Below are 288,358 nucleotides of genomic sequence, written 5' to 3'. Positions count from 1 at the left end.
GATTTGGATGGGCGCGTGAGGACATCACAGCAGACACAAGGGGGTGAGTATCAGCACATTCTGCTATATTAGCGCACAGTGTAGGTGTCTGGGTGGGGGAGGAGGGCTGTGGATATCTCTAGGCCAGGGCGGTTTCTGTAGGCTAGGCCCCTCCATAAGGCATGGCCCTGTGCCCCCACCCCCCACCTCTGTAGGGTGCTAAGTCCAGCTATCCATGGCCCGGGCTCACTTATATGTGCATTTGTCGTCCATAGACTTGTAGGCCAAGTCACAATAATTGAGTAGGGTACCCCGAGTGTGCGGCGTAGTGCAGGGGGCTTCTGTGTCTGTCCTCTCCGCCAACGGTGTCGCCAATGCATGCACTCAACATGTCTTTCTTTCTTTCTTCTCCCCCCCCTTTTTTTTGTTTTTCCTGTTCATGTGTGCATTAGCATCATCAGGCGGAGGAGAAGTGGCATCGGCGCACGAGGGAGCTGCATCTCACATGGCCCCGGAGGGCCATGCAACCGACTCCGAGTTCACCAGTGAGACGGAGGGTGAGGGGAGCTCCACAAAGGGGACCCGTGCAGACGTCAGCGACACCGACACGTCCTCGGAAGGGAGCTCCCTTGTGGTGGTGGCAACATCCGTGCCCACCGCAACAACAGGTACAGCCGCCACCCAGCGCACCAGCTCCGCCCTCCCAGCAGCCCCTCAGCGTTCGCCCCGTGCCCGCTCGGCCAGGAAGCCGGGCATCTCCTTCGCCCCAGGCACCTCAGGCCCTGCCCCAGTTACCCCTGCTGCCCTCAGTGCAGAGATCATTGACCTCCTCCAGACGCTCATTGTTGGGCAGTCTACCCTTTTGAATGCCATCCAGGGGGTAGAAAGGGAGGTGCATCGGAGCAATGCATACCTGGAGGGCATTCATTCGGGTCAGGCTGCCCATCAGCGATCGTTCAACGCTCTGGCCTCAGCACTGACGGCAGCCATTGTCCCTGTCTCCAGCCTCCCTCCTCCAACCTCCTCCACCCAGTCACACTCCCCTGTTCCTCTGCCTATCCCAGACACACCTACAGACCAGCCTGCACACACATCAACACCCAAGGGCAGCTCATCCAGACATAAGCACCACAGATCACACAAGCATTCACCCAAGCAACATCCACATGCAGACATGCCAACAGCCACTGCCTCCTCTGTGTCCCCCTCCTCCTCGTCTCCTTCCTTCCTCCCTGTGACGTCTCCACTCACACCTGCATGCACACCACCATCAGCCAGTACGTCCATCACCAGCACACCCACCAGAACACTCCGCACACGTGCAGACACCACCCCCACTGCCATTTACACGTCCCCTGTGTCCTCTCCCACTGTGTCTGTCACCCCCTCTTCCAAACCACACAAACGCAGGCAGCCACCCACCCAACAGCCATCCACCTCACGACAGCCTCCGTCACAAGCACCTGCACGCAAAGACAGCACACTTGGCTCTCCTACAACCACATCCTCTTCCTCCACTCCCATACCCACTGCACCTACCCTTCCCATTGCTCCTAAAAAGTTTTTCCTCTCCAAAATTAACCTCTTTGCATCACCTGACCCACCCCCTCCATCTCGTAAGAGTCCAAACAGCACCTCAGCCACCACAAGCCCTGCACCTACTAGGACCATAGTTCAGGGCTATTGGAGTCCACCGGCTCCTAGGGCAGGAACATCGGCCAGCAGCAAGGGGACAGCCAGCCCACCCCCTGGGAAAAGAACCAAAAAAGGGAAGGGCCGGCGCGACAGGCCTGAGACGGCTGCCCCCAAGGACACTACCCTTGCACCGTCACCTGGCACATCTACAAAGGGAGGCATGGGCCCCAGAGATTCAGCGAAGGAGGGCAAGGGCAGCAGGGCGGACAAGTCCGGCAGCAGGCGAGCTGCCCAGGAGGGCCCCACCAGCCCCATTTCGGGTGTGACGGAGGACACCCACGGACCCAGGACTCCAACACAGGAGGGCCCTGCAAGCGAAAGGTCGGATGGCGACTGAGCGGGAAATATTGGACAGATCTTGTTCCCTAGGAACACAAGACAAGCACCGCTGAACAGGCCCCGCCGTGACAAGCAATGCTGAACAGGCCCCGCTGTGACAAGCACCGCTGAATAGTGCCCCGCCAAGACAGGCACCGCTGAACAGGCCCCGCCGTGACAAGCACGCTGAACAGGGCCCCGCCAAGACAGGCACCACTGAACAGGCCCCGCCTTGACAAGCACCGCTGAACAGGGCCCCGCCAAGACAGGCACCGCTGAACAGGCCCGCCGTGACAAGCACCGCTGAACAGGGCCCCGCCAAGACAAGCACCGCTGAACAGGGCCCCGCCAAGACAAGCACAGCTGAACAGGGCCCCGCCGTGACAAGCACCGCTGAACAGGGCTCCGCCAAGACAAGCACCGCTAAACAGGGCCCCGCCGTGACAAGCACCGCTGAACATGGCCCTTCCTGTCAAGCACCGCTCCGCTGGGCCCTTCCTGTCAAGCACCGCTCCGCTGGGCACCGCCGTCTCTGAACTGCTCCGCTGGGCCCTTCCTGTCAAGCACCGCTCCGCTGGGCCCTTCCTGTCAAGCACCGCTCCGCTGGGCACCGCCGTCTCTGAACTGCTGCGCTGGGCCCTTCCTGTCAAGCACCGCTCCGCTGGGCACCGCCGTCTCTGAACTGCTCCGCTGGGCCCTTCCTGTCAAGCACCGCTCCGCTGGGCACCGCCGTCTCTGAACTGCTCCGCTGGGCCCTTCCTGTCAAGCACCGCTCCGCTGGGCACCGCCGTCTCTGAACTGCCCCGTTGGGCCCTTCATCTCAAGCACCGCTGGCCCATTGGCAGGGCCGGATCTGTGTCGGGCAGGGCTTGACGAAGCACTCTGGCCAACATGCCTCCTCCATAACCAGTGGAGTCTGTAATCCACCTGATGGACTGTGGCTTTGCACTTCCTAGGATATAACAGTGGTCAACCCACCCACTGTAGAGACTTGAGAGACTGTGGCTTTGCACTCCCCAGGATGGTACAGTGGGCAAACCACCCACTGTAGAGACTTGAGAGACTGTGGCTTTGAACTCCCCAGGATGGTACAGTGGGCAAACCACCCACTGTAGAGACTTGAGAGACTGTGGCTTTCCACTCCCCAGGATGGCACAGTGGGCAAGCCACCCACTGTAGAGACTTGAGAGACTGTGGCTTTGCACTCCCCAGGATGGCACAATGGGCAAGCCACCCACTGTAGAGACTTGAGAGACTGTGGCTTTGCACTCCCCAGGATGGCACAGTGGGCAATCCACCCACTGTAGAGACTTGAGAGACTGTGGCTTTGCACTCCCCAGGATGGTACAGTGGGCATGGAGGCCCCTCGTGGATCTGGCATTGTGGACTCATGTGGCTGAGGTGCACCCCCTTCCCTTCCCCCTGAGGTGCCTGTAGTTTTATTATCTGATGCCCCAGCAGTGTTCTCTCCAATGGAATCGGGTCTCGTGTGTGGGCTTTGCCCATGTGTTTATGCACATTGGCCTACGAACAATGGAAGGTAGCCAATATGTGCCGGACTTTTGGGCTATGTATATATTGTTCATGTTGTAATATATTTTATTTATATATTTCATATTTCACTTAACTTCAAATATGCTATAATATACTTCAATTTTAATGATCATTTTATTTTGTCTTTGCATTATTCCGGGAGGTTTGGGGGGTGTCACTCTGACTTGTTGCTCTGCATTGGTGTGTAGGGATTTGGGTGGGGGGTGGTGGTGGGGTGTGTCGCATATGTGTGTGCCCGTAACCTTTTATCCTCCCCCCTCCCCTGTGTCGTAGGTGCAGTACTCACCGTTGTCGTCTGCGCCGGCGTTCGTGCTCCTGGTAGAAGAGCAGGTAGACAATATCTGGTAGGATGTTTAATTCGGGTTCCATGCTGTCCAGATTCCTCGTGGAGTGTGTAGAGGTGAGCGTTTTCCAGTTCGTTGTCTGTTTCCGCCGTGTTTTTATCGGTGGGGCTCCCGCCCCGGAAAAGGTGGCGGATTGGTGGGTCGTGATAGGGTGGGCGGTACATTGTCTGCCGCCTGTCTGTTGGCGGTGACCGCCGCGCTGTTTGTTTGTTCCGCCGTGGCGGTCGGAGTGTTGAAGTGGCGGTCTCTGTTGGCGGTTTCCGCCAGGGTCGGAATTCCATTTTTTTAACCGCCAGCCTGTTGGCGGGTTGGCCGCCGCTTTAACACCGACCGCCAGGGTTGGAATGACCCCCTTATTAGTGTCTTGCTGCTGTGAAATGCACCTTCCCCTGTATGTCGTTCCACCTCTTCCTGATGTCATTCTGGGGTGCTGTCCCACGGCGTTGACCCTGTCCACGATTCTCCGCCATAGCTCCATCTTCCTTGCAATGGATGCCTGCTGCATCTGTGATCCGCATAGCTGTGGCTCTACCCGGATGATTTCCTCCACCATGACCCTTAGCTCCTCCTCTGAGAACCTGGGGTGTTGCTGTGGTGCCATTGGTGTAGTGTGAGTGGTGTGGGTGAGACTGTGTGTGGGGTGATGTGCTGGGGTGTGTGATGTAAGGTGCGTGGATGGTGTGTAGGTGATAGTGGTGTGTGGCTTTGGTCTTGTCTGTGGTCTTGCTATCTCTCTTGTGGCAATTGTTTTTTATCGGAAAGGGTTGTGGGAGTGTGTTTTATAGTGGTGTGGGTGTGGTGTGTGTATGTGTGTCAGGTGTGTGTTATTCAAATTGTCCAATGTGGTGTTGTTTCATTAGGTTGTGTGTATTTTTAGCATGGCGGTATGTACCGCCAATGGTTTAGCACCATTGAATGTCCGCCGAGGTGATTCGTGGGTCATAATGCTGTGGGCGTAGTTCTGTTGGCATAACGGTGTGGGTTTTGCTGCCTCCAGTTTATCACTGAGCTTTGGGCTGGCGGACTTGTCTGTGTGGCTGTATAGTGACGGATTGCTATGTGTGGGTAATAATATGGGTGGCGGTAATCCACTGCGGCGGCGGTATGTAAGCAGTACTTACCGCCCATGTCGTAATGAGGGCCTAAATGTGTCATCACACTAACTACCACCCACAACTTTTGCATCAGCTAAAATTCTTTCAATTCAATCCCTTCATACTTTTGTTTCTTTTTTGAATTTTCTCTGTACAATTTTTCCCTTTCTTTTCTTCCCTCCTCTAATTATTCTTTGACCTGTTCAATTTAATAATTTAGCAAAATTTACACAATCCCCATATTCCAAATAGACAGACCACAAAAATTAATATCCCTTGCGAGATTTTCAGTAGAATCCCATTCCAAATGTTGCTGAGGCAATTTCTCACTGAAGCAAAACCTTTGCCAATCTTTTCCCAAACACCTGGTTCTTTCAATTCTTTCAAATCAGCACTTCCATTAGTCAGATTAGTAATTAAGCTTCTCATTTCTTTACTATCATCAGGAATATACGAACAAAAATGCATAGAATTAATCATTCTACAGACTCCACCATCCTTCGCTAAAAGAATGTCTAAAGTAAGACATTTGAAGAGTCATAGCTTTACCAGCAGCTACTTCAGTATCTATCAGGAGTATGGCTCCTGAAAAATTTGTCAGCATGTTATCCACAATAGTAGACAACTCTGAATTTTTATTGAATGCAGAATGACTCCCACCGAAGGAATCACTGCTCCAAATATATCTCCCACTATACCAGAAGAGGACTCCCTCCTCTGTCTCTGATGATGTAATTCAGTTACTTTCAGAAACTTCTTTAAATCCTCCATAAGATAACTCTTTGGGAAAACCATCTCCAAATAGCATGTCCCATACCATCCTCTTGGAAGACGGTAATAAGCATTAAGACAAGAGGTATAGGCCCTCATTACAACCCTGGCGGTCGGTGGAGAAATGGCAGTAATACCGCCAACAGGCCGGCGGAACAAAATGGCATTACAAGCATGGCGGTGACTGCCTTGCTAAACCGCCACTTCTCCACTCCGACCGCCAGGGTGGTAACGACCACTGGGCTGGAGACTTCAGTCACCAGATCAGCCGCTGTCACAACACCGCCGGCGGTATAACGACCCTGCATACCGCCATGGATTTCGTGGGGTTCTGTATCGCCACAAAATCCATGGCGGTAGGCACTATAAGTGCCAGGGAATTCCTTCCCTGGCACAGATAGGGGTCTTCCCCACCTCCTCCCCCAGCATGAGTCCTCCCCCCACACCCCTGACCCCCCTAAAACCCCCTAAAGGTGGCAGGACCCCCTCCCCAGCCCCCCCAATATCGACACACACCCTCCTACACGCACACAGACACTACAACTACACATACCTGCACACATACTAACAAACATTCCAACAGACACACACACAGTCATACACGCACACATACATACAGGCATACATGCACACATACTCACAGACATACAAACAGACAGACATGCACACATTTTCAAACACACAACACTCCCGCATGCACACACGCACTCACACACCCCCTCTATACACTCACATCCCCATGCACGCACACACCACACAGCAACCCCCCCACCCCCCTCCCCTAACGGACGATCACCTTACCTGGTCCGGTGATCCTCCGGGAGGTAACGGGATCCATGGGGGCTGCTCCACCGCCAGCACCCCGTCACCAGAACACCGCCACACCGAATCATGGGGCGTGATTCAGTGGGTGGTGTTCTGATGATGAGGCGGTGGAGGTGGAGCAGCCTCCACTTCCCCGCTGACCTCCAGTATGGCTGCTGGCGGCTCTCCGTCCGAAAAAGGACAGAGGGCTGCCAGCGGTCATGATACGCTGTGAGGAAAACCACCTGCACTGGTGGTATTCAGCATGGCGGTACCTCAGTGGTCTTTCAAAAAGACCGCCGAGGTTAAAATGAGGGCCATAGTAAATTCTGGAAAGTGCTGGGTCCTGTCCATTCAACACAAACATCCATTTACTCTGAAACAAAAACACATGCTTACATTCACTCATTACCACAAATAAAGTGTCAATGTGTGATTTAGGCCTCTATATACAAAGTTTCCCTACATGTTGTGAATCTAAAGCTAATTTCCCTTGCGTTTTACTTGCATAATCATTCCTATAAATCCTTTTCTCTAAGTCTTTTTCTAACTTCTCCTTTCATCCCTTTCCCCTGTCATCTGTGTGATCTAAGAAGCTTTTCTCTAAAGGTGTAAGCAAACATGTCAGGTTATTTCTATGTGCATAAGCTGTGGGAAATGTCAATGTAGGTTTAAAGATCCCTCTAACTATTACTATGTCATTCTCCTTAGCTACTCTACTCCAATACCTAATTATAGGAACAAACAAAAACACAACATCAGAATTCGAGTAAAAGTACTGTATGTACTCCTGGTTATAAAATCTTGTTAGTAGCAGGCTACAACTTATTCCGTAAGTTGGTGGCAAGCTATGGTAGGCAACTCCTTCCTCAACTGATGAAGGAATCTACGTACACACAAAACAATTCTTCGCGTCCATTATCTCAACATACTCACTCAACAAGCATTTGAAAACATTAGAAGAAAGTTCTCCTTGCGCATTATTATCCTCATGCAAATATTTTTCATCTAACCTAAACTTCTCTATTGCCGTTAGTGCAGTAGTCATCTCAAAAGCAGAAGTATGGTTGTCTTTACTCTTATCAAGAACAGACATACCCACAATCAACACTACAAACAATATCCCACACATAATTGCCAAACCAATACTCATATATTTACAATGCCTAGAATTCCTACCCTGTTGACTAATGTTACTCATGATCTGTAAAGAAACAGAAAGCAGAAGAAAATTTAGAAAAACTTACAGGAAAAATAAAAAATAAGCAACTCTTCTTTCAGCGGTTGTTTACAGCTTTCAGTCTCACTTCCAGGATTCCTTGTCAAAATCGGTTAGCAGCTTTGTCAACTCAGGTTTCAAAAGTCAAATCAGGTGATCAATGTCTCTTCTGGTTACTTTCAACAGTCTCTTTCTCAAAAACAGTTTTCTTTCAGATTGTTTCAACAGTTCAGTTCATCAGCTTCCTTCAAGTGCCGAAATGCTGACCCGGGGCGTGGTCCGGCCACGATTGGAGATGACCGCCTAGTTAGGATGCTCCACCCGATGGAGGGCCCCGGACTGCGTGGGGAGGCGCTTTGACTTCTGTGCGCCCCCCCGCAGCACTGCCGAGAACTCATGGAGGGCGGCGACGACCGGGGAGCCCTTTGGAGTGATGTAAGGGTGCCACGTTTATACTTTTTCTGGGCCCGACGACAGCTGGGGCCTATGGTTGGACATGGAGCTGCGGCTTTGCATGAGACCTCTGGACCAATAAGCCGCAGTAGAATGGTGAGAGCAGCTTGGACCGATCCGGCCCTCGAGATGTGCCGGACTGTCATCCCGCCGGAGGTTGCGCCTGGGATCGATGCACTCTCCCCAGAGGCATCGTAGCGCCCCACCCGCCCTTCCCCTCATGCTCCTCCCCTTCAGCGGGGCCGGCTCGGGGATCGGGCGCACCCCCGCCCGCGACGAGGTGGAGACGGATGACTGCGGGCAACCGAGAGCAGTTGAAGGCCCAGAGCACCGTCCGGGTGCACTGGATTGCGACCCAGCAACGTGGTCTAACAAAGGAGCACTACAAAGGAGCTCCACTGCAGCCGCTGACTCTCGCCTCGGAGGGGGCAGCCAGAGGCCTCATGCACCACATCCTGTGACGACCTGAGATACACCCTGCTATAATACCTCTACCCTTCCCCCTCCCTTTATTTTGTCACGGAGGTCTGTATCGTGCACCGCCTCGGAGGAATAATGAAAGGGGGACTCTCCAGGACATCAACAGGTGCGGGGAGCACTGCACCAGCAGCCTCGCCTTTTTGACATACAAGGTCAGTCATTGGAGCTTTGATTTTTGCCCTCGACCTTAGGCTGGCCACCGCTATATGGGAGTGAGGTTAGGGGTGCAGTAGGGATCTCTATTACGCATCTCTATTACGTGGAAAGGAGGAAGCCAGAGCTGACCCCCCACCCCATTTTTCCATCTTTTGCCTGGGCACGACTGTCAACACGCAGAGGAGTGTAGGCTGTGACCTACCATGGGGTGCCGTGACCACAGCAAGGATCCCTCACCATCGCGGAGTGGGTCAATCCATTGGCCACATAGAGTAACACAGAGAAGATTTCACCTCGCCTGGAGCCTCTCTGTGCCCACAACCCGGTGATGCCAGGGGGCAGATTGTCAATTAACCATTCAGGCAAGCCGGCAAGACAACTGCTCTTCTCAGAAGCTCAACGACACTCCCAGACCTTACCCCTGCATCTCAAGGGCACCCAGCCAGCCAGTCCTGTGATATGGTGAATACCTCGCAGGGCGCAACTATGGACCGCATCCTACACGAGATACCGGCAGTGGGCAGTAGACTTGAGGGGATGGATAGCATGATGGCCTCCTTAACAGAGGATACAAAGTTGATGTGCCTGGATATTGCAGGTTTCCAATCTTGGGTGACTGCCCTGGAGCAACAGATGACGACAGTGGAGACTCAGGCCGCACTCCTTCCAGACAGAGACCAAGAGCTCCTGTATCTCCGCAGCAAGGTCATAAATCTAGAAGACAGAAGCTGCAGAGACAATGGCCCTCATTACAACATTGGCAGTAAATGCTGCTTACCGCCGTGCCGACAGCCGCCAACATACTGTGTCCGCGGCGGAAATCCGCTACGGGTATTATGACCCACACTGAGAAATCCTCCACAATACAGACACCCACACAAGTCCGCCACACCAAAGGTCAGTGATAAATTGGTGGAACCAAAACCCACACCGTCACGCCAACAGGAATACGCCCACACTATCACGACCCACGAATCAACGCGGCAGTCATTCAACCGCTGTAAACCATTGGCGGTACACACCGCAGCACTCAAAATGCATACACATTTACAAAACACAACCACATTGGACAATTCTAAATACACACACCTGACACACATACACGCACCACACCCACACACTCACAACACTATAAAACACACACCCACATTACCCACAACACCTTACACAGAAAGATTTTGAAGAAGCAGAGAGAGAGAAAAGCAAAGACCACACCAGCATCCAGAGGCACACAACACCATCACTCATACACCATCCATGCACAAAACACCACACACCCCAAAACATCACCCCACACATCACTCACACCACATCATGGCAGCTCAAAGACACCCCAGGTTTTCTGAGGAGGAACTCAGGGTCATGGTGGAGGAAATCATCTTGGTTGAGCCACAGCCATTCGGATCACAGGTGCAGCAGACGTCCATTGCTAGGATGGTGGAGCTATGGCGGGGAATTGTCGACAGGGTCAACGCAGTGCGACGGCATCCAAGAACCCGGGATGACATCAGGAAGAGGTGGAACGACCTACCGGGAAAGGTACCTTCGTGGTATCCAGACACCAGGTAGCCGTACAGAGAAATGGCGGTGGACCCCCACCTCCTCCCCCACAACTAACAACATGGGAGGAGCAAGGCTTGGCAATTATGCATCCTGAGGGCCTCGCAGGAGTAGCAGGAGGACTGGATTCTGGTAAGTCAAATCTTTACTAATATATCCCCCACCCTACCTGCATGCCATCACAAACTCCTACCCCTACCCTCACACCCATCACTCCACCACCTCACATATGCCCCACCATCACAACCCACCCATCCCAATACCAAGCCCTGCATGCAACACCAATGCATGGACACCTATCACAGACCTGCATGGACACCCATCACCAAAGCATGTCCAAGAGAGAGACTCACCCAAGGCACACAATCACCACTCACACAAGGGCCAAGGCGATAGTGCAAGCACAGTAATAGAGGAAAACATACGCATTGCACAAGATGGCACACACAGATACAATAACAATACATTTACACTCCAAAAGGACCCCTACCCAACGTCACCGGACAGGAGGTGCCAGCCATATCCATTCCCCCCACAGAAGAGGCCCACAGTGATAATAGCAGCTCTGCACACCTGGATCAAGGTGACCAGCCCGGCCCATCAGGGACCTCTGGACAGTCGGTTCCCCTGCGACAGTCCCAAGCCACCACAGAACCTTCTCTCTCAGGAAACACCACCACAGCACCCACCCAGTGGGCCCATGCCACTGTCCCCAGGACACGTCAATCAGCAGTGTGTCCACCACTACAGGGACCCCAGGCAAACCCACTAACCCAAGCACATCAGGGACCTGGGGTAAGTGGCAGTGGGCATGCCACGATTATCTGGCATACCTTTTTCAGTGAGTAGTATAGGGAGCCACCTGTTAGATGGAGGCACCGGAATCTGGCCTTCAGGAGGCCGAACGTCCTCTCAATAATACGTCTAGTTCACCCATGTGCCTCATTGTAGAGTTCCTCTGCCCTTGTCCTGGCATTCCTCATGGGGTCAGTAGCCATGAGAGGCTGGGGTAATCAGAGTCACCTGCAAATGTCGAGGGATATTTGTTAGACACACACTAACCCTTAGGGACTACCCCATACCCAGACACCTATTCATACTGTGTGGGGACCTTGGGCTCACCTATTAGCCACACCTGGCGCCTCTGGAGTTGGCCCATCACATAAGGGATACTGCTATTCCTCAAAATGTAAGCGTCATGCACAGAGCCAGGATACTTAGCATTCACATGAGAGATGTACTGGTCCGCCAAACACACCATCTGTACATTCATAGAATGGTAGCTTTTTCGATTTCTGTACACTTGTTCATTTTTGCGGGGTTGGACAAATACCACATGTGTACCATCAATGGCACCAATGATGTTGGGGATATGTCCCAGGGCATAAACGTCAGCCTTCACTGTGGGCAAATCCTCCACCTGGGAGAAAACGGTGTAGCTGCACATGTGTTTCAGCAGGGCTGACAACACTCTGGTCAACACATTAGAAAACATTGGCTGAGACATCCCTGATGCCATGGCCACTATACTTTGAAAGGAGCCACTTGCCAGGAAATGGAGCACTGACAGGACCTGCACTAGAGGGGGTATTCTTGTGGGATGGTGGATAGCTGATATCAGGTCTGGCTACAATTGTGCACACAGTTTTTGGATTATTCAACGATCAAGTCTGTAGGTGATAATGATGTGTTTGTCTTCCATTGTCGACTGGTCCACCAGGGGATGACGCCATCTCATCATCTGCCCCAGCGGATGTGCCCTATGGAGGAGAATGGTGAGCAGAGGGTCATGTACCACATAGTTTGCACGTGTGTTTTCAGTAATATGAGTAAATCCTTGTGTGCTGTTGTTTGTCCGTATATCTATCAAATAGTGCTGTGATGCAGTTAGGTGCCATGCCATGTGCCCCACTGAAATGGCAGCTGCCTGACCTGTAAGGAGGGACAAAGGGAAATGAGGTAACTGTGCTGGCGTTGTGCAGCATCGCAGGAGGTAGTCGAAGACTGCCACGCAATTTAGCATTGGTTATCATTGGGCCCTATGTGCTCCAGGAGCCAAAGACCATGTACGCTGGCGGTGACGGTACGCACCACCCCTGACATGACCACCATTTTCTATCTCTTCACTTATTTGATACCTGACCTTCAACAGGAGAGGACCTGCAAGTGCTGCTGTGACCTCAGTCTGGAAGCGAAAATGGCTCATGTGTCTGGGGAAAGGGCCCCTGCCTTCACTGTGGAGGAGTTGGACAAACTGGTGGATGGGGTCCTCCCCCAGTACACGCTACTTTACGGTCCTCCAGACAAACAGGTGAGTACACTGTGAGCATGATGCGTGGGCAATGCCTGTTTTGAGTGGTGTGGATAGAAGATACATGTGGGGGGGGGGGCTGAGACCTGCATGTGAGTATGGTGAGTGTATGTGCGTCAGGGCATGGGTGGGAACTGGTGGGCAATGAGTATGACGGCCCAGACGGGAGAGTAATTTCCTTTCATCCTGTACCTTTCCTCTGGATCAGCACCCACCAGAAGAAGGGAATTTGGCATGTCATCGCCAAGGAAGTGCAGACCCTGGGGGTCTATCATAGACAGGGCACCCACTGCCGCAAGAGATGGGAGGACCTGCGCCGCTGGAGCAAGAAGACAGCGGAGGCCCAGCTGGGGCTGGCCTCCCAACGTAGAAGGGGTGCCCGTAGCACCATGACTCCCCTGACCCCCCTGATGTTTCGGATCCTGGTGGTGGCATATCCGGAGTTGGATGGGCACTTGAGGGCATCACAGCAGCCACAAGGGGGTGAGTACAGTGTCATTCAGCTGACTCTGTGCGCTTTACGAAGTGTCTGGGTGGGGGATGTGGGCTGTGGGTTCCCCTAGGCCAGGGCGAACTTGGTAGGGTAGGTCCCTTGTTAGGCAGGCTCTGAGGCACTCCAACCCCAATAGTGTTAGTGGGCATCTACAACTCAGGCTCCTGTGGGTTCCAGGTGTGCAGCAAATGGTGTTAGGCATAGTACCCCATGGGCAGGTGATTTTCCTACTAACTGCTGGTGCATGGCCTAGTGCATAGGGCTGCTCTCTGTGTGTTGTGTCCGCCAATGGTAGTGGTGTTGCTGGCATTGTCCATGTGTCTCCTCTGTCTTCTCTCCCTTCGTGTTTTGTCACCCCGTCCTTGTGTGCATTAGCACCATCTGTCGGAGGAGCAGAGGCACCGGCGACGGAGGGATCTGCATCCCACATGGCCCTGGAGGGTGAATCTACAGAGTCAGAAGGCACCAGTGGGACGGAGGGTGAGGGGAGCTCCACGACGGGGACAGGAGGGGACACCAGCGACTCCTCCTCTGATGGGAGCTCCCTTGTGGTGGCGGGCACCTCTGTGCCCACCGCAACAACAGGTACAGCTGCCTCCCCCCACTACCGGCACCGCCCTCCCAGAAACCAGGAAGGTGGGCATCTCCTTCGCCCCAGGCACCACCGGCCCTGCCCCAGTCAGCCCTTCTGCCCTCAGTGAGGAGGCTTTTGACCTCCTGAGGTCCCTCACTGTTGGGCAGTTAACCATTTTGAATGCCATCCAGGGTGTTGAGAGGCATTTGCAGCAAACAAATGCATACCTGGAGGGCATTCATTCTGGTGTGGTGGCCAAACAGAGAGCATTTCAGGCTCTGGCCTCAGCACTGATGGCAGCCATTGTCCCTGTGTCCAGCCTCCCCCCTCCAACTTCCATTACCCAGACCCAATCCCCTCTACCTCAGCCTATCCCAACCACACCATCAGACCAGCATGCACACACATCAACACACAAAAGTGGCTCAGGAAAACATAAGGACCACACATCACACAGGCACTCACACAAGGACCATACCCGTGCAGACACACCAACATCCACTGCCTCCACTGTGTCCCCCTCCTCCACGTACTCAACCTCCCTCCCAGTCTTGTTTCCACTCACACCTGCATGCATTACATCCTCAGCCACTACCTCCATCACCAACACGCCCATCACACACACCACTCATGTGCAATCACCACCCCCACTACCATTCACACGTCCCCTGTGTCCTCTCCCAGTGTGTGTGTCTGTAAGCCCTCCTCCCAAAGTACACAAACGCAGGCACACACCCACTCAACAGCCATCCACCTCACAACAACCTCCAACCCATGCACCTTCACCCAAACTCAGCAGACGTACACCTCCTACAACCACTACCTCTTCTGCACTCCCAAACCCCCTCCCCCTCCATCTTCCCGTCCCAGTGTGTCTCAAAAACCTTTCCTAGCTAACTTTGACCTCTTCCCTACACCTCCCCGTCCTTCTCCTAGGGCCAGGATGTCTAGATCCCAGCCCAGCACCTCAGCCACCACATCTGCATCCGCTGTGGTCCGTGCTACTCCAGTACGGTCAAAGGGTGCATCAGAGCTGTCAGTGTGCCACCGGCAGAAAAGAAGGACCACCCTATTCCACCACCTGCAAAAGTAAAAAAGGGGCCGGCTTCCAGCAGGGGACAGTCACACCACCCACCCAGCAAGGCCTCGCACAAACACCAAGTGGACAGTGCCAAGGTCCCTGCAGCGACTGTCAAGATGGAGAAGGGCCACAAGCCAAAGGGCACATCACCTCTGGGCACGATGTCACCTCGTGAGGGGCTGGTGACCACCAAATCATCAGGGATGGCTGCCACATGCACCACAGTCACCACCGCGGCTCCGATCGCCACCTGCACCGCTATCTGCACCGCCGGTGCCACATCAGCAGCATCCTCCCCAAGTATCAGCCATCCGAGGCTGCTGGTGACAGTATGGTGTCTCCATCCACAGCAACAGTCACTTGTACCACGGCCAGCACTGGCACCATCTCTGCCGCAGCCACCGATGCCTGCACCGCCATCAGCACCTCCACGTGCACAGCCGATGCCACTCTGTCGGACGTCAGCAGCATCCCCAGTGTGCAGCCGTCAGAGTCTGCAGGTGACGTCCTGGACCCTGGACATGCCACTTGAGACACCATCTCCAGCACTGACACGAACCAGCAATTGGCAGCCTAAGTCGCCGCAGGATGGAGTGTGGGCCTGCCTCCATGGAGTATCATGCTACCTGTTCCAGGAACATCGCGTGGCTGAGACACCCAAGTGAGATGAAGTCAACTGCCACACCCCAGGTGCAGCATCACTGGGCACAAAGCCCCCTCCAGAACCAGTGGAGAAAAGCATCCACTCACCCAGTCCTTGGCAGGATGAAGCACTCTGGGCACAAAGCCCCCTCCAGAACCAGTGGAGAAAGGCATCCACTAACACAGACCTTAGCAGGATGTAGCACTCTGGGCACAAAGCCCCCTCCAGAACCAGTGGAGAAAAGCATCCACTAACACAGTCCTTGGCAGGATGAAGCACTCTGGGCACAAAGTCCCCTCCAGAACCAGTGGAGAAAAGCATCCACTCATCCAGTCCTTGGCAGGATGAAGCACTCTGGGCACAACGCCCCCTCCAGAACCAGTGGAGAAAAGCATCCACTAACACAGTTCTTGGCAGGATGAAGCACTCTGGGCACAAAGCCCCCTCCAAAATCAGTGGAGAAAGGCATCCACTCATCCAGTTCTTGGCAGGATGAAGCACTCTGGGCACAAAGCCCCCTCCAGAACCAGTGGAGAAAAGCATCCACTAACACAGTCCTTGGCAGGATGAAGCACACTGGGAACAAAGCCCCCTCCAAAACCAGTGATGAAGGCATCCACTAGAGAGACTGTCGCTTTGCACTCCCCAGGACCAAGCAGTGGGCCATGCACCCACTTAAGAGACTTGAGAGACTGTGGCTTTGCACTCCCCAGGACCAAGCAGTGGGCAGCCCACCCACTTGAGAGACTTGAGAGACTGTGGCTTTGCACTCCCCAGAACCAAGCAGTGGGCAACCCACCCACTTGAGAGACTTGAGAGACTGTGGCTTTGCACTCCCCAGGACCAAGCAGTGGGCAGCCCAACCAGTTGAGAGACTTGAGAGAATGTGGCTTTGCACTCCCCAGGATGAAGCAATGGACAAGGAGCCCCTCGAGGAGCAGTGGCGTCGGACCATCATCCAGCTGAGGTGCCCCCCTATCCCTTCCCCCTGAGGTGCCTGTTATTTTTTCCGACCTGTTGCCCCTGCAGTGTTCTCTCCGTTTTAAAGCAGGTGTCATGTGTGGACTTAGCCCATGCTTTTTGGGACCACTGGTACATGGACATTTCATGGGACAGTGTACGGACTTGTGTACTTGCTGTAAATATTTGTATATACAGATTTTTTAAATATCTCTTGCTATGTCTGAATGTTCCAATATTACACTATTTAAACTCATTTAGTTTTGTCCTTGCGTTCTTCCAGGGGGTGATGGGGTGTATCTGTGATGTTTTTGGATATGTGTGTGTTGTTGTGCGTGGTGGGTTGGGGTGTTGCGTTTTGCGTCTGTGTGTCACTCTCTTTTCCCTCCTCCTCTCCCCTGTGTGCTAGGTGCAGTACTCACCGCCTTCTTTCCACTTCATCGTGTATTAATAGATACAGCAACATGGGCTGGACCTGTAACTCGGGCTCCATGGCGTCCTGGTTCTTCGTTGATTGTCGAGAGGTGAGTGGTATCCCTTCTGTGTACTGTTTCCGCTGTGCTTTTGATGGCGTTGGTACCGCCCCGGAAAAGCTGGTGGATTGGTGCCTTGTAATAGTGTTGGCGGTACATTGTTTGTTGCTACCATGGCGGTCGAAGTGTTAAAGTGGCTATCTGTGTTGGCGGTTTCTGCCATGGTTGTGATTCAATATTTTTAACCGCCAGCCTGTTAGCCGTATTACCGCCACTTTAACACCGACCGTCAGGGTTGTAAGGAGGGCCAATGTCCGCTTTCTTGGGTTCCCGGAAACCATAGTGGGAGCGGACGTTCAGTCCTTTCTAAAGACGACCTTGCCTCAACTTACCGGCCTGACTTTTGACCCCCCCCCACCAGAGTTTCAAAGAGCGCACAGACTTGGGGGGTCATTCTGACCCCGGCGGGCGGCGGTGGCCGCCCGCCTGGCGGGAACCGCCATTTGACCGCTCTGCGGTCAAAAGACCGCTGGCGGCATTCCGACCTTCCCGCTGGGCCAGCGGGCGCTAACAATGTTAGCGCCCGCCAGCCCAGCGGGAAGGGGGCCTGCAACATTGAAGCCGGCTCCGAATGGAGCAGGCGGTGTTGCAGGTGTGCGACGGGTGCAGTTGCACCCGTCGCGCTTTTCACTGTCTGCTAGGCAGACAGTGAAAAGCATACTGGGGCCCTGTTAGGGGGCCCCTGCACTGCCCATGGGGCCCCAGGACACCCGTTCCCGCCTGCCTCTTCCTGGCGGTGTAAACCGGCAGAAACAGGCTGGCGGGAAGGGGGTCAGAACCCCCTGGGCAGCGCTGCTTGCTTTACCGCCGCGGTCAGAATGGGCAGGGAAGCACCGCCAGCCTGTTGGCGGTGCTTCCGTCATTCGCGGCCCTGGCGGTCTTTGACCGCCAGGGTCGGAATGACCCCCTTGGCTCTAAACGCCGAGACGGAGACAACCACCCACAACCAATCATAGCCTGTTTCTTGTGACACACGCAGGCTCAGCAGCTTTTGCAGAAAGAACACATGCAGGGTCCATTCCGTATGAATGACCAACTGATACGGATGACTTCTCCAAAGAAACCAGCGAACGCAGAAAAGCTTTCTTGGCCCTGCGACCCAGTTTACGCCAGCTGGAAGTTAAGTTTGGTTTATTTGAACCGGCAAGGATGTGGATCACAAAGAAGAATGTATCTAAGGACTTCTATGATCCTATAGACCTGCGTCTTTACCTCGACAGCTTATCAGTCCGTCCCATGGATATGGCCATTCTACCCCAACCTCGGAATTTGGCTGCGGCAATCTCTAATCCACTGCCACCGGAGTCTGCTCCCGAGTGACCAGAATGTTACTCCCTAGAGGACTGGAGCAGAGACCTTGAAAGACTCTCAAAGAACCATGATGACAGGGGTCAGGTGTTACACGTGGTGGCAAAGCACACTCAAGTGGCAGACAGGGACAAATTTGGCTCTCCCCTTAAACCCTCTGCAGCTCCTACTTGAGAACGAAAGAGCTGGATGTGTAATGTTCACGCTGCTGCTGGTGACACCGGTATTCTGCACGTGTCGTAACAAACTTCCCATCACAGCACCTGGTAGATGAGTACTGTTCTTTCCTGTGTTCTGTTTCTCCTGTTTCAGGGTTAGGGCTTGCTTCCACTGGGCTACAGACCATGAACAGCGGATACTCCTGTGTTCTGCTTTTTGACCTGCCTCAAGGACTCTGCATTCCGCACCCAGGTTGACTTTATAACCCCCCCACAGTCCCTTTACACTGCGGGACTAGGCATTGTTGCACAATATTAATGGTTGTTCGATGTTCCCTTTTCAAGTGTTACTGCTATATATTAGGAAAGATCTTTCCCTCCCCAACCCCACACGCAGAACCACTACACGGCAGATTCAATTATGCTTCTTCCCTCCAGCCCCCCCGCTTCCCGTACCTAACACGGGCACAGTGCACTTTACTTAGGTCATACTGTAGTGGCAGGGCATTGAGACCTCTATCCGACCCTCAGATCTGGTTCGGCCCATGGGAGGGAAGTCCCTCCCCCCCAACTGCTGGGATAGTTCAGCTCATTCGGCTTCCCCCATCCCCCTTACCTACCTTCTCCTCCCTTGTCAGTGCTGCACTCTTCTCCCCACCATCATACACTTTACAGCTCCTCTGCCACTGCGCTCATGCGCCCCCCCCGCTGCCCTCATAGCATTGGCCAGCTATCACTTGTTCCATTTGAGATATTCACACGTTAGCCCCCAATGTGAGTCTTGCTGAGGGGCACCACTGTTGCGGATGTATAGCTGATTGAACGGGACGACGGCTCCCCTGGAACATTACAGGTGCCCACACTCCCCGGTTGGGGGGCCCACTGGTCAGGGCAGGGGCACCAAAGCCTAGGCTTAGACCCACAGACTCTTGTGCTCTGCTATAGTTCCCTCTCTTCCCCCTCTCTCTCCCTTACCTCTCCTTTGTTATTACTCACACGTTTTGATGTCTATAGGACACCCCCCTCCTAGCTCCCTTCCCCTACCCCCTCCCACTCTTCTTCCCCACCAACGTTTCTATTCCACCCTTCATCCTTGGTCTTTCTCTCTTTGGTTTACTTTCTGGCTATCCTACCTCTGTTTCTTCTCTGCATCACCCCCTCCCCAACCCCGGGCTCCCCCCTTCCACTGCCCCATTTCTTATCCTGCTCCGGCCCTTCTTCCAGATTCAAGTTTGTGGCATCCATACCTTCCGCCCTCCCGCAATTGTGCAACCTCCTACCTCGTCCCCCTACTTAACATTCCTTTTATTTTTGTCTTCTTAGCTGTTCTTGTACTGACTCCCACCCTTCTCCGCATACACCTGCCATTCCCTACTGCTGCTCGGGTACAACCGAAGCAACCACTCTATCATGGCCGGATCTCCCCAACCCCGCCTACCCCACTGTGGTTCTTGTCCTGGAACGTCAACGGACTGACCCACTTCATCAAACGCAAAAAGATACTCTAATACCTCCACTTGAAACGGGCAGATATCACTATGTTACAAGAGACCCATATCAATACAGCAGAATCCGCTAAATTGCACCGCGATTGGGAATGAACAGCGTTATTCAGTTTCAGCCCCACTTCCAGAGAACGAGATGGAGGTGTCCCACAAAAATGTGGCGTTGCCGTACTGGTGCGAAAAAATATACCTTGCTCTGTTTGTAATACATGGATAGACCTGGAGGGTCACTATGTGTTTGCCAAACTTAAGTCTGGGGACTCCTCCCTCTGTGTGGGATCCGTCTATGCCCCCACGGGCTCTAAGCACCTGTTTTTCCTGCAAATCAACCGCCTGTTATCAGAGATAGGGGCCACCGGATACGTCATAGGAGGAGATTGGAACCTGGCCAGGGACGCAGTTTTGGACAGGACTGGCCAACAATGGAGATAGAGCCCTCCAGTCTGACGTGATGCAGGATAATGGTTTAGTGGATTACTGGAGGCTAACATGCCCGACCGATAGAGAATATACTTTCCTGTCGCCGGTCCATGGCACACAGTCCTGATTGGACTATTTTCTCATTTCCCACGTCCTAGTGGCGCATGTTTCAGACGCTCGGATACTGGAGGGTGGCCTCTCGGACCACTTCCCAGTACAAATTGCTGTCCAGCTGGGCCTGATGTTTCCAGGCCGTAAGCCCTGGAGACTTGCAGTTCATCGCTATCGCTCCCCACAGGGCAAGGAATGGCTGTGAGATCATGCGTCCACATATGTTCAGAACAATCAGGGCTCTACTGATTCTAAGAGTGTCCTATGGGCAGCGTCCAAGGCAACCATACGGGGGCAGATGATGAGGGATGCTGCACTGTCAAACAAAGACAGGAGAGCAAAGCAAGCGAGCCTAGAAGATGATGTACGTCAGTTGACGCGACAATACACGGATCACCCGTCCATCCCTGTGTGCAGACGTTTGGAACGTGCCCGCATGGCGCTAAACGACCTCTATACCTCACAGGCTGAATATGCATTGCAACGCATACAGGGCAGACACTATGAGCAGGGGGAGAAGGTGGGTAGGCTGCTGGTGGCACAACTCCGTCAGAGAGTGGCAGCCCTAGCCATACCACCGCTCACTGCCCCCTCTGGAACGACACTCACACGTCAACAGGACATAGTCAAGGAATTTGCATCCTACTACCATCATCTGTACACCCCTGAGTCGACTTCCATGCCCGATCACATCGAAAACCTTCCTCGATGTCATAACGCCACCCTCTCTCTCTGCAGAGGGACGGGCCCTCCTGGAAGGAGATATTAGCCGGCTAGAGATAGCGCAGGTCATTTCTGATCTCCCCTATCACAGGTCGCCTGGTGATGATGGATTCCCTGCGGAATTTTATAAATGGGCAGGGGATGAGATGATTGATGTCCTTCATAGAGCGCTGGATGAGGCCTGTCGGACAGGCTCCTTGGGCGCGATCTCTAATACAGCCACGATCGCAGTCATACTGAAACCAGGACATGACCCTTTACTCTGCGGTAACTATCAGCCTATCTCCCTCTTAAATGGGGACATCAAGATCCTGGCGAACCGTCTGCGTAAAGTTATACCTTCCCTTATCCATCACTCCCAGGTAGAATTTGTGACAGGCTGTACCTCCAGAAATCATCTGTGTACCTCTGCCACACCCTATGGGCATCTAGGAATACACCGGAAGCCGCCCCGGCCCTGTCCCTGGATGCTGAGAAAGCGCTTGACCGCATTGAGAGGCCATACTTATTTGCGACCCTGGACAAGTTCAGCCTAGGGGATCTGTTCATTTCCAAGGTCCGCCTCCTGTATGATCATCCCACAGCGCGGGTTAATTGTTAGGGCTTTCTTTCAGATCCTTTCCCCATTCGCAGAGGGACCTGTCATGGCTGCCCCTTATCACCTCTTTTGTTCTTGCTGGCCATGGAAACGCTCGCAGCTACTATCTGTACTTCCACCATGATAAGGGGACTAACCCTGCCTGGCGGGTTCTCCAAAATTTACCTCTATGCAGACGACATACTAGTCACCGTGTCAGACCTCGAGGGTTCCCCGCCTGCACCACTGGGGATCATTGACAACTTTGCACCTATCTCTGGTTATCGGGTAAACTGGGTGAAGAGTGAGGCCCCCCGTCTCACAGGTGACGACAAAGGCTGATATCCACAGCTTCCCATTCCAATGGACGCCAAAACACCTTAAATACCTGGGAATACTGGTCAACAGAGGCCTGGACCATATGGTGAAGGACAATCTTACCCCTCTTCTCACACGAATGAGATTGGACTTTGATAAATGGACCCATTTGAGCCTTTCCATGTTGGGCACGGTGCAGGTGGTGAGAATGGTTACGGTGCCACAGTTCACCTATATTATGGGCCTTCTGCCTCTTCAGGTGCCTCTCTCTTTGTTGCTCTCTGTGGACGCGGCGATCAGAACCTTTGTGTGGGGTTCCATGCATCCATGCCTTGCTCCTGCCAAACTTGTGGCACGCCCATCTTCCGGAGGAATGGGACTCCCTTCGGTAGAACATTATGCCCTGGCTTTGCATTTATCATCATTAGCTACACTAATGTCTGATACGACGGATCTGCATCAGTGGGTAACAGTGGAGAAAGCTCTGCTCTCTCATGGTGGAGGCCTAGAAGGACTTTACTGTGCTAACCCCCTTCCCCCCATATCTCTGAATCCGATCTTGAGGGTGACATGGGTGGCGCGGAGGAGGGCTCACCTCCTACTTGGAGTTCATCCTTCCTGCATGCTCAGGCACCCTTGTGGAACAGCGATAGCCTCCGGATATGGGGAAGGTCTTCACCTGGCTGCATTGGAAGGATGCTGCCATCACACATCTGAGCCAGGTCCTGCAGGACGGGACGATTAAACCCTTCACCTGGTTGCTGGAGGGTTTCAATCTTCAACCACGACAAGAGTGCCGATATTTGCAACTTAAACACTGCCTGCAGCATAATGCAGACATTGCCCAACGGGGACTTCAGTCTTCACCTGTGGTGCTTTACCTCCGCTCATGGGCAAAGCACAAAGGTATCATGGCAGGCCTTCTAGAAAATCTTCGTCTACAATGGCAAACTCGCCTGCGAAGGTCCTTCAACGCGGAGGATTGGCTAGACCTATTGAAAGCACTAGACAGGGGCACCCGTGAAGCTCGCTTAAAATTCTGCCTCTTTAAGATCATTCACGACTGGTACTGGACTCCCGTGAGATTACACAGGGCAGGGCTTCTTCGGCACGTGACATGCTGGCGTTGTCCGGAGACACACTGTGATTTACTCCATATCCTTGTCGGCTGCCCATCGGTCCAGCCCCTATGGGAGGCTGTAGGTCTCACCGTATCTACCTCAATTCCGCTCCCAGCACAGCTGCCTCCCTTCTTGTTGTTTTACATGATATAGATACCCTCCCGGCCTTCTCCCAATCTCTCTGGAGACTGCTGCATATGGCGCTGGCCACTGAGAAAATCTGTATCCTCCGTTATTGGAGATCGGTAGATCCTCCCACCCCGGATGAGTGGATAGTGGCAATGACCCGAATAGCAGCGTATGAGAGGATCATTTATAATCTCCAAGATCAGGCTGCCCTGTTTCATAAGGTGTGGGCCCCGTTCCTCACTGACCCCCCCATCACCATTGGTCCGTTGATAAATATCCCCCCTTACTGTTGATCTGTCTATCTCGCTGCCCACGACCCGGTATCAATATCTCTTACCACCCTCTCTCCCCCCTCCCTCGTTCCCGTACACTCTCGCACACTTTCCCACTGCACTCCCTCCCCCCACCCTGCACCCCCTCTGTCTCTCCCCTCCGTACCCCACCCCTTCGCCCTCTCCTCCCCCCTTTCCCCCCAGCATCTTGCCCCTTCCCCCCACCCCATTTTCTACCCACCAGCCCCCCACCCCCCCTTATTTTGTCTTTGCCTTTGTTCCCTTGGACACTAGCTGCTAACTTCTGCCTTCCGGCTTCTAACCCCGGATTCCTTACTGTTGCCTTTCTCCTTCCCGCTCTCCCCTCCCTCTTCCCTGTACCCTCCCCCACTTATCGTCTTTTCCTATTTTCCTCCCCTCCCCCCGATGGCACAGTGTATTGTCTAGTCGCCCAATTGTCTAGCTGATGCAATATTTACCTCACACCCTTCCGAAGTCCTTGTACCAGCATGCTACTGCTGCATCGCCCCATTTGCTCACATTTGCGATGCCATGGGCACCCGCCGCCTAATTTGCGCTCCTCCCACCCCCTTCCCTTCTTTGCCCCCTCCTACCCCCTATTCCTTCCCCCTTCCCCCTGTTTCTGTTTCTCTCTCCCTCATTCTATGCCATGCTGCCCCTCCGTTCCCCCTCCCTCTCTTATTTGTTCGCTTAATATTGCTAGCCGTTAGTATGTACGGGACTACGATTGATGATACCTAATCTATGGCATCCCCATACATTGTGGTTTGTATGATTTGCGAATAAATATGGGGACCATATATATATATATATATATATATATATATATATATATATATATATATATATATAATATAATGTACTGTATTATATATTTTACAGTCTATATTCCATGTTCTCCCCGCTGTGTTCTGTACTTTTTATTGCTAATAAAATAATTACAGCACAAAATACTAACCCGGAATGTCTCTATCAAAACAAAAAGACAAAAACGTTTGCTGCCATTTACTTGCAGTTGCAGACGCCCATTCAGGACCTGGGTATCTTCAACTTACTATTCTTTTTCTTTTCAATTCTGGATCACCATTCAGTTCTCCTTCACTTAGATCTTCTCTCCTTGTGGTATTTACTTCTTCCTCGATTGTTGTCTCACCAACCACTTCTTTTCCTTTTTCTACTTGCAAATCTGGCCACTTATCTCCTTTCAGTGAACCTTTTATCAGTGTTCTCTTCAGAGTTGAACTTGAACCTTCTCCTTGTTCTGCGATGTGTTCTCTTGACGGACCTGCAATCTGTTTAGGGGCGTCAGATCACAATGACTTTGATCCACCTCAACTCCTTTACCCTCTGGGTCGGACAATTGGTCTGTTTGTCTCCCAAGATTGTCTGCTTCTGGGAATGCCCTTCTCTGACTAGCTCTCCTGCTGCTTCAACTGAGTTAGGCTGTCCGTCACCCTCTTGGAGGTCTTCTTCGTCTCTCACAGGTGTGACTGCACCGTCCTCAACAGGCTCAGATCCGGTCTCAGTTCCCCCTTGTTCTCTTTTCAGCCCTGAGACTTGTTTCGCTGTTATTGGTACTCTCAACAACTCTTCTTCTTCATGATCCACTAGACATGCCATTTTCTTTGTGTGACTCGCATGAATCCAGTTCGGAATTCCAGCACACTTCACAGATGTGGTAGTTGTCAGAACTACCTGATAAGGTCCCTTTCAACGAGGCTCCAAACACGTTTTGCTCACGTCTTTCTGGACAACAACCCAGTCTCCAACTCTCAGATTGTGCCCTGGGTCATGGATCGGTGGCAGAGTGGTGGCTTCCACCTGCTGAGAGAAAGAGCGAATCACATCAGCCAGACCTTTGCAGTGGTCCAACACCATATCATCTGTAATGTTGACAAGTACATTTGGAGGCACCGCTGGCAACCTCATGGCTTGACCCATAAGGATCTCATGCGGTGACAGTCCTGCCTTCCTGTCAGGTGTGTTTCTCATTGACATCAACACTAATGCGTCAGGCCATTTCAAATTCATGGACGCACACATGCTTCAGGGTGGTAACTACAATGCAACGTGCTCGATGTTCAATGATGCACACAGTAATTTAATTACTTTATTGTTGAAGTGACTTCTCCTATCTGATTCTAAGGAGATTGGAAACCCAAAATGCGGTATCAGTTCTCTAAGCAGTAGTTTCGCTACTGTGAGACTATCATTTCTTCATGTAGGGTAAGCTTCCATCCAGTGACTAAAGATGCAAACAATCACCAACACATATCTCAAGCCTCCACACACAGGCATCTCAATAAAATCCATCTGCATTCTGCCGAAGGGACCTCCCGCTCTTCCAATGTGGCTCAAATTAACCACTGTCCCTTTCCCTGCGTTCAGTTGTTGGCAAATGACACAGCAATGGCAAACTGCTTCAGTAACTTGTCTAAACTTTGGGTTGAACCAATCATGTTTGAACAACCAAATCATTGCATCCCTCCCAATATGTGCATGACCATGATAGTACCTAACCATTTGAGCCAACAGACTATTCGGCAAAACCAATGGCCCCTCTTCTGAAACCCACAATTAATCTTGTCTTTGCACACATTTCATTTTGCTCCATGAACGTTTTTCCTCCCTGTCAACATTGTTCTGCAACGTTTTCAATTCTTCCAAAGTGTCAATCATTTTCAATGCATAGCTTGTACAGTTTTCATCTTCTTCAGTTAACAGTTCCCACTTATCTTTGGATGATATACAGTTCAATGCACAAAACCTTGTGACTTGATCCATTTCCCAATGACACAAAGTCCTGTGACTTCAGATGTGCACTGTATTTCTCCACAGCAATCTTTTCAGACATTTTAATAGCATGTAACAATTCTTTAATTCCCTCACCATTTCTCACTAGTGAACCAGAAGAGGTCATGAAACCTCTCTGTGACCACAACTGGCAAAAATCATGGACTATTCCAAATCCATGCTGGCTATCCGTATAGATTGTAACTTTCAACTGAGCAGAAACATGGCATGCTCTAGTAAGGGCTACCAGTTCCACTATTTGGGCAGAATACACTCCACAAAGCCAAGAAGCTTCCAAAATACCAATAATTGTGCACGCAGCATATCCTGCTATCAGTGTCCCTGCATTGTCTCTCAGACAAGAGCCACTGACAAAGATAATTTGGTCATTTACTTCCAATCGGGTATCTCTAATGTCAGGTCTCGGTTTTGCGCACAGGTCAGTTACCTCAAGACAATCATGCTCAACATCTTCCACTTGCTCAATTTCAACATTTTCATTTGGAAGTAAGGTTGCCGGGTTCAGCACTGTACACCTTTTTAATGACACATTTGGTGACCCTAGAATACTCGTTTCATATCTGGTCAGCCTCTCACCAGCCAAATATTGGGTTTTCTGCCTTTGAAGTAAAATCTCAATAGAGTGAGGGACCATTACAGTCAGGGGATGTCCCATCACAATGCCTTCACACTGCGTAAAGGCTCTGACCAACTGCTGCAACTGCGTGCAAACAACATTGTAAGGCTGCTGCAACTGGGTCCAAAGAAGCTGAAAAATATGCTACTGGTCGATTTACACCTCCATGGACCTGTGTCAAGACAGACAAAGGACATACATCACTCTCATGACAAAACAATGTGAATGGTTTTGTGTAATCAGGCATACCCAATGCTGGAGCCTTGCACAGACTCTCTTTCAAATCAGTGAACGCTTTCATTCTAGCCTGGTCTAACACTATGGGATCAGATCAATGACAGTGAACCACTCAGCATCACATGGAATCTGAAACATTATCACAGCTGGATTCGGCACCACAGGACAACATTTGGCCACAATCTCATTTATTTTTCTCAAATCCTAAACAATTTGAACTTTCCCTCAGGGCTACTGCAATCCCATTATCGGTAAATTACATGGACTGCTCAATATATCCTTCAGAACCCCTTGCTTTACATTGTCTGCAATTATCTGGGCAACCTTCATAAGGACATCTTGAGGCATGTGGTACTGTGGAAGTTGAAGGAAAACTGCATTTGGCTCCACCATAACTTTAACTGGCTCAACTCCCTTTATCACACCTACTTCTTTTCCTGTCAAATCCCATACTTTCTCCTTAACCGTTCCCTGCAAATCAGGATGAAGCTCTTTCACTGTGAACATTGGGAAGAATTCAACCAGAGGGTATTCCTCATTTGTAGTTTCACCTTCTATCTCTGGGGCTTGTAATTTTCATCATCGCTTTTCGTCTGTATCTCAATTCCCTCATTTGAGCAAGTTATCAAACACTTCATTTTACACAGCAAGTCTCTTCCCCGTAGGGATACCGGACTTGAATCGCAGACTACAAATCTGTGCAATCCCTGAAAGTTGCCAATCTCAAATTGAACTGGATCTGTAATCGGGTTTGTCAAATACTGATTCGCTACTCCCACAACCTGAACTGTTGTACCTGAAAGGGGCTAATTTGTAACTTCTGCACTTCTCACTGTAGAGCGCGTAGCTCCCATGTCACCCAGGAATGAAACTCTGTTACCCATAACCTTTCCCTTCACACAGGGTCTTCTTGATCTAATTCTAAGAAAGTTGCAAGCACATACGGATCCTCATCTAAACTGTCACTCAACCAATCATCATTTATTCCATTCTCACGGTGTAACAGGAATTGGTGCACTGGGTTACTACTTTGGTTAAGCCTCTGACCTGTGACCTGTTGAGAAATCATCATCTGTTGCTGTTCCATCGGGGCTTGAGGTATTTGAATTTGCTGTCTAGGTACCATGGGAACCTGCTGTTGCATTGGCTGCATCTGTGTCATTTGTACACGCAGCATTTGCACCTGCTGCATGGGCTGAAAATTCTTTTTTTTTGTGTTGTAATTTTTGTATTATTCGTCATATTCCATAACATTGTACATAGAGCAAATAACAGGCCTGCAAGATTTGAGTACGTCGTACACCTTAAAGTCCGGCAATACCGCGCAGGAAATGTCAAGCATATTAGAAAAGAGAGACACTTTGGTTTATAATAATGTCGAAAAGATCCTGGGTACTTCATGTCTATATCTAGGGCACAAAACTACAACTGAGATAGAGTAAATAGAATAACAATAGTGCAGTAGCACAATAGTACAGTAGTACAATACAATAAAACAATAGTGCAAGAATACAATAACACAATAATGTAATAGTAATACAATACCGCAATTCTACAATATTCCTCCTCCGTCCCCCTTCAGACCCCATTATAGAGCAAGGATAGAGAAGTTCCTAAAAGAATGAACAAACCTACTATCCTTAGCTACCCCTCCCCTAAGTGTCTCAGAGCTCCATTACCCAACGACTAGGTTGAATACAGGAGGATGGGGAGCACAAGGGTGTCCCATGAGGATGGTTAATTATGGATAAGAGACAATGCTGTAGGCCCTCCAGACATGAGACACGAGCTAATGACGGAGAACGGTGGTCTGAGCGGCTTGCAAGGAGGGGTGATACCCACCCCATGGAAAGGGGGAGGAAGGGCTCAAAAGGGGACATAGAAGGGTAGGAACGGCGGAGGAATAACGCCCTGTTGATAGCAAAGCGGGGGAGAAGAGTATATGTCTCTGGGTAACGGCATGAATTAGCATGGGTGAGGTCACGGTTTTGGGGGGTATCTGAAGAAAAAGGTGTATACAAAGCAAGAAAAGCAAATAGAAAGAAACATAGCTACGGGTTGATAATAATAGTGGAAACAGAAGTGATAGGGAAAGAAGAGGGTGTCAGTGAAAGGAAAAGGGAAGGAGAGAGCGAGAGTAAAAGTGAGAGTGAGAATATAGGAAGCAGCGGCGTAGATGGAGATGATAATGAGAATGGTAATGGTGGTGACCGAGGGGGGGTGAACAGGACAAATGGGAGTGGGAGGGGCAGGGGGCGCAGTCAAGGAGAATTGGCGGGAGCAAGGTAAGTGAGGAAAATAGCGGAGGGGGTGGTGAAGTGAAGGAAGGAAGGGAAAAATAGGGGTAAGTTGTCGGTGCGTTCTTGAAAGGACCGAATGGAGAGCAGGTGGGAGTGTGTGCTTGCACTCAACTGAGGCCCGTACAAAACAGAAGGGAGTGATAGCGCACTGGTGTGTGATAATAGAATTTCTGGATAAGCGCGGCCCGCTTGGTCAATTGTGTTGTGACCTCCGCGGTGGATATTCAGCTCACTGGCCCTGAGAGAAAGGGTGACCACGTTTGTAGAAACACATCCGTTTTATCTTGTAAGTCATATATGAGTCGCTCGTGGGAGGCAGCCTGATACATTGCAGTGATCCATTCCCCATGGGAGGGGGCGGTTGCTGCGCGCCAGAGCCTGAGGGTACATACCTTAGCTGTGGCCAGTGCGGTGTGTAGTAAACGATGTTGCAGTAGGGAGAGATCATAGAGCTCTCTGGTATCATGCAGCATTAGAAAGGAAGAGTGAGGGAAAATGCTAAGGGTAGCGCTTCTCTGAGGGTACCCCCTACTAATCGCCAAAAAGGCTGAATGACCGGGCAGTCATGTAAAATATGTGGCAAATCACAGCGGGCGTGAGGGCATCTCCAGCAGGAGACATGAGACAATAACCCTGCAGTACGCAATTTCTGGGGAGTCCAGTACCATTCATGTAACGTTTTGAAAAGGCTGAATTTCAAACGGGCCTCCCGTGCTCCACGGTCTCTCGCCTCGATTAAGTCTGCCCATTCCTCCAGTTCATATTCGACCTGCAGACGTGCCTGGCATTTATTCTTGAGGGAGATGAGGAGGGGGAGAAAGAAGAGGTGTCGGTTCATCAATGCCTGCAGTCCTGAGACAGCTCCCCTCAAACAACCTCAGGTCTCCAGATATTGGAGTATCGGGGATTGGGGGAGTCGCCAAGGGGGGTTCCCCATGCGTTTCTCCAAACAATGCCTAAGCTGTATAAAGCACCACGAGTGATGTACCGAGAGATCTAATTCCTCCCTGAGTTACGAGAACAATTTCAATATGATTGGCATTAGGAGCTGGTCCACCCTCATGAGACCTTTCGAACACCACTCCTTCCAGAAAATAGCCTTTCCCCCATTCAGAAAACCTTTATTGCCCTATATTGGTGCCCTGTCATGTATTTGGGGATCCACTTTCATTATGTGGTGTGCCTGCTGCCATGAATTTCGCATGGCTCTGATCATAGGATTGGTGGTATGGTGGGGTGCTGGACCTACATTATAGAGCACCTGGAGTCCTGATGTGGAACGCAAGAGTGTCTGTTCCACTTCCACCCAAAGCGGCGGGTCCTGCACTCCCGGGAGTAAAAAGATCATCTGCGAGAGATGTAACTCTAGGGTGTAGTGTTCCACTGAGGGAAGACTCAGACCCCCAAACTCACGTCTGGCGAGCAAAGCGGCTCTAGGTAACCGTGGACACATGGACCCCCAGACGAAAGCCCGGATAGGACGATCTATCTTTCGAAGGAGAGACAAAGGTATTCGCAAAGGTAGCATGCCCAGGACAAATAGAAATCGCAGTAAGGTCACCATTCGTACACATGCACCCTGCCCCACATAGAGAGGCCCAGATGTGTCCATTTCTCAAAATCTCATTTCATACTGTCAAGCAGTGGGTCCAAATTGTCAGCCACCATTTTTCCCAAACCTCTGTTAATCAATGCCCAGATAATAAAGACATGACTGTTTCCATTTGACTGTGAATCCCTGAAGTGAAGTGCTTACTGTTACTGGGGATAATGGTAGCGCCTCACTCTTATCCCAATTGATCCGATAGCCCGAAAGATGTTCAAATTCCGATAAGATAGCTCTGATGGCTGGTAAGGAGTTAGGTAGGTCAGTGAGGCTGATTAAAATATCATATGCATATAAGTAAATGGTAGAACAGCCACCAGGGACCGATATTCTGGATATAAGATTGGAACTGCGAATTGTTGCCCCTAAGGATTCTACAGCTAGTAGGAATAATAACGGGGATAGGGGGCAGCCCTGACGAGTCCCTTTGTTGACAGAGAAGGTGTCTGATAGAAACCCGCCACAGTTTACTTGGGCTGTCGGGGAGTCATACAACAAATGCACTCTGTTGATAAAGCTAGTCCCTAGACCAAAACGTTTTAGTGTTTCGATGAGGTACCACCACTCTATTCGATCAAACGCCTTATCAGCATCCAGTGAGAGGGCAAGGGCTTCCTCTTGTGAATCACAAGCCGCCCAGATGGCGTGGAGTAGCATACGGAGGTGATTCCTCGATGAGCGGCCAAGTACGAAACCATCTTGAGTGTGATGAACCAGGGAGGGAATGACCTTCTTGAGGGGGGATGCCAAGATCCCTGCCGGGATCTTGATATCTCCATTGAGGAGGGATAAGGGATGATAGCTACCACATAGAAGAGGATTCTTACCCGGCTTGGGTAGAACTATGATGGACGCTTTGTTGGAGAGAGGGTGTAAAGAACCCATCTGATCAGCCCCCTGAAATGCCTCATATAAGGCATCTACGGTATCTGCCTCCATCCATTAATAGAATTCTGACCTAAACCCATCCTCACCGGGTGCCTTGTGATATGGGAGGTTGGCTATTGGCTGCTGTATCTCCTCATTGCTGATGTCACCCTCCAGGAGTGCTCTGCCCTCATCCGAGAGGCATGGTATATTCGCCCTCTCAAGGAAGGCATCCAAATGACCAGTGTCTTCAGTTATTTCTGGAGTGTATAGGGTTTGGTAAAAATGACAAACTCCTCTGTGATTGCCTGAGAGTGCGTAATAAATGTGCCGTCGGATCTGAGTAATGCCACCTCCCTTTGACGGAGCTGAGCAGCTAACAGGAGACCCGCCTTCTCTCCGTGCTCATAGTGGTGACCTCTCAGCCGCTGTGAGGCATATTCCACCTGTGATGTATAGAGGGAGTTTAGCTCCATTTTGGCTAGTTCCAGGCGACGACGGGTGGATGAAGTGGGGGTTTAGGTGTACTGATGAGTGGTCTGGGTGATGCAATCTTCCAGTTTTCTCTATTGATCGCGCCTTTGGGCATTGGAAATGGCCACGTCTCTCATGAGCTGTCCTCTAATCATTGCCTTCGCCGCCGCCCACAGTAGCTGGGGCGAAGAGACCGAACCTTTATTGTTCTGACGATAGGTGGTGATGTGTGATCTAAGTTGTTCCTTTCCCTTCGGGGTTCGGTATCTGGAGTTTTGGAGATGCCATGGCTTACGACCAAGGGAGGCTTTCCCAGCTCCAGGGCCAATAAAACCGGAGAATGGTCAGACAGTGCGGCTGGAAGAATTTCAGACGTTGGAATCGTCTGTTATAACCGATGATTAATCAGAAAGTAGTCTAGCCGGGATTGAGTCCCATGGACCGTAGAAACAAAGGTGTATTCTCGGTCGGATGGATGGGAAAGGCGCCAGTGGTCCAACAGACCATGGTCCGACAGGACTTCACTTAGGAGGGCTCCATCGGCATTATTGCCCGCATCGAGACCACTTGATCAATCCAAGATGGCATCCTGTACTAGGTTCCAGTCCCCACCCGGCAGGTATTGGGAGGCGCCGATCTCTGTCAGTAGTCGATTAAGGGAAAGGAAAGGAAAAAAGAATGCTTGGAACCTGTGGGAGCATAGATAGTATCAACACAAATTGAGGAAGAGCCCAGGGTGTGCTTGGCGAGGACATAACACACCAGTCTTAAGAAGCCTGGACTGCAGGGATCGACGAATGAGTATCGCCACCCCACATTTCCACCCCGAACCCTGCGCTTCATTATGCACGGATGGTGCTCTGCTGAAAGGCACCTTGCCCACCAAGTCTCTACAGAGTTTTTTTAGATTCTGATGGGGAGAGATGCGTTTCCTGCAATAAGGCAATGCCAGTTATTTTTGATCGGCGATAAGATAGGACCTTCTGTCACTTGATGTAGTACGTCATACTGTGTACGTTCCAAGAGAGAACCGTGAGCATCGTAGAGACCGATTCGGAGGGGAGTGGGACATTTTGTGTACTTTGATACAATGAATGAAAGAATAGGCTAGAGGTAGCGAAGCTAAGAGCACTTGTGTTCTGGAAGGGAACAAACGGGTAGGGGGGAAATTGCAGGGGAAACCTTCGACCACGGAATGCGAACGAATCGGACAGACAGAAGAGCAAAGAAGAAGGAAGGGAAAGATACAAAAGAGAAAGAGATAATAGTCACGGAGGAAGAGGGAAGAAGTGTGCAGACGGCTATGCTCAAAAGGGAAAAGAGGGAGTGTGAGAAACGAAAGGAGAGTGAAATGGAATAAATATAGGGGAAGGGATAGGAAACGAAAACTACAGTGAGCGACGAAGTATCTCACCACCGAAAGCCCTGTTAAGCTGTGGGCCGGGACCTGTAAGACCCGCACGCCGGGCGTGCACCGGAGGAGGCAGCAGAGGAACGAAGGGATAGGTATGCGGCCTAATAGGACCACCAAGAAGGACCCATTGACAGGTAACGATGGGTGGTGCATAAGTGACTGGAGAGCAGAAAGCATGGAAAGGTGGGATACGACGTGGGGCATTACTGGAAGAGAATGGAGGAGAGGACTACAACCCGGCCAACAACCCAAACAAGTGATTGTGAGTTACGGCCTACCAGAGCAAAGAGAGAGGGTAAGTACCATGCTATATCATATCAGGGCTGACATCGCCAATGAGATATATCTCATTAAAGGGCATGGCAGCCACTGTCGGGAGTATTAAGGGGTGGGCAGGTCAAGGGCCCCACAACTACTGGTAGAGGAGTACCCATACAGCTCGGCTTAGGGAGTGCCCAAGAAGAAATAGGTGATCAAAGGACATGCAGAGTGAGGGCTAAGACCCCATGGCTTGTGCCATCTGAGCATCCCTCCAGTATGGCGAGCGCGGGTGGGTGAAATAGGAGGGGGGAGACAAGCCTCCCAAGTGTCTGGGGCATGTAGTATGCCAGAGTTCCCCTGAGACCATGTCTGTGTTGGTTCCCTGTGGTTGCGAACCCACAGGATAGATGGAAAAAGAAGCACAGGAGGGTAGGGTGCAAAAGAAGGAGCTGGCGGCGTCTGGAGGTGAGATCACATCCCACATCCAGAGGCGGATCGCAGGATATGAGTAGTGTACCTGGTACCATACAAAATGTGCTAATGATAAGTAAACAAATCTGGATCAACTGTAACATTAAACATATGTGATAGTACTTGAACAGATAGTTTGTATCTACTGCTGCTCAGTGTTTCCGACCATAATTTGACCCCCAAGGCGACAAAGTATTCACAGTGAAGCTGGCCACGCAACAGGCCCAAAAGTAGAGGTGAATAACATCAGCATCAGCACAAACGTGAGGACATAACACTGGCCCGGACCCCCTTTACCTCCCCCAACCAAGGGGAAAGACAATGATAGAGATAGTCTAATATGACACTTAGCTGTCCAATGAGGAAGCGCCTATTGCTGGGTGTAGAGCGAGAAGTCCTCTGAGCACTATGGAGTCCAACATTACAGGTGTTCTTCGAGAGCTGGCTTCAAGGGTGAATGGGACTTGTCTCTGCCCTGCTCCTGAGTGTGGTCAATCACCGCTTGGAGGACATGGTCCCGGCCCTTCTGTGATTTGAGCGAGCGGTCAGAAGCCCTGCCCCTCTTCTGCAAGGCTGAACGATGAGGCTGAGACAGCGAAGGAGAAGTAGAGGGGGGATCTCCAGAAGTGAAGGTGTCTGGTTCTGAATGTGGTGTGGCGAAATCCATAGGATTTTGAGCAAGGCCGTCCAGGAAGGAGCTGAGTTCCGCAGGTTCAGTGAAGTCCCTGGATTTGCCTTTGTATGTAATCCCCATGACAGCAGGTTCAAAAAGATTAATTTAATGTCCAGGTTCCTGAGTTGTGGACGGAGGGCCAAGAATGTCTTCCGCTTTTAGTTTGTTATTCTGGAAAAATCCGTTGCCACCTTGATCTCATGCCCCTCCAGAGAGTACGGACCTTGAGATTTAGCTGCCGAGATGGTCTGGTAAGCCTGTTCATGATGCAAAAAACATGCGGTGATGGGACGGAGCTTGCCGGAGGTCGCTTTATGTAGAGGGCCAATCCTGTGGACTCTTTGGAACTCCAATGGTGGTGAGAAATCCAGGCCAGAGAGCTCGGGTAGAAGATTTTTGAGAAAGGTTTTGATGTCGGAGCCCTCTTTGTATTAAGGAATGACAAAAAGGGAAACGTTATCTCTGCAACTCCTGTCCTCCAAGTCAATGACCTTTGCTCGCAGAGTCCGTAACTCTGCCTCTTGATTGGGCAGTGATGTGACATGGTCCTCCACAGTCGTGAGGCGTCGATCCAAGTCATTTACTGTCTCCCGGAAGCCGGCGATGTCAGCCTGTATGGAGGTAGAGGCCATGGTCAGGTCCGATATCTTTGAATCCATTGCCTCCAGACGGCGCCCCACTGCGGTGCTCTCCTGCAGTATGCAGTTTGCTACCTCCATTGTGTGGGGGTTAGCTGGTGAAGTCGTGGGGCAAGAAGGGGCCGTCTGCGCTGCCATGGTTTTCGGTTGCGCAATGGTCTTGGAAAATAGTAGTTGATGGGAGTGTTTGGCATTGCCCCAGGGAGGGTAGAAGTTCCTGGAGAGGAATTACCTAATGGAGACGTGGATATAAGACCCTGTTCCTGCTGTAGGAGCGATGATGTCTGCGTCGTACCTGCCGAGGTGTCTGATACTATAGCCTTTGTGAGGGATAAACCAAGTGAATTGGGCCTGAGAAAAATGTCACTCGTGGTGGAGGGGTCACGCAGCTGCTAGAATGTTCCAAAACAAGAGGTTGAGCTCTCCTCTCTACCATCAAGCAAGATCTTCTGGGGTCAGCCCGTGCTAGTTCTGGGCCCGATCTGAATTGCCACGCTTGTACAAGGGTGGGAGGGCGAAAGGATGGCGCTGTCAATGATGAGCCACGGGGCGTATGACTGCTTGGTACCCCAGTCGCTGCTCCACTGTAGTCAGGCGGGTGGGCCCTAACCTTCACAATACCCCACTGGAGGTACCAGTCGCTTCTTGAGGGCGGGTACCCTCCTGCCAGGTCTTTTAGATCTGTTGCCTGCCCCTGCCTGGGGAGCCCTGAGCAGAAAAGTGCTGCTTTCTCCTGCTTACCTTCCGTACAGTCACTCCTCCCAAAAACCAGGATGAAACTCTGCAACTGGGTTGCCCGTGCCTTTAGAACTCAGGTGGGCCCCAGGACACCATACTCTGTCAGGCACAGTCATATGTGGTTGTCCGCCTCACCTTGAGGAGCCCGCGGGGTCCTCAATCATTCCTTAATGCTCCACTGCACGCTGCACGCTGAGTCATCAGGCCCCCTGACGCACGAAGGGGAAGGGCATTCACCCCTCGCCTCCCCCTCCCAAAATGTCCAGGTCCTGTCTGTGGGAGTGAGTCCCGAGCTGACTCACGCGACAAGGGAGAGACGATCCAGGCCGCTCAATGCACCTCTGGAGCCCTCCGCCCCTTGCAGAAATCGAGGCCGCGGCTCAGCACACCGCGTTAGGCAGCATCTGGCTGTGTCTTCTCGGCGGCCACTACAGCCGCTGCGCGTTGCATGGCTCCAATTTTCCTGAGCCTGTCGTTCCTACAGGGGACCCCAGTATACCCAGAGGGGCTCTTGTTGGAGAGTAGCACCCTCTCTGTAGGCCCCGATCCAGCCCGGCGCACAGAGCTCCTCACTCAGGCGGCCATTCATATCGGTGGCCAGACCACGCCCCATGGGCTGTAAATTCTGCACTTGATTCACATTATTCTGAAAATTCGGATTAGGACTTCTCACTCCTGGTCCTCTCACATTCTGGAATGAATTGATACCATTACTCTGCTGAACGATACCTTCCTGCACCATCATTAGACACTCCCGTTTTCAATGTCCAACGGCTTCGCAAACGTGACATGGCAATAGCTTCTTCATTCCCTGCACATCATTCTGAACCACTACCGTACCTAAGTCTGAACCATGATTCATATTTCCTCCACGACCTCTACCTCTACCTCTCAGCTAGGGCTGAAATATCATGTTCCCCTGCTGCTGCAGCAACTGTTGTGGAAAATTCCCTTGCACCCCTGTTTGAGCTGCTTTAATCTGCATCACCATTGCCTTCTCTTTCAACTTTTTCTGCTTCAACTAACTCTCATCACTACAGTATTTCACATACTGCAACAAAACATCCATCAGCTTTGCTTGCCAGCAAATCAAATGACTCTTAATCATCTGGCTAATTTCAGGTCTCAATCCTTCCACAAATTTGAACATTTGTCTCTGTATCACTATAATGCTTGAATGCCTGCAATAATCTTTCATAATTCGCATGTATCCTCTCGATTCTCTGCCAATCAATATTCTTTGGTGAAATTCTCATTTTCAAAAGCTCAATCACCTTGTAGTAGTATTTCATTACCTCAGGAGATGGTGCACCTGTATTCTTGTCTCTCTTCGGTTCACTTGTTGGCCAATCTACTTATACTCGATCCACAGATCAGCTGGAACCACTACCTCTAGTAATTTGTTCAAGTCCTCCCAGAGGCACTTCGGAAGTTTCACAAGCCTGTCTGTCTGCTGATACCATTCTACTGGCATCTCTCTAAATTTGGAATAATCATTTGTAAATGATAGAATGTCACTTCTGCTCCACAGGACATGAACAAAACTTCCCCCTAGAATCTCTCTCATTGGTAAACATTTCACTGGATCTTTATCCTGCTGCACATTAGCAGTCAGTTCCAAAGAATCCCTTTTTCTCTTGTCTCTTTTCTTTACCAATCTACCTTCCCATTTGTCTAATGCTCCCCAAGTCTCAGCACTTTGAAGCAATTCCTTAAGGTGCGCCTTCATTCCGGCAGACCTCATGTGTTCAGAATCTTTAGCCTCAAAATCTAATCTGTAACTTCTTTTCAAATGCTTTGTTTTCTCTATTTCTATGCTGTACTTCTCTGCCAAGTCTGCGAATTTCTGATGTACATTGCTTACCTCCCTCGTAATGTTTGGGCATAAATATCTCAACTCTGCCTCTGTGTAGGATTCTAATCTGTTCACGCCCATAGTTCCCTTGATGACTTCACCCACTTCCATGCTTAGCCTAACACAATTCAGATACTCCTCTCCCTTAGAAGCACTTCGTGGGGTATTCAGCTTGTCTAACTATTCAGTCAACTGCTGGGCTGTCAAACCTTACAACAAAATGTTACTTGCTTGGACCGGTGGCATCTGCTGTGCAACTACATTCGGGGTCTGCAGTGTCATCAGTTTCAAACTCTGGCTAACGTTTGACCCTGCCATAGGATCTGGAAGTGTTACAAATGGACTAAGGTCCAGTAATGATCTCGATCCATCAAAGGTCTGTCCCACAGGAGAGACTACCAGAACATTTTCATTATATCCTCCCCTCATTATATTCCAGGGACATTGCTTCCTGTTCACCTACAATAGGTTTCTTCTGTGCAAATAATGATACAGCTGGATCAACAGTAAATAGGTAGCGATATAGCATCTGGGGCTTTTCTGGCACATACGCTCTGTGGGAGAGTAGCTCCTATATTTTGATTAATCATCGGGTCATATCTGATTGTGTCCCTTGTAACTGGAGTGAATCTTGGCATTACCTGCGACTGTACTTGGGGCAGTAAAAGTGGACTTGGTTCAGTCTGAACCAATATTGGTCTCGGGTAAATCTGTTCCATAGGCACCATTAAATTTGAAGTTGTTTCCATAATGGGCACATCAGAATAGATTCTCTGAACCTGTGGCGATTGCATCTAGTTTTGCACTACAGGAGTAGTAGGCACGTTAAGACTACTCTGCATCGTATTCTATGTCAGGCTAGCATTAATCTGCATTGGACTCATTGTCCCATTAACCTATGTCGGAGCTGTCGGATCAGCACTGGTACTCAGACCACTCTCACGTACTGTATATGGTGGTGGGCGATCTCTCAATAACTGTGTAACAAACTCATCATTGTCTGATTCCTTCTCTACTGTTGAAGACTTTCTAGCCTCCTTACTCTTGGACGGACTTCTGTTGTTCTTCCTAGTAGCTTTCCTTCCTTCCTTTTCATTGTCCTGCGTAATTGCCGGAAACAACCTAATTCCATGCAAATGCTCCATCCTCCAAACTCTCTGAACACTGTCCCATCTAGCCTCTGCTAGAGTCTTTTCTGCCTTTCTCATCCTCCTCTCAAATTTCTGTTGCTGTTGTTGTCTGGCTACTAGCTCCCAAATCGCTAATGCCTCAAACTATGCTGGTCTCAGAAGGGGCTTTCATTCATATAACACCATCCTTAAATGCTCCAAAACCCTCAAATTTAACATCCCATTTGTAAGAAGCGCTAAATTCTCATCCTTCTCTGTCAATTTGCACCATTGCTTTTGCCAAAGACATGGCGCGACACCCTTCTCTTCCATTACAATGTAAGTTGGTGCACCTTCTGGTGGTGTAGCCTTACCTACACTCGTTGTAATATACGTATCTCCCCTTAAGGCACTTTTTAATGCTTTGAAAACTTTTATCTTTTCAACCAAATCAGGAAGTGACTTTTAATCCCAAGATTCCTTTCGCCCACATTCTCAACCAATTGCCTTTCACGGACGACTGCCAATCTGTACGCGACCCTTCTTACCAACCGACCTATCCCAGCGCAGCTCCAATGGCTTCACACTCACACGTACTGCAGCTGACAAAGCCTTGAGTCTTGTCCTCCCAAACTCTGATTCACACGAACTAATGCAAAAATTGCAAGCACTAACCAAAAAACAAAAACAAATCTGCTGGTTTACTACAGTAAATGTAACACAATCACTTCAGAAAACCTACGGGTTTTTCACTGACGGCTCTTCCCGCACTTACAGCTACTCCTTCTTTCTCAGTCTCCCAGATTCGCGAGCAAAATTCGACCTGCAAATTTTGCTCTCAACTGATCAATGGGTCTGCCTTGGTGTACATAGGAGTCACCAAATTTTTATTTCACTCACTTTACTCACACTTGTCGACCACGCCAGATCAACCTATTAAACCAGACAGATTACAATATAAAACCAAGGTTCTCATACACTTTTCAATATACTCCGGAGTCTTAGACCACACAGAGTCTGTACATCAACAACCACGTGGACAATGTTAGAGAACAAAGCGCCACACACATGTGAAGTTCAACAACTTCCCTACTGTCACACTGCAGAGTATGCACACTCCTTCTACAAATTCATTTGGAGTACGCATACTCCCTAAAACTCTCACAAACCTCACAATTCACCTGCGATTTGCATAAGCTTTGCAAGCGCAATCTACCTCATCCACACTGTCACTAGAACGCCGAGAACATCCTCAAACAACTATTAGCACAATCCAGGATTCTGTGAAAGTCATTTCTGGACTTAAGGGAACATTATTTTCTCTCCAATGAGCATCATTGAAAAATAAAATCCAAATCTCAATAATAATGAACTCTCAAAGGGCCAGCTCATCAAGCTGTTACTATCTCTGGGAACACCTATACCAGGCTCTTAGGGAGACGAACCTTCACCTTACTTTACCAACACTGTTAACACCTGTTACTCTAGACCAGACGTCTATGATGAGCTCTTAAGGAGACGAACCATCAGTCTCTCTTACTGTCTCTGTTAACACTTGTTACTCTGTACTGGACGTCTATGATAAGCTCTTATTGAGACTAGCCATCCTCTGCTACCATCTCTGTTAGCGCGTCTGACCTTAATAAATAAACTTACAAGGGGACACAAACAGGTCGGTGAACCTTTTGACTCGCAATTAAGATGTTCTTACCATAGCTCCAGTAAATAACAAATACACAATAATCAATAAATCAGCAATCAATAACAGTAATAATCAATGGAGTCAGTAATTATCATGCACCATGACCTTTCAGTCATGAGTAACCACACCTTCTAGTAAAAGTTAGAATATTTATTTCCCTATATTAACAATACTAAGGTCATGTCGATAAATGTCAAAATCAAATGAAACACATGCAGAAACTATACTGGCGGTAGAAATGTATTCCAATCAAAGCTTGAACTACGACACATTCCAAAGTTATGGTGCAAATCAGTAACAAAGTCAACTGCGTCAAAATAATCACATACATCAAGTTTAGCAGAGAAATTCATCAAGCATTAATCCCTATTAGCATGATCTCGTTAGTGAGGATCCTTAACTAACACTAGGATAGCATCAGCATTTTGGGCTTCATACAAAACAATTTAGTAACACAAATTTGGAAAAACATCTAACTATGGTTCTATCAAGACAATGCAGTTGGTACCTAGAAATAAAAAGCAACTATGCATGATAATCAACAGTCTAAATCATAATACCTATCCTCAGTGTGGATCAGCAAGCAGAGCCAGTCTTAGTCCTCAGGACATCAGTCGATCAGCAAGGCAACAGGATTCAGCATCAAAATTCAGAAAACGCAAAGGCCCTCATTATGTTAATGGTGGTAATGACCGCCTTCCCCGCAGCAACAGCCTCCAAAACACCATCGCCGCGGCTACCTGCTGTCCACCATATTATGACCGTAGCCGGAATTCCGCCAGAAGGCTGGCAGAATTCCGGCTGCGGGCATGGCAGTGGACAGCTGTAAGGTAGTGCTGCTGTTAGCTGCAGCGCCACGCCAGTATTCCGCCGCAGACCGTATCATGACCCATGCTACGACCTGGCGGTGTTCTGCTGGTGGACGCTGCTGCTGGCAGCAGTGCCCCGTCCCGTCCCCTGCTGGAGGACCCCCTGCAAGCAGGTAAGTCGGGTGCTCCGACAGGGGAAGGGGTGGGGGGAGGTGTGTGTGTGTGTGTATGTTTCTGTGTGCGCGCATGCAGGTGTGTGCTGTGTGGAATGCGTGTGTGCATGAATGGGTGTGAGTGTGCTTGTATGTTGTGTTGTGTGAATGCGTGTGCGCCTGTATGTATTTCAGTGGGTGTGGATGTGTGTGGAATGGATGTATGCATGCATGGGTGAATGTGGGTAAGAGTGTGTGTATGTGTGTGTATGTTGGTGTCTGTGTATCGTGGGGGGTCTGGAGTGGGATGGGGTGGTGGATAACTCTGGGGAGCGAGAGGGTGGCAGGGGAGACCCCTATCAGTGACAGGGAAGGAATTCCCTGGCACTGATAGTGCCTACTGCCATGTTTTTTGTGGCTGTAAGGAAGCCACGAAAACCATGGCGGTAGGTGGGGTAATAATCCCGCAGGTGTGACAGTGACGGGCGCCTGGCTGGAGACTAAAGTCTCCAGCCCAGAGGCTGTTACCGCCCTGGAGTGGTATTTTGGGGAAGTGTACCGCCAGCCTGTTGGCAGTACTTTTATCTAAAATACCGCCATCCGCCAGGGTCATAATGAGGGCCAAAGTCTTTAAGCATTAAAATTAAGCATATCTCTTGTCAAGACACACAAGAAATATTGAACTTTCAGCCAGCAAGAAAATGGGCAATGACGGTAATAGCAAAATGCTAAATGCTTAAGGCGAAATGCAAGGGCAGAATGCCGGGTTGAAAATGCTGCTTTCATCTAAGTGCAGCGTCGTTAAATCAAAACTACTAAAACTACTTCCCATATCCCTATTGGTCAGTTAATCGCATGTTCACACCTTGTCCAAAAAAACTAAAATCACAAATCTATGAATTCTACTATTACTCTGTTCACATGTCGTTGATTGGTTGGTATTGCAATGTCCTCATCATCCGGCTCGTCAGGTAACAATATTGTTGCAGCTTTCACTCCAGTCAGTATCTCCATTGTTCTTCTCCTGAGAAAGTCAGTCTCACACGCATTACACATAAAATGTTACATTAGTAACAACAGCATTTTCTAGCAGTTGATTCTCATGGGAAAGTTTCCTCAGCTATGAGCACATAATGCAAATTGGAAAATCACATTTTACCTCTCTAGGACAGCCATTTATTAAACATTAAGAAATACAGCTTTGAGATGAGGCTTGGCAAGCTAGGCCAAGACATTCACTAAGTTAAGGCCTAACATTAATAAAGCATAATGTGTCAGAGTCACCAGATCCTCGGGGTCTGTGCACGTTCCCAACACGTCCACCACTGAACAGCTCCAAGACTTTGATAGATAAATCACAGAGACTGAGAGAGTTCAAGAGGGGAAGAGGGGATTAGGAAGGGAACAGCTGGGAAGGAGACCTGTAGTAAGAAAAAGGTTAGAACACATGATATGAAAATTATATCTCCTGAAATCAATACTAGACTATGATTCTAAGCCTAGTCACTCTGAAAACATGAACAATCTAAGAGTTAAGTTTAAAATGACTAAGTTTCAAGATGGCCGGATACCTGTAGGGGAATCAAGATGAATTAAATGAAAACTTTCTTATTCAAGTACTTTCCTTTACATGAGAATCAGAAAAAACATTCTGACTAAATTTTAAACCAGTCATATAAATCCTGTTTTGAGAATGTATACTAGGACCATACAATATTGCATCTAGAAACTCTGGCCTTCTGTGTACTCTTAAAATGTTTCAACACAAATTGCACATATTGCAGATATATATATATATATATATAAATATATATATATAGTAAACACCATAAAAGGATTGTGCACCATAAATAACACAATATGGATTCAGGAAACAAATCACATAACTTGTCAACTCGAATATTACATAATAAATATCTTAGAATAGTGGCATACAATAAACAACATGAAATAAACTCGAGGAGAGAATCATGCGTCTTGCCGATTCGAGTGTCACCATGTAAAATACCAAGAAATGGTAGCACGCAAGGAATATCAAAGTCAAATCATCACTAATCGAATTGCGCGTCTTGCCGATTCGTAAAACACGATGTAAATGTCAAGAAATAACAGCTCACAATAAATAACAAGATCAAAGTACAATAAAACGAATCGTGCTTTTTTTGCTGATTCTTAAGCCACCATGTAAATGTCAAGAAATGGTAGCGCGCAATGAACAACAAAGTGAAATCCTCATGAAACGAGTTGTGCGTCTTGCCAATTCGTAAAACATCATGTAAATGTCAAGAAATAGTAGCGCGCAATGGACAACAATGTTTAAACACCATAAAACGAATTGCGCGTCTTGCCGATTCTTAAGCCACCATGCCAATGTCAAGAAATGGTAGCACGCAACGAATAACAAAGTCAAACCTTTATGAAACAAATCGCGCGTCTTGCCTATTTGTAAACTACCATATAAATGTCAAGAAATGGTAGCGTGCAAGTAATCTGTTACTCATTTAAGAATGAAACCAAGAATATGAAAATTCTCAATAACGGTGTCGGAACAGTCCAACCACTGCCTTACCGCCTGGAACAATGATCACCAATGAAGGATGAAGGGCAGAAGACTGGAAGATCCAAATAGGCCGCCGGGACAGGAGCTCAGGAAGAAGCTGCTGCTCTGCACTGGGACCTCTGAATAGTGAGCACTGGGAGTTGGGCTGGCTCTCTTTTATAGAGTCTTGGCCCAGCCCAGAACCACGCCCAGGTATGTTGCAGGGAAAGTCTCTGGAAGGCCCTGGAAAGGGGCCACACCCTAACACACTCTGAAAACCTGCAGCAATACATTGCAAAGGAACAGTATTTATAAGCATATTAAAAATACGTTTTCAGGATTGAACTCTGCAATGCAAAAGGTTAAACCACAACATATCAACACAATGCATAAATTACGTTGTTTTGAGAGTGCTGGGTTTTTGCATTTTTGTCGCCAATAGAGCGCGTACTGCTCTGGTGTTGACAGTACTCCCCTCTCCCAGACGCGCTCTAGGGCCTGGTTTGCTTGGATTAAGACGATGAAAGCGTCTCACAAGTACTGGAGCATGAACATCAGATGCAGAAACCCAGGAGTTACTTTCAGGACCATAACCTTTCCATGAGATTAAGTACCATAGATTACGCCCTCTCAGTTTAGAATTCAACACTTTCTTGACTTCGTATTCTTCTTCCCCTTGTACTAGAACAGGAGCTGTATGAGGGTGGACCTTTTGGACTGCCTTTTTCAAGAGGGAAGTGTGGAACACTGGATGAATCCATAAGGATCTGGGCAATTGTAGTTTATAGGTCACCGGATTGATTTGCTGAAGGACAGTATAAGGACCTATGAATTTAGGGTTAAACATGTGCTTCTTCTTGAAGTCTATATGTTTTGTTGAAAGCCACTCTTTGTCACCTGGTTGATATTGCGGTCCCTCACAATGCTTCTGTCATAATGCCTTTTATATTTTTGTTTGGCTTTTTCTAAATGCTGTTGAATCAGTTTCTGGGTTTGATGTAAATGCTGAATGGTTTCTGACACAGCTCGGGTAAGAGAACTTTCTTGAGGAATTGTGATTGGCAAGGTGTCAGGATGATAGCCAAATAAACCAAAAAAGGGTGTAACGCCAATAGAAGTGTGGAATGAGTTATTGTAAGCTAACTCAGCTAACCAGAGCATAGATGTCCAAGAATGAAGTGCCTTTTGAGCGTAGGCATGTAGGTATTGTTTCAAAGTCTGATTTAGTCTCTCCGTTTGACCATCTGTTTGAGGATGGTGACTAGTAGATAGCGTAGATGCCACTTGGAGTGTTTTACACCATGTCATCTAGAAATTGGAGGAAAACTGTGACCCCCGATCGGAGAGGATAACCTTTGTCAGTCCATGATAACGAACCACTCTGTTCAGTAAAATAGTTGCCAATTCACTAGAAGTGGGCAATTTTTTACAGGCGATGAAATGTCCATATTTCGTGAGACTATCTACTACCACCAGAATTACTGAATGCTGTTGAACCACTGGCAGACCGGTAATAAAGTCTAAAGAAATGTGCTCCCATGGATGACTTGGGGTTGGAAGTGGATGTAACAACCCTTTTGGTTTTGAATGACTTGTTTTAATGTGAGCACAAACTTCACAGTTGTTTACCATTGCTTTTATATCTTTTGTTAGGGTAGGCCACCTAAAATAGTGTTGGATCAGTTCAAGAGTTTTAGGAGTACCTGGGTGACCTGCCGTAGGTATAACATGCAACCAATGAAACACTATCTTGCGAAGTTTGGTAGTGGGTACGAACAAACGAGCGTCATGAAAGGGTAAACCTTGCTTGATTGACCTTTTGGGATCTGCTTGGGCCCATGTTTGCCATTTTTCAATAGTGAAAGAGTTGCGAATTTCTTCAAAGAAATCTTCAGTTTTTATGATACATAGAACCTTTTCAGGAGCAATGATAGCTCTGGAGGCTTGAAATGCAGGCAACGTGGTAGACTCTTGATGGGACAAGGCGTCAGCCTTGCGATTATCTTTACAAGGCCGGAAGGTTACTACAAAATCAAATTTGGCAAAAAAAAGCATCCAGCGTAATTGCCGAGGGGTCAAAAGTCTGGCAGAACTCCTGAATTGAAGATTACGATGATCAGTATATACTGTGACAGTGTATTTGGCACCCAACAAATTATGTCTCCATTCTTTAAAGGTGTCACAAATCGCCAGAATCTCTTTTTCAGCAATGAAATAGTTCTTTTCGGCTTCATTCAACTTCCGAGACATATAAGCTGCAGGATGAAGTTGACCAGTGTCTTTATTTCGTTGTGATAAGACGGCTCCTATTGCTACATCTGAAGCATCAGCTTCCACTCTGAAATGTTGATTCGCATCAGGATGAGTCAAGACTGGGGCAGTGGAGAAAGCTTCCTTCAAAGTCGAGAAGGCTTGATCAACTTCTGGGGACCATACAAACTTTTCTTTCTTTCTTAGTAGCTTAGTGATTGGAGCCACTGTCTGGGAGAAATGATTTATGAATCTCCGGTAAAAATTTGCAAACCCCAGGAAACATTGTACATCACGAACAGTCTTTGGGGAGGGCCAATCAGATACGGCTTTTACTTTCTGTTCTGCCATCACCATACCTTGGGGGGTAAGAATAACCCCTGAAAACTCAACTGTGGTAATATGAAACTCACACTTGGTTAGTTTGCAATATAAATGGTGTTTTCGAAGGGCTGCAAGAATTTTCTTGACATGTTGGACATGTTCGTTTTCATTGTCAGAGTAGATCAAAATGTCATCGATGTAGACTATGGCAAATATGTTGAGGTACTCTTTAAGAACGTCATTCAAGAAAAATTGAAATGCTGCTGGAGCATTACACATACCAAAAGGCATGACGGTGTACTCAAAAAGGCCATATCTTGTCTTGAACGCTGTTTTCCATTCGTCACCCTCTCTCATTCTGACCAAATGATAAGCACCTCGAAGGTCAAGCTTCGTGTAGATTTTTGCTCTCTTTACTTGTTCCAATAAGACCGGGATTAGGGGTAAAGGATATTTCTTCTTGCTGGTGACTTTGTTCAAACCCCTTTAGTCGATGCAAGTTCGAAGTTCTCCATTAGCTTTTGGAACAAAAAACAAAGGCGAAGCTGCAGGAGACTTAGAGGGGCGAATGAAGCCATTCTCCAAAAATTGATCTGGGTATTTTTGTAAATGTTGATTTTCATGTTCTGACAGGGCATATACACGACAGTTGGGAAGTATCGCACCTAGGGCTAGATCAATTTGACAGTCATAAGATCTATGAGGAGGTAGAGTGTCTGCACCTTTCTCATCAAATCCATCTTTGTAAGATGAATACTGTTTGGGCAGCTGAATTTCTTTCTCCGCTGCAGTAGCTATGTAAGAGTTGCAATCTTTTGGTACTTGAATCTTTTGGAGACATTGTTCGTTACATAGCGCAGATGAGAACACGATTTTTCCTTTTGCCCAATTGATCTCCGGATTGTGATGAGTTAACCATGGCAAGCTGAGGATAATCCCATATTGGGGAGCATGGATCACGTCAAGGATGATTTTCTCTTTATGTTTCTTTCTTTGATTCTTATCTTCACAAATCATCGACAAGGGGATAGTCTGAAGAGTTACCAGACCTCCAGTCAAGAGTTTTCCATCGACTGCCTGGATGATTTCTGGGGTCTTCTTTTCAATACAAGGGATCCCCCATGCATGGACCAATTGGACATCAACTAAGTTCCCAGTAGCCCCAAAATCGACTAGAGCTTTTTTTAAATAGATCTTTTTCTTTACCTGAACTCTTATTTCCAGTTTAAGATGTCTAGATTGTGAAGGGTCCACGGTGACACCCAAGAGCAACCCTTCTCTGCATCTTGGGTATTTTAGTTTTCCAACCCGACTGGTGCATTGGCTGAGACCTTCTGAACTGGACCTTGCTTGTTCTTTGGTTTAATTGGACAATCTTTGGCAAAATTACCTTTTCGTCCACAATACAGACATTGTACATTTTTTCTGCGTAGGTCCTTTTCATCTTTGGTCAAAGGTCTTCTGATGGTTCCAATTTCCATTGGTTCCGGCGTTCTTTCTTTCAGAGTTCTTGAGTCTCTGTCATCATGAACACGCCATGAATATTTTTCAATCTTTTTGCGCGTTCCTTTACGTTCTGCTAAACGATGATCAAGTCTCAAGACAAGATTTATTAATTCTTGACAGTATGTAGGTTGTGGGTCGATTTGCGCTAAGATATCTTTTAGTTCCTCTTTGAGTCCCTTGTAAAACAAGACCGCCTGTTTTTCTTCAGCCCAGGATGTCTCGGCAACCAGCCGGTTAAAGTTGGCTAAATACGACACTAGGTCTTGACTCCCTTGGCGTAAATCTAATAATTCACGATCTGCTGACTGTATACAGTTCTACGATCAAAAACTCTCTCAAATTCACGAACAGAATTTCTCCAGTTTTACAACAAGGGAATATTTTTACGCACAAGAGGAATTGCCCAAGTAGCTGCATCCCCAGACAGATATGATAACAAGAAAGCTACTTTGGACTGGGCATCAGGGAAAGTATTTGGTCTGCAGGTAAAGTGTAGTTCCACTTGAACCAGGAAAGATTGCGCTTTCAAAGGGTCACTTGAGAAACGTTCTGGGGGAGCTAAAGGAATTGCAGAAGGAACATTTAGGGAAATTGGATTACTTCCAGAAGCCTGGGAAGAAGTACCTGGCCAAGACACACCTGTGGGACTTTGTTCCGTCTTCTCTACCTTATCTTGCAACTGACTCACTCTCTCTACTAAGCTAGTTGTCAATTCTTTGGATGATACCACTTCTGCTTGGAGCTGGGTGATAGCCTTGACTAACTCGTCTAGCGTGGCCATGCTGAGAACATACACAAGCCAGGAGGATAATAATTCGTAGGCTCACTATTCTGTCAGAGTCACCAGATTCTCGGGGTCTGTGCACGTTCCCAACACGTCCACCACTGAACAGCTCCAAGACTCTGATAGATAAATCAGACACTGAGAGAGTTCAAGAGAGGAAGAGGGGATTAGGAAGGGAACAGCTGGGAAGGAGACCTGTAGTAAGAAAAAGGTTAGAACACACAATATGAAAATTATATCTCCTGAAATCAATACTAGACTATGATTCTAAGCCTAGTCACTCTGAAAACATGAACAATCTAAGAGTTAAGTTTTAAATGACTAAGTTTCAAGATAGCCGGATACCTGTAGGGGAATCAAGATGAATTAAATGAAAACTTTCTTATTCAAGTACTTTCCTTTACATGAGAATCAGAAAAAACATTCTGACTAAATTTTAAACCAGTCATATAAATCCTGTTTTGAGAATGTATACCAGGACCATACAATATTGCATCTAGAAACTCTGGCCTTCTGTGTACTCTTAAAATGTTTCAACACAAATTGCACATATTGCAGATATATATATATATATATATATATATATATATATATATATATAGTAAACACCATAAAAGGATTGTGCACCATAAATAACACAATATGGATTCAGGAAACAAATCACATAACTTGTCAACTCGAATATTACATAATAAATATCTTAGAATAGTGGCATACAATAAACAATATGAAATAAACTCGAGGAGAGAATCGTGCGTCTTGCCGATTAGAGTGTCACCATGTAAAATACCAAGAAATGGTAGCACGCAATGAATATCAAAGTCAAATCATCATTAATCGAATCGCGCGTCTTGCCGAGTCGTAAAACACAATGTAAATGTCAAGAAATAACAGCTCACAATAAATAACAAGATCAAAGTACAATGAAACGAATCGCGCTTCTTTTGCCGATTCTTAAGCCACCATGTAAATGTCAAGAAATGGTAGCGCGCAATTAACAACAAAGTTAAATCCTCATGAAACGAGTTGCGCGTCTTGCCAATTTGTAAAACATCATGTAAATGGGGGGTGTCCAATAAATCTGCTCCAGAGTTTCCAAATTCCTGGTCTCCCACCCCTTGAGGTCAGTGGTCCATTTTAATCATAAAGAACAAGGCACATTTGAAACAGAGTGTTAGAAATGCAGAGAAATATGCAATTTGGCATTGAATATACAGTGGGTGACTAACCTTGTAGGGAAAGCCATTCAAAGCATGACCCTCTGTGAGGCATCGCAGCTTGTCCTCCGAAACCCCTCTCTCCAGGTAGTTAACATGTACAGTGTCATAAATAATTTGCAGACCTTGGGGTAACATGAAGTGTGTGGTTCCCCACTACTGTCGGTGCATCAGACAGTGATATCAGGGCACCAGAATCCATCTTCTCCAGACCGGTGTGCTCCACTAATCTTACCAACTGCCAGGAATGCAGCAGCCTTATCTTGTTCAGTCTAGAGTCTAGTTGGTATCCTAACACTTCTAAGTGACTGGCTTTTCTTGTGTCTCTCTGTAGCTGGGAGAACATCCCCAAGGCAGAGTGGGGCAGGCGACAACCCCCCTCACCCCTGTCCCAATAGGACACCAGCTAGTCCCAGACCTCAGCAGGCTCTGTTAAGAACCATGTGGTACCATCGGCTATAACTATGAGGGATGCGGGAAACAGGAGGGGATATTGTAGACCCATCTCTCTGAATGCCTGCTTTGTTGCCACAAAAGAGGCTCTCTTTTGTCTACCAACATGGTGTAGTTAGGGTATTCTGTCACTGAAGCATTCTCCACTTTGTATGGGTTTGACTCCCTCATCTTCTTAAAGAGTACCTCCTCGTCCTGGTAGAGGAAGTCTTTAGCAATTACTCTCCTGGATGCACTTCCCGGTTGATGGGGCATCCGTGATGGCACCTGGTGCTCCAATACATAAAATGCTGTGAGGCCTGTGGGCGCCACTTACGACTGCAAGTAATGTTCCGAAATTGACACCATAACATCACCTTCCACTCCCTCTGGCAGACCCACCACTTGTATATTGTTCCAATGGTTCTTCCCTTTAGCACATTCTATTCTGCGTTCTAGGACTATGACCCTCTCAGAGTTGCGTTCGCAAGTGTGATTGGAGCATGTTGGATTCAGATCCTAGCATCGCTAGAGTAGTCTCATTTTCTTGCACACTGACAGCCAGCTTCCAGTGGTGCGCACTGAGGATTCCTACCACCAAAGCCAATCTTTATTTTGAGGTTCTCTTTCAAGGCTACGATAGCTGCTAGCACTTCCATACTGCAGGTCCCATCCTTTTTTGGACCATCTAGAACTTCCCTGGGGGTGTCCGGAATGTTTCATTCTGCCAATAGCTATGCAACACAATTTGTTTCCTGCGTGGCTCCAGAACAGTGAGTGGGCGATTGTCAGCGAGATTTGGCATCTCCTGGTGTGATTTTCAAACATGGGTTGTTGTGAGCGATTGAGGTCAGAGGGCTGCTTCTTGAGGAGATTTGCTGCCACTCAAATAGATTTTTTACTTGAGTTTCAGCAAAATCAGAATCTTCTGAGAGTGAGAGGATGAGCTGAGCGTCATCTGTGTAGGATATGATGTTTAGTCTGTGGGATCTGGCGATGCTGGCCAAGTGGGTCATGAGGTTGGTGAAGCGGGAGAGGCTGAGGGTGGATCCTAGAGGGACACTGCAGATGATGTCCTTGGGTTCAGAGGTGAATGGAAGTAGGTGGACCTTCTGCATCCTTTTGGTGAGAAAAGAGGCGATCCACTTGAGGCCGTTTCCTTGGATACTGATGTGATGCAGTCTTCTGATCAGAGTATGATGAGATATAGTTTCAAAGGTTGTTGGGAGGTCGAGGAAGGTTGAATCAACTGTTTCTCTCTGGTCGAGGAGGGCTCTGATGTCATCAGTGGCTGAGATCAAGGTAGTCTCAGCGCTGTGGTTGGTGCGGAATCCAGATTGTGAGGTGTCTAGGAGAAGGTTCTTCTCCAGATATTTCATGAGTAGCTGGTTGATGGCTTTTTCCAGGACTTTTGCAGGGAAAGGGAGATGGGGTACTAGTTTTTGAGTTTGCTCGGGTTGGCAGATGGTTTCTTGAGGTGTAATTTGACTTCTGCATGTTTCCAGTCTTCGGGAAAGGTCGCTGTGGCAAGTGAGGAGTTGCAGGGGGTGGTGAGCTTACTGCTGATTCTGCAGCTTCAGAGGTTGAAAATGTGGTACGGGAAGGGGTCTGTGGGGTCTCTTGAGTCAACAAGTTCTTGATGGTAAAGGTGGGTAAGCTGGTCCCATGAGGTAAGACGATGGTCCCTGTTGATTTCAGTGACTGCATGAAGGTGAAGAAAGTCTGAGCGCTTGGGTTGTGCCTCGAAGTTCTTATAGATGATGGTGATCTTGTCATGGAAGAAGTCAGAGAGTCTCTCACATAGTTCTTGGGAAGGAGTGATGCTGTTTTCTGTTGCTGCAGGGTTGGCAAACTCTTTGACAATGCTGAAGAGCTCTTTGATGTGGTTGGAACTGGACTTGATGCGGTCGGCTAGGGCTTTCCTCTATGTCTCTCTCAGTAGCTAGTGGTAGAGGTTGAGGAAGGTCTTGAAGGTGGTCCTGTCTGAGGGGTCCTAGCTTGTGCCCATCTTCTTTGCAGTTGCTTGCAGTGGTGTTTTGCTGTTCTCGGTTCCTTAGTGTACTATCTTGCCTGCTTGGTGGGTCTCCTGTTTCTGCTGGTCTTGATGAGAGCGATGATGTTGGCATAGTTGGTGATCCAGGAGTTTAGGTTTTTGACAGCTTGGTCCCAGTTTGATGCAGTGTTAGGGCATGATGTGTTGAGAGTGTCAGCCCATTGGCAGTGGTGTAATGAAACTTGAGGAGGTCCCCCGCAAAGTACATGGAGAGCCCCCCTCCAAACATAGTCAGGAGCTCTCAGGCCAGGTTACTATGCTGAGGGACCCCCTGGAGCTTAGGGCCCTCCCGCATAGCATGGGCTGTGGGGGCTTATTTTACACCATCACCCATTGGCCTGCTGATACTTTGCTCCAGTTGTGGTGGTAGTGGGGGCACTGGGTGGCTTGGTGGTGGAGGTGCAGGAGATGGAGTGGTTGGTGCAAGTGAGTTAGGTGATGTGGCTGTACTTGACCCCGTAACTGGAGGAAAAGATCGAGTCCAGCATGTGTCCTGCGTTGTCAGTAGGGTGGATCAGAAGTTGGGTGAGGTTGATGTTGTTCCTGCTGTTGAGAAGGCTGGTGGTGTTGTTGAGGTAAAAATGTAGATCTTTGAGGAAGATGTAGTCTTTGGACTCAATGGCAAGAGGGGTAATGAAGTGTGGGATGACTGTGCTGAAGCTGGTGCATGATCCATGTGATCCAAGGCGAGGGTGCCTCTGATGATGATATTTCTGTTGGTTTGCAGTTTGAAGTTGAGGTGTTCTGTGGTCTGGCTGGTGTTTTCTGTCTCTGTGGTGCAGTGGATGTTTTCTTTGTGGATGATGGTGATCCCCCCTGGGTTTGTTGGTGAGGCCTTGGTGGCTGATCTTGTAATTGTGTTGCTTTGGTGATGTCAGGGGCTTAAGCAGGCCCATCTGTCCTTTACACGTGTCTTCCTGATGAACAGCAGCTCTTGGCTGCTGTTTACTTGACTGAGCACTAAAATTCAGAAAAGTGCTAAGCAGACGGGCAAGCATTTAGTTAAACCTTAACTGAACAAAAGAAAAAGAAGCACATAAGTTGTCCTGCATGACTGATCAGTAGGAACACCCTATTGTTTAAAGACATCATGAAACAATCATGTACAAATATGGTAAAGTCTCTTCAGAATTTAAAAATGTGTGTATCTCTAGCATGTGGTAGTGTTTCACCTCAGTAAACCATATTTATATCACTGCATTGATTGGCATTTATCTGAAGTGATAGTTTTCAAACATGAACTTATAAACATTCATGTCCCTCCATCTCTGATGTTAATGACATTAGTGAACAAAGAGGCGAGTCAACTATCATGCGCAACCCCTATGTGGCCTAGGTTTCCCTTATACATGGAACAATATTAAAGTCTTTTAAATCAAACACACAAGAGGTTTTTTTTACAGTGCATATCCTGGACTTAAGTATTTGAAGGAGCTTTAATATGTGATAATAAAGAAAAAGGGGCACTGACAAATAAAATAATTGCCTATGATCACACAGCTTGGTCAAGTGAGGAAACTGGGATTGATCCCAGGTTTTATCATTTCACATTGTGAAATTTAGCTACTAGATCGGTATCTCTTTTTCTCTTTCTGTCATTTCAGCTAATGCTTTGTCATTAATTCTTGGCACTTGAGGCTAACGCATGGGGGGCAGACAGTAGCCATGTGAAGGCTTGACTTGTTTTGTCTTGGGCTTGAGGATTCAAGAGAACACTGAACAGTGCCAGGCATCTGGCTTGAACTTGGCTCAAGCCTTCACTGGCTCATAATGGCAGCTAAATGGACAAAGTCACCATGATACTGATCAAACAGTTTGGTAAAGCAGGAGTGCCAACACCACAGTGCAGGACTCCTTGTTCCACGGCCCACCGTTTTCTCACTACACCACGTTTAAGAGAGTTGACTATGAGACCAGGTGTTCCCCCCCCCCAGTGTTAAATCCGATCATTGTTGGGTTATAGTCCTGTTTTTTTAAATCACATACTTACTACCAAAACAAGCAGAGAACAATGGGCCTGCTTTATGCTTTGGCAGCTGGCCTGTCGTTTTGGCATGGGTACACAATAAAATACTCTGTCCCTATGGTGGATGGATTGCCTGCCAAGTAAACGGCCAATGCATTGACAGGAAGTGCCATCACAGCAGTTCCGGTCCAGATATCTCACTGTCTCATGACTACATCAGCATGACACAGCTCTGCACCAAACAGTTCTCTTTTTGAAAATTAAAAAAAAGTAATGATTCCCTTGCCAGGGGTGTTATCTCCCAAGGCGGAGGTAACATTAATTGAATTTTACAGTCCTTCGCCACCAGAGTTTGAGCTCATCGTGGAGGCTTGCCTTCACGGATTTCCTGTTGCTCTGAGACGCAATATCAAGACACTGTGCCTAGTGCACTCTTCAATTTTTGATCATGGACCAGACTATATTCGAGCAAGGCTACATTGCACATTTTATCATCTGTTTTTCTCACTGTCTCACACTTATTTCTAGCGTGTATGCCTCAGGGGCACAGCATTGTCTGTGCTGGCCTTGCTAATCTGAAATTGGCTTCTGACTTCTCTCTATCAGAATGTGAATCGTGGTGTTTTATGTATGGCTTTTAAGTACCAATTGTTGTGTTAGATATTTTGTATTTGTCATTCTTTTTTTTCTTAACTCTAGTATCGTTTTGTCTTCAGGTGAGTGCTGCACTGACGGGTTCAGAGTACAGAGTATGAGTCTTTATTCTTTCCATGAGTTAATTTTGGTTTCTTCAGTTTTGGGTGTATTAACTAAGGGTCTATCTTCTGTATGCATTTTCTATTATTTTCGTTGCAATTCCATTGAATTTTTGACTCTAAAGTAATTTGATTTTCTGGTTAAATGGTGGTATGTTTTCAAGGACACACACACATGTACCTCATTCTTTTTTATTATTCACCACCTGTTTGGCTTCTGTTCCGTATCTTCTTCATTGCCCATTACTGTTTTTTTTCATTGCACACAACAGGGAGACACCCCGGATGAGGATTCACCTACATCCGATCTGATTACGCAGGACTTTGGTCCAAAGTAGAATGCGTAACACACATATGACAATTCGTCATTCACACCAACTACCCCAAATCCTGGTTAGTAGGGATGAATGGAACAAATTAGCGGAGTTACATAAAAACTTCATGTTCCGTGAGCAAGCAGAATTGGGTACATTGTGCTCCTCCTGCTGATTTTTAGTGCCAGGATCTTCTGCGCTGTAAAATTAGTGCGAATGGGACCATGCGGCTGGCCAGAAAGCCCTTCTTCTTTTTTGCCTTTTGAGTGGATTTACTACTCGAGCAGCAGCTTTGTCAATGCGACTGGTTATGACTTACCCCAACCGACCATAATGAGAAATTTTGCTGGGAAGTGTTCTAGCGCCCAAAAATCACACTAGTGGATGCAAAGTTTCGCTTGCCAACTTATCGTTGCCGAGCCGTGCATAAGAAAAAACTCGAAAGCAGAATGGGGAGTGGGCGAAACTCTGCTAACTCCCTCGGCAGACCGGATTTTTTGACCCACACCTACTGGTTAGATGGCAGCAATGGAGAACAGGTCAGTGGAAGATGAAGAATAGAAAGACTAGACCAATTAAGGGAGCTGGAGCAGGTGGGACTTTCCAGGGTAGGTCTGGGACTGAAAATAGGCCTGAGCACTAAAATAAAATTGGTCTGCATTAGTGAATTAAATAGCTAAAAAAGTGGCCCATGTTTGCAAATTGGTGCAGTTTTAAATGTGCAAAGACATGCTGCATACGTGTTTTGCAAGTCCGGAAGGCTGCATGGATTTGAGTTTGAGGCAGAATGCTTGTTTTATATTAGGGAAATCAACAGTAATTCCTTCTTCGTTAAAATCCGTCATCTGAACTTTCCATCTCTGTGATTTTGTTATGTTTTTACCCTCCTCTGGCCCCCTGGGTTAACGTTCCTTTTAACATCTGTTTTCTTTTCACTGCCTCTTACGACAAACTCTTGTCAAATTTTGTGTCACTATCTGCAGGCATTAAGGATGCCATGAGATCTCCAGCCAGGTGTCCTGGTTGGCTGGGGGATTCGTCACAGCCCCATCTGCCTGGAGGCTGGTAGGTTTAATTTCATGCTGCTACCATAATTCTCACTGCGAAATAATTTGTAAACTGCAGGACAACTTGGATTCCCGGAAGGTTCTCCTTATTTTAGTGTGAGCTTGGCACAAGGTATCCTGTTGCTTCTCTGGCTATCCCCACTCACCTGCTGTTCTTGTTGCTCTATCACTGTGCCTTATTGAGGTGACAGTAAAAATGCTGGATTTCCTACGCATCCCACAGATACATGCACATATAGTAAACGGCCACCTTTGGCATTCTTAATTTGCAAAAGCAGGAGTGCTGCATAGGCCTCGAGTCACCAAATTGCTAGAGGAAAGAGAAGTGACATCACATACTCTCTGACCTTAATGACATCAGAGAAAGTGACATCAGAGGACCCTTGACCCTGATTGTTTCAAGGAGGGCATGTCACATGACCCTAAGACCATCTAATTGACATTGATGAAGTTCCATAATATCTGCATTATTAGTATAACAGCATAACTGATACAAATGTCTAAGGTCGGACTGGCCTAGAGGGCAATCAGGCTAGTGTGTGGGCTGTTTTTTGGCTGTTTGTGGACCTGTTTTATGGTCTGCTGACCAGTTGTACTTCTGATTTCCCGATATTAAAACAAACTGCTTTCAGCAAGCGCAAATGTATTCACTCTTCCATACAAACCATACTGGAAACTTTACAGCATTTCTTTACAAGTTCAAAACTCCCCCAATTTGCAAACACGGGCCACTTATTTAGCTCTCTAATTCATTAATTGGGGCCACATTTACTTTGGTACCTGGGCCTATTTTCTGTCTCATTCTGACCCTGCAAATGTCTATTTTAGCTACCACAGATATTATGGAGCTGACTTGAACTTTGAAAGTTCGAGGGCACAATACGTGCTCTGAATTGTAGTGAGTGATCAAAGTAAGTAAGCCAGACCTGTTTTAGGAGATTTCTTCCACCCCAAGAAAAACGAATAATGAGGTAAAATTGTGCATTTGAGAGGGCAAAATGTGCTATGGGTGTCCCGCCATATGTCACAAATTACCTCAATTGTGCATGTGCCTTGCATTTTATCATGGGTGCACCCATATTCCACCGGTGCCCCCTTTTAGCAAAAATTACATAAAATATGCTAACCCCAGAATTTTGGAATTAATTCCGTCTATGTACCAGAGGTGACCCTTATCACTAAAATCACCTCAGAATGTTAGGACCAGCATTTTGTAATGGGGGCCACCCTCCCAAATGCCAGGTTGTCCACATTTATGCCAAGAATTACCTTGTTTGTGCTAGTACAAGCATTCTGCCACTGTCCAAATCGCAACAATTTCCTCAACTATGCCAGTTTTTGCCACAGTGCCCTATGTGCCATGAATTCCCGTTAGTATGTCAGTACCATTGTTTTTCCATCTTTACAAGTTTTCCACATAGTACAGCACACATACAAAGCAGAAATGGCCTTAAAACATAGTTTTTGTAATGGAAGGAAACTATGCTTCAGAGAACACAAAGATCCATGCATTATGGCTCAAGGGTGTGTGCTTGCCAAATGTGCACGGCTAGAGAAAAAATGCACAGTATCTTAGTAGATGTGGCACATTTTTTCTCTCTCTCCCTTTGACGCAAGGCAGCCACAACTTTGGTGCAGAGTTGCCTCTGTCAACGTATAGTAATTCTGTGCCTCAATCTCACACAATTTCACCTACTATCTGTCACAGTGACTCTCACTCACTTTCACTGACACACATACGCTTACACATACAGACACACTTGATCACACATACACACACTTCACTGAAACAATCTGCAAACATGCTCACAACATACATTTAAAACTTACCAATTTACCATAGCTGCCACCAAAAATCCTGATCTAGAAAAGTGTGCTTCATTTTTTTTATTACACTAATAGTGAATAATAGAATATTATTCGCTATTAGTATAACGAAAAAGGGCAGAAAAAATGAATGCTGAGCTGCATCTGTGTTCTTGGCACTCAGTTTACCACCTCTGATGCCAGAGGTCGCTTGATAGTGCCAGGGGTCACAGCTGTAACCCATTAATGACCTCCTGCTCAGTATTATGCCCTGGGTATTTCAGGGAGACAATTATTTTCTGTATGCCAGGGCCAACAACAAACTTGCAAGCATCACATAACTTTCTAGCTCACACTCATATTCACACACAAACGCTAATTTTCTCACTCACACACACTCTCTTACACCTCCTTACATTCATTCTTATTTATCCTCACTCAGTCACTTGCATTCACTTTTAATCTCACCCGCTCATTTTACTGGCACTTAGGTCTTCTAACACTTTGCACTGTGTTTGTGTCAATTTTGTGTACCAAACCTGGTTCTAAGACTCAGTGTGAGATTTACTGTCCAATTCAAGTCAGTTACCTAGCACAACAGTTTGTTAGAGTCATTGCTGGTAATATTAAGAACAATAATCTTCTGTGTACTATAATTAGTCACATCAACACAAGAATTTGTCTCTTCAATATCTGTAACACACTTTACGATATGATTCTTTTTTTGTGTGAAAACCTTTGCAAAATGTCCACTGATGCTGTACTCTGAACATTTTTAATTTGTCCATGGGACATTTGGGATAATTTGTGGCATTTTGGGAACTACCACACCTATAATATGTCGGATCAGATTTCCTTGATTGAGACACAATTCTTTTATTTTCTTTTTTGTCTTTTTCATATTTCTGGTCTGAAATGTTATTGCACAATCATCAGACGTTTTGCTGAAATGTTGAAGAGCAGCTTTCACACATCTTTCTGTTAGCTTAGCTTTAAGAGACATTGCCACAATTTCTTTTAATTCAGTATCACCATTAATCCAAAGTTTTTCCTGGACACACTGGGCCTCACTAAGAGCGAAGGCCACCTGCCAAATTCTCTAGGATAGTCTTCCGCCCGCTGGCTCTATTAAGAGTTTCCTGCTGGCCCAGCTGGAAACTCACCACAGCATTGGCGCCGGCTCGTAATCGAGCTGGCGGCAATGTTGTAGTGCGTCGGGTGTGATAGCACCTGTTGTGCTTTTCACTGCCTGCTTTGCAGGCTGTGAAAGGCATGACGGGATGTGTATGGGGGCCCCCACCACCCCGTGGGACCCCCACCACTTCATCTCTGCCAGCCTTTGCATGTGGTGGAACTGCCATGCAAAGGCTGGCAGACACGGGGGTCATAATCCACTGGGCAGTGCTGCTGCCAGTGCTGCCCTGGCAGACTAAGACCGCTGGCACCGCCAGGCTATTGAACGGCAGCAACCTGGCAGTGCTGGCGGTCGGACCATGGCGATTTCACCACGGTCAAAATGTGGACTGCCACCACATCCCTGGCGGTCTCATAACCGCCAGGGTCATAATCGAGCTGGCGGCAATGTTGCAGTGCGTCGGGTGCGAGAGCACCCGTTGTGCTTTTCACTGCCTGCAAAGTGTCTATGGGGACCCCTGCACTACCCATGCCAGGTGCATGGGCGGTGCAGGGGCCCCCATAGGGCCTCCACCACCCCATCTCCGTCAGCCTTTGCAATGACTGGTGGACACGGGGGTCGTAATCTACAGGGCATTAAGATCGCTGGCAACCTGGCAGTGCCGGCGGTCAGACCGTGGCAGGGTCGTAATAACGGCCTCTGTGCCTTAATGTCCATAATTACCTGGTCATTGATTAAATTGTGCTGCATCTGCTCAAATTTGCAAGGTTGAGGCATATATTGAACAACTGGCTCCTTGACATTTTTGAGCTGTTTACATTGAAAATAATTAAATCTAGTGGGAGCAATGAAAATAGTAAGTGAATAATGGTGATTGAGATCTTTCATTGCTAGTGCAAACACTTTGCTACCGTATCCAGATGATTTTTGTAATCAATTCAAAACCTTTAGACCTTCAGGACCTAAATTGTGTAGCAACAATCTTTTTTCCCATATGGAGATAAAGTTGTTCCTTCATCCTCAGTGGTTCCAATATACTTTACAAAATAGACCTTCCATTCAGACCAGGGTGAAATTGGTGGGCCAGGACAGATAACAATTATTTAGGTGGACTAATAGTAATTTGTTGACTGGATGCATTTGCATTCCACATGGTAATTGACTGGTTTTTCTGACAAGAAAAAGTCAACACAGTGTAAGGTGAGCAGTAAAATTATCCAAATTGTATATATAATGCACACAAAATTTAGTCTATGGTATTCCAATACATAAATATCTTAGCTCTTTGAGCTTAAATAACTGCCAAACATTCTCTGTATTAAACAAAAAGAGTGTTATAAAATGCCTGTTACCCACACAGGCGGACAAGTGTTTGACTGAGAGTGCAAGCAGCCAGAAACGTGCTGTTTTGTATACAGTTATCAATGAAAAATGCATCCAGAATTGTCTGCAAACCAAACAAGATGCTGTGGGTAAGGACTGAGAGAGCGCAATGCATGACAATGCTGGTGATGCGATTAAATAGAGGTGCATGGTGAAGTATAGAAATGCAAAGATAAAGCCCAAGGCTTAGGTGACTGAAATCCGTAGGTGGCGTGACAGCAACACGTGCAGCGAATATGTTGATCATGTGGAGGTGTAAGGGGCCGCAAGCAGAGGTGCGCAAATAAAAAAAATCAGATCAATAAATTGCCTAAAAACAAGGAATGATGCTCCGCGCTATGTAGAGCACAGTGTCGGACAGCTGACAAACGGATATGTGTACCTGTTGGATATACATACTGGGCCTCATTATTACCCTGGTGGTCTGTCACGGTTGGATCGCTGCCCATGACATACGGTCGGACCACCGGCACTGCCACGTTTTGGCCACCAGCTGGCTTGGTGGTGGCGGCGGTACCAATCCAACAGAGCAGCGCTGCCCCGGGGATTACGACCCCTCTCTCCACTGGTTTCACCGCCATGTAAATGCTGGCGAAGACGGGGTGCCAGGGGACCCAGAAGGGCCCCTGCACTGCCCATGCACCTAGCATGGGCAGTGCAGGGGCCCCCATGGCAGCCCCATCGCTCTTTTCACTGTCTGCTGCTGCTCCCGATGCACTGCAACATTGCTGCTGGCTTTATTATGAGCGGCAACAATGTTGTGGGTGGTTTCCCTTTGGGCCCACTGACCCAGCGGGAAACTCGTAATAGCCCTCGCAGTCAGGTCACCGCACTGGCAGTTTTCTGACTGCACAGCTTCAGTGGACTGACTTTTCGTCGGAAGTCATAATGAGGGCCATTGTGTTGTGGGCTCTTATACAGTAGGCTGTTTCTGAGTATGATCCTGTTACCAATTTGGAATGACGCCACTTACGCTAATGTGAAGTTGAAATCCTGTTAAAACAATTATCCTAGAAAGATGGAGCACACCTCGGGCATCTGCTCAAGTCCTCAGTCCCCACACTGTTCCTTTAACTGCCGGCAGTTCGTACTGCCATAATTCTACAGCCAAACACTTCTAGAATGCCATGAACTCACAATCCAACCATAAAAAGCATACACTAAACTGTTGCACTAGAAAGCTAAAAAAAGGACACATTTGTTATGAGTTCTAAAATATCTTACTCATCATTTTAGTAAAACATTCTGACATGCAAAGTGAAACATGCACATTCAACATCAGCAGCACCTTGTTAGTTAACTCCACAATATTCTACTGTAGCCTGTCACTGAGTTCTAATGGACAATTAGAGCATTAACGTTCTGTAGCTATTACAAAAGTGTGGTAAACCTGAAGCCATCTTGATGGAATCAAAGCTGTGAAACATAAAGCATTACCTTTAGAAATTAACAAAACGAAGGGTGATTATTTTCCACTTTGAACTATAATTAGTGCTTCAGAAAGCTAGAACAAGGACACATTTTCTACAAGTTTTCAAATACCTTTCTCATCCACTTCATTAAAACATTCTGACAAATAGAGTGAAACATGTCCCTCCAACACCAGCAGCAGTCTGTCAGTAAGCACCATACTAATCAAATGCAGCAGTAATGCTGAGTTCTGATGAACAACACATTTGTCTGTTCTGAAATATAAGATTTACATTGTTTTAGATTTTCACGTTTGCTTCCAAATAGAAATGTGTTATTTTGACCAAGCATATACACGTACTGCTGTCACACAAGGACATGTTCCGTCTTTTGTACCTTTTTATCATTACCGGCCTTATTTAGAGTTTGGCAGAGGGGTTCCTCTGGCACAAGGGTGCTGGATATCCTGACCGCCGAAATATAAATCCCATAGGATATAATGGGATTTATATTTCGACAGACGGGATATCCGTCACTGTTCTGACGGAGTAATCCCTCTGCCAAATTCTAAATCAGGCCCTAAATATTAGGGATGTATATTTTACAGCAAGAATGCCCCATACATGTCAAGAATGAGCCAGAGCTATTTCAGGCATAGCAAGAATGTCAGAAGTAGGAGAGTATTATGCCAAGGATAGCCACAATGTTATTTACAGCGGCCATCATGTGTCAACGATATGCCACTAATATGCAACGGATATCCACAATGTCCATCAATTGCTCTCAGTATGTCATGGAATTACTACTGTTATGCCAGACATAGGCAAAATGTTACCAAGAATGCTCTTAGTATTTCAAGATTGGGCAACTATTATGGTAGGTATTTTAGAATATCAATTTTAAAATACTGCCTTGCAAAAATCCAAAATATCAATTAACACTATGTTGTCGAGGTAAGTATACATTAACCATACTTAACATCACATCTATGCACACTGAATATTTATATATCACCCAGGTACATAGATGTGAATATAAGGTTGAGAAATGGCTGTGAGAATGACACAGATATATGGATGGAGCTAAAAGATCAGTGTTATATCATTAGTGTTTCCTGTTAATTAGTGTATGTGATTTTGGATAAACCCCTCTATTTGTCAGTGCATTGTTGGCTATTACTGTAAAAGTCATCAGCAATTAAAAACGTGCAAATATAAATATTAAGTGGTAAATCAAATATTACGGCCCTCATTATGGGTTTGGCGGTCTTCGAGCAAGACTGCTGTGCAAAATGTCGTCACCATACTGGCAGCGGTGGCGGTATAGTGACTGCCGGATTACGAGTCACAAAACACAAACCACCAAAATACAGACACAAAACCAACACCGCCAGGCCAACCCACGGCAAAAGAGTGACTGATCAATCACCGGCCCCCGCCATGCTGACACCATTCCGACCGTCATATTATGAATCAACCTCTAGCACAGCGGAACATGAATGGCGGACACCGTAGGCGGTTCGCACCGCGGTAGAACAAAAAGGCACTGCAGAAAGTAGCTAACACCACATTGGCTAGTTCAAATATCCCACACCTGATAATCATACACACACCACACACATCTGACCATGCCACAATGTAACCCCCCGACAAGCCGTTGCTATAAATACGAGCAGCCACAGCCACACTCGAGACTAAGCACACCCCAAACGGAGCAAACAAATATCATACAGCACACATTGCACAAATCAACACCGCAGCTCACCAGCACACACAGCCAAACACCCCCACATAACCACACACCCCTACTTCACCCGACACGCACAACACATACCCACCTCATGGCATGTCACACCAGAAGCAACCACGGTTCACCAACAATGAGTTGCAGGTCATGGTGGACGAGATCATCAGAGCAGAGCCACAGCTCATGGGAGTCCAGGTACAACAAACATCAATAGCCAAAAGACTGAGTTGTGGCAGAGGATCGCCGACAGGGTCAACGCAGTCGGCACATACCCAGGCACAAGGGTGCACATCAGAAAGAGGTGGAACGACTTCAGGGGGAAGGTCCGTTCCATGGTGTTCAGGCAGAGGATAGCCAGTAATAAGACTGACGGTGGGCCGCCACCTCCTCCCCTCCAGCTGACAACCTAGTAGGAGAAGGTCCTGGATATCATGTGTCCCAAGGGCCTGACTGGCATCAGCAGAGGGCTTGACACTGGTAAGTCAGCAATACCCACCAAGCACCAACCACCCATGCCCAGCATGCCCCCCACCACTCTCCAACCCACTGCAACCCACCCCAATGACACCGTCCCAAACACCCCACACCATTCCTCTGCATGCCACACAACCCTACTCAGACACCCGTATGCATGGATGTCAACCACAATGTGAAGAACCACAGCTCCAACAATCCAATCCAAACCAATGTCTGCACTGCAGCAGCTGTCATTGCTATCACTGGGAAGCAAGTCAAGCCACTGCATGCATCACAACAGGGACACAACAACAACAGTCACACAACTAACATCTACCGTATCCTTCCACAGGTACCCCTGCCACTGACACCCTGCAGAGGATGCCGGGCTCAGACAGCCCTCCCAGGATGAAAACCCCACTGGATGTCTGGATGAGGATGACTTGCCTGGGCCACCTGGGGCCACTGGACAGTCCACCAACGGCACACCCACCCTGGGCACACTAGAAGACCCTACTCATGTGGCAACAACACCACAGCCAGACGCTGAACCCCAAACCTGTGCCCCAGGAACCCATCAATCAGAGGTGTGCCATGTGGTCAAGGGCACCCAGTCCAGACAATGAAGGCCCTGCTGCTACTGGGAGTGGGAACACTGTGCCAGGGACACAGGCACAGGGGGCCAGGGGTAGTGGGAGGGGAACCGTCACCCAAGAGTTGGGACAGCCACACCAACTGACTGCCCAGGAGGGCCTCAACCAAGTCCTGGGTGTATACCAGCACACTCAGGACACAGTGGCCCAGATCCTCGCCACCATGCAGGAGACCCAGCGGCTGCTGGGGCAATACCATCAGGAGACCATGCAACAGTGGCAGGCTCACAATACCACCATGGCTTCCATAGGAGGGGTGCTCAAGGATTTGACCACTGTCATGCGTGAGTCCACGACCCACCAGCAGGCCCCTACCACTGGCCACATTCCATCACAGCCCTCCACATCAGCCAGTGGCATAAAGGTCCCGCCACAGGTCTTGCAAAACACCAGCTGCCCTACCCCTGTAGCTGAGGAACCCCCAAGCAAGCGAGGATGTCCAAGTAGACAGCGAGCCGGACATGATGCCCTGACCACAAGCACTGCCAGGAAGTGACCCTCTCCTGAATATTCTCCCTTGTGTGTGACACCCTTCTGTGGGTTGTAGCGCAGGACACCCCCGGAGACATGCAAACACCGGAACCTGGCCTTCAGCAGGCCGAAGCATCTCTCAATGACCCATCTGGTATGACTGTGGGCCTCATTGTAACGGTCCTCTGCAGCTGAGGTTGGATGCCTCACGGGTGTCAGGAGCCAGGGCAGGTTGGGATAGCCAGAGTCACCTGTGTGCATAGAGAGAAGCTACATGACAAGACCGAGAGGGCAATAGGACAAGGACACAAGGGTGCAGTGAGCTGAGGGGCACACATATGCAGTAGTGCATACCGATAAGCAAGGCCCAGTCCCTCTGAAGTGGTGCCATCATGTGTGGGACACTGCTGATCCGCAGGATGTAGGATTCATTCACAGAGCCTGAGTACTTGGCCGTCACCTGGGAGATGTACTGGTCCGCAAGACAAACCACCTGCACATTGACCGAATGAACATTTTTGCGGTTTCTGTCTACCTGTTCATTACTCCTGGGTGGCACCAGGGCAATGTGGGTGCCGTCAACGGCTCCAATTACATGTGGGACGTGTGCCACAGCATAGAACGCAGCCTTGACAGTGGGCAAATCTGCACGTCGGGGGAACCGGATGTAGCTGGCCATATGTTTTATCAGGGCACACAGTACATCCCTCAGGACGTTGCTGGACATGGGCTGCGACATTCCATTTGCGAGGCCCACTGTGACCTTGAAGGAGCCTGAGGCAAGGTAGTGGAGGAATAACAACACCTGCACTGTGGAAGGGATGGCATTGGGATTGTGAATGGCAGGCAACAGATCCGACTCCAACTGGGCCACTAGTTCCATTATGGTCACATAGTTCAGGCGATAGGTCTGGATGATGTGACGCTCCTCCAGGGTGGCAAGGTCTACTACGGACCTGTACATCAGTGCCTTCCTCATCCTCAACCGTGCATAGTACCTGGGAACAGGGGAGAGGTGGTACAATGTTGTGCAGCATAGAAGTATGACACACTAAATTTCACACACATTCTAAATGTAAAATGGTTGCCGCTTGTCTGCATGCATTGGACAGGTGGAAGTGAGATCATCTTGCAAGCGTAACACGTCATGGCGGTAGGTGGTCATGGCCGCCGTGCTACTCACCATTGCCTCACTCTGTTGCCAATGGGAGGCAAGAGCCAATGGTGATTGCCGCCAGTGGTGACGGTAATGTCTGCGGCGGCCGTGACCGGCATTTCATGTGCTCATGCTCACTTGACTCCCGAACCTCGTGCACTGAAGACCTCCACTGCATGTGCTGCTGTGTACTGACTCTGGTAGCCAAGATGCCACGACCTGCAGGGGACAGGGCCCCAGCCTTCAGCCAGTAAGAGTTGGAGCGGCTTGTAGATGGGGTCCTGCCCCTGTGTGGACAGTTGTATGGGGCACCAGAGCACCAGGTGAGTCCATTGTCATAGTCCTGTACGTGAGTTGTGCGCATGGGGATGGGAGCCTTGGTAGGTGGCAGTGTGAATGGAGCATGGACATGGGTGAGGGGCCAATGGCTACACTGGCAAACGCCGTCTGCGTGTGGAAGTGTGATGTGTGCTGTCCACTACTGTCCCGGGAATGCCACCCTGCATGACTTTGTTCTTCTGTCTGTGTCAACAATGCAAGTCAGCGCCCATCAGAAGAAGGGGATTTGGCGTGCCATCGGGATGCAAGCGCAGACCCTGGGGGTCCATGCCCGGCAGAGCACCCACTGCAGAAAGCGGTGGGAGGACCTGAGACACTGTGCCCGGAAGACAGTGGAGGCCCAGCTGGGGACGTTCTCCCAATGAGCGAGACGTGCCTGTCGGACCCTGACCCCCTTAGTGGCCTACCCTGCGGTGGATGAGTGCTTGAGGGCAGCACAGCAGCCACATGGGGGTAAGTACTCACTCTCATTTGTGACATGTGTTGAGATGGTGGATCTGGGTGGGCACCATTGGGTAACTGTGGCGTGTCTGCTAGGTACCCTGATGTCCACTATGGGCTGTGTCCATCTGGGCAGGATTGACATCACAGGTGAAAGTAATGCCATGCAGTCAGTGGTGAAGGGGGGGTCTCCTTCAGTGAGAAACTGTGTGGCCACCTACTTGAATGATCTGCTTGCCAGCACATAGCAAATGGATATTCAGAGCTGGGGTGTCAGGGCATTGTGATCGGTCCTGGCCAACCATTGTGCCAGGGGTATAGGCATGACCTCAATCAACTGGCAGGCGCTGCATGTATGGTGGGGTGGGTGCACCAAGTGGTGACACTGCTTCTTCACAATAGCCAAGGAGGCCTGGCAACTAGCCGTGCAGGATCCTGTTGAGTGTCCGGTCCTTTGCATGCTTGTCCCATGGGTAGTGGGCAGGTACTGGACAGATGTGGTGGGTATGACATTCCTTATGCAGATGTTTGCATCAGTCAGACCATCAGCGGTTGACATGTGCATTGTTGTGGTTTCCCCCATGTGTTCCCAAGTTGTAGAATGTTCAGAGGTGGCCATAAGGTATTATGGCATGGCATCAAATGCAGCTGTACAACTCTGTGTGACTGTTGCGCCGGCATTGACTGATAGCACCCTGTCTCTCTCTCTCTCTCCCTCCCTGTCCTCCTCTGTCTTTGTGTGCATCAGCATCATCTGGTGAAGGAGAACGGGCACCGGCGAGTGGGGAAGCTGTAGCCCATGGTACCCAGGAAGCTGACACCAGCCGAGCCGAGGGGACCAGTGGGACGGCGGGCGAGGGGAGTGCCACGAGGGAGACCGGATCGACCACAACATCTTCAGGTTCCTCCTCTGAAGGTGGCTCCTTGGTGGTGACGAGCCCATCTGGGACCACTCCAGCACCATCCTTGTCTGCCACCCCCCTTACCAGCACCGCCCTCCCTGTAGCTCCCCACCCAGTTGCCCATGCCCGTTTCACCCAGCAAGGTGGGCATCTTCTTCACTGCAGGCACCTCTGCCCCTGCCCAAGTCAGACCTGCTGCCCTCAATGAGGAGGCTATTGACCTCCTGAGGTCCATCTCTGTGGGGCAGACGACTACTGTGAATGCCATCCAGTGACTGGCATCCCAGACGCAACAGTGCAATGCGTTCCTGGAAGGTATTCACAGTGCCTTTTCTGACCTACAGAAATCGTTTCAGGCTCTGGCCTCCTCCTTGACGTCAGCCAGTGTCTCTTCGTCTTCCGTCCCCCCTCCAGCTACCTGTTCCCAATCCCACATCCACCTCTCCTCACCCATCCAAGACACACCTACTGACCCACATGCATCCACATCAACAAAAACGGTACGCAAGGACAAACATAAGCACCACAGATGCCACCACTGCCATGCACACACTCAACACACACATGCAGACATGTCAACCTCCACACCCTGCACCGACTCCCCAACCACCTCCCCCCTCACAGTCAACACAACACTCACACCTGGCCCACATTCATGCACCCCATACACCACTGACACAGACACCACAACTATCAACACACCCACATGCAGCACATCCACCCTACCTGCAGACACCACCCCAAAATAAACTCACATGTCCCCCGCCATCTCCCTGCATCTCCTCCCCACCTCCTCCAAGTACATTTCAATGCATTTCACCCACCCAACAGTCCCCCAGCACACACATTTCGTCCACCCACGCACCTGCACCCATGGCACATCCAGGAACACACCTCACAACCATACCCACTTCCAAAAGTCTTTTCAGTGACCTCCTATGTGTTCCCAAAAAACATTTTCTCTGTGAGTTTTGCCTATTCCCCTCTACTGACCCAGTCCTGTTCCCCCCAAGCGCCCTGCTACCCTTCTTCTGCCCGAGCCTTCCACATTCCACTGCCCCTGCCCCTCCCCCACCTACCACTTCCACCCCTGTCACGTCCACTGCTGCTGCTGCCAAACCCACGCCCAAGCCCACTCCCTCCTCTTCCCAGGCCAAGCCGACTCCTTCCACTTCCACTTCCAAGGCCAAGCCCAAGCTCAACAACCCCTACCCAAGCCCCCATCCAAGGGCAAGGACAAACCCCACCCTTGCTAATTACCCCCCATCCAAGGGCAAGCCCAACCCCCCTTTGCTAAGCCGCACTATACAAGGGCAAGCCCAGGGACCCACATCTAAGGGCATCCCTAAGGGGCCCCCCTCCACGCCTAGACGGAATAACCCCCCCTCCAAGTCCAAGGACCCCCCGCCCTCACCCCTGAGGTGCCTGCATTCCCCATTGATGCACCTGCCCTGTGGAGGTCTGCATTTTGCAGTCAGGAGTCAAGTTGGGGCGTCATCTTGTGCCCATTGTGCTCGGGGCACTATGGATTTGGGACTGGCCCTTGGGCCTGTATGTACATTTGTTATTGCACATTTCGCAATATATGGTATTCATGCGGCAGTACACAGTTGGTGTCATTGTTACCTACCTACTCCTGGCTTACGTTCACCATGTATGTGTGGTGGTTGTGGGTATTGGTGTGTGTGTGTGTTGGTACAGGTGTTTGTTTGCGTGTGTATGTGGGTATGGCTTCCCATGTTGTGTGTGTGTTGTGTGTGTGTACTAATGTCATTCCCTCCAGTGTGTGCTAGGCTAGTGTACTTATGGTTGGTGTAGTGGTCGCCGTCGCTGGTCTGGGAGTTGCAGGGCCAGGTAGAGGATTGGAAGGAGTTGCAATTTGTGTGCCATGGCACCTATGGACGTGCCTGTGTTCCTGAAGGTAGGTGTTCCCAATATATTTTTCGTTTCTGACAGGCTTTTGGTGTTGGTGGTTCCACCCCGGAAATCCTGGTGGTGTGCAACCTCGCAATATGGTCTTGGGATACTGACTGACCGCCAGGCTGGAGATGGCTGCTGCCTGGCGCGCCAGCCCTTCCGCTGTGGCAGGGCTAACGATGACTTGACTGTGTTCCGCAGGTACCTTTCTAATATTTGTAATATGGCGGTCTTCACTGCTGGACCCATGGCAGTGTGGCCGCCAACTCCACAGTGGCGGTTCGCTGACCGCTAAACTCGTAATGAAGGCCTACATTTTTCCTCACAATTGTTTTAGAGTACTTATTTCAAGAGGGGCTGTCTACACTGGAACACCATTGAAGTTGGTGTGCAGGCTGTGACTGTCAGGGTCAAAAGAAGAACAGTCTGCATGCAGAATAAGACCTGAATTCTAGTTTATCCTTTCAGGACAAGATATCTTGTCTACTTTGACCTCTTCATGTAGCTATGTACATGTATATGTAAAGTGTTGGACTATGCTAAAGCCAGTTACCTTGGTTTCCAGTTAATGAATCGTCATGAACACCTCTAGGCATTAGTCACCATGAACAAGTACACTGATGATGATGATCAAGGATGTACTGCCCTTGAAACTTTGAGTTGTGCAAAATAATTATCTACTTTATCTGATAACTGAATGGACTCTTTAGTGGAACTATCATAGAGATAAGTTGAAAGCAACATTCCAAGTATGTCTCATACATAAAAATTCCATTATCCCATAGAGGAGCAATTTGCTACACTGCAGAATACATTTTCCATTGCACTGAAATTGGAGAATTGATCATCTGTTCTGAGAGAAGAATGCATTAGCATTTGCATATGACAGGGAGTGGGATATCTATTCTACCTGTGAAACATCCCATGAGCATGTAGGACTTCTTTGACTGCTGTTGAAATAACTAACAATGGAATTTCCAAAGTACTCACATAGATGCTATGCTTAATGGTGGGGTAATGGCTCACCACATTTAACCAAATTTAGACTTGCTTAAACACCTCAACGAGAAATGTACTCATTCTCCTTGCTTTGTCGGCCCCTGTCGCAAAAGCCAGGTAGCAAATATACACCCACAGGGAGGTCACAGACTCCCTTTAGGTGATTTGCAGGGTTTTATTTTCGTTGAGTCTGTTACATCAACAGGCATACACAAGAACGAGGAAATTAACTCATGAGAAGGCAACAATCGACAAAAAAATGTATGTAGCAAACCTAATGTGTTCAAATTCACAAATGATATAGGACATTATAAAAATTTGATCTTTTAGGAGCAATCCTACATTTGCTCCTTTAGGATTAATCCTATGTTTGGTTTAATCCTAAATTTCTAACTAGAATGTGTTTATCACACCTGTATTTGGGTAAAACCCTAGTCATCGTTTTACAGGAGTACTCCAAAGCATAAAATGTATTTGACTTTCCACCAAGTGTAAAATTGTCCATATGGCCATCTGAAGCAAATATGCATTTACATATATACATTATTTGTTTTTCTGTGGAGAAATATGGAGTGTGACATTCCCATAACCAACTCGGATGTGCTTTTACTCCTCCCTTTGCTTTTACACCTGCGAGCATTTTTAATTGGGAAAATCCTGCAGATTTTACATAAATAGCCGCAAAATAAAAACCAAAATTGGTGTGTGGGAGTTTTTAGAAAAATAGGTGGGTGATTCCTATTTTTGCATGTAGGACCTTTGTGGAATACCCTTAAACCCACCCTAGTCCTAAATTTGTGATTAGAGAAATTCAGTCACAATGTTAGAAGTTTGTATTCATCAATCCTAATTGCAAGCATAAATTCATCAACTTGTGAGTCAGGATTGGGATTTTGGCATCAAATTTTAATTTCCTGCATGTAGGTTAAAAGATAGCTTTAAGACTCTGGCCATTAGAGAACAACCTGAGGGTTTCTGCTATACAAAATTTGAAGGTCGCAAAATTCTCTGCAAAAACTTTATAACAAGTAATCTATGTCATAGGTCATGAGATATTTGTGTCCTATTTCATTTATCAGTTTTTTAGCAGGACTCTTCAACTGTCCATATTGTGCCAGGCATTGCACGGGGTCTGAGCAATTTCTCAGGCCAGTAACCCAGTTTAGTGAGTTGGACAACTGCTGCAGATTCTTAGGGTGGCAGATATGTCAAAACCTTCAAACTGGGCATCGTGTGTTCAGACTTTTACCTTATCATGTTCAATAATATAAGTAACATGAGCAGGAAAATAAAATGCATATCAACAAAATGGCAAGATACAATTCAGTTTTTGGTGTACTCTCCATAAGTGATCAGTGTTACATAGCATCCTTCTAATCTGTTAACTCACCCAATCCACAAATGAACCTTGCTGTGTCTCAATCTCTAAGCATATCAAATATATGGCTAGATTAGGACTTCTAGAATGAATGTATACACTAAATGGATCTTTTCTCTGCTTGGACAGTTGTTTGCAAATTTTATTGATTGTATGAATCAAAAGACGTTCTCTTTTTGCACTGAATAGATCAATTCTTATAATGAAATGGAGAACCAACTATCTAACTGAATTGTAGGTTACTCGATTCATCCGCTGCATGTAGAATTAACTTGATTTTTGCATTGGTGAATGGAAAGTTGTCCTTGACCTGGATGGTTAGAATATTGCTCTTTGACCGGGTGAAGTCTTGAAGATCAGTTCTTGCAATGGACAGCTAAAATATAATTCCTTATACTAAACAGACATTCAAGTCCTGCATCAGTTTGTATGAATGGAAATCCTTGATTTGAATACAGCAATGAAAGGTCAATACTTTTATCTGATAACAATGTGCATATCACTTTTAATATGATGGTTAGGAGAAGCAATCTTTTAATTAGAAAGAGCATGAAAGGTGATCTTATTTGTGGACAGCATGATAACTGATCCTTGTAATGTACAGAACACTGCATGTTAGTCCTTTTCATGAACAGTAGAATGATCAATCCTTGTACCGAACAGGAAATTGAAAGGTCAACTGTTGCACACAAAGGATAATTGAAGGTTGATCCTTGCAGTAGACACGGAAGTGAAATTCAGCCCTTAAACTTTTAGCTACGGTGGACGGAGAATTAATAGTTAAGCATTACTTTGTATGGTAGTTGAATCAAACCTTGCAGTGGAAGTTACTGACAGTTCATTGAACTTCCAGGGAAATTCAAATAGGTTGTCTTATTATTTGGCAGACACATCCATCTTTAAGTGCTTTACAGATGCCAGATGTTGATCCTTAAAGTAGATGTAGATTTGAAGATCAATACTTCCACTTGACGGTGTGTGGGCTGGGAAAGGCTACCTCCATCAGTTAGCCTTTCACTGCATGAATGAATAAAGAATTCAGGGCGGTTGCAGCATGCATTCTCTTTCACTTTACGAAAGGAACAAAAGGGTCAACCAAGGTGAGTGAATGTCTTATTTTTAGTTTATCTTCACAATTTGTGTTTTGCTCCTTTGATGTCCAACAAGGAACAGCCAACTGTCAATCCTTGAGAACAGCTGGCTTCCTTTACCTTTGATAAGAAAATGCATTTTCATCCAAATAATTTTCTTTGATAGGCGAATCTGTGAAGAAAGTAATTGAGATTTTCTTAAAGTTTATAAGATGCATAGAATGCCGATTAGTAAGTATATTTTATTTGTGTTCTGCTGTTTTTGATTTATTAAAAAATTATCTCTAATTTATGAACTGATACTAATGCATATATGTGTAATAGAGAGTTACCACTTTGTTAATGTATTTCTGCACCTACAAAATTTATGTTAGGGAAGTTCTGCATGAAGATCAGTACCTAGCTTACAATATTTAAAACACATTAAGAATTTGATTGCGTGGGACATCATGATTATGATGCAAATTTTCCAGTTATGGTGAACTACTTAACTATAACTCACCCATCATGCATTGTTCATGACCTCACACAAGATGTCAGAGATGACATCAAAAATTACATTGAGGACATTGTTAGTGACATCACATATAACATTACTATTTGCTTCATCAATGAAGTCACTATTTTCAAAGTAGTGATAAAGAAGAGTTCCACTGTCAGCAAATTAATGCTGTTCTAAAGAATACATAGAAAATGGAACTGCTGCAGTGACACTTGCTAATAAAGCCGATCATGATGTATCACTTGAGAGTGAAAGGCATCAGTTCCACTTTCAAAAAAAGATTACCTTATAATGGTTGCACATTGATATAAGTGTGTATGTGTACTGTGAATAGATTGGAAAAAAAACAATTTTTTGTAGTTGATGGTCATGTGAATAGTAATGTTACTTATGACATCATTGATAATGGTATCCTTGCTATGAATGTTGAAGCAAAATATAATACCATCAGTCATTTTAAATGTATTATTAAGGGAGAATATGAAACCAATACTGACTTTCATAAAATTATTGCATAGGTTAAATAAATAGACACTACCATTTCATCTAGGTTGGGTTAGTACATATGTGCAACACATCATTAAAAAACTCTTTATACATATACATATGCATTTGAAAGATATTGTGTAACAATATGTTATACAAAATGTCCCCAAAGCTTACATTTTTTTTGTTTAGAGCCAGGTGAGCTGTGTATAACTCTATAGGTATTTGCAAGCTAATTGGAAAAAGTAGGAAGTAATTTAGAACTCCAAATTTGCAAAATCAATAAGCTGGAAATTAACATGGAGATGTGAATTCTAATCCTGAACTGATGTTCACAGAAAAGCCAAGAGTCCCAAAAGAACAATCATCGGATCAGAAGGTAATGTAATATTCAATTTATCTTTATTATATTTGAGAATTGCCTACCAATAACTTTGTAATAGGGGACAAAAAATGATATGAGACCAGTTTCCAACTTCCAGGGGTTCACATCTAAAACAGCAAGACAAGCAATTGGGAATGATCTAAGTTAAGAACTTGAGTGCACAATAAATTAATCATATTGCACAGGACTTCATTTTATGGTAAATGAACCCCCTTCAAACTGAGAAATTCGTATAATTAATTTTCTTCCTAATATCTGATGTTAGAATAATATTTTCTTCTTTGTCCATTTCCTGACACTTGAGAGATAATTTTGCCAAAACCCTACAAGCCTTCTATTTGTGTCCTCAATTGAATCAGAGCTCAAAATCTCATTGATCTTTATAGAGCCCGGATTTATACTTAATACAATATGGTAAATGGCATCATATGACCACATAAGCCAGCCTTTAAAAACTTTTAGTGACTGTTCCAGGTTTGTCCATGGTTTCCACCCCTGATGATTCAAAAATATGAAAGTTAGGAAAGCCTGTTAATTTTCCATCTAAAACGATCATCTTATATACAAGGGGTTGATCCTTAAATTTTACATCTTTAAGCTGAGTCGCAACGTTTGTTTTGGGAATAGAAAAATACTTTGAAACTGCTCTTGCATTTAAAAAAAACACACTGAAGTTCCTTACAGTGCGCTTTCTTTGGGGATTTAGCACTTTTCTCGACGGTTATACAATTCTCTAATCACTGTCTCCAATATTTCAGAAGTGCAATTGTATACTAAATCTTCTGTTTTTGCTTTATTTTATATGCACTCAGTTCTTCAAGTTTTGAAGAAAAAAAACGTAAAAACTCTCTCATGTATCTCCTTATCTGGCTTTAAAGCTACAATATTTTATCAGCATACAATTTAATTTTAGCCATATGCTACAAAGGAGGGGGGCTAATGGACAACCATGTCTAGTTCCATTTACAACTTTAAAAAAACCAGCATCGAAAGACTTCAAAATCAATCTAGCCTCAGCACCACTTAAAAAATTGCTTAAAAACCCTTGGGAGTTGCATGGAAAAACTGAATCTTTATAAAATACAAAAAAAACTGTCCCAAGACACAAGGTCAAAAGTTTTCTTAGCATCAAATGAAAACACTGTAGCCGGAAAATGTTTGGTATTGAAACTATCTATTGCTTCTATTAAGTAACTCGTAATTGCATATAGTAGACACTGTGCGATAAAACCATTTTGACCCGTATGGATCAGCCAATCCACCACACTATTCACTTTATTTGCTATTTATTTAGTTACCATTTCATAGCCAGAATTCAATAGACTAATTGGACAATGTGAATTTGTGTCTTTGAGGTTCTTATCTTTTTTTTTCTTTTAAAACCCTTACAACTATCCTTTCAAATCTCCATCAAATGTTTAAAGAAACTTAAGGGGTCATTAGGAGTTTGGGCGGTTGGAAACATCCGTCTGCCAAACTCCTGATGAGGAGACCACTGTGGTGCTGGCGGTCTCCCCACAGGCCCAGTACAACTTTTACACTGGGCTGACCGGCAGAAAACTTGTCAGCCCATCGGGAAAGGTGCGGCAACATTGTTTCCGGCTCATAATTCAGCCGGCCCAAGGCTGCTAGATGCAGGGTGCACCAGTACCCTTGAAATGCACACTGTCTGCACAGTAGACATTGCGCATTTCAAGGATGCTGTGTAGGGGGACCCCTGCACTTGTTCTCCGCCAGCCTTTTCATGACAGTGAAACTACCATGAATAGGCTCACGGAGAACAAGGTTGTATTCAGCAGGGTGGCACTGAGTTTAGCACCGCCCTGGCTGATTACAACCAGGGCTGTCGTCAGCCCATCAGGATCTTGGATGCTGGGGGGATGGCGGTAGGTTGGTGAGTCTGAAACACAGTGGTCTGACCACTACTGCGAGTCTGGCAGTTTTGTGACCCCAGACTCGTAATCAGCCCCTAAATCTAGTGCTAATATTTGCGCTCCCATAGCCAGCTTAAAAACATCCCATGCCATTACACCACTGATTGTCCCTCGGTTTTGAGAAAAGAAATCTGATATTTCACACATTAATTAGAGAACCCACATTTTATCCACTAAATACATTTTATTGAACATCTGGTAGGCCTGCTTATTTTCTTAAAACCCGAAATACCTAGTTTGAATAGATGAATGATCTGAGAAGCAAATTGAGACACAGGAAAGCTGTCCAAAATCAAAAAGAGAGAATTTGAAAAAATGCCCATACCTACCTCATGTCTCATGAGATACAGATATGCATTCATTTTTTATCCTGGAACCTTGCTAGCCAAGGGTTCATTATATTGTGATTTTTTTTATACAAGGTCAGCACCTCTCATTATTTTGAATAGATTGTTTCTAAAATTTTGCATTGAGGAATCTAGAGCTGTCAGCTCAATATAGTTAAAATCACCTCCTATAATAATCTTGCCTTTTAAAGGCAGCTGAGATTGGAAAAGATATAATATTGGGGCAGGAATTTCCTCAACTAGGGTATACAAATTTAGAAGGATCACTTGTTCAGAAAAAATTGAACAAAGCCATTGGCTTTCTTTATCATTTTTGCCTGACAAATATATATTTTAGCATTCAGATTCTTGGAGAGAGATAAAAATGTCAACCCACAATGAGCGGTAGTAGTGCAAGACAAGCATTTAAACCCTGACCGTTTTTTAAACATTACAAAATTTGCAAGTATAGAAATAGGTATAAGGGCTTTTTGTAGAAAAAACAATAAAGAGATTAGGGGCCTCATAAGGAGTTTGGCGATCCCACCATGGGACAGACAAACTCGCGAGGAGGACGCCCTGTCCCCCCACCCTATTACAATGTTGCCACCGGTCTGACACAGAGGGGCCACCCAGCACCCTCGGAATGTGCACTGTCTGCAAAGCATGCCATGGCATGGGCAGTGCACGGGCCTCCCTGTGGCCTCCAGCACTTGTTCTCCACCAGCCTTTTCATGGCAGGGTCTCTGCGATTAAAAAGCTGGCGGAGAACAAGGTTGTAATCAGCCAGGCGGTGCTGAGTTCAGTGCCGCTTGGCTGATTACAACCAAGACTGCCATCACCCAGTCAGGATCAGTGGTCCTGGCAGAGACGGCGGTCTTTAGGTGGGTCCGTCCGCCTAACTCATAATGTGGTAGTTAGACCGCCACAGCCGCGGTTGTCAGACAGCCACCTCGAGGCTGGTGGTCTTAGGACGACCAGCCTTGTAATGAGGACGTATGTGTGAGAAGCCAAGTCTCACACATATGTAATTTTCACTTATTGTTTAGGCCATTCACTTTAAATGAATACATTTTGATTGGTCTGTTGTTGCAAAAACAGCATTAACTATAAAAATATAAGAAACATAACATATAATAAAGACTAAAGTATTGATGCAGGCATATGATGAATAAATTGCCTTCAGGGACTACAATAGCTGCGTCCTTATAAAGTAATAAATGCAAACTCCCAGCAAACTTTGTAGTGCAAATTCCACAAAACGAGCTCCTGTACCAAGGAGGGCTCTGTGTTACCAAACAATGGGCCACATAAAACGCATCCATTTAAAGTATCTAAAGCATCTAACAAAATTATGTTGCTGCTCTTAAGTAATACTGACTATAGTACTGATGTAGAAACATGGTAAAGTGCATTTGAAGACTTCACATATCTCCCCATTTGTTGATGATTCAGAACCCGACCCCTCCCCCTGTATATTTTTACAGGTGGCCCACTTACCGACTGACAAACAGCACCTCCTAATAGTGTATCTGGCACCTTATTTTTGTGCTATTTTTCCCTGTTATCTGATTGCCTCAGACCCCTTCACCCATCATTATCCTATTTCCACAAATTGCTAGCTCCACACACCATCACGGCAAATGGATTTCAAAATAATTTGGGCTCTTTCACTCCTGTGAATATATAAAACTTCCCCTAATAGAGAACATTTTATTTAGCCTTCTGAATAAGTGAGACCTGAGGGGCCCGCTCCTTGAAACTGAGGAATCAAATTTTTACATTCTCTCTATCTGTGAGCAGGTTCAATTGTAATATCAGCAAAAATCTGGAATTATTATTCTTTTTAGACTTCCAAAACCTTTTCTCATATTGCTTTTGTCAGGATAAACTCTTTAATCCTGTAATCGGAGAAGGTCACCAAAATAGTTTGGGCTGCCTAGGATTTGAGGGACCCTGTGAAGGAACTCTGTGTGCTCTTGTTATTGTAAGGTCTTGAAGGTACTTTGGAAGAACACGTCTTTAACAACACCTCAACCAGAGAGAACGGCCGAACAGAAATCTCTTTATGTTTGAGGACCCCAATAATTGCAAATTAGAGCACATCAAATGATTTTCCATTTTCTCTTGTCTATATTGGAGTTAGATTATTTGTTTTTCTAACTGAACATTTCAATCTATTGTTTATCTTCATGCTCAGAAATGCGATGTTCTGTCTATCTTCATGCTCAGAAATGCGATGTTCTGTCTACTTGATCCTGTCCAAATGGCTGAGTCATTTTATTATCCATCTAATCCAGGAAGTGGCGGCTATCAGGACTAAAATATGGTGGGGCACAATGGCACCAAACTCAGCATATATGCAGCTCCCCCGGTGAAGCACTTTTCCCTCGGCGCCCATGAGCAGGAATGGAAGGGCTTCGTTCCTGCTCAGTTGATTGCGAATCCAACCAATCCTGGAGCTACTCTCAAGCTGTTTCCAGCATGACAGCAGCTCCAGGCCTTATGGGAGAAGGCTAACCCAGAGCTAATTTTGAGTCTGGGTCTGTTAACGCGTCCCAGCCTTGGTAAATTTACTTACATAGGGAATCGTTTTAGGCCAATGAATCTTTTGACTGTGATTGGGAACGCCTCAAGACGAGATAGCTCATTAGCATCTCAATTAATGGATCAATAATCTCATCAATATTCACAATAACCAAACCAATAAGACTAATCAACAACATTTAATAAGAATGAAACACCCCATGACCTTTCAGTCATGAATAACCACACCAATTTAGTAAGATTTGGATATGTATTCCCTATTAGTTACAACCTACTAGCATAGTCATTAATCTCAATACCAGTCAGCACATCAATAAAACTCCCATGTGGCAACTAGAATATGATTTTATCAATGCAAAGATCATGAACATTAGCACAAAACACAAAGTCAACATAGATCAAACTTTAACAGATTTTCATTAGTTCATTATTCAACAGAGCAAAGATTCAGTCATTTGTCTATTTGCACCCAATATTAGCGAACTCCATAACTACCCTCTAATTAGCATCAGCATGTTGGGCTTCATGCAAAACAATTTAGCAACATGAATTTGGAAAACATCTAACTATGGACTCTATCAAAAGAGCAGTTGGTACCTAGAAAGAAAAGGCAAACAGACAATCACAGTTTCATCATCAGATACCCCTCCGAATAGGCCAGCATACAGCTTCAGTCTTCGTCCTCAGGACATCAGTCGATTCGCCATCAGCCAGGATAGAACAGCAAAGTCTCAGCAAGGTAGGGCAAAAGCTCTTCCCACATAAGGAGGAGAAGCGGGTATCAGGGCAAAGAGGATGGTTTAGCATAAAGGACAAAAGTCTCTCAGAGTAGCTAGAAGATTGGCAAGTAATGGCATCAAAGTGGCGAGGAAGAATGCTAATTTCTCCTTGTGACATGTCGTTATATTGAATCTGGCTCTCTAATTTCCAATTGGGCAATATTTGGTGCATCATTATCTCTGTCCAATAATCCGTCGCTCACCTTACTAGAATGTTCACCTAAGACAGTTCTCATGCAGCTAATTGGCACCTGTATCTGACGTCTTCATTGGGTAGAATGGCAGGTAAGAAAAGTTACACTCCTCGCTCTAGTCAGTGGTTCCATTGTCTTTACCAGTTTAGGTGACCTTGTACCTGTTGCGAATTACACTGTTGCATTCTGCAAGAATGTCTCCTTGAGCAAGTCGGGTCTCATGAGAAAGAATTTACTACGGTTACACACACATCTCTAGCTCCTGGAAAAGTACAGTTTCAGGTCCTTCAAGAAGACAGCACATTGCACGTTAGAAAAACACATTAATATGAGACCAGGTAGCTAGGCCCAGACCCTTGATAACTAAGGTCTAGTGACTAATTTTAGCAAAACCTTAATACATAACTCATAATGCTAATACAAAATCATACATTAGTACATCATTAATCCATTATTAGTCAATTTCATTAATTATAGTATACATTGATGGCCACTCCCTGTGGGCACATTTCAAACGCGTACATTACACTAACACATTTTCTATGCGGTTTTATTGACATTATTATGCAAGCCTCTCATCCTCATATTGATTATAAAAGTTACACTCTAACAATCCCTCCTCTGATGACTCTTGTCATCACACAAATTTCATCCTTTCACAAATTTTCATTTTCTCATTTCTTTCATCTCAATTTCTTCCCTTGATTTTGCCTTTTCATATTTTGCTCTGAACATTTTCTCCCTTTTCTTTTCTTCCCTCCTCGCATTACGTTTTGCCCATTTCAGTTTAATTCTTTTACTAATTTTGCATGATAACGATGAGCCAAATAAACAAGCCAAAACAATGAATATTCCCCGTACTATTTTCCCCAATATCCCATGCCAAATACTACTAAACCAGCTTCCCACTTTAGCAAGTCCCTTTCCAACCTTTTCCCAAACTCCAGGTTCTTTAAATTCCTTCAAATCAGTACTATCTCTAGTCAGGTTAGTAAGCATACTTCTAATACTTCTAACCTCCTCGCTCCCTCTCTGCAATCTTCTTCTGTGTTCTTCTGTTCTTCTGTTCTTCCCTTCTGTTCTTCTGTGTTCTTCCGGTCTTCTGTGTTCTTCTTCTCTGTTCTTCTCGGTGCTTCTGTGTTCTTCTTCTCGGTTCTTCTGTGTTCTTCTGTGTTCTTCTCTGTTCTTCTCTGTTCTTCTCTGTTCTTCTGTTCTTCTGTCTTCTGTTCTTCTGTTCTTCTGTCTTCTGCTCTTCCGGTCCTCTGTTCTTCTGTCTTCTGTTCTTCTGTCTTCTGTTCTCCTGTCTTCGGCTCTTCTACCTCCTCCGTCTTCTTCCCCCGAGCCTACCCTCCTGCTCCTTCCTCATCCCCCTCCCTCACTCGCCTCCCCCTCTCTCACCCCTAGCTAACCCGTTCGCTATCTACCTCCCTCACTCCTCCTATCTTCCTATCTCTCTAGCTCCCTATCTCACTATCTAACTCCCCCACTCTCCACCTCCTCCTACCTACCTATCTGTCTATCTATCTATTTCCCTATCTATCGACTTCTCTATCTATTTTCTCTATCTATTTCTCTATCTCTCCCCCCCTCCCGCCACCCCCTCTACTACCTATCTCCCTATCCTCTCACTCTACCTCTCTCCCTCACCCACCTCTACAACCCCCCCTCCCCTATCTTCACAACCCTACTCCTATCTCTCTCCCTAATCTCCAAACCTCCTAACACTCACCCTCCTCCACCCTAAACCCCCTCCCCCAGCTCCTCTCACTCTACCTGTCCCCCCCCCTCCCTCGCGCTTTCCCGCCGCGACCTCCTGCACGCCCCCGCCCCCCAGCTCCCATTCGCCCCCAGCTGACCCCCCCCCCCCTCCTACCTCTTATGGCGGCCGCTGCGCGACTGCGCAGCGGGCACGCCGCTGGCGCGCCGGAGGCGCGCCAGAGGCAAGCCCGTCTGCGCCCGTCCGCGCCTGGCCCGCGCCCAGCGCCACGACCCCTGGTCCCCAGCTCCCCCAAGCCCCGCTGATCCGCTACGACCCCACCACCCTCCACGCCCTCAACCCAGGGCGCTCCAAAACCTGCTTCCTAGCTCACCCCAAACGCACCCATGGACCCTTCGCCTGCAACTCCTGCAAACGCATCTTCCACCACGCAACTACCACGACCACAAGCCCACGCGCCATCAACCACCTCAAGTGCATCCTGATCAACGCTCGTTCCGTCCACAAGCACGCCGTTGAACTTTGGGACCTCCTGGACTCCACAGCCCCGGACGTCGCCTTCATCACGGAGACATGGATGAACGCCTCCTCTGCTCCAGACATCGCTACCCGCCATCCCCGAAGGCTACAAGATCTCCAGAAAAGACCGCACCAACCAAGTAGGAGGAGGTGTCGCCATCATCTTCAAAGACTCCATCAGCGTCACCACCTCCACCGAAGACCCCCCCCTCGCCGCTGAACACCTGCATTTTCAGATTCGCACCGACCCAAGGACCACCCTCAGAGGATCCGTCGTCTACCGTCCTCCCGGACCTCGCGCCTCTTTCAGCGACGCCATCGCCGACTTCATCTCCCCGCACGCCCTCGCCTCACCGGACTACATCCTCCTAGGCGACCTCAACTTCCATCTGGAACAAAACAACGACCCCAACACCACTACCCTGCTCGACAACCTCGCCAACCTCGGCCTCAAACAACTGGTGAACACCGCCACCCACATCGCCGGACACACGCTCGACCCTATCTTCTCCGCCAGCAAACACGTCTTCTTCAGCCACACCTCTGCCCTACACTGGACCGACCACAGCTGCGTCCACTTCACATTCCGACGCGAGACCTCCCACCTCCGCACTCAACCCATCCCTCATCGACAGTGGAACAAGATCCCTGAAGAGCAACTCTTCTCCGCTCTCGCCGCCAACCAACCCACCCTCACCACCGACCCCAACGACGCAGCTCTCAACCTCACAAACTGGATCTCCAACTGCGCTGACAACCTTGCTCCCCTCAAACGCACGCATCGACAGACCAACACCAAAAAAACCTCTCTGGTTCTCTGACACCCTCAAAGAATCAAAGAAAACTTGTCGTGCCCTTGAGAAGGCCTGGCGCAAGGACCACACCGCTGACAACATGACCGCCCTCAAGAACGCTACACGCGAACACCACCACCTGATCCGCACTGCCAAAAGGAACTTTTTCACCGACAGACTAGACAAAAACAGCCACAACAGCAGAGAACTCTTCAGCATCGTCAAAGAGTTCTCCAACCCCAGCGCCAGCGCCAACGCCGTCACGCCCTCACAGGATTTGTGCGAATCCCTCGCCACTTTCTTCCATCGCAAGATCAGCGACCTCCACGACAGCTTCGGACACCAGACCCAACCATACACCACTGAACCCGCTTCCCCGGACATCACCCTCAACAACTGGACCCACATCAACACGAAAGAAACCAAATCCATCATGAACTCTATCCACTCCGGCGCCCCTTCGGACCCCTGCCCGCACTTCATCTTTAACAAAGCCGACAACATCATCGCCCCGCACCTCCAGACCGTCATCAACTCTTCTTTTTCTTCTGCTACCTTCCCCGAATGCTGGAAGCACGCTGAAGTCAACGCCCTACTAAAGAAACCTACGGCTGACCCAAGCGACCTGAAAAACTTCCGCCCCATCTCTCTTCTACCTTTCCCAGCCAAGGTAATAGAAAAGACCGTCAACAAACAGCTGACCACCTTCCTGGAAGACAACAACCTGCTCGACCCTTCACAAACCGGATTCCGAACCAACCACAGCACGGAAACCGCCCTCATCTCAGTCACAGACGACATCAGAACCCTGATGGACAACGGTGAAACAGTCGCCCTCATTCTCCTCGACCTCTCGGCTGCCTTTGACACCGTCTGTCACCGCACCCTAATCACCCGCCTACGCTCCACCGGGATCCAAGGCCAGGCCCTGGACTGGATCGCCTCCTTCCTCGCTAACCGCTCCCAAAGAGTTTACCTCCCTCCGTTTCGCTCAGAACCCACCAAGATCATCTGCGGCGTACCTCAAGGCTCATCGCTCAGCCCGACACTCTTCAATGTCTACATGAGCCCCCTCGCCGACATCGTACGCAAGCACGACATCATCATCACCTCCTACGCCGACGACACCCAACTTGTACTCTCCCTCACCAAGGACCCCGCCAGCGCCAAGACCAACCTACAAGAGGGTATGAAGGACGTCGCAGATTGGATGAGGCTCAGCCGCCTAAAGCTGAACTCTGAAAAAACGGAAGTCCTCATCCTCGGCAACACCCCGTCCGCCGGGGACGACTCCTGGTGGCCCACGGCCCTCGGCACCGCACCGACCCCCGCAGACCACGCCCGCAACCTCGGCTTCATCTTGGACCCTCTTCTCACCATGACCAAGCAAGTCAACGCCGTGTCCTCCGCCTGCTTCCTCACTCTCCGCATGCTCCGCAAGATCTTCCGCTGGATCCCCGCCGACACCAGAAAAACCGTGACCCACGCCCTTGTCACGAGTCGCCTGGACTACGGCAACACCCTCTACGCCGGGACCACCGCCAAACTCCAAAACCGCCTGCAACGCATCCAAAACGCCTCGGCCCGCCTCATCCTCGACGTACCCCGCAACAGCCACATCTCCGCACACCTGAGACACCTGCATTGGCTCCCAGTCAGCAAAAGGATCACCTTCCGTCTTCTCACCCACGCACACAAAGCCCTCCACAACAAGGGACCGGAATACCTCAACAGACGCCTCAGCTTCTACGTCCCCACCCGCCCCCTCCGCTCCGCTGGCCTCGCACTTGCTGCCGTCCCTCGCACCCGCCGCTCCACGGCGGGTGGGAGATCTTTCTCCTTCCTGGCGGCCAAGACCTGGAACTCCCTCCCCACCAGCCTCAGGACCACCCAGGACCACTCCGCTTTCCGGAGACTCCTAAAGACTTGGCTGTTCGAGCAGCGATAACCCCCCCTTTCCCCCCTAGCGCCTTGAGACCCGCACGGGTGAGTAGCGCGCTTTATAAATGTTAATGATTTGATTTGATTTGATTTAATTTCAAAACTATTGTCTGGTATGTAGGCACAGCAGTGACGCTCATTAAGCATCTTACAGACTCTGCAATTTTTCAATAAAAGAATGTCTAAAGCAAGCCTATTTTGAAGAGTCATAGCACTCTCCGCAGCAAGTTCAATATCCATCAGGAGTATAGCTCCTGTGAAGTTTGTCAGCATGTTATCCACAATAGTAGACAACTTTCGAATCTTTATGGAGTTCAAGATAACTCCCACTGAAGGAATTATTTTTCCAAATATGTCTCCTACTACACCAGCAGCAGTCTCTCTCTTTTGTCTAATACGATGTAATTCAGACACCTTCGGAAATTTCTTTAAGTCCTCTAGCTGATAAATCTTTGGGAAAACTATTCCCAAATACCATGTCCCATACCATCCCTTTGGAAGACCGTAATAAGCATTAAGTCCACAAATATAATAGACCCCAGGGATCGCTGGATCCTGTCCATTTAACATGAACGTCCACTACTCTGAAACAAAAACACATGCTTACATTCACTCTTTCCCACAAACACATTGTCATAATATGACTTAGGCCGTGTTATGCAAACCTTACCTACATGTAGTGCATCTAAAGCTAATTTCCCTTGTTCCCTAACGGCGCTATGACTCCCACTATTAATAAAACAGCATTGCTGTAAGCCTTTTTCTAGTTTCCCCTTCAGGACCCTTCTCGTATCTTCAGTGTGATCTAGAAAGCTTTTCTCTACAGGTGTGAGCAAGCAAGTCAGATTATTGCGGTGCGCATAAGATGTACTAATTGCTACTCTCGCTTCAAAGAATCCCTTAATCAACTTTATTGCATAATATTTAGCTACACTATTCAAGTCTTCTATAATAGGCACATAAGAGAACACCAAGTCATGAGTAGAGTAAAAATATTGCACTTCTTCTTGGTTATAGAAACGTGTTAGTAACAAACAACAGCTTATCCCTTAGGTTAGGGGCAAACTATGATAGCTAACTCCCTCTTGTACTGAAACAGGGATTTGTGTACACACATAACAAGCTTTTGCATCCGTAGTATCAACATACTCACTCAGCAAGCGATAGAAAACATTAGTAGACAGTTCTCCCTTTGAGTTAGTGTCCTCATGCAAATACTTTGTATCTTGTTCGAACCTCTCCCAAGGTGTTAGTGTAGCAGTCTCCGGAATTGTAGCATTGTTAGTTTCATTCTCATCCACCAATCGCATTTCCACAAGCAAAGCTATAATGAATACCACACATACAACACCCAAAGCAACACCTAAATATTTACAACGCCTACTTCCACCATTATCATCTCCCGTGCGAGGCATGATCTGTAAAGAATCAGAAAGCGGAATGCCATAAGTGTAAACAACTAACTGAGGACGGTTAAAAAAAATGTCCTCCTTTTTTTTTTTCCAGCAAAGCTAAGCAAAGTCTTCCTTCAGCAGGTATGTACAGCTATTCTCATTCACTCCCAGGATCCTTGTCAATTCGGTTAGCAGCTTGTCACAATCAGTTTTCAAAAAAGGTCAATTCAGGTTAACAGTGTCACATCCGGTAATTTATCAGTCTCTTTGCTCAGCTTTCTTTAGCTCAATTTCAGCTTATCACAATCTCTTTTCTTTGTGGCCGGACTCAGGTACCAAGTATTGACCTGGGACTTCTCGATCAAAACAGAACGCCAAGAACTCTTGTTGCTATTCAGCTGACGTTACATATGCCCATTCAGGACCCGTGTATCTTCTGTTTGCTATTCTCTTTCTTTTCAACTTTCGGTCACCCTGCAATTCTCCTTCACTGAGATCTTCTTTCCTTGTAGTATCAACTTCTTCCTCAATTGACCACTTTTCCTTTTATCACTTTCGACTCCGGCCACTTATCTCCCTTCAAGATCCCTCGGTTGTCTTGCTCTCCATGTGGCAGGTCAATGCCCTCCTTTTGTGCTATGGTGCTTTCTCTTGCTAGACCTGCAATTTGCTCTGGATGAGTCCGGGCACTCTGACTCTCTTCTGCCTCAACTCCCTCGCCTTCTGGGTCTGTCAGGGGTTCTACTTCAAACCCATATCCGTCTGCTTCTGGGAGAACCTCTCTTTGGGTCGGTCCTCCTGGCGCCTCAGTTGAGAAAAGCTCACTGCCACCCCTCTGGGTCTCGTCTGTTGTTTGAGTGACCAAGCTGTCCTCAACAGGCTCTCCTTCAGTCTCAGCTCCCCTTTGATTACTCTCCAGCCCTGAGACTTCCTTTTCTGAAGTGGTTATTTTCGACAATTCAATTTCCTCATCAGTTGGACACGTCACCTTTTTCGTGTGACTGGCATGAATCCAGTTTGGAATTCCCGCACACTTCACAGCAGTAATAGTTGTCAGTATTACTTGATATGGCCCCTTCCAATGTGGCTCCAAACACGACTTCCTCATGTGTTTCTTGATAACAACCCAATCACCAGCTTTCAGATTCTGACCTGGATCATTTATCGGTGGCAATGAGGTTGCTTCCACCTGGTGAGAGAAAGAGCGGACCACGTCAGCCAGACCCTTGCAGTAGTCCAACACCATATCATCCATGATATTCACAAGAGCATCTGCAGGTACTGTGGGCAGTCTCATAGCTCGGCCCATGAGAATTTCATGAGGAGACAATCCTGTGTTCTTGTTAGGTGTATTTCTCGTTGACATTAGCACTAAGGGCAATGCATCAGGCCATTTCAGATTTGTAGCTGCGCATATTTTTGCCATTCTCGACTTCAGGGTACCATTCATCTACTCCACTAAGCCTGAAGCTTCAGTGCGGTAACTACAATACAACTTCTGTTCAATGTTCAATGCTGCACACAAGAGTTTAACCACCTCGTTGTTGAAGTGACTTCCTCTATCTGATTCTAAAGAGATCGGAAACCCAAAACGTGGTATCAATTACCTAAGCAGCAGCTTTGCTACTGTGAGACTGTCATTTCTGCATGTAGTGTAAGCTTCGATCCAGTGACTAAAGATACACACAATCACCAACACGTACCTCAAACCTCCACATAGAGGCATCTCTATAAAATCCAATTGCATTCTGCTAAATGGACCTCCTGCTCTCCCAATGTGGCTCAAATTTCACCACTGTCCCTTTCCCCGCATTCATCTGTTGACAGATGATGCACCTGTGACAGATTACTTCTGCAGCTTGTCTGAACTTTGGGTTAAACCAGTAAATTTTGAACAACCTGATCATGGCATCTCTCCCAATATGTGCCTGCCCATGGTAAAACCTTGCAAACTGTGACAAAAGACTGTTCGGCAAAACCATTTTCCCCTCATCTGAAACCCACAAATCATCCGGTCTTTGTACACATTGCATTTTTAGCCAAGAGCTTTTCTCCTCTCTGCTGGCACGACCCTGCAACAATTTTAATTCTTCCATAGTGTCAACCACTCTTAATGCATAACCTGTGCATGTCTCATTTTCTGTTTCAGGTAGTAATTTCCACTGATCCTTGAACGATATACAGTTCAATGCACAAAACCTTGCGACTTGATCCGCATATCCATTTCCCATTGAAACAAAGTCTTGTGATTTTACATGAGCGCTGCATTTCACCACGGCAATCTCAAGAGGTAACTGAATCGCGTGCAACAACTCCTTAATTCTTTCACCATTTTTCACTGGAGAACCAGAAGAGGTCAGGAAACCCCTCTGTGACCATAACTGGCCAAAATCTTGGACAATTCCAAATCCGTATCTGCTGTCAGTATAGATAGTTACTTTCAGTTTGTCAGCAGCATTGCATGCCCTAGTAAGAGCAACCAATTCAGCCACTTGAGCAGAGTATACTCTTTCAAGCCAAGATGCTTCTAGGATACCAGTGATTGTACACACAGCGTATCCGGCTCTCAGTACTCCTACTGAGTCTCTCAAACATGAGCCATCGACAAAGATAATGTAGTCATTTTCTTCCAATTGGGTATCTTTAATGTCAGGTCTCGGTTTGGTGCACAGTTCTGTTACCTCAAGACAATCATGTTCTACTTCATCAGCATCCTCAACTTCTGTATTCTCATTTGGAAGCAAAGTTGCTGGGTTCAGCACTGTACAGCGTTTCAGTGACACATTCAGTGACCCCAATATAATCGTTTCATATTTTGTCAATCTGGCATTTGTCATGTGCTGTGTTTTGGTTCGGGTTAACAATATTTCAACCGAATGGGGGATCATAATTGTTAAAGGGTATCCCATCACTATGCCTTCACACTGTGTGAGGCTTTGACCAACTGCTGCAACTGCACGCAGACAACCTGGTAATGCTGCTGCAACTGGGTCCAAAGTAGCTGAAAAATATGCTACTGGGCGATTTGCGCCTCCATGGACCTGAGTCAAGACAGACAAAGAACACGCATCATGTTCATAACAAAACAAGACAAAAGGCTTTGTGTAATCAGGCATACCTAAAGCTGGAGCCCTGCACATAAACTCCTTTAGCTCAATGAATACTCTCATCTCTTTCCCGGACATAATTAGGGTATCTGGGCCATCTTTAACCTCCTTAATCTTCAGGCCTACCAATGGCTTTGAGATGACTGAGAAATTCGGGATCCATAGACGACAGTAACCCACCATTCCCAAAAACATCCTAACATCTCTCCGTGTTGTTGGGGGACTCATCTGCAATATGGCAGTCACTCTTTCCTTAGAGATTTTCCTCGACCCTTTCCCAATCAGATGCACTAAGTATTTCACCTCCTTCTGACAGTATTGCAGCTTCTTGGGAGACACCTTGTGCCCATTCTTTCCCAAGTGGTTCAATAAGGCAATGGTATCGTATTTACAATCATCTCTCAACAAATCATCAATGTACTGCACTAGAGTCAATTGAAAAGGCAATTCCAATGATTCCAAATCCTTCTTCAGTATATGTGATTAAAGATGGAAGGTGATTCCGAAAACCCTTGAGGGATTCGACACCAACTGTAGACTTTATCCAAAAAATTTAAACTGAAGAGAAACTGACTGTCCTCATGAAGAGGCATAGAAAAGAATGCTTGGGACAAATCAACGACCCAAATGCATTCTGCGTTACATGGGACCTGGAACATGATCACAGCTGGATTTGGCACCATTGGGCAACATTTCACCACTATGTCATTGATCTTTCTCAGGTCTTGGACAATTCGAACTTTCCCACAAGGCTTTCTTAGTCCCATTATTGGTGAATTACATGGACTGGTCATCACTTCCCTCAGGACCCCTTGCTTCACAAAGTCTGCAATTATCTGTTACCTGTATAAGGACATCTTGAGCCATATGATACTGCGGTACCTAGGGGAACACAGCATTCGGCTTCACGCTGACTTTAACTGGTTCTACTCCTTTTATCAGTCCCACTTCTTTTCCTGTTAGGTCCCACACCTTTTCTGTAACTGTCCCCTGCAGATCGGCGGGCAGATCAGTCACCGTGAACATTGAGAAGAAGCTTATCAAGGGGTACTCCTCATCTGTGGTCTCCGTCTCAGGCTCTGAGATCTGACCATCATCCCCTTCATCATCACTGTTTGTCTGCACCTCAATCCCTTCATTTAAAAAGGTGATAGAACACCTTGTCTTACACAGGAAGTCTCTTCCCAGTAGGGACACTGGACTTGAATCACAGACCACAAATCTATGCAACCCCTGAAAGGTGCCAATCTCAACCTGTACTGGATCTGTAATCGGGTTTGTCAAGAGCTGATTTGCCACTCCTACTACCTTTATTGTATGCCCTGAAAGTGGCAGAGCAGGAACCTCTGCACTTCTGACTGTAGAGCGTGTAGCTCCTGTGTCAACCAAGAAGGAAACTTGGTGACCCATCACTTTCCCTTGCACATAAGGTCCTCTCTGATCTACTTCTAGGGACGCTGCAAGTCTACACTCCTCACCATCTCAACTGTCATCCAACCATTCATCGTTTATTCCATTTTCACCACGCAATGGAAACTGTTGCACTGCATTATTTTGACTCATTCCTTGACCTGTGACCTGTTGAGGAAGCATCATCTGTTGCTGTCCCACTTGCGCGAAGGGCGACTGCATTTGCTGTCTAGGTACCACAGGAATCTGCTGCTGTATTTGCTGCATCTGCACTGGTTGTACACGTGGCATCTGCACCTGTTGCATGGGTTGAAGACCATGCATCTGAACCACATTATGCTGAAAATTTGGATTTGGACCTCTCATTCTTGGTTCCTTAACATTTTGGAATGCATTGACATCATTGCTTTGTTGAACAACACCCTCCTGCACCATCATTGGGCACTCCCACTTCCAGTGACCTATGCCCCCGCAAGCATGACACGGTAACACCTTCTTCATCCCCTGCACATCATTTTGAACCACAACGGTATTTATATCTGGACCACAGTTCACAAAACCGCCTCGACCTCTGCTTCTCACTTGCGTCTGAAACATTCCGTTTCCCTGCGGCTTTTGCACCATCTGTTGTAACCCATTTCCCTGCATCCCTGCTTGTGCTGCTTTAATTTGCATCACCATCACTTTCTCCTTCAGCTTTCTCTGCTTCAACTCAATTTACTCACTACAGTATTTTGCGTACTGCAACACTTCATCAATCGGCTTCGCTTGCCAACAAATCAAATGATTCTTAATCATCTGGCTAATCTCTGGTTTCAGTCCCTCAACAAACCTGAACACAAGGTGATTCATATCTTTCGGCTCTATTACCTCTGTGCCGCTGTAATGCTTGAATGCCTTCAGCAACCTCTCATAGTATGCATGTATCGACTCCTTGCCTTCCTGTGCTGTTCGGTTAATCTTTTGCCAATCAATATTTTGCGGCGACACTTTCTGCTTCAAAAACTCAATCACCTTAAAGTAGTACCTCATCACCTCAGGAGACGGGGCTCCTGTGACATTGTCCCTTGCCGGTTCTGCTGTCGGCCAATCCACACTTCTCTTGCATTCAAGCCACAAGTCAGCTGGAACTATAATCTCAAAAAGCATATTCAAGTCTTCCCAAATACACTCCGCAAGCTTAACAAATCTGTCTGCTGATACCACTCTTTCGGCTTCTCCCTCAGCCTGGGAAAGTCATTTGTGAACGACAAAATGTCACCTCTTGACCATGGTACATGGACAAGAACCCCTCCCGCTGTCTCTCTCATGGGGTACGCTTGAACTGTACCGGTGTCAGGCACTGGTTTCGCCTGCTGCTGCTCTGAGCAATCACTCTTCCGTTTATCCCTTTTCTTTGCCCACCTGCCTTCCCATTTCTCCAATGCTCCCCAAACCTGTGCGCTCTGCAATATTTCTTTAAGGTGTGCTTTCATCCCAGTAGACCTCATGTGATCAAAATCCTTAGCCTCAAAGTCTAACCTGTAACTCCTCTTCAAATGTTTAGTATTGTCTAAGTCTATGCCATATTTATCTGCCAGGTTTGCCAACCTCTGGTGCACTTTGCTCACTTCTTTAGTTATCTTAGGGCACAGATACCTCAATTCCGCTTCAGTATATGACTCTGACCTGTTCACTCCCATGCTTCCTTCAACTAGTTCAGCTGCTTCCACGCCCAACCTCACAAGGTTCAGGTACTCTTCTCTTTCTGACCGCTCTGCTGTCGCAGGGGTAGTCTGTGGTGAATTTCACTTGTCTAACCGTTCATTCAGTTGTTACACTGTTAAACCCTGCAATGAGAGGTTACCAGCCTGCATCATCGGTGTCTGTGGTACATTTACACTTGAGATCTGCGGAGTCAGCAGTCCCAAACCTGAATGTCTCATGGCATCTGGAGGAACCCCTATCGGACTGAAGTCCACCAGGGACCTAGATCTCTCTACTGTCTATTCCACTGGTGTCATCCCTTGAGGGTTCCCTACGAACCCTCCTCTTGTCATGTCCTGTGTCATTATTCCCTGATCACATACACTAGGCTTGGCTTGTGCATACAATGGTACTGATGGACCAACTGTAATAGGTAAGGATATGGCAGCTGGCGAGCATTAGCTCCCATGTTCTGATTCATTGTCTGTGCTGTAGCTAACTGCGGTCCTGTGACCGAGGTGTAACTCGGAACCATCTGTTGCTGTGGCTGGGTCAGTAAAAGTGGAGTTGGCTCAATCTGGACTAATTTTGTTCTCGTGTATGCCGGATCTGACGGCACCATCAAGCTCATAGTGGTCTCTAGTACTGGGACATCAGGGTAAAGTCTCTGAACCGGTGGTGGCTGCAACTGTGTCTGCATCTCTGGGGCAGTAGACACACTGACACTATTCTGTACCGGGGCTGGCGTTGCAACAGTATTTACCTGTGCTGTATTTGTGGTTCCCTGGTTCTGGGTTGAATTTACAAGACCTGCACTAGTACTCGGTCTATTGTCATCTATGGCATATGGTGGCGGACGATCCTGTAACAACTGATTTAGGAACTCATCATCATCTGAGTCATTTGCATCTACCCAGGACTTTTTAGTCTCCTTTCTTTTGCTAGAGCCCTTGTCCGTTTTACAAGTGGCCTTTCTTCCTTGCGTGTCAACTTCTTGAGTTATTGCCGGAAACATCCTGACTCCATCTATAATTTCCCTTCTCCACATTCTGTGTTCACTATCCCATCTAGCCTCCGCTAGCGTCTTTTCTGCTTTCCTCATTCTCCTCTCAAATTTCTGTTGCCTTTGTCGTATTGCCATCAATTCCCAAATTGCTAACGCCTCAAACTGTGCAGGTCTCAGAGGCGGCTTTTGCTCATTTAACGCCTTCCACAAATTCTCTAAGATCATTATGTTGAATGACCCGTTCTCTGGAAACGCTAAACTCCCATCCTTCTCTGTTAATTTGCACCACTGCTTTAGCCAAAGACATGGTGCGACTCCCCTCTCCTCCATTACGACATAAGCCGGAGTATCCTCTGGCTGTGTAGGCTCCCCCACACTCGCGGTAATGTACACATCTCCCCTCAAAGCAGTCCTTAAAGCCTTGAAAAACTTCATTTTTGCGTCTTTTATTTTGTTTATAATTGAATCAGGAAGTGACTTTAATTCCCAGAACACCCTTTGCCTACCTTCTCAACCAATTGCCTCTCACAGACAGCTGCCAATACGTGCGCGACCCTTCTCACTAACCAACCTATCCCAGCGCGGCTCCTAATGATGTCATACACACGAACTGCGGCTGACAAAGTCTTGCGGCTTGTCTTCCTCACTCTCGATTTGAACAAACTAATGCAATATATTGCAAGCACTAACAAAAACCTCAAATTTGCCCGTTTACTAGAGGAAGGGTAACACAATCGCTTCAGAACTTCACGAAGATTCCACTTGAAGCCTTGGCCGCTACTCTCTCCTTCTCAGATCCCACACTCGCAAGCAAAATTTGACCCGCAAATTCCATTCTCGACTTGTCAATGGCTCGTCCTATTGCACTTTAGAACTCACCAAATCTCCATCCAAGTTTTCGCTCACACACTTTGGCTCAAACTCGACTCATCAACCACGCCCGATTGACCTATTAAACTGTGCAAATTACGACAGAAACCAAGTGTCTCACACACTTATCAATATACTCCGGAGTCTTAAACCACGCAGGGTCCGTACATCACCAACAACCACGTGGACAATTTTTGAGCACAAAGCGCCACTCTCACATGAAGTTCGCCGACTTCCCTACTCTCATACTGCGGAGTACCCACACTCCTACTAAAACATTACCTGGCCTAAAATTCTCACAAACCTCACAATTCACCTGCAGTATGCATAAGCTGTGCAAGCGCAAACCCTACGTGACTCACACTATCACTAGAATGCCAAGAACATACCCAACTCACTTCGGCAAGCTCTGAGATTCAATATTCACAATAACTAACCAATAAGACTAATCAACAACATTTATTAAGAATGAAACACCCCATGACCTTTCAGTCATGAATAACCACACCAATTTAGTAAGATTTGGATATTTATTCCCTATTAGTTACAACCTACTAGCATAGTCATTAATCTCAATACCAATAAGTACATCAATAAAACTACAATGTGGCAACTAGAATATGATTTTATCAATGCAAAGATCATGAACATTAGCACAAAACACGAAGTCAACATAGATCAAACTTTAGCAGATTTTCATTAGTTCGTTATTCAACAGAGCAAAGATTCAGTCATTTGTCAATTTGCACCCAATATTAGTGAACTCCTTAACTATCCTCTAATTAGCATCAGCATGTTGGGCTTCATGCAAAACAATTTAGCAACATGAATTTGGAAAACATCTAACTATCGACTCTATCAAAAGAGCTTTTGGTACCTAGAAAGAAAAGGCAAACAGACAATCACAATTTCATCATCAGATAGTTACCCCTCCGAATAGGGCAGCATACAGCTTCAGTCTTCGTCCTCAGGACATCAGTCGATTCGCCAACAGCCAGGATAGAACAGCAAAGCCTTAGCAAGGTAGGGCAAAAGCTCTTCCCTCATAAGGAGGAGAAGCGGGTATCAGGGCAAAGTGGATGGTTTAGCTAAAGGACAAAATTCTCGCAGATTTGCTAGAAGATTGGCAAGTAATGGCATCAAAGTGGCGAGAAGAATACTAATTTCTCCTTGTGACATGTCGTTATATTGAATCTGGCTGACAAGTCTCTAATTTCCAATTGGGCAATATTTGGTGCAATCCGTCGCTCACCTTACTAGAATTTTCACCTAAGACAGTTCTCATGCAGCTAATTGGCTCCTGTAACTGACGTCTTCATTGGGTAGAATGGCAGGTAAGAAAAGTTACACTCCTCGCTCTAGTCAGTGGTTCCATTGTCTTTACCAGTTTAGGTGACCTTGTACCTGTTGCGAATTACACTGTTGCATTCTGCAAGAATGTCTCCTTGAGCAAGTCGGGTCTCATGAGAAAGAATTTACTACGGTTACACACACATCTCTAGCTCCTGGAAAAGTACAGTTTCATGTCCTTCAAGAAGACAGCACATTGCACGTTAGAAAAACACATTAATATGAGACCCGGCAGCTAGGCCCAGACCCATGCTAACTAAGGCCTATTGACTAATTTTAGCAAAACCTTAATACATAACTCATAATGCTAATACAAAATCATACATTAGTACATCATTAATCCATTATTAGTCAATTTCATTAATTATCGTATACATTGATGGCCACTCCCCGTGGGCACATTTCAAACGTGTACATTACACTAACACTATGCAGTTTTATTGACATTATAATGCAAGCCTCTCATCCTAGTATTGATTATAAAACTTACAGTCCAACAGGTCTACAGTGGACATGTTGGGCTGGCCATAGCAGGACAGCCGGCCAATTCATCATGTGCATTGAAAGGGTGGCAGTCATTCAACAGTCACAGGATTCAGCCCCACCCCTTGTCCCCACACTTCCGCTGTACACAGTGCGAACTGGTGCCAAAATAAAATGCCATTTTATTTATTTGTGTTTGCCTGCTGTGCTCTCAGCAGGTCGGGGGAGGCTCCTCCGCTCTTCAGGTGGAACCATCCCTGAATCCAAGCGCTCCTGAAGCGAAGCGACTTTGTCAATATGCAGTTTTTTCATTTTCCTTATTTTCAACAAGATATTTTTTAGTATCAAGACAAATTTTGGATTCATAATCCAGCAACATTTTTTACTACAGAAGTCTACAGTCTGTACAGTTGGGTTTGAAACTGAGATTATGAATCCAAAATGTGTCTTTTTACTGGAAACTAACTTGTGGAAAATAAGGAAGATGAAACAGCTGCGTACTGACAATGTGGTTGGTTTGCTGCTATTCCCCACCTTTAATGTCTCGGTACCTGATTGCAGCAGAGACTGGCAGAGACTGTTTCTCAATGGGGGGAGAAAAAGTTGTGGATTAGTATCTAAGGCCCTGATCTTTTTGTCAGTTTCAGGTTTTTGAAGACTTTTACAAAGAAAGAATTAGGCAAATACTTCAATTTGTGCCTTTAGTTGTCCTTTATAGCATCATGCATTTTAGAAACATTCTTATTGGATCATGGATAGCAGAAGGAAAGGCATTATTTTATTCAGTGGAGATTGTCAGCTGAGGTGAGGGTGCAGAAATAAATGGCACTTTCATCTGTCTAAGCCTGTTGCCTAATCTTATAACAGGTATAAAGTCAGTGGTGCTGAAACTATTTTCAGAGTGGGAGTGCTGCCATCAATTTTACATCACTGAAGTCATAGAGGTTGTGAAAAATCCAGGCGTTACACAAATAACAAGTGTGACAAATGGGCCACGTCCATTCAGCAGGAGAACGGCAAGGGAATGGTATGTCTCTGGCAGTGCATTTTGGAGCTAACTGTAGCAAATATAATAATATAGAATGGCATGGAGGTGCACTGTCATCTATAGATATTTTCCATTTAAATGGCCATTCAAATTTCACTGACATCGTTTTACCAATAAAGCTGTATAGCTCACAAACAACAATGTCTGGAAATCGGGTTTCTGAGACTAATTATCATTTGCACACCACTCATTGTCTTGATTTGTTTTCCTCCTATTAAAAAAACATTTTTCCATCACACTTCAGAATTGCAAAAACAGTGCTTCATGTATGCCTCTTAATTGCTGTTTTTTAAAATGTTTGTAAAATGTATTTACCTGTATTTAAAAGTATTTACATTATATTGTTAGAAAAAATGACATCATACAGCCTTTCCTTTCATACTCTTAGTGCTGCATCAAGATTGGCACACAGTTCACTTTAACAAATCATCTCACTTTGCTGTCAGAAAATGGAAAGTAAACACCAATCTCTATGTTAAACGAATAAGCATCAATTTTCAGAAGATGGAGCGTGACAGATGCCGCTTGGCTTAGAACGCTCAGCAAATGAAAACAAGATAAAGACAACATTTCAAGGCATCTTTATTGCTCATTCAGCTTCGAAGCTCAGCATAGTTATTTCTAGAAGTGCTGCAGCACACCCTGCACCTCTACTTCCACTATACAGATGAGTGATCTCAGATATGTTGAGGGAGGTTAGCATAGCAGGTGCATTTTGTCAAAGCACCAATTCTGCTTGCGGGCTATTCATTTTAATATTTGACTTCCTTTATCAGTAGAGAGTAGGAAGTTGTTTTAGAGGTGCTGGAAATGCTGCTTACAGTCTTCTCAAGTCTTTGCACTACTTGCTGCTCTTTTTGCTGAAATAGGAAAACAATCCTGAAACACGTGTCCAGAGATACACAGCACTGGCTGCACAAACATTGATGGAAACTAAAGACTTTTACTGAAGTAAGTGCTACCATGCACTGCATTTTACCATCATGAATCTCTGCGAACTGAGTGCTGGGATGTAAGGCAGTGTGCTCCCTTCTCCCTTTGTTTGATGAGACTCCCTTGAGCTTTTGAGCTCTGGTTGATGCACCTGCACTCAGTGAGTGCTACAGAGACCTGGACAGACTGTAAGCAGCATTTACAGCACCTCTACAACAACTTGTTACTCTCTACTGATGGAGGACTACAGTCCTGAAACATGTACCTACAGATACACAGCACTGGTTGCACAACAAAGGGTGAAAAACTAAAGACTTTTACTGAAGTGCTATCATGCACTGCAATTTACCAAAATGCATCTGGGTGACCTAAGTGCTGGGATGTGAGGCAGTGTGCTCCCTTCTTACTTTGTGTGACAAACAGTGCTTAATCTGTAAATAAAAACGTGCTAGTGCCCAAAACCCTCCTCTTAAACATGTGGGTGCTGCAATTAAATGTGCGAACATGGAATACTACGGCAGAGTAATCCTGAAGCCATCTCAGGTCTCTTCAATCCATTTACAGCCGCTCCCTGCCCCTTCAGCTCACTCTTGCAGTTTTTTGCTTTCTCCCATTGTGAAGCTTTTTAATTTTTTTCTTCCCCCATCTTTGCCATAGATGTCTTTTGCTCGCAGTAAATGCTTGAGGCTGAAAAATAAGTGCCAGCCCTCAAAAATAAGTGCAGATGCTCCGTACCGGAAACAACAAGCACAAATTAAGCACTGGTGACAAACAAAATCTAATCCAGCCACACCATCAGGAAAGCATATGCGAAGAAGTGAAGAGAGCAACTTAATCTGGCAGTAAGAATCTTGCTCAGAGCAGAGAGCCAGTGAGAGAAATTCTGAAAGCAGCATCATACTGGAGTGCGCAACTAAGGGTCAGTAAGCTAAAAGGGGCACATAGCAGACAGTGTCTTCTTTGAAAAACACTGGGCTCAGCTTGCTGTATGTGCAGGCTTCATGAGTCCCACGTCATCAGTTATATCATCACCAATGTCATTTTGAAATCCATCAGTGCAGACAGAAAGGATGATGCATACACACCATCTCTAGGAATATGTACCCTCATAGACTATATGTAGCCGGAAACCTGCATTAGTAGTGTGAAATAAAATGATGCTCCCCTCACCCCCCCCCCCCATAGAATCTGAAAAGTGGCCCCTGATTGTCTCATATGTCTCAGATATTCATTGGTCATGGGTGGAATAAGACCCCTTTGAAGGGTTTTGGAACCCACATGGGGTTGTGGCCCCCCAGAGCTGCAGGGGTTTGTGTTACACTCCTGACTGCAGTAGTAGTCTGAACATACAGATCAGTTATCCCTGTCAGGGATCTATATAAACAATCATTTGCATTGCAATAGGTCTAGCTTACTTCGAACAAGTTAAATGTCATCTTTTGACAACAGCGCCCACGAGCAAAAAAAAAACAAAAAACGAGTGGAACTGAGAAAAGACAACTTAACAACATAAAATAAAGTTAGCTTTAAAAAAATAACACTTTGCATTTTTGTTTGTCCTTCTGGGCACGTTTTTGCCAGCTGGAAGCCTTCGGTTTGCAGGGCATTGGAAGTTAGAACAAAATAGTACCTCGATCACGTCGGGAGTAGCGGACGGGCACTAAATTAAGTTGAAATCAATTAGTGCTTGATCCATTCTCCACACAGAGGAAGGGAAATGATGCCACACATGCCTTGACGAATTACGAGGCTGTAAAGAAGAGTGACACGCAAACCAACAAATGGTGGGCGACAAGCGGGCTCCAAGCCCTTTGCTGAACACAACAGTATTGCGCATGCGAAACCCGTGCACAAGTGCATGCACTTGCAGGCTCGGCCCTAAAAACAAGGCGGGCTTTCCACTACCAACTTACAAAGGCGAAAAAGAGCATTCCGCGTTTATTTTCAGCTGTACAGGCACAATGAAGAGGGGGGAGAAACCAAACATTTTTGAGACACCCTCAGTTGCCAATTATGGGTAAGAATGGTGGGAGAGGGTCCGCAGTTAGCTTGGGCTGCCTAGCCCTGTGTAATGTCAGGCAGCCTAGCAATTTTGTTTGTTGAACCACAAGTCACAGATCGCCTTAAATTTGAAGTAGAGGTGTGCAGAGGTGCAAAGAATGTTGCCTAGCAACTTCACACGTATATGTTTTTAAATTCTGAAAGCTTTTCAAGTTCAGAAACAAAAGTGAGAAATAGCATCTTTGGCCTCCTTCACAGCTGCAAGAAAATATTTCCACCGACACTCAGGACTATGAGGGGCTGTGCTTAGACTGCCGCAGTTTGGAGTCAAAGCACTGCAATTTACTGGCACCAGGAGGTCCGCTCTCTAAGGGGCTGGAATCGTGTCAGGAACTGCCAGCATGCGTCTCTGACGAGAAGCAACTTTTTAAACTCGTTTGTGCCCAGCTAAGGGTAGCTCTGATTAGTGGTATGTTGACTGACACCAATTCGGCCAGTGGTCCCTTGGCAACCCTGTGGTATGCATCAAATGATTCCCTGTCACTTGGCGCTCTGCCTTTCCTAGGTATGACTTTCAGGTGCAGGAAATGCTCTAATGTGCAAGTACCAAAGGGAGGTGTGATCATACAGAGAAGTTTACACGAAATGCTGCTCATTTTCTGAAAGCATGATATTTCAGGTTTATATGAATTAATGGGCAGAGTTTACATTTCACCCACCCCATTTAGGAGTGGGAAGCAAAAATTGCATAGTTTGTCAATGTGGCATTAGTAAACCACAAAACGGCTGATAGGAGAAAAAAGCACCTAAGCCAATCAGACTACTTGTTCAAATTTGTGTTTGTGAGCCAATTTGCAATCACAACACACAAAAAGTCACAATGTGTTTTAGGTTTCTCATAAAATACTGAACGAATTTACCCAGAGACGAGTCTCAGTGAGGTTAGTTTGACCAAACCCCATAATCTTCTCACTGACCTATGTACTTCTGTCCACCGTTTTTTGCTGTGTGCTTGAGCAAATCTTCTGGGACCACCTCTAAAATTTACTCCCACCATAACCAATCTGCTCACAATTTTCCAGGTCAATCGTTGATGCATGTATTTAATGTAGGTTCATTAAATGGGCAGTTATCAGCAATCAAAATGTCCTTTAAATACAAAATGCAGCTTTAATATTCCTGCAGACATTATCATAAATTCACTAATGCATACTAATTTCCATCAGTGCATATAAATGATAATATGTGGTCAAATGTAAAATACCCAGTTATATTTTTCATTCTATATGGTCATGGGACTCCTCGATGACCTGCTTAAACTTTATAATGTATACCAGGAGGCACTTTATTCCTTATAATATCAGTAATGATGCTTGATAAATCGATATTTTGATACATTGTAGTTCAGGTCACTACTGTATCACAATTTTCATGCAGAGGATGAACAGTGAGGGGAAGCTTAAGCAAGAAGTTTACACAGATGGCATAAAGGACACAGATCTTTGAGTCTAGAGGAGAGATAACGCCCATCTCTGTGTTCACTAAGTGCCATATTCTTAACTAATGTTCCCATGAATGTTATACATTTCTGGGTTACATTCAGCTAATTGCTAATTTAAATCATCACCCAATCATAGGCCATAAACCCTAATGTGAGTATGTCAGGGAGTGGCACAGCACTCTAGTGGTTGAGAAGATTTACTGGATTAAGACTACTTTTGTGACACACTTAAAGAGCTAATTCCCAATACCCACACTAAAGTGCATTCTATCAACTGTTTGTGTAACTAAAACAGTGAGTTCTATATAATCTAATCTGTAGATAACATGTAGAAAATGGCTCCTATGAATTATTCTTTATAGTACAAGCAACTGAAGTCCTCAGGTCAATTCATGATGCTGCGCTTGCACAGAAACCACGTGTGATTTGTTGGTGACAAACGTTGTGTGAGCACATCCAGTGCATAGTCCACCCGTGCACCTAGGGACCGGCAGGCAGAGAAGAGGTTCAGGCCGGCAGTCCAGCCCTCCCCTAAGAACAAAGCATCAGATACACACTTCTAGCTATGCCATGCAGCGGCCCTTGTGAACATACAGATAGAGGGCCAAAGGCCTCATGTTGTCAGCAATATTACCCTGACAGTTCAGCTATGTGCTTCTGTGCTTCTTGCAATGCATATCACTGCACAAACCTTTAAAGGACTTTTTGCCTGCCCCATGTGTGGGAATTTGATCTGGTACACTAGCTCTCATGGCTTGCAAGAGCGTTGTTGTAGGGAGGCATTAAATGAAAAGATGGTACATATTAGTTTCCTGCTTGTATTGTATTTTCCCCTGAAGGAATCATGTGTCACTACATCAGGAAAAATGCCGGTGCAATAGGACACATCTCTGTTCATCGCTCTGTGAATGAAGGATGCACTTAGATCTGCCACAACCTTTGCCCACCCAAGATTGCAAATTTTGCACCTGGGCCAGGCACGTGTACGTAGAGGAATTCCCACACAGGTATCACATTTTGAAACATGCACAAATTTGTTTTGTGAGTTCTTGTATGAATCAAGCCTTTTTGCCGATCAGTAAGAATCTATGTGTATTGGCCCTTAATTTATCGAGGAGAGGGAACTTTGATGTTTGACTCTACTCTACGCACCAAGGAAGCCTCGAATGCTGCACAGATTGTTTTCTGATATTTTTGAGAACTCCACTCGAGATGCTACCCACGCGATCTAAACTACATGACAAAGTAGGTATGAATTAAAGATGCACTGTTCATATGAAAAACTGTGTACGTGAACAGTGATTCTTGGACTATGAAGAAAGATGGATGGATTAAAAAGAATGAATACAACGGTAGAGTTTGTCAGTGTATTTTCACGGTCATTGATATCTATGCATGGCTTGCAAAATTAGTTTAAGTTACACTTTTACTCGCATCATTACTTAGATAGAATGCATCCTCCACTCCTGCGAATTCATAAACCTATCAGCGCGCCAGAAGCCAAAGGGTAAAACATACATCTTTGTAATGCACAGATGACCTTGAAATAACTTATATCGCTTTAGTCTAAGCATTGAAAACAATAACATAACTTAGCTGTGAAGCCTTGGAAGCTGCTTTCCTTACCAGAAGGGGGCCTTGCGTACATGCGATGAGAGCACAGGAACATCAAGTAGAAAGCAAAAGCCATACATCCAAACAGCATCCCACAGACCAAGAAACTGTAGCTACCCTGCTCAAGGATCACCTGTAGAAAACACACAACACAGGGCTCTCAGTGAAATGCCTTGTTGAACAATACTAGAATGAATTGTGTTCTCTGGAGTGGTTGGTTATATGAAGGTACAGTTGATTTATACTGGAGCAAGAGGAAGTCTCCGAGCACTTACTGAGCCAACCAACATCTGGAGAACCATTTCACCAATTCCAGCACCAGTCACCAGCACTGTAGTGGCACAACCTGTGGTAAGGGCAATGAGGAGGCATGCACTGATTAGAATGCTATAGAATTACAGCAACCAATTAAAACTAATACAAGATGCTCAAAAACCTGAATGGTCAAGACTTGTGATGAGCGGATGTTGCATCCATACACTGTAATAATGCAGAGAGGGAGGCGAGATTTGAAAAGCACTGTATTCCTCTGATATGCCAAGCACTCCAACCCTTAGGCTGCAATGATACCTTGATTGGCCATCTTTAGGTTGTGTTTATACTTGTATGTGTGAGAGGTCAGGCTTGAGAGGTGCTGCTCTCATAGGCTGGCTGCTTCTCAAGAGAAATTCTGTATTTTTTATTTGAGTAAAAGTTAGCTAGTGGACAGCCACTTGTATCTGATTTTTTTCCGAAATGCAACATCCACTTCTTTGACCTATGCTACGACTCCTTCATAATTGTATCATTATTTATTGCACCCCGTAATTAACAATAACCCTGGTTGGGGGGTGGGGAGGGGCGGGGGTGTTATTCCTCGGATTTAATAAATAACGACAAATACTAGTTTTACTCCCAAAATGTAGCATGATAGGCGGATTTTAAAGTTTACTGTACCAAAATAGGCCTGTCCCGGAATATATTCCGCGCCTTTTTATAGGGTAAATGACAAAATTTATCGTGTGAAAAATCAGATTGTCAGAATGTTCTAAAATGCTCATTTCCAATACCTGTGCAACCAATGGTTTACAGTTGTGTCGAAATGTTATGAGGCACTCCAAGTTGAGGCCTTTGAGTGTTTTTACCGACATTATCTGACAGTCTGCAAACCAGAAACACTGAGATCACATGCCACAAGCTTTGAAGAGGAGTTCGGACAAAGAGTAGAGAAGATGAAGTGGGGGAAAGGACCTGGGTGCAGCGAGTACAGGATCCTCACATGTAGGACACATTCTCTCTAAACCCCAAAACAAGTAGAAGGCTACGAGTTTAAGCAGAGGTCAAGCCCAGGGGCCAAGCAGGTGTTCTAACTAGATCTGAAGAAGGGCAGCCTGACCTGTTTCCTTTAAGACCCCCTCACGCTCTTCTTCACCACACTTCCCACCCTCCACACTCCTTTGATCTGTGGGTGTGATTCTTCAATCAGGAGCACAGTGAAGCTTTGTTTGAAGACAGTTTGTATACTCTCGACCTGAACTACTGTGAACATTGTGTCAGTTCCCATCTGACTTTCCATCTTCATCTGGCCACTTTGAAATAATTGAAGGAACTTTGTATCCTTTTCAAAGACACCGGCACTCTACATGCCATGAAGTTCTAATCTACATACAATTTAGTTCTATCTCATCTGCAGTTTACAGTTTGGGTGTATTTAGAAATAATGTTTTTTATACTTCATTGGTAACTAAGACTGGTGTCTTTCTGTCTCGCTTTTGCCAGTGGCGCTGAATTCTAATGCTTTAAAAATCAGTCATTGATTCGGCTACCACCTGACATCAGGCTTTTCACTTCACTTCGCTCCAGCTCAACTGGCTGCTTTTAGATTGAAAGGAGGCAGAAGTATAAACACCTGCACCCGGAGAATCTCCTCCTTGCAAAAGGGCAATTAACATTTTCTTGGTTGTACTAATCTGTAGTATGCAGGAATGCGTCATCGCCTCACAGCGTAGTCGAACCCGGAGGAAATGGTTATACTCGCTCTCTCCTAAGCACTCAGGAAGTAACATCTCTATGCAGTAGTGCGACAATAGGCCGATCAAGACAGAAGACAGCAATCAAAATAATGTATTTTAATTTTTATTAGTGAAATCAAGAGCTATCACCGCCTTTCCCCTCTCCCTCCTTTTAATCTCCTCAAATGCAAAATCAGTGCACACTGTTGTGAAACATGCCTGTGTTAATTTAACCCTGTACTACTTAGATGCAAGGGGAAATGTCTACTCTCTAGCCTGCAGAGATCTTTAAGCTGCATAGAATGTTTGAAATTCACAATTGAAGTAATAAAACAAATTAGGACGAGCACACACACATCAGAGTATTATTTAATAAGTATTACGATAAACATAGAATTACTGGGTTTCCCTGATTAGCTTCTCCTTTCACAACTAACGTAAACCACAAATACCTAGGATCACTTACCTTTGTAGTTGAGAATGTCTTCAGTGTAGGCCAGCATGCTGGGAAAGGTACTACTAAGGAAGAAAGCGAGGGATGCTGTACCCAGAAATAGCATGATGGTGCTGGTGGGGGAGAGGAGCAGGAGCAGGAAGGTCATCACCACTCCAGTCTGAAAAGATAATGTGCGCTTGTGTAAGGAGAAAGCAATGCTAAACTGTTCAACCAACCTCATCCTGCCCATCAAAGCAGGCACACACATATAAATATCATGTGTAGCTGGCAAAAAATGTTAAAACAAGTATGAAAATCGTAATAACTTTTTACCACCCCAATATCAGGCATTTTAAGTTTAGAAAATAGATTTTGCTTTTTTTTTAAAGTTGGAATTGATTGATAAATATACTCTTTACTTTTGATTACATCTGTAAAGCACAACATCCACCTGTAATGTTTTTTGGTGTTGGCCTTGAGCAAATGAACCAACCATGTCTCCAGGGAATAATTTCAGTGGGCTGGTTCTAACAAGGAAACAGGTTTATTTTCATATGTTTTCTAAAAGCAGTGTGATTTTTCATCTTATCAAAAGTCAATAGGAATTGAATTTCAATGACAAGTCGCGTGTACAGAAATAGATCTTCCAGTTATGTCAGGTTTGGTTAAACCGGGCACAGTCAGATGAAGTACCTGGACGACTGTAAGGCTTGCTGAGGCATGTGATGTGAAATCTTCTGATAGAGAAAGGGGAAGCCACGATTGTAGAAAGCCTGGCAACCTCTGCAGAGCACTTTATATTCAACTTTTTGCTTCATATGCAGCCGGTGACGGGGGCTTGCTGCTGAAGTAAGGTTATCCGTATTTCTTAGGTCCAGCATTTGACAGACAGCCGAATTCTGGAGCATTGGGAGATGCCTGAGCTGGTATGCTGAGAAACCCACGAAACCCCATTCATACATCATGGCACAGAACCAAGACAACAACGGCTGTCAATTATGGAGGGTTTGACAAGTAATGAAATTCTCTACATGGTTTAAATATGAAAGTTGCTAGCTTTCACTATGGATAGGATCTGGGAGTCTAATAAAATATCTTTATCAAAAGTGACCAGCAGCTCCAAAGACTAGGAAAACTGGTTTGGGAAATTCAGACCTGCTAACTTGAAAAAAGAATTGTGTGAGAAGGCGGCATAGTTCGTAGGGGCATTCTTTTTGACGATAACAACCAGAGAGGCCCATCTGTCCGGTCCACTGTCCCCATCTACCTACACTCCCTCCAAAATAGCTAAACCAAAGGGTTGCTGAGGCTGCTGCTTATGTTATGGGGTATTTTCACACTCCTTAATGGACATTGGCTGCTTAGAGCATCCAAAGACCAGCTGGAAAGACACTTTTGCAGTAGTTTCCACCTCGTGCCACCATGCAATATCGTCTCCTCACTGGGTGACCGAGTGAAGGGATCTGATTTTGTGTGACACCCGGTAGCGTTGTGTGGGTTGGAATTGGCCTAGGTCAGATGACTGATGATTAAGCCCCAGAGGTGATTTGGTTTGACTAACATGAGAACTTTCATTTCTGATTTTTGTTGATTTTTGTTTATTGCAGGAATTAATTTGCTCCTTGTAGAATGACTTTGTGTTGCTGTTTTTAACAGACTGACAAAGTGTTGCGCTTCAATAGCCTAGAAACATACCATCAGTCTAAAGGACTGAACCATTGGACTTAAAGATTGTCTATAGACATTTAAAAACATGTCTTGATGGGCTCAACATCTGTGGTACCCCATATGGCAAGAGCATGAGAGGTGATCAAAGTGGTGTGATGTTCTACTGCTAAACTTTGATCTGAAAAGGGTAAGTCCTTTTTAGCATTAGTCTGCCCACACCTAACTTGCCTAGCCGTTCAATTGATACTTGAGGCACCCATAATTTTAAAGGAAGCTAAAACATTAAGTGAACTAGGGAGATTCAATTACCCTGGTCCAAATCTAGCCTTAGGTCATCCATTATAGACCCAGTGACCAAACTGATACTCATCTCTGTCCCAAAGCCTATCTGATGGTGATAGTAGATAATGATTTTAAGTTCTCAAAATGAATGTATTTATGAGAGAGATGATTTCTCTTTCCAGTTATCTAGCTGAATAAGGGATGTTGGAAATCGGTCTAAAACTGGCCACCCCATTCAGGTTCAATAAAGGCTTGCTTGCTCAGGGAGAAAGCAATAATGTCACCTTCAGTTTGCCAGGCACTGTCCTAACATAATCACATCCTTTGATAAGTTTGAGTAGGTTCTTTGCAATTACTGACTGCACTACCAGATCTTTACATTTTGTGTGGGAAGGGATGGGCAGATGTATTGCATTTGTTGATCATTTATACTTGCTAAATGACTTAAGTAAAGTTTTAGAGTTTTTAAAAGGGACGACTTAGAGGGCATGGTGTTACACAAGCTAAATATGGCTTTTAAATTAACAAGTCAACTTCTCATAAAGTTTTAAAGCGTAATAAAAGAAATAAAAAAATGATAACAATATTTCTAGAAATAAAAAGGCGTAGAATGTATGTTTCCACAACATTTTTTTCTAAATGCATTTATATTTGGGGCTTTCTCATGTTTGATCTGAAGGTTACTGCTTTGTGATTTTTTAAGATATAAAAACACATAGAAAAGTTACACTGCATTAATTTACTTTTTCACCTATCTTCATTTCTTTAGATTATCTGCGTATAAACAAGACACATGAATGACTGTCCTGAATTTGTCTTTGCTCTGTTCGTAGAATGTCTTTCTGATAGACACTTATATGCTGTTATGCATTTTCCAAGAAACTGCATGTTTTGTGGTATTGGTTCAGGGGAAGCAACCAATTATGTGAAGGAAATTTGATATAAAGATCTGTATTTTGATCTGCTATCAGCCATTTAGAGGGTCATGGTGAGGTGTTGAGGTGATTTTTGGGGAAAGGCTATTTCACAAAAATGAGAAAGATCATGTATTGACGTCTATTGAACCAAATGCTCTAAGACAGGAGATCCTCTGAACAGATCTACCAGTTACTTCAATTTACACCCAGGGAGGAAGATATTCCTTTAAGAAGTGCCAAGGATCTCTTCCGCTAACCTAGGTTTTTCTTTTCACTATACGCTTTTAGGTGCAACATAAGACACTCATTCTAATTGGCCAGACCCTTCACACTACTCTCCACACAGAAGCATAGAGAAACGTCTCACAAAGTATGGACCACTTCATAACTGAAGTAATTAAAAGAAGGCATTCAGTCACTCTATCACTCACTCCCTCTATCACTTCTCACCCATGTGCTGAAGGCTCACAGCAGCATGTGGAGCCCTATAGATCAATAAGTCAACACAAATTAAAAAAAATCAAATAAGATGCTTCAGCAGTTATCTGATTGCAGCAGCTGCTCAGAGAGTTTCTGCTGATATCTTACTTGAGGTCCTGCCATGTTGAACGCCATTGCCAGGAGTGTACTGACTGTCAAGAAATGTGTGGGCGCTGTGAGGAGACAGACTGCTTGGCCTGCCTAACAGACATTCTCAAAAGCTTTCCCCTTGTCTGCTCAACTGTGACCAAGGATAGAGGCCTTGACCTTAGCCAGCCTTACCAGGTTTATGAAGACCATGATGCCAGGACGCAATACATAGGAGACTGGGATGGAGACCAGCCGTCCCAGTGTGATGAACCCCCAGAAGATGCTTGGTAGGTAGCCTGCCATCTTGTGCTCGATGGACAAGGGCTGCTGCACAGCATAGCTGTAGACGAAAGCCGAGTACTCTCCCTATAAGAAAAATGCAGACACTCTTGATTCAGACTACAACAGGCAGCTATGGGGGCGGGGCAGCAATAAGGATTGTAACATCAATAATAATGAAAATGTCAACACTATGAGCAATGAAAGAGAAATGTTTTAATATTGTTTTCGAATCATAATGTTAGTAGTGGTAATATTAGCCTTAGAATTAAGAAGAAGAAAAGGAAAAAGAAAACCAATATCACCGTTATAACTACAACAATGATAACCATTTTAATATTAGAAATTCAAATACCAATGACAATATCACAACTGAAACACATTAATTATAGCAATAATGTTAGAAACAGGAAACCCAATTATAGCACATATGATATGATATGTCATAGTAATATTATTAATAACAACAGTAATAATTAGAATAATAACAATTATTGTTAATATTACTAATAATAGTAATTGGTATTATTATTATTATTATCATTACTATTATATTCTATGGTATAAACCATGTGCAAAGGTATGAGAGAAGGCTATTGAAATTCAAAGTGGCGATTATGATGGACAGGCACAAGGATTCAGAACAAGTGCCTTCAGATGGTCATGGTACTCTGAGGAGACTTGTAATATCCTTTTACGTGCCCTGAAGTTTATTTGATTTCTTTTAAAGTTTAGTGGTTAAAGGCAAACAGGGTATCTACAACCAAACCCTGCTATATGGCAAACACAAATAGCACTTCGGAACGAGTAGGACTGGAATTATAATGTCCAAGCAAGGAACACAAATCCAATAATGCAAAGAGCTGCTGCAATATCCTTTTCACTGCCCTACCGACACATACATAAAAAAATAACGGATATCTATAGGACACCCTTAGAAGGTATACAGACTTCAAGGACAGCCATGGGTCCCCCTGTGTCCGACAGCTGTTTTTTGTTTACAAACTTCCTTGGCCCTAGGAGTTTGCCGGTGCCAGATCATTTTGGGCCCCAACAAACTCCCTAATAAGACAGCACATTTCTGGGCCATCTCATTAATATGCGAGTAACGTCACTAGTGATATCACACATATTAGATGAGCTTGGAAGGGTTTACCTAGCCCCTTCCAGGCCTATCCAAGGATGAAACTGGAGGGCACGGTTAAGGGAGGGGCTAAGGGCAGCTATCACTACCCTCAGCTCCTCCCACGCCCTGCCTACTAACTACAGCCACTTTTTTCTGTTTGTGGAAGGGAGGATGTTGGGAGAGAGGGCAGGAGGAGAAGCGCAGCTCCTTCTAGTCTCTCACCAGCCCTACCACCTTGTTAACAGAAGAAACGAATGAGGTGGTAGGATTTGGAAGATGGGGATTTCTCCTAGACCTTCCTCTTCCAATCCCCTCTTCCTGATTCAGTTTCAGACAAACTCTTTTGTCTCCCAGTGCTTCTCTGTCAGTGAACAGAACTGGGAAAATAAGAGGTTGTGAGCATGTGCACGAGCAAGGGGATAAACACCTTTCAGATTTGTTTTAGTCTCAGAAAAATACCCAAACATCGCATGACTCCTGGCTGGGGCACGGGTGGACACAGAAGTATGTGCCCCAGCAAGAAACCCAGACAGTGTTTCGTATGTTTTGTTGGCCTACGAAAAATGCAAACAGTGCCTAGTGTCTTGCTGAGACACAGAAACATACTTCTGCGATAGGGGACTTCCTACACTGAGGGGATCCTTCCAGTTTCGGACATGTTTTAACACTAGACACCTACACTAGCCCTAGTTGGAATGGCTTGAGATGATGCCACCATTTTTTCGTACCGGAATATCCCACACAATTCAAACATTTGTAAAAAATAATTTCCTCACATTTCTGTGATGAAAGTTCTGGAATGTGTGGGGAATGGCAAAACGCTCACCACTCAGTGCTCCAAATTGTCAAACAATATAAGCAATACCCCACATGTGAGGGATGGCCTATTTTAACAAGCAGGAACACCCCAAATATGAGATTGTATGAAGTTAATACAGTGTCAATGCGGTCTTCTAATGGTCACAATGTTTGCCTATTCCTTCCCTGTGCAGTATGCCCACCAACATATCAGTGGTACCAATTTTTAATAGTAATGTGGAACATTGGAGGTAAGACATTTTTGCTATTTTCCTTGAATTTTCTGTCACAGAAATTGGAAGAAATGTATATGTTTACCCATACTAAGGGCCTGATTTTAGAGTTTGGCGTTGGGGTTACTCCGTCGCAGGGGTGATGGATACTCTGTCCCCTGAAATATAAATCTCATTATATCCTATGTGATTTATGTTACAGCCAATGTGATATCCATCACTGTTGTAAAGAATGAGCACCTCCTCCAAACTCTAAACAAGGTCCTTACACATTAGCAGATGATCCTGGGTAATAAAATGTGTTGGGAATAATCCAAGCCACATTAACATTGATTCCCCTATGGCTCTAGGTTTCAGAAATGCCTTGAGTTAAATACTGCAGACATCCCCACTGGAATGTGCCCCTATCAAAATAATTACCCGGTGCTTAGTGTGTGGATCTTTGCCCAAATCTCTGGAAAATGCCACCATGTCTGCCTAATAACCCAACACTGAAAACATCTAGAGGAATATTTACGTACCCACTACAAAGTTCACAACCCACAATGAAGTTGTACTTTTTTATAACATGTATTTTCCTGTAGAGCTTTATAATGGCAGGGAACCAATGAAACCCCATGTGATAAAAAAGGGGACACCTCGGTGAACTAGCAGTACAGGCTACTGTCACTGTAGGTTTCAGCACACTAGGCTTCTCATCATTGGTATGCTCCTCAATATCGGGATGATGAGTTAGGGAAGAGAATAAATGACAAGGCCAACCAATTATCAATGCAGTGTGGCCTGCTGTGAGTAGAAATACATAATCCAAATTGTTATATTTCTAGCTGAAGATTAAACCCAGTGGTGATGGAGGTTTGTTTTCCTTCCACTAATTATGTGCCCATGAGATGTCCACAGTCCTCTGTGAATGAAAACGTGCTAGTGTTGCCATACCCATACTTTAAAATGTATCTGGTGGTGTAAGCTGGTAGTTATATTTCCATGCCACCAGGCCATGGTTAAAAATGCACTGGACATGTTAAGTCCTGCATTAGAGACAGACTTCTATGCAGATTTTGAATTGATGTGCTGCTACTTTTAACAAGACTGAAGGAAACTACCATGTTTTGGGGAAAAATGTTGAAAATCTGATAGATGTGTTGCTTAGCACATGGTTCAGGACAGCCAATGTGGGTGAGCGTGGACTGGCACTCAGCAATAGAAACCTTATGTTGTGTAATTGTTAAAAATATCCATTTGCGGTATGTTTCCTGTTAGACCTAACAGCCTTAGGGTGGTCACCCCTAACATTTTGCAAGCCTCCCTCCACTTTTTGTACACTGTTTTTGCTGGTTTTTAGACTCTGCACACTTTACACTGCTAACCAGTGCTAAAGTGCATATGCTCTCTCCCTTTAAACATGGTAACCTTGGATCACACAAAATTGGACTATTTGATTTACTTATAAGCCCCTAGTAGAGTGCACTATACGAGCCCAGGGCCTGTAGATTAAATGCTACTAGTGGGCTTGCAGCACTGGCTGTGCCACCCACTTTAGTAGCCCCTTTACCTTGTCTCAGCCCTGCCATTGCAAGGCCTGTGTGTACAGTTTCACTGTCACCTCGACTTGGCATTTAAAAGTACTTGCCAAGCCTAAAACTCCCCTTTTTCTACATATAAGTCACCTCTAATGTGTGCCCTAGGTAACCCTAGAGCAGGGTGCTTTGTGGGTAAAAGGCAGGACATGTACCTGGGTAGTTTACATGTCCTGGTAGTGTAAAACTCCTAAATTCGTTTTTACACTACTGTGAGGCCTCCTCCCTTCATAGGCTAGCATTGGGGCTGCCCTCATACATTGTTGAAGTGGTAGCTGCTGATCTGAAAGGAGTAGGAAGGTCATATTTAGTACGGCCAGAATGGTAATACAAAATCCTGCTGACTGGTGAAGTTGGATTTAATATTACTATTTTAGAAATGCCACTTTTAGAAAGTGGGCATTTATCTGCACTTAAATCTTTCTGTGCCTTACAATCCACGTCTGGCTGGGTTTAGTTGACAGCTCCTTGTGCATTCACTCAGACACACCCGAAACACAGGGTACTGAGCCTCACTTGCATACATCTGCATTTTGAATGGGTATTCCTAGGCTGGGAGGGTGGAGGGCCTGCTCTCACACAAAGGACTGCCACACACCCTACTGGGACCCTGGCAGACAGGATTGAACTGTAAGGGGACCTGGTGCACTTCTAAGCCACTCTTTGAGGTCTCCCCCACTTCAAAGGCACATTTGGGTATAAAACAGGGCCCCTGCCCTACCACCGCAGACACTTCCTGGAGAAGAAACCTGAACCAGAACCTGCACCCTGACAAGAAGAACTGCCTGGCTGCCTAAAGGACTCACCTGACTGCTTTCTACAGAGGACTGCTGCCTTGCTGTTGCCCTGCTGTCTTGCTGATCTCTTGCCTTGCTGCAGAAGTGCTCTCCAAGGGCTTGGATAGAGCTTGCCTCCTGTTCCCTGAAGTCTCAGGACCAAAAAAGACTTCTCTCTTGCAACTGGGCTCCTTGTGCGGTGAAAAATTCGACACACAACTTGTTCTGCTGTGAAAAATTCACTGCACGCCAGCCCGGAAACACGCCGCTCGACTTTGCAAGGAAAAGATCGATGCGGCGCCTGCGGTGCGACCGGAACTTCGACGCACAGCCCGCCTGGACAACGCCGCCTGACTTCCAGAGGGGAAATCAATGCAGCGCCTGCCGTGAGGGAGAAAATTCCACGCATCGCCCACCGGAACGACGCGCAGCCGGTCAACAAGCCCAGGATTCCACGCACAGACCCCGGGGCGTCTGAGAACCCCGCGACCCAAAGAGGAGACCCGTCCGCGCGCCGGGAATCAACTCAACGTCTTCCCCGCATGAAAAATAACAACGCAAGTCCGTGTGTGAAGGGGGAAAACCGACACACACACCGTTTTCCACGCATCTCCTCCTCTGCGGCCCTTTGTGGAGATTTTTCACTCCAACCAGGTACTTTGTGCTTGAAAGAGACTTTGTTTGCTTTTTAAAGACACTTTATATCACTTTCCAGTGATATCTTTCCATTTTCATATTGCATCTTTTATCATTTTTGACCTACAAATATCCAGATAAATAATATATATTTTTCTAAACACTGTGTGGTGTATTTTTTTGGTGCTATATAGTGTTATTGTATGATTTATTTCACAAATACTTTACACAATGCCTTCTAAGTTAAGCATGACTGCTCAGTGCCAAGCTACCAGAGGGTGGGCACAGGATAATGTGGATTGTGTGTGACTTACCCTGACTAGAGTGAGGGTCCTTGCTTGGACAGGGGGTAACCTGACTGCCAACCAAAGACCCCATTTCTAACATTTCCATAATAATCCAGAGTTGACACTTGCAAACAAAAGACAGGTGCCCCAAACTGTGATTTTGCTTGCAGCTGCTTTCCATAATTCTAAAACGTACTACATCCATTATTTTTCCTGGGTGCACCCTGAACTCATAGAAAACAGATACATATCTGATACCCCCATGTGCAGGAGACACAGAGAAGCAGATTTAGGGATCGCATCTTGGTAGGCGCGTATTCCTGCAGGCGGAAGACTGGAAGGAATTACCATGATTTGGAAAACAGACATCTGACAAATGTTATATTCAGAATTGAGGGCCAGTCAGTGAGAGCAAGGAATGTCTGGCTTACCTTAGTAGATTCCAAGGCCCATATTTATACTTTTTGACGCTAAACTGCGCTAACGCAGTTTAGCGTCAAAAAGTTTTGCGCCGTCTAACGCCATTCTGAAGCGCCATGCGGGCGCCGTATTTATGGAATGGCGTTAGACGGCGCAATCAGACCGGCGCTGCCTGGTTTGCGTGGGAAGAAACCACGTAGACCAGACAGCGCCGGCGTAGGGGGAAAATGGCGCATGGGCGTCTTAAAATGGGGCAAGTCAGGTTACGTCGAAAAAATCGTCTTAACCCGACTTGCGCCATTTTTTAACGACGCCCATCCCCCATCAACATGACTCCTATCATTGGAAAGATAGGAGTCATGCCCCCTTGCCCAATGGCCATGCCCAGGGGACTTCTGTCCCCTGGGCATGGTCATTGGGCATAGTGGCATGTAGGGGGGCACAAATAAGGCCCCCCTATGCCACCAAAATAAAATATAAAAAATAAAAAATAAAACTTACCTGAACTTACCTGAATGTCCCTGGGGTGGGTCCCTCCATCCTTGGGGGTCCTCCTGGGGTGGGCAAGGGTGGCAGGGGGGGTCCCTGGGGGCATGGGAGGGCACCTGTGGGCTCATTTTGAGCCCACAGGCCCCTTAACGCCTGCCCTGAGCAGGCGTTAAAAAGTGGCGCAAATGCGCCGTTTTTAGCCACGCCAACTCCCGGGCGTCTCTTTTGCCCGGGAGTATAAATACCACGTAAAGGCCTGGGAGTCATTTTTTAGACGGGAACGCCTCCCTTGCATATCATTAACGCAAGGAAGGGGTTCACGCTAAAAAATGACGCACATTCCGGGAACTTTGGCGCTATTCGCCTCTAACGCCATAGTATAAATATGGCGTTAGTTGGCGTTAGTTTTGCGTCGAAATTGCGTCAAAAAAAACGACGCAATTTCGGCGCAAACGGAGTATAAATATGGCCCCAAGTATATAGGGCCAGATTTACAAGGACCTAGTGCCTCCTTGCGCCACATTAGCATACATAATTTTTTTATGCTAATGTGGCTGAATGAGGCAAAAATAGCCACGCCATATTTACAAAGTGGCGCAATGCATGTGTTGCACCAATTTGCGCCCCTTGCACCACATTATGCCTGCACCTGGCATAATTTATGCAAGGGGACGTTCGGAGGTCTGCAAAAATGCCGCAGTACAATCTACAAGATTTAATTGCACCATTTTTGCACAGGTATCGCTGGGGCTACGATTGAATGAGTATGGTGTCTAAAGAAGGCATGTGGAGAATTATGAATCAGTGTGAGAAACGGACAGTAATATGGAGTACTTCATGCCTGGTGCCCCCAAGTCGGCTCATTACACCAGTGGAATATCCTGACCCCAAATTCAACAAGAACATTAGCTCAATCACATATAGTCGGTTCAGCTGGCATTGCACTGCACTAGAGCACCTCTTTTGAGACATGTGGCACTGGAATGTGCGGTCCCATAATATTAGCAAAATAAAATTAGCTAAACCAATTATGACTGGCACAAAACTAGAAATGAGTTGAACAATAAAACAGCCTCTTCCCACAGGGCACACCACTGAGGTCCACCTACTCTGCTTACCAGCGTCACATCTGGCCCCTCATTTGAAAACTGTGATCCACGAGGATCAAGGAATGGGGTACAGGTGACAAGTGTACTCCTATAAAAGGCATGGAAGTCATAACTTACCACAATTCCATCACTCATGAACAAGACGAGGGCCCCCACCGCATGGACAGCAAAGTAGCAAAAAGATGCCCCACTGTAGTTCTTTTTCTGGCAGCAGGATAGCACATCCTCGTAGTCTGGGCAGAAGGACGATACAGGCATGAAAGTCGAGTGGAAGGAATGTCATCATCCAATCACAAATCAGCATGCCTCTTGGCACTATTTAGCAAGAAGAGGCTCTTGAATGGGGCCTTCGCCATTCTGGTGAACGGGTAATTATTCATCAATCAATTTTCAAGCGTTCTTTTTTCAGTGATTCATATGACAGTGAAAAATGCATCCCAGTCATTTTATTTGTTTATTATAAAGTATCTTTATGTGTCCTATCATAAGACATCCAAACTACAGCCAACTTGTTTCATTCAGCTAGAAGGTACTTCTTTAGGGCTGTCGGATAAACATACACCACAATTACAACCATATTTATACACTGTTAAAAAACACAGCAGTCCTATGACTGCATACACATTACAATGTAATATATCTATATACAATACAGGTATATACCAGAATAAGGCACATTTTAAAAAGTCATTGGATTGTACTTTTTTTGTAAAAAACAAATCTAACCTAGTCAATCAATCAATCAGGGATTTGTAAAGCTCACTACTCACCCGTGAGGGTCTCAAGGCGCAACCTAGTTGATCACCAAGACATATAAGATAACTCATAAATTGTTTTTTTAATTTCTTTGCCTTTCCATAAAACATATTGAAAGGGAGGAATCATCATCGGAAAATCTCCTCTTCTATTCTCATTAACAGAAATCCTTTGATGTTGTTATTCCAGGACCAATATATATGGCGTGTTTCTTTCATACCCCAGTTACATATAGCTATTACATATAATAAAGCATTTCTCTTTGCTGGACATAGAAACCACCCCTTGGACTTGAATAAAATTGGTAGAGGAAATGAAAATACAGAGCACCGTTTCCAATAAACACAGTGCAGGTTTTTTAAGATAATTCTTCAGGGTGGCTTTAGTAACATAAAGCGATAAATTCAAATAGTTAATGTATAATGACAGGTTTTTACTTGCACCATAGGTACAGTTATATTGGGTATATTACCTTGTGGATACAAGGACGGATGTAATCTATATGATAAATGAACAAAACAGAATAAATTAAGCAATTAATTGTAATGGAATGTGGTCTGTAATTATTTTGAAAAAAATCAATTATACGTTTTCTCATCACAAATGTATATGTCAAATGTATTTAATTAATTTAACATTAGTTCCTCTGGAGAGCTACTTCAATTTCCTGCCTCCATTGCCTAGGAGTGTGTTGCACCACTGGTGGTTGCCCATGTGTGGTGCTAGATTACTCCAGTAATGGGCAGCAGCACATTTAAGGATGTTTTTGAGACTGTAGTGACATTAGAAGTAGATTCTGTGAACTGTAATGATCTTAGACTTGTGTGGGGGGTGTTTTGTATTAATGTGCCCCACCCACTACACTCCTTAAAGTTCCCTTTTGAGTAATTAGTCCCTATTTTCCCACACTCCCCCTTAGCCCTCCACATTTACTACAAGAATGTACACCTATGTGCGGAGATCTCTGCCACTGTGGCCGAGATCTCCTCATTGAAAAGAAAGAAGAGGCAGAGGTCTCTGGCCATAGGTTTGTGAACTGCATTTTGTAGTGTCTAAGTAGTACTACAGTAGTACTATTTACATACTATAAACTGTTGTTTGTGAATCAGGTCCATTGTTTTTACTACTCCATTCAAAAGGGCTCTCCTCTGACCCAGCGTGCCATGCACAATTTTAAAACAAATCATTTGACAACAAATGTGAGGTTTGCAGACTGTTCAAGAAACAGTTGACTGCTTCCCAAACAAAGGCAGACAACTAATGAGAAAATCATGTTTCTTCCAGGCAGGCCAGTACTTTGGGATGGCCTTTGGACTGTCGGTATGTGGCTCACTGCCTCATTCAAACTGATGTTTCAGAAAAACCTCTCTATTTTGTAATCTGGTCTCCACCACCCACAAACCTTCCATCGCGGCCATATGGGAAATCGGTTTGTGGTGTATACAGCACCTACTTAGCTTCAAAAGGTTTCAATGAATGGCTGCACCTCATACCTCTCTCAGTTTCTTGGGCTTTTTCTGGCAACGAATCTACATGCTCCTTCTGGCTCGGCTTGGTCTCGAGAGCCAATTCGTCTGCCGCCAGGAGGGACCTGCTCTTCTTGCTCCAGCATGACAACATGCCTTCCTTGTAGAGAAGAAAGAAGACAGCCAGGGGAACAGGAAGCTGAGGGCACAAAGGGGGAAGAGGCCAAGCATCATTAAGCTAAGAAATCATCGGTAGCAACAGGCACTTTAGGCTACTTTCACCAGACAGAAACACCCTCAATCACTCCTTTACAAGAAGTAGGGGAAGAAGCTGAACACCCTTTCTGCTGGAGTAATCGCAATGGGAAGAAAAGGTAACACAAAGATACAGTGGAGAACACCAGTAGTGGTGAAACAGAGAGCAAAGTTGACAACTTTAGGCATACAAATGGAAAAAGAACAAATGATGGACGGAATGCTGAACAATTTCAAGCATCCCCACCCCCCAGCCAGAGATCTGGGCCTAAATCCATGGTTTTAGGGACAAACAGGAATACACATAAAGCCCATAGATCTAGCAGTGAAATATCTGTTTTAATTTTTTTTGCAGGAATGGTGTAATGCTGATAACCACTGGGGCTTGATAAGTAGTGTACAGGGAACTCCTTTTCACCCTCTAAAAATCGGCTCTGAGGCAGCTGGGGAGCAGTTGGGGGCGGGCCTTCCTTTCTCTGTGAAATCTAACAGGCCTGGGAATCGATGATAAACAGGGCTTTACTTATCAATCAGTAGGCAATGCACCTGAGCAATGGTGTAACAAAGGTCTACGCAGCCCCCGCGGAGGCAGGGATTCAAGCTAGTACCCTGGCCTGAAGCTCCTGTGTGAGCTTGAAGGAGGCCCCCTCCACCTATTTTGCAGGGGGGCCCTCTCAAGTTGTGTTACACCACTGCAACTGAATGAGGAGTAGAGGGTTGGCAAGTCACTGCCCGGTAACAAGATTTGCAATTGGCCACTGGGGAGAGGGATAAGGTTTCCCCTCCCAGTAACAGGTGATAACTTGGATTAGAATAACAAACACAAGGGAATGTCCTGCCTCCCATTAGGCAGTGGAATTTCTGAATTCCGTCATAGGACAAATGTCAAATGGACATTCTGGATTCTCTCATAGGACGTAACTCAAATGTACATATTTCGTCTCTAATTTTGTGAAACTGCCCTAGAGAAAGAGACGCTCATAAGATTACCTCAGGTGGGAATCCCCAAAGCTTTCTTCTAGAGCACATGACAAGGAGAATGCTCTTTGCTTGTTTCGGGCTAATCCGCTCATAAAACGTGTTACCTGATGTGCAAACTTCCTCCTCTAAACCACAACATATCTCTGAGAGCTGACATTCACAGTGGCTTACGTGCTAAATGGATATTCTGTAATAACACCTCAAAAACGAACGGGCGGAGACGGCCGAGAGGCTCGCGAGCCGCTGTCTATGGCAGACTTCGGGAACATTCGTTCTGTCAAGAGCGAGGCGGGTGAGGCTCAGACGCCAGAGTCACGCCCGAAATGTGAGTGTTTAGTGTGTCATTTAAACACACCACCCTCTGTGCATCTGTTCAACGTGAGCCTAAGGTGAGGACGCTGCATAGCTGGGCAAAGATCTTGACTAACCGGCCTCTCCCAACTGCCCCCATGTCAACAGCGTGCGGGTTAGGGATGCCAGCTGTTTTTGCCCTATTTGGAAAGGCATTTTTTATAGAAGACCTTAACGGGGCAAATATTAGTTTTTATGCACAGAAGAGGTGTACCATAGTCGAATTCTCTCCTCCATTTTTCAACCCCCGAGAAATTATATGTAAGGTAGTGTTGGTTATCTTTTGGAATCAGCTACATGGAAATTTGTTTCCTAAGGGCTTTGACCACAAGGTCTCAAAGATCTTGGGGGTTATTTATAAACACCTTGTGCTGCCGGTGCGTAATTTTTTTATGATGCTTCGGTGGCGTGTGTAGATCTTTAGCTACGAGGCCACACAAAGCTACTGTCCGTGGGTTTTCATGGCCTCGTAGATGTGGTGTAAGGCAGAGCAGCACAAGTTGCTGTGTTGCCTTACACTGCGTCACTGGAGGCGTTCCAAGGGCGTTGTGTTGGGTTTTCCCATGCAACACCCATGAGTTTTGATGCATTCCCAGATTAACAAGGATCTGTAAACCGGGGAATGCGTCAAAACTGTACGCCTCCCCAGGGGAGGCGCAACTAGGAGAAATATCTTTATTTCTCCTTCTTTTTTCCTCTTTCTATATGTGCTGCATTCTGCAAGGGTGCCTGCTTTGGCAAATTGAGTAACGGCTGAAAGGACAAAAATGCACTTTATCTCGTAGACAGGGTGCATTCCTGCCTTCTTGAATTGGCGTAGGGCAGCACAGCAAAAAGACTTTTGGCTCTGCCCTACCCCAGCTAATTGTAGATATGCCCCTCAATGTATGCATGCAAATGATGTATTTGATAATGAAAATATTTCAATTTGCCCTCAGCGGAGCTGACAAATGCATCCATCTGTAGGTCAAGAACTTGAATCCGGTCAAGGCTGAGTCATCCTTTTGATTTTCAGAAGTCAGTACATCAGTATGAATAGATTCAGTAAAAGCAACATCTGTTATTTCAGCGCTTCGAAAAGGCAGAAGTGCTCTATTAGTACATGTACTTTGAACAGCACTGACTTTTTTTGTTCAATGAGGATATTGTGACTTAATCATATTGTAATCTGTATTTAATGTCATATAATACAATATAACATATGAGAGAGCCCTTAATCGCTTGCCTGCTCAGATAGCACAGTACACTGTGAAGGATGTATCGTTGGAGGAGTGTTATCTTTAAGAGTAATAGTGGTGAATATGCAAGGTTCTGGCATGGAAAATGTCTAAGGAAGGAAAACAGAATGTGTAGTGGTTAAGTGCTTATGAATATGCAGCAAAAAATAAATTTTTATCCAACTCTCCACGCCATGATAGATGTCTTACAGCATGATGGGAGTCAGCTTCATGCAGGAAGTTCAGATCTTGTTTTCCCAATGACACTGCCTGTGATCGTGGAAAAGGGCTACCCTGTCTCTTTACCAGACCTCACCTTGTTCACTTACATTAATGAGGGCCATGATCCAGAAGGCGTAGGAGACATTGGTGATGACAGTACCTTCCAATGGCAATGTGTAATGGGACAGATTCCTGGGATTGTGCGGCACCAGTGAGTTGCGTATGTGCTCCAGGTTAGCGGTGGAGTTGACAGTGAGGTTGGACTGGATGCAGTTTGTATCGGACAGGAACGGGTCAGCAATCAGGGGGCTGAGCAGGGCTCCACATCCTAAAAAGAAATGAAGGACCTGGGAGGGGAATAAGAGAGAAAGACTTCAATTCCTAGCAAGGTGTTTGAGAAAAACTGTCTACTTTCAGGTGCAGAGCAATCTCCTCATTTTGAAAGAAAGAAGTGCACACAAACACTACCACTTAATATATTGCCTAAATCACACCCAGCCATAAATTATGGGGCAATTGCAAGTCACTGAGGAGTTCTGTACTACGCAGAGGGTAGGACTAAAAGATGAGTTTCTGTATAAGGCCATGGAACTCTGAGGTACCAGTGATAGTATTATTTCCTCAATGCTAGTCATGTAGTTTGACCGGGGCCACTCCTCTAGTTGCATTGAGAGGATATTTGTTTCCTTTTTAGGAGTTGATATGTCCCAGTGTGGCTGTCCTTTCCTCCTCTGAGGTGATATTAATGTTTATACCTTTAGCGATATTAGTAGCAGTCCAAGATTGAGGCCAACCCTCTGCATATTTTCTGCTGGACCATCTTCTCAGGGGGTATTTTATTTTGAGTTACCTAGATCAGCCAGGGGACTTGTTGGGGTCCCTGTGTTATTTAAGTTGAGTGGTATTTAGGTTGTATGAGTGTGTAGTTCTGCCAGTCTTGCACTCTGCAGTGGGGGTGAGTTTGCAAGAAGACACGCCTCCTAGTCAACCATAGGGTTGGTAGTCCTATTTGATCTTTTCACAAGCAAATCAGTAATGGTTTTGGTTTTGGTAGTTTCAGTAATTTCTGCATGTCCCCATCACTCTTTGCCAGCTGTTGTGTTTGACTTTGTGACCTCTGATTTTATGGGGGTTATTGTGTGTTTCCTCATTAATTATGATAGTGCATGTGTGCAGTATGTGCCTTGTGGTGGTGAGGTTATTATTCCAGAATGTTTTCCCAGGGTGACCAAGAGCAAAATGCTAGCTCCTCTAGTGAGCTTCTACTGTTTACAGTTTGATGCTGTAATGAATAGTCCTCTAAGGGCTGGCCAACAATGTTAGGGGCTTTATTTAATTGCCTCCCTGAGAGCACTTTGCCCCACTGCCCCACTGCAAGCAACTGGACGGCAAATGGAGGGCAAGTCAAGACACCACAGATAAAGATATCTTCAAGTCGGCCTAGGATGCTACCACCTGCAAATAGGGAACCCCAAGCGCACAGTTCTTGCAGATCTCATTGATGACAGCACTAACAACAGCAAGTATATGCTCACCATCATAATATCAAAGATTTCACGTGCCTTCTGCAACCTCCTGCAACATCACCTCTCACAAGTCCTTTGCAACAAACTCTTCAACAATCACTGACAAATGCATCTATCTAACAAAATCATCTTCATATACAACAACTTAGACTCTCAATTGGACCCCAACACTGTGGCAACTTAACTTCCCATCATGAACGATCAACAAACCCTGACCTCATGGTCTGCAGTCACTACCATCAGAATCACTGCTACCATGAAGACTATCCACTCTGAGCCCCATCTGACCCTTGCTTCAAATACGATTTCACATAAGGACTCCTACTACTCAGCGAAGCACTAACACCCACCCTTAATGCCTAAATTGACTCAACCAAATTCACAGACACCTGGAAACCTGCCACCGTCATGTCTCTGCTCAAGAATCTATCCACTGACCCTACCATTCTTTCCAACTATGGACCCATTTCCCTCCTGTCATACATGGCAAAGGTCTTAGAGAAACAAAGCAACCGATGACTCACTGATCCCCTCAACAATCACCAGCTCCTTAATGCCACTTAGTGCAGTTTCAGACCCAACCACAGCGCAGAACTGGCACTCACTGCCACCACCAAAGGCATCTGAATGATCTATAACAGAGGATGCATGTGAGTCCTCATTCTCCTCGATCTCTCTGCAGCATTTGACATGGAATCACACCCCATCCTCAGCAGGCACCTGCACGAGATGGGCTTCCAAGGACTATCTCTCGGCTGGATCTGCTGTTTCTTAACGAATAGAATACAAGCTGTCACCCTGGCACCTAACCCCTTGGAAACCTGTAAACTTATTTATGGTGTGCCTCAAGGTTCATCGCTCAGCCACACCCTCTTAAACGCATACATGATACCTCTGGCTATTCTCATCCGCACACACAATGTCAACATCCTCTTTTATGCCAATCACGCACAACTCATACTGTCTCATGGACATGACCCCAACACAAGAAACAAGTTAATCGCATGCATGAGCAAAGTCACAAACTGGTTGAAAGTCAACTGACTCAAGCTCAACACCAACAATACAGAAGTAGTGATCTTCGGCAAGAACACACAATAGTACACCAACTGGTGGCCAGCAGAACTCAGACCCACACCTAGAACCAATGCCAGGCACCTCAAAATAATCATCAACACAAACTGGAAATAACCACACATGCCAACGCCATCACTGCATCCTGCTTTCAGATCATGAAGATGCTAAGGAAGATCTTCAAATGGCTCCCAAACAATTCAAGAGAAACTGTCAATCACACCCTAGTAACCAGCAAGTTGAACTATGGCAGGACCCTCTACACCAGGCTCTCCAATCGTCTTACTAGAATACTACAAACCATCCAGAACTCAGCAGTCAGACTCATCTACCTTCCACACAGAATTCACATGACACCACACCTGAGGGGTCTCCACTGGCTTCTGATAAACAAACTCAATCAATTGAGACTTCTCATACACACCTTCAGTGTACTATACAATGCAGGCCCCATCTACCTGAACAGTTGTGTCCCCTTCCACCTATCACCTAAACACTTCCGCTCCACAAGGACTCCTACTTGCACAAATCCCACGTATACACAGAACCAGATGAGGAGGATGGGCATTCCTTTACATCACTCCTAAAGCATGGAACACCATCTCACTCCACATCAGATACTCCTCCTCTTTTCTTGGATACCACCAGTGGCTGAAGACCTGGCTTTTCAGTTAACCAAACTATCACAGGTAGGACGAAGCACACACACCTGCTTAATGTCAGGATACCCTTGCACTTTTCAAATATGCATAATGTGCACTAACAAGGGGGTAATGCTTTGCTGTTCCACCCATGTAAGAGAACCTGTTTGCTCAGTATCTTCTATGCAACTCTGTGCTTGTGGCTGATCAACACCAGTGACTTAAAGCAGGTTATTCCAGTGTCTGACATCAGGAATAAGCACTACGTTCACATTACACAGGTAGTATTCAAATCCTACAATATATTTAGACTATTTATCAGTAGCGTGGACCAACTCCACCTAATAGGCATAGATGTCATCTCATGTTCTGCAAGCATCAATGCAACTGCAATAGCCAGTCTTTTCTAGGGATTCGAAACCTTAGAGTTATTTTGGCAATACTTGATTCCTCCCTTCCTCCCAACCACGGGCTCCTTCAAGCCTTCACAAAATGTTATAAAAGAGGCAAGACACCAGGTACTAACAAAGACAAAAAACAGTGGCACAGCATACTCTACTGTTTGTAGAATACTCCTCTCATTAAAGATATGTCAGAAACTCTACCTATCATCAAGGTACTAGTTTGAGGGATACCAGAGCCTGATATGAACTGGTCAAGAAAACCTTCTTCTTTATGGCCTGACTACTCCGATTCCTCATCAGTACCTGGAAATTAGGATCTGATAAGCTATATCCTGGTTAATATTGAAGTTTGGACTGCTTCTTGGATAAAGATGTGCTGCCACCCTCAGAAAGTGACCACGACTCATTAATGGACGCAATTATACTTAGCATGACACCAAGCGCCCAAAGAGGCAGAGGACCTGTATAATGACAAGCAATTCTCCCATCAAACAACAGAATTCCCCTTCTCCATAGTTCAGTAGTTTAATTAGCTTCTGAAACATGTGACCCAATGTCTGGACTTATCGGCTGATCACCGGTTTGAATCATTTGATTATTTTAACTTATTGTTTCTGATACAACATCAATCTGGTAAGTGGTTTACTCATATTTTAAAACCCTGTAGTCATTTGCTATTTTCATTTGAGATATATAATTGCTTGTATGGTTGAGATTAAATTCCTATCACATAGATTGTTTTATTTATAATCTGTCCACTGTTCATTACTATAACCACCAGTTGATGCAGCCTTTCATAGATGATGATACTTGGACTTATCTTAGTGAGATTTTGCTCTCTGATAACTTGCTTTGATGAATCTGAGATGACTTCTGTAAGTGCTCTAATGTCCAGAGCTAGCGTCTAGCTTGTTGTTACTCACTTGTTTCAGGTAATGGCATTTGAAGAGATATATAAAGAAAGTGAAATCTAATGCAAATCTTTCATTGCTTGGAAAACCTTCCATCTGTTAGGATGTGTATGAACTGGCTGCTCATTCCTACATTTTTTGCAGCAGATTGAGATTATTGTTAGACTTCAAGTGTATAGGTATTTACAATTGGTTTTTGTTTCTTAATGCATATGATGTCTCAAATCTATGCTCATGAGAGAACCCTGGTATTCTGTATTTTTTGAGTAAATGTTTGACATTGTGGCCTTATGGAAGTCAAGATAAGTAAGTTAGCTGCTGGTTCTGGCGACCAACTGACTTATTTATTCAATTAAGCTATTGTAAGTTAGAAAGTGTAATGGAACATTGATACTGCTCTTTGAATGTTTTGCAGGATACATATATGTTTAGCATTGTTTGATGCTTCTGAAATTATGGCCCCTTTAACACTACTGATTTTCTACACTATGCCTTTATCTTTTCAAACATAAATATATCTTGAAATAGATTGATGCTGCAACACTTGTTTCAAGCGCTAACTGCAGGACACATTCATTGATTACTTTCCTGGTTTTAGGACTTGTGTTCATCATTTCTAAAGTTCATAATCCTCTTTACTCTTTTCACTTTCAGCTAAACAATGTATCTTTTTTTTTAGGTAGAAGCCAATGACTTTAAACAACAACTTGGGGAAATTCTGATAGCTTCCCTGGGAATGCACTGTGCCCATTGCGAACCATTCACATTGTAGTTTGTAACTCACATTTGCTTGCTTTCCATTTGCTGGGTTTATTTGTTTTAGGCTGTCTGGCTTGAGTTAATCTATCCCATGGAGAATTACCTGTTCCCCATTGTTTCTTGTATTGTTCCAGAAGTGCTCATATTCCTTTAAACAGCCCTTTAAATTATGCCCGTATCTTTTCACATTTGCTGTACAAAACCCATGCTCAAATGTCAAGCTCTGTCTTACATGGAGCTCTGTGTTTACGTTTCTTTCTCTGACTTCAAAGTGAGAGGATTTATGTGACAATCCTGCTAGCTACCCATGTGAGAGGAAAGACTAGTAGATGCCATTTTTTTTTTAGCACACAACACAATTTAAGTGTCTGTAAATGAACTTATATCAGACTTCAGAGAGCACAAACAAAGCACTTTTTAAATATAATTTTGAAGTGTGGAGGAAACAAATATTTTAAATGATCAAAAAGATCAATACACTTGTTGATATCATTTGAAGACATTATCCTTTGTATGCTGTATGGTTTTATTAGTAAAACAGTGTGTGCAAAGGCAATGGTCATTTTAATTGAAAATATGTTGTCTGGAATGGCCGTGTGCTACCACACCATGCATACTCCCCTCCATGCAGCTCCTCTCTATCTCTACTCAACTGTACCCCAGTCCACTTTGCAACACTCTATTCCACAACACACTATGACACTTTACTCCCGTCTATGCTACACCACTCCACCATACTCCACTCTATGACTCTCCACGCCACTCCATGCTAATAAACTCTACAACACTTTACTCCACTCTATGTTACTGCACTTTATGACACTCTACAACACTCCACTCTAAGGCACTCCACTCTATGACACTCTGTGTCACTCTACTCCACTCTATGTCACTCCAATCTACTCCACTCTATGCCACTTTATTCCAATCTACGATACGGCACTCTACGACATTCTACTCCACTCCAGGACACTATACACCACTCCACTCCATTCTATGCCACTCCACTCTATGCCACACTGTGACACTCTACACCACTCTATCACACTCTACACCATTCTATGTCACTCCACTCCATTGTATGCAACTCCATTCCACAACACTCCACTCTATGACACTCTTCAACATTCTACAACACTCTACGACTTTTAACTCTAGACCACTCCACTCCAACTATGACAATCCACTCTACAACACTCCAGGCCACTCTACGACACTTCAATCTATGACACTCTATGACACGCTACACCACTCCACTCTACGCCACTGCACTCTATGACACTCTGCACCATTTTGCTCCACTCTACACCACTCCACAATATGAAACTCCACTCTATGACACTTTAAGTCATTCTACTCTACGCCACTCCACCCTACACCACTCTACAGCACTCTACTCCACCCTATGGCACTCCACTCTATTGTATGGCACCTTATTCTGCTGTGTGCTATACCACTCTACGCCCCTCCACTTTACGTTATTACATTCCATGACACTCAACTCCACTTTATTCCACTATACTTTCCACCACTCAACTCCACTCTCAACTCTACTTCTCTACTCTACTCTGAGCCACTCTATCCCCCTTCACTCTATGCCTCAACCATCTATGATGCTCTACTCCACTCCACTTACACCACTCCACCTTTTGCCACTCCACTTTACGCTACTCCACTCTATGCCACTCCACTCTATGATACTCCACTCTACAGTACTTTCAACCCACTCTTCAACACTCTACTGCACTCTACTCCACTCTAAACCACTCCACTCTCTGTCACTCTATGCCACTTCACTCTAGGTCACTCTATTCCACTCTATGAAACTCCACTGTAAGACACTTCACTCCACAATTCTCCACTCTATGACACTCAACTCCATTCCACAACACTCTATGCCACTGCAGTCTAGGCCATTCTACTCCACTCTATGACACTCTACTGCCCTTCACTCTATGGCCCTCCACTCTTTAATCCTCCACAACATTTTACAGCACTCTACTTCACTCTATGACAGTCTGCTTTCTGACATTCCACTCTACAACACTCTGTGACACTCTACACCAATAGACTCTACAACATTCCATTCTATGATACTCTACGCCACTTTACACCACCCCAATCAACAACACTCTACACCACTTTACTTCACTCTGGACCACTTCACTCTATGACACTTAACTCCACTCTGTGCTGCGCCACTCCACTCTATGGCACTCCACTCATCTCTACAGTACTCCACTCAAATCCATTCTATAACACTCCACTCCACTCTATGCCACTCCATCTACTCCACTATACAACAATCTATGACACTAAACTCTAGACCAGTGGTACTCAAACTTTTGACTTCTCTGGACCCTCACCTTATCCTTACTGGAACTGAGGGACCCTCACTGAATCATAATCGGAATCTAGGACCCCCCACTGAGTCATTACTTGCAGCCGCGGACTCTGGCCTAAACATTGTCGATGAGTTGAACCGCAAAACAATACACAAAAAATACACAAATGATAACACATTTTACTCAATTTACAAACATACATAAATAAAATAAAAAACTCTTTAGTTTTAATAGGAAGGTTGGAGCTTATCTACATTCAATTGAAGCCACACATATTCTGTTTGATGCGCCTGCACTGCTCCCACGAATCAATCTGAGGATACTAATTTCCTTTTAAGCCTCCAAATTCAAATTCCTTGACATTTACAGTGTGTTTTATAATTTTCAATTGTACATTTAGCCATTCGATGTATATACACCTTATTAATCTGTTAATATACATTTTCTAAGCAGTTGTGGACCCCCTGAGGAGACTTTGCCGACTCCCAAGGAACCACTGCTCTAGATGCCTCCTCTATACGCTGCTCCAAATATAACAATCCTCGCCACTCCACACCACTCTATGACACTCCTCTCCATGATCCTCCACTCTTTGACCCTCTACTCCATTCAACTCTACTCCTCTCCACCCTATGCCACTCTCTCCACTCCACTCTATGCCCCTCTATGACACTCTACACCATTCTATTCAACTCTACTCCACTCTATTCAACTCCATTCTACAACTCTCCACTCTATGACACTCCATCCCTTGATGTGCCACTATATGACCCACTACTCCATTCCACTCTACTCCACTCCGCTCAATGCCACTCTCTCCACTACACTCTTCAACATTCTATAGCACTCTACGACAGTGGTTCCCAACCTTTTGACATCTGTGGACCTCCACTTTATTATTACTGGAACCCGGGGACCCCAACTGAATCATTATTGGAAACTGGGGACCCCCTCACTGAGTCATTACTGGAACCCAGGGGCCCCGGCCTAAACATTGTTGATGATTTGAACTGCCACACAATGCACACAAAAAAACAGAAGCAAGCTTTCCATCAAACATATACACACATTATAACACAATTTATTTAATTTGCAAGCAAATAAAATAAAAACATAAAACATTTAATTGTAATAGGAAGGTTGGTGTTTTTCTAAATTCAGAAGAAGCCACACATCGTCCATACTATATTCTGTTTGACACACCTGCACTGCTCCCACAAATCAATCTTAGGATACTAATTTAATTTTCAGCCTCCAATTTTGAAATTCCTTGCTGTTTACAGTACATTTTAACATTTTCATTTGTACACTTATCCACTTATTTATATCCACTTTATTAACCTGCTAATATTTGTTAATTTTCTCAGCAGTCACAGACCCCCTGAGGCAGCTTTGAGGACCCCCCGGGGATCCCAGGCCACAGGTTGGGAACCACTGCTCTACGACACTTAACTGTAGACCACTCCACTGTGCATCACTCCAACTACCACATTCCACACTACAACACTACTTGCCACTCCACACCAGACTATGACACTCTATACCACTTTATACCACTCTACGCCACTCCATTCTGCACCACTTCACTCTACAACACTCTACATCACTCCACACTACTACACCCCACTTTATGACACTTTAAGCCATTCCATACTATGCCATGCCACTGTACTCCATTCTATGGCACTCCACTTCAGTCTAAGGCACTTTACTTCACTCTACTGTATGACATTTTAATCTGCTCTATTCTACCCCACTCTATGTCACTTCACTTCATGTCACTCCACTCCATGACACTCTACTCCATTCTATGCCATTCCACTTTATACCTATTTAATTCACTCTTCTTCTCTACTTCTGTCCATCCCACTTTATGCCACTCCTCTCTACAACACAACACTTTATGACATTCTTCTCCACTCCATCTATGCCAGTCCACTTTGCTACTCCACTCCATGCCACTTCACTCTACAATACTCCACTCTACGATACTCTACTACACTCTACGACACTCTACTACACTCTTCTCCACTCTACTCTGTGCCACTTTATCACACTAAATGCTATTCTATGCCACTTCACCGTAGGCCACTCTACTCCACTCTACGACACTCCACTGTATGACACTCCACTGCACAATAGTCCCCTCTAGGGCACTCTGCTCCATTTCACTCTATGGCACTCTTCTCCATTCTATAACACTCTAATCCACTGCACTCCAGGTCACTCCACTGCACTCTGTGACACTCTGCACCCTCCACTCTATGACTCTTCAAGTTACAATTCCCCACAACATTTTACAATTCTCTACTCCACCCTATGATCATCTGCTCTACGATACTCCACTCTACAACATTCCATGACACTCTGCACCACTACACTCTATGACATTCCATGCTACAATACTCTATGCCACTTCACGACACTCCAATCTACAACACTGTGCACCACTTTACTACATTCTACAGCACTCCACTCTATGACAGTTTACTCCACTCTACACTATGCCACTCTACTCTATGGCACTCCACTCCACTGTATGAAACGCCACTCTACTCCACTCTACAACACTTTACTCCAGTCTTTGCTACACCACTCTACACCACTCCACTGTATGACACTCTACTACACTCCATGCTACTGTACACAACTCAACTCCACAGCACTCCACTCTATTTCAGTCTATGACACCCCACTCCACTCTACTCTATACCTCTCCACTCTATCCCCTTCCGCTCTATGACACCACACTCTACTCCACTCTATGCCTTCCCACTCTACAACACTCTACTCTCCTCCATGCTATGACACTCTATTTCATTCTGTGGCACTGCATTGTGCGCCACTCTACTCCATTGTACATCACTTCACTTTTGCAACCCTCCACAACATTCCACAACCCTCATGACACACTACTCCACTTACGACCATCTATGATGTTCCACTTTAAAAAATGCCTCTCTACACCACTCTCCTCCTCTCTACGCTAATCCACTCTGCAACACTCCCATCACTCCACTCTATGTCACTCCACACTATTACACTCTATTCCACTGAACAAAAGTTTACTCCACTTTGCTCCACTTCATTCAATGTCACTGTATTTGTCCCTCCACCCTATCCCCCTCGACTCTACTACACTGTACTCCAATTTACAACACTTTACTCCACTTTATGCTACTACACTTTATGCCTCTTTACTTCACTCTATTCCCTTCTCTATTCTATGCCCCTGTATTGTATGCTACTCTACAATCACTCCACTCAACACCACTCAACTCTGCTATCTGGTCCACATGGCCAACCATCTGTAAGATCGAATAGAGGCATGCTGGCAAGGCTAGGTCCAGATCACTGCTGAGTAAATGAGTCTGCTTCCCGGTCAATCAAAGAGAATGTATGGGCATCAATCAGCTTAGACCAGCAGAGACAGGGGGAATAGCTTCTGATACCCATCCAATAATGACTATTAGCCATTGTTTCTATTTCGCGTGTTTCTCTTTTATTACTGTCACTACTATGATTTTAATTACAAATATTTATTTTTATTGTGCAATTGTTTTTGGTACTGCGTACGTTGACACCAATTTGCCTTAAACATCTGAGTGCAAATAATATTTTCATGTAGAAGTTAGATAAACTATTGAATATTCTTAGCAAACCCAAAGTATTTTACTACACATTGATCTGCTCTATAACCGAACCTCCATGATAAATGGTAGTTGACATTATAACAGCAGTTAATGTACTTCATCCCTCCGAGCTCCTATGCTAATATAACATCAGCTGTTTGAGGCCCTATGGTGCAGAATTAAACCGCATTTTAGCAAACGATCCAAAACATTCCTTTTTCAATGTTTTTTTATCTGTCCAACATGCAACATCTATCCACTATCTATCTAAATTGCCTCATATTATCAATACCTCTTCATATAGCAGCAGCAGGTTCTACGTGCTCCTTCTGTATTTAAAAAGCAATTTACAGGTGGTGAGAAATGAACAATCTAATAGTACAGAAGGTGATGCTCCGCCAAGATGTCTGCCATAATGCCCCGTAATCACAATCCATGCAATGTGTTAACTAGCCACTAAATTTCATGCTTCCACACAAATATGTGCCAGTCCCCCCATTAGAAACCAACATGTATCATACTCTGATTAGCTACGAAGCACTACTTGTGCACAAAGGTAAGTTTTCTCCACAAGAACCCAACTGTGCCAAGACCACGCAGTAGGCCTTAGTGCTGCACAATGATGTCTGATGTACTTTTTGCCACTGGGGTTCAGTGGCTAGCAAAGATGTGCATGCGTGGGGAATGGAGCACGGTAATGACACTGCAGAGAAGCTCACGCATATCAGCAAAGCCACGCACTGACCTGCAAGAAGATGGCAGAGTCCTTCTGGTAGATCCGCACAAGCTGCATGTTGGAGATGGTGTCGATGCTTCCCATTGCCAGACCCGCCACAGCCAGCACCACAGCCAGTCCCACCACATGGTCGCAAAATGGAATGATGGCAAATACAAGTGAGATGGTGAGGGAGGAGAGGAATAGGATGATCAACGATTGCTTTAACCTGGAATTAGAAGGGCTCAGTGAGCTGGCAGAAGTGAACAATGCAAAGGGTGTCGCCCACACAGGGCAAGCATTGGCAGTAGAGTGTTCTAGATTGGAGTGGCATAGTGTGGAGTAGAGTGTCCTAGAGTGGATGGGCGTAGAGTGGAGTAGAGTGTCATAGAGTGGAGTGTTATAGAGTAGAGTGTTTTAGATTGGAGTGCCATAGACTGGAGTGCTGCACAGTGGCCTAGAGTGTCATAGAGTGGCATAGAGTGGTGTGGCATAGAATGGAGTAGGGTGTTGTAGAGTGAAGTGGCATAGAGTGGAGTGGTGTAGCGTGAAGTGGCGTACAGTAGGGTGGCATACAGGGAGTGGCATAGAGTGGAGTGATGTAGAGTGCCATAACGTGGAGGGGCAAAGAGTGAAGTAGTGTGTCGTAGAGTGGAGTGGCATAGAGTGGAGAATGCATGGTATGATATTGCACTGCCATAACAGACAAAACGGACATACAGTTTGACAGATAAAACTATACAATGCACAAACGATAATGTGAGGAAATTGCATCACAGTGTATTGATGTGTTTTGATCGTATGTTACAAGCACACTTAAGAATTACAATAAAAGTGCTTTGTTTGTGCTCTCCTAATTCTGATATATTCTGAATTATTTGTACATTTACAGACATTTACATTTTTGTGTGCTAAAAAAGCCTATCTTTTCACACCCCAGATTGAAAGATAAATCCTCTCACTTTGAAGTCAGAGGAAGAAAAGTTTATACCAAGCTCTCTCAGAAGACAGAGGCTGACATTTGACCTCTACCTTGAATGCACAGCAGATATGACAAGATAATAACAAAATGTATGGGCCTGTTTTCAGAAAGCAAGCACTCGTGGAAGAATACAGTAAACAGGATATGTTCCACAGGAGGGACTAACTCAAGCTGGACAGCCTGTAACAAAGAAATCCATCAAATAGAAAGCAAGCAACTGTGAGTTACAAAACGGAAAACAAAACCTAAAGCCAGTAGAAAGCAATGGGCAGAATTAATTCTGAGGAAAGATTTCAGAATGTCCCCAAGAATTCTTAAGCAAACCAGACAGCTGTGTTGTCTAGTAGGTTTTAACCTAAAAAACGCTTTGAAGCACAGCGCGAGTGTAGTATCCTCATTGCAGTGCTGGTGATTTAGGAACAGTGGTACTTCATTCCTATAAAAACGTGATGATTTTGTTGTACTACCATGCAATATTTATGTGCTAATTCCGGGGATTTGGCATTATGCAGTACAACAATCCGGTGGTAATGGTATTGATTTGACACTCTTCATGTTATGCTATTGTCATTAGTCTGGAGCGTAACCTTCCAGTACAATGTCAATGCAGCATTCTCATAGTTCAAGGTTTTCCAGGTCTTAATGCTGGTAATTTAGACAGCATCGTGATAATTTGACGTGACTATGACGAGGGTGTGGATCTGGCACACCATAGTGCAGTATTCCAGAGGTAACTGTGGATTTTATTATTTATTTATAATAAAGGGAAGCCTGTAAACCACTTAAAAAAATACACGTATCTAAATATTTTTTTACTAATTGTGACATTGCTAGTCATTGGCAATCTTCTGTAATGAGTTATTAATGTTGATCAAGTTGCAACATCACAATGCCTACTGTCAGAGCCAGCACAAATTGAGAGAGGCAGGTCAAAGACTAGAATTACTAGTCCTTGATCATCTTGGCCAGTTGCAGTAGTAGGTGTCAAACAGGACTGCTGTCCATCTGGACACTGTAAGCAGACGGTGTAGACGAGAGAAGAAGGTGCGTTTAGGATCATTAGGGACATAGATGCTCCCCACAGTGAGATGGCATGGTACTATGGCCAATTTGGCATTCACGTAATAGCTTCTTTAAAAAAAAAAAAGCGTGAGCTAGCTTTTTAGTTTTCATTCTTCTTATCTCTTACCAATAGAAAATGCAAGGTTATTGCTGCCAGGGAGGCATTATGGTTTGTTTATTTATTTTTTAAAAATATTGCTTTATTACATTTTCAAGTGAAGCAATAGGTCCAATCAAAATGATACAAGCACCAAAAAAACAGCAAAAAGTAATCAGGACTGGCTGCTAATAACAGAGTATTTGATACAAAACAAAGAAATAAAAAAAGTAACGAGTCACAAATTTATTGCCCTTAAAAAGGGGAGGGGGACATAACAGAGCATTGAGAACTAGTGCAGTGAGCTTGATACCGAGTGTGCATGGATCGTTCAGCCAGTTACCGCTAAAGGGGAGCAGTGACACAGAAAATAGAATATGAAACAATCTAATCTGAGATGTGAAGCCTAACATTGTGGGAATCAAAGGTGGTTTTGCACTGGGTCCAAACAGCGCTTCCATGAGGAATAGCAGAAGTGGCGTAAGAGAGAAGACGGACACATGTCAAAGTGGAACTTGGAGGAAGGGGGACCATATGTTCTCAAAAGATTCCCGTCATCCTGTGGGTGGTAGATGATCTGTTAATAGGAAGCAGCAGCTGCCGTATCGCATAGCCACGGCAGCTGTTTCCACTGTCACAGGATGGCCATTGACAGAGCCATGTCTATTCAATGTTTGGTGTGCCAGGAGATCTCAGGGACATTTAGTATGTAGTGAAGGAAAATAAGTTCTGGGGATAAATGTAGGGTCAACAAGTTGGAAGCGTTTCTGGTGTTTATAGCTTGGGTTCAGTATTCCTGGAGAGAGGCACGGAAGAAAACTAGGTGTTTGATGCTCCCCGGAGTAGCGCACAGTGACAACATGCCGGGTTGGGGCAAAATTAGCTCAAGACTATTTGTAGCGATGCTAGTACTGAAAGAGTTTAAAAAAACACAAGTTCAATTGTGCTTCCTATAGTCCTCTGTCTTGGGTGTTCACCCCAATGATAGTTCTGATAGTCCTTATCCAGCCTGGCACAGTACCTTTCTTTTAGGAGTAGTCGAAATGGTAGTGAATGGAGCTCTTCAATCGACATTCTTTACAGTCTCAAAGCCACTCCTGTGAACTCCAATGATGTAAGTAATCATGATTAACAAATACAGGAAAGGCCTCCGGCAGTGGCTACATGACTCTAAATGCAAAGTGGAAAAGTTGCTGGTATCACCTGTATTGTCTGGTGTCGATGTGATATTCTTCCTGGAGGGATCAAAATATTTGAGGGCACCATTTTGAAGCAGCTGGTCTACCATAAGGCCACCTTTGTCAGACCAGGATGTCCAACAAAATGTTCTGCTGCTTATTTGCAACACTTTGTTCACTCACATGGGAGCCTTATTGTGGAGGAAGGTCTGAACCTTTAGGTGTTTATGTGTAGTGTCCCAGATTTTTACCATCATCTGCAGCAGCGGGTTCATACCATAGTTGCATGGGGTGGGGGTCTTGTATAGGCCATCAGGGGTAGCTGCCCCCCCAGGAATTCATGTTTGATTGTAACCTAGTCTGGCCTTTCAAAGTCCTTGAAGAAAAAGTAGGCTAGGTGGACCGGCCAGAGCGGTTTATAGTAAGGATTCATGTCAGAGGTCTCTGACACAGTATCAGCTTGCAGTTTGGAAAGGTGGAGTCAGGGTCTCTGCCCATCCCAGATGTAGTCCTTGATCATCTCGGTCTGTTGCAGTAGTAGGTGTCAAACAGGACTGCTGTCCGTCTGGACACTGTAAGCAACCAGTGTAGATGAGAGAAGGAGGTGTGTTTAGGACCATTAGGGACATAGACGCTCCCCACAATGAGATGGCATAATAGTACGGCCAATTTAGCAATCACATAATGGCCTTCCTTGTCCAACCAAGTTGATATATTACTCTGGTGGCCAGTCATTTGTGTAGTAGTATAGCAGCGCACCCTTTGCCATATGCATAAAGTGCAGTCCTTACTCAGTCTTCTTTGAGCTTTTGGAACTCAGTTGCTGACAGATTGTTTTCCTGAAGCAACACCATGTCCGGGTTATGGGTGGCCAGGAACAATGGTATTTTCTTGCATTTTATGTAGTTTTTGTGGCCCTGATTGTTGAGGGAAAATACTGCGAAGGCAGTGGTCGAAATGGCGAGATCGGAAGCATCCAAGTGTGAGTAGAGATGTTCATGGCTCATAGATGTACCTTACAGTTGGTCTGAAGTCAAGAAGAAAGGGAGAGAAACAAAAACAGTAATGAAGGTACGTGGCAGTGAATGCAGTTGAGCAAACTGAGTGTAGTAGCCACACCCAACCTGAGAAAGTAGGAAATTGATCGCCATAGGTGCATTGGAGCAATCAAAAGAAATGCTAGAGGGGGTTTAACGGGATCAAGATTTATCCTTTTTACCGGGAGAGGGACCACTACCCTTTGGGGCTTGGAGGAGTTGGGGCATTGGTGATAAAGATTCCCAGGTGGACGTTAGGAGCTGTTTAAGGGCCCTAGAAGTGGTGAGGGCTTGCACCTATTTTGTCTCGGAATGTAGAAGAAGGAGTCCCCGTTTCGCCGTTACATCCATCGAGGGGTCCTCAAACGTGTCTAGGAACCTTTCCATGAGGGTGGGATCAGAATATTCATGGGTAATTCTGTTATATGTAGTGAGCATTGCTGGTCAACAAGGCCATAGCTGAGACCTTTATCTTTTAGCCGCAGGTGTAGGGTTAGGAGCTGCCGTAGGAGAAGAGTGGTTTCAGGGGAGTAGTCAGTTGCTGCTGTGATTCTCTGGCAAGATGGAGATAAGGTCCGTGGTGGTGGATCATTCATAGGATAGAACATGCTTGGTCATGGCACAGGAAATCAGGCTTTGACCGGAGTAGGCTCTCTCCTGATTTTTAGGTGGTTCTTCCTCTGAAACTCCAGGGGTGAGTCACAGGTGGCATTCAAGATGGTTGGCAGCCAGGTACCAAGGAATTGCCTGGCATCAGGCCCCTCCATCTTATCCGGAACCCCAAAGAAGCAGATGTTGTCACACTAGCTACAGTCCCCTAGGTTCGTCATCCTTTGTTGTAGGTTCCATAGTTCAGACACCAGATCTGGAGTGCGGCCCATCCACGATTTCAATTCCGTTACCCTTGCATCGGTGCAAGCAAGTTGCAATTGGAAAGAAGTGAAATCCTTAAATTCTTGAAAAGTCTCTTAAGTTTCTCAGCCACCGTCGACATGGTCTGTTCAACTGTTGTCACAGCTTTGATGGACTTTAGTTCCCCAAGGAATGCATCCAGGGTAGTTGAGTCCATTACTGAAGAAGGGACTTGCACCGTAGGTGGATGCTGGTGTTACTGCTTCCGAGAAAAGAAGTTGGTGAAGATCTTTGGTAGCAGGGTTTTGGCATTGCTCCAGGAGAATAGGAGAAATAGATGTGAGGTGAAATCACTTTTGTGAGTCAAGTAGTAGGATAGTGAGGAGGGTTAGAAAAGGGCAGTGTGGCAAGAAGCAAGTAGTAGGTGTAACTCTCCCAATCCAAGATGGCTGTCTGGAAAGGTAGAGGGGGCTCTCCTGGTGTAGAAAGCGGGTAAAGTAGGGGCAATCGTTGGTGGGGTCTTCAGTAGTGAAGTCACCTCAAGTACAGAGGCTGAAGTCTGGGGCTAAAAAAGTAACCAGAGGAGAATTTGCAGGTTGAAACGCCTGGATCAATCCAAAATGCCCACCATAGTGGCACTGGTGGCAGGCGGCAGATCCGTCCCCAGCCAGCGGAAGATGGTGGAGGGCAGAAGGGTTCCCCAGGAGGGAGCCGGTGCGGACAAGATATAGCAGAAGCAGATCAGGTGCAGCGGAGCAAGCCTAGTGAGCCACCGTCTCGGGCGAGGCTTAACTCCACCCCCACTATTTATGGTTTATTTATTGCACCTCCTGGAGTCCATTAAATGAATAGAGGAATTCTACCTGCAGGATGCAACTTATTTTCAAAGTTACTTACATTATACTGTAACTCACATAAACATATTGCCATGTTTATGTTTTCGTTGTACAGCTTTCACATTTATGTTACCTACAACCAAAGGACCTCTTGCATTAGAACGGGCAAGAAACCATGAATCGAAAGAGGATGACCATATGCTATAAGGAATAAAATAAACACTACCATTCGTAAAAGGATATTGCAAGTGACCTCACTCCACTCTAGGGTCTGTGATTTCATGACTGACTTGCAATATGCTTATAACATACACTAAGGGTACTTTAATCTCATAATATGTACAGTAATGATGATACGAAGGGACAGTTCTTAGTGCTAGATGAAGATGGATTAGACATCTTTTGCATTCCAGGCCAGGTATTGATGCATACTTCACTACAGGGACTACATATCTCCATAAAACAAATCAGACTCTCCTCTGCATTAAGAACTGTTTATAAATTCATCCCTAAATCCCTGAAAGAGCTATTATGCCGCAGGAATGTCAGACCGTACCCTATTCAACTGACAAACAAGAATAATAATACTTATTTGCACTTACTTGATAGCAGTCCAAGAATAATAATACTTATTTGAACTTACTGCATAGCAGTTCAAGAATAATTATACTTATTTGTACTTACCTCATAGCAGTCCAAGAATAATAATACTTATTTGTGTAGCAGTTCTCGGCCTGCAGGGTGCAAGTTGATGTTAAGTGGAGTGGCTGAGTCCTAATGCACATTGCAGTGAATTATGTCTTTGGTATTGCAGTGTGTTGTAGTTGCATTTATGCAGCACTCCACACCCCTGGCAAGACATAAATGCCTTGAGGAAGGGCAAGTGTTGGTACTGTGCATGATGATCAGAGTTTGACTTTGATTTTGTCACATGTTGCAGCCTCTCATTTTGTAGTGATGTGAAAACGAGTGAGAGTACACTTAAAATAAGGTGCTGATGTTTGGCAAGGGTTTAGGTGTATAATGTGTCCTGCGTGTGAGCTGTTAGAAGCTGTCCATTCCTCGTCCCTCTGCTTTTGCATGTTAGCGGAGCAGTGAGAGGTAAATGTGGAGGTATTCTTGAGGGAGAATTGGTTCCAGTGTTGGGCTTCTCGACGCCAGGAAGTAGACTCATCACTCTAAACCAACCTCTGGAGATGCATAGCAAAAAACACATGCCTGCGACCAGGACCACAAGATCAGTGATCTGCTAATTGCAGTGAGAAGGGCCTGGCCACCTGTGTAGTGAAGGATGTGTAGGTCTGAATGGACTGAGATAGAGAAAGTCTCAAACTATCTCTCCCTTGTGGTAGGCGTCTAAATGATGACAGCAAAGAAGAAGGCACCCCAAAGATGGAGATGGCAGATTCATGGCTATGCTTGCGACACCAGTAGTCCCTGTGTATTAAATTAATCACCCACTAACTAACTTGTGGAGAAATTTCAAGGCACAAAAGAGACATACAATGCCCAGTCTACACCAAAATACCTGCGATCTGTTCATTACAAAGGGTAGGCCCAGTCACCTGCAGCATGAGATGGAGGATACTGCAGATTCCGGCACAAAGTAGTGCAGTAGTTTCAAGTATATTTATTTAATGTTTATTTAATGTTTGATTCATGTCCTTATTGGCAAAAAAACAACAAAACATTTTAAAATGTTCACATCCATTCATAATTTGCATTTTTCTAAATATCATAAAATTTCAATTTAGATGTGAACATTATATATGTATCAGATGTATTTCATCCTAACAATCCACGTTTATCAATACATTTAAAACCTCGTGAGTTAAAACAAAGAGATAATATTTGTTTCTTATTTTATTACATTGCCTGATATTTCTTTTAGTTTCATACACATAATAGAAAAAAAATGGCCCATGCTTTCTACATAATGTTACATTTTCACGTTTCATTACGTATTGTAACCAAGTAATATGCGATGAATGTTCAGACTCATCCTGACAGGTATTAGCTCAATTTTCCTTTCAAAGGGTAAATTACTGAAAAAGAGAAGGTGCTGTGAGGATAATTGTTCCTGCTTACACAACATGAATATCATCGACATCTTGTTTTCACTGCCCTTAATAAATCCATTTTATTTTATTATTATCTGACCCATTTTATTTTTTAACATTCATCTTCTCACTTCCCTTGATTGTGTTTTAATTAACGAGATATACGATAAAAATAATTCTGTAGGGCCGGTCACATGAGCATATCTGGCATTCTTTTTGCACAGTGTTAAATCAGAGCTATAAAAGATTGACTTATACATGTCAAAGGTTAGCTCCATGTTTTCCTACTGTCAGGCCATTCCAATGTTATATTTAATAGGTTCAACCTTCAATTTTATCTTGTATGTTTATTCCACTTTAAAGCAGGTGTTATCTTTGTGTGTTTACACAATCAATATCTAAAATAATCAATAGATGCAACTTTGAAGCTGTGCTAATAATTTTAAATTTTCTTGTATCTTTTTAAATAAATGCTTGCTAAACCCAAGTCCATCCTCAAAAGGTAAGTTGGAGAACCATGAAATAAGTCCATCCATTTTTTCCAAAGTGCTCCTTTGACAGATTGGTATCTAATTTCCTTTTTGTCCTTCAAGATTTCACTACCATACATTCATCTTTTCACTTCCCTTGATTGTGTTTTAATTAACGAGATATATGATAAACCTTTTTCTGTAGGGCCGGTCACATGAGCATATCTGGCATTCTTTTTGCACAGTGTTAAATCAGAGCTATAAAAGATTGACTTATACATGTCAAAGGTTAGCTCCATGTTTTCCTACTGTCAGGCCATTCCAATGTTATATGTAATAGGTTCAACCTTCAATTTTATCTTGTGTACTTATTCCAATTTAAAGCAGGTGTTATCTTTGTGTGTTTACACAATCAATATCTAAAATATTCAATAGATGCAACTTTGAAGCTGTGCTAATAATTTTAAATTTTCTTGTATCTTTTTAAATAAATGTTTGCTAAACCCAAGTCCATCCTTAAAAGGTAAGTTGGAGAACCATGAAGTAAGTCCATCCATTTTTTCCAAAGTGCTCCTTTGACAGATTGGTATCTAGTTTTCTTTTTGTCCTCCAAGATTTCACTACCATACAACAAAACAGTACCACACAACGAAACACTCACAACAAAATCCTCCCAATTTTAACATATCTATAAACCTGTGGTTTTAGTTTGGCATCTACCTTTCCTAATGCATTGACTATTGTGTGTGCTTGAGCCACCAGATTTTCTACATTATGTTTACAATTCAATGTACCCTCATAATTTTGTTATGTTTTAGCCCACCTTTTCCATTACTGTTAAGGAATAACTAAAAGTAAATCAGTTTTGGCTGTACTAAAAAATTAACAGTAAAGACAAACTGTTAGGCTAGGTTTCCTCTTCAGTAACATCAGACCACTTTCAGCCCTGTGGGATGTCACCAGTGAAGTGCAGGCACAGTCCTATGACACAGAGAGCACAGACCCCATGTCTAAGATTACTCCTCTCACTTAGGGCATCTCATTAAGGAAAACAAAAAAGCATTGGTAAACTCACTTTTAAACTGATAAATGAAATGGAAGAAATCGCACTGACCAAACTGGCGGGGGCATAGCTTTAATTTTTAAAACAGACTACACATGTAAATGGGTTGACCTGGATTTTAAAAACTGTGAAGCCGGGCTTTTCAAACTCCTACTATCACCTAATTTTACTCTTTCCGGGGCCCTTATTTACCGCCCTCCTGGCCCCGCGGGTCTTTGGGCATCGACCCTCCCTGACCTTATTGCTCCCCTTCTATTAGAAACCACCAATTTTTTGATCTTAGGTGACCTGAACTTACATTTCAATGATACATCTTGCACTACGAGCGCTACTCTTCTAGCTAACTTAGCGGCATTAAATGTTCTTTTACATAATTCAGGCCCCACGCATAAGGCAGGATATTTATTAGACCCTATTTTTTCCAATCTTGCTACCATTTCATGTAAACAAGCCACTCCCATTCCATGGTCTGATCATTTTCTGGTGGAATTTATGATTGTACAAAAACAGGGTCCGACTCCCTCCGCATCCCTCGCCAAATCCAGTACTTATAGAAACTGGAAAAATATAGATATTAATATTCTGAACTCAACGCTGAAAAAAACCTTACCATCGATCACGAGTATAAGAGATGACGGGGTTATCCTTGATTGGCTTACCTCTGCCATTGATGAATGTCTTCCTCTATCAAATAAAAAGAATAAACAGGGCTACCAGCATCCCCCCGCCCCCTGGTTTTCAGAAATACTTAAAATAGAAAAAACTAAATGCAAGAACTTGGAAAGGAAATGGCGAAAAAACTATGATCCAGACAGGAAATCTACTTACAAACTAGCCCTTCTTAACTATCACCGATTGTGTAACACCGCGCGCGCTGAATATGCCACCAAGATTATTTTACAATCTCAGAATTGCCCCAAAGTGCTGTTTGAAGTAGTAAATGAACTCTCTGGTGATTCCCGCTTATCCAAGCCCCCTGACCTTGATTCCAAAAAATGCAATGATCTGGCAATTTTCTTTGTGGATAAAATTGACAAAATTTATTCTGAATTCCACAATTACCCTAATCATCCCAGCACCAGTATTAAACCCCAATCTATTCACTTTTTACCTTCTCCTATCACTCAAGAAACGACCCAAGTTATTAACACTAACCTACTTAATGAATGGCTCCCCATGGATACTGCCTCTTTTTTTAATATCCTCACAAGCATTAAGTCTGGTTCCCCGCTAGATCCTATCCCCACTACGGTACTCCAAAAGCTAGACCCCCCCATACTTCTCTCCATCATGCAGTTCCTTAACATGTCACTTACGGAAGCTTATGTTCCTGCAATGTGGAAGCACGCAATGGTCCTTCCTTTACTAAAGAAAATTAACTCTGATCCTGAAATTTTCTCTAACTTCCGCCCTATTTCTCTTCTTCCTTTTTTTGGAAAAACACGTTAATCTTCAATTGACCCAGTTTGTTGAAACCAGTAACATCCTTCATCCTTCTCAATCTGGTTTTCGTGCCGGCTATTCAACTGAGGCGACTTTACTGGGTGTGACTGAAAATATCCGCCAACAAATTGACAAAGGAGAAACAGTAGCTCTTATCCTACTGGACTTAAGCGCAGCTTTTGATACTGTATCTCACTCCTCTCTCCTAAAAACTCTTAACTTCAAGGGCATTGGCGGCAAAGCCCTTTCGTGGTTGTCCAGCTTTTTATCCAACAGGACTTTTCAGGTTTTCTCCCACACAGCTTCCTCCCTGATTCACGCATCCCCTTATGGAGTCCCCCAGGGCTCCATTCTCAGTCCACTACTTTTCAATATATATGTCAGTCCTTTGGCGAGCATAGCAGAACAAGCTGGTCTAACTATCTATTCTTATGCTGATGACACTCAACTTATTTTTTCACTCTCTCCCAAAGAAACCTCCAACCTTCCCTCTTTGCAAATAGGATTATCTAAGATAGCCAATTGGATGCACTTTAATAAACTCAAACTTAATGGAGGAAAGACAGAACTCCTCATATTTGGAAACAAAAAATCACTCTGGGGCCCCCAACATTGGCCCTCTGAGATGGGTGTCCCCCCAATCCCTTCTCTCTCTGCACGTAACCTGGGCATCATCATTGATGACCAGTTGACTATGAAACAACAGGTGACCAAAGTAGCTTCTACCTGCTTTGCTATCCTGAAGTGGCTTCGTAAAATTCTCTGGATGCTTCCGGTGGCTGCCCAAAGAACCGTGGTCCAAGCGCTGGTTATTTCTAGACTGGACTACGGAAACGTGCGCTATCTGGGTGCGAATAAAGAAGTACTACACAAACTTCAAGTTGTTCAGAACTCTGCGGCCAGGCTTCTTTGCCAATTTCCCAGAATCGCTCCTACCTCTGGTGCACTTCGTGAACTACATTGGCTGTGAATTGAGAATCGCACCAAATTCAAAGCCCTATGCTATATGCATAGAATTAATACGGGCCTAGCTCCCAACTACCTCAAAATCTTGGTCCAACACTATCGGCCCTCTCGTTCACTTCGATCCTCCAATCAACAAAAATTCCAGGTGCCCAGAATTAGACGTGCCAAAATGGGGGGACGTTCTTTTGCCTTCCTAGCTCCCTCTCTTTGGAATTCTCTTCCTTCCTACTTGCGTCATGAAAGGGTGTTCATTAGATTTCGTAATGAGCTTAAGACTTGGCTCTTTAACCAGTAACCGCCCAAGTTGATCTCCTGTTCTTGCCTTTGTCTTGCACTGTCTTAGGCGCCGGGAAACCTCCGGGTAGCTGTGCGCTATATAAATTCAATAAATAAATAAATAAATGTCTTTATGAATCTCAGCCAATGTAAATCCCTCTGGTCCACAATCCATCCAATAATACTACCTCATCTGTGCCATTAGAGACTTGGACAAATCAGATGCAAATTAGTTTTACCCCACTCTAAAAGGGACAGGCCAGTTCCCCTTGGAATGAGAACACAACAATACTAGACTGAGGGGGTCACTACGACCCCGGCGGTCAGTGCAGTAGTGGAGGTATTATCGCCAACAGGCTGGCGGTACATACCTCTACTATGACGACAATGGCGGTTTGGCTTTAACACACCGAATGCCACGGCATGCACACATTCATACACAGTCACACACACCCCCACACATAAACACAACACCTCTCACTCCCCTCTCCTATTGGAGAACTCGACTTACCTGCTTGCATGGAGTAGTGATACAGTAGGCGGTGTTTTGCTGACGGGCGCTGCTGCTGGCAGCAGCACCACCTTACCGCTATCTCCCGTCCGCCATCCGCCGTCCGCCGCCATGGCCGTCGCCAGAATTCTGCCAGCATTCTGGCGGAATTCCGGCTACGGTCATAATTCCATGGACGGTCGGTAGCCATGGCGACGGTATGTTGGCGGCCGTCGCCGGGGTGGTAGGTGGCATTTGACGCCAATATCATATTGAGGGCCTGAGTCCGATGGCACAGTGAGATTGAGACCCATGTTTGCGAGTATGGTTATTATTTTAGTAACATCCTTATATAGCACACAGAGCAAAAAAAACTAAATTAATCTCAGCCACTCGTAATTATTTAGGGATACGTTCCATTACATCATAGTCTAAACCATGATGGACTGTGAGATGCTGTGAGGGCAAAGAGGATGATTAGATGTGGGTCCAGTTAGCGCTGTGTCAGAGGACTCAAACTGCAACTAGCAGTTTGAACTGGACTGTGCCAATCAAAGCAGAAACTAGGCTGATTTGCATATGGTTGGTCCCTATCTAGATTGACACAATGAGCCAAACACATGATTTCTTGGAATGAGGTCCAGTGCCTGAGGTTACTTCACTTCACTTTTTTATTTTTCTCCGTGGAATGCTTTGAATGCGAAGGCTGTGCCTAGTGGTTAGTTTGGTGCTCACCGTGCCAGAGGTCCCACGCTTCACCTCACTGATGGGGCCCATCAAGGTTGAAACTGATGTGGGGTTGCTCTTATTACTGTTCAGGCGACTTTAGGCATACCAGTTTGAAATGGATTTTTCGAATTGGAACAGGAACAATGTTGATTTTCATGTGGTTACTTCAGTCTCTCTGTGTGTTGACCACAGTGAGCAAAAACAATAGCATTTAAGCATACCAAAGCAAATACTGTGACTGAGCTTAATTCAACCTTCTAGCTTTTGTTCTCCTTACAAATATTTGAACAATTCATTGCATGTCTGTGAAAATGCCAAGTTGGACTGCATTTTAATGTCACCAGGCCCCTTCCTACACTGTTGACAGGTTGAGTTATGGTAACATGAGGCTCTGGCTTTTGCATCAAGTCCCACCTGACAAATATATTAATTTTCTCTTCCTCCTTCATCTTCATAGGGCACGAGAATAAACGGAGGAATATGCATGGGAAGAAACCGATCTGGTCTGCATCATACTGCAGTGAATCAATGCCTTTACTACATATGAGATGACAGTGAGATGAGGGTTTTGCTACTATTGTGGGGAATAGTTCTGAAGCCCACTCAGGGCCTAACTGAGTGCTGTGTAACACTGGGATGCGAAACAGGGCCGTGGTGCCCTGAACTTTTGTAAAGACTTAGCTAGCTATTCCTGTGACTGTGTAAACAAATTTGCTATCTTTTGAATATGGGCTTATACACCATGATGTAAAGGAGACAATTACTTTGTGTAGAAAAACACAAAACAGTCACACAATGGAAACAAATAGTCAGGAAAATGTAGGGTTCTATACTAAAAAGTAAATAATAATCAGCATCTCAAGCAGGCCAGGATTCCTGGTGCGCATTGCACTTAGAGGACAGAGGCATCAGTTAACTGTATCTGAAATGTCTGTATCACCAGTGAAGATGATTTGACTATGTGAACTCTTCTTACTCGCATAAATTGACTAGTTGCTCAGCCTACGTGGAGGGCAGAATACAAAGGAGGAATTTATAACCCAAATAGAATTCCAGCTTGAGCTAGTGATGAATAACTCGATTAATGTGATCAAGCTCATGGCCTCCTGCAACCGACTGAAGGACAAGCTGGAATACTGCCAGAAAAGGACAGAAGACTTGGCAACACCATTTAAAAGCATTAGAAACCCAAGGGTCTCAGTTGGAACATATATCTTAATTTTCCTCAGTCAATAGTATGTTCAAATGCTGGGATCCATAGCTGACCCGTATTCCAAAACCTTCTGCAAGGATTTAGTTGTTAGGGTTCCAAAGATGAGAGATGAAGTATGCTGGACCTGTACTTGGCACGTAGGAGGTTTAAAATTAAAAATGTTTGTTTCGTCTTGACTTCACTTAAGCTTAAGTGCTGCATGGCATTTCAGTCCAAAATGTCTTGCAAACAAGACCATTAAGCCTGATATCCTCATCTCATGACCTTTAGAACAGCCATGGGAGCCTTGTTCCAAAATTATTTATGGGACCCAGGTCACGTGAGAGGTGGTTTTAGTCTGTAACCTCTGATTCACACACTATTAACTTTTGCAAAAAACGTTTTCAGGCTCTACCGAAAATTGTGCGATGTAGTTTTCTTTTACATCCCTGATGCGAAGTGCTCCACACAACCCACCGGGACACTCTGACCTACTTATCCAGCACCAAAAAGGAAAGACACCACATACGGGTCTCCACATCAGACAACAAACGACAGCCACTCGGGGTGTCCTCTCTTGAACGCAACAACAAGCTCAGACCATGTTTGCAACCCACAGCTACAGAGGAATTATGTACCCTAGCTGTAGAGTTTTTGTTAACGCAAGTCTTAAATCACTGTTTAAAAAATAAAACCTGGGCACCTAATGATTTACTTCCTTCCAAATTAATTACATTAAACCATTGAAAACCACCTAAAAATAAGAAATGTGCTTGTATCCTGTTAGTACCACATTTAAAAAGCTAGCATAATGCAACTTCTAGGTTAATCTAAAATCCCCTTACACATAAGGAACAAATGCCGCTGTTCCTACACTCCCTTTGTCTAAAATATCTTCTCATGTTAGTGTTGATTGTGACACCTAAAACTGAATTTTGTTAATCCTGTGATCCTATTACGTACATGAATGCACACAATTCACTACATTTACGTGTGCATGAATGCAAAGTCTTGGCGATGTTTCTTATTAAAACTGTATTCGCTAATTTTAGGAGGCAGCTAATGTTTTAAAAAGATATTAGTTAATTTTATTCGATGAAAGTTGAGATATATTTTTGTGTGCCTTGTGTAACAGAATCACATCAGTGCAGATTCGAGTAATAAGGTCACACTTCTTGTAAGATACAGTCAAACCCAATGTACTGAGCATTAGAAAGCATTTTCACATGCGGAGTTCACTTTAAACGTTAATGTCCAACCTTCGGCCTCGAGCAGGGAGGGCAGAGTCTCCTCTCAGTGTTATGGCATCTGGTATATGCTTTAGGCCCGGACTAAAAATCGTGACTTCAGTGAGCTCCCCAGGAAAGATTCTTCTCTCAGACGACTTTTCCCCTTGCCTCGAGGCGCTGCCGCCCTCAGGCGACGCGGCTGAGCCCTCACTGTCCAGCAGTTGTCAACTCAACGCTTACTACAAAAACAAGATTTCAGAGTACGTAATCCGACCCACCCAACTAGCAATACCCAGTCGAGCCTCTCCTCCGCCCTTTCTATTGTATGTCCTTGTTCGTAGCGCACACGTCTGGCAGTGAAGCAGAATGCCACAAGTGCCTCATGGCGTAGGCAGGAAGAAGATGCGTCTTTAATTATTTTCATAAGAACAAGCAGCGGCCTAAATCCCGTCCCCCTGCCCCCCTGCACTGTTTTTACACTAACTCTTTCAGTCTATAACTGGACACAGTTGTCGTATTCGTAATTATAAGACTCTTCGTACAGCTATTCAAAAGAAACGTTCCTTTTTCATACACAATTCCCCTATCAACGCCCTTCTTTACGAAAAAGTACTTTACACAAACACAATCTCGCACAAACAAAACCGACCTTTCAGCTCAACAGACGAAAGAATTTCTGAAGAAACACAAAACCCCACCTATCAGTGGAGTGAACACTTGTTTCGAAAAGGTCACCTCTTGGCTTTATCTGTGCTAGCAGGTTTTCAAACCAAGATTTCTGATTGGCTGTCAACTTCCCCCCACCTTCTCAGTGTGTTTGCATAGCTTAAGTGTTGATTGCCATTACACAGTCATTGTCCCCGTGGAGAGACAGATGACCTTCACACCAGAAGAACTGAGCAGGTAAACACAACCTCAAGCAGCACCATGTCCTGGAAGAGAAGCTCAACTGAAGGAAGGTTATGAGGGTGCTTGCAGAGCGGCGAGAAGGGATTAAAGGTGACTTTAGGGTGCCCGGAATGTCCTCTAGGTTTAGCGATTTTAGCCCCTTCAGGGTGGTAGGATTGAGGACTCTGGAGGCTGCAGTCCTCCACTGGAAGGTGATCTCCTCTCTCTGTGCCTGTGCTCCGACCTCCTCACTCTGTGTATGTGTCACAAGCTGCACACACTGTCTTACGACGAGTCCCAACATTCCTCCACTGACCAGAAGTCCCAAAATCCCCATGCTGACAATCCTCCCCAAAGACCTCACGCTATCTCTGTTCCACACATTCCTCACACTTCCTACCCACGTGCCACAACCTTCTCACGTGGTTGATCTAGGTGGCCCAAGTTGCTGAAACATTTGGTTCACTGTATTGTCGCTTTTATAAATCACAACATGTCCCTGAAAGGGCACCAGAGCTCTGCCGGACATCATACAGTATTCAATAATGTATCCTCTGCCGCGAAATCAGACTTCCAGAGTCCATTTTATATACAGGGCACACTGTCTTTGTTTAAAGCGTGAGCATGATTGAACCAAAATGTATGTAAAGCCTAACTGCACTTACCTCATATTTGCTTGCTTTCTTTGCATGGGCTGTACTGTCTCATGGCTATGAAAGTATGTGTGTGCATCATTGTTGTTCGGGTAGAAGACAGCAAGGAAAATAGGTTGGACGGGTAGGCCTGGGAGGAGTCCAGTCTAAAGCAAATGCGTAAGAATGTGAATCCATTGTTTAGAGTGAGGGGGCTATAGAAATAATGCAACGTTGGGCGGGAGCGCAACGGCCTGAAGCACAGACCCTTGAACAACGAATGTGTCTGAGGAAGAGGTCCTCCGATCTAGCTGCCTTGACGTCTTCACAAGCCCCTCCAGATGTCGGCTGAAGGTTCCTTAGATGCAAAAGAATCTTTGCCTGTGAGTGTGCAACACCTTTCCTTCCCCCTTCCACGAAAGGAGCTAGAAGAATTATAACTGAGGGCACCCTATCCCATGTTTAAGTCTCCTTTCCTAACCCCCTCCAAGGGATGGGCTAAGGGCACAAGGCCTACAGGCACATTTCTTGTTACCCATTTGCCAGCGAGCAATAAGGAGCAGAAGCCAAGAAATATGAATGCAGGGAGCCTCACAAAAAGGGACTCCTGCCCATACTATATTCCAACAGTACGGTATAGGCACATACCAGTACTTAAACGAGAGGGCAAGACTAACTAACGATAATGCGAATAAGTCCTTTCCTGAACATAGTACTTTTGATACAGAAAGATTAGCAAAATTACAGACAAGATTGAAGGATCTTAAAAGTGAAACAGATGCCAAGAAATAGTGCCTCCTCACACAATGGCATGAGGAGGCACACAAGGATGAGCATGAATCCCAAGCCTGAGTTTTCAGAAATACTTATCAGAAATGTAAGTACAGAATAAGTCTTGTTAGTGACAGAGTTAGTGCTTGTGCTCCAACTGCTCTGCCTCTCCTTCATGTTTATTCTCCCAGATCACTGAACCACAAGAAAAAAGAGAAAGAGTGACGACCCAAGAAAGGAGGCTCTGCTGGATATGTGCCTCATGCCGGCTGGAGGGATGGGGGAGGCAGCTACTGAGGCATGTAAATATGGTGCAGCACCTATCAGTCTGATGGTGGCTGGAGCACAAGTAGATAACATGTGAATGTGCACCGTGATACGACTTATGTGCAGTAAAATTCCCAGGAGAGAGGTGTGAGTAAGCAGACAAGAGGCTGATTCCACTACTGCAGATTGGCCTAGGACCACGATTTAGTCCATCCCGGAGCATAGAGATCATAGAGAATGAAACCCTACTATTACTTTTTAAAATTTGAGACAGAATACAAAACGATTGTCTTCGAGACACCGGCCGACCTTAGCGCTGGTGGCACCCTGTGCGGCAATCTTTTTGGCGCCCCCTCAATTACCTACTTTTCCACGATTCCTTCACTACCACCCCCCCCCCCCAACAGTGGCCCTCATCTTCCCATAGCCCTACTCTCACATACATTTAATTTGTTTTATAGCTCTACTCATAGAGTGTAATGTGTCAGAGTACTTTACAACCCACACACTATATACAGAGAAAATGAATCAAACGTGTAAACAAGTCTATAAGAAATGTTGCATCAGACAATGAGAATTACAAGGTGTTGGAAGCACATTTCATCCATGCCAGTAGGCAGTATATTTTAAGAAAGATTGGTCTGGAGAAGCACAAACACAGGAATTAAAATGGGATTGGCTTTACTAATAAGAAAGCTTTCTACCCAACTTAACCTTTATAAGCACTATTAAGATAATATAAGACTTGGCAAAAAAAACTAACATTCTAACCTACATCCAAGGCCACTGGAATTATGCAGCAGGATAGCACAAATTATGTGCAGAATTGACTAAATTCAGCATAATGCAGCACATCACTTCATTATTTTGTAATTTTTGCCCATGGTTACTGCACTGAAGCAAAGGTTTAATCTCATTAGTACCAATTTAACATCTGAATACAGTAATAAGCTACTGAAAGATGACCAGTCAACCTTTGAGAAGGGCCTTCCATTCTGCTGCAAAACGTGTTGCTGTTTTCTTTCAGTAAAACCATAATTATGCATAAATCTCCACAGTTGCAGAATCACATAATTCCGGTGGTCATGCCTATACCATGCAGCTTACATGCAGGTCCTTGATGACAGTTCAAAGGTCAATGTGCTATATAAGGATTGTAACTCATGAACTGGAAGTAATAAAAGGTTCTCTGTGATAAAAACAGTAACCCACTGAGCTATCCACATAAAAACAGTTCTCTGATTTACTTAGTAGTCTTTCTTTGCAGCAGGTGTTTTACCCCTCTGCACTACTTTAGGGTGAATTAAAACTGTCACAAGACAAAACTCCATCTCTCTCCAGCAGGAACAGTAATCAACTGAGTTGTCTTGACATGTTTATTACTGTCTGAAAACGTCTGGACACACAAGAAACTCTGTAGCAGGGGCTTTTAAACCCATAAATTATTTTTAAACACACCCACTCTAATTTCATGAGTGTTAAGAAACAAATCCCTAACTTCTAGAAAAACTCCACTCATTTCTGAAAGGAACTGCAGAGTTTGTTTGAAGTATACACCCTTTACTATTCAGATAGGAAGAAGTTGTTGTGATTGGTGGCGCGGAGCAAGGCGAGAGAAAGAATGGTGGGGAAGTCGGCCTGGCCCAGGGTTGCACCTTGTAGTGAAGGCGATTTGCGTGCAGAAAAGGATATTGGGCCAGATGTATCATCACGGCCCATTGCGATTCGGTAATAGAAATTTTTAAGAAATCGGTATTACCGACTCGCAAAGGGCCATGTATCACATTTGCGAATCGGTAATAGCGATTTCTTAAAAATCGCAAATGCTATTACCGAATCGCAAATTGCGATACCGGCCCCATTCGCAGCACTGCACATTTTTTGCATTTCCAAAATTGCGATTTCTGAACCAGAAATCGCAATTTTGGAAATGCAAAAGGCCAGGGTGCTGGGGGCCTAAGGCCCCCTCTCCTGCACCCCAAAATCATTTTTTTCTACATGTAAGGTACACACATGCCAAAAGGGCATGTGTGCTTTACATGTTCAATTTAAAAATGCAGTTTTACTGCATTTTTAAATTTTGCACCAGGTTACCACCTGGTTGCATATCATGGTATTTTGCAAGTGCAAAATGCCATTATTGGAAAAATCACAATTTGCGATTTTTTCCAGCATAGCCTTGCGACCTGGAATTTGCGAATCGCAAATTGCGACTCGCAATTTCCAGGTCGCAATGCAAGAAATCACAATTTTAGCGATTTCTTATTTGTGGTCTGCGAATGCATTTCATACATCGCAGACCACTGTTTTGCACTCGCAAACAGCCGAATTTACCGATTCGCACTGTTTGCGAGTGCAAAACTTTTTCATACATCTGGCCCATAGTGTTGAATGTGATTGCAGATGTGTGCCTGTTAAAAACTGATTGGACTAAGATCTGGGATTGTAAGCAAAAGAAGGGTGAAGTACTGACTAAATATTTAAATAGATGTAAGGATGTGTTTAAGAGATACTTGTGTATAGCCCATTTTACGGAGATGGCTCAGAAAACTGTACTGCCTCTGTGCTGGGATTGTGTTTGAATTTTAGGAGTCAATTGATGACTATCTACATCAGATGGCAGACTAAGAAGTTGGCATGTACAACACACTGGATGTTGCTTTCAGGATTCTGAGTTCAACATGAGCAGCAGAACTTTAGATGAATGGGTCTGTAAGTGGGCACTCATGTCTCACACGTAAAATCTTGTCACTAGAATTCACTAACATAGTATGCTGCCACCACAGTCTCCAAGAATGAAACCCACAACAGAGACAGTAGTCCACTGTCGTTAAGATGTCCCTACAAGATTGGGAACTAGGTACAGCACATTACATAGTCAAAATAACAGGCTTAGGTCAATGTGCACAGACTGTTTCAGTTTGTGACATGACCAAAAATAGAAAAAAACAGGTTCAAAGGTATGCAATTCGGGCATGCAGGCCAGGGGGCACAATTGTACTTCATGCAGGGAACATAAAATACATGGTTATGAAATATTTGTTGGCAAGCACCACCTGTTTGCTGAACACGTTGATGCCATTCATATGTTGCCCACCCTGTAACTGTCTCCCAGGTAGGTATCTTTCTGGGCATGGTTGGGCAATGCACACAGTAGATTGTGGGATAAGCTGAACTAGCAAAGCCTTTGCAGTATAATGTCAGAAAAGGCACCTCTGAACCCTTGCATTGGTCAAGTGAAGCCGAAAATGCATTTGTGAAAACTAAGCAGGCATCAGCCTCTGCTCCTACCTTAGGACTCCCAGACTGTGCCAAACCTTGTACTTTGTACTGTCATAAACATAATGGATTTGCACTTGCAGTGTTGGTACAGAGCTACGGGGATCAGAAAACACAATTGCGTATAAATCTTCAGTTCTGGACCTGGTCATGGATGTGCACCCACCATGTTTATTATCAGCACCAGCTGCCACAAACCTTGGTGAAGCATCTGAAAATATTTTACTAAGTTCTCCTTTAAATCTTGCTGTGCCTCATTCTGAGGTTGCACTCCCCCTCACTGCAAACATCCAACACCTTTCTAGAACCCACTTGTCCCAGTACAAAATCTTATTGTTGTCTGCTTCTCCCATTACCCAAGCCTGTGTCCAACACAGAACACTGCCTCTTTAATGCCCAAGTGAGAATGAAGAACCCCATGTTTGTATTCTTGTTACTGTGCATGTACCTAAACCCATTTGGACTTAACATGGTGTGCCTATTCTGGACTGCAAATTGACCAATTTTGTTAACGGATCCTATCTCAGAAACAATTTTAGGGCTGAATTTAAGAAAAGTTGTGCTGCATCCAATGTTGCACCACTTTTTTTGCGCCCTCCTGCACCCCCCTAACGCCACGATGTGTGCACCATATTTAAAATATGGAGCACCATGGCAGTAGTTAGAACATTAGCGCCAACATTTTTAAAGCTATTGTGGCACTTTGCTAAACTATTGTCAAAAATGTTTCCACTAGTGTAGCAAAGTGCAAGGAGGTCTATTGATTTAAATTGGTGCGCCGTTTTAACACCTGCTCTGAGTAGGAATTTAAAATGGTAGAAAAAATGGTGTTGTGAAATCTTTTAAATTTCACTGCGCCATTTTTTCGGGCCTCCTAACAAGCATTCATTTTACCTGGCGCAGGCATAATGTGGCACAATAGGTTACAAAGTGGCACAATGCATGCATTGCACCACTTTGTAAATATGGTGCAGGGTAAATATTAGCACCGCCTTAGTGTAAAACAATGATGCTACGGCAGCGCTAAAGTGGCGCAAGGGGCTCTTAAATCTGCCCCAGAGTGTTCTGTTTGTTGGTTATGCTGTATGTACAGTGTGTCAGAATGTAGTTAGTTGCCATTTGCCGAATGTGAGATCTGCTCAGGGTGCAGAGCATATAGCTCTTGACTGAGCCTGCATTTTAACCAACAAACATATATTAACCCTGAGCACAGACTCAAAGTATGCGTTTGGCGTGATACATGACTTTGGCGTTTTATGGTCGCAAAGGAATTTCTAAAGATCGCCCGGAAACCCTCTTAAAACTGGACAGTATGTTCAACGTATTTTGAATGCCTTATAGTTGCCTAAGAATGGAACAGTAGTAAAGTGTGCCACACACCAGCCATCCCGTGATGATGATTTGAGGGGTAACACGCTCGCTGATTTAGCTGCTAAAAATGCTACTTCGTCTCAAACTACTTATGTTACTATTTATATTATCAGAATTTACATGTTTCCTGTACCAGTGCTACAGGATTGCCTTCAATTCCAGGAGCAAGCATCCAAAAGTGAAAAACAGTTCTGGATCAAGCAGAAATGTAAAAGAGACCCTAGGGAGTGAGGAGAGAGAGCACGGGCATGCGCTTGCTCCAACATTTCTGCTGCTCAGCCGTGCCAGGTTAAATCACAGAGCAACCCATGTTGGTAGGGATGACATAATTCATTCCTCAGCAACCCATTGGTATGCTCCCTTCTTTTCTTCAGTAGCACAGTTAGTGCTAGTCCTGTGCCATGTGCCTGCCACACAATGTCATAAAAGGAATTAAAGCCAACTCCGCTGCTCACCCTTCCAGTTGGAGCCCCTTTGTGCACGTCCAGATGTACTTTATCCAGATGCCATACTGTGCATGCAGTCATATGTCCTAATGATTGTGTCAATGTTCTCAGGATATGTAATTCACCCCTGTGCCCGTACGGCTGCCACTGCACTAGCTAAGCTGTTACTCAGCGATGTTACAACTCAGATCGGGGTATTGTACCAAATCAGTACTGGCCATGGAACACCCTTTGTGTTAGAAGTGCAGGCAGTTTGCAAAGCTTTAGGAGTAGACCAGCATTTTCATTTTTTATATCACCCAGAGTCTGCAGGCAAGGTAGAAAGGAGTAAAGGTACTCTCAAGGACAAGATAGCAAAGGTATGCTTGAAAAGGATCCGATGCACTGACATTAGCAATATGGTTCGTCAGTGCGATTCCTTCCCAGAAGACCAAATTGAGCCCATTTAAAATAGTCATGGGCTGACTAATGATGCCGCGCCATTCAAATTTGTGATTCTCAGTTGCCAAGCCAGATTTGCATTTAAACAACCGATGCAGTATTACAGTACTGCAGAAAGTTCATACAGTGTCCCTACAGTTTCCGTGCCCAGTTTCAAGCAACCTTAATTGAGTATCGACCAAAGTCTACTTCTCTCCATCTAGCCCATTAACTGGGTGTACATACATGTATAGCAGTGAAAGATCAAGCTGCAGCCTCACTGGTGTGGACCCTATTGGGTCCTCCTCATCATCAACACTGCTGTAAAATCCCATGATCTGGTGATGTGAATCCATTAATTTAACTGTAAATGAGTTATCCTCCTGAAGACAACATTGTTCCTGCTTCTGCTTCTAGATCTTGTAATGATGACTCTTCTGACATAAGTGCAGTCAACCTAGCACTTAATTGTACAGAAGACCTCAGCAGCGCATAACCAGGCAAATGGCTTGCTCCTTCCTGCTCCATTCCATTCCTCTACCTCTGTATCCTCACATCATCACAATCTCAGAGTCAGACTGTGATGACATAACAGAATGTAGACCAACACAACATATCTCTCTCCTTAGCAATAAAACAAACACTCAAATACATAACTGCATACCTTATACAGGCTAAATATAAATTCAGATAGGAATAAAAAGCTAGACTTGGTAAGCTTAAAAGGAATGACAAAAAACACAAAATACCCTGAGGAGGACTTTGAGTGAATTACCCCACCACATAATCCTTCCATTTGTAAAAAGATCATACAAGTTGGCCACCCCCCCAGTAGCACGCACAGATGTCCCTCTTTCTACACAGGAACCTGAGCGGGAGGCACCAGCCTCTTCTTCAGAAATTATTGCACTCATTCTTATCTGTGTTCTCGACATTCACATCCATCAACTAACGGGTGTGCACACTACCACCTTATTCACTGTTTCAAACCTTCTTGCTTCCTGCACACCTAGAAAATGTTGATTGTTTACTAAAATTCCAAATTTTACCATCACTCAATTTGGCAGAGTTATTAAACTGCTCCAACACTTCAAATGGCCCCTTTTCTCTTTTCTTTGGATCCTCAACTTTGACATGATCACCTGCCAACAGTTTCACATCCTTCACACCATGTTTATGATCACAATACTTTTTGTAATGCAACCTACTTATGCTTATGTTTTTTTTTACATCTTCAGTAGAGACAGCATACTGCCTCTCTAGCCTCATCCAAGCCTGGTTGTCCTTGGTGAATGGATATATACCTTGGAGGATTCTAAAGGGTGAGTATCCAGTCAGTGTAGGGGTAATGCAGTAAGCCCACACAAGTTTTTCTACTTTCAGTTTCCAGTTCTTAAACTTTTTTACAGCCATTTGTAAACTGCCCATCAACACTCTTTTGAAGCGCTCCACAGCACCATTACTGACAGAATGATACACTGGGGTGTGCTTCCATTCAATTTTATTCCTTGATAAGTAGTCCTGCAACACACTCAAAACAAACTGAGGACCATTATCAGTGGGCAGTGATTTAGGAATAGCTTTGAGCTGGAACACCTCATCAAGACAACTCACAACAGTCTGCTTTCTCCAGAACACTTACTTCAGGCCACTCAGAGAATAGAACATATAACACAAGAACATACCGGCCAGCATAGGGCTGATCCTGCATTGGCCCCAAACTATCAAAAGCTAATGTTTCCCATGGTCCATACAGACATGCTAAGGGAGACAAAGACGGGCTAAAGGTAATTAAACTGTAGTCCGCATTCATACACTTAATTCACTCTCGCACAAACCTTTACATATCAATACCAAGCCACCAATGATGAGATTTTACTCTTCTTTTGCACTTGATGACTCTCAGAAGTCTCTTATGATAGATTTCTAAAATCTTGTTTCTGACCGTTGATGGTGGAATTACTCCAATACCTCTTTAAAGGAACCTATCATCTTTCCACAATAATTAATCTTTGATTTCCCAAAAGAGTTTAATTGCTTCATTCATCATTTTGTTTTCAGGTCATCACTTCTTCATTTATTTCTTAACTTCACTCAAAACAGTGTCTTTTTCATAACCGACTAGCCACTGTTCTTTAGAAATGCTACCAGTAGTCACTTCATCATGACTGTACCACACACATCACACCACTGGTTATCATTTCTATCTATTTCCTGCAGTAATGCCCTACTTAGTCAGCCACTTTGTTATTTGTACCTGGCAAATTTTGCACTTTGTAGCTGTAATTTAACAGCTTCTAGGATAATTTAATGAAGCAGGAAAATTGTTTCTTCCCTCCTGCTCTGGTCTGTTCCTCTCCTTTTACATCTTCATGTCATCACATTCTCAGAGTCAGAATGTTTTGACATAAGAGAAGGTAGACCAACACAACAGATCTGACCTCAAATATGCACTCCCTGCTTGAACTGTCACTGCTGCTGTCTTGCTGTCTGTCAATGGGAGAAGCCCTCTGTGTTAACTTTTTATGCCTTCTCCACCACCTCCATGTGATGTTGCCCCTGCAGCCTTTCATCATTACCACCTTCGTCTGAGGTAAGCAGCCTTCTCCTTCTGGATACCATATCCCTCTGTTGGTCTTCCCAGCTATCTTTGCCACTGCTCTGATCATCTGGTTCGAAGTTGGATACATCTTTGCTTGAGAACAGGGAGCTATTCCGAGTAAGAACTGTAATGAACACTGAGCTGTCACTCTGCCTATATTCGTAACTATTTTTTGATGTTGGAAAAGTACAGACAGATAATTAATTTCTCCTCATGCTGGATTTGCATAAAGTGATCTGTTGATGTCGGGCATAGCATTTCTTTAAGCCGAGTACTATTCAGTTATACTGACATTTGCCTTCTTTTGTTTCTACTATGGACATTGACTACCATAGTGTGCTGGCATCTCCTCCACTTCCTACCTAAGCCTTGAAAAGTTTAAAGATCTTTTGAATTGGAATATGCTGTATGCCAGTGTCATTTTGAGTACGTAAGGATGATGAAAACTGAGAAGCAAACATTTATTCTGTTGAAATAATAAATATGATTTAAGAGCAAAGAACATTGCTTTCGAATGACCTCATTTGAGTACTGTTGTATTTATTGACTATTGTTTCATAAGCGCTACCAGCAAGGATGACATGACTATTTAATTTGCGGGTCTTCTGCCTGCCCTAGGCTGCCAATAAACTGGACTGAGACTTGCTAGCCAGGATATGGTTTTCCTCCTATGTGACATTTTGATGATGAAAGAAGGTGTAGGCAGGCTATAGCAACTACTACTAGATTAATTTATGCCTTAATCCCATGTACGGGGTGACTACTGCTTTAGATGAAATAAGAAGAAATGCTATATAATGAAAATGTCACTTACCCAGTGTACATCTGTTCGTGGCATTAGTCGCTGCAGATTCACATGTTGTGCATAGTCCGCCATCTGGTGTTGGGTCGGAGTGTTACAAGTTGTTTTTCTTCGAAGAAGTCTTTTCGAGTCACGAGACCGAGGGACTCCTCCTCCTTTGTTCCATTGCGCATGGGCGTCGACTCCATGTTAGATTGTTTTCCCCGCAGAGGGTGAGGTAGGAGTTGTGTATGTTAGTAATAGTGCCCATGCAATGGATTGAATAAGTATGTACCAAATAAGGTTTAGGTAATATATTTACAAATGTACAAATGTTGAAGATAACTTCCAAACGGCTACAGGCTCCCGGGGAGGCGGGTGGGCACATGTGAATCTGCAGCAACTAATGCCACGAACAGATGTACACTGGGTAAGTGACATTTTCAGTTCGATGGCATGTGTAGCTCCAGATACACATGTTGTGCATAGACTAGAAAGCAGTTATCTCCCCAAAAGCGGTGGTTCAGCCTGTAGGAGTGGAAGTAGTCTGGAATAAAGTTCTTAGTACGGCTTGACCTACTGTGGCTTGTTGTGCGGATAGCACGTCTGCACAGTAGTGCTTAGTAAATGTGTGAGCCGTAGACCATGTGGCTGCCTTACATATCTCGTTCATTGGAATGTTTCCTAGGAAGGCCATGGTAGCGCCTTTCTTTCTTGTTGAATGTGCCCTTGGTGTAATGGGCAGCTCTCTCTTTGCTTTGAGGTAGCAGGTTTGGATGCACTTAACTATCCATCTGGCTATACCCTGTTTTGATATTGGGTTTCCTGTATGAGGTTTTTGAAATGCAATAAACAGTTGTTTTGTTTTCCTAATTTCTTTTGTTCTGTCAATGTAGTACATTAGTGCTCTTCTGATGTCTAATGTATGTAGTGCCCTTTCAGCTACTGAGTCTGGCTGTGGGAAGAACACTGGTAGTTCTACCGTTTGATTTAAGTGGAACGGCTAAATAACTTTTGGTAAAAATTTTGGATTGGTTCTTAGGACGACTTTATTTTTGTGTATTTGAATAAAAGGTTCTTTTATAGTAAACGCCTGTATTTCACTTACTCTTCTTAGAGATGTGATGGCAATGAGAAATGCAACCTTCCACGTTAAGAATTGCATTTCGCATGAGTGCATGGGTTCAAAAGGTGGTCCCATGAGTCTTGTTAAGACGATGTTGAGGTTCCATGAAGGAACAGGTGGTGTTCTTGGTGGTATAATTCTTTTTAGGCCTTCCATAAACGCTTTAATGACAGGTATCCTAAATAGTGAAGTTGAATGGGTAATCTGCAGGTATGCAGATATTGCTGCGAGGTGTATCTTTATGGAAGAGAAGGCTAGATTTGATTTCTGTAAATGTAGTAAGTATCCCACTACATCCTTTGGAGATGCATGTAATGGTTGAACTTGATTATTATGGCAGTAGCAAACAAATCTTTTCCATTTGCTAGCATAGCAGTGTCTAGTGGATGGTCTTCTAGCTTGTTTTATGACTTCCATACATTCTTGGGTGAGGTTTAAATGTCCGAATTCTAGGATCTCAGGAGCCAGATTGCTAGATTCAGCGATGCTGGGTTTGGATGCCTGATCTGTTGTTTGTGTTGTGTTAACAGATCTGGTCTGTTGGGCAACCTGACATGGGGTACTACTGACAGGTCTAGTAGTGTAGTGTACCAAGGTTGTCTTGCCCATGTTGGTGCTATTAGTATGAGTTTGAGTTTGTTTTGACTCAATTTGTTTACTAGATATGGAAGGAGAGGGAGAGGGGGAAAAGCGTACGCAAATATCCCTGACCAGTTCATCCATAGAGCATTGTCTTGAGACTGCCTGTGTGGGTACCTGGATGTGAAGTTTTGGCATTTTGCATTCTCCTTTGTTGCAAATAGGTCTATTTGAGGTGTCCCCCAAATTTTGAAGTAAGTGCTTAGAATTTGGGGGTGAATCTCCCATTCGTGGACCTGTTGGTGATCTCGAGAGAGATTGTCTGCTAGTTGATTTTGGATCCCTGGAATAAATTGTGCTATTAGGCGAATGTGGTTGTGAATTGCCCATTGCCATATCTTTTGTGCCAGGAGGCACAGCTGTGTCGAGTGTGTTCCCCCCTGTTTGTTTAGATAATACATTGTTGTCATGTTGTCTGTTTTGACAAGAATGTATTTGTGGGTTATGATGGGTTGAAATGCTTTCAACGCTAGGAATACTGCTAACAATTCGAGGTGATTTATATGCAGTTTTGTTTGATGTACGTCCCATTGTCCTTGGATGCTGTGTTGATTGAGGTGTGCTCCCCACCCTGTCATGGAAGCATCTGTTGTTATCACGTATTGTGGCACTGGGTCTTGGAAAAGCCGCCCTTTGTTTAAATTTATACTGTTCCACCATAGAAGCGAGATGTATGTTTGGCGGTCTATCAACACCAGATCTAGAAGGTGACCCTGTGCATGTGACCACTGTGATGCTAGGCACTGTTGTAAGGGCCTCATGTGCAGTCTTGCGTTTGGGACAATGGCTATGCATGAGGACATCATGCCTAGGAGTTTTAATACCGTCTTTGCCTGTATCTTTTGTGTTGGATACATGGCTTGTATAACCTTGTGAAAATTTTGAACCCTTTGTGGACTTGGAGTGGCTATTCCCTTTGTTGTGTTGATTGTCGCTCCCAAGTATTGCTGTGTTTTGCACGGCAGAATGTGAGATTTTGTGTAGTTGATGGAGAAACCGAGTTTGTAGAGGGTTTGTATGACATAATCTGTGTGTTGTGAACACTTTGTTAGGGAGTTGGTCTTGATTAGCCAATCGTCTAGGTACGGGAATACGTGTATTTGCTGCCTTCTGATATGTGCAGCTACTACTGCTAGGCATTTTGTGAATACTCTTGGTGCGGTTGTTATACCGAACGGCAACACTTTGAATTGGTAATGTATTCCCTTGAATACGAACCTTAGGTATTTCCTGTGCGAGGGATGTATCGGTATGTGGAAATACGCGTCCTTTAGATCTAAGGTTGTCATGTAGTCTTGTTGCTTTAGCAGTGGTAACACGTCTTGTAGCGTGACCATGTGCAAGTGTTCTGATTTGATGTAGGTGTTTAGTGTTCTGAGATCTAGGATTGGTCTCAGTGTTTTGTCCTTTTTTGGTATCAGAAAGTACAGTGAGTAAACTCCTGTGTTTACTTGTGTACATGGTACCAATTCTATTGCGTCCTTTTGTAGTAATGCTTGAACTTCTAGTTCTAGAAGGTCTAAATGTTGTTTTGACATATTCTGTGTTTTTGGTGGGACATTTGGAGGGAGTTGGAGAAATTCTATGCAATAACCATGTCGGATAATTGCTAAGACCCAAGTGTCGTTATCTCCTCCCAGGATTTGTAAAACTGACTTAGTCTTCCCCCCACTGGTGTTGTGTGAAGGGGTTGAGTGACTTGTGAGTCACTGTTTGGTTGTAGGGGTTTTTGGACTTTGAAATTTTCCCCGGTTTCTAGGGAATTGTCCTCCTCTGTACTGGCCCCGAAAGCCTCCCCTTTGGTACTGTCCCTGGTAGGTAGACGGTGTTGATTGTGAGGTGCTGGCTTGTGCGGCTTGACCCCGAAACCCCCCTCTGAAAGTTGTTTTGCGGAAGGTGCCGAAAGTGCCTCTGCCCTGCGGGGAATAGAGTGCGCCCATGGCCTTGGCTGTGTCAGTGTCCTTTTTCAATTTCTCAATTGCCGTGTCCACTTCGGGTCCAAACAATTGCTGTTCATTGAACGGCATATTGAGCACCGCTTGCTGTATTTCCGGTTTAAAGCCAGATGTGCGCAACCATGCGTGCCTTCTTATGGTTACTGCGGTATTTATTGTTCTTGCAGCTGCGTCCGCTGCGTCCATAGAGGAGCGTATTTGGTTATTGGAGATGTTTTGTCCCTCCTCAACCACTTGTTTTGCCCGTTTCTGAAATTCTTTGGGCAGATGCTCGATGAGATGCTGCATCTCGTCCCAATGGGCTCTATCATATCGCGCTAGGAGCGCCTGAGAGTTCGCAATGCGCCACTGGTTTGCAGCTTGTACTGCGACCCTTTTCCCAGCTGCGTCGAACTTGCGGCTCTCTTTGTCCGGAGGTGGGGCGTCGCCTAATGTGTGCGAGTTGGCTCTTTTGCGAGCTGCCCCTACCACGACTGAATCTGGTGGCAGTTGTGAGGTGATAAAAGCAGGGTCCGTGGGCGGTGCTTTATATTTTTTCTCCACCCTTGCAGTTATCGCTCTACTCTTGACAGGTTCTTTGAAGATCTGCTTTGCGTGCCTTAGCATTCCTGGAAGCATAGGCAGCCTTTGGTAGGTGCTATGGGTGGAGGAGAGGGTGTTGAAAAGGAAGTCATCCTCGACAGGTTCTGCAAGTAACGACACGTTATGGAACTCTGCTGCCCTAGCTACCACCTGTGCATACGCTGTGCTGTCCTCAGGTGGCGAGGGCTTGGTAGGGTACGACTCAGGACTATTGTCTGATACTGGGGCGTCGTATAGGTCCCAAGCGTCTTGGTCATCTTGGCTCATGGTGGTATGAGCCGGTGAATGTGACGGAGTCTGTGCCGGTGATGTGTGAGTTACAGGTGGAGGAGAGGGTGGCGGAGTTACCTTCTTCACAATTTGTTGTGGTGTTTGTTCTTGAGTTTGGAACTCGAGTCTCCTTTTTCTCCTGATTGGGGGAAGAGTGCTGATTTTCCCTGTCCCACTTTGTATGAAGATCCGCTTTTGTGTGTGGTCTACATCAGTGGTCTGTAACTCTTCTTCAAATCTGTGTTTGCGCATTTGAGAGGACAGTGATTGTTCCTCTGTATATGAGCTGGCAGTTGGTTCGGTTGCTGGTCGTTTTGGCACCGAAACTGTGTCTCTGCTTGTTTTCGGCTCCGAGGCAAATTTTTTCTTTTTCGGCGTCGAGCTTTCTCGGCGTCGATCTTCCTCGGTGCCGCTGTCTCTGCGCCGAGCAGCTTCGGTTCTGCTGTCTCGGCGTCGACCTTTTTCAGCAGCACTTTCTCGGTCCCGAGATTGCTGCGTGCCTGTGTCTCGACCCGAGTTGGACGATCTCGGCACCAGTTCGGCCTTTTTCGGTGCCGATGGACGGTCACCTACTTTATGGGTTGAGCCATGGCCTGTTGGCAGTGGCGTCCCCTGGGCCTTGTCTGTTTTCTTTTGTGGTGCTTGCTTCGACGTCTTACTCACTGTTTCTTCGACGTCGAATTCCTCCGAGTCCGATTCATGGATGGAGAAGGCTTCCTCTTCTTCTCCTTGTCCCTCGAACTCTCGGTGTCCTGTCGGCGTGGACGCCATCTGCAATCTTCTGGCTCGCCGGTCACGGAGCGTCTTTCGGGACCGAAACGCACGACAGGCCTCACACGTTTCTTCCTTGTGCTCGGGCGACAGGCACAAGTTACAGACCAAATGTTGGTCTGTATATGGATATTTATTGTGGCATTTAGGACAGAATCGGAACGGGGTCCGTTCCATCAGTGTCGATCTTACACGCGGTCGGGCCGACCAGGCCCCGACGGGGGATCGAAATTACCCCGAAGGGCTACCGGAGCTCTTCACGATTCGGTGTCGATTCTATTCTAACCCGATACCGAACGAAACAATACCGATGTAGTTTTCCGAAGTTTTGACTATCTTTCCGTCCCGAAACCCGGAGCGAAAAGGAACACGTCCGAACCCGATGGCGGAAAAAAAACAATCTAACATGGAGTCGACGCCCATGCGCAATGGAACAAAGGAGGAGGAGTCCCTCGGTCTTGTGACTCGAAAAGACTTCTTCGAAGAAAAACAACTTGTAACACTCCGACCCAACACCAGACGGCGGACTATGCACAACATGTGTATCTGCAGCTACACATGCCATTGAACATACATTTACAATTACAGTGCAGAGATCTTAAAAGAAACTACTACTTCTTTCTTAATGGCTTTAGAATTTGTTACAGAGCATTCAGATGCCCATGCCAAGATACTAATTAAAAATCGAATGACATTAGATTATGTTTTAGCATCCATTGGTGGGGGGCGGGGAGGGTTGCACTACTGTAGGCACAGCATGTTGCACAAATGTTCTCAAAACTTCCTGTAGCATGCATGAGCAGGTAGATAACATTGTGGAGAGTGCTAGGAAATAACACAACTTACCGAGTAAGCAGGACATAAGTCCCAAAGGCACCTGGGCACAGTGGAGGTGAGTCTTTGAACCTTGGTGAATGAAAATATTTCAATTCATTATGACAATCATTTTAATTGTGATTGTTTTATATCAGTGATACCGCATGCAGCCCTCCTGACCTTCACCTGAGGCCCCCAGCAGAGCGACTGCACTGGGCTGCTGTGTACTTGATCAAGCAGTAACACTCAGAAAGATGTTAAATAACTGGCAAGCGTTTATTTAAATTTTCTGAAGTAAAAGAGAAGCCAAAAAGTTGTCCTGCACCACTTAACTTTAGGAAAGCATTATTTTTTTAAGACATTTTGCAACGTGTAAAAGTCTCTTCAAAATTCAAAAACGTATATTTCGTTAACATCCATATGTCACCTTAGCACATCAGATTACATCAGTGCATTCAAAAGTATTTTTAAAACTGATAGTTTTAAAAAATGAATGTAGAAACATTTGTGCCTCTGCCCACCCCTACAATGCCAATAGTGAATTAAGATGCAAGCCAGTTGTCACTTAGGGCTACATGTGCGACTACTTTTAGCTGGCGCAAACAGAGCTTTGTCCTGTTTGCGACCACTGAAATGGTCTCTGGCATGTACAAACCCTATTTTGCAAGTTGGTAACCTGCTACCGAATCGCAAAATAGGGTTTGCTAGTCGCTATTGGGAAAGGGCGTGCAGAGGGCATGTACGTCAAGGGGATGTACAATTGTTCTGTGACTAGAATGCTGTCGCAAAACAATCACAGTTTACCACCTACTCCAAGTAGGTGGTAAGCCAGTCGCAAACGGACCCCTTCCCCTTTGTAAATGGTAGCAAACATTTTTTTAAGAGCAGGCAGTGGTCCCAGGAAACAGAAAGGTTTCATTTTTCTGTTTGAAACGCATCCCGTTTTCCTTTAAGGAAAATGGGCTGCTTTTAAATTTAAAAAGTTGCTTTATTTAAAAGCAAACACAGACATGGTGGTCTGCAGTCCCTAACAGGCCAACATACCTGTTTTATTGCCCACTCCTAAAGGGGCCCAAATTGTGACCTACCTCATATATATTGATGAGGCATGTAAATTGTGACGGCATTGGGAATTGCTAAATGTACCTGTGACACATTAGCGCATTACCTTTTGCAACTCGCAAACTGCAATTCACAAAAATATGCAATTTGCGACTAGTGAAAGGAAATGGTGGTACATCTGGCCCTTAGGACCTTCTGGGTGGTCTGGGTTGGTATTATACATGGATAATATTAGAGTTTATTAACTCAAACACAAGAGAGAAGGTTTTGTACAGTGAATACCCTGAACTTGTATTTCAAGGTGCCCTTATATGTCATAATGAAGAAAAAGGAGGCAAAAGAAAATTAGACAATTGTCAAGTGGGGAAGCCAGGATTGATCTCAGGTTTTTCACATTGTGCAATGAATTCTATTTCATTCTAATTCAAGAATCAAGTTAATTCCTTTTTACAACTGAATCTCCCAAGCTAATGATAGCGTTCACCTTAACCGCCCTCCTCACAAAGCCCCACTTCCACCTTGCTGGCATCATATATATACAATTAATAATGTGTTATTAATAATGTGTATCATCCTTGGCTTTTGTGGACGTTATGAGGCTCTTTTCTACTGAACTGTTGTAGGGGATTTTACCCCCCCAAAAAATGGGGGGTTGTGAAAACATAATCACACAATTGCTAATTTTAATGGCTCTAGTAGACCCAGAAGTCATTTTATTCAGGATAGTATGTATCCACATATCTACAAAGCATAACCCAGTCTTCAGTGCTGGCATCCACATGCAGGATTATAGAATAATGAACTCAGTACTGTATTCATGAATGATATCTTCTGCTCAAGAACCTCTTGTGCTTCCTCCAGGAGAATATCTTTCATCCTGCCATTTAGATGCGTTTTTGTTGAAAGTAACACATTACTGTCACCTCATTAAATTACTTAAACTTACTCTGAGACAAAACATATATCAAACTGTGCTAAAGGTCATGTATTTTAACAATAGACTACACCAACTCATTTCTAGTGAAAGCTCTAGTAATTTAAAATAAATGGCAATTGCCTTTTGAATATTTTCTGTGCTGCTCGCTATTTTTGCCTTAAACATGTTAAACTGGAGGGCTTCCCAACATATTATGTTTTGTTTTTTAACATCAACCACTTGATATGCTCAATGTACTAGGTACTCATGTACCAGAACACACTAAATGTCACTTATCTTGAAGGAGCATCCCTGGTCAACAAGCAGACTTCCTGATGCAAACCTTGAATGGACAGGAAATGAAAGTGATTGCTCACATCTCACAATTGAAGATATTGAGGACAATTAGTGCCCTCCTCCCTTTTTCTTTGTTCGTCCCCAGAGCAGATGAATGGCACTAGACAAAGTGACTCAGAGAAAGGGCCAGAATTACGGTGTGGACTGAGCATCCCCGCTGGTGATGACCTGCGTACATGAGGTGGTGAGGACCCCCCACACTGGCTTCCTGAAATGAACGTGGCATAGAAGTGTAATGAAGCACTGAGGAGGAAAGTGGGTTGTTCATACCTTTTGCCACTGAGGTGATTTTTAAAAATCTAGTGCAATTCTTCATGGTGCAGACCAAAGGTCTGCACAAGACCTTCTACAATCCCTTATAACATTCTTGTATCAAAACCACATGATCATACATTTCTAATGTTTCTAAGCACTTTAAAGAAGAAGAATGACATTGAGTCTCACTCATTGTGAGTGAAACTCCCTAATTTATATGTCATATACTAAACTCCCCTCCAAGAATAAGCCAACCGAGCCTCTGCATTCCTTCAAACAAATATCACAAGGTGAATTTATGGATTTGGTCAAAGCAAGCAGGCCTTCCAGTTACACTTCTGACCCTTGTGCACCACACATCTTCAAGAACATTCTTTTATCTACTTCTGCTGCCACACTTGTAAGACGAATCATCAATAACTCTTTAACTACAGGAACCTTTCCTGAAGACCTGAAAAAGGCATACATACATTTGTTTTTAAAGAAAACAAACCTAGGCCCACAGGACCCTAACAACTATAGACCAATCACAAATGGACCTTTCCTGGGCAAACTGTTAGAAACAGCAGCATTTGCCCAGATGTCACAATTAATTGAAGACAATTCCATATTTTCAGACTACCAACCTGGATTCCACCCAGGAAGAGGCACTGAATTGGCATGCATAGCCATTTGGGATGATCTTAAAAACACAGTCAACTGTAATGGAGTTGCTGCACTATTTCTCTTGGACCTCTCAGCTGCCTTTGATACTGTTGACCATGACACCCTAATCGAAAGACTCTACGAAGCCGGTATAAAAGGGACTGCTCTCAACTGAATTACATCCTACTTTTAAAACAGAACTGTTATTATCTATTCTCCCCCTTTCTTGTCCAAACCCTACCTCACAAAAGCAGGGGTTCCCACAGGATAAATCATCTCACCTATGCTTTTCAACATCTACATGATGTAATTACCAGAATTGATCAATGATTTTCAACTTGCATGCTACAACTATGCATATGACACACAAATACTACTTAAAATAGAATACCCCAAAGACATTGAAAACTCACAAATCTTCAGTTGCCTAAGAGCCGTTAATCAGTGGATGACTTGGAGCCATCTCAAACTGAATGCTTCCAAAACGGAAATACTCACATGTGGCGACTGGAAAAATTATGACCCACTGTGCGCCTGGGCTGACGGTCTGGGACCACCTCCTCAAGTGTCAAAGGAAGTTAAAAACCTTGGAATTACGATGGACTCCAAGTTAACAATGAATGCCCAAGTGGATCAAGCTTCATCACCTTGAAGACTCTGTGACGCATCTTCCCCCACCTCAGATTTCCTCTCTTGTACTATCCAAACTGGACCATGCCAATGGCCTCTACCATTGGCATGGAGAAGTGTGGCTCAATGGTTAGAGCGGCAGACCCTGAAGCAGAGATCTGGCTCAAGACCAGGGTTCAAGTCCCGCTTCGGCAGGTCTTGGGCTCAATTCCCCTTGACCAGATAATTCTCGCCTCGGTGCCTAATCTAATTCATGGGTCCCACTCTGCAACTCTGGGCAATAGCTTGCTTAATCTCCACAACGGCCCCAACAGCGCTTGGATGCCTGGCTTCACCCTGGGGGTGCTCAGGAGTGGGTGCCTCACAGGGAAAAGCCAGGAGGGGTTCCATAGCGGTATGAGTACAGCGCCTTGAGACCCTAACGGGTGAGTAGTGCGCTATACAAGTGCTAATTTACATTTTTTTACCATGGATCATCTCTATCTATTATGAAAAAATACAACATAGTCAGAACCCAGCTGACAGGCTACTATTACATGTAAAGCCACAAGCCCACATCTCCCCTGCCTTGGAGCACTGCACTGGTTACCCCTTGCCAGAAGATTCACCTCCAAGCTGCTTTGTAACACCCATAAAGCTATACATGGAACTTTTAATCAGAAACAAAATAACCAAATACATTCAACAAAGAAACCTACGCTCAAGATTGGCTCCCGGCCTCAGAGCACCACCATACAAGAAAAAGACAATAGGTGGTACATCCTTTTCTGTTCAAGCAGCCAAACTATGGAATTAATTAACCCCAAATATAAGATCCATGGAGAACTATCTTGCCTTCAGAAGACTACTCAAGAGTTGGCTCTTTCCTTCATAACCACCATATTCAAACAGCAATGGACTGCACATGCCTGTGTTGATAAATAGTTGTAATCTGATTAAGTGTATATTCTAGATATGTATAGTTCTTTAAGAAATATGTATTGTTACTATTTCATAATAATAAATTATACACATACTTTTTAAGCCTGTTTGACAAATGTATATTTACAAATGGTTAAATATATATATATATATATATATATATATATATATATATATATATATATATATATATATATATATATTTATATATATATATGTGTGTGTGTGTGCATGTGTGTATGCATATATGTGTGTGTATATACATATATATGTATATATTATTCTATGCTTAACATGTTCATAGGTAATTGCATAGCTCCTAGATAAGGTGTTATATTAGATACTTATGACTCCCTGCTTTCGTTTTTATATCACAATGATCAAATGTTTTATTATCTATATAACAGCAAGCATTTCGAAATTGAAAAATTGAGGAAATATAAATGAATGTTAGAAAAGTAAGCTTATTAATGAACTTTAAATATTACAAATCTTGGAAGTCTGTGTTTATACAATACTTCTTATCTTCTCATATTGTTAACCATTATTACTGCGCCAACACCCTAGCACCACTCAAGAGACTCACCGTCAACCAAGAAAAGAAAAAACCAGCCTGGTTCACAGACGAACTAACCACCTCCAAACGCACCTGCCAGAAACTCAAGAAAAAATGGATCCTCGAGCGCACACCCGACAACCTTGCTACCCTCAAGGAAGCCAACCGCAAACACCTCCATCTGATCCGACTCGCCAAACGCTCCCACTTCACAGAACGCCTTAACAACAACGCTCACGACTGCAAGGAACTCTTCTGCATCGTGAAGGAACTCTCCAACCCCAACGCCAACGTCAACGACGTCCCTCCATCCCAGAAACTCTGCGACGATCTCTCCATCTTCTTCTACCAGAAAATCGCAGCCATCCACGACAGCTTCAACACCTCACCTCCGCCAGACCACACCCCCAACAACTCCTCCCACGCCGGCCGCATCACCACTTGGACCCAAGTAGACGACGCCGAAACCCTAAAGACCATGAACTCCATCCACTCAGGATCTCCCTCTGACCCCTGCCCACATCACGTTTTCAACAAAGCCGACGTCACCATCGCACCCAAACTCCGCAAGATCATCAACCTTTCCTTCATAACCGCTACCTTCCCGGACAGCTGGAAGCACGCAGAAATCCAACCCCTCCTCAAGAATCCTAAGGCTGACCTCAACGATCTCAAAAACTTCCGACTGATCTCCCTCCTCCCTTTCCCAGCGAAAGTCATCGAGAAGATCGTCAACGCACAGCTCGCCCACTACCTAGAAGACAACTCCATCCTAGACCCCTCCCAATCTGGTTTCAGACGAAACCACAGCACAGAGACTGCACTCCTCGCCGCCACAGATGACATCAGACAACAGCGAAACCTCAGCCCTCATCCTCCTAGACCTCTCCGCTGCCTTCGACACGGTCTGCCACCGCACCCTACTAAATCGCCTCCACGAAGCCGGTATCCAAGACAAAGCCCTCAACTGGATCTCCTCTTTTCTCTCCGGCAGAACCCAGAGAGTCCGACTCTCATCCTTCCGCTCCGAAGCCACCAACCTCATCTGCGGCGTCCCCCAAGGCTCCTCACTAAGCCCAACGCTGTTCAACGTCTACATGGCCCCCTCGCACAACTGGTCCGCCAGCACAACCTCAGCATCCTCTCCTACGCCGACGACACCCAGCTCGTCCTCTCCCTGACCAAAGATCCTCTCACCGCCAAAGCCAACCTCCACGAGGGACTGAAATCCATCGCCGAGTGGATGAGCAACAGCCGCCTGAAACCTAACTCCGACAAGACGGAAGTCCTCATCCTCGGGCGCACCCCCTCGGCCTGGAACGACTCTTGGTGGCCCAACGCCCTGGGCCCCCCACCCACCCCGGCCAGCCACGCACGAAACCTCGGCTTCATCCCCGACTCCGCTCTCACCATGTCCAAACAGGTCAACGCAGTCTCCTCTTCCTGTTTTAACACCCTCCGCATACTCCGCAGGATCTTCAAGTGGATTCCAACAGGAACCAGAAAGACGGTGACCCAAGCCCTCGTCAGTAGCAGACTCGACTACGGCAACGCACTCTACACAGGCATGCCAACAAAAGACATCAAACGACTCCAACGCATCCAGAACGCATCCACCCGCCTGATCCTCGACATACCCCGCCGATGCAACATCTCCCCCCACCTGAAAGACCTCCACTGGCTCCCCGTGGACAAGAGGATCACCTTTAAACTCCTCACCCGCGCACACAAGGCACTACACGACACCAGACCGACCTACCTGAACACCAGACTCAACTTCTACGTTCCCTCACGCCAACTACGCTCTGCCAACCTTGCCCTCGCCATCGTCCCCCGAATCCAGCGCAAGACCTCTGGTGGCAGATCCTTCTCCTACCTCGCCGCCAAGACCTGGAACTCACTCCCGACCTCACTACGCCAGACCCAGGACCTCCTCACCTTCAGGAGACTCCTCAAGACATGGCTCTTCGAACGATAGCAGCTCCCCCCCCCCCCCAGCGCCTCGAAACCCTAACGGGTACATAGCGCGCTTTATAAATTTAATGATTGATTGATTGATTGATTATTATATTCCTTGCATATATATTCCCTTTCTCTGTATTTACATATCTATTTATTTATTACTCTAGTCCTACTGTACTTGAGAATATAAATACAAATAAATAAAATAAAATCTATGAATACATTTCAAATTACAATTAATTACATTATTTTTTTAAATAAAAAAATATATGTGTAAACAATATATATATATATATAATAATAAATCAAAATATTATAAATGTACTCTCTTGTAAGCTTTACTCTGTCTCCCCATCACCCTATGTCTCTATCAATCTATCCTCCATCCCCACTCTGACTCATCCTAAACCCACTCTACTACTTTCATCTAAAAAAAAAAACCCTGCCTAAGCTCTTTCCTCCTCTACCGCATCTAGCTCACCCCAAACCTCAGTTTACTTCCATGATCTCCCAAACTACCCTACTAAATTCTCCCTCATTTATCTCACCTTTGACTCATTCAAAATCCCTCCCGCTACTATGATCTCCCTAAGCCTTTCTACAGACTCTCCCTCCTCCATCTCCTCTTTACTCATCCTAAACCTAAATCCTATTACCATAAACTCCCAATTAACACTTCTGGATTCTTTTCTCCTCTATCCCTCCATTACTCTAGCCAATCCAACTAACAAACTCACATATCCTCTGCTCAAATTAACTCATACTAATACTAATACTATACTCATATTTACCTGTACTAATCCACCAATAATTCCTCTTGGGTTCCGGAGTAGCATGCTACTCGCCGAAAAGCGCTTCAACACCTTGTCAGGAATAGTAAGCACTATATAAGTACAATTACAATTGCCAAAAAATATTGAGCTGTCACTCATACCAGGCTAAGTGCCACATCTGGTGGTAAAGGCCAGAACTCAAACACAAAGTGCAGCTTCAGTCAAAGCTCTCCTGGGTGCACCGCAGCTCCCGGGAGCTGTACAGTGTTTAGGAATCCATACCATTACAAGGGGAGCCCTCAATTTAATAAACCCTTACAATTTATGGAACGGTGGGCTTTGGACACATCAGAGTGTTGCTCTTTCATTTACTTTTACCTAGATTTATTTTATAATTTCACTGATGTCACTTCCTTTGTCATCCTTGATGCCAAAAGCTGTGTGACATGACTTCCTGTAATATCAGATTTGCTTATAAAATGCTTTACCTCATTTTCTCAACAGACAACGCAGGTTTACCAGTATCTCGAACCTACTGGCTGACATATGACCTTTCGGATTGGCTAAGCCTCTGCCAGTCTGATTGGCAGGGGACAGCCTGTCAGATTACCAGGCGGTCCTAAGCAGGTGAAGGCTAGTGAGAGGCCCACACTGAAAGATGGTATTCGTCGAGGGAAGCTGGGATTCGAGCCAACAAAAGTCAGTGGACTCGATAGAAGGGCATTCTGCTTCTCTGTGGAGCATGGAAGGCCCTTTCCAGCCACCCGATCAAAGTGCATGCTCTAATAAGATCTGAGAGCCTTTGCTGGTGGTGAGACCTTGCTTAGATCCTCTTAGAGACTGCAGAGCACCTAACTGCCCCAAGCCTGTTCTTGAGCATGTGCTCTGTTTTAGCTTAAGTACTGGATATAAAGAACGAAAGGTTTTGATAAAATCTCTGTCACTTCCATGACTCATCTATGGGCGGGAGTCAGTCAAGCAGTTCACTGCCTGAGCACTTGAAGAGTTGGTTTCTGGATTTAAACATGATAACAATATTATGGCCAAACACAATTAATATTGATGTCTCATGGGTTGTATTAACTGAATATATCTCTAATAAATCACAACTCAAATAATAGAGAAAAAAGAAGACACACAGAAGGTAACTGGAAGTCTCAAGCTTTTGAGTAATGAGTACATAATATAGGCTAAAGTTGGAGACTTAAAGGCTGATTTAAGGAAACTGGTGCTGCACCCAGTGCAGCGCCACTTTCCTTGCGCCCCATAGCGCCGCCCTACCGCTACCATGTGTGCACAATGGCGCAGGGTATGGGGTAATTGTGTCAGAATTCCTGACGCTATTGATGTACTCTGCAGGAGTAGCGCCAAAATGTTGGCGTTACTCCTGCGGAGTACACGGGGCCCATTGTATTCAATGTCATGCCCCCTTTTAACGCCTGCAATGAGCAGGCGTTAAAAGTGCCGAAAAAAGTGGCTCAAGGAAATCTTTTATATTTCCTTGCGCCATTTTTTTGCCCCCCCTAATGGGGGAACGCCCCCATGGCATACATTATGCCTGGCGCAGGCATAATGTGGTGCAAGGGTTTACAAAGTGGTACAATGTATGCACTGCACCACTTTGTAAATATGGCGTGTGTAAAAAGCCACTTTAGCGCCGCCTTAGCATTTTAAAAAAATGACGCTATAATGGCACTAAGGTGGCACTAGGGCCTCTTAAATCAGGCCCTTAATGCCTAATGAACCTGCCTTATGTGTGGGAGCTGGTGCTTTTAGGGTTTCTCTTCGGCAGGGCATGCCTTCTTTTCAGGGAGAGCCTTGGCACTCTCAGCAGGCAGGGACAGGAAGAGCATGGGACATCTACACATTAGGTTCTTCTTTCTCTTGGTAGGATCAGACAAGCCTTACAAGCATGCACACAGATGCAGGTCTGCAGAGGTGGGATCACCAGCAGTTCATGCTGGTTAGCAAGACCTAGACAGTGTAGGTGGAGAGATGCAGCTGGACTAAACTCCTAGCAAAGAAATAGCATAGCGAGACCCTTGAGGTCACCAGGAGAATACAACAGAAACCTCAGGCTAGGCCAATTCTCTGAGAGGTCTCACCCAAGAAAACTGTCACAAGCTTGTGAGCAGATCACAGGGCGATGATAATGCCAGGGTACCAAATCCCGGAGCAGTATTTCTTTACATGGCATCTATTTCATAACATTGCCTAAATCATAGCAACTGAAGAGTAGTTTGGCTGCTCTCTTGGGCTATGTTGTCCTTAAACACAACACAACATAGTACTTGAGCAGAAGCCTAGGCGGGTGGGGATCATATCCAGAATTGTTATCATGTCTGGTCTCTAGGGATCAGAGGATCATGATACAGGTGAGCATATTCCAATCAGGTTGTGAAGAGCAAGCAAATGCATGAAAGCTGTAAGCATCCCAGATCTTCATGGTTCCCATGCTGTATGCATAAACATAGCACGACCCAACTAACTTAGATGTATCTTTACACAAAACCTGGAGTGGAAAAAACAACTTTTTATGGTACAAGCCATCTCAGCCGAACAAAAGATCTAACCGGTAACTCATGTTTATTAAAGTCACAAAGAAATAGATTGCTCTGACATATAAGAGGTGCCCCAGATATTAAGGGCCATATTTATGGCCTGGTTTGCATGACCATGCAATGTGGTGCAAGAGCGACGCAAACATGAAGTGAGATTTATTAAGCCGTGAAAGGCTTCATAAATCTCGAGTAATGTAACACAGCGCAAATGACTGTGTTAACTTACTCTACGCAAGTGTGATGCTATTAATTTTGTTTGACCAATGACTTTGTGTTTCACCACTGCGCATATTAGTTGCTCAATGTTCACCAGTAGCACATTGTATGTTTTGTTCAGCCTAGCCGCCTATTGGCTTTGACATGGCATTAGCCATTATTTTCTGTATTCAGTTTAGCCGCCTATTGGCTTTGACATTGCATTAGCCATTACTTTCTGTATTCAGTTTAGCCGCCTATTGGCTTTGACATTGCATTAGCCATTACATTCTGTATTCTGCCTATTGGCTTTGACATGCTGTATTCAGTTCAGCTGCCTATTGGCTTTGACATGACATTAGACATTACATTTGATATTTAGGTTAGCTGCCTATTGCCTTTAACGTGGAGTTAGACATTGCAGTTGAAACATCCCAGATGTCTGTATTTTTCCAAGCTATGTTTTTTCCACAAGATTAACCAAACTGTTTTTCTCACACCAGACTAGACCTGATAAGAGAGAGTACATTTGGTGTTTTCCTTTCTGCTCAGGCTTGGGAAGAGGAGAAGTCTAGGAGATCTGGCCAGTCTCCAAAGGCTTGCGTAGTTTTCCCGAGTCTGAGAGGAGGGGGCACGCTTTTGTAAGGATGGCTCGGGGCTTCAGAGAATTAGATTTGAATCTGCTGGACTTCGGACTGGAACTTGGTGCCAGTTGCCAGTCTCCCGTGTGGGTAGATAATCTCTTTCTCGCAGTTGACCGGAGTCATCAGCTTGCAGACCCCAGAAAGATGAAGCTGTAAATAGTTTCTCACACGGTGAAGTATTTGTTTTGCTTTGCATTCAATATCTTATCAATATCTTATATATATATATAACCTGCTGTGTACATTGCAACTGAGAAGTACTGTGATATATTTTGTTTTCATTGCTGCGACGTGTGCTTGAAATCTATTAATTCGTCTCTCACAAACTTGTGGGTGGGGAAGAATGAACAACAATAAAGGTCTTCCTTGACCTCAGAAGTGCATTCTTGATATGTTCTGTAAGCTCTGATACGAGATAAGAAGGAAAGCAGAACAGCAAGGGAGGAGTTCCCATGGCTGTAACAAGGAGAAATATGTTTATAAGAGGAAAAGCCTCTCAGAATTTTTCTGTGCAGTGAGGTGTCCCTTCTTGCATAAAAACAATCCTGCTTGCAACGCAGGCACACTAGCACCATGGGGCAAGGGTGCCTGCACTGGCGCTAGGCTGTCAAAAGGCCGCCTGCGCATGGGGGAAGGCATGAATGTGCCATATTGGATAAATATGGTGCATTCCTTCCCTTTCCCTGCGATGCAGGGCAGTGCAGCAAGGTGACTTACTGCGCTCCTTTGTGCCACAAAGCCCATAAATATGGGCTTAAGAATCCAAAGCAAGACAAGAGATAATAGACCAGAATGCCAGGAAAAAAGGAACCATGAAAACTCCAAAGAGACTATAGAGAATCAGAAAAAGACGAAAGAAAGAAAAAGTGGGAAAAAAGGAAAAGTGACCTTCATGAGCCCTGATAATGATATCCATTTTTATTCTTGGATTCCACCAGAGATTAAGGTGCAGCCATACTCTATACCATGGTGGGCTTTCCCTCTCACTTCCGTCACTTCCTCCTGTAGCCGCTTTCCCTCAAACTCAAACAGTGCTGGAGTTGCTGCTATGTCCCTGGCTGACAATGCCCCTATTGATGTATAATTTATGCAAAGGGGGTTTGTGACCCCAAAAACGAAACTACCCCGGCCTCACTAAAACTCTGAAAGTGATATCTCACATAAGCGTTCATCTAAATCATGCACTTCACAGAAACTTTCATCTAAATTATGCACTTCACAGATTAAAAACATCTGGTTGTACAATGACATCTTAGACAACTGCTAAAGGACCTGAGGTTCTTACCCCCTGAACAGATATTAATTGGTGCTGAAGGGTTTGTGGAGGGTAAACTGCAGAGTGCCGAGATCCAGCATTCCTTTCTGAAGCTGCCATTATGATCCCTAAAAGATCAAAGGATGAGTTTTGAGGCTAGAGTATCTGGTTACCATTAACTGGCATTTATGGCTTTATTCCGAGTTCAGCATAATTTGGACCCTTATCCCCCCTTATCTATGGAGTGACTGATGCTGGGGGTAACTGCAGGGGGTGAAAAAAATCTGAATTATGGGATTTTGGATAATAAAGTACAGGAATCTGTGTTTCTGCACTGATTCCCGCATGTTTCTGCTGGTGTTCAGTAGGCCATATCTCCTGGTGACATGCCACAATTTCGAATTTAGATGGGACCAGTGACTCCAGTTACTGGCCCTTATGGAGTTAAGAGGCCACTCAGAATGAGGCCCTAGATGTTTACAGCCTGCTCAGGAGATTCCCTTATACGTTTTGACTAAAATGTCCTTAGGGGTATTCTTGGACACAGAGGTGGGTGAGCCACTGAAACCTTGCATCAGACTCGAGCCAGAATCCTGGCTCTGTCTCAGGTCGAGGTCCTCCTGAAACTTCAAGTGTAAATTGAGCTGAGATTTCACTGGAGGCGATGTGGCCTAGTGACTATAGCTCTTGACCATACAATATGGGAGCCAAGTTCGAATTCCAGCCTCAGCTCAGCATCTTATGAATCTCGGCAAATCTACCTCTGCCAAACAAAAATGACATAACATATTCTGTGTCTGTTGGGAAGGGCTCTTATGTCCCTGGGCAAGGTTTGTGCTTTAACTAAAATACATTAAAATGCCTGTAACCCACACTCAAATCTCATTCTGGAAGAACTAAAGACAAAGCATTAACATTTGATTTAAAAAAGCAATGCTAATCTTGAGCCTGAATTGCACAGTTTGAAACTGGAAAGTCTGGGATCAGTCCTTGACCATAATGTGGTCCTAGGCCTATACTTTATTTCACAAAGCCTCCTTTTTGTTTATTATCACACATGAGAGCACCTTCAAATTTGTGAGTTCAGGATGTGTGCTTCACAAAAACCTCTATTGTCTTTGATGATTTAGCAGTCTATATTGATTTTTTTAAAGTGCTGCATGACATCTTGGGAACACGCCACATTTGGTAGCCTCTGGATTACTGCACACATTCCAAGATACAATACAGTTGAAATCTCTGCAGACACTGATCATGCGAGATGCTATGTTGGACCACTAACTTGGGAACATTCTGCAGCACTTTGATTCTACCACCTAACACCCCCTCCCTCCGGATTACACATCTGTGCAAACTGAACTAAAAAGTCTCAAAGCCTGCGTGCCTGTTTACAGAGAATGCGCCACTGGAAGGAGGAGGAGTTTCTGTCCAGGAAGAGTGAAGTACAGCATGTCCTTAGTGCCTGTAGCGCACCTAGAAGAGAGAACTGAGGAGAGTGGTGTGCCGGACAGCAGCAACCACGTGCTCTAGCTTCCGCATGCCAGTTCCTGGCAGAAACTGTGACTCCATGAATGCATATGCTGGTGAGTCGTCAGATCAGCCCTGCATTCTCGAGTTGCCATAGGCCTGTGCAAGATCACGGTTTACAAGAGCCGTGATCAACCTGTGCATAGTTGGAACTGCCAAGTGTAGTGACCAGCCTGTGTATGTCTGCAACTGCCCAGAGTGAATCAGCCTGTGTGTGGCCGCAACCACCCATGTAATCAGCCCGTGTGGGCACTTCAACGGCCCAGTGCACCAGGCATGGCAGGGCTGAAGTCATGACCAGCCAAAAGAAACTGCACCTGACGATGTTGCTGGGTTCTGCATGTGGCGGTCACTTAGACCCTGAAGTCAGAGACACTCACAGCTGGCCCAGCCACAACTACTTCAAGCGAGAGTTGCTGTCTCAGCTTCTGCCGCTTGAGGATGGAGGTGACTGTACTTCTGTGTGCTAACCAAGAGCTGAGACAATAGCACAGAAAAACTACTAGTAGGCACTCCCTGAGAGTATGCAGGGTGTATCTGGAGGCCAGGCACCAAAGCTGACCCACTGGGACAGTTTCCACCACTGTGTTTTAAGAACTACTGAATCAAGACTGAGCACACTCATATTTGGGGGAGATTAGGACTGTACCTGAGCTTAATGCACCATTACTACTAATAAATACCCTAGAGAAGGGTGGGACCACCCACAACCGGGACAAGGGTGGGACCACCCACAACCGGGACAGTACCTAGACAGTGGGTATTAGAAAGGAGAAGTAGATAGAGGCATAGCAGTGCCTGAATAGTGCCCAGTGACATTACGTTGTTTGCTGTGATAATTGGTGTGTAGTACTGCATTCTGGTGTATAGATGTACTTTTCTTTCTTAAGATACAATAAGCACTGAGTTAGACATTTGGTTATGGAGTTACACCCTTCCACTACATCAACGAGAAGACTGTGACTGCTCGACATCACTAACAGAGTCGAAGGAGTTGTACACTTGCCCATCAATCACCCACCACCCTGGAAGGGAGTTTGACAATAATCCTTTATTATTATAAGTGAGCAAAATTAAAGTTTTATTAACTATTTGCTGGAGGGATTTTTGTATAGTGCACATCCAGAACTGAAATATTTTAAAGTTCTCTGAAAAGTGATGATCATGGACAAGGAGGTGAAGAAAAGTAACTGTCCAGGGTCACACTTTGTCCAAGCTGGGAATCCGGAATTGAAACAAAGTTTCCTGATTACACATTGTGCACATGATCCCCTGGATGGGTATCAAATTCTTTCCACCTTCTGCCCTGATGGCTATTTTGTGATTAACCCAAGCAACAAGTCAAATGTCGTGTGCCTGCTATACAAACCCTTTATTGTATCTATCGATTGAGCAACATTATGATTTATTAAACCATGTACAAGGGAGGTGTTTGTATAGTGCACATCCAGAACTGAATTATTCCAAGATGCTTTTGAATGTGACGATTACAGAAAAGGAGGCACAGGGAAGAAAGGTATTTGTTCTGTGTCACATCCTTTGGTCAAGCCGGGAAGGCGGCCAGGATTGAAACCAGGTTCTCTGGGTCATGGGCCAGCCACATAATTCGCTTTTGGCCGGGGCTTCGCAAAAGCTCCTGAATGGCCTGGCCTAATCCACCTACACACGGAATGGTGTTGACTGTACTGGTTGTAGGTTTAGGGCATCCACACTCATGAGAAGCGTTTCAAAGGGGAGGCTCACCCAATTGGAATCAGAATTACCAAAGCAAGGTACGACAAAAAAACACTTAGCAATACTAGTGCAGGATTATTGTACCAGATGACTCTGTGTCATCAGGATCACAATGCCGCACTTCTGGGCTTTCCTATTAAAACCATCGAAATTCCATCTTTAGAGGCACAACAGTCTTAAATACCTATGCAGACGCCTGCTCGCACCTTTCCCAAACAGGGTAGACTTTCCGATTTGCTAGAAACCTGCTCCAATGGATGACCCATTATTGTAAACACGGCACAAATGGAATACCTTTCGATCAGGGTTTTCTCCATCAATGGGATGGAAAAGGGCAGGTTTGACAGGTAAGCCCACGGGTCCGTTTTGGGGCCTCTCTTTAATGAACCTGATGCACCCGGAAAGAACTGACAAACGACACTCAGTTGCTGTTACTAGGCAACGGACAAAAGACATTTGTAAGTGGTCGCCCCATCCATCCTGACGCCCACCCCAATCACTACGGAACTGCCGACTTTGAAACTGAGGAACCAGGTCCGAGTACCAGCGTCAGCTAAACATCCTGTGATTCTGGGCAAATCACTTAAACATCCCATTTCGGAAAAAAAAGAATTAACTAACCTAAATAACTAACTAAATTACCTGACCTTGGGTAACGTCATCTAGTGCTCTCATAAGGCGCTCCTATTCCCTCGCGCTATATAAAACTGCACACAAAAAATGGGTGGCTGAGGGTCCGGACGGGGACAGGCGGTGGCGGCAGAGCTGTAGGACCTGCGGAGCTTGTTCTTTCTGCAGCTAGAGGCGCACACAGTGGAGCAGAGCTCTTGAGGCCACTGGAAGGGAAGCCGGGGCCGCTCTTTTGACCGTGGTCGAGAGAACAATGGTGACTTCCCTATTGTGCTTCTCGCTCCCTCGGATTTTGTTCTCCCGGAGTTCCCGCCAGGCTACGTGGCTGTGCGCTTTTCTGCTGCTTGTATTTCCTTCCTTCCTGTCTCAGATCGCGGCCACTTCTCTAAAAATTCACTGCCTAGCGCCAGCCGATCGGCAGACTGGCAGCTGCCGCTTAAAGGACCGGATATGAAGCGAAAACCAGCCAGATATCGCCCCTTATTTTGAGTTAAGTTTAGGGGAGCTTTAAGAAGGAATGGGAGATACAGGCAGATTGGTATAGAGTTCAGATAGCAGGGCTGGACTGGAAATCAAAATACACACGTACTGACTGGGCATGTCTTTGTATTGCCATGCAGGCCGGCCCATCCCTCCTTATCCTGTGTCTGTCCAATAAACATCTGTCAACACCACACGGAATGTGGGTATGAACCTAGCCCGTCCTCACCCTCAATCCTTGCCCACTTTAAGGAAAGGTAAAATAATGCGACCATTTCCTACCAGGCTGTTCCGGTATCAGCAAACTTTTAAAGTTAGAAATACCGGATGTTCTCCGGCGGTAAAAGTTTGTTTTCTCACGTTTACCTCTCCACTGCGTTTGTCCTTGGCCTGTTTTTATGTCACCTGTGCCAAGTGGATCCTGGTGGTGACATAAACACTCCAAGCTCCCTCCCCATTTCACAGGGAAAAAAACGACATATGTTATCGACTGTTCAATCCTCCCAGACTGCTTAAGACTCCAAAGCAAACGCCCAATACAGAAATCTTTGCATGGCAGCTGGCCATATAGGCCTTTATGTACATAAACAGATCAACAATTAAGATAATCCTATCACAACCTCAAATCTCGGAGGGAAACCTGTGACTTAAATTAATGTCTGCAAAACATGCAAACGTAAATAATTCCCTTATCACTGGTTTCATACATTATTAAGTTAACCATTTTCAGAGTGCATGCCAAAAACGGAAAGCCTTCTAGGCGCTCAAATAGCAGGCATTGCACCCCTTCCCGACTCTCTCTAGGCAGCCACCTCACTCCCCACCTAGGGGGAAGTAGTAGCAGCCAGCCTAAATCCACTCCCTCCCCCGGGAATATAGTAGTGTAAAGCACGTCTCCTTTCCAGATGTGCACCCCTGAACACCACGAACATCTGTGAAGTGGGCACTGCTGCTCCTGCCACTCTATGTCCGTACACCGGATGTAGGTAGCACTGCTCCTTCCTCTCCAGGTCCCTACACCAGAGGCAATTAGAACTGTTGCTGCCACCCTAGGACCGTACACCTGACGCAGGTGGCACTGAAGCTGTCACCCTGAGTCTGTACAAATGAGGAATATAGCATTGCAGCTGACACCTGTTTCCGTACACCTGAGGCAGGTAACGCTGCTGCTGCCACGGTGTCTGTACACCTGTAATGCTGCTGCTGCCACCCTGTGCCTGTCTACCTGAGGCAGGTAGCACTGCAGATGACACCTGTGTCCGTACATCTGAGACAGGTAACTCTGACGCTGCCACTCTATGTCTGTACACCTGAGGCAGGTAATGCTGCTGCTCCCACCCTGTGCTGTACACCTGAGGCAGGTAACACTGCTGCCCCCACCCTGTGTCTGTGCACCTGAGGCAGGTAACGCTGCTGCTCACACTCTATGTCTGTACACCTGAGGCAGGTAATGCTGCTGCTACCACCCTGTGTCTGTGCACCTGAGGCAGGTAACACTGCTGCTCCCACCCTGTGCCTGTACATCTGAGACAGGTAACTCTGACGCTGCCACTCTATGTCTGTACACCTGAGGCAGGTAATGCTGCTGCCCCCACCCTGTGTCTGTGCACCTGAGGCAGGTAACGCTGCTGCTCACACTCTGTGTCAGGTGCAGTGTCTGTGCACCTGAGGCAGGTAACGCTGCTGCTCCCACCCTGTGCCTGTACACCTGAGGCAGGTAACACTGCTGCCCCCACCCTGTGTCTGTGCACCTGAGGCAGGTAACGCTGCTGCCCCCACCCTGTGTCTGTGCACCTGAGGCAGGTAACGCTGCTGCTTCCACCCTGTGCCTCTACACCTGAGGCAGGTAACACTGCTGCCCCCACCCTGTGTCTGTGCACCTGAGGCAGGTAACGCTGCTGCTCACACTCTGTGTCTGTACACCTGAGGCAGGTAACACTGCTGCCCCCACCCTGTGTCTGTGCACCTAAGGCAGGTAACGCTGCTGCTCCCACTCTGTGTCTGTACACCTGGGGCAGGTAATGCTTCTGCTCCCACCCTGTGCCTGTACACCTGAGGCAGGTAACACAGCTGCCCCCACCCTGTGTCTGTACACCTGAGGCATATAACGCTGCTGCTCACACTCTGTGTCTGTACACCTGAGGCAGGTAATGCTGCTGCTGCCACTCTGTGTCTGTACACCTAAGGCATGTAGCACTGCAGATTACACCTGTGTCTGTACATCTGAGACAGGTAACGCTGACGCTGCAACTCTATGTCTGTACACCTGAGGCAGGTAATGCTGCTGCTCCCACCCTGTGCCTGTACACCTGAGGCAGGTAACACTGCTGCCCCCACCCTGTGTCTGTGCACCTGAGGCAGGTAACGCTGCTGCTGCCACGGTGTCTGTACACCTGTAATGCTGCTGCTGCCACCCTGTGCCTGTCCACCTGAGGCAGGTAGCACTGCAGATGACACCTGTGTCCGTACATCTGAGACAGGTAACTCTGACGCTGCCACTCTATGTCTGTACACCTGAGGCAGGTAATGCTGCTGCTCCCACCCTGTGCCTGTACACCTGAGGCAGGTAACACTGCTGCCCCCACCCTGTGTCTGTGCACCTGAGGCAGGTAACGCTGCTGCTCACACTCTATGTCTGTACACCTGAGGCAGGTAATGCTGCTGCTACCACCCTGTGTCTGTGCACCTGAGGCAGGTAACGCTGCTGCTCCCACCCTGTGCCTGTACATCTGAGACAGGTAACTCTGACGCTGCCACTCTATGTCTGTACACCTGAGGCAGGTAATGCTGCTGCCCCCACCCTGTGTCTGTGCACCTGAGGCAGGTAACGCTGCTGCTCACACTCTGTGTCAGGTGCAGTGTCTGTGCACCTGAGGCAGGTAACGCTGCTGCTCCCACCCTGTGCCTGTACACCTGAGGCAGGTAACACTGCTGCCCCCACCCTGTGTCTGTGCACCTGAGGCAGGTAATGCTGCTGCCCCCACCCTGTGTCTGTGCACCTGAGGCAGGTAACGCTGCTGCTTCCACCCTGTGCCTGTACACCTGAGGCAGGTAACACTGCTGCCCCCACCCTGTGTCTGTGCACCTGAGGCAGGAAACGCTGCTGCTCACACTCTGTGTCTGTACACCTGAGGCAGGTAACACTGCTGCCCCCACCCTGTGTCTGTGCACCTGAGGCAGGTAACGCTGCTGCTCCCACTCTGTGTCTGTACACCTGGGGCAGGTAATGCTTCTGCTCCCACCCTGTGCCTGTACACCTGAGGCAGGTAACACAGCTGCCCCCACCCTGTGTCTGTACACCTGAGGCATATAACGCTGCTGCTCACACTCTGTGTCTGTACACCTGAGGCAGGTAATGCTGCTGCTGCCACTCTGTGTCTGTACACCTAAGGCATGTAGCACTGCAGATTACACCTGTGTCTGTACATCTGAGACAGGTAACGCTGACGCTGCAACTCTATGTCTGTACACCTGAGGCAGGTAATGCTGCTGCTCCCACCCTGTGTCTGTACACCTGAGACAGGTAACGCTGCTGCTCCCATCGTGTGTCTGTCCACCTGAGACAGGTGATGTTGCTGCTGCCACCCTGTGCCCGTACACCTGAGGCAGGTAATGCTGCTGGCCCCACTCTGTGTCTGTACACCTGAGGCAGGTAATGCTTCTGCTCCCACCCTGTGCCTGTACACCTGAGGCAGGTAACACAGCTGCCCCCACCCTGTGTCTGTACACCTGAGGCATATAACGCTGCTGCTCACACTCTGTGTCTGTACACCTGAGGCAGGTAATGCTGCTGCCCCCACCCTGTGTCTGTGCACCTGAGGCAGGTAACGCTGCTGCTCACACTCTGTGTCTGTGCACCTGAGGCAGGTAACGCTGCTGCCCCCACCCTGTGTCTGTGCACCTGAGGCAGGTAACGCTGCTGCTCACACTCTGTGTCTGTAGACCTGAGACAGGTAACGCTGCTGCTCCCATCGTGTGTCTGTCCACCTGAGACAGGTGATGTTGCTGCTGCCACCCTGTGCCCGTACACCTGAGGTAGGTAATGCTGCTGGCCCCACTCTGTGTCTGTACACCTGAGGCAGGTAATGCTTCTGCTCCCATCCTGTGTCTGTACACCTGAGGCAGGTAGCACTGTTGCTACCACCCTAGGTCCATACACCTGAGGCAGGTAACGCTGCTGCTGTCACCCTGTGCTCACCTGTACACCTAAGGCAGGTGAACAGCTGCAGTCACCGTAGGTCAGTACACCTCCTGAGGAAGTACCGCTGCAGCTGTCATCCTGTGTCCAAACACTTGATAAGGGTAGAACCTCTACTGTCACATTGTTCTATGTGCCTGGTACTTGTAGAACTGCTGCTGTCACCAGGTGTCTGCACAACAAGTATACATAGTACTGTTATTGTCATTAAATGTTTTTAAACCTGGTACTGTTGTCACCATGCTTGACATGCACAGCCAGTAGAGGTAGGAGAAGTACTGCCACCCCAGATCTGTATATCTTGTATAGGTTGCGAGGGTCGGAATGTGAATGAAAATAGGCCCGGGCACCAAATAAAAAGGGACTCTCATTAGCCAATCAGATGGCTACCAAAGTGGTCCACATGTAAAAATCAGGATAGGTTTAAACTTGGAAAGACAAGCTGTGTAGGTGTTTTGCAAGATATGCAGACACCTGTGCTGGCTGCAGGCAAAGTTGGAGGTAATCTCAGAGAAATCAACAACACAAACCGGCCCACCAGAGCATAAAACAGCCCATACATTGATTTGTCGGATCAGCTCTTCAAGCACTGCCAGAAAACCTTATAGTCCAGTTCGAGCTTGTGGGTTGCACTGCTTCTGTCACTGTCTCTCTGAATACCAGGTACAGGTAATGCCTCTGTTGTCACCCTACGTATGTACATCTACGCCAGGCAGTGCTACTCATTAGATCCTGTCTCTGTACACCCAGGCCCCGATTTATACTTTTGCGCTGCATTACCATCATTTATTGACAAAAAAGTATTGACACAATTGCATTTTGTAAGTTTGCGCAGCTTTTGCATAAAAAAATGATGGTAATGCGCCACAAAAAAAGTATAAATCAGGGCCTGGGTATCTATAGTACTGTCATGGGGACGTAGCTTAGTCAGTTACATTCAGTGGGTGTGGAATGGAGATTTCCCAACCATCACTGCCATTGAAATGGCAAAAACGATGAAAATAGGCTTCCCTGCACCATAGAAGAACCATCAAGTCCATTGCTCATTCTTGGTCTGTTCTGTATGAGAGGGAAGAGGGGTGGGTGCATGCAAGCTCTGCAAAGTTTTATAGAGACGTGTCTATTCTCTGAGGGGTGACAATTCGAGTGGAAACCTGGCCATAGACTGCACATCGAACTAAGGCCACTGGGCCCACCTACGCACGCCAGAATCCATTTATCAGGGAAGTGTCAGATCCCAACCATCCCCCCAGAAATCCACCCCTGGTTGTTACCCTGTGTTTTACATCCTGCACAGGTATTACTGCTGTCACCATGTTTGTCCTGTGCGCCTAGAAGAGGCATCACTAGTGTTGTCTCCCCAGGCCTGTAAACCTGGTACAGGCTGCAGTGCTGCGTCACCCTCTCTCTGCACACCAGGTACAGCTTTGCGGCTTTTGTCACGCTTGCTGCACGTCCTTTACACAATGAGTTGTGTTACAGAGCTGACTCCATCCAGACCTTCAAAGCTGCTCGATGGGGCCAGGCAGCTGGCACATTCGCAAGACTGGCGTAACAATAGCCCGTGCAAGCGCTGCGTTCCGGAGTTGGGGGCGAGTTCCAGGGGAGCACCCCGCCCCGTCAGGAGCTCTGAGGCAGGGGCCCGCCACCCGTGAACAGTTAACTGTGCTGGGGGCGGGGGGGGGTCCCCTTTCTCAGAGCTCCTGACGGGGCGGGGTGCTTTCCGATGTACTAATCCGGGTGGGGGAGTTTTCGCTCGCAACTGATTCGCAGCAGGTTGGCAGGAGCACATTCACAGCAACTGGCTTGACCAGCGCGCCCTTTCTTTCCCTCCCCTTAATTTGGTTCCTGTACTGCAGATGTTTATTGCCCCTTGGAGAGGCCCGCCAAGGTTACTTCACTCCGATGATTAGCCGAATTAAATGCTTTGAGGCGGACCCTGCCAGTTCATGGCAACTGAGCTGCACTTGATGAAGACATTCCTTTTCCACCCTATTAGCATCGCTGAAGATAATCGTGTTCCTAAAGCTGTGCCTCCCTTAATGTAAACAAAGCACGGGTCATGTAAACAGTCTGCGGGGCAGCGCGAGGGGCATCTTGCCAGGCAGGCACGGTTCTAGCGGGTGGGATAGGTGGGCCAGGCCCACCCAAGCTAACCTTTGGCCCTTCCAGTAAGAGGCCATAGAGAAAGCACCTCTTAGGTGCTTCCTCCAGGTCGGTAAATGTGATTTTTTTTCGCTTTCGTTTACTTAACTTATCAGTCAGCGGTCAACGAGAAATCTATAGAATACATTTTATAGTGCACTGTTTGAATAATAACAATTTGACAAGCTGTTATACTTGTGTACTGATAGGGAGAAAATACCGCCTTTGGATGAGTTTCTCTATTTTTCTACTGTCTGAAACAAAACTTTGGGCATGCCTGTACACTGAAAACAGCTGGGTGGCGAGCTTAGCTCATGTCTGAGGCGAGCTGCATTGGGGAGGTGTGTGTTGGGTAGCAGGAGACGGGTTTACCTGCCAATGATGCAGTAGGTGCAGTGACAATAGAGCCCAGGTTGTAGGCTAACCTCTAGAATTGTGGATAATTGGGCATACATTGGCCCACCCAAACCCACCCTTGGCCCATCCAGATAAACATTCCTGCAACCGGGCCTGTTGCAAGGGCTGCTGGAAGTAATAAGTTACTGGGCCTGCGGTTCTAGGTGAAGGATGCAGGAGACGGCTTCCTGTCGCATCCACCAGCAGGGGGCGCAGTGTATTGAACCGTTAAGAGGCACAAATTACCAACGAGTCGGGAAAGGAATGAATGTTGCTTTGTCTGGGGTGGCAGACACCCTGTCACGGGACCCGAGACGAGGTTACGACCAGTTGGACGGAGCATGCATTTTGCGCGAGCTGGGGCACGAACACAGCCAAGCCCGTGGCACGTGCACAGCTACAGCCCACAAAGTTAACCATTAATGCGTAATAGTGGAAAAACACTCAAGAAAATGTGCATCGCCGACGCTTCGTCTGGTCGGGTTTGTAGGCCACGTCTGCTGCGCAAATGCTATAACTTACCCACCATTAACTCAATGTCAAAGGCTATTAAATATAGTTGTGGGCTAGCGAATTGTTGGTCGAAATGCACCAAGCAAATAGAGGTGCGGCTAGTTAATGGGAGAGAAAAGGGGAGAGGACAGTAAAGGGGTTCACTGATGCTTGACAAAATGGAGAGGGTGTTGTGGAGTTTTGGATGAGCAATGACCAAGGATGTGAGATAAGTTGTGGGGCGAGATGGTAGGCGTGCAGAAGACTAGTCCTGCAATTGATTGCTTAAAGTAACTACTAGGATGGATATGGCCATTCTCTCTCCTACAAATTGCTGAAAAATGTATGAAAGGCGTGGCAGGGAAGGGATGGAAAGCACATCCAAGGGAACACTCGCCCACTTTAAGATGGCTCAAGACTTTCCATACCTAGAAATCTATGTCTCCAAATCTCCTCTGTGGTATGTGTTTGGTGCCTACTGAGGGATACCTACAATCCTCTCTTGCTGTTCACCAAGAAAATAAATAACTATTTTGAGGGCAATCCTTTCATCTGGCCCATATTTCCTTTCTTGCACCCGCGTCCTTTGTTCCTTAAGAGCAAAATTCTTGCAACCCTAGTCCCCTAAACCTCCAAACCCCACACCATCAGCATCAGCTGAATTCTGCTTTCAGGGGCCTAAAACGGATTGATACCACCCCTTGCCACTGCGAAATGTTAAGTAAGGCTGGCTGCTTCACAAACATTTAAAGTCCCTGAGTGCACAGTGTGTGTTTGGGGGAAGGGAACTCGCGGGAGGGGCATAGTAGGGCTTGGAGGGTTCTACACTACACCTACTGCCTGCTTTCATGTTCTCAGGAGCCACAGATTTAAACCAGGCCTGGGTACAATTTCTGTTGTGCCAGCACAATTCTGATACTTTTATATTGCGTGTGTTACCAAAAATTGGTGACATTACGTAATTATTCAAAGTCTCTTAATTAGAACAGTTCATGGAAATAAAACAGCGCAAATTGCTTTGGAAAAACATAAATTACCAGACGTGGGCGTCTGCTAATTGCAGCAATTGTGTTTTTTATGTATTTTTGTTAATGTGAAATGTGTCCTCCCGTTCAAAATGGGCACAAGGACACATTTTGTGCTAAAGTGTGGCGTCAAATGCCGGTTTTGCATTTTGCATATTTAAGTGTAATTTAATTTTGAGCCATTATACAAGAGCAATTCTTATGGCTTTGGGGGGCTGTAAAAGTCTGAATTGTCACACGTGTAGAAGTGTGATGGTTAGTAGTTCTGTTGTTGCTATCATTGACAAACTGGAAGGGGCAATATGTGATGCAAGCTGCAGTGGCCTCCTGTTGAGAGTCCTGGCGCTTATTTTTTTTACAAGTTAAGCACTGCTTTTTTATAACACTATGATCAACAAAGTAAGAAACTGAAGAAGATTTTAATTCAAGACAGCCTAACACTGCATTAGCCACACTAAGGTCCTCTAATCAAGATATCTGTTAACTCTGACAAAATAATACAAATTAGATCACACATCAACAACGCACAACATATATTCTCACCTCCGACCATCCGACAATCCCACATCACTCTATCTCCAAGAGACCAGTCACCAATCCCCTTTTGGTCACCAATCACACTGGCATATTCAGTGTGCTCAAGGCACACCCAATGGAAATGGCATCTGTTGGACCTGGCTTTTTGACAGGGACATCCCCAAACTTTTTGCCTCCTTCCTCCTATTTTTTCTGACCTGTTGTTGTTGGTTTTTGACCTCTGGGCACTTTACCACTGCTAACCAGTGCTAAAGTGCATATGCTCTCTGTGTAAATTGTACTACTGATTGGTTTATCCATGATTGACTATTTAATTTACTTGTAAGTCCCTGGTGGAGTGCACTACATGTGCCTAGGGCAGGTAGATTAAATGCTACTAGTGGGCCTGCAGCACTGGTTGTGCCACCCACCTCTGTAGCCCCTTAACCTTGTCTCAGGCCTGCCATTGCAAGGCCTGTGTGTGCAGTTTCACTGCCACTTCGACTTGGCATTTAAAGGTACTTGCCAAGCCTAGAACTCCCCTTTTTCTATACATAAGTCACCCCTAATGTGTGCCCTAGGTAACCCCTAGAGCAGGGTGCTGTGTGGGTAAAAGGCAGGACATGTACTTGTAAGGTTAAATGTCCTGGTAGTGTAAAGCTCCTAAATTCGTTTTTACACTACTGTGAGGCCTGCTCCCTTCATAGGCTAACATTGGGGCTGCTCTCATACATTGTTGAAGTGGCAGCTGCTGATCTGAAAGGAGCAGGAAGGTCATATTTAGTATGGCCAGAATGGTAATATAAAATCCTGCTGACTGGTGAAGTCGGATTTAATATTACTATTCTAGAAATGCCACTTTTAGAAAGTGAGCATTTCTTTGCAATAAAACCTTGTTGTGCCCTTCAATCCACGTCTGGCTAGGTTTAGTTGACAGCTCCTTGTGCATTCACTCAGACACACCCCAAACACAGGGTACTCAGCCTCACTTGCATAGATCTGCATTTTGAATGGGTCTTCCTGGGCTGGGAGGGTGGAGGGCCTGCCCTCACACAAAGGACTGCCACACCCCCTACTGGGACTCTGGCAGACAGGATTGAGCTGAAAGGGGGCTTGCTGCATTTCTGAGACACTCTTTGAAGTCACCCCCACTTCAAAGGCACAACTTAGTATAAAACAGGGCCTCTGCCCTACCTCATCAGACACTTGCTGGAGAAGAAACCTGAACCAGAAACTACATCCTGCCAAGAAGAACTGCCTGGCTGCTCAAAGGACTCACCTGTCTGCTTTTCTACAAAGGACTGCTGCCTTGCTGTTGGCCTGCTGCCTTGCTGAACTCTTGCCTGGCTATAAAAGTGCTCTCCAAGGGCTTGGATAGAGCTTGCCTCCTGTTCCCTGAAGTCTCAGGACCAAAAAGACTTCTCTCTTCCTCTTGGACGCTCCGTGCGCCGAACTTTTCGACGCACAGCTTGTTCCGCGGCAAGAAAAACGCCGCACACCGACGCTGATCAACGCGACGCCTTCGGGACGACCGAAACTTTGACGCACGGCCTCGCAAGGACAACGCCGCCTGACTTCCCGGGAGAAATCGACGCGACGCCTGCCGTGAGATCGAAACTTTGACGCACGGCCTCGCAAGGACAACGCCGCCCGACTTCCCAGGAGAAATCGACGCGACGCCTGCCGTGAGATCAAAACTTTGACGCACGGCCTCGCAAGGACAACGCCGCCCGACTCCGCAGGAGAAATCGACGCGACGCCTGCTGTGAGATCAAAACTTTGACGCACGGCCTCGCAAGGACAACGCCGCCCGACTCCGCAGGAGAAATGGACGCAACACCTGCTGTGAGATCAAAACTTTGATGCACAGCCTCGCAAGGACAATGCCGCCCGACTCCGCAGGAGAAATCGACGCGGCGCCTGCTGTGAGATCAAAACTTTGACGCACGGCCTCGCACGGACAACGCCGCCCGACTCCGCAGGAGAAATCGACGCGACGCCTGCCGTGAGATCGAAACTTCAACGCGCAGCCCCGCAGAACGACACGCAGCCGGAAAACAAGCAGGAAAATCCACGCACAGACCCGGGACATCTGGTAATCCCCGCGACCCACAGAAAGAGACTGTCCGCGCGCCGGAAAACGACGCTCGACTTCCCCGCGTGGAAAATAACGACGCAAGTTCGTGTGTGCTGGGGAGAAATCGACGCACACACCCCTTTTTCCACGCATCTCTTCCTTTGTGGCCCTCTGAGGAGATTTTCCAACAGAAACCAGGTACTTTGTGTTTGAAAGAGACTTTGTTTACTTTCTAAAGACTTAAGACACTTTATATCACTTTTCAGTGATATCTTTACAAATTCATATTGCAACTTTGATCGTTTTGACCTGAAGATACCCAGATAAATATTATATATTTTTCTAAACACTGTGTGGTGTATTTTTGTGGTGCTATGCTATGGTGTTGTATGATTTATTGCACAAATGCTTTACACATTGCCTTCTAAGTTAAGCCTGACTGCTCGTGCCAAGCTACCGGAGGGTGAGCACAGGCTGATTTTGGATTGTGTGTGACTTACCCTGACTAGAGTGAGGGTTCTTGCTTGGACAGAGGGCAACCTGACTGCCAACCAAAAACTCCATTTCTAACAGCATCCTACCATCAACTATCGTGGATTGCCTTCATGGAGGTGCAATAGTTTGCCTTTTCAATAACATAAATGCCTTTGTTAGCAGCAAAACAATTCTGGATAACCTCAAAACAAGACTGATCTTGCTGCTGAAAAAATTCACCCGACACTCATATGACTTAACCGACTATTCTCATCACCGCCCTTCCTTTGTAGGAAAGATGATGTACAGTTGAGGATTACAAAGAACCTCCTACTACAAGTTTACCAGTCTAGCTTTAGACCCTGGTGCAGCAGAGAAGCACCCACAATGCAGGTAGTTGACAGCACCTCTTCCTCTTTGACAGAAATGACCCTTGCCTCCTAATCCTTTTTGATCTTTCATTAGTATTAGACACTGTGGACCACCAAACACTGATCAGCATCCTAGAAGCTTGCATAGGGTAACCAATACTGCTAGGCAATGGTTCAACTGATGCCTCATCCTCAATCACCAGGTTGTCCTGATGGAGTCCTCAAGACCGACAAACTCGTTGTCTCATGTGGAGTACGCCATGGATCCATTCTATCCACCATCATCTTCAACCTCTTTGGAACCTTTGCGAACTTAACTCACTATCAGCATCAATATCTACTCGTAGGTCAATGGCATTTGCACACAGCTCTCCCTCACAATCTCAGCAGTGGACAATACTCAGTGACTTACAACTTGCTGTGAGGTCATTCAGAAGTGGATCTGTAGCATCTACCTAACATTCAACCCTCCAAAAGTAAAGTTCATCCTGTTCCCCAATAGGAACAAGTGGCCTTTGACTGAAGCCTTGCTAGTAGACATCAACCTTATTGGCTTCACCACCAAAGTGACACCCAATTTAAAATCTTCGAAAGTGAACTTCTACACAGATCTCTCCTCAAGAAACAAACTACCAGGAAATCTAAGGTCGTCTGGCACCAGCATTCTGCCCTGAAAAATATGAAGCCCTTCTTTCCAGAAACAGACTGCAGATCAACAGTATAAGCAGTAGTCGATTCACACTTCGATGCCTTGCTCACAGCGCACTCTTGCTCCACGCTGGCACTCTTGAAGCGTGCCTTACATGCTGCAATTCACTGCATTAAATGCCTGAGTAATTTTACCATAGCACCCTGACATTAAATGAACTTCCCCTGCTCCCCAACTGTAGAGAGATAATACAGCATGAGAAGGCAAGACTTCACTAAAGCAGAAACAAAGATATGTAGGAAGGAAAGGATCAAGAGGCAGCCTATCCAATCTATGTACCCAAGGTCTGCAGCAACATCTGCATTGACACCAGAACTGCCATCCCCCTCCTGCAGTTGCAAAAGAAAGTGAATGCGCATATATTCATAAAACATTATCTCCTCACAGCGAAGGCGCAATTGGCAACAAGGCAAGGAAAGAAAATGAGCTCCCCTTGACCTTCCAGGAAGGCACAAAGGGGTGCAGAAGCCCCCTTCCCCCCGGGCACCGATGCCACTGCACTATTTGTAGTTAGGCCTCTGTCTCCTCGCCAGTTTTGGTATGCTCTCTGTTAACATTCTTAACGTGCAGTGACTTCGCCCTTCTGTTCAGTGCCCCGTTGTTATCAATATATATTTTATTTATATATAGCACTTTAACATTTCGATCAGAAACTATTTTCATGGCAAAGTTAAGGCCAGCATACATTTACATCTGCGCTGTATTCACCACAGACCGCAATGAGCCAACCTTGCTCGTCAGGCCAACCAGATCTAATCTGCTCCACGTTCAATTTCACTTAAGAAAGATGTCCTCGTGCCAGAAGCTCTCTGACGCGCCAGCTCGTGCTCAGTGCACACGCGGCCTCGGACATAGGGGGTGATTCTTACCTTGGCGGGCGGCGGAGGCCGCCCGCCAAAGTACCCCCGCCAGAACACCGCACCGCGGTCGTCAGACCGCTGCGGTGATTCTGGGTTTTCCACTGGGCTGGCGGGCGACCACCAAAAGGCCGCCCGCCAGCCCAGTGGAAAACAACCTTCCCACGAGGACGCCGGCTCTGAATGGAGCCGGCGGAGTGGGAAGGTGCGACGGGTGCAGTTGCACCCGTCGCGAATTTCACTGTCTGCAGTGCAGACCGTGAAATTCAAAGTGGGGCCCTCTTACGGGGGCCCCTGCAGTGCCCATGCCATTGGGCACTGCAGGGGCCCCCAGGGGCCCCACGACACCCCATACCACCATCCTGTTCCTGGCGGCAGAGCCGCCAGGAACAGGATGGCGGTATGGGGTGTCAGAATCCCCATGGTGGCGCAGCGAGCTGCGCGGCCATGGAGGATTCTTTTGGGCAGCGGAAAACCGGCGGGAGACCGCCGGTTTTCCACTTCTGACTGCGGCCAAACCGCCGCGGTCAGAATGCCCTGCGGGGCACCGCCAGCCTGTTGGCGGTGCTCCCGCCAACCCTGGCCCCGGCGGTCCATGACCGCCGGGGTCAGAATGACCCCCATAGTGTCATAAACACACGGCGGGCTCCTGAAGAGGGACTCGCAGGGAGGCAAGCTCCTCATTCCAAGACAAAGAGAACAACTTCGAGAAAACGATAAATTAGATAGAGAACCTAAGGCCAGTATGAAATAAAACAGAATTAAATAGCATGTAAGGGTCATGAAGGTTCTAAATAGAAGTTTACAATACCGTTATGTCGGAGACACGTATAGCGTACTGGCATCTAGACATATGGCCCCTAGGGTACACACCTCTAAGTGCAGCACTGTCCTAGCTCATTGACTGCTGTGATGTTACAAATGATGGGCGCGTGCTAGGAGCTGAGAATGGGCCAACCCACTTCCAATAAACACGAGGGATGAACAGGATTTTAACGCGGTACTACTTCAAAAGGTGAACTCATCTTGGTTTCTCAGTGTTGTGGGGGGTGTCCGCCCCATTCTAACAACTCCAATGTATCTACCTTAAGATGTGCATCTTTTATACTGCGCTCGTTTTCACGAGTCAGAGTGCTTATTTTCGGCAATGTTGGAGGAGCCTGTGATTGACAGGCAGCCCTTCCCCTTGTGTGTCTGACCTTGACCTTTGCCTTTATTTACATTTAGGGTGGACAGATAGTGAGAAGCAAAAATCAGGACAGGTCAGACATGAAAGTAGGAGTAAAGCCTTACGTCTATATCTGGCCTATCCTATTTTTTTGCGTCGCCTTGTAAATGTGTGTGTGGGTGGGTATGTGTGGGTGTGTGGGCGCGCACTAGGGTTGTAAATCTTGTAAATGGGTGCCTATATACACGCATTTAAAAGTACATATATGTACACACACACTTAGAAGATTATGTTAACTTAACATTAGCAATGGCAGGACCTGTTGCCCCTCGCCCACTCCTCCCCACTCTGTCATTCTGCTGGGAGCAGGCTCCTCAGAGACATTACTTAAAAAGAATTTCAGACTTTAGCAGCCCTTGGGGAAAGTAATGTATACCTTTCAATTCTGCTTCGCAGGATGACCTGACCTTTCTCTCAAAAACATTTATTTAAAATTAATAAAAGCGCTGGGACAGCGTCCTGAAAACCGGGACTGTCCGTGAAATAGGGGACCTGGACGTCTGTTCACCCTATTTATGTTGCCTGCAGGTGTGTTGTAACAAACAAGTGGGTAATAAGCAGGGTCACGAATCATGCAGCAGGGGAGGACCAAATTATGTGGCATGGCAGACTAAACTATGCACCAAGGAAAGGCAAATTATGTGACATACTGTGGTAAAATTTGTGTTACTATTACATCTTTATTTTGCCATTTTATATGTTAACTTTTTCTGGGCAAAGGTCCCATCTCCTTAGTACCACTTTGAAGCCAAAATACAGAAATAAGCAAATGAAAGGTGACCATGCAACGTTTGTAAAGGGCCTTCCTGTCTGTGACATACATGGTGCTGCATTTTTAAGTAACTTTTGATCCGCCTGAGCTAGAATTTGTTTTTGCTGAAATCTTGAATTATGTAGCAGATAGATTATATGGCAAATGTAGCAAATCCCTAATAATGTGAAAAACGCCACAGGCATAATGGTGCATAATTCCAGTCATCCTTATAATAAGTCTGTGGACTGCAGACCATAGTTGATTATTTTGAGAGAGAATGAGACATCACCTCAAGTCAAATGTCCCATCTATGGGCCCTGGGCCTCAAGATCACATGAATTGACAAGGGACCCTCTATTTTCTCCTAGAAGAAATGTAGGAGCATCAGTGGAAATATCGGAAGGTTAAGATTGTGTGGAACACTTAGCAGTGGGAACACGTAAGAAAATCTACAAAATCAGATGTGAACATATGGAAGGTTTACCAATAGAAATACCAAATCTCGACCTGCACCACAAATCAACTGGAACCCAAAATAATCAATTACATTTTACTATGATGCTTTGGAATGTAAAAGGCCTGTTGACCTGTGCCTCACTTCGTACATTGAAATTCTAGTGTATGACCCTGAATACTGAACCTCACCTTCAGCACTGCGAAAGCTGATGGGCTTGGCCTGCATATTGGGTGTTTACAATTCATCTTGGTCACTCCCAATAACTGAATCGTCAAAATCATAACTGACCAATCAGGATCATGACTGTTGACAAATTTGCATTAGTGTGGATCCCTTCATAAATGCAACTGGTTGTTCAGTGCTTCCAAAGCTCAGTGGCATTAAATTCTGCTGCAAACCGTGAGGATGAGGAATTGGGATTCTGCAACACACAGTGGTCAAAACATTGGGATTTAAGCCAGTTGGCATACAGTGCAAACGTTCACCCCTTTCAACTGTCTCTCTCTCTCTCTTAACTTGGCTGACTTTGCTTTGGAGTGGATGGTTTTACAGACAAGAGAGGGTTGTACGTGATTTCAAATAAACATTATTTCATAGAATAACTACTGAGAAACCATTCCAGCCAAAATGTTCATAGAAATTTTCAGGCTGAACGGTATTTCATAGAAACAAATTCATAGAATGACGTTTTCAGGTTGAGTGCGCAAGCACTCTGGCCTGTTGTAATCTATCTGTGGACTTTTCACCACACTCAGTGCACGCCCATCACTATCACTTGTTCATGGGCTTGACCTTCAAAAATCCTTTGTTATCATTGGTAAATGCTTTAGGTTTGTCCCTCCCTGTGGCAGTTTTATTACCACCTTGGCCATCGACCCTGTTACATGGATAATTGCTCATTTGCCGATACGTTTGACTGTGAGCGAACTTCTTTTTCCTTTTGTGTCTCTCCTTCTCGCTCATGCTCCTGGTGGCCATGGCACTTTGAATCAGCTCGCTTATGTCAACTGTTTTACTTTTAATTTTCAATTTATGTGGTAAGAAAAGTCCAGTTAGGAATTTACAGCGCTAAAAGCTCTAACTCTAGCAAACACGAGACCCATTGCATTGCAAATGCTTGTTTTAAATTGGCTTTTGTATGCTTATTTTTTTAAAGTGTAAATGCAATGGTTCCGGACTTACTTTCAGAAACATTTTTGTCAGAGGTAGTTAGTTCAGTGGTTTACTTCAGGGGACATTATTTTGGATTTGTATCTTTTACACTGTCAAACAGTTACCTTGGATGCTTTTAATTTGCCTACCCTTCACTACCACCAAACACCAGCCATCCATGAACCCCTCACAAGCCCTAAACACCATCCATCCCTGCACCTAAAACGCCCCCACCACACCTAAACTCCACTAATCTCTGACCCGTAAACTCCACCTATCCTTGAACTCTGACATTCCTTTCTACCACTAAACTCCACCCACCTAAGAACCCTAATAATATCCCCACTACATTACACTTAAACTACACCAGTGCCTGACTTCTAAACTTCACCCATCCCTGAATCTTAAAAGTACTTTCTACCCCTAAACTTCAATCAACCCTTAACCTTTAAATACCTCACTACCCCAAAACTCCACCAATTCCTGAACTCTAAACCCCCTACTTAGCCTAAAACCCATTCACCCCTGAACTCTTAAAACCCTTCACCACACTCTACTCATCTCCACCCAATCCTGAGCTCTAAAACTCTTTCCGCCCATAAAATCTATTCATCCCTGACCTGTAAAACCCCTCACCACCCCTAAAGTCTGCCCATTCCTGAACCCTAAAACCTTACACCACCCCTAAACTCTTCCCATCACTGACCTTTGAAAAAACTTAGCAGCCCTAAGCTGCTCATCTGAGGACCCTCAAATAAAAACTCCCTCAAGAATCTTACACTATAACGATCTCTGAACTCTAAAACACCCTCACCACTCCTAAACGCCATTCATCCATGAACCCTAAAAAACACACACCATATGTAAACTCCATCCACTCCTAATCCCTAAAAACCTTCACCACCTCTAAACTCCACCCATTCCTGACCCCTAAAAATATGAGTTGTGTGAAATTTGCATAATTTGCTTTTGTTCAATTATGTGAAAGTTGTGGCAAATTAGGTGTATTAACCTGAAATGTAAATCTGTCATTTTGCACTTAATTTTAGTGCGAAATGCATCCTTTTGTCATTTTATGTGGCGAGGATGCTTTTACATAAAAACGCTGCAAACAACTGCAGCTTGTATTCTGTTGTTCCTGTGCATTGCTGGTGCATTTCGCTATAAAGTGTTACCACAAATGGTACATAATTATGCAAATGGCATAATGTTGGGCATTTCGTGCAACAGGCATTGTTTGAAATGTATTCACAAAAAGAACCGGGTACTGGGAGGCGTTAGCAGTCTAGTGTACAACCTCCCAAAGAACAATCCTCAAAAAGACTGAGTACGCTGATCCGTACATCTGTTCTGCAAACCCAAATAGGGGAGAACCGAGGCCGCCCAAGGCATGTCACTAGTGCAGAGCAAGGGCCCTCACCCACATATTGGTGGCATATTTCATCATCAGGCTTGGTCTTCATCGGGCCTGTGCTGCAAGGCCCAACGAGGTCCTTCGAGAGGACTCTTTGCCGTAGATCTTTTGGAGTAGTGCCGTGAGGACTACAGGAGTGCTGTTAATCCTAAAGTGTAATCTGGAAAGGGACTGGGGAATGTGAAGTAAAATTGGCTATGGGTACTGGAAACACCTTGAATTCAAACAGAGAGTACATATGCCATGTTTAAAATCAGGGAGAGAAGGGTACTGGAAATAATGTTCCTACCCTCTCTACAAGTGTTTGTGTATGTACATACTACAGAGTAAGGTCAACATGTTTCATGCCATAATTGTCCCTACGGATCTAGTGATGTTTCTCCAAGACCAAAAAAGAAAAAGTTGCGTAGTCCTTATAAAATCAAAAGTAAGAGTACTCTGGAGGTAGGGGTGTGTTTTGTGCATGTGTAACTCAGAGTAATGTATGGACTTCCTGCAGGTGACCCTGCTAAAGTAAGGAACAGGTTCCTTGGGAAACCGCAGGCCATTTAGCTTCTGCAAAATTGTTTACAGCAGGGTTCAAAGCCTGGGACCTACCTGCTTGGCTCCGTACCTGGAAGTCTTGCTCTGCACTAGCGACATGCCTTGGGTGACCTCTGTTCTCCTCATTTAGGTTTGCAGAACACTCTTACAAAACAGTGTACGCAGTTATTTTGCAAAATTCGCCAAATTATTCAAATTACACAGCTGTAATTCAAATTTCTCCCAGGCCTATTAAAACATCTCCTCACCCTAAACATCACACATCCCTGAACTCAGAAACTCCTGAATACCCTAAAACTCTTCCCAAGTATAATGTATTTTTTTATTTTTCCCTATTATCTTTGATTAAAGTATTTCCCTTCATTTTTTATTTATTTATATTTTCTTTAAATTGTTTTTCCTTAAAAAAGGGTTTCTGTGATTTGGTTTTCTCCAATGTGATTTCTCAGTTTCCATATTTCCATTAACTCACATATATCAGTAAGAATCAGGTGGCAGAAGGTGAGCAGCAGAGACCACGAATAAAGCCTGAAGTAAACAAATTTACTTTGAAGAGCAAGAGATTTGGAGAGAGAGCCATAGAATGAACAAGCTTCTGTGAGGACTGGAGTGAAGAATAAGGTGAGGAGTGTGGGGTGATTATCTAAGGGTTTGGAGTGAGATGCTTGTGTGAGGAGCTTGGAGTTTGGAGTGAGATTTTCGATGTGAAGGGTTAGAGTGAATTGGTTGGAGTGAGGCTGGCAGATGGCAAAGTTGTCAGCATCAGTGGGGACCAACAAGCCCAAACTTTGTCAATTTAACAAAAACAGATCACCTGTTTTTTTTGTATTTTTGTTATTACAATAGAGCTGTCCCTGGGGCTGTTAATGAGATATCTCCTGTGCTGCGGAGCCAAAGGAGTGACAGAGAGCTTAAGAGAAAAACAGTCCTCTCCAGGGTGCCTGTTAACTCAAAGAGACGTGAATGTGTACAAATGGTTTATTGCAAATGTAAAGGCTGCTTGGAGGCCAGCATTGTCTTCTTCGTGATGACAAAGATTTATTCTTTCTGAGTGGTAAATTAAGGGTGTTTACACCTGAGTTACAATCTGTGTATCACTAAACTTTTTCTAAGTATTTTTATCTTAAACCTAAATCTTTTTTTATTAGCTTACCTTACACTATGTGTAATGCACATTTAACATAATGACTTACATATTTACAACACAGGCTTATAGCATTAAAAATACACCAGTCACTATTTCACACAACAGCAATCGGTATTCAATTCTGTGGCTCTCTGGTTACAAACACAGACGTCTGCAGTGATCATATTAACCAGTAGAGATTTAACAACGTAAAATAGTGCATTTCCCACTGATTACTTTAACGTTATTGGCATTTATTTTTCATTTAAAATGTGTCCATTATTTTATTTGCAAAGGCAAACAAAACAGTTACATAATATATTGTTATCTTAGCAATCTTTTGACCCCATCCCCATGTTTATTGACCACGGTCCCATTGCAGGATCACACTTCCCATATGTTTTATTAACATACTTTGGGGCAGATTTAAGAGCCCCTAACACCTCCTTGCACCACAGTCGCATCATTTTTATTGATGCTAATATGGCCCAACGAGGCGAAAATCACAAGGCACAATGTATGCAAACGGGGTGTTCCCCTGTTAGGTGGGCAACAACATTTTTTGGTACTTTTGACACCTGCTCAGAGCAGGCTTTAAAAGGAGGCACACCATTGTTTACAATGGACCTCAATGGGCTTTGCAGGATTATCATCAACATTTTTGATGCTAATCCTGCAAAGCTCTGAACTAGCATGAAAAATTCTGATGCTAGTTCCCTAACTACCTCTATGGTGCGCTGTATCTTAGATATGGCGCACATATGCTGGCATTAGGAGGCGCTAAGGGGTGCAAGAAAAGTGGCTGAGTAAAGGGTTTAAGGTATGGAGTGATGGACTTGGTAGGAGGAGCTGAAAGGTTGGAGTGAGGCGACTGATGGGAGCAGCTAGGTTGATTGTGGGAGATTGACTGGCGTGAGGGATGAGAAGGTGAAGAGAGATGGGTAGTGGGAGGACTTGAGGGGTTTGAGTGAAGAGACTGGTGTCAGGAGCTAGAAGATTGGACTGAGGAGAGTGGTGGGTGAAGCTGAGGGTTTGGAGTGAGGATATTGGTGTGTGAGAGATTATAAATGATTGCATCTTTACTACATCACACAGACTGATGTAGGTCCTGTCCTGACTCTGGAAAGGGAAGATCCAGCGATCCTCTCAGATGAGTGATAAATGCTCTGGAAATGAACCTTTTCATCCGGAAGAGTCTTAAGTTACTTGATATCTGTCTGCTTGCAGGAGCCACATGCCTCATGTGGAGATTAGGCTTACCTTTCCCCTTCGGGACACGTCAAGAGCCCTACTTACTCCACCTCGCTACTATAAATCCTTCCTGCCTCTTATCTTTGTGTGCACACCGAGGCCCATATCGTGGAGCGCGGTGTACGGATTCTCTATCTCTTAGGCTTCGGTCAAGAGATGCTATGACATTTGAGCCCTCATTTCCTGACATCTTCTCGACCTGCAGTAGTCCGTACACTGAATGTTTGCTAAAAGGATAAAGATGGTGGAGGCCAAACATTGAGGTTTGTAGAGTGGGCCTTGGGGCCTTAGGAACCCTCACTATTTAAGCACCAAGAGAACATTCAGTTTATGTTTTGTGCTGCAACAAGTTAATATTATGATTAACTTCCCACAGTAGGTCACTTGGAGGCAAATTATTTTGACCAACAACCATTAAGATATTTTATCATGTGGCATCTGAATTAAGTCTAAAAACAACAGATCATGAACGGAATGCAGAACAAATCGAACATTTATCCCCGGTCACAAATCTGGGTTTGATCCATCGGTGTTTTTGTTCACCATGCCATTCCAGTTTGAACCCAACTATATGCAATTCAGTCTTGACCCTGCTCCCCTTGGGAATAATCCAGCCCAAACTGCCAGGCCAGGTCCTCCCTGGACCAGAAACAAGCATCCTGAGACTGGTTTCACTATGTGCGCCCTATTAGTGGCTAGGGTATGCCCAGACATGGGTCCCTTGCACGCTGACCCACTGGATTCAAACTAGCCTGACTGATGAGGGGTGATACCTTGAAACCGGTCCCAGGATGCTTGTTTCCAGTCCAGGGAGGACCTGGCAGGGTCAAGACTGATTTGCACATGGCTGGGTCCAAACTGGGGTGAAGTGGAAAGTAAAATAACAATGGATTAAACCCAGATCTTGTGACTGGAACTTGGTGCTTGAAAACCTTTAACACCTCTGTTAATCATTTTATTTTGTGGTTTTGGCATCTGAAGTAAGGCAACATTTCAATCAGTATTTGATCTGTGTGCCAATGTACTTTTATCATTTTTTAGACTTTTAGTATAAACCAAATGCCACTTTCCAATTCACTAGAAGAAAGAAACTATTGAAGAAGGCAAGGATGAGAAAATAATTCTATCAAAGGGCTGTTCAGTATCCACAGTGCTGCAGGTGAAATGATGGATTGCATCCTAGCAAAGTCGCAAAGGAGAAATTGAAGTTTAGATTGATATAGACTTGGAGGAGGATGAGGAGGGTACAGTCCAGGAGTGATGCTGAAAGGATGAAAGAAGAATTTGTGAATTCTTGGTAATGTACATATCCACACAGATATCACCCATCAGTAAACTGGCCCAAGCACTGCTTGCTGTACCTGGACCTTCGTTCTGAGAAATTGCTTTTCTATCCAGCACAGAAGTGTATCCTTGGATTGTTATGTTATGTTGATTTGTTTAGCTCAGCTTATCAACCAGTAGGGTATCTAGGTGATAGAGCAGGCCTGTAGGCTTCAAATTGATGGTGCCTGGAGTCAGCCCAGGAGAATTAGTCGAAGAACCAAGTCTTCAGCTTCTTGTGGTATTCAATAAGTGAGGAGGACACCTGATGTGTAGAAGGAAGTCATTCTAGGTCTTGGGTGCAATTTAGGAGGATGCTTGACCTAGCCCTCCCCCCATTTTGCTTTGCAGATTCTGCTGAATAACTCCAGAGGAGACTTAGAAAGGTGCTTTAATAAAAACTGTTCATCTTATGATACCATTTGCTGCTGCCTTTTAACACAAATAATTCAATGTAATAAATAATCATAGGACAGGAGACATTGTAGCGTAAAGGATGATAAACCAAGAGAGAGGCAGATTTTTAGTAGATTACTTTAAAGGGAATATGCTGATTTGCACTAGTGACTTTATTTGGTGGGGACCCACATGTGGGGATTGGAGTGCTTCTTGGAAAATAAAAAGATTCAAACAGGGGACCAAAAATAGTTTAGTGAGGAGGGGCAAGTGACAAAGGCAAGTGTCTGTTGCAGAAAGGATAGGTTATTGACTATAAGGATGTAGGAAAGCGTGGGACTGGGCACCATTAATAGCATCACGATCCACCAATGTGCTGATGATACACAATTCTACATGAAAATCTAATCTACTGCAGATATCCAACACCTCAAGCACTGCTTGCACATAATTTACAGCTGCTAATTGAAGCTTGACCCAACCAAGACAGTATTTCTATTATTTCCCAAGAACAACAAGCAAGAAGCAGTACAAATCTGGCTTAATAACATGAACCTTGATGACTTTGAACCCCAAGTCTCACTAAATGCCACACCACTTAGTTTCACCTTGGATGCCAAAATCTCTCTCAAGGAACACATTGCCATAAAAAATGATGGCACGGTACAAGCTCTTCTAAAGAAAAGCATACTGTTTCTTCCAGGAATCTGCTTCAGAATTGCTATTCAAACATCTTCTACTCTTGCATCTAGGTGGTGGTAATGCCCTACTCCACGGCCTCTCAGACTCCTCACTGGTACGCAGCAACATGTCTCATCAAGGGCTTGAAAAAATAGGATTATATTACTCCCATCCTGATGTAACTCCATTGGCTCCCCTTCCCAGCCCACAAAATCCTCAAAACCAGTGGCATCATTTACAAAGCCATCACAACCTACACCCTACTTATCTTTCAGACAACCTCACTATTCCTGGTGGCTACTGGCACACCTGAAGCCAGCATACCATCAGACTGTAGACTAAGAAGTTAAAAAAAAAGAAAAGCCAACAGACCTTTCCATCTATGCACCCAGGATGGAACAACAGCCCTCTATCCACCAGGACCCCCATTACTGCTCTAATTTAGAAAACAGTTGAAGACTCACTCACCTCTACAAAGATTGCTACATTACAATGCATTAACCATCCACAACTCAGCTTCCTCTATCACTACTCACCACTTATTATCTTGTCTTTGCTCATGTACAGCTCAGCTGTCTTTTGGATAGATTTGCGCTATAGAAATAACACGTATAATATATATATACATACTAGGACTGGGAAGGGCCATGACTTGGTCAAAGACCTCACTAACCAGTCAAGCTCAGACTGGGGCAGAAAAAAAGGGCCCAGGCACCAAAATAAAAGTGGGCCCCATTAGTGTATCAGATTGATAAAAAAAGTGGCACTTTTATGCAATTCGGGGTAGTTTTGAACTTGTAATGGCACTCTGTGTTTGTGTTTGGCAAGGTGCAGAAGATTTCATGCACCAGTGCCTGCTGCAGGCAAGGATTGTGGTAATTTCAGGGACATCAACTGTAAAAACCAGCAAGCCAAACCATAATACAGGACCATATACAGCCAAAATAAAGCCCACACACTGACCTATCAGACCAGCTCTTCTGGCGCTGCCAGGTTGTGCAATAGGCCAGTCCGACCCTAAACCTGGTAACAGTAATATCAAAGCCTGTGACCACATTGGCTGACTCCAAAACATACTTATTCATATAAATACATATGTTTTCAGGTCTGCCAATTCTCAGCTGGTTGGTTCGATTTTATCACCATGTGATGCCATCACAAGAGGTGAGGCTTTAAGACCTATTGACTTTTAAGTATTTTCACCCACTTTGAACATCTTCTACCCCTGATTTATGCTTCTCTTAGACTGGGTGATCTCATTCTCTTTGATCTGCTTACAACCATTGCACTTAAAGTTATTCTATTTGATTGGAAAGATTTCAAACATGTCTCATCTCATACTTGGTGGGCATGGGTCACATACCTTAAAAGCACACACATTGTGCAACCATGCCACAATGGCAACCCCATACCATCTAAGCACATCTGGGGAACCTTGGACTCCTTTATAAATGAAATATAGTAACTGCTCCTTGGCCTCTCTCTATGTCCAGTGCAAGATATCCTGCTCAGAAGCTGTCCTGACAGTGGCCCTAGCGACCTACTTTTTGACTCTCTTCCCTTATTTCATGTGCTTCCTCTTGGATTTTCCCCTCCAACTTTCTTTCCTTCTACACTACTCTCTCTTTTTGTCTCACATCTCTCGTTGTAATACTTCTCTTTTTTTTGTTTATTTCCAAATCACGAACGGTGTTTTAAGAATGCTAACCAGACTCTTGAATATCACAAGGCTGAAAGCAGATACACATACATTTTCCTATCAACATATCTATATCATATAGTTTGATTATACAGCTATTAAGCTATATGTTGCTAGGATATCATTATTTCGATGCCTGTCTACTAATAATGTGGTTGCCTCTGTATTCATGCTCTTGAACACCTGACAATAATCTGTTTTATTGAGATTTTTTTGAGAGCTCTTCTTTTGTATTGTGCTAAAAACCAAAACATCTTTTAGAACAAATAAAGACTGGGTGAGTTATCTGGTTTAAGAAAATACACCTCTGTGGCATCCCCTATTGATACCAGATGAGGAAATACATGTTTCTCTACGAGTTAGGCAAGCAGGATGGCTGCATATGTTGAATATATATGACAGGTAGTGATGTATAAGCTACCACTTTGAGCAACTCAGCTTTAAGTCCTTACGAGGCCAGTAAATTGTGTGCTATAAAGCAGGTTGTAGTACTACCAGTTACTTATAGCCCTTAGAAATTGTTATTTTTACTTGAATCAATTAAATACACCCTAAAAGGGCACTCTGTTGATAAACAGGTGTCTCCCTCAGTATTCCTGTGTGATACTTCCTACCTCTCTCCATGCCCTGTTGAGTGTTGTATATTTATTTCATAGATTCTCAAACGAACCCTTCATTAACTCTTCGAAACCCTCACGATGATGAATCACATGGTGATGAATCACATGGTGAGGAACCTGTGCCTCCGTTCACAATCCCCTCTCAGCGCATAAAAGATCCTCCCTGCCCCCACCTCACTTCCTGTTCCTTTTTTTGTGCAAACTCTATCTGGGCAGGTGTGGTGAGCATGCTCAAGCCTTCACGCTCCCTCCATGGTGCTATGCGGTTGCGGTGTGTTTGAGTGAAGTATGCCTTTATTTTGGCCATACTCCGGGTGGGCGGTTTCCAGGTAAGTACGGCATGCTGACCCATGTGGGTTTCGGTGTCTGCTTTGGTGCTGCAGACTCGCCAAAGTTGATGGTTTTTAGGTCGAGCTTTAGCAGCGCGCAATTGCTGCTTTTGCTTTTCGACCGGTGTTATCTATTCTGTGGGGTTTAACCACGCCCATCATGTTCATTCTTGCATGGGCTTGCCCTTTAAAATTGTTTTGATTTTATTTGTGATAGGCATGCATACGTCATTCCTTTTTGGGAGTTTGGCCCTCTTCAGGAGCACCAGCCAACTACTTGTAACATATGCAGCGTCCATGTTTTACACATTGTTTCTGGATTACTTTTTCTTATTTCTTACATAGTGTGAACTCATGCGCTTCAAGGCGATTTCAAAGCTTTACACAGCCCAATCTTGCTCGGCAGTATTGGAGCATTTTGCATGACTATCTTGTACTTCTGTTGTTTGTCGTTCACGCTCTATGGCCATTTAAAAGTCTTACACAGCGCGATCTCGCTTTGCAGCATTGGAGCGATTTGCATGGCTACCAGGTACTTACGTTGTTTGTCCTTCATGCTCCATTGCCATTTAAAAGTCTTACACAGTACGATCGTGCCCATCAGTATTGAAGCCATTTGCATAACTGCCAGTTACTTCCATTGTTTAACCTTCGCGCCCGAGGCCCTTTTGAAGTTCTTCCCTTTTAATTACAACTACAGGCAATATCCTAACAGTGGGATCTGAAAGATTTATTGCATCACGGGCCAATTTTTATCAAACACACACGTGCATAACAAGCATCAACGAAATAGTCACAGGACGTAAAGACAATTCCAATGCTGCTCCACGAAGCGAAGAAGGTATTTCACTCATAAAAGCGATGTGTCAGTAGCTTTTTGATATTTATGGGTTCTTTCCATGTCTGCTCCAAAATGAGATTGTGTAGGAAAGACCACAGCAATCACACAGAGCATTGATCATTCTGGGCAGGTCCAGTTCAACCACTTCAATGCAGGGGTAGAAGGCCTCAAAAGTGTTAAAACAACAAAAGTTGTTTTTTCATGATCTCGCGTTTTCCAATAGGTCTCTATAAAATCCATGTGAGTGACTAGCAACTAGGACCAAATGAGTCGTAGTTCTGTGAAAGAAAGTGCCTTTTAGATTCTTTACGAGCTCTTGGAAATGAAATCGCCAAGAAAGTAGAGGGCAGCTAGTCGGATTGGAAATGTACATATTTCACTTAAGGACAGTGTCCATTATGTGGCAGGAAAAGACCAAATTATGAGGCAGGGTTGTCCAATTTATGTGGCAAGAAAAGTCCAGTTATAAACTTACAATGCCAATAACGCTAACTCTCTCAAATGTAAGACCTATTGCATTGAAAATACTTGTTTTCTGTGTTTCCTGATGGAGGTTTGTGACATATTTCTGCGGCCAGAAAGGTAGGGTAGAGGGGGTGGGCACAGGTGCAAGAAAAGAAGTTCTGCTGCCACAATCAATAGCTGCGAGCCGGCAGCCCTGAGCCTGATCACCGATCTGCCTCCCCCATGGGCGAGACAACCTTCTGTGGGCTCTGGTAGGTGCTACTGAAGCCCATGGGTCTGGGGCAGTACCTCAACCTGCCAGGTGTGTCCTGGCTGTGCTTGGGCCTGTGCACCCTCAGCCTGGTGTAGCTACACACTGTGACAGTGGGGCTAGTGCTGCAGCTCCTGCTGCTACGGCTGCTTGGAGGGCTTCTTCTTCATGGAACTGGGGCACTCAGCCGTCATGGGACCCGGAGTGATCACCTGGCTCTGGCTTCTGGTGCACAGTTGGACTCTGGCTTCAGTTTATCTGACTCTTCATCTTGTTCACACTTCAATAGCAGTGCTTGCACAATGGCTTTTAACCCCCCCAGGCTGAGGAATTTGTGATTGGACCTTTCCCCATGTTTTGTACAGTTCAGTGCAGGGTAACACTGCTGGTCGGTCTTCTGCAATGGTTTATGACAGTCATCACTACAGGGGTGGGGTTCAGAATCATACTCCTCCACTTCTCCTGCTGGTTTCTTTTTCTGGATGCTCAGGTGGACTGCTGAGGTCGATGCCTGCCAATCCTTGGGGCTGTATTATGCCTTCACTGTTGTTCCCATTTGTGCAGCTCCCCTGCTGAGTTGCAGTGCTTTCAGGGTGGGGCGGTTTTCCTGAGGGCCTGCTGTCGCTGCCGTGGGGTGCCTCTCCATTCCAGTTGCAGTTGCTTGCTTATTTTTGGGGTCCATCTTGCCCTTACACCAATGAGGTTTGGGGCCCCTTTCTCCTCATGCTGTGAATGAGCATTGGATCTGATGCTCGTGTGTTGGGCTTTCTATCCATTTCCTATGCAGTCAGGTGTGTTTGTCTCTCTGACTTTCTGTGACTCTTTGCTTGGCTTGTCTGCAGTACTGGGACACTTGTTTCGGTGCATCATTCTTTTGGTTTCTGCTGGACGCGATCAGGATAGGGCTGTGCGGTGCGTGTGCTCCTGTCCTTATATGGCTCCCATGTCATCGCATAGGGCCTAAGTGCCTGGGGGGCGGCATGTAATGTTATCTGCATGCAGTGCTGTACATTCTAACTTGGTTTGTTTGCTCTAGTTTCACCCTGCCAGGCGTCTACAGTACTTTCCTCCAGCTGGGGTGGGCATGTCTGGGTTGTTCCTGTGGACATGACAGTTTCTGTGACTTTCCTTCTTATTGTTCCGGTAGTCACTTTGTGATTCGTGTTGTTCCTATTGCAGGTCGGCCTTGTGTTGCCCTTATCCATTCTAGCTGTGTTGGGTGTTACCCAGTGTTAGACCTGACAGCCTTAGGGTGGTCATCCCCCAACTTTTTGCCCTACTCCCTCCACTTTTCAGACACTGTTTTTGCTGATTTTAGGACTCTATGCATTTTACCACTGCTAACCACTGCTAAAGTGCATATGTTCTCCCCCTTAAACATGGTAACATTGGTTCATCCCCAATGGGCATATTTAATTTACTTATAAGTCCCTAGTAAAGTGCACTACATGTGCCCAGGGCCTGTAAATTAAATGCTACTAGTGGGCCTGCAGCACTGATTGTGCCACCCACATAAGTAGCCCCTTAACCATGTCTCAGGCCTGCCATTGAAAGGCCTGTGTGTGCAGTTTCACTGCCACTTTGACTTGGCAATAAAAAGTACCTGCCAAGCCTTAAACTCCCCTTTTTCTACATATAAATCACCCCTAAGGCAGGCCCTTGGTAGCCCACTGGGCAGGGTGCTATGTAGGTAAAAGGAAGGTCATTTACATATGTGTTTTATATGTCCTGGTGGTGAAAAACTCCTAAATTTGTTTTCCACTACTATGAGGCCTGCTCCTTTCACAGACTAGCATAAGGAATGCACTCATATACTTTTTCAGTGGTAGATTCTGATCTGAAAGGAGTAAACAGGTCATATTTAGTATGGCCAGAATGGTAATAGAAAATCCTGCTTATTGGTGAGGTTGGATTTTAGATTACTATTTTAGAAATGCCACTTTTAGAAAGTGAGCATTTCTCTGCACTTAAAACCATCTGTTCCTTACAGCTTGTCTCCAATCAATGTCTGGTCTGTGCCGGTTGACAGCTCCCTTGTGCATTTCACCCAGACAACAACAAACACAGGGCACTCAGTCACGCCTGCATTCATCTGCATATTGAATGGTTCTTCCTGTGCTGGAAGGGTGGAGGGCCTGACACTTACATTTCAAAGGCCAGTGGTCTGCCCTCACACAATGGACTGCTAAACCCCCTACTGGAAACTCTGCAGACAGGGCTGAATTGAAAGGGGAACTTGTACACTTCAAAACCACTCTTCAAAGTCTCCCCCACTTCAAAGGCATTTATTTTTGGGTACTTAAACTGGGTCTCTGACCCCACCAAGCCAGACAATTCTGGATCTACACCTGCATCCTGTCAAGAGGAACTGCCTGGCTTCCCAAAGGACTGATTTGGACTTCTTTGCTGACAAGTACTGCTGCCCTGCTGTTGCCCTGCTGCCCTGCTGGCCTCTAACATTACTGAGAAAGACTTTGGCCCTCATTACAACAGGTCGGCGGAAAAAAAAATGGAATTATGACCATGGCGGTTACCGCCATGGTCATCCGCCACTTCTCCACTCCGACCACCAGGGCGGTGACGACCGCTGGGCTGGAGACTTCGGTCTCTAGCCCGACGGCCGTCACCAGACCGCCGGCGGTATCAGGACCCTGCATACCGCCATGGATTTTGGGTGGTTTGGAACTGCCACATAATCCATGGTGGTAGGCACTATCAGTGCCAGGGAATTCGTTCCCTGGCACTGATAGGGGTCTCCCCCACCCCGAGTCCTCCCCCCAGACCCCATAACCCCCCTGCCACCCCCTAAAAGTGGCAGGACCCCCCTTCCCACACCCACCCCAAACATGCACATATACACACCCCCTCCCCACCCCCAACATGCACATATACACACACCTACACGCACACATACACTACAACACATACCCGCACACATACATACAGACATGCACACAGACCAACCTGCACACATTTCCCATACACCCAACACCCCGCATGCGTACACACACTCACACACCTCCTCTACATACTCACACGCACACCCCCATGCACGCACACAACACACAACACCCCCTCACCCCCTCCCCTAACGGACGATCAACTTACCATGTCCGTTGATCCTCCGGGAGGGGATGGGATCCATAGGGGCTGCTCCGCCGTGAGCACCCCGTCACCAGAACACCGCCACACCGAATCATGGGACATGATTCGGTGGGCGGTGTTCTGATGACGGGGCAGTGGAGGTGGAGCAACGGCCACTTCCCCGCCGACTGCCAGTATGGCTGCTGGTGGCTCTCTGTCCGAAAAAGGACGGATGGCTGCCAGCAGTCATAATACGCCATGCGGAAAACCGCCTGCAATGGCAGTCTTCAGCACGGCAGTACCTCGGCGGTAGGTCGAAATGAGGGCCTCTGCCTTCCCCAAAAGTGCTCTTCAAAGGCTTGGATTGAGCTTACCTCCTGTTTTCTGACGTCTCAGGGCCAAAAAGACTTCGGTGGTCATTCCAACCCTGGCGGTCCATGACCGCCGGGTTGGAGGACCGCGGGAGCACCGCCGACAGGCCGGCGGTGCTCCAATGGGCATTCCGACCGCGGCGGTAAAGCCGCGGTCGGACCGGCAACACTGGCGGTCACCCGCCAGTGTACCGCCGCCCATTGGAATCCTCCAAGGCGGCGCAGCTAGCTGCGCCGGCGAGGGGATTCCGACCCCCCCTACCGCCATCCAGTTCCCGGCGGTCCGCCCGCCGGGAACCGGATGGCGGTAGGGGGGGTCGCGGGGCCCCTGGGGGCCCCTGCAGTGCCCATGCCACTGGCATGGGCACTGCAGGGGCCCCCGTAAGAGGGCCCCTAAATGTATTTCACTGTCTGCTGCGCAGACAGTGAAATACGCGACGGGTGCAACTGCACCCGTCGCACAGCTTTCACTCCGCCGGCTCGATTCCGAGCCGGCTTCATCGTGGAAGCCTCTTTCCCGCTGGGCTGGCGGGCGGCCTGAAGGCGGCCGCCCGCCAGCCCAGCGGGAATGTCAGAATTACCGCCGCGGTCTTTCGACCTCGGAACGGTAACCTGACGGCGGGACTTTGGCGGGCGGCCTCCGCCGCCCGCCAAGGTCAGAATGAGGGCCTTCATCTCTTCGGGAAACTCCTTGTGTGTCGAAAATCGATACACCCCCTGCCGAAATTGATGCAAATCCTGCATTGCGATTGAGAAATCGCTCCACAGCCGACCAGAAAGACACAGCCCCGACTTCCCGACTGGAAATTTGATGCAGTGACTGTCTTGTGACAGAAAATTTGATGTATCGCCTACCGGATCGACGCAGTCCCAATGCCTTCTTCCAGCACGTCAAGGATTTTCCCCGCATCATCCCTGGGCATCAAAATATCCCAGCATGCAAACCCTTCCGGTGTGAAAAAAAACAACGCAACGTCTGTGTCGCACTGGAAAATTAGACACAACACCCTATTTTTCCATGCATCTCCTCCTCTGCGGTCCCTGCACGCCTTTATTTTTGACGCACACCAGGTACTGTGTGTAACAAAGAGACAACCTTTTATATTTATAAGGATTAAGACTCTTTTAAACCTTTCCTTTTAAAAGTGATATTTCAACTTGTGGTCATTGGATATTTGTTGTTTTTACCTTTTTTTATTCAGATACATATTATCTATTTTTCTAAACCTGTGTGGTGTATTTGTGTGGTGTTTTCACTGTGTTACTGTATGATTTATTGCACAAATACTTTACACATTGCTTTCTTAGTTAAGCCTGACTGCTCAGTGCCAAGCTACCGGAGGGTGGGCACAGGATAATTTGGATTGTGTGTGACTTACCCTGACGCTTTCTGCTCAGCAGTGCTGGGGGCAACGCTCCTCTGCTCACATGGCAGTACTGCCGCTGCCGAGATGTCTCTTAGCAACTGATTACAACATTGGCGGTCTGAGGACCACTAATGCCACGTTGGCGGTCGGACCGTCGCGGCATTCACACTGCCGCATTACGAGGTTGGCGGGCATACCCGCCAACCTACCACCGTCCCCGCCAGGATCTTCGATCCCCACGGGCTGACAGCAGGTGCAGGTTGTAATCGGCCTAGACGGTGCTGAATGCAGCACCACCCTGCTGATTGCAACCTTGTTCTCCGCCAGCCTTTTCATGGCTGGTGGAGAACAGGCACAGGGGGGCCCTCCACTGCCCATGCCATGCAGACATTGCTCATTTCGAGGGTTCTGGTGCCTCCTGCGTGCGGCAGCATTGCCCTGACTCAATTATGAGCCGGCGACAATGCTGGTGCAACTTTCTCACTGGGCTGACCGGCAGAAACCTTGGTTAAGACTTACCCTTAATGGGCCCCAGGGGAGAGGGGGGCAGGTCGCCAGCATGGCAGTGACCAACCCGTTGGGAGTTTGGCGGTCGGGTTTTCCCATCCGCCAAACTCGTAAAAGGGCCCTTAGTGTTGAACCAAGATGCCCCTGAATGCAACCTCTAAAAATTCTCATGGAATTTCGCAGATGGAACAAGTTTTTCACAGTGGAACAACATACCAGCTATCTATGACATTTCATTAAATCAGGAAGGAATACTGTCTCTGCTCTCAGTGTATGGTGCAGCTCAGTGACCCCGCTCACCTCATGGCATCGCCTGGCAGAAGAAGCGACGGCCCGTTAGCTGGTGTTGGGGAGAAAATGTGCCTACCCGGGGAGTTAGGGAACAGTATTTCCCAGTTCCACCCAGAACGGGTTTGGAAAAGAAGAAAGACGGCCCTGTCGACAATGAATAGGTGAATGAATAGGAGCACTTAGATGGCTATTTGCTGTGTAAGAAATCACAGCAAGCGCTGCTAGCATTCAGAAACAAAATATCGCCATGATTAAATGAAAAACTCGAGTTAGCGTGGATGTAACGCGTTTGTGCAAATGTGATTAAGGTACAAGAAGTAAGCGAAGACTAAAGGGTCCAGACCAAAGATTCGTGAAAGACGCGAAAAGCCCACATGTGCTTGTATAAAATGTACACAGTCTGTGTTGGTGTAAACGATTTGCAGAAGTTGACTGCCGAAACTGTCATCAGTGCTGGAATTTGATAAAATTACTTCGGGACCCATAAACTGGGGGTCAAGGTATAGGGTAAAGTCACGAGGGGCAAACTCATAAAAAGCGGAGTCTGAGATTGATCTTAGATATCTATCTTTTAACAACTCTGCAGAAAAGAAATTGGCAACATGGACAAACGTGACAATATATCTGTTCAGTCTCACTTAATTGGCCACAAAGCCGCTGCATTTTAAAATGTGGCATGGGGTTAAGCCTGCTGGACATATCTTTGCTGGCCTGCACTTGCTGGAGACATATGTCATGTAGATGGTAATGTGCCTGCTGCAAAGCGCGCCGTGTAACGCGAGACGTTATTGGTGGAGGTGGAAGAGGTGCGTAAAGATGGAAGTGCTTCATGGGGAAGAGCTGCATAGGAGGGAATTGACAGGAAAAGGTAAAGTGGTGCGCAAAGCTGGAGGAAGAGGAAAAGGTACACAAAGGCGGAAGTGACAGTAGAAGGTCGAAGTGCTATGTAAAGCTGGAAGTGGTTCGTGGAGGAGGGAAAGGGGCATAGAAATGAAAGCCAGTTCGTAGAAGAGGTAGAGGGGCATAACATACATAAGCGACTTGAGAGGTGGAAGTGGGGCTTATAGCTGGAAGTGGAGGAGGGAAAGGAAGGGGTGCGAAGAAACGAAAGTGACTGGAGATGGTGAAAGTGGTGCGTAAAGGCGCAGACAGTAGGACCAGTATGGTGAGTTGGGAAGCGCCTTACGTCTTCTTGAAGACTCCTGCGGTAGCCGTCCCGAGCAGGAGGCAGGACTGCTGCGCGAAGAAGACCCAGGTGATATCCTGCAGAGAGCTCTGCGTCTGACAGCGCAGGTCCAGCAAGGTAGGGCCCAGGAAGGCGATGCAGAGGCCGAAGCTGAAGAAGACGCTCCAGTATGTCAGGGTGGACTGGAGATTCTTCCGGAAGAGGGCGAAGAGCCTCTCGTCCCACACCATCTTGGCTTCTGATAGGGCACGTGTTAAGCACGGATCCTTATGAGGCTCCTCAGGTCACCGAGGGCACCATCTGATGCTTGAAGAGCCCAAGGCGGATCCCCTCCTGGCACAAGTTCTGAGAGAGCAGCCGCTGCTGCCCCGTGCCACAGGACGGGAAAAGCTCCACCAATGGTCGCCAGGTGACTTCTTTTGCTGCTACGGCTTCTTACGGGCAGCGGGTCTCAAGGTGTGCTCTGGAACACGCATTCCAGTGGTATCGGTTTGCACAAGTCCCCAGGGGACACGCAGTCTTGGAACCGGTCTTTTGAGAACTCCCCGCTGCAGGCCCAGCTCCTCTGAGACCTCAGATGGCACTGCACTTCATGGGCGCATCTTTGACACTATCCATTAAGTGGTTTCCTCTATTGGCAGTGACCCAGAGGGGTATCACGCCCAAGCACAGGATCTAGGGACTCCCACGTCTTACACGTCTCCCTCTAAAAGGGGGTAAGTACTGGAAGTGGTTGTCACAGATATCTTTCTCCTGCCACTGCACCTCAAGGGAAGATGGGTGTCCCACTACTGGCACTGATCCTCCATGGGCACCATTCCATCTTCAAGGAGAGCTTCGAGGGGCTCCTTCTGCGGTCGCCCCCGCTGGCAGTGGTCTCCAGGCGTTCCACGTGCTGGGGCCCGATCCCGGAGGACTCGCTGGTTTGGCAGGGGTTCTCAGGCGTCACTCAGCTCTCACTGACCCCCGTCCTCAACGGGTCTGCCTCTGGTGGCGGTGGTCCTCGGTGGTCTCCCTCTGTTGCCGGTAGACCTCAGGACTCTCCCCTCTGCTGGCAGGATAAATAAAAAACACAGAGATTTCTTTATTTCGCTGTGCACTAACTTTCTGAAGACACCCAGGTGAGCAGCTTTTTAGCCGCCAGTTTCCGTAGTTGATGAAAGAGTTTTGAAACACCCAGTGTGGGGGGGGGGGGGTCTAGTTATCGTTAAATAATTACAAATGCCGTGCATTAAGCATCAGGTAAGTGTGCTATGATGAAGAGTAGAGAGTGCTCACTGCCCGGTGCCTTGGCGCAGGCGGCAGTGCCCGTGCCATCTCCCTGCCGAGGCTGTTAGTTACAGGGTGTGCCTGGGAGGTGCGCGCAACGACGAGAGGCAGGCCGAGGTGGATGAATGGGAGCCTAGCTCCGCCCTAGCCGGGGAACAGGCAGCCTCGGGGGCAGAGACTGGCGAGAAAGGCACACCCAAGGCTAGGTGGGGTTTCTCAAAGTGCAAGGGCCGGGCACGGGTGACTAGAAACACAGCCTACCAGTGTCCTAGTACTCCACTTGGGAAGAGACCCTTCCCCCTTCCAGTTCCTCTTCCCGTGTCCATCTCCAGGGGAAGCGATATTCACAGGAGAAACTCGGAGACCCCAGAAAAAGTAGCAGCTGCAGCAGAGAGGTCAGTCTAGCTGAGGATGAGATCTGAAGTGACAGTCAGCGGCGCGATCAGAGGGCCAATGAAATTCCTAATTTCTCACCCTCAAGGAGGAGGCAAACCCAGAGAAAGATTTATTTGGGCGTGTTTATGTAGGTTTACGGACGGCACACAAAGGCTCATGAGAAAATGGCAGCCCCAGGGGAAGGGACGGAAAAGCTGAGGTTTCAGGTGACAGTAATCGGGAGGACTTCATGGATAAACCATCTCCCAGGGAGGAGAAAGGCGAAGGGAGAGAGAAAGGGCAGGTGCCAGTCGCGGAGGCAGAGGTGGAGGCACGCCACAAGGCTCTCTGAGGCAGAGCCCAGCTTCGCCGGGGACTAGCCCCGCAGGAAGAGTCAGCCATCGGGAGAAGACAGAGCCCTAGGGGAAAGTTGCACAATGACAGAAGGAGTGAGGGAACGTATGATAGTAGTCACCAGGAGATCGGGGACAGCACCGCGCCCTGGTAGGAAGCAGCAGCTGGGAGGGAAGGGGCACCTGGTGGCAGAGACAGAGAAAGGCACGCTCCATGGGCCGAGGGGCACACTCCGAGGACTCGGGGGTGCGCCAGAGAGGCCACCTTTGGAACTGGGGAACCTGGTTCGAGTCCTGGAGACGGTCAATATCCGTTGATTCTGGTCTAATCACTCAATTCGCCGTGCCTAAAAACCTGAATCTCACCTTGTGTAATGTATCCGGCGTTTACGCGCTCCAAAGCCATCGAGCCGAGTTTGCGCTGCATAAAACTACAAAAAGCATAAAACGGGGGCAGATCACCGAGGTGAATGGCAGAGATGAAAGGCGAAAACAGCCTGGGTGATTTCTCAGATTTCTCCGAATAAACGCGCAGAGTCTGGAGGAAGAGAGCGCAGACAAGCTCTGAGCGAAGCCAAGTCAGAGGCGAGAGATACATATCTGCAGCGCAAGTTACTCAGGCTCAGGACACAGACGGTTTCGGGAGAAGAGACATTCTAGCCTAGATCTGACGTGACATTATTCACAGTGGATGATACTGTTGTTTGTGCTCATCTCAAAATTAGACACACAGCGCTACCATGTTGTAGGCTGTCATTAGTGCTGGTATTGAGAATTAAGTGCTGGTGCTCAGCACTGAAAACCACTGCTCAGATTAAGCACTGATCGGAATATAAAACGTCAGGAAGTGAGAAGTGTTGTCTGTATTAACAAGACTTGGTTACTTGCCAAAGGAACCATTGTTTGCAATCTTAGCCTAACAGCAAGTTCAGAAAAAAACAATAAAGATCTGAACCCATGACTTACAGTTTACATCCAGTTTCTTGGGGCATTATGTACGGAAGCTTTTTCCCATAGACACAGAATAGGTAAAATCCTTTGGTACATCTGGCCCTTGACGGTGGTAAATAAATCGCTGTGCTTCATTAGAAGTATTGCAACTTATGAAACGGAAGTAACAACATGATGTCAGTGTGAAAAGCAGTAGCCCATTTACTTATCTACATAGAATACAAACCTGTGATCTGCAAAAAGGTCAGAGAGACAAGACAGGAACGTCCTTCCCTCCCGCCGCCCAGCTGACCCCTCCTCCCCCCCTTCCTTCTTATGGCGGCCGCTGCGCGGCAGAGGCAGCGACCCTTGACCCTCGGGTAGGTCACTTCCCTGCCGCTGCAGCTCCGCCTGCCCAGGCCCCTGCCAGGTTGTCCTAGCATTATTTCACCTCCTCTGACGCTCCTGTCTTTCTTTTCTTTACCTCCTCTGACGCTCCTGTCTTTCTTTTCTTTACCTCCTCTGACGTTCCTGTCTTGTCTCTCTGACGTTCTACTGACATTCCTGTCTTGCTTCTCTGACGTTCTTCTGACATTCCTGTCCTCATTTTTCTGACATTTCCGTGACGTTTTCCTATCTTTGTTTTTTCTTTGCCCCTCCATTCCTGAGCACTTCTTTCCCGCCGCTGCCACCCTTGCGGCCCCGCCCACCCTGCTCCCATTTGCTCTCTTTCCCTCCCGCCTCCCGCTTCCCAGCTGACCCCTCCTCCCCCCTTCCTTTTTATGGCACCCGCTGCGTGGCAGAGACAGCGACCCTTGACCCTCGGGTAGGTCGCTTCCCCGCCGCTGCAGCTCCGCCTGCCCAGGCCCCTGCCAGGTTGTCCTATCATTATTTTACCTCCTCTGACGCTCCTGTCTTTCTTTTCTTTACCTCCTCTGACGCTCCTGTCTTTCTTTTCTTTACCTCCTCTGGCGCCCTGTCTTTCTTTTCTTTACCTACTCTGACGCTCCTGTCTTTCTTTTCTTTACCTCCTCTGACGTTCCTGTCTTGTCTCTCTGACGTTCTTCTGACATTCCTGTCTTGCTTCTCTGAAGTTCTTCTGACATTCCTGTCCTCATTTTTCTGACGTTTCCCTGACGTTTTCCTATCTTTGTTTTTTCTTTGCCCCTCCATTCCTGAGCGCTTCTTTCCCGCCACTGCCTCCCTTGCGGCCCCGCCCCTTCTGCTCCCATTTGCTCTCCTTCCCTCCTGCCTCCCACCTCCCAGCTGACCCCTCCTCCCCCCCTTCCTTCTTATGGCGGCCGCTGCACGGTCGCGCCGCTGGCGCGCCAAAGGCATGCCCGTCTGCGCCCGTCCGCACCTGGACCGTGCCCAGCGCCAGAACCCCTGACCCCCACCGCACTCAAAACACCCGACTAAGATACAACGCCGCCTCCCTCTACGCCCTCAACACCGGACAAACAGCCACCTGCTACCAAGCCAGCCCTAAACAAACCTATGGACCCTTCACCTGCCAAGCCTGCAAGCACACATTCCACCGAACCTGCAGATCACCCACCGGCCCTCGCAACAACAACCACCTCAAGTGCATCCTCCTCAACACACGCTCCGACCACAAGCATGCCATCGAACTATGGGACCTCCTGGACACAACAGCACCAGACGTCAACTTCATCACAGAAACCTGGATGAACGCCTCCTCGGCTCCGGACATCGCCATAGCCATCCCCGACGGCTACAAGATCGCCTGGAAGGACCGCATCTACCGAACCGGAGGAGGAATCGCCGTCATCTACAGGAACACCATTAACATCACGATCACCACCGAGGACACCCCCCTCGCCTCCGAACACGTACACTTCCAGATCCACACCGACCCCAGAACCACCCTCAGAGGAACGCTCGTCTACAGACCCCGGGCCCACACGCCCAATTCAGCGAAACCATCACAGACTTCATCAGCCCGCACGCAGTAGCCTCACCAGACTACATCCTCCTCGGGGACCTGAACTTCCACCTATAGAAAAACAACGACAACAACACCGCCACCCTGCTCGCCAATCTCGCCAACCTTGGACTCAAGCAACTGGTAAACACCCCCACCCACACCGCTGGCCACACACTCGACCCCATCTTCTCCGCCAGCAAGCACATCTCCTTCAGCCACTCCTCCGAGCTACACTGGACCGACCACAGATGCATCCACTTCACCTTCAAACGGGAGATTCACCACCATCACACACAACAAATCCCCCGCAGACGCTGGAGCAAGATCTCCACAGAGCAGCTCCTCTCAACACTGAGCCAAAACCCACCAGCCAACATCGCTGAAGCCAACAACGCATCCCAAAGCCTCAAACAGTGGATCACCAACTGTGCCGAAAACCTCACTCCACTTAAAAGCCCCCCAAGCTGGACCAGCATCAGGAAACCCCCATGGTTCACGGACGCCCTCAAGGAATCCAAGAAATCCTGCCGAACCCTCGAAAAAACCTGGCGCAGGGAACGAACATGACAGCCCTCAAGATCGCCACCCGTAAACACCACCAGCTGATCCGCTCCACTAAAAGGACTTCATTCAAAGAGCGACTAGACAACAACACCCACAACAGCAAGGAACTCTTCAACATCGTCAAAGAGCTCTCCAACCCCAGCGGCAGCTCCAACGACATCACACCCTCACAAGAACTCTGCAACTCCCTCGCTACGTTCTTCCACTGAAAGATCGCAGATCTACACGACAGCTTCGGACCCCAGACCCCGCCCCCAACCACCCAACCAGCAGCCCCCACCACTACACTCAGCTACTGGACCCCTATCAGTTCAGAAGAGACCAGAAGCGTCATGAATACCATCCACTCCGGCTCCGCCGCGGACCCTTGCTCCCATCACATCTTCAACAAAGCAGACTCCGTCATCGCCCCCCATCTCCGGAACATCATCAACAGCTCGTTCGCATCAGCCACCTTCCCCGAGAGCTGGAAACACGTGGAAGTCAACGCCCTCCTGAAAAAACCCACTGCTGATCCCAAAGACCTGAAGAACTTCCGCCCCATCTCTCTTCTCCCCTTCCTGGCCAAGGTCATCGAGAAGACCGTCAGTAAACAGCTGACCGCCTTCCTCGAGGCTAACAACTCGATCGACCCTTCTCAATCTGGATTTCGAGCCAACCACAGCAGAGAAACCGCCCTCATCGCAGTCACCGACGACATCAGGACTCTGATGGACAACAGAGAAACAACCGCCCTCATCCTCCTGGACCACTCAGCTGCCTTCGACACCGTATGCTATCGCACCCTAATAACCCGCCTCCGCACCACGGGAATCCTAGGACAGGCCCTAGACTGGATCATCTCGTTCCTCTCCGACAGAACCCAGAGAGTCCACCTCCCTCCCTTCCGCTCATAACCCACCGAGATCATCTGCGGCGTACCCCAAGGATCCTCGCTCAGCCCAACCCTCTTCAATATCCACAAGAGCCCCCTCGCCGCCATCGCACGCAAACACAACATCAACATCATCTCCTATGCCGATGACACCCAGCTGATACTCTCCCTCACCAAAGACCCAACCACCGCCAAACCCAACCTACAGGAAGGAATGAAAGACGTCGCAGAATGGATGAAGCTCAGCCGCCTAAAACTGAACTCAGACAAAACGGAGGTCCTCATCCTCGGACAATCCCCTTCCGCCTGGGACGACTGCTGGTGGCCCACGGCGCTGGGCACCGCACCAACCCCCTCGGAGCAAGCACGCAACCTCGGATTCATCCTGGACCCCCTCCTCACTATGACCAAGCAAGTCAACGCCGTCTCGTCATCATGCTTCAACACCCTACGCACGCTCTGAAAAATCTTCTGATGGATCCCCACCGAAACCAGAAAGACAGTTACCCATGCCCTCGTCACGAGCCGTCTGGACTACGGAAACACCCTATACACAGGTACCACCGCAAAGCTTCAGAAACGTCTACAACGCATACAGAACGCCTCCGCACGCCTCATCCTCGACATCCCTCGCCACAGCCAAATATCAGCCCACCTGAGACACCTTCACTGGCTCCCCGTCAACAAGAGGATCACCTTCAGGCTCCTCACCCACGCACACAAAGCACTTCACAACATGGGCCCCGAATACCTCAACAGCCGCCTCTCGTTCTACGCACCCACCCGTCAGCTCCGCTCAGCCAGCCTCGCCCTCGCCACCGTCCCACGGATCCGCAGAACCACCACCGGAGGAAGATCATTTACCTACCTGGCAGCCAAAGCATGGAACTCCCTCCCCGCACACCTAAGAACTACCCAGGACCATCTCGCCTTCAGGAAACGCCTCAATACATGGCTTTTCGAGCAGCAGTAACTCCCCCCCCCCTCTCCAGCGCCTTGAGACCCTCTCGGGTGAGTAGCGCACTCTATAAATGCTTTGATTGATTGATTGATTGATTTATGCTACTTAATGATTCAAAGCTGTGACTGGGGAAAACACAGAACTCTCTCAGGACTGTATTAACTGCCAGAGTCATCTTACTGCTATTCCAATATCTTTGAAATTGCTGGGCACACAAGGATCTCTGTTGCAGGTATCTTAACTTTGTAAGATATTTTAAAATGCAGCCTCTTCATGACCAACTAAATAAGCTAGAACGGTATTGCTGTCAGACTTGTCCTTTTTGGCAATTTCTTTGCAGCAGACTTTTAAAAAAGTAAATGTAAAAGTTGGCTCTCAGATTATGCTTGCCATTTTCCGCTTCTCCTGACTCTTCCCGCTTTCCAATGCCACACCTTGACCTCCCATTTAAGGGTTTCCAGGAGTAATTTGTTTTCCTATTCCAGCACTGAAAGAGACAGCGGAACGGAGACCAGAGGTAGCCAGTGTAATGTGGAAAGTTTGAGATCCCATTCTGAGCTGTCTAGTGATCTATGAATCGGAGAGGCCCTCCAGGTGCCAATATATGCTACCAGGTAGAGACAGACTTTGGTCATGGAACACCTATCATGTCCCCATTTTCATCCACAGCACTTAATCTCTCTGAGAGACTGTGGGTGACTGCAAGTTTTGTGACAGTTTGTGTGACAACCGGGCTACAAATCTTATTGTCTAATTCCCAACGTTGTGTAAAATCCATTGTGATGACGCCTAATGGAACCTTTTACCCCACCTGTTAGAAATGGAGGTCTTTGGTTGGCAGTCACGTTACCCCCTGCCCAAGCAAGGACTCTTGCTCTAGTCATGGTGAAGGAGAATCACATTCAGTTAACCCCCGCTCACCCTCTTGGTAGCTTGGCACAAGCAGGCAGGCTTAATTTCAGAAACAATGTGTAAAGTATTTGTACCAACACAAACAGTAATATAGTAAAAACACCACAAAATGACACAACACAGGATTAGAAAAATAGATAATATTTATATAAACAAAACAAGACCAAAATGTCAAAAATCCGACATACACAAGTTATGAATTTTTAAATATTAAACTCAAAAATAGCGCTTAGAAGCACAAGATGCTTCGATGAGGTGATAACATGGCGTCGTGACAGAGTCGTTCCCAACAATCTGACTCTAATGGCGCCAGGTACGGAGTCACGTAGACCCCCAGGTACAGTACCTTAGTAAAATGTGAGAACAAGCCAGTGCGCGAAGTTGTGGATCATGGCGTCGCTGGATCCGAGGTGGCGTCGGTTCCAGTGCTGCATGGCGAATGAGCTGAGGTGTCACGAAGAGGCATCGGGTCCTTGCGGTGGAGGTGAGGTGGCGTCGGTGCGAATCGTTGACTCTGCGCACTTCAGGCAGAGTCGATCTACAGTGGTCACGACGTGGTGTGGCAACTTCTACAGAGTCACAGACTTCGGCGGGGCTACAACGATGTCGGGCGAGGACCATGGATTCAGTTGCAGGCAGCGTCACAGGATGCGGCAGCGGCTTTGGTCCTGAGTCGTCCAAAGTCGTTTTTCTTGGATTTTCATCAGCTTCTCCTTTCAAGGGCCCAGGGGCTGCATTGGGCACCATTTGTCAGGGCAGAAGTCTCAGCAAGTAGTCCAGGTGTTGATAGGGGAAGTCTTTGATGGCCCTGAGACTTCAGAACAGGGGGCAAGCTCAGTCCAAGCCTGTGGAGATTCTTCTCAAGCAGGATTATACCACAAAGTCCAGTCTTTGTCCCCTTTCACAGGCAGAAGCAGCAACTGCAGGACAGCCTAACAAAGCTCTGTCACAGGCAGAGACAACACTTCTCCTCAGCTCTTCAGCTCTTTTCCTTGGCGGAGGTTCCTCTTGATTCCAGAAGTGATCTAATTTTACGGGGTTTTGGGGGCTCTTCTTATACCCCTTTCTGCCTTTGAAGTAGGCCTTCTTCAAAGGAAAGTCTCTCTTGTTTGTAAGATCCTCCCTTGCCTAGGCCAGGCCCCAGACACACACCAGCGGGTTGGAGACTGCATTGCGTGAGGGCAGGCATAGTCCTTTCAGGTGTAAGCAACCACTCCTCCCTCCACTCTAGCTCAGATGGCCCATCAGGATATGCAGGCTACACCCTAGGCCCCTTTGTGTCACTGTCTAGAGGGAGTTCACAACAGCCCAATTTCAAACTAACCCAGACAGGGAATCCACAAACAGGCAGAGTCACAGAATGGCTTAAGCAAGAAAATGGCTACTTTCTAAAAGTGCCATTTTCAAACTCACAAATCTAAAAAACAGCATCACTAAAAGATGTATTTCTCAATTGTGAGTTCAGAGACCCCAAACTCCATATTTCTATCTGCCCTCAAAGGGAATCTGCGCTTTAAAGTTATTTAAAGGCAGCCCCCATGTTAACCTATGAGGGAGATAGGCCTTGCAACAGTGAAACCCGAGTTTGTCAGTATTTCACTGTTAGGACATGTATGACATACCAGTACATGTCCTACCTTTTAAATACACTGCACCCTGCCCATGGGGCTACCTAGGGCCTACCTTAGGGGTGCCTTACATGTACCAAATGGGAAGGTTTGGGCCTGGCAAGTGGGTACACTCGCCAGGTTGAATTGGCAGTTTAAAACTCCACACACAGACACTGCAATGGCAGGTCTGAACCATGTTTACAGGGCTACTCATGTAGGTGGCACAATCAGTGCTGCAGGCCCACTAGTAGTATTTGATTTACAGGCCCTGGGCACCTCTAGTACACTTTACTCGGGACTTACCAGTAAATAAAATGTGCCAATCATGGATAAACCAATCAACAGTACGATTTACATAGGGAGCACTTGCACTTTAGCACTGATTAGTAGTGGTAAAGAGCGCAGAGGCAATAAACCAGCAAAAACAGACTTGAAAAAATAGGAGGAAGAAGGCAAAAAGTTTGAGGATAACCCTGCAAAAAGGGCCATTTCCAACAAACCACTTAGCCAGTAATTATAAGCTGACCACATCGAACTTGTACTTGCATCAGTTTTGTGGTATCCTGGTTTCCCAGACATACTGTCTAAATTTTTCCATTGTCCACACTGCAGGTATCATTTCCTTTTCGACAGCTGAAATTTTCTCTTCAGCAGGGGACAATAATCGGGATGCATATGCCACCCTACATTCTTCTCCTGTTCCAGATATTTGAGTTAACACTGCCCCCACACCTTTTCTACTAGCATCTGTAGTGATAATACAGTGTGCACCTATTTCAAATCCCTGCAAGGGAACTGCTGTTCATATATCTTGTTTAATAATCTCAAAATCAACTTGATCCCAATTGAAATCCTGCCTCACCTTTAACAATTCCTCATTCTATATGTTTTAATGGCAAAGTTTTGTACACATTTTGAATACATTTCTGTGAGCCCTAGGAAGGACCTTAGGTCCTCCTTGGATGGTGGGGCAGGATCATCATTTATAGCTTTAATGATGTCCCTTTTGGGTGAAATTCCATCACTGCCCACTTCATGACCAAGATATGTTACAGATTTTAATGCAAACTTACATTCCTTCTATTCAGTCGTCAATCCACTGCTGGCCAATATCTCTAACAACAACTTCAATCTTGAATCATGTTCCTGCCTGCATTGGCCCATCGCTTAGTACATCGCCCTGAAAGTACGTCACCCCTCAATGCCTTTAAAATGTTTGTATATCAGGTTCTAAAACACTGCAGCCACTGATGCCAGACTGAATGGCATGCAAATGAATCTGTAACACCCAAAGGGAGTGATTAATGCAGTAAGATTTCTGCTAGATGGGTTCATTTGGACGTAGTAATAGGCCGACGTTAAATCTATTGTTGAAAACCATTTTATATCTTTGGAATTTGACAGAAGTTCGTCAATTGCAGTACAGGGAACTTGTCAACAACAATGTTTTTATTCAGATCTCTGAGGTCAATGCATAGTTGTAGGTGACCATCAGAATTACGAGCTACTACAAAGGGAGCCAACCATTCTACACTGTCTACTGGTTCTATAATCCCTTTACTTTCCAAGACAGGTAGCTCATTCATGACACTTTCCCTGACACACATGGGTATATTTCTGACCTTGTGACTTACCAGTACTGTCTCCTCTTTCAATACAATTTTGTGGATAACACACTCAATTTCCCTGCTTTACCAGAAAACACACTAGGAAATAGTTTCTTGGCTTCCTCCTCCACAGGAGTAAGTGGCATTAATTGATCTTCACTATCAGGGTCTAGGATAATGCCTAAAGCTCCCTGGTTGATCCATCCCATCCTCACCTGGCCTGGCATGGATGTAGACTCAGATAGATTTGTAAGGAATTGCCAATTATGTGCCTACTAAGACAAAGCTAAATCTATGCTTAGACCAGCTCTGAGAGAACAAAAGTATCCAGATCATCCATGGGAAAAAGTGAGTATAGACATTCTAGGACCCATTTTAGATGACTGGAGAGTGTCTAAGTACGCCCCACAGATGCCATACATACCTTTTTTAGGCAGAGGCCAGGACAAAGGAGGAGGTTGGAACAGAGGAAGAGGGAGACAAATACAGTGGGCCAAGGAGGAACCACAGATGGTGACCAGGACCAGAGGAAAGAATCAGAACAAGACAACTTAGCGGTGAACTTACCCCAAAGATCGCTGACTAAGGTTGAAGACCAAGGGGGTGATTTTGACCTCGGCGGTCTTTTGCCAAGACCGCCGAGGGACCGCCGTGCTGAAGACCGCCAGTGGTGGCGGTTTTACGCTCGGCGTATTATGACTGCTGGCAGCCCTCCGTCCTTTTTCGGACGGAGAGCCGCCAGCAGCCATACTGGCGGGCGGCGGGGAAGTGGAGGTTGCTCCACCTCCACGTCAACAGAACACCGCCCACCGAATCACGTCTTGTGATTCGGCGTGGCGGTGTTCTGTTGACGGTGTGGTGGCGGCGGAGCAGCCCCCATGGATCCCGTTCCCTCCCGGAAGATCAACGGACCAGGTAAGTTGATCGTCCGTTAGGGGAGGGGGTTGGGGGGGTGTTGGGTGTTGTGTGCGTGCACGGGGGTGTGCGTGTGTGTATGTAGAGGGGGTGTGTGAGTGCATGTATGCTTGCGGGGGTGTTGTGTGTTTTGATATGAGTGCGTGAATGACTGAATGTGGGTGTGCGTGTATGACTGTTGGCATGTATGTTGAGGTGTGTGCGTGTATGTGTGTTGGTGGTGCCTGCATGCGTGTCGGGTGTGTATGAGTGATGTGATGTTGGGGGTAGGGATGGGGAGGGGGGTCCTGCCACCTTTGGGGGGTGGCAGGGGTGGTGGGGGGTGTAGGGGAAGGACTCGGGGTGGGGGTGGGGGGTGGGGGAGACCCCTATCAGTGCAAGGGAAGGAATTGCCTGACACTGATAGTGCTTACCGCCATGGATTTCATGGCGGTTTCAAACCCCATGAAATCCATGGTGGTCAGCCGGGTCAAAATACCGCCGACGGTATTGTGATGACCGCTGGGCTGGAGACCCAGGTCTCCAGCCCAGCGGTCGTCTCCGCCCTGGCGGACGGAACGGAGAAGTGGCGGATGACCGTGGCGGTAACCGCCATGGTCAAAATTGCAAACATTTTACCGCCAGCCTGTTGGCGGTAAGACCGCCGCTTCTCCGTCGTCCGCCAGGGTCGTAATGACCCCCCAAGTCCTTAATTAAAGTCTGGGCTTTGTGCCCACTCCCAGAGAAGACTTTTTCAGCTAAACTGAGTTGACCCAATTTTTTAGAAAGATTCAACTCCACTCGTTCTTTCAAGATAAACTGACACAGACCACAGCAGGTGATACTGGCTTGAGGAATCCATCCACTTTCCGTCCCTCAGGTAACATGGTACCATGTGAGATTCTCACCTTTGAGAAGGTGGTCTTAAATGATGTGAACAAACTATGTCCGAGACGCCTGTTCATCAACATCTCCACTATAGAGAGGGAGGCCTTGGATAATCTAGCCAAGGATCCAAGCATCACCATCAAATCTGCAGACAAAGGTGACACCCTGGTTATACTGTAGATAGAGACATATCAACGCAAGTGTTTGCGCCAACTGAGTTACACATTGTACTACGACCCCATATCGCAAGACCCTACTGAGAGTCTACAGAAGAAAATATGCACTATGATTGAAGAATCCGAGGTAAACAAGTGGATAACCCCATAAGAGGTAGAATTCCTGGAGACCCGACAGCCACAGATCCCCTATTTTTGCATCCTTTCTAAGATCCAAAAAGGGGTACAACTTCCACCGGGTCGTCCTATTGTTTCTGGGATAGGCTCCATATTAGAACCTTTGTCAAAGTTCTGCAACTTCTTTCTCCAACCCTGAGGCCACCCATACCATTTTGAAAGACACTAAAGATGTCTTAAACCTCACCAATTCTGTCAATGAGGAAGGCCCTGTGGATGTTCTGATTAGCCTCGATGTTGAGGCCTTTTACACAAGCATACCCCAAGCAGCTATACTAAGAGTTGTGGAAGAAATGCTATCAACCAGTGATTGGTCCTCTGCGACTCCCATCTAGTTTGTTATGGATTGTGCCACTCTAGCCTTAACAGAGAACTTTTTTCAGTTTGAGAGTCAATGATATCACCAAATATGCAGAAAATCTATTGGTAGCTCTTTCGCCCCAAGTCTGACCAGTTTGTATATGCCCCATTTTAAAAAACAGTTTTTTTACAACAACAATCCTTTTCCACATTATATCAGTCTTTGGTGATGCTACATTTATAATATTTTGATTGTTTGGCACAGTGCTACACATGGTGTACAACCCTTTATGAAGGGCCTTGATGAATTTTTGAAGTTTACAGCAGTCGTTTCTGTCAAAAAATTGCCTTTCTCGACCTCCTAATTACCATTAACCAAAGTAATTTGGTTTCAAAAGCCTTCCACAAAAAACTGACCACAACAGTTTGCCTCTTTATGAGAGCCATCACCCATGAGCACTACAAAATAATCTGCCCTATGGGCAGTTTGTAAGACTCAGACGTAATTGTAGTGAGACTTCCACCATTGAGAATCAAGCAGAGGATTTAATTCAGAAGTTACTTGCCTGACACTACCCACCGAGGATTATTAACTCTGCCAGGAAATAAGCACGAAACAACCATAGGGAGAGCTTACTGACTACTTACCCGAAACAGCCAGAGACATGACTAACATGCATTACAACCTTCACACTTGTGTCTAATGAGCTAAAAAATCATTAATAAATGTTGGCCCATTATTGCAAGCAGTGGTAATGAAGTTCCAAACCCTCTCTTTGCATTCAAACACACTAAGAACACCAGGACATGTTAGTCTGCAAGACCCAAAAACCACTCATCATGAACCAACACAACAGAGACTATGGCAACTTCCACCTGTACAGGGGCACTTTCCTTGTGTGGTTGCAATGTATGCCTCCTCACAAGGAGAGTGGACTGTGGAGACCTGGGTCCAATAGGGAGGTGGCAGTTGAAGAAACACACAAATTGCAACACCCGCAATAGTGTTTACCTAATGGCATGTCCCTGTGAACTACACTACGTAGGAATGACTACTAGACCAGTAAAGACAAGGCTCAATGAACACCAAAGCAATATCAGGTGTTCACCACCCACCACCAAACTCAGCACACATTTAATTGAGAAACAACATACTCCAGATGACTTGTGGTGGATTGTACTTGAGGCCCCTACTGACCCCATGACAACCTCAAAACATTTACTAGAGAGGGAATAGAGGTGGGTATTTAGGCTCAAGACACATATAACTGGATTGAATGACGATATACAATGGTCCAGCTTTTTCAAATGATTAGACGTCTGGCCTGGACCATTAGGAAATGGCAGCTGGCATTCATTAATACATATGTCATGGTATCCCAGTCAGTCCTTTCTTAACTATTGTAGTACCATTCGGGATGACTATCTTTATTGAGCATTTTTATTTTTAAGTCTGGCTTCTTATAAGCAACTTAACAACCTTCATCAATGATTTGCTGACACTAGGCATTATATTGGTCAGGGTCCCAGTCAACACCCCCCTTACCCCTATGATTGAAGAAGTCGAGTATCCACCACTAGTATTTCTTCTGTTTTTTCCATTGATTATACTGAACTTTGTGGACAGCGTTCTAGTGCTCAGTTCACCCGACCAACGAATCCTCTGTGGGTACCCCTTATGAAAGAATGGCACAGCACGCCACTGGATCACTTCTGGGTTGCAGCCACCAGGTAGGTTCTCTAGCATGGACTTGACAAGCAAAAAGTGAGTAAGGGCCTCCACCCTTCTTGACGTTTATTTTACTATGCTAGATGCGCTGCCAGACTGGATTCATGTCCATACTTCTGATGGGGATTACCGCTACCACTGTTTGTGGACCCTCCCACAGAGAGTCACAACACTCCCATTCAGCTATACAACCTGCACACTATTGTTATTCTGCTATTACTTTAATTCGGCTACAATGTGGCTACTGCTATGGGGACAATGTGGGAACGACATCAACCATTGCGCCTACAACCCACATGCTATAATATGTTTTGGAATTGGGTTGCCAGTCACCAAGGGGCTTGGTGGGAGCTGTCATTTTTCAGGACTAGTCATATAGTAGTTTAACTACAAGATGGGTCCTGTGACAACCACTAATGTATCTAAATTCTGCATGGATGTTATTATAATACATAGTTAAACCCACAATGAAACATACACAGCGGGAATATACTGGACATGCCTGTTTTCTGATCCTAGCCTCACATGCTTTTATGTGCTGAGAAAATGGGTGTTTAACCACCTAGATGCTCGGTTAGAGCAGTCAAAATGCAGGCTATGTTGTGTGATGGTTTCTGTAAATAACTTGCACTGCATAGTTGAACCCTCATTGATGAATACACAGAGGATAGTATACGGGTCACCTTAAGGACTTGGTGGGAGCTGTCAAAACACCTTGTCTCACTCATGATAGGTGTGAGCGACTCTGCCCCCTTCACATTACTTGTTGAGTAATATTTACAATACTACTTAATAACACTGGACACATTGAATAACACATAATTTATTAATTCAGGATGACACAGTAAAAGATGTCAGTTTAGGGATACATCATGATATAATTTTAAATGTAAACCATATTTTTAAGTTTTGTTCATTATAGTTTTGCAGCAGTCCTACTGCTCACATTTTCACAAGGAGCCCTGTCCTTAAAATAAGAGGGTAAGGCAACAATGTTTATCTGCGCGTGACAACACAGGCCCTGTGATGAGTTTCTGCATGAGTTTTGATGGCAGAAACACTACACTGTTACACAAAGTGTGTGCATGCGACCACTGTGTGCTCACACCATTGCTTTTATTTTCTATTATTAATATATTTATGCGTATTGTACAAATCGTACAAATTTTTCTTTTCTTTCCAGGTCAACCTAAAATTAGGGCACCTAGGCTCATATGTAAGTTTCCTTTCACATTCCCATACATTACAGACACACTCAGGGTCTCTGTAGTGAGGACTAGGTTTTTGTTTTCGGTCCTGAAGAAACACCACTTAATCCTTTAGTGATGTCGATCTACACATTGGGATGAAAGAAGTTATTTTTTCATTTTTTTCCACTTTTTGTTGCAGTGAGTGCAGTAACATTATCTCCTTCAGCACTCCCACTTTCACTTTTAATCTTGACATAGACCCTTTAGGTATTAAATAAACACATATGTTTGAGGGCCTATAGCCAATTTTGACGTTCACTTTCCAGTCCTTCACTCCCTTGACCTGCACGGCGAGTCCATTCCTGCATTCAACAAAGGGCACTGATCAAAATGATATCAGGTAAAGAGCCCCCTTGCAAGGGTCGTTGGACATTGCAGTGGCGGTTCAACGAGGAGCAGGCCCAAGGATGAAGCATAACACCCAATTCGAGGTGTGAGGGCCCTTGATTCTAATTATAGAAATGCCTAATTGACCTGCGTTACACAGTGGGGTTCTAGTGGGACCTCCTATTTCGGAACTGTGTACCTTCTTGTACTGTGTATGCTAGTTGGGGGACTGTGCACTGGACCGGCATCATCCCCCACTCCCCTCATTGTTTGAAGTAAGTATGTGATTGTAGCCATTCACCATAAGTCCAAATGGCCTGAGATTGAAGTGTTGGAAGTAATTGATACCAAGGCCATAATTTATTTTATAGAAAATATATTTTTAAGAGAAGGCATTCCCAAGTCCATACTAAGGCCCTCATTACGACCCAGGTGGTGGGTGATAAAATGGCAGTAATACTGCCAACAGGCAGGCGGTAATTACTGCCAAATTATGACCATGGTGGTGACATCTCCCATAGACAGCCAATGTACCACACCAACCGCCAGGGCGGAAACAATAGTCACCACGGCGGTAGCCGCCAACAGCCAGGTGGAAGACAAAGTTCCGCCCACCATATTTTGACACAGAAACTGCCACCTTTTCCTTGGCGGTACCAACACCAACAAAAGCCTGGCGGAAACAGAGCTCAGAAGTGAAAGGACTCACCATTGGAGACACAGGGAAGAACCACCCCTCCATGGAACCCGAACTGCAAGTTTTCACAATGATCTTCTACGTTATGCTCCACCTGGAACACCAACGCTGACGAAGACGGTGAGTACAGCTACCTAGCACACAAGGGAGGATGGGAGGAAAAAGAGAGTGACACACACACGCATGACACACACCTGACACACACACACTATACACACAACCAGCTGCACTACAAAAACAATTTGTCCCCGAAAATAGGCAGAATAATGCGAGGACAACAGCAATTAATGAAAGTGACTGTAATCAGATCAACATCAAAATTAATAAGTTGATTTGCCAATGAAACAGATATGTACACATGTACAAAAAAGGGACACTCCCCAGTCCAAAGTTCAAAGGTCCCACATGGCCACAGGGCACAGCCGAAGGCCCAACTCGAATCCTGATCACATCCGGATAGAACACTGCAGGGGCATCAGTTTGCAAATAGGCAGGCACCTCAGGGGAAGCAGGGGGCACCTTAGCCAGATACGGAAACAAGCCCACTGGTTCTGGATGGGGAAACATGCCCATTGCTTTGTCCTGGGGAGTGCAAGGCCACAGTCTCTCAAGTGGGTGACTTGCAAACTGGTTCTGGTGGGGGCAACATGCCCATTGCTTTGTCCTGGGGAGTGCAAGGCCACAGTCTCTCAAGTGCGTGACTTGCCCACTGGTTCTAGAGGGGGCAACATGCCCATTGCTTTGTCCTGGGGAGTGCAAGAACACAGTCTCTCAAGTGGGTGACTTGCCCACTGGTCCTGGAGGGGGCAACATGCCCATTGCTTTGTCCTGGGGAGTGCAAGGCCACAGTCTCTCAAGTGGGTGACTTGCCCACTGGTTCTGGAGGGGGCAACATGCCCATTGCTTTGTCCTGGGAGTGCAAGGCCACAGTCTCTCGAGCTGGTGTCCTTCCCATTGATTCTGGAGGGGGCAGCCCGCACAGTAGCCCCTGGGAGGTGGACTACATAGCGCCCGCCGGCAGTGATGGCTGCATGGTGGTGGTGGTTGGGGGAGGCTCCTGGGCACCCCCTGAACTAACTGATGGCTGCATGGTGGTGATGGCTGGGGGAGGCTCCTGGGCAGCTCCTGCGCTCACTGATGGCTGCATGGTGGTGGTGGTTAGGGGAGACTCCTGGGCAGCCCCTGTGCTCACTGATGGCTGCACATCCACGGCTGGTGGTGGGGGCCCCGTGACAGCTGGTGGTGGTGTTAGCCTGACAGCTTCTGCTGACGTAGAGTGCCTCTTGTCCTCCTGTTCATGGGTCGGGGATCCCTTACCCTTCCTGGTAGGGGTGGATGGGATCTTCCCCTCTCTGCCTGGTGGTGCAGGCTCCTTCCCCTTCCTCACAGCTTGTGCAGGCTCCTTCCACTTCCTCACAGCTGGTGCAGGTTCCTTCCCCTTCTTCACAGCTGGTGCAAGCTCCTTCCCCTTCCTTACAGCTGATGCAAGCTCCTTCCCCTTCCTAACAGCTGGTGCAGGATTCTTCCCTTTCATCCCAGGTGATGCTGGCTCCTTCCACATTCAGTGTTGTAGGTTTTTTATCCTCACCACAAACGAGTAGGTGGTGCTACCACTGTCCCCGTGGACTGTTTGGCTGAGGTGCTGGGCTGTGCCCTTGGTATCCTGCCCATACGTGCAGGATGGGGGGGAGGTAGGGAAGAGGTCAATTTGGGAAAGGAAAAGATTTTTAGGGATCTTGGGGCAGGAGGAGGGAGGAGTAATGGGAGAGGAGGATGAGGGAGGGGTTGTTGGAGGTGTATGTCTGCTGGATTTGGGTGCAGGTGCATGTGCTGTATGCTGTTGTGAGGTGGATGGCTGTTGGGTGTCTGAGTGCTTGAGTTTGTGTCCTTTAGGAGGGGGGACAGACACGGTGGGAGAGGACACATGGGACGCATGCAAGGATGTTGTGCAGGTGTCTGCCAGTGAGATGTGTGTTCTGTTTGGTGTGGTGATCTTGGTAATGGATATTGATGTAGTGCATGCAGGTGTGAGTGTGGACGTAACTGGGAGAGCGGTGGAGGAGGAAGAGGAGGGGGAGACAGTGGAGGCAGTGGATGTTGTCATGTCTGCAACAGTATGGTGCTTGTGTGAGTGCCTGTGGGATGAAGTGTGGTGCTTGTGTTTGCCTGTGACACTTGGGTGTTGTCTTGTGTGTATGCTCATCTGTTTGTGTGCTTGGGATGGGTTGGGGTTGAGGAGAATGGGACTTGGAAGTGGAAGTTGGAGTGGGGACGGTGGAAACAGGGACAATGGCTGCCATCAGAGAGGAAGCCAGAGCCTGAATCGATCTCTGTTGGGCCACCAATCCACTGTGAATGCCCGACAGGAATGCATTGCATTGCTGCATCTGGGATGGCATTCACAATGGTTGATTGCCCTAGAGAGATGGATCTCAGGAGGTCAATAGTCTCCTCACTCAGGGCAGCAGGGCTGACTGGGGCAGGGCCTTAGGTGCCTGGGGCGAAAGAGATGCCCACCCTCCTGGGTGAGCGTGCATGGGTAACTCGCTGAGGGGCTACTGGGAGGGTGCTGCTGGTACGGGGATGGCAGCTGTACCTGCAGCTGGGGTGGTCACAGAGGTGTCCGCCACCACCAGGGAGCTCCCTTCGGAGGAGGAATCAGAGTCTGTGTTGTCCCCTCCAGTCTCCACTGTAGTGCTCCCCTTGCCCTCCATCCCACTGGTTCCCTCAGCATCGGTGGACTCTACCTCCAGGGTCCTGTGGGATGCAGCTCCCTCTGTTGCCGGTGCCTCTGATCCTCCACCAGATGATGCTAATGCACATAAGGACAGGATGAGAAAACAAGAAAGGAGGGAGAGAGACAAATGATACACTGGGTCAATGACTGCAGCAACACCACCGTTGGTGTACACAGCACCATTACACACAGGGAACAGGCCTACACACTATGCATTGCACTACCAGTGATATGGCTAGTCACCAAGGCATGAGGAGGAGCACATACCACCAACTGCAGCACACCTGGGACCCACACAGCCCTGCCTAGAATTTAATGCTAACAAGCTAGGATACCTGTATTTGCCATGCAACCCTTACCCTTAGGGGACCTACGCTGCTATGTTTGGCCTTGGCCTTAGGGGCACCCACTAACACACAACCACCACCCGGATACCACCCCACCAGCCATAAGTTGTAATGATACCCACTGTACTCATCCCCTTGCGGCTGCTGTGATGCCCTCAAGCGCCCAGCCAGCGCAGGGTAGGCCACCACCAGTGTGCGGGCATCAAGAGAATTAGGGTCCGACGGGCACCCCATTCCTCGTTGAGAGGCCATCCCCAGCTGGGCCTCCACAGTATTCCGTGCCCAGCGTCTCAGGTCCTCCCACCGTTTGCGACAGTGGGTGCTCGGCCTGTCATAGACCCCCAGGGTCCACACCTCCCTGGCGATGGCACACCATAATCCCTTCTTTTGATGGCCGCTCACCTGCATAGTTAATACATATTAGAGAACTCCATTAAACGAACAGACCAGCCTGTCGCACACATGGACCACCATACCCAAACATTGCAAAACACATAGGCCAGCTCACAACATGTACACCGCCAAGAGGAAATCCACCCACCCTTACACGATGCCTTCACACACAACTCCATGCATTCATGCCACATGCATCATGCCCACAGTGTACTCACCTGTTGGTCTGGGGGCCCATATAGATGTCCGTACTGGGGTAAGACTCCATCCACCAGTCGCTCCAATTCCTCTGAAGTGAAGGCTGTGGACCTTTCCCTGGTCACATAGGCCATTGTAGGTTTCAGACACAGGTCACAGCAGCACATGCAATGTAGGTCCTCTCCTGTGGAAGGTCAGGAAACAAGTGAGGAATGTGAAATAAAATAGCGGTCACGTCCGCTGCAGTGTATACCATCACCGCCGGCGTACATCCCCACTGGCCACTGTACTCTATAGGGCCCAATATTATCCAATGAGGAATTGCACGGTGGTTCACGACCGCCTACCGCGACGGCGCACAATGTCGGCGGAATTACCTCACTTCACTACAGGCGGTCGCTATTTCAGGGGGGGGATGAACAGGCCTATCGATAATTGCTGCGTCACTGGATAAAAATCACATACCTATAAATTCCACTGTCCTAAAACATGATTGCACGATGTGGACTGCTGTTGTGGTATAGTTGTTCCAATTGTGACAGCCTACTCACTCTTGTGTCCCTAAGATAACTAAAGCTGGGGATGAATAGGAGATGGAGACATACCCCCATTTACAGACCCCTGGTGGACTTAGCTACACTGGAGGACAGGCACATAATACTCATCTATAGACTGGACAGGGTCACAATCACAGAGCTGGGTGCCCAGTTGGAGCCTGACCTGATCTCATCTATCCGTCATCCAACTGGGATCCCTCCTCTTGTGGAAGTTCTATCAGTGCTCCATTTCCTGGCAACTGGTTCTTTCCAAGAGACAGTGGGCTTGGCAGCAGGAATGTCACAGCCAATGTTCTCAATCGTGCTGGCAAGAGTCTTATCCGCCAAGATGAAACACATGTGCAGCTACATTGCTTTCCCCCAGGTGGAAAATTTGGCCACTGTGAAGGCCGGGTTTTATGCAATGGGATATATCCCTAATATAATTGGGGTGATTGACGGAACACATATTGCGTTTGCCCCCCGCGGCAAAACGAACAGGTGCACAGGAATCGTAAGAGTTTCCACTCCATGAATGTGCAGATGGTGTGCCTGGCGGACCAGTCCATCTCCCACGCCAGTGCTAAGTATCCTGGGCCAGTGCATGATGCCTTTGTCCTGAGGACAGTGAGGATGAGAAGGCAGAGAATGAGGATGAGGACAACAGAACATTAGTGATCCGTCAGTACTTCCAATGACACACAGGTGAGAGTGCAACTTCACATTTATATGACTATTGTTGTATTCTGTGTGGCATTGGCAGGCTGGCATTGCCCACTTGTTTCCCCTACTTACTGTTGTCTATGGATTGTCATTTTACAGATGTTGGTGATATAACAGCAATGTCCTGATGTGATCACAACAGCCAGCAACAGGTCATTCATTCTATAATCTCACTATGTATAGTTCATTTGCAATGGTTGTAGCTGTTTCAATCAATACAAATTTGCAATACATGAAATACTAGTAGTCGAGTTTTATCCAAGGGTGTTTATTGTAGTGCTAAAACATAGAGGGGAAAGTGCAATGGAATGGGGTGATGATGGAGGAAAGTCCAGGGTATTGTTCCAGCCTGTTTCTAGCACAGGTGCAGTGTCGAAGGGGGACATAGGAAGGTGAGCAATGGCAGTTCAAGGTGGACAAGGTGACAGAGTGGGACACAAGGGGGACAATCAGGAGAGTCTAATTTCCTGACGGTGGTCTTGCAATTGTCTCTGGCTTCTGTCTGGTTGGCAGGGAACGTTTTCGGGGTGGTTCACCTTCTGCAGGGGGAGGGATGCTGGTGGCCTGTGGGTTCTGTGGCAGGGCCTCCTGCACACTAGCAGCAGTGGAAGTGGAGGGCTGGTCGATGGGCTGGCTAGTGGTAGGGGCCTGCTGGTGTGCCTCCCTCATGAGGTTGGCCATGTCTGCCAGTACCCCTGCTATGTAGATCAGGGTGGTGCTGATGGCTTGCAATTCCTCCCTGATCCCCTGATAATGTCCCTCCTGCAGCCGCCTGTTCTCCTGCACGTTGTCAAGGATCTGGCCCATCATGTCCTGGGAATGTTGGTGGGCTCCCAGGATCTCGGAGAGTGCCTCCTGTAGAGTCGGTTGCCTGGTCCTGTCCTCCCCCTGGCGCACAGCAGTCCTCCCAGTGTCCCTGTTGGCCTGTTCCTCTGTCCCCTGAACCGTGTGCCCACTGGCACTGACCCCAGGTCCCTGATTGTCTTGGTTGTGAGATGTGGCCTGGGGTCCCTTTACAGGTGGGCACACTGCTGATTGACGTGTGGGGAGAGAGGTGTGGGTACGCTGGGTGGGCGTTGTGGTGTTGGTTCCTAATGGTGGAGACTCTGTGGTGGTCTATGAGTGGGCTTGGGTGACCGACTGTCCAGTGGTCCCTGATGGGCCAGGCAGGTCCTCCAGATCCTGAAGTCCAGAGTTACTGTCATTACTGGGGGCCTCTTCTGTTGGGGGACTGGATTGTGGTGGCACCTCCTCTCCACTGACATTGGCTGGGGTACCTGTGGGGATGTAAATGATGCATTATGCTTCAAGTGTATGACATTTGTACTTCTGTAGCTTCCCCTCTATGGTTGGTGTTTCCCTGCCAGGTTTTGCTTGTGTATGGTGATGTATTGTGGTTATGTTAGTTTCCCTATGCTGTGCATTCTTTGGTGAAGGGTGTCCATGCAGGGCTGGGAGGGGCATTGGTATGGCATGCAGGGCCTGGCATTGGGATTAGTGAGATGTTTGGGTACAGTGTGTGGGATGGAGTGGAGTGATGGGAGTGAGGGTGAGGGTGTGAGATGGCATGCGGGTATGGGGGGTGATAAGTGTTAAATGTTGACTTACCAGTGTCCAGTCCTCTGGCTACTCCAGCGAGTCCCTCAGGATGCAGTATTGCCAGTACCTGCTCCTCCCATGCTGTGAGTTGTGGGGGACCAGCTGGAGGTCCATCGCCAGTCCTCTGTATGGCGAGCTGGTGTCTTGCTGCAATGGAACGTACCTTCCCCCGTAGATCGTTCCACCTCTTCCTGATGTCAGCTCTTGTTCTTGGGTGCTGTCCCACGGCATTGACCCTGTCTAAGATTCTCTGCCATAGCTCCATCTTCCTTGCTGTACCTGTGCTCCAAAGAGCTGTGGCTCTACCCTGACAACTTCCTCCACCATGACCCTTAACTCCTCCTCAGTGAAATGGGGGTGCCTTTGTGGTGCCATGGGTGTTGTGTGATGTGTGTTGGTGAGGGTGTGTTGGGTAATGTGGTGGGGTGTGTGATGGGGAGCGCGTGAGGGGTGTATGGGTGTAAGTGGTGTGTGTATCTAGTTGTCTCTGTGCTCTTCTTCTCAGTCTCCTGGTGGCAATTGGTGTTCGTAAGGGGTTGTGGGCAATGTTCCTTCTAATTGTTTTCCACTGTGTGAGGCAGTGTAATGTATCTCTGGACTGCATCCAGGGATTTGTGTGCCAAGAAATTGACCATTCCCGCGAGCGCAACGCATAACTACCAAGATCTTTGGCATTTGCCTCTCCATAACTTTGTTTTACCACTAAAGCAAAAAAGGGATATTTGTATAAACATTGCTCCATGTAATAGGGCATTAAGGCAGTTTCGTGACCTGGTGGCACACCCCAAGGACATGACCTGTTGAGTGCCACCTATACCCCAGTTAGAGAAAACAGAAATCAGGAGGTTGAACCATTATGAAACTTTAATGAATACTCTCAGTGTGCTACAGAGGGCCATGCACATCAAATAGAACAAGTTGTACAATTCGTTAACATTTACAATTTGATGAACACATTACTGATAAATGCCATGAGGCTCCTGCCAAGAGGCAGGCTGATAAATGTTCTTACCCAAGCCACACGTGGACTGTAGCGGGAGCCGCATCAGAGTTTAGGCAAGTCATGTGCCAACATTAGATGTGTGACATGTTTGTTTCTCTCGCTGGTCCTTGCCATTCTTCCAGTGCTGATAAACTCGGTCTAAGTCAACTTTCCCATTGGGAGGTAGGCCTTTGTCCTCATCAGCATATCTAGGTGACTCTCCTCGAGTATGTTTCTTAATTTGGATTTGATTGCATTCATGAGGCTAAATCCTCATTCACAGTCTGCACTTGAAGCCTGGAAAGTTGCACAGACATCAACAAGCTGAGATACAACACTATACTGTGCAGCATTCAGCATAGTGAAATTCACCATGTCTTGAAAGGTCCTAAACAATGCGCTATTTATATGTTCTGCCACCACATATTTATAATCTCTGTATTGCTAAACAACTTCATCGAGGTTGTCACCATCACCCAGGACCAAGACCTTCTTATACTTTTCAACAAGTCTTTGTAGATTCTCAGTCCCAAAATCAAACTGTGGTTGTGTTGTTACTGCATGGAAATCAAAGCTTGTCCATTCCTTCAATTCATATTTTGGTAACCTTCTTTCCATGTGCTCACAAATAAATTTAATGAAAAATAACATTGACTCACTATCATACTCTCGGTCCTCCCTGTACAAAGCCATCAGATCTCTTACTGTGTTGCTCCAAAAGACAGTTTTGTCCAAGTACTGTTCCTTTATTTGGCCAATTATTGCTCTTGCATATTGTACAGCTTCAACAGCGGTCAAAGAGCTTTTCTGAAACAACTTGCACAACGATGTAAGTTCACCCAGAATGTCATTCAGTGCTGAAAAGGAAATATGGTAGTTGGTGTCAGATAGTTTTTTGTAGCAATATTTAGCAAGTGGGTCATTCTCCTCAACTCTTTCATGATCAAAGTATTTGAGAGCAACCTCATAATTACGCAAGAGTGCACCAACAGCAAAATGCCTTGAAAGCCACTGCACTTCATTGAGTGGCCGAAAGGAGACTGCTTCACATTCAGTGACCAAAGCAATTTCGTTCAGCTTGGACTTCCTTACAGGTGAGCAGGAGAGCACAGTGTAGACAGTCCTCAGTAATGTTTCCATTTCCCTGATCATATGCACTTTTCTACAGGCATCATCAACTCCCAAATCTTCTCTGTGCGCAACACAGCGCTGATCAACTAAATGGGGAATGGATTGTTTGAGGGGGGGTAGCAACACCATTGTTCTTTCCCAGCATCACAGATGCACCATCTGTCGTTCAGCTTATTGGCAATGTAGAAGTCTTTTACAGCTATAGTGATGGCCTCCACATTGCATGCACTCAGAGTTACAATTCCCCCAAACACTGTTTGTGCTCTGTTGATGTTACAGATCGGAATTTGAAGTAGAGGATGAGCAATTTTGTAACTGAAATATCTGTGCTCTCATGTGTGATACCGAGTACTGCGCAGTTCTGCCTTGAAGTCAGAGCGTATCACGCTGTTGATGGCCTCCAAAAACTCTAAGGCATAGTTCTTGCTCCTCCAACTGTCTTGTACCTTCACAAACAATATGACGTGGTCATGGATGTCTTGAACAGATAAAGTTAAGTGTTAATTTTGACTGCTAGCAACACATTGTTGATGAGAATCTTTATCTCCTCAAGCAAAGATCTTTGCCGTTCAACCACTTCTAGTCTGTTTGCTCTGTCACTGGTGGTTTCCGTCAGCATGGTGCGCACTCCAAAACCCAGCCTGACAGCTGCACTTTTATTTCTTAGGGTCACCAAAGCAGATTCATGAACTTTGCTACATAGATGGCGTTTCGAGTAGTCCTGCTTCCAGCCATCACTCCATTTCTTCCCAGTAGAAAAGTCCCCTGCGATCTTTGCTTCTGCACATACTTTGCAAATGAGGCCTACATCTGGATTGTATAGAAATAGCTTTCCCAGTTGTATGCGAACCTTGCTTCATGACTTCTTCAGCCATTCTTCTTTGAACACAAGACAGCATTTCTTCCTTTGTGGTGAAGCACTGCTCTCTGCAGAAGTCACAGCTTTGCGTTTGAACATTTTGGTGGCAATCAGTCTGAGCCTACTATGCCACAAAGCCTGCAAAAAAAGAGGAACATTTTTAAAGTGAGGAAAATTATTTAAAGTTGATTCTTATGCTATTGAATGCAGTCTACCAGACAAGTCTCAGCTATCTCTTGGAAAATGTAGCAAGTAATTACCTGGGCCTTTCTGTTTGTTCTTACGCCTGCCTGTAGATGTAACACTGTCTGGGATTTCAGCAATAGAAGAATTTTTTTTACATCACATGCTTATGTTCCAATGTTTCAGATGTATTACAAGGAAAAACTACTAAATAATTACCTGGTGTTTCCACTTGTAGTCACTTCTGCCTTTTCTAATCTATGATTAGCACTGTCTAAGAAGCCTGCAAAAGAACAAAAAAAAGGGTTGAAGAATGTTGTTATATTATAATGTAGTGGGTGCATCACAAGTGAAATCTATCAAATAATTACCTTGCCTTTCTGCTTCTACTCACATGTGCCTTTTGTAATCTGTGAGTAGTGCTGTCGGGGATGCCTGCAGGAGAAGACAAGGTGATTAAAGTAGGTTGTCATATTCCACTGTACTAGGTGCACCACAATGAAAATCTGCAAAATGATTACCTTGTCTTTCGCCTTCTTCTCACGTGTGACTGTTAAAATTTATGTGTAGCAGGTTCTAAGATGCCTGCAAAAGATGAAAAATTTATTAAAGCACCTGATCGTTTCAATGTCTCAGATTCACCAGAAGGAAAAACTAGCAAATAATAACCTGCTCTTTCTTCTGCTACCCCGGTCTGCCCGTCCTCATCTATGACCAGTACTGTATGAGATAACTGCAAGAAAAGAAAAGATGTTTAACAGTTGGTTACAGCATGTTGCCATATTATAATGTGCCAGGTGACCCAGATGGGGGACCTACCAAATAATTACATGGTCCTTATGCTTCTACGCATGGCAGCTCTTTCAAATCTATAACTTGCTCGGTCCAACAAACCTGTAATAGAAGCAAAGGTGTGGATCATGAACGTAATTTATCTAGAGACCCTTAATCCAACCTGGAACATCTACAGACTTACCTAGTCTTCCTTGGTACTCACGCCTGCCCGTTCAAATCCAAATGTTGACTGTCTGTAATTGGAAAGAAGATATTTAGCATAGGTTGTAGGAGTTACAAAAACATTATGCATGACAGTTCCAGAGTAGTTACGTGGGGTTTTAGTTTAGACGAACTGTGGTTCCATATTATCATCCGTTTAGAAACCTACATCATGCGTTAGACCTTCGATGATGCAGCCTTTACATGCCTCAAGTTATCTGCTTGCCCACTCGCTATGATTAATCGAATTTTACAAGGGCAGGCTACCACACCCCCTGGGCGTTCTCATCACTAAGGCTGGAGAATCTGGTGAAACCATGAGCATTCACTTGTGTAGTCAACTTCACCACTCTTATGGCTTTGAAGTGTGTTAAAGTTATAGAAAAAACATTCTAAACTGGCCGCCATGCATGAGTGTGGGGCATCTTTGAATGATTTGTATTTCATTTTAAGAAAAATTCTAACAAGAAAGCCTCCGCGCCACGTAAGCACATACTCATCCATCTAGATTACAAATCCAATACATTTGATAGAGAAGACCTATTGTTTTTTTCAATGTTTACGCATTTAGGTTCTGCCAATTATGAACAGCAAATGCCAATTTGATGCTGAGTTAGTTCTGCAGCAACTGATGTGTGCTCAGTTCCTCTTCAACATCTGTAAAGCTCTGACGGGAGTGACACTACCTTCAGTTACATACCTGGAATAACAGATCACCTTCTATTTTTTGCACTGATGAGACACACAACAATGTGATATAAAACACTGCAGTAGTGAATGCTATTTTGCTATACATTGCTTCCAGATTCAATGTACGTGGGCAGTAGAAGGGTAAAAACACAAAAATGGTTTAATTAGGCCTAAGGCTTTACAAAAAAGTTAGTTGATTTGAGATGCTGGGAGAGGATTCCAAGTTTTTGCAGCAACAAGGGAGATCTATCTGCCCCCCTAAAACAACAGTCCCTGGGAAATATCAGGAAGCTGAAATCAGCTGAGCATTACCTGCATACAGATGAATAGACAACAAGACAATGGTACAGAGAGACAGGATTGGGATCCGAGATTTTTCAACACCCTTTTATGCAGGTGAACTAGTGAAGAGAAGCAAGGTTAGAACAAATGTGTTCTCTTCAGGACAATCCTGAAGAAAGCACATACCCACCAGGATTTCACTATGCTGTAAGAGATGGAAAATGTGTTGAGGAAGTGCCACATTTCAATAGTCTAGTAAATAAGTGATGACAGCTAAAGTAACAGTGGAAAAGCCAGCGGACACAGAAAAATCTTATGGAAAATGCACAGACATGAAAAAAAGGATGCAAATTTTACTACCAGTTGTAGAAATTGTTGCTTTTCCAAGTTAAAGAATTAGCCCTCCATTACGGAGTGCAACACCTTGAACCTGCCCTCCAAGGGCTGGACCAAGGGGAAGAAACATTTCCCAGAAGGAGAATCTCATTTTCCTCTGAAGTAACCTTCAGATGGCTGCCTTTCACCCATTTACCTGTGTCACCTATGGAACTTTGTAAATGCGACCTATAGGCTCAAGTCAGAAGATTAATAGTATGTCTTCTGTATAGCAATAATATTGAATGTTATAACCACAAATCAGAATGACCAAGAGATTCATATAAACGTTAAGCAGAGTTGGGCTTAAAGAATCCTGAGAGTCACCGCACCATAGTTCTCTGAAAGAAGAGCATTTTGGGGGAAAGTTAAATTACTTTGGGGGTTATTACAACTTTAGAGGAGGTGTTACTCCATCCCAAATGTGACGGATATACCACCAGCCGTATTACGAGTTCCATAGGATATAATGGACTCGTAATACGGCTGGTGGTATATCCTTCACTTTACCGTCACTTTTGGGACGGATTAACACCTCCTCCAAAGTTGTAATAACCCCCTTTGTCTCTTTTAGACAAAAAAGGCTTGAAGCCAATCAAGTGCTAGACCTCCTCCTCCACATTCCTTCCATCTGTGGGAGCCCATACTGAAGTACACTGTCAGGTCCAGGAAAACTTACACTATGACATCCCCTGTATCTAAAGTGATACAAACACCATCTAATGCCACCAGAAGATACTTTGGGGGTCATTATGACCTAGCCGCCCACCAGGCGATAACCGCCGTGCGGCCGCCAATGCGGCCCCACTCATGCGGCCCCCATTATGACATTCCCGCCGGCCCAGCGGGAATGAGGCCACAACATAGGAGCCGGCTCCTAATGGAGCCGGTGGTGTTGCGGCCGTGCGACGGGTGCAGTTGCACCCGTCGCACTTTTCACTGTCTGCTATGCAGACAGTGAAAAGCTGGCCGGGGCCCTGTTAGGGGCCCCTGCACTGCCCATGCCAGTGGCATGGGCAGTGCAGGGGCCCCCAGGGGCCCCAGGACACCCCTTACCGCCAGGCTCTTCCTGGCGGTGCAAACCGCCAGAAACAGGCTGGCGGTAGGGGGGTCGTAATCCCCAGGGCAGCGCTGCCTTGGCGGATTACATCCGCTGGGGCCATTGTGGCAGTAAACCGTCAGCCCCGGCGGTGCGACCGCGGTGCTACCGCCACGGTCAAAATACGCCGGGATGCACCGCCAGCCTGTTGGCAGTGCTCCCGTCATTTTGGCCCTGCGGTTATAATACCGCCAGGGTCATAATGACCACCTTTATCTCACAACGGTAAAAATGTGTCTGGAAAGAGTGCAGGAGACAATGTTGCTTGAGAAAGGAAGAAAGTTGTATTAACCACCACTTCAAGAATATTAGCAGGAACGTAATATCACGTTGTGGGCCTGTAGTTAGAAAGAATAGCTGGGACATTAGATTTCTTAAGAAATGGAATCATGTGTGCATGTTTCCAGTCAGGAAGAGCATGACAGAAAGACTTTGAGGGGCAGAATTATGAAAAGTGGCGCTACACTTAGTGCAGCTCCCCTTTTCTGGTGCCCTTTAGCACCCCCCTAACGCCACCATGTGTGCACTGTATTTAAAATACAGTGCACCATGGTGGCATTATTTTTTACGCTAGTTCAGCGCTTTGCAGGATTAGCGTAAAAAATTTGACGCTAATCCTGCAAAGCACCCAGAGGCCCATTGAAACCAATGAGAAACTCCTTTTAATGCCTTCTCTGAGCAGGCATTAAAACTCCTGGAACTAATTACGCAAAGAAATCTGCTAGATTTCTTTGCACCATTTTTACACCCCCCCTATGGGGAACCCTCCCTTTGCATACATTATGCCTGGCACAGGCATAATTTAGCACAAACGGTTACAAAGTGGCGCAATGCATACATTGCACCACTTTGTAAATATGGCACAGCGTTTTTGTCCATCTAACGCCACATTTGGCACCTTTCTTTGAGGATGGAGTGCACCAAAAAAACTTAAAGCAGCAAAAGATCATAAAATGAAGAATCCACTTGTCACTCCATTGGAAGGAGACCCCAGGGCAGGTGACGAAAGATTGGAGAGACTAATAAACATGGGCCTAAAGTGTAACCGCCCTTATGAGTTACAGTGTTAATTTATCCAAATAGTTGGGCAAGAAAATAGGAAGCCAGAAGCACATTTTCACAGCAAGTCCTCAACCAACGTGTTAACAGCACACAAAATAGTTTAGTTAGAATCCTGTAGTGTATAAGGAGCAACAGTGAACTGAAGCTGGGATCTAAAGGGAGTAAAGAAAACAGTGGCACTGCAAGAAGAGGGGAGGGAAGTTTAAATAGGCACATTCGCACCACTATTAGGAGTAGGCTGTGGTAAAATAAACATGTTATGCTCTTTCTTAAATACCACAGGAATTCTATCACTGGTGGGGTGCCGAGGTCAGAGAGAGAGAAAACAAATTTCTGTGGAAATGCAGTTGCTATGTGTTCAGGTTAGATTCTTCTAGCCTTATTTCATGTTAAGAGATTGTGGCGGTCATTCTGACCGCGGCGGTCGGCGGTCGCCGCCCGCCAAGCGGTTCCCGACGAAAGACCACGGTGGCCATTCCGGCTTTCCCGCTGGGCCGGCGGGCGACCGCCAGAAGACCGCCGGCCGGCCCAGCGGGACAGCCCCTTCAACAATGAAGCCGGCTCGGAATGGAGCAGGCGGAGTTGAAGGGGTGCGACGGGTGCAGTGGCACCCGTCGCGATTTTCACTGTCTGCATAGCAGACAGTGAAAATCTTTGTGGGGCCCTGTTAGGGGGCCCCTGCACTGCCCATGCCAGTGGCATGGGCAGTGCAGGGGCCCCCAGGGGCCCCACGGCAGCCGTTCCCGCCATCCTGGTTCCGGCGGTGGACACCGCCAGAAACAGGCTGGCGGGAAGGCGCTCGGAATCCCCATGGCGGTGCTGCAAGCAGCGCCGCCATGGCGGATTCCCTGGGCCAGCGGGAAACCGTCGGGAAACCGCCGGCTCCCCTTTTCTGACCGCAGCTTTACCGCCGCGGTCAGAATCGCCCAGGAAGCACCGCCAGCCTGTTGGCGGTGATTCCGCCGCCCTCCGCCATGGCGGTCATTGACCGCCAAGGTCAGAATGACCCCCTGTATGTATTGCGTGGAATGAAATATTTCATTTCTATTTTCGCTAGAGACCAAACTTAACAATACACCTTGCAAGAGCGCTTATAGATCTTCTGACAGGAAATACCAAACCTTCAGGGCCTAGCTAACGATGGTAAAATATTGACAGTACTGATAAAACAGAAGTCCTGGTAATGTACTTTTCACAGTAAAAACATGCTAAGTAGCAGGATTTTACACAACCATGCAATGTTTCGAGCAGAAATGTTAATGTGCACATACATATATTTTCTTTGGTGTTTTACCTTTGATTCTTTACTATGACGTGCAGATACCAGACCAGAAAATGCAAATTAAAACATCATGAAACCAACGTTCAGGACATTTCTGAAGAAATTAAACTCATGGAGCACAAACAGAAGCATCTTTAGGCAAATGTTACCTGTGATGAAGGCACATAAGGTATGGAGACAGCGAAAGAGAGAGAGATGCATAATGTAGGAAGTTGGCTCTGTATGCACTATTTCAAAGTAAGAAATAGTATGCACAGAGTCCAAGGGTTCCCCTTAGAGGTAAGATAGTGTCAAAAAGAGATAATACTAATGCTCTATTTTTGTGGTAGTGTGGTCGAACAGTAGGCTTATCAAAGGAGTAGTGTTAAGCATTTGTTGTACATACACACAGGCAATAAATGAGGAACACACACTCAGAGACAAATCCAGCCAATAGGTTTTGTTATAGAAAAATATCTTTTCTTAGTTTATTTTAAGAACCACAGGTTCAAATTCTACATGTAATATCTCATTTGAAAGGTATTGCAGGTAAGTACTTTAGGAACTTTGAATCATTACATTAGCATGTATACTTTTTACATAAAACACAATAAGCTGTTTTAAAAGTGGACACAGTGCAATTTTCACAGTTCCTGGGGGAGGTAAAGTATTGTTAGTTTTGTCAGGTAAGTAAATCACTTACAAGTCTCAGGTTTGGGTCCAAGGTAGCCCACCGTTGGGGGTTCAGAGCAACCCCAAAGTTACCACACCAGCAGCACAGGGCCGGTCAGGTGCAGAGGTCAAAGAGGTGCCCAAAACACATAGGCTTCAATGGAGAGAAGGGGGTGCCCCGGTTCCGGTCTGCCAGCAGGTAAGTACCCGCGTCTTCGGAGGGCAGACCAGGGGGGTTTTGTAGGGCACTGGGGGGGACACAAGTCAGCACAGAAAGTACACCCTCAGCTGCGCGGGGGCGGCCGGGTGCAGTGTGCAAACACGCGTCGGGTTTCCAATGGTTTTCAATGAGAGATCAAGGGATCTCTTCAGCGTTGCAGGCAGGCAAGGGGGGGGCTCCTCGGGGTAGCCACCACCTGGACAAGGGAGAGGGCCTCCTGGGGGTCACTCCTGCACAGAAGTTCCGTTCCTTCAGGTGCTGGGGGCTGCGGGTGCAGGGTCTTTTCCAGCCGTCGGGACTTTAGGTTCAGGCAGTCGCGGTCAGGGGGAGCCTCGGGATTCCCTCTGCAGGCGTCGCTGTGGGGGCTCAGGGGGGACAACTTTGGTTACTCACGGTCTCGGAGTCGCCGGAGGGTCCTCCCTGAGGTGTTGGTTCTCCACCAGTCTGGGTCGCCGGGTGCAGTGTTGCAAGTCTCACGCTTCTTGCGGGGAGTTGCAGGGGTCTTTAAATCTGCTCCTTGAAACAAAGTTGCAGTTCTTTTGGAGCAGTGCCGCTGTCCTCGGGAGTTTCTTGGTCTCTTGGAAGCAGGGCAGTCCTCTGAGGATTCAGAGGTCACTGGTCCTGGAGAAAGCGTCGCTGGAGCAGGGTTCTTTAGAAGGCAGTAGACAGGCCGGTAGGACTGGGGCCAAAGCAGTTGGTGTCTTCTTTCTTCTTCTGCAGGGGTTTTCAGCTCAGCAGTCTTCTTCTTCGGTAAGTTGCAGGAATCTAAATTCTTAGGTTCAGGGGAGCCCTTAAATACTAAATTTAAGGGCGTGTTTAATTCTGGGGGGTTAGTAGCCAATGGCTACTAGCCCTGAGGGTGGGTACACCCTCTTTGTGCCTCCTCCCAAGGGGAGGGGGTCACATCCCTAATCCTATTGGGGAATCCTCCATCTGCAAGATGGAGGATTTCTAAAAGTTAGAGTCACTTCAGCTCAGGACACCTTAGGGGCTGTCCTGACTAGCCAGTGACTCCTCCTTGTTATTCTCATTATTTTCTCCGGCCTTGCCGCCAAAAGTGGGGGCCGTGGCCGGAGGGGGCGGGCAACTCCACTAGCTGGAGTGTCCTGCGGTGCTGGCACAAAGGGGTGAGCCTTTGAGGCTCACCGCCAGGTGTGACAGTTCCTGCCTGGGGGAGGTGTTAGCATCTCCACCCAGTGCAGGCTTTGTTACTGGCCTCAGAGTGACAAAGGCACTCTCCCCATGGGGCCAGCAACATGTCTCGGTTGTGGCAGGCTGCTGGAACCAGTCAGCCTACACAGATAGTCGGTTAAGGTTTCAGGGGGCACCTCTAAGGTGCCCTCTGGGGTGTATTTTACAATAAAATGTACACTGGCATCAGTGTGCATTTATTGTGCTGAGAAGTTTGATACCAAACTTCCCAGTTTTCAGTGTAGCCATTATGGTGCTGTGGAGTCCGTGTTTGACAGACTCCCAGACCATATACTCTTATGGCTACCCTGCACTTACAATGTCTAAGGTTTTGTTTAGACATTGTAGGGGCACAGTGCTCATGCACTGGTGCCCTCACCTATGGTATAGTGCACCCTGCCTTAGGGCTGTAAGGCCTGCTAGAGGGGTGACTTATCTATACCTGCATAGGCAGTGAGAGGCTGGCATGGCACCCTGAGGGGAGTGCCATGTCGACTTACTCGTTTTGTTCTCACCAGCACACACAAGCTGGCAAGCAGCGTGTCTGTGCTGAGTGAGGGGTCTCCAGGGTGGCATAAGACATGCTGCAGCCCTTAGAGACCTTCCTTGGCATCAGGGCCCTTGGTACCAGGGGTACCATTTACAAGGGACTTATCTGGATGCCAGGGTGTGCCAATTGTGGATACAAAAGTACAGGTTAGGGAAAGAACACTGGTGCTGGGGCCTGGTTAGCAGGCCTCAGCACACTTTCAATTCAAAACATAGCATCAGCAAAGGCAAAAAGTCAGGGGGTAACCATGCCAAGGAGGCATTTCCTTACAGATGCAATTAGGGAAATAAGGAAAAGATAAAGAAGGAGGACCAACAAAGAGAGCTAGTGACCAGCAGGGGAGGAAAGGGTGATGAGAGAGAGAGAGAGAAGGAGGGCGATTAAAAAAGGAGAAGAAGAGGAGGAAATGGGAGCGAGATGAGGGAGAGAATGAGAGATGATGGAGAAAAATAATCGGAAGAGAAACGGAGAGAGTGAGAGGTGGAGGAGAGGGTAATGATGGAGAGAAATAGGAGAGCAGAGGAAAAGAAAGGTGGAGAGATGAAGAAGAATGAAAGACAGACAGTGAAGAAAATGAAAGGAGAGCAGAGAGGAAAGGGGGAGGTGTGAGGGAGAAAAGGATAAGCAGGAGAGAACATGTGAAAAAGATAGAAAGGATGGAAACAAAGTAGAGAGAGAAAGGCAAAAGTAGAGAACGCGACAAACCACAAAATATACACATAGCTATATATGTGCTTAGGTGTATTTTTATTTTTTTAAAGCTGCAAGTTCTCATTTCAGCTTTGAAGGCCTCCTCGTTTTTCCCCAATATTTCCTCAATTTCTGAACGTCATCGGTTGCAGCAGTCAAGGAATTTGCCAAATCTATTACCTTATTTGACATGAAGCGGACACGGGACACCAAGGGCTCGATTTACAAATCCATTTAGGCCTGACATCTATCCTCCACAAGAGACTACCTTCCGGATTTAAATGGGTTTATTATTTTGTAATGTTCTGCCACAAGAGTGCAGAATTATTATTACTCATGCAAGCGGTAGGGTGGGAGAAATAGAAACTAAGGTTTTCCTTGTTAGTTGATGAGCACTCACAAACATCTATCAAACCCTTTTCCACCCTGGAAAAGGTTGGGGGTTTTCTTCAGCAAAGGGCTGGTTTAGCTCCCATTCCAGAGTTGGAATTGGAACGGATCACCCTCAGAGTTGGAGGAGATGTAGCAGAAAGGGCTTCTACATTGGTAAAATGCTTTCGCTAACAGTCTCCCTAAGTCACTTCCCTATTTAGATGAGGTCTCCTGTCAGTAAAGAGGAGTAGATAGTGCCGTCAATGCAAAGTTTTGTGGAGCGCTTGCTTTTATGATACACCTCACATGGCCTATCTGGCTAGCTGCCGGACTCGATATTTCCGCCCTCCCCTCCCCACTCCTGATGCCCTCTAAGTTCACTTACCTGCTTTAATTTGGTGCTCTCCTTGTGCAGGGGGTTCTCCTCTGGTCACTACACTGCCTTTTTTTGTCCTGCTCTGCCACAAAGAGAGTGACCATGTTTTAGCGCTGTTTCTTTTTTTAAACGTAGTGCTCATGTACGGTTTCACTCTCTCACGTGATGCAGGCAGCAACATGTGAAGCAGGCAGCGACGTGATGAAAAACATGCGGTGGGCATAGAGGCCTGTGCGGTGGGGGAAGGACGGGTGTTCGCGTGCCCGTGCGCGCACCTTACAGGGTACATTGGTTGCGGGTAATGTGGGTGTGTGTTTTATAGTGGTGTGGGTGTGGTGTGTGTATGGGTGTCAGGTGTGTGTATTTGGTATTGGCCAATGTGGTGTTGTTTTGAATATGGGTGTCCATTCTGAGCAGCGTCGGTGTGTACCGCCAATGGTTTATCTCCGTTGAATGTCTGCCGTGGTGATTCTTGAGTCATAATGTGATGAGCGTTGTTTTGTTGGCGTAACGGTATGGGTTTTGGGACCTCCACTTTATCACTGACCTTTGATCTGGTGGATTTGTGTATGTGGCTGTATTCTGTCAGATTGGTGTGTGTGTGTCATAATATGGTGAATAGATATTCGCCACCGCTGTGGTAATTTGGCGGCCATCAGTGTGGCCGTAAGAGGCATTTACCACCAATGTCATAATGAGGGCCTAAGTGACAATAGGCCGCAATTTAGCTCTGATAAGTCTAAAAAATTATTGATCAGGAATGGGATTATAGGAAAAAACAACCAAGTCTACCATACCACTGGGAATGGCACTGTGGAATGCTTTAACAGGGTGGTAATGGGCAGTGTGCAAGCAGCCATCAATGCGGATCCGGTTTGTGTAAAAGAGTTGAGTAGCACAGTATGGGCATATAGGATAATGCCCACGGGAACAGGGTATTGCCCATTTAGAAATTTAAGAGGAAGGTAACCGTTTATGAAAGACAATGCGGCAAGGGGAAACATAAAATTATGCAGCAAATGGTCTTCTTCAGTGGTTAAAAGTAACATAATGAAAATGCAGGAATTGTACAAGACATACTTTGAGAAAAGACATGGGGGCAGATTTAAGAAAAGTGGTGCTGCTTCCACTGCAGCACAACTTTTCTTGCACCCCTTAGCGCCCCCCCTAACGCCACCTTGTGTGCACCATATGTAAGATATGAGCACCATGGCGGTATTTAGGAGAATAGCATCATCATTTTTTATGCTAGTTTGGAGCTTTGTAGGAGTAGCTCAAAAATGTTGATGCTATTCCTGCAAAGCCCATTGAGGCCCATTGTAATCAGTGGTGTGCCTCCTTTTAACGTCTGCTCTAAGCAGGCATTACAAGTGCCAAAAAAATGATGCCATTTTTTCAGCCCCTCTAACGGGCCTTTTGCACACATTATGCCTGGCGCAGTCATAATGTAGCGCAAAGGGCGACAAAGTGGCGCAATGCATGCATTGTGCTACTTTGTAAATTTGGTGCAGCAATTTTGGCCTTGTTGGCCACATTTGCGTAAAAAAATGATGTTAATGTGGCACAAGGAGGCGCTAGGGGCTCTTAAATATGCCCCATGGTGTGAAGGACATGTATTTAACACCAGGCAACTGAGTGAGAGTAAAGTGGGGACACAAAATAAGGAAAAGAGATAGCAAGTTTTAAAAGCCACTGCAAGCGGTAGACATTGTTAAGTGTCAAAAATATATGGCATTTTAGAAGAATGTCCAGATGTAGTAAGAGTCTTGATTGGCAATATGCAAAAAGGGGACAAGGAGATTCCACACATTCTGTGGACTGGATATGGGATGATGTATGAAGTACGCATGGGTGTGGGAAGAGTGGGGGATGTGGGGGATATGTCCCTTCCAGATTTTGGAGTGGGGGGGACACAGGGGACAAGGGTGGGGGGGGACAAGGGGACAAAGTATTTCTCCCTCTCTTCTGTGATTCCCAGTGCCATTAACGCATGAAAGCGTACTGGCCCTACCCTTGACCTGTGGCCTGCCTCCAGTTGCCTGTGGCCAATCTGAGAGTCGCAGCATAACGGTCACAATGGCCACTCGCCCTCTGTCCTTTTTTTGTGGTGGAACCCTCTAGGAATTCTTTCTCACCTCGCTAGCACTGCTGCCTGCAGACTACACTTCTAAGGACAAAGGGAGAGTGGCCCTTTGTTGATTGCTGTCTGCATCCCGTCCCTCCTCAGCTCCACCCTACCTGCCGCCTTGAAGACTCAACCCTGAAGGCAGCAGGAAGATTTATAGAAGTAAGGTAAGGACGTTTTGGAAATTAAATACAGCATTTGCTGAGGATAAGAGGGTTGCACGATAATCTGCAGGTCACAAATCCCAGGTCACAAATGTCTGTCCATCCTTCTGGCTTGAGCCAAATGCTTCCAAGTGTCTCTTCAAGCCCTGAGCTGCTCCCCTCTCCTGTAATTCTATCCCTCTAGAAACTCATATTTTTTCCCCTGTTGGACTGCAACATCTGTGGCTTTCTTCTGCTACACAGAATTTACAGGTTCAGGCACCAGATCGACCGATCTAGGAGTGAATGGAATTTGTAGGTTTGGGCCTGAGGTAGCAGAGCTGCCCCTCAGGCTCACTTCTTTGGTGCTCAGGATCAGAGTGTCTTCCTGAGCTGGGACCTTGCCACTTGAAGCAAAGCTGTGTATGAATGTTGCATCATAGATGTTTGGTATTCTGAGTTCACTTCGGTTATTTAAATGCCCTTATTAGTTTGTCTCATATGGCAGATTTGTCTGTGGTACTGTGCATTAACAGGACGCCTTTGTGCTCATTCTGACTCACCCGCTCTTATTTCCCTCTCTCTCTTCCCTTCATTTTTTTCTGACGTGCACTCATGCAAAGCGGCCACTGGCTGAAGCTGGCAGCATGACATTTTCGTCTCATTCCATGGCATCCCTTCTGCACCCACACCCGCTCCTGTGGCGAGGGGCTCTCCCTGCAGTCCCCCGTGCCCCATGCCTGTCATCACCCACATGGGCCAGATGTATTGTAACATAGTTAAAGGATAGGGGAATTTACTTTGTGATCTTCACTTTTGTGTAATTCAGGAAATCCATGAGATGCACTGTGCACAATGAAAACTGTAAAATGCCATAAAACCTATGTGTGGCTCTGCCTGCTCGCGCACACACACACACACATCACTGTTTATCAGATTCCTGGGAGGCAGCATTGTGGCTCTACCTTGCAGTCGATGCTTCAGATTAGAAGGGTGGCTTGCTGGGGGAGAGTGTGTTTTGGTACTAATACATGGGCGGGGACAATTGTGCCGACAGTGGCACTCTCCGCTCCTGGTTCTTTGTTAATGGGCTTCAGACGCAGCTTCTGTCTTCCCCATTACCTGTTGTACTTGGCCAGTGGCATTTTAACAAAACCCATTGTTGTGTGGCCATTTTAGCTATAGTTTTATACACGTTATTTTAGCAAACTGGGTCTGCCGCTTTGCACTTTAACCTAGATATGTTTTATTTTAGCTTTGTTAAAAATATTTTAACAGTAGCCACATTCACGGTCTTGTTTTTTTCTCTGTCTAGCTGTTCTTCGCCTAGGTCAGCACTGTGTTCTTAACCAAGACATTTCTTTCACTCTGTGCTTTTCTTAAGGCTGCAGTAAGATAGGTTGCCAGCAAAAGTGGTACGCTTTGTCTCACAGAAACATACACACTCTTACGTGTGGATCCTTTCTTGGAACATCAGCTGTTTTATTATAAAAACACTACTTTGACACAACGTTAGAGGGAGATTCCAGCCAGATAACCACGATGTATGCTGATTGCTGATTGCATTGCTGTAGCTGCTTGTGTAGACCACTGGCCTCTTACTCAGGAATGAGGGATGATGTCTTTCCAGGGGGCAACCTGAAGGGCAGAATTAGATCTTAACATGCTGTGCTCTAACATAGCTTACGTATGAACTATCATTAAAACCTTAGTGACAACATGGTAACGTTATTCTTGTGTTTCACTCTGCATGTCACAATTGTAATCCTGTTGAGCTTCATTGTCCTAGTTATTGCAATACATGCTTTATTACCTAAGATGCAGTTACTTCAATAAAACCTTATTGAACTTTACTCTGCCTCTGATTGTCCTTTCATACGTGAGACTAATGTAACTGAGAGAAACGGATGAGATCTGAGTGACCACGATTTCCATGAGGAGTCATGTATGTCACGTGCCCGGTTGCCCCAATCATCCCTGCTCTTGAGCGGAGATGAGGCACTGCTAGTTAGCCGGAACAAAGCCTGGATTAGGCCGACAGGTGTCACATGGTGCGGGATCAGACTCAGTCCCCCTCAATGCAAGTGATTCTGCTGCCGAAATCCAGTAGTCTCATTAGGATAATGAGAACCTTTGCGACACCATCTCTATGGCCTTATTTTGAGATTTTAACCATCCACCAGTAACCCCCACCCAACTGTGTGCAAAACAGATGCTCACACGCTGCTCCCCATAAGTAAAACATTCATCCAGTTCAAAGTACGCTTCAGGAGATCAGGGGAGCGGGAATTTTGTAGGTCCATACCAGAAAGCGTTAGTTTCCCTGAATTGAAGGGTCTACCTGACAATTTCTCCAATCAAATCTGTCAGGCATGTATGTATGTGTATGGTGAGTCTATGATGCTGTACAATGTCAAAGGCAAGCATAAAGTCAACGAATAAGAGGAGAAAAAAACAGGTTGAGGAGGGATAATGCATTGTGATGTAGACTTCTTTAAAGAAGTGAGTTTCAACCTCACTCTTCAGATACTGAGGAATGTATTTAAGTTTGTTTAATTCATAAGTTAAACAATAGCATTGTGCGGGTGTCCCAGAAGCCGGACCCAGACCTGGACCACAGTGGTCCTTTCTCTCTGTCCTCTCTGCAAATGGTCTTCTGCGCTGCTACTCTTGCACCAGTGGAAATCTGTGTGGAGACCGAGATCCATGTCTGGAATGGTCTGGTTTATTCAGCATATGTCAATGGCTCCACTGACTTCTTCTGCACTCCTCGGCCCATATTTATACTTTTTGACGCTAAACTGCGCTAACGCAGTTCAGCGTCAAAAAGTTTTGCGCCGGCTAACGCCATTCTGAAGCGCCATGCGGGCGCCGTATTTATTGAATGGCGTTAGCCGGCGCAAGCAGACCGGCGCTGCCTGGTGTGCGCGAGAAAAACCACGTACACCAGGCAGCGCCGGCGTAGGGGGAAAATGGCGCATGGGCGTCTTAAAATGGGGCAAGTCAGGTTACGTCGAAAAAATCGTCGTAACCCGACTTGCGCCATTTATTTTCGACGCCCATCCCCCATCAACATGACTCCTATCATTGTAAAGATAGGAGTCATGCCCCCTTGCCCAATGGCCATGCCCAGGGGACTTCTGTCCCCTGGGCATGGTCATTGGGCATAGTGGCATGTAGGGGGGCACAAATCAGGCCCCCCTATGCCAAAAAAAATTATTAAAAAAAAATAAAAAAAAACTTACCTGAATGTCCCTGGGGTGGGTCCCTCCAGCCTTGGGTGTCCTCCTGGGGTGGGCAAGGGTGGCAGGGGGGGTCCCTGGGGGCAGGGGAGGGCACTCTGGGCTCATTTTGAGCCCACTTGTCCCTTAACGCCATGCCTGACCCAGGCGTTAAAAAGCGGCGCAAATGCGCCGTTTTTAGCCACGCCCACTCCCGGGCGTCTCTTTTGCCCGGGAGTATAAATACCACGTAAAGGCCTGGGAGTCATTTTTTAGACGGGAACGCCTCCCTTGCATATCATTAACGCAAGGAAGGGGTTCACGCTAAAAAATGACGCACATTCCGGGAACTTTGGCGCTATTCGCCTCTAACGCCATAGTATAAATATGGCGTTAGTTGGCGTTAGTTTAGCGTCGAATTTGCGTCGAAAAAAACGACGCAAATTCGGCGCAAACGGAGTATAAATACGGCCCCTCATCTCTTGTTTGCAATCAGTGCGATCTAAAAGGGCTAGACAACAGCTAGTAGGTGAGCAGATGGGGACAAAAATATATTGGTCATGTGACAGGGGTGTCTTTCACCAAGAGTGCCTGTATGAAGTCTGTAGTGGCCAAACCTTCAAGGATGGCCTGAAGTTGCCTTCATTGGAAGTTGATTAGTTCTGATGAACCCACTGTGTGGGCAGAGGGGGAGCATGTTCACATCAAACACACAGGCGGTGCCTTTTTGCCCTCGTAACTCAGCAGCCAGACAACCTCACACATACTTGATAACACTTATGTTGTAACATTCTGTTTTGCACCTTTATTCCATAGTCATGAGACCTTCAGCAAAGCCATAGTAAGAGAACTAAGACTCGAAGGTCCCAGCGGAAAGCCAGGAGTCCATAACCTTTGCCCCATAGTCTAAATCTCTCCCAAAGACTCATTTGTAATCATCAGCTATAGCCAAGGCCACTGGAATTATGCAGCAGGAGAGGGCCAATTTATGCAGCAGGGTTGAGTAAATTATATGGCAAGAAAAGGCAAACTTTGCAGTATAATGTGGCACATTTCTTAATAATATTGCTTCATTATTTCATACTTATTAAACTTGGTGAAACTGTCTGGATATTGGTTGCACCTCTTTAGTACCAATTTAACACACAAACATAGCAAAAAGCAACAGAAACCTGACCCGTCCACCTTTGCAGAGGGCCTTCCACTGTGCAGCAACACGTGTTGCTGCGTTTTAGTAACTTTTGAACTGCTTCAGCTAGAAACATTTTTTTTGTTAAAATCTGCAGATTGTGCTGCAGATGATGGATTATGTAGCACATGCAGCAAATCTATAATTATGGGCAAATCTCTGCAGCTGCACAATCACATAATTCCAGTGGAACTGCTTGTTATCATTGTCTTTTGCAGCAGCCAGCTGATATTCTGCAATCGGGGAATGCAGTACCATTTACTTCTCTCCTGAGGCTAAGACAGAAGTAAAGTGATTCTTCCTTGTTAATACCCCAGTTCTACTCTATGCATGACTCTACTCTATGCAAGAGCCGAAGGCTGGTGTTATGCATGGGCCCTATGACTGTGATGCACCCTGCCCTGGGCCTTGCAGCTATAGTGTGGCACTGAGAAGCCTGGGGCTGCACAATATTGTATCTCTGTGAAGAATAGGCCCCACTGGACATGACTGTGATTCCCAGGGAAGGGACTCCATAGAGAAAGAATGGACTCCCCACCCCATTGTAGCGCTACGCCAAAGGTGTGATGCTCAGGTTGTGAAAGATAACAAACACAAATGATGGATGGAATGCAGAACCAATCAAACATTCAGCCCCAGTCACAGATTTGGGTTTAATCCATCAATTATTTTGCTCACCGTGCCACCATAGTTTGGACCCAGCCATATGCAAATCAGTCTTGACTTGTTCCCCATGGGAACAGTCCAGCCCGAACTGCCAGACCAGGTCCTCCCTGGACTGGAAACAAGCATCCTGGGACCGGTTTCAGGGTATCACCCTTTATCAGCCAGGCTAGATGGAATCCAGTGGCACAGTGAGTCCAGTACCGACATCTGGACCTGGCCTGGCTGGGTGGACTGTTCCCATGGGGATCAGGGTCAAGACTGATTTCCATATGGCTGGGTCCAAACTGGAATGGCATGGCAAGCAAAACAACTGATGGATTAAACTCATATCTGCGACTGGGGGTGAATGTTTCATTTGTTCTGCATTCTGTCCATCATCTTTTGTTTTTCCAGGGTGCGAAAGGGCCTCCTCCTGGGTTAAGTACTAATGGTGTGGGGCAGCGAAGCCTAGGGTGGGGGCTCTGGTAAGGTGGCCAGTCTGTATTTAACAGGTTTGGTCTGTAATTGGGGATCCAGTTCAGTGCTGCCCACACAAAGGCACTGCAGGACATCCACAGTCCCACACTTAGTGAATGTAAATAATAATAAAGCAAATTTGCAAACTGTGACTACATGGCTGTGGTTCTCAAAAATTCACTTCAAAACTATGCAGTTGTATTTGTTTAACAGGGCATATGTTTCTCACACAAGGGGCGATTTGTAAAGGGTCACTAGAAAGTCCGCAATGTTGTCCCTGTGCCCCCCAGAAATGTAGTGACTCTTACGCCCATGGAAGTACATGTAAGAATGTAAATGCACCCACACAAGTAGATGAACCACTTTTGGGTGATGGAATTGGGTATTGTAGAGGAAGTATCTGCATCCCTTTCAATAACACTACTGAGTTAGATTGTATTGTATTGTAATAGTATTTATATAACGATTACTACCCCTGACGAGGTGTCGAAGCGCTTTTCAGCGAGTAGCACACTACTCCGGAACCCAAAAGGAATTAGTGGTGGATTAGTATAGGGAAATATGAGTACAGTTTTAGTATTATTATGAGTTAATTTGAGCCGCAGATATGTGAGTTTGTTAGTTGATGTGAATACTAAAACAACTAGTGGGGGTAGGTCAATAGTGTTGTCAAATAAATTCAATTATTTTGTAATGTAATTGTGATTGCACTTTGCAAAGGAGTTTCTGCTGTAAATTATACTAGTATTATTTCTTTTCATTCATTTTTATATTAATTACAGAAGGGATATGGGAGTATAAGTTTGGGTTGGTAATGTTCTTCAAATGTTCTTCAGGCATAACGTACATTGGGTCCTCTCTCTATGTTATTGATTTCGTTAGAAGTATCCGAGTGACGGATGAGGACATATTCAGCTTGCTCTCAATAAAAACCGATTAAATTATCTGCTTGTCCAGAGTGATGTGGATTATCACTTCAACTCAGTGGACCAAGGCTGTTGCTATATTTATACCATTGAAGGCTGCTACCGTCCGGCGTCACCACAAGAGGGTGCCAGATACATAGGCCCACAAAACAGCTGGTTTCTGGGAGATGACAAGCTGTGATGGCAACTGTCCGAATGCCAAACTTGAATTTAATTTCAGCTCTGAAAAGCCTTGCTGTACCGGAACTGGAAGCAACTGTGTTGCCTGCTTATCTGCTAAAGTTCTGCCAGTGACTGTTTGCTGATTCTGCGCCAGAGGTTGTGAAAACTGCAGAAGAGAAGATAAAGTGGTGGTGGTAGAGTGGATGCAGTGGTCCAAGAAGAATGATAGCTGCGCGTGATAGAAAGGAAGCATGAATGAAAGCTGCACGTGACAGAGAGCAAGAACCCCCAGAGCAGTGACTAGGCAGCTGACCCTTCTGAACAGACAATAGGACTTTCATTTCACACGTGGGCACATTGCCTCCACGATAGCACCCCTGCTTCCTCTGACCACCGGGATGTTGAGCTTGGGCCCAAGATCCCTCTAGTTGGCTGTGAGGGAGTTCTGTTACACCTCAGGCCCCTAACGATCCCTGTCTGTCGAGGTGTAGACGTTTCAGCTCTGATAGCCACGCCCGAACCGAGAGTAGAGCTTTTGATATGTTCAAGTTTCTTGGCCTCAAGAGTACCCCCTCCCCATGGGGGGGCCCGCAGAGAGAGAGACTCGCTCTAGTCTCTCCGTGGGTCTTTTCGGGACAGCAGGAAGTGGCGCGGGTGCGCCAGGATTGGTGGACAGGTAAGTAGGGGTGGGTTTTAGGGTTAGGTTAAAAGGGGGTGGAGGGGTGGGGTCGGCCTCTTTCCAGGCCGACCATAGAGCGAGAAAGGTTTTTGGAGGCGCGTAGGACAGGGAAGCAGCGAGGCAAGTGATTTCTGCCAGGGCCCAGGCCAGGTCAGGGCGACGCGGCAGCGCGAAGGCGGGGACCAGGTTGAACTCCCCTGGTTGGGTTCCTGCGGTTGGGGGAAGCGAGCGCTCCCTAGGGCGGGCGCGCGGGGGCCGGGCAGGTGTAGGAGTGGGCGGCGGCCCGGGAAAAAATCTCCGACCACGCGGACTCGGCCGCGCCCCCGGGGTGCGCTCAGTAGGCTCGGAGAGCACAGAGGCGTCCCCGGCCACGGCACAGACTCCGGGCGTGTACGCGCGCGGAGGCCTGTTTTGGAGAGCCGCGTTTTCCCAGCGCAGCACGCCGGAGCCAACCTGGCAGGTGGCCGCGAGGCGGCAGAGAGCACAGGGGATTGTAGTGCCCCTCCCCCCCCCCACAGATTACACAATTGCCAGCACAGGCGCCGGAGGAGCCACACGCTTTTAAGCGCATAGTGGCAGGGTATAAATGGGCTAGGCCCCAAGGGCCCTATAGACTGCAGCGCCTGGGCGGGCCCTGCTTATATATTTGTGGGGAATCAGGAAGACACCGGGGGAGGGAGTAGACACACAGGCAAAGGGGGTGCACGGGCCCAATTGCCCAATTTAAGATTTTAAGGGCCACAGCAGCAGGGGCCCGCAAAAAAAATAAATATATATATTCTTTAAGGGTTTCTCAAATAGGGAGGTGTCAAGTGCGGTGTATTTGGGGACATGGCTAACAGTCATGATGCGGAGGCTGTCAGGGCAGCGCTCCGGGTCCTGGGCGAAGCCGGACGGGCGGACTTGCTCAGACCCGGGATATTAGACCAGGCCTGGGTGGGCATGACACGTCCAACACGGGCCGCATCAAGTGGTGTAGCAGCGACGATCGCAGCATGCGAATCGCAGGATTCGGAGGGGGACAAAGACGAAGTCCCAGTGAGACAAGAACAGGCCCCAGAGGTGCGGCCAGAGACCCCTATCACGTTTAGCCCGCTAATGTTTGGAGGGGAGACTCAGGGCACACAGGACCCGGGCACAGGTGACGCAGGAATGGGCTGCGCAGGCCCGACAAGCGGGGGGCCTTCAGGCAGAGACGGGGATAGCATGGCAGGGCAAGCCCTTGGGCAACAAGGAGACGGGATCGAGCAGCCAGTGCCGGGGCCCAGTGGGATACAGACCCCATTGGATTTGTCATGCCCCAAGAGCGGGAATAACTTACCCATGGGTCACGGGCCACCAGCCAAGAAAAGGGGTAAATACATTGGGAGACCCAGAGGAGGGGCAGGCCGGGCTAAGCCTGCACCGCGCCAGGCGAAGTTACCTAAGCACCAGGCAAGTGAGGAGGCCTTGGCGGGGGGTTTCCCGTACCCGCCGCACAGGCAACATGGGACCAGACAGAATCATGGGACCTGGAAGCCAGAATTCGAGAGCAGCGCAGGGCCGTGGCGGAAACGGAGGCCAGGTGGGCGCAATTATGCAAGGACAGGGAAGAGCTGGGGAGGCGGCGCGAGGATAACAGGAAGGGCAGAGAAGTCATAGACATGAGGGGGGTACAGGCAGCAGGAGCTAGAGCAGGAAGCTGGGTCTGGATACCGCAGACAGGAGAGGGTAGGGTTCAGGAGGCTGGTGTGGCCGAAGGGCAGGTTGGCTTGGGAAGCCCCAGTGGTTCAGGCGGCCATGTGGGAAGAGGCAGTGCAATGTCAACGTCAGAGGTTGTCAAGAAAAAAGGGGCGCCAACGGGGCACAATACGGCCCAAGCGCGTTGGAACGAAGCAATAGAGGGGTCTGCGGCGGCCTTCTCTACACCGCGGGAGCGGGGACATCATCAAGATGGCGGACGCCATGTGGAGCAAAGTACAACAGAACCACCGTCAACCAAACCACAAGGGTAAATGGAAAACAAAGGAGGTTGGGTAGGTGAAGAAGATTTGGAATTGGACTATGACGAAGATGAGGGAGATTGGGAAGATAGAGAAGTACGTGACGAGGAAGTGAGCGGGGTTAAGAAAGGGGGGAGGCGGGGCGCAAGTGCGGCGCAACACCTGCCTCTGCTTTTGTTTTTCAGGACGACGTAATGGCCGAAGGGCCGTCAGGTTCAAGGCTAACAAGACCACGCGGCGGAATGACAAGGCGAACACCGCGCTATGTGGAGGAACCAATTGGAGGTAAGGGGAGATGGTGGTCAGTCTGGGGTGATGGGGGAGTGGCTAATAAGGTGACACGCACGAGCAAATCCATAGGCGTGGGAGATGGGTCAGTTTTAGATAACCCGGGGGTGGTCGCAACACAGAAGGGCGACGTGAACAAGGACAAGGAGACGGCATCCACCAGTGTCACAACGGCGGTTAGCCCGCCCGCAGGGGAGGGCAAGAACGCGGAGGATAAGGAAGGGGGAGTGCACAAGAAGCGTCTTCCGTACATGGGTTTGGCCATGCCTTTGGGGTCACATGTGGTGGAGAAAACTAAAGCGAGGATATGGAAACCCGAATACGTAGATGTTTTTAAATTACTACATAGGGACATACAGGCCAAAGAAGGCTCCAAGGAAGAGGAGTGGGAGTTAGCACGCAGGCCCAGGGTTCCCATTACCATGGACAATTGGACGTCCGCATTTTTGATTTTCGCCAGTATATACTGTTAAAAATACCCAGACAGGGTCATTGCGCTTTTCAAGTACATGGATATAATTAGAAAGGCCCAGATGCACTGGTGGTTTCGCATGGCTAAGCTATGACGAAGAGTTTAGGGCCCGGGTGAGCATCAACCCTGAAAAACCTTGGGGGGACGTAGATCCTGAATTATGGATGCAATGGATGGCATCAGAACAAGCAGCGGCATCCACCCATACGGCGAGCGGATTGCCAGTAACTTATAAGCCCTTTCAGGCACGCCCCGCCTCTGGAGGGGCGGGAAATGCTACAAAAACACAGGTGGCTAACACAGGGACTTGTTGGAATTTCAACAAGGGTTTCTGTTCAAGGGCTCAGTGTAGGTTCAAACATGATTGCTCCAAGTGCGGGGGCCGTCATCCAGTCATACATTGTTTCTCCCTCAATAGCCCAGCAGAGCAATGGAGGGCGGCAAGAGGAAGAGGCTCTCAAGGAGCTCCTGCGCCAAAAGGGTCCTACACCAGTTAGATTGGAAGTTTTGTTGCCATGGCTACACAGGTACCCAGACAAGACTAAGGCTAGACAATTGGAATGGGGTTTTCGAGAAGGTTCTAGGGTAGGGTATCAAGGTCCTCGGCAGAGGCGATGGGCAGACAATTTGCGGTCTGCAAAAGAACAGCCGCAAGTAATACGTGACAAAATAGACAAGGAGTTAGCACTTGGGAGAATAGCAGGTCCATTCTTTGACTGGCCAACGGATCATTTGATGATATCCCCCTTAGGGGTAGTACCCAAAAAAGCGCCAGGCGAGTTCCGTCTCATACATCATCTGTCATGGCCGGAGGGTGCGTCGGTAAATGATTTTATTGCACAAGAAGATACCAAGGTGATTTACGCGTCAGTGGATGATGCAGTGAAATTAGTATTGAGGTGCGGGTTCAAAGCGGAGATGGCGAAATGTGACATACAGTCAGCCTTTCGTCTGTTACCAATTCATCCAGCAGATTTTGACCTTTTAGGCATGCAGTTAGATGGAGCCATATATGTGGACAGGGTTCTACCTATGGGTTGCGCGATATCATGCGCGCTATTCGAAACTTTCAGTACCTTTTTACAGTCGGTTTTTGTGAAAACAAGTGGCCACAGGGCAGTGACACACTATTTGGATGATTTTTTGTTTGTAGGGGAAGCCGCATCTGGGGCATGTGGGCAGGCCTTGGTAGCCTTTCAGAAACTAATGCAGCAGACAGGAGTGTCATTGGCACCGGAAAAGACAGAGGGCCCGCTGTCAATCATGACCTTTTTGGGTATAGAGCTAGATGCGGAGTTAATGGTGGCAAGATTGCCAGCGTCAAAAGTGAAGGAAATACTGGAATCCCTAACATCTGTGCGGACTCTGCACAAAATGGAGTTACGGACTGCACAAAAATTACTAGGCTATCTCAACTTTGCGTGTAGAGTAGTGAGGGGAGGATGTACTTTTTGTAGACGACTTGGACTGTCCATGTCAGGGGCGGTGTTACCTCACCATAGGATAAGAGTTTCTGTGGCCCTGAGGGAGGATATCAGGGTATGGGAGGTGTTCCTAAAGAAGTTTAATGGGGTACCAATGTCTTTTGGAGATGCGGATACAGTATGGCAAGTTCAAATATTTTCAGATGCGGCAGGCGCTTCTGGCTTTGGCATTTACTGGGACGGGAGGTGGTGCGCGGAGACATGGCCACGGCAGTGGTTGCAACAAGGGAGGAGCATTGCGTTCCTAGAGTTCTTTCCATTGTTGGTGGCACTGGCAGTCTGGGGACGGGAACTGGCCAACAGGACAGTGGTTTTCCAGGTGGACAATATGACGGTAGTAGAATTGGTAAACAGTCAGAGAGCCAGAGACCTAAGAGTTTTGCGTTTGTTACGTCAATTTATGCTGCAATGTTTATATCTCAATGTTATCTTTAAAGCTGCACACATACCAGGGGTATACAACGAGATTGCAGACTCCCTATCTCGTTCACAGTGGCGGCGTTTTTGCGACCTGGCACCAGGAGCGGAGCAGACCAAGACTACGGTCCCGGCAGACATTTGGGAGTGGGGGGCATGATGATCTCGGGGCTGGTGGGGATGTCTTTAGCGGTCTCTACGCGGCAAAGTTACAGGCTCGCATGGTTGGATTTTCAATCTTTTGAAGAGTTTAAGGGCAATTTTTGGGCTCAGGGGTCTGAGCTTTTGGAGGCACGGGCCTTACGTTTCGTGCTGTTTTTGATTAAGGAAGGGCTATCCCCGGCCACGATAGGTGGGAAGTTAGCAGGTGTCTCATTTTATGGGAAGCTTTTCTTTGGTACGGATCCGGCACGTAATGATTTATTAGGAAAATTTTTGAAAGGATGGGGCAGGGTTAGGGCCGGGGTGGGTAGTAAGGCAAGAGAGCCCATTACTTTTGGGATACTGAAAGAACTGTTGCATGTTTTGCCGGTATGTTGCACGGATGAGCACGAAGTAGGACTGTTCAGGTTGTGCATGGTCTGGATGTTTTTCGGGGCATTTAGAGTATCCAAATTGTTGGGCATAGGCAGGGAGTGCGATGTGAAGGAGAGGGAGGTCTGCATGCATCAAGGGAGGTTGGGCATATGGCTCAGGAAGTCCAAGACGGACCAGTTAGGAAAAGGGAAGTGGGTATGGTTGGAGGAAGGAGGTGACGATCTAGCATGCCCAGTGAAAGAGTGGATGATTTTCAAACAGAAGTGGGGAAGGGCTGGGGAAGCAGGGGTGTTCGTGCATGCTTCAGGCAAGAAACTCACTAGCTATCAGTTGTTGCAGGTTTTGAGGATGGCTTTGGGCCGGACTGGTCGGCAAGCAGGGGATTTTGGAACACATTCCTTTAGGATCGGGGCAGCAACAGCAGCAGCTCATTTAGGTTGGGATTGGGCTAAGATTAAAGCAATAGGTAGATGGAAATCCAGATGCTGCGAGCGTTATGTTAGGCCCTAACGAAACCCAGGTTGGGGGGGGGGAGGGTTTTAGAAGTGTATCACAGTTGTTAAAGTGTTTTTTCTTTGCAGGATGCGTGGCCGGCCCGCGGAACGATAAGACAGTGACTTGGCTGGTCGGCCATTCATTCGTACATTGGGCGGCAAAATTCACTGAAAAACAAATCTACGGCAGATCAATGGGACTGCCCAGCAGCCACCACGAAGTGCGTTGGTGGGGAAAGAGCGGAATGAGGTGGGGGAGTTTACTCCCATTTATCACAGGGAGCTTGCCGCAGTGGGGATGCCCGGAGTTGTTGCTGATACACTTGGGGGAAAATGACTTGGTGAGACAATCAGGGCTCACATTGATACAATTTATGCAGAAGGATTTTGAACTATTGAAGCGGAAATTGTGCGGGACATGTCTGGTGTGAACAGAGTTTGTACCCAGACGGGTATGGAGAGGGGCAATCAATCACGGAGCCATTGAACGGGCTCGGAAAAAGTTGAATAGGGCAATGAGGGTATTTTGCTGGGCCCAAGGGATTAAGGTGCTGAGGCACGAGGATATTAAGGAACAAGAGGGGACATTGTTCAGGGATGATGGAGTACACTTATCGCAATTGGGAAATGCGTATTATTTGATGGGTTTGAGGTTGATGCTAGAGAACTTATGGGGGGAGAACCTGTGGAACAGGGAATGATAAGGAATCAGTGCGGCAAACAGGGGTTTGCCGGGTGGGGCAGCAAAATGCCACATGGGTTTTCCTGGGTGGCAGGAAATGGGGGAGGGGGAGAGCCAGATGCGGGCTTGTTCCCCCCTTCCAAGGGGAAAAATGAGGCGAAGGATCAGAATGGGGGGGTGGATTGTTTACAAACAAGGAGGGCACGAAAGGAATAGGGGAGTGTCTAGGGGAGGGGATTTGAAGAGAGCTATTGGAAGAGAAGGAAGGGCATAAGGAAGCTTTTAAGTTAAAGTTGGGCAAGAGGGATTTCATACAGTTCAAAGTTGTTGATGTTTATGTTAAATCCTGTCCTAAATAAATGACCTATTACACTAGACATGAGTGTCAATGTATGTTTGTCCCGATGGGGGGGCCCGCGGAGAGAGAGTCTCGCTCTAGTCGCTCCGCGGGTCTTTTCAGGACAGCAGGAAGTGGCGCAGGTGCACCAGGATTGGTGGACAGGTAAGTAGGGGTGGGTTTTAGGGTTAGGTTAAAAGGGGGTGGAGGGATGGGGTCGGCCTCTTTCCAGGCCGACCATAGAGGGAGAAAGGTTTTTGACCACCCACCCGCCCTGCAGAGAAGGAAGGCAGCAGGGAAAGGGTTGTTAGGGGAAGGGCGTGATTAAGTAGGCAGGGATGGGGTTTTGACGTCAGTTAGGACAGGTGCGGTTCACAAGGGTTGGCAGGAAATGGGGGAGGGGGGAGAGCCAGATGCGGGCTTGTTCCCCCCTTCCAAGTGGAAAAATGAGGTGAAGGATCAGAATGGGGGGGTGGATTATTTACAAACAAGGAGGGCATGAAAGGAATAGGGGAGTTGAAGAACCAGAACCTTTTGGGCCTGGCGGCGCAGGGTACGCCTAAAATCTCCTTGGATTCACCTGCCTCAACTAACAGAGACACGGGACACTCTGTCAGGCGTAAAAGATCAGATTTTATTAGCTGCAGCTAGTACAGTTGTCCAAGAAGTACACAAGGTATGTTCTCAGGAGACTGCCACTTTACTTTGTGGCGCACAATCTTATATACCGTATAAAACCATTTATTAACTACATACACTCCCAGAACACATAGAAAGGAGCCAGTAAGAATAACGTAAAGATAGAACAGAGCCAATAGAAATGTCGGAAAACAAGACAGCACCAATAGAAGGAATTGGAAAACAAAGTATCAAGTGACTTAAGGTTGCCTCCCCTCCAGCTGTGTTTGTCACCCCTCCCTTGAACTAATTCATTAACCGATCCACAACGAAGTTGCATGTGGTGCGATAAGTTTGTGTGCGTTTGGAGGACAGTTGTGAAATGAGAGAATACTAGCAAAGGACAGCGAAGGCCAGACGATAAGATAAGATCGGCGGAGAATAGTGTGAGCCTACAGATAGTTGAAACAAGGATTAGAAAACCAGACAGGGATTAGTGTACTCGGTCAGACCTTAATACCAGCCTTGTAAAGATAGAGGCAGAAGGCTGTTTTGAACACCATGTTGCAGAATAAGCAGAAAAGGCAGAATGGACTTCGTTCGCTGTGCTGCCTGAGTGAAGGCAACATAAAATGGCGGCGGGCCACAAAATGGCGGGTCGATACGATCGTATTAAAAATCGAATTTCCTCAGACCCTCCTTTTGCCAGAACTCAGGCAAGATACACAAACTCATGTTAATCTGAGTCGATGTCTATGGCCATGAGGTCATCAAGCTGTTGCTGTACCATCATTTTGATATTCTCTGCTCTTTGTGACTTGGGTTTGGGAATACATGCAGTAGCACATAGGTTGCAGATGGCAGGACCGCAGTGCATACAAAGACAACAAGAGAATATAAAAGCTAAAATTACTCCAAAGAATGTCAATACCTTCCAACCCCATTTGGACAGTAATTCCCAAAACCACTCTGAAAAGGACCAATCTCCTTCGTCCTGATGAATCGACTCGGAGATTATGTGTAACTTAGAGATAGCTTGGTATACTGTCGGAGCGTCATTAGGTATGAAAATACAGCAACTTGATCCGATCAATTTGCATACTCCACCACGGTCCGCAAGAACAAAGTCTAAGGCAACACGGTTCTGCAAGGTCATAAGACGATCAGCCTGTAGTTCAGCTGTAATGTTACTTAAAGCTCCTACAGTGATGTCTATGATGGTTTCTACGACACGAACCAATTGCCTTATATTTCTGCTGTTGGCCATTGGACCCCAGAAGGGAAGAAATCCTTTGAGGAAATCTCCTCCCTCTTGTCCTGCTGTGTCTTTCGAATCCACAATCCCTCTGCCATATCTATTTTTATGATGGTTCGCAGGAGCGGTGTATGTAGGGGGAAGAAGAAAGGCTATATAACAAGTACCAGAGAAATCAGCTGGCAACCATGTATAAGCCCTATCGTGGCAAACGAAGTATGTACCTTGAGATGGTACTAACGGCGGTGAATTCAAGGCTGAATAAACATATGTATGGGAACATAAACTTTCTCTTTGTCCGGTGTTTGGAGTTCTATCATTTATTTGCAGACAGAAATTTCCTTGTTGGGGTATGACCCGTATCGGAGGAGATTTTCCTTGCTCAATCTTATCATTGAGGCTGGAAATGTAATTAGTTATGTTCCAATTGGTATATGCTTTTCTTTCATCTATGGAAGCTTCACTTTTTTCCATGATTTTAGCCATAGCTACCATTCCCTTTATCAATAAACTATGACTGAAATCTGAACCAACACTATGTGAACTGACAGGTTGTTTAATTTTACTTTGATATGCATTATTGAAAATGACAAAATAAGCCCAAGCGGAACCTTCATAGGAGAATGGAAGAACTAAATATGGCATTCCTTTTTCTACCGTATGTGGTATGAGTCCACACACCCAACAGTCAGTTGTATTGATCACTAACTGATGTTGATGTAACAACTGGACGAAGGAATTGTTAAAGTATTCAGTTCTTCTGATGAGTTCATGCTGGGGAAGAGTGTGAAATAGGTGCGGAGAGATAGTAGAAGAAGATGTAGAGGTAGGAGAAGAGACAACTTTTTGCTGCAGAGTAATAATGATCCAGTTTACAGATGCCAAAAGAATACACAACAATATAATGACGCATAGAGCAATACTACAACGACTATATATTTCTTTACAATTATTCTTTACATTTTTACTTTCTCTTTTATCTAATGTAGCCTCCATCTTTCTAAGTGGATGCTCACGGCAATCTTCCTCAATCACTGTAGTCACGATTATCTACCGTCCTATGACACTGTGAGGTCCTGCAGGCCTATTGCCACTTACTCAGGTCGTAACTAAGACTCCTACCGTGACCCTGCAACCGGGATAGAGTACTACATAGGAGAGAAATTTACAAGTTCTTTGGTCTTGGTCTCAAATTATAGCGTTCCTGTCCAGAGGCAGTCTGGTTTTGAAACAATGTTCCTGGATTTGTCGTGTTCAAGCGACAATGCGATGGTATTGCTTCTTGAAAGATGTCGTCGTCCTCTTTCTCAGAAAGTGTTCCAATTAGACGCGCATCACTGAATGGTACAAATTGCGGAACTTTCTCACTTTCAGAGTCACTGATGCCTCTACGGACCCACTGATCGAAAGGCAAGGGCAAAGGCACTTTCTTGCAGTGCACGGCATGCACCCAGTTTTTCTTTCCTTCGACTTTAACTGCTGTTCTTGTGGTCAAAAGAACCAGGCGTGGCTCTCTCCATCTGGGCTCCAAATTTCTCTGTCGTTGGAAATTTTTCGTGCAGACCCAGTCACCTGGTCGGATGGAATGACCCGGGTCTGTGGAAGCCTCTGGTAGAGCACTCTGAACCTGTTGATGAAGAACACGCAATTTAGTTGTAAGGTCATGCAAGTAGTCAATCAACATCGGGTATGGCAAGTCTGAGTATTTCTTAGGGCGAGGAACTCCCCATACATTAGCTGGGCGACCAAATATCACTTCGTAAGGGCTAAGCCCCAAACGAGAGTGTACTGCTGTTCTGGTGGACAGAAGAGCCAATGGTAAAGCATCAGGCCAATTAAGTCCTGTGCTAGCTTGCACCTTAGCAATTTTAAGCTTCAAGGTTCCATTGTAGCATTCTACTAAACCAGCCGACTGTGGGTGATTCGCCGCGTGGAACTTCTGTTTTATGCCAAGACCTGCACAAACTTTTTGCATGACTTGACCCACAAATTCGCTCCCATTGTCACTCCAGACAATGCGCGGTAAACCAAACCTAGGGAAGAATTCTTTCAAAAGTATTTTGGCAGTTGATAAAGCAGTATTGTCCTTCAGAGGGTAGGCTTCTACCCATCTAGAAAAAGCACATACTACCACCAGAACATATTTGAGGTTGTTGCATCGTTCCATGTGAATATAATCGATCTGCAACACCTCAAATGGATATGTCGGAGGAGCAAAATGACCTGCTGGAGTTGGGGTTCCCTTTCCCGGATTGTACATCAAGCAAACAATACAATGTTTTACTACATTATTTGCACACTTTGGGATCCCCTCATTTTGCCACACTGGAGCCAGAAGTTTACATATTCCTTTTGCACTTAGGTGAGCTGGACCATGTGCCATAGTAACTACAGGTAGTACATAAGCATCTGGTAACAGCCAACGTTGATGTTCTGATAATTCAACCCAACATCCCATCTCATCTAACATTCCTGTACTTTCCTTCCACTTTCTCAACTCATTCTCCGTAGCCTCTCCTTGAATTGATTTCACACTCTCTACTGTATCTTCACACATTCCCTTTTCTCTTACGCAGTTTGCGGGACCTGCAACATACATTCGACTTGTGTTGTCTCTGGCTGTCTTTTTCGCTACATCATCTGCAAATGCATTTCCTCGACCAACATCGTCCACAATCTTTTTGTGTGCACTACACTTCACGATCGCTATCTGAGTAGGCATTGTAAGTGACTCAAGAAGTTCAGTCACTAATGGACCATGTTGTATCTTAGTACCATGGGAAGTAAAGAATCCTCTTTCCTTCCATAAACGCCCAAAGTTAAACGCTACACCAAAAGCGTATTGGCTATCAGTGTACACGTTTACTCTTTTTCCTTCGGATAACACACACGCTCTAGTTAAGGCTATCAATTCAGCTGCCTGAGCTGAATTATGTCTAATGCGTGCTGTCTCCACAATCGTATGCAAAGTAGTAATAGCGTAGGCTGAAACTGTATCTCCATTCGGGAGCTTGAAACAAGAACCATCTACCCATATTGTTCCATCTGGATTCACTAATGGCGTGTCTTTTAGGTCAATTCTACCCTTAGTCTCTTCTTCAGTACGGAGAAAACAATCATGCTGTTCAGAGACATCTCTCTCTTCTGGAAGAGGCAACAAAGTAGCTGGATTCAGGGTATTACATCGTTTGATGTGTATGTGACTAGCCAAAAGCGTCAGCTCATATCCGGACAACCGAGCACTCGTAAGATGCTGCGTTTTTGTCCTATTTAGTAAAATATCCACTGCATGTGGCACCATAACAATGAGAGTATTATCTAGCACTACTCCAGCAGACTGTCGAATAGAAATTGCTGCTGCCGCTGTCGCCTTAAGACAACTAGGCAATGCTTTAGCTACTGGATCTAACGTAGCTGAGAAATATGCGCATGGTCGCTGTTGATCTCCAAAACGCTGCGTTAAGACTGACAATGCACAACCCTCTCTTTCGTGGACATAGAGCGTAAAGGGCTTACTGTAATCAGGAGTACCCAATACAGGAGCAGAACACAAAGCAATACGCAAATCAGTAAAACTCTTCTGACACTCGTCAGTCCACGGAAGAGGCTGAGGCGTATCTTTTAAAGTTAGCGCCAACAGCGGTTTAGCCAATAAAGAGAAACTCGGAATCCACTGTCTACAATAAGAAGTAATGCCCAAAAAGGCACGTACCTCTCTTTGTGTGGATGGCACTGACATTTGTGCAATTGCCTGAATTCGTTCGGGGGTCAATCGTCGTCCCTCCTTTGACAAGAGATGACCCAAATAAGTCACCTCGCGACAGACATATTGTAATTTAGAAGGAGAAACCTTGTGATTCAGATCAAACAAATGACGCAACAGTGCAACGGTCACGTTTTTGCAAATCTCCTCTGAATCAGCGGCAACTAATAAGTCATCCATGTACTGAATGAGAGCGGCACCGGACGGTAAGGAAAAGGCATCAAGATGACATTTTAGAGCTTGAATGTAAACAGAGGGACTTTCACAATAACCTTGAGGTGCGCATTTAAACCGGAAGCTTCGGCCTCGGAGGGAAAAACCAAAAATATCTCTACTCTCTTCGGCGATGGGAATACTAAAGAAAGCATTCTTTAAATCAACAACTGAAAACCAAGTCGCTGTAGAAGGTATCATCGTCAATAGAGCAGTGATATCTGGGACTACAGGAAACTGCGGTACGACAATCTTGTTTACCTCCCGAAGATCAATTACAAAACGATAAACAGGAGGCTGAGAAGGATCAGTACGTTTAAGAACCGGAAGAACAGGACTGTTACATGTATTTCCTCTCGTTTCCTCAACCACACCCTTCTGAATCAAATCATGGACAATTTCCAGAAGTGCTTTCTCACCTTTAGTAGAGATTCTGTATTGCGGAATACGTGGCATTTCAGCATTGGGCTTAAGAGTAACAACATAAGGTGGGATCTCAAGACAACCAACGTCATTCGGACCCGTAGCCCAAAGCGTTTCGGGAAGAGAAAGCAATTCAGGTGGAAATTGATCTTTTGATAAGTACATTGGACTAGTCATTTTCTGTCCTAGAGTGAGGTATACACCAGAAGGTGAACAATATATCGTAGCATGCATTCTTTTTAATAGATCTAAACCCAACAGATTTTCACCACAACCATTCGTCAGAAGAAGCGGAGCTTCTAAATCATAAGGGCCTATTGAAACAGGCAAAGGGCAAGAAACTGGATTGCGAACAGGGGCGCCAGAAAATCCTACAGATACATTCGTTAAGCCAGACAAAGGTGCGCCAGGGAGTTTAGAATGAATGATAGAGCTTCTCATGGCACCAGTATCTAAAAGAAATGGCTCTGAAACACCCATTGTAGTGACATTAACATAAGGTCCATTCTGATCCACTGGAATTGACGTAACCCCCTTACTTTGTCCATGGCTGTCCTATTCAAAATGAAGACTTTCATTCCCTCCTTCAATATACTGATCCTCACTATAATACTGTGTAGACCTAACATTTTGCTGGTCAAAGTAATTTCCGGAATTTGGAGGAACAAAAGAACGCTGCCCTTGGGTTAACACACCTCGACCTCTACCTCTATTTGCTGACTGAAGACCACCACGACCTCGTGAAGCAGATGTTGCTCCATTACGCTGCAACAATGCCGGACAACTGTTCTTAAAATGACCTTCCTCGCTACAATAAGCACATTGATTGGGACCTAGCAAAGGTCTTGGAATGAATGGTTCAGGCTTTTGATACAACCTCTGAAACTGCGGAGGCTGTTGAAACTGAGGCTGAACATAACGAGGAGGATAAGCCTGTTGCAAGAGAACTTTAGTTTTTAATTCTTTCGTCTTTTTCTCTTGTTTTTCCCTTTCTTCTTTGTCTCTATTTTCATAATATTGTGCAGTAGCCAATATCTGGGCGGAAGAAGAAACTGCCCATGAACTCTCAGAGTCTTTTAGCTTGTGTGATAGTTCAGGAAGCAAGTTATATACGAACTTATCCACAAATAATCGCTGTCCCCCTTCTGTAGCCATATCTTGACCACTGTGATCAATGAATGTCTCCTCGAATCGGGTAAAGAAATCGGAAACACTTTCATCTTTCTTTTGTTTACATGCTGCTAGCTTATCCCAATTAACTCTCAAAGCAGGCATCATTGTTTTCATTAATGTAATAATCCTACCAGGGAGTTCTGAGATCAAAGCGTCGGGCTTTGCACCACCTACTTGACCTCTATCTGCGGCAATAATAGCGTTCCAATCGCCGCCTAATTCTTGAGCGTGATCCTCTCTACGAATTTTAGCCCATATTGTCTGTGGAACTACATTTCCCATCAACATGTCAATATCTGCTAGATTCATAGTACATGCATCAACTGTTTGCGACAACTCTTTATAGTAACCAGCAGGATTTTTGCGTGGATCTGGTAGTGACTGTTTAAGTGCTAAAACTTCAGACCTTTTCCAGGGGACATGTATCCATATGCGCTGAAAATGCGCAGGAATAGCTGGATTAGCACCTGCTGCTGCAACTTCTTCCTTCCATATTGGAGAAACCTCTCTCATGGGATAGTTTTTCAGTGTTGTCCTAACTGAAGGATCAGAATCAGGAAAAGTCTGTGAGAACAATAGGGATCTGAAAGAAATAAATGTTCTGACAGCGTTTTCAACCTTAGGACCCACAATAAGTCCTTTGTCAAAGTCAGCCTGAACATCCAACAGATCCTGTGGGACCGAACCCAAATTCATATCCTCCCATTCTTTAGCGAGAGTATCGCACATAACTTTAAAAACATATCTCTGCGTAGGTGCATTCCATTGCAGAAAGGTGGACATAATATCAGACGTACTATATTGGGGACCCTTCTTGATCCATTTACAAGCAAGTGAGTCCAATCTTTCTCGCTCTTCGGAGTCTGGGAATTGACTACGAGACTGTCTTCGAGAAAAAGCTGGAGACACATTTAAAGCTTCAAAGAAAGGTGATAAGAGACCAGAGACAGTATCGGTAAATCGCTTACGCATAGATGGAGAATTTGACATAAGGATAGGGGACAAGGTATTAGGTGAATTAACTAAAGGAGCATTAGGAATTGCCAAAGGAGCAGAAGGCAAAGAAGTTAAAGGCAAAGCTGGCATAGGCAATACTTGAGGAGGCAAATGTGGAAAAGCTGGAGCAGGCGGAAGAACAACTGGCGGCTGAACAGGCTGTAACATCGGGGGTGCATTAGCACCTTGTACATAGGGCGGAGGCAATTTCAATAAGTGGGACATTAAGGAATCTTCCTCAAAATCTTTTCTCTTATCAAGGGAAGAGATAGGCAACGTCGGATAGCATTTATCTATTGCCATTCGATGCTGTCTGTCTGAAATTTCCATTGCATTATCTATTTCATCATTTTTGAATTGCTGAGCAGCCTGTATAATCGTCATTCCCTGTGTTTTCCTATCTCGTTTCGCTTGTTTAATTTCTCTCTGTTTGGCTTCCTTACGCCAAAGGCGAAAAGAGTCAAACATTGCCGGCCGGGCTTTTCTTTTAAATAACGTTGCTTCTAAATTATCTAGCACATCAGTTTCGAAACTACCATTTTCTGGCCATTTTAAAACACCATCTTTCTTTGTATATCGGGTCCATGTCTTATTAAAGGCAATAGGACCAACACCATGTTTAGAATAGAGCTCATATGTGGGAGTTCCAACCGAAGGAATCGGACAGGAGTCCTCAAGCTGGGAGTCCCTATTACAACCAAAGCAACAAAGTTTTCCAAACTTAGTCAGACCAGACATCTCACGATTTTTACTGGCTGTTCACAAACATCAAGGGGGTAAAACTTTCAGTTTACACAGCACAAATGCACTTACCCCTCGGCTTTGGCCACTGCAATGGCCAAATCTAAGGACCTAAGGACAAAACAAAGACCAAAATTTGTGGGCGCGACCCACCAAATACTTAACTAAGGATGTCTTCTTACACCAACAGAGGCCCGTCTATCGTCTCGCTTTACCATACATCATCAAAGAAAGGGCCAAGGCAGGGCGGCAGTCAGGGCAGCAGTCGTCAGTAGCCGTCAGGAAGGAGTAACCGCGCTGAAAAAGACCTTCGGACCACTTCGACATACAGGGGTCGCTTGACGTGGCTCGCGATTCCTCCAGAATTTTCTTGCGGGGTTCCTCACGACCTTCAGGCAGAACCGGTACCGCTGAAGCCGCCCCACGTTGGGCGCCAGTTGAAGAACCAGAACCTTTTGGGCCTGGCGGCGCAGGGTACGCCTAAAATCTCCTTGGATTCACCTGCCTCAACTAACAGAGACACGGGACACTCTGTCAGGCGTAAAAGATCAGATTTTATTAGCTGCAGCTAGTACAGTTGTCCAAGAAGTACACAAGGTATGTTCTCAGGAGACTGCCACTTTACTTTGTGGCGCACAATCTTATATACCGTATAAAACCATTTATTAACTACATACACTCCCAGAACACATAGAAAGGAGCCAGTAAGAATAACGTAAAGATAGAACAGAGCCAATAGAAATGTCGGAAAACAAGACAGCACCAATAGAAGGAATTGGAAAACAAAGTATCAAGTGACTTAAGGTTGCCTCCCCTCCAGCTGTGTTTGTCACCCCTCCCTTGAACTAATTCATTAACCGATCCACAACGAAGTTGCATGTGGTGCGATAAGTTTGTGTGCGTTTGGAGGACAGTTGTGAAATGAGAGAATACTAGCAAAGGACAGCGAAGGCCAGACGATAAGATAAGATCGGCGGAGAATAGTGTGAGCCTACAGATAGTTGAAACAAGGATTAGAAAACCAGACAGGGATTAGTGTACTCGGTCAGACCTTAATACCAGCCTTGTAAAGATAGAGGCAGAAGGCTGTTTTGAACACCATGTTGCAGAATAAGCAGAAAAGGCAGAATGGACTTCGTTCGCTGTGCTGCCTGAGTGAAGGCAACATAAAATGGCGGCGGGCCACAAAATGGCGGGTCGATACGATCGTATTAAAAATCGAATTTCCTCAGAGTGTCTAGGGGAGGGGATTTGAAGAGAGCTATTGGAAGAGAAGGAAGGGCATAAGGAAGCTTTTAAGTTAAAGTTGGGCAAGAGGGATTTCATACAGTTCAAAGTTGTTGATGTTTATGTTAAATCCTGTCCTAAATAAATGACCTTTTACACTAGACATGAGTGTCAATGTATGTTTGTCCCGATCTCAGGAGGTGCGCTAGGGGTGAAGGAACTCGCATGTGAAAAGATATTTTGACCACGGCCGTGGAACCCACGGTATTGTGACTAGATGTTTTCCTGGTAACCCTGAACTGAGTTTTCAAGTTTGTTTATGCCTAACAGCGGTCGTACATAGCACATTAGAAGTTAGAGGTGTTTCTTTGGGCCTAAACCCAGATACAAGGGCAAACATGGCATTCAAAAGCTCACATGACTCACTGCAACCATCCTACCCGTACATTAATTGTAAAGGCTGCTCTACAGTATTTAAAGTTCAGGCAACAGCAGTGCAAGATTTCTTCTCACACAGTGAACTGGTACAACAAAGTCAGGAACAGGTCAAGCTTCCGTCACGCACAAATAAAAGGTACATCACTTTTTCACATTTTCATTTTTCATATGTTGATAACATTAGTGCCACTGAACCTGGTATTAATGAATGCTTATTAGAAGGTAACAGAATATTTCACTTGCTATTGGGATTGCAAATGACAATTATTAGTACAAAAATAAATGTTGAATGGTCATATATTTTACAAGCCTACAGTGAAGGCAGGATGACACAATCAATCAATCAATCAATCAAAAAAAATTATAGAGCGCACTACTCACCCGTGAGGGTCTCAAGGCGCTTGGGGGGGGATCAAGGAGGGGCAAGGAGTGTCACTGTTCGAACAACCATGTCTTGGGGTTCATTCTGAAGAGCAGGAGGTCTTTGGTTTTGTGAAGGTTGGTGGGGGGGGGAGTTCCAGGTTTTGGGGGCGAGGTAGGAGAAGGACCTGCCTCCTGCCGTGGTGCGTTGGATGCAGGGGACTGTGGCTAGGGCGAGTTCGGCTGATCAGAGGTTGCGGGTGGGAGTGTGGAAGTTCACTCTTTTGTTGAGGTAGGTTGGGCCGGTGTTGTGGAGGGATTTGTGTGCGTGGATGAAGATCTTGAATGTGATTCTCTTGTCTATGGGGAGCCAGTGAAGGGATTTGAGGTGTGGTGAGATTCGTTCGTGGCGGGGGAGGCCAAGGACGAGGCATGCAGCTGTGTTCTGGATTCTCTGGAGTTTGCGTTTGAGTTTGAGTTTGGTGCCGGCATAGAGGGCGTTACCATAGTCTAGTCTGCTGATGATGAGTGCATGGGTGACTGTCTTCCTGGTCTCTGGTGGAATCCATTTGAAGGATTTTTTTAGAGTGCGGAGTGTGTGGAAGCAGGAGGAGGTTGGAGCATTGATTTGCTGTGTTATGGAGAGGGAGGGGTCCAGGATGATGCAGAGGTTGCGTGCGTGGTTTGCGGGGGTGGGTGAGGGGCCTAGGGCGGTGGACCACCAGGAGTCGTCCCATATGGTTTTGTCGTAGTTTGGACTCTTGCTCTGAGCAAGACTGCTGGTCTCAGGATGACAGTACTTTCGTTTGTAGGTGACTAAGTTTCTTCCTACAACTAGTTGTAACTGTTGTCCAAACCTTACCGGCTTACTAGCAGTACTTCACCAGAAACACAATAGTAAAAAGGTGATTTGTAGCAGTCGCTTACGCATGGACTCAAAATAAGATCTCTCAGGGTTGTCGTGGTTAAACGGATATTACCCTTTTCTCACAGATTATTATGTCTCATACAAACAAAGGCAATAACACTGATGCAGTGAAGTTATAATAGTTTTTATTTAACATAACTGGAATTTGTGATAAGTTGCATGAACTGCAATGATTAGGATAATGAATATACCAAGCAACAGTATTGTGAAGAGGAGAGTCATTGTTATAAAGACCCCCACCATTATGCAATATATGAAAGAAATATATGTATAGGTATAAAATGGAATAAGCCCTAATACCCTAAGGAGAGTAGGTCTAACCTCCTACCTAAAAAAGGAGAGCTGGGTTCGTTAAACCTAATCTGCCAAAGCCGTGTCCATGAGAGGAGCCCCCAACCCTCGTTACCTTGGAATGAGGTCTCTATCTCAGACTCCGCAGGGACACGAAGACTGGGTCAGCGTCAAGATGACTGCAGCATCGGTATCAGCGATGGTGGCGATGCCCTCTGGTCGGAATCCCTCTGATTATCTGTCTAAAAGTGTGTTGTATTTATACAGATCTACAAGGTCCCTTGACATAAGTGTTAATCATAACAATAGATAACAGGCATGCTTGGGACGGCAATTAATATCAACAATCCCTCGAAAGTATAGGGAGGGAAAATCCCTAAGTGTGAATGCCTACTGTATGTTTGTCTTTTGTGCTTGATCCTGACGCCTTGGCGCAGTGACACTGATAATAGAACCCACAACAAGTGGCCTAACTATAAACAAGGCCGCCATTTTAAAGGAAATAAATAATTAAATGGACTAAGACAGAGCAAGCTAAGTAGGTTAAAAGTCACTGGGTGACGGGGGCACGAGTTTACAAGCCTATGGCTAAGCTAACTCCTGTTATCCCGTTAAAACAAAACAGGATTCACTACACCCTCCCCATTGCCATAACAGGTATGATGAAGGTAAAGAAACCCAATCGCTAAAAAAGCTGCTACTGAACTAAAACGAAAACACAAGCCAAAAAAAAAATGTACTGAA

General features: G+C 46.2%; 1 protein-coding gene across 1 annotated transcript; it reads right to left on the bottom strand.

The window, feature by feature from the left end:
- Nucleotides 1-73,929: 73,929 nt before the first annotated feature.
- On the bottom strand, nt 73,930-222,869 carry MFSD4A (major facilitator superfamily domain containing 4A). Its single transcript, XM_069238556.1, has 10 exons — nt 221,564-222,869; nt 136,318-136,516; nt 124,388-124,627; nt 121,282-121,453; nt 119,150-119,265; nt 111,495-111,668; nt 107,896-108,043; nt 105,714-105,784; nt 105,451-105,571; nt 73,930-75,083 (listed from the first exon to the last, which is right to left on the bottom strand). Exons 1-10 carry the CDS (start codon nt 221,791-221,793, stop codon nt 75,028-75,030), a joined length of 1,527 nt encoding a protein of 508 aa, XP_069094657.1. The 5' UTR covers nt 221,794-222,869; the 3' UTR covers nt 73,930-75,027.
- Nucleotides 222,870-288,358: the final 65,489 nt, after the last annotated feature.

The sequence above is a fragment of the Pleurodeles waltl genome, chromosome 6 (assembly GCF_031143425.1).
Source record: "Pleurodeles waltl isolate 20211129_DDA chromosome 6, aPleWal1.hap1.20221129, whole genome shotgun sequence".
NCBI classification, from domain to species: Eukaryota; Metazoa; Chordata; class Amphibia; order Caudata; family Salamandridae; genus Pleurodeles; species Pleurodeles waltl.
This window is presented reverse-complemented; position numbering and strand designations above follow the sequence as displayed.

Coding starts and splice junctions, on each gene's coding strand:
- MFSD4A (XM_069238556.1), bottom strand. CDS start 221,793: ATGGTGTGGGACGAGAGGCTCTTCGCCCTCTTCCGGAAGAATCTCCAG. Junction 119,266..121,281: donor AGCCCAAGAAACTGAGAGAG/GTATGAGGTGCA, acceptor CCTTCTGCCCAG/ACTACGAGGATGTGCTATCC. Junction 75,084..105,450: donor GTACGCAAGGCCCCCTTCTG/GTAAGGAAAGCA, acceptor CTTTCTTCACAG/ATTCGCCTATCAAAGAAAAT.